Source organism: Salvelinus alpinus, chromosome 18, assembly GCF_045679555.1.
Source record: "Salvelinus alpinus chromosome 18, SLU_Salpinus.1, whole genome shotgun sequence".
Taxonomy (NCBI): domain Eukaryota; kingdom Metazoa; phylum Chordata; class Actinopteri; order Salmoniformes; family Salmonidae; genus Salvelinus; species Salvelinus alpinus.
The window spans coordinates 41,351,624-41,628,240 of NC_092103.1; the positions used below are offsets into that span (position 1 = coordinate 41,351,624).

At 43.1% G+C, this 276,617-nt stretch overlaps 3 protein-coding genes across 10 annotated transcripts; 2 read left to right on the plus strand and 1 right to left on the minus strand.

The window, feature by feature from the left end:
• The first annotated feature begins 13,143 nt into the window (after positions 1-13,143).
• Positions 13,144-175,448, plus strand: nrg1 (neuregulin 1). Of its 8 annotated transcripts, none has more exons than XM_071351327.1 (11): positions 13,144-13,852; positions 108,523-108,700; positions 110,452-110,573; positions 152,685-152,823; positions 159,867-159,925; positions 163,206-163,229; positions 166,021-166,123; positions 166,356-166,476; positions 168,087-168,217; positions 169,246-169,446; positions 172,300-175,448. In XM_071351327.1, exons 1-11 carry the CDS (start codon positions 13,264-13,266, stop codon positions 172,964-172,966), a joined length of 2,334 nt encoding a protein of 777 aa, XP_071207428.1. In that variant the 5' UTR covers positions 13,144-13,263; the 3' UTR covers positions 172,967-175,448. The 8 variants fall into 8 exon arrangements, with proteins under 8 accessions (XP_071207428.1, XP_071207429.1, XP_071207430.1 ...); XM_071351333.1 differs by lacking the exon at positions 13,144-13,852 and adding an exon at positions 99,415-99,686; XM_071351328.1 differs by lacking the exons at positions 159,867-159,925; positions 163,206-163,229 and adding an exon at positions 159,253-159,320.
• A 31,845-nt stretch (positions 175,449-207,293) lies between these two features.
• On the plus strand, positions 207,294-208,369 carry LOC139544341 (CD209 antigen-like protein C). Its single transcript, XM_071351337.1, has one exon. It carries the CDS (start codon positions 207,374-207,376, stop codon positions 208,055-208,057), a length of 684 nt encoding a protein of 227 aa, XP_071207438.1. The 5' UTR covers positions 207,294-207,373; the 3' UTR covers positions 208,058-208,369.
• Positions 208,370-208,591: 222 nt separating this feature from the next.
• fut10 (fucosyltransferase 10) lies at positions 208,592-217,721 on the minus strand. The gene is made up of 4 exons (XM_071351336.1): positions 217,452-217,721; positions 216,492-216,771; positions 209,821-210,656; positions 208,592-209,491 (listed from the first exon to the last, which is right to left on the minus strand). Exons 1-4 carry the CDS (start codon positions 217,539-217,541, stop codon positions 209,267-209,269), a joined length of 1,431 nt encoding a protein of 476 aa, XP_071207437.1. The 5' UTR covers positions 217,542-217,721; the 3' UTR covers positions 208,592-209,266.
• Between the last annotated feature and the right edge of the window lie 58,896 nt (positions 217,722-276,617).

Below are 276,617 nucleotides of genomic sequence, written 5' to 3' on the forward strand. Positions count from 1 at the left end.
ACATGGGACCAACACTTTACATGTTGCATTTATATTTTTGTTCAGTGTATACAAAACACAGGAATATCACGTTTTTTAGTGCACTGGGCCCTTAACCTGATTTGGTAATCGTTTAAAGGAAAGTACTGAGAATTATTATTATTTTGTATTATTCACAATCGAATCCTGAGGGCACACCAACCTAAACAAACAAGTAATGTACAGTATGTACAGCCGTTTTTACTAAACCAACATCCTGTATGTTATCTACTCTAGCTATCTATTCTATTTTGTAGTAAACTTAAAATGACAATTTTAAGCAAAACTGCTACTTATACAGTGCCTTCAGAAAGTATTCACACCCCTTGACTTATACCACATTTTGTTGTGTTACAGCCTGAATTAAACATTGATTTAATTAAGATTTTGTGTCAATGCCCTACACACAATACCCCAAAATGTCAAAGTAAAATTATGTTTTTTGACCATTTTTACTGCAATGTCTTGAGTCAATAAGTATTCAACCCCTAAATAAGTTTAACATGATTTTTGAATGACTACCTCATCTCTGTACCCCATACATACAATTATCTGTACGGTCCCTCAGTCGAGCAGTGAATTTCAAACAGATTCAACCACAAAAACCAGAGAGGTTTTCCAAACCCTCGCAAAGAAGGGCACCTATTGGTAGATGGGTAAAAAAAAAAGAAGAAGCAGACATTGAATATCCCTTTGCACATGGTGAAGTTCTTTATTACAGTTTGGATGATCTATCAACGGCCAGTAACATACCGGCCAGCAGCATACCAGCCTACATGCAACTGCTGGCTCGCCTCTGAAGCTAAGCAGAGTTGGTTCTGGTCGGTCCCTGGGTGGGAGACCAGATGCTGCTGGAAGTGGTGTTGGAGGGCCAGTAGGCGACACTTTCATCTGGTCTAATTAAATATCCCAATTCCCCAGGGCAGTGGTTGGGGACACTGCCCTGTGTAGGGTACTGTCTTTCGGATGGGACATTAAACGGTTGTCCTGACTCTCTGTGGTCACTAAAGATCCCATGGCACTTAATGTAAGAGTAGGGGTGTTAACCCCGGTGTTCTGGCTAAATTCCCAATCTGGCCCTCATACCATCATGGCCACCTAATCAACCCCAGCTTCCAATTGTCTCTTTTGTCCTCTCCCCTGTAAATGTTGCCCAGGTCGTTGCTGTAAATGAGAATGTGTTCTCGGACAACTTACCTGGTAAAATAAATAAATACAAATTAAACACCCGGTCACTAGAAAGATGTAGGCGTCCTTCCTAACTCAGTTGCCGGAGAGGAAGGAAACCGCTCAGGGATTTCACCATGAGGCCAATGGGGACTAAAACAGTGGCTGTGATAGGAGAAAACTGAGGTGGCATCAACAACATTGTAGTTACGCCACAATACTAACCTAAATAACAGAGTGAAAATAATAAAAATGTTCCAAAACATACGGACTTGCTCAAATATGTTGGTACCGTTACAGCTCATTGAAATAATGCTTAATTCCTCGAGAAAAGTGATGAAATTAAAAGCTATTTTATCATGTATACTTGCATGCCTTTGGTATGTCATAGAATAAAGCAAAGAAGCTGTGAAAAAATATGAATTTTTTCTTATTCTACAAAGATATTCTAGAATGGCCTGGACACATTTGTTGGTACCCCTTAGAAAAGATAATAAATACTTGGATTGTAGTGATATTTCAAACTAATTTGTTTCTTTAATTAGTATCACACGTCTCCAATCTTGTAATCAGTCATTCAGCCTATTTAAATGGAGAAAAGTAGTCACTGAGCTGTTTAATATCATTATGTGCACCACACTGAACATGGACCAGAGAAAGCAAAGGAGAGATTTGTCTGAGGAGATCAGAAAGAAAATAATAGACAAGCATGGTAAAGGTAAAGGCTACAAGACCATCTCCAAGCAGCTTGATGTTCCTGTGATAACAGTTGCAAATATTATTAAGAAGTTTAAGGTCCATGGAACTGTAGCCAACCTCCCTGGGCGCGGCCGCAAAAGGAACATCGACCCCAGATTGAACAGAAGGATAGTGCGAATGGTAGAAAAAGAACCAAAGACAACTTCCAAAGAGATACAAGCTGAACTCCAAGGTGAAGGTACGTCCGTTTCTGATCGCACCATCCATCACTTTTTGAGTGAAAGTGGGCTCCATGGAAGAAGACCCAGGAGGACTCCACTTTTGAAAGAAAAACATGAAAAAATTCATATTGACAAGCCACAATCCTTCTGGGAGAATGTCCTTTGGAGAGATTAGTCAAAACTGGATCTTTTTGGCAAGTCACATCAGCTCTATGTTCACAGATGAAAAAATGAAGCTTTCAAAGAAAAGAACAACATACCTACAGTGAAACATGGAGGAGGCTCGGTTATGTTTTGGGGCTGCTTTGCTGCACCTGGCACAGGGTGCCTTGAATCTGTGCAGGACACAATGAAATCTCAAGACAATCAAGGCATTCTGGAGTGAAACGTACTGCCCAGTGTCAGAAAGCTCTGTCTCAGTCTCAGGTCATAGGTCCTCCAACAGAATAATGACCCAAACACACAGCTAAAAGAACCCAAGAATGGATAAGAACAAAACATTTGGACTATTCTGAAGTGGCCTTCTATGAGTCCTGATCTAAATCCTATCGAACACCTGTGGAAAGAGCTGAAACTTGCAGTCTGGAGAAGGGCCCCATCAAACCTGAGACAGCTGTAGCAGTTTGCTCAGGAAGAGTGGGCCAAACTATCTGTTAATTACTGCCTCAGAAACCCGGATCCGGGAGCACCCCCCCCCCCCCCCCCCCCCCCACTGACTAGCATAGCTAGCATAGCGTCACAAGTAAATTGTAGCATCTAAATATCATTAAATCACAAGTCCAAGACACCAGATGAAAGATACACTTCTTGTGAATCTAGCCACCATTTCTGATTTTTAAAATGTTTTACAGGGAAGACACAATATGTAAATCTATTAGCTAACCACGTTAGCAAAAGACACCATTTTTCTTTGTCCACCATTTTTTCTCTCCACCAGTAGCTATCACCAATTCGGCCAAATAAAGATATTGATAGCCACTAACCAAGAAGAAACCTCATCAGATGACAGTCTGATAACATATTTATTGTATAGGATAGGTTTTGTTAGAAAAATTTGCATATTTCAGGTAGAAATCATAGTTTACAATTGCACCCACCATCACAACTCGACTAGAATAAATACAGAGAGCAACGTGTATTACCAATTTACTCATCATAAAACATTTCATAAAAATAGACAAAGCATAGCAATGGAAAGACACAGATCTTGTGAATTCAGACAATATTTCAGATTTTCTAAGCGTTTTACAGCGAAAACACAATAAATCGTTATATTAGCATACCACATGTGCAAACGTTACCCCAGCATGAATTCAAGGCAACGGGAGGGATAACGTTATCATCACCAAAATATATTAATTTTTTCACTAACCTTCTCAGAATTCTTCCGATGACACTCCTGTAACATCATATTACAACATACATATAGAGTTTGTTCGAAAATGTGCATATTTAGCCACAAAAAAACGTGGTTATACAATGAGAATAGTAGCAAAACTGGCCTGAAAATGTCGGGCGCCATCTTTGAGAGTGATCTAGTCTAATCGATAACTAATCATAAACTTGACAAAAAAATACAGGGTTGACAGGAATCGAAAGACAAATTAGTTCTTAATGCAATCGCTGACTTACATTTCTAAAATTATCCTTACTGTGCAATACCGGGTCCGCCAAAGCGAAGCTACACAAAACAAAATGGCGATATATGCGTTTAAAATTTTTCAACAGAACAGCGATTTATCATCATAAATAGTTCTTACTATGAGCTGTTCTTCCATCAGAATCTTGGGCAATGTATCCTTTCTCCGGTCTAATCGTCTTTTGGTCGAAAGATGTCCTCTTGTCCCGTCGAAATGGACACTAACGTTCGGTATGTACAGGAAACGTGCCCAGCTCATGGAAGGGCGTCACAAATAAATGCCTCAAAATCGCACTAAACGGATATACATTTCTATAAAACGGTTTAAATTAACTACCTTATGATGTTTTTAACACCTATAACAAGTAAAAACATGACCGGCGATATATTACTGGCTAAACCAAGGCTTGGAAAGGGGTCGGTCCGACGCCCTTCATGCGTCCAGCGCAGGATCCAAAAGAAAGCTACTTCCGGTCTTTGGTGTTTTATACAGGCCCTGATTGCGCAATCGACTCCATTCAAATTGTCACCACTTACTGACATCTAGAGGAAGGTGTAGGCAGTGTTTGTATCCTCATAGCATTCACAGGGACATTAAAACTGACCTGGGACCAGAGGCCAAGATTTCTGAAATCTCACTCCCTGTCAGGAAAAGTGCTGTAGATAGAGTTCTGTTCCACTCAGAGACATAATTCCAACGGTTATAGAAACTAGAGAGTGTTTTCTATCCAATAATAACAATAATATGCATATTGTACGAGCAAGAATTGAGTACTAGGCAGTTTAATTTGGCAAAGTCAAAAAAATAAAAGTGCTAACAGCTCCCCCTATTGATTAACAGGTGCAGAAGTCTCATTGAGAGCTACAGAAAACGTTTGATTGCAATGATTGCCTCTAAAGGTTGTGCAACAAAATATTAGGTTATGGGTCCCATCATTTTTGTTTATGCCATTTTCATTTGTTTTATTATTTACAATATTATGTTGAATAAAAAATCTAAAGCAAAGTCTGATTTCTATTAAATATGGAATAAAAAATGGTGGATGTCAATTACTTTTGTCAGTTTCAAGTTATTTCAGAGAAAATTGTGTATTCTTAGTTTTTTGTGGAGGGTTACCGACAAATTTGAGCATGTCTGTACATCCTGTTTGCAATAAGGCACTAAACTAAAACTGCAGAATCCAACACATCACTGAGTACCACTCTTCATATTTTTAAGCATGGTTGTGGCTGCATCATGTTAAGGGTATTCTTGTCATCGGCAAGGACTAGGGAATTTTTTTAGGATAAAAAGAAACGGAATAGAGCTAAGCACAGAGCTAAGAATAGAGCTAAGCACAATCCCAGAGGAAAACCTGGTTCAGTCTGCTTTCCAACAGACACTGGGAAACAAAACCTTTCAGCAGGACAATAACTGAAAACACAAGGCCAAATATATAGTGCATTCTGAAAGTATTCAGAACCCTTGACTTTTTCCACATTTTGTTAGGTTACAGCCTTATTCTAAAATTGATTCAATAGTTTTTTTTCCTCATCAATCTACACACAATACCCCATAATGACAAAGCAAACATTTTTTTTAAAATATTTTGCAAATGTACAGTGGGGAGAACAAGTATTTGATACACTGCCGATTTTGCAGGTTTTCCTACTTACAAAGCATGTAGAGGTCTGTAATTTTTATCATAGGTACACTTCAACTGTGAGAGACGGAATCTAAAACAAAAATCCAGAAAATCACATTGTATGATTTTTAAGTAATTAATTTGCATTTTATTGCATGACATAAGTATTTGATCACCTACCAACCAGTAAGAATTCCGGCTCTCACAGACCTGTTAGTTTTTCTTTAAGAAGCCCTCCTGTTCTCCACTCATTACCTGTATTAACTGCACCTGTTTGAACTCGTTACCTGTATAAAAGACACCTGTCCACACACAATCAAACAGATTCCAACCTCTCCACAATGGCCAAGACCAGAGAGCTGTGTAAGGACATCAGGGATAAAATTGTAGACCTGCACAAGGCTGGGATGGGCTACAGGACAATAGGCAAGCAGCTTGGTGAGAAGGAAACAACTGTTGGCGCAATTATTAGAAAATGGAAGAAGTTCAAGATGACGGTCAATCACCCTCGGTCTGGGGCTCCATGCAAGATTTCACCTCGTGGGGCATCAATGATCATGAGGAAGGTGAGGGATCAGCCCAGAACTACACGGCAGGACCTGGTCAATGACCTGAAGAGAGCTGGGACCACAGTCTCAAAGAAAACCATTAGTAACACACTACGCCGTCATGGATTAAAATCCTGCAGCGCACGCAAGGTCCCCCTGCTTAAGCCAGTGCATGTCCAGGCCTGTCTGAAGTTTGCCAATGACCATCTGGATGATCCAGAGGAGGAATGGGAGAAGGTCATGTGGTCTGATGAGACAAAAATAGAGCTTTTTGGTCTAACTCCACTCGCCGTGTTTGGAGGAAGAAGAAGTATGAGTACAACCCCAAGAACACCATCCCAACCGTGAAGCATGGAGGTGGAAACATCATTCTTTGGGGATGCTTTTCTGCAAAGGGGACAGGACGACTGCACCGTATTGAGGGGAGGATGGATGGGGCCATGTATCGCGAGATCTTGGCCAACAACCTCCTTCCCTCAGTAAGAGCATTGAAGATGGGTCGTGGCTGGGTCTTCCAGCATGACAACGACACGAAGCACACAGCCATGGCAACTAAGGAGTGGCTCCGTAAGAAGCATCTCAAGGTCCTGGAGTGGCCTAGCCAGTCTCCAGACCTGAACCCAATAGAAAATCTTTGGAGGGAGCTGAAAGTCCGTATTGCCCAGCGACAGCCCCGAAACCTGAAGGATCTGGAGAAGATCTGTAGGGAGGAGTGGGCCAAAATCCCTGCTGCAGTGTGTGCAAACCTAGTCAAGAACTACAGGAAACGTATGATCTCTGTAATTGCAAACAAAGGTTTCTGTACCAAATATTAAGTTCTGCTTTTCTGATGTATCAAATACTTATGTCATGCAATAAAATGCAAATTAATTACTTAAAAATCATACAATGTGATTTTTGGGATTTTTGTTTTAGATTCCGTCTCTCACAGTTGAAGTGTACCTATGATAAAAATTACAGACCTCTACATGCTTTGTAAGTAGGAAAATCGGCAAAATCGGCAGTGTATCAAATACTTGTTCTCCCCACTGTATATAAAAACCAAAAAATGAAATATCACATTTACATAAGTATTCAGACCCTTTACTCAGTACTTTGTTGAAGCACCTTTGGCAGCGATTACAGCCTTGAGTCTTCTTGGGTATGACGCCGCAAGCTTGGCACACCTGTATTTGGGGAGTTTGTCCCATTCTTCTCTGCAGATCCTCAAGCTCTGTTAGGTTGGATGGGGAGCATCGCTGCACAGCTATTTTCAGGTCTCTCCGGAGAAGTTCGATCAAGTTCAAGTCCGGGCTCTGACTGGACCACAAGGCCATTCAGAGACTTATCCCAAATCTACTCCTGCGTTGTCTTGGCAGTGTGCTTACGGTCATTGTCCTGTTGGAAGGTGAACATTCACCCCAGTCTGAGGTCCTGAGCGCTCTGGAGCAGGTTTTCATCAAGGATCTCTCTGTACTTTGCTCCGTTCATCTTTGCCTCGATCCTGACTAGTCTCCCAGTCCCTGCCACTAAAGAATATCCCCACCATATGATGCTGCCACCACCATGTTTCACCGTAGGGATGGTGCCAGGTTTCCTCCAGACGTGATGCTTTGCATTCAGGCCAAAGAGTTCAATCTTGCTTTCATCAGACTAGAGAATCTTGTTTCTCATCATCTGAGAGTCCTTTAGGTGCCTTTTGGCAAACTCCAAGTGGACTGTCATGTGCCTTTTACTGAGGAGTGGCTTCCGTCTGACCACTCTACCATAAAGGCCTGATTAGTGTTATGCTGGTGAATGAGGACCCAAAAGCGACTTAAGAGAAACAGAGTCTTTAATCCAGTCTTAAACAAACAATGATACTCCTGGATATTATCATAGGAAAATCCAAAACAGGAAACTGAAATCCTCTCGTCAGTAGAGAGGAACGACTGGAGACGCGACCACAGACTGCAGGTCGCTTCAGGAAGGCACAGGCCGTAGCTGACATAGACACCTGCTCACACGCAGCATCTGAAGAAGGCAAAAACACGACAGGGCGGAACAAGGACACAGAACAGCAAACATCAAACAAAAATCCGACAAGGACAGAAGCGGAAAACAGAGGGAGAAATAGGGACTCTAATCAGAGGGCAAAATAGGGGACAGGTGTGAAAGAGTAAATGAGGTAGTTAGGAGAATGAGAAACAGCTGGGAGCAGGAACGGAACGAAAGAGAGAGAGAGCGAGAGAGGGAGAGAGGGAGGGGGAGAGAGAGGGATAGAAAGAGGGAAAGAACCTAATAAGACCAGCAGAGGGAAGCACAGGGACAAGACATGATGATCAAAGACAAAACATGACAATTAGTGGAATGCTGCAGAGATGGTTGTCCTTCTGGAAGGTTCTCCCATCTCCACAGAGAAACTCTGTCAGAGTGACCATCGGGTTCTTGGTCACCTCCCTGACCAAGGCCCGTCTCCCCTGATTGCTCAGTTAGGCTGGGCGGCCAGCTCTAGGAAGAGTCTTGGTGGTTCCAATCTTCTTCTATTTGAGAATGATGGAGGCATTGTGTTCTTGGGGACCTTGAATGCTGCATAAATGTGTTGGTACCCTTCCCCAGATCTGTGCCTTGACACAATCCTGTCTCAGAGCTCGACGGACAATTCCTTTAACCTCATGGTTTGGTTTTTGCTCTGACATGCACTGTCAACTGTGGGACCTTTATATAGACAGGTGTGTGCCTTTCCAAATCATGTCCAATCAATTGGATTTACAACAGGTGGACTCCAATCATGTTGTAGAAACATCTCAAGTATGATCAATGGAAAGAGGATGCACCTTAGCTAAAATTTCGAGTCTCATAGCAAAGGGTCTGAATACTTATGTAAATAAGACATTTCTGTTTTTTATTTTTAATACATTTGCCAAAAAAAGAGTTTTCGCTTTGTCATTAAGGGGTATTTTGTGTAGATTAATTGTACACTCCCCAGCCAGTTTATTAGGTGCACCACCCCTTTCATGAAAATGGTTCACTCCTACAGACAGTGAGTCACGTGGCCGTGGCTTGCTTTATAAAGCAGGCAGACAGGCATCGAGGCATTCAGTTACTGTTCGATTAAACGTTAGAATGGGCAAAACAAGGGACCTAAGCGACTTTGAGTGTGGTATGATCTTCTGTGTCAGGCGCGTCGGATCCAGTATCTCAGAAACAGCTATCCTACTAGGCTTTTTACGCATGACACTGTCTATGGTTTACAGAGAACGGTGTGACAAACAAAAAACATCGAGTCAGCGGCAGTCCTGTGGGCGAAAACTGCTTGTTGATGAGAACCGTGCAAGCCAACAGGCTGGCCAGAAACAGATGAATAAGGGCGCAGTACAACAGTTTTGTGCAGAACGGCATCTTGGAACGCACAACTTGTCGATCCTTGTCACGGATGGGCTATTGCAGCAGATGACCACACTGGGTTCCACTCCCGAGTGGCGCAGCGGTCTAAGGCACTGTATTTCAGTGCTAGAGGCATCACTACAGACCCTGGTTCGATTCCAGGCTGTATCACAACCAGCCGTGATTGGGAGTACCATAGTGGCGCATAATTGGCCTAGCGTCGTACGGGTTAGGGTTTGGCCGGGGTAGGCCGTCATTGTAAAAAAGAATTTGTTCTTTACTGACTTGCCTACCTAAATAAAGGTTAAATAAATTTTAAAAAATGAAACTGTAACAGCAAAATTTAACTAACACAGCAACATGAAACTGTAACAGCAACATTTAACTAACACAGCAACATGAAACTGTAACAGCAACATTTAACTAACACAGCAACATGAAACTGTAACAGCAACATGAAACTGTAACAGCAACATTTAACTGTAACAGCAACATGAAACTGTAACAGCAACATTTAACTGTAACAGCAACATTTAACTGTAACAGCAACATTTAACTAACACAGCAACATGAAACTGTAACAACAACATTTAACTGTAACAGCAACATTTAACTGTAACAGCAACATGAAACTGTAACAGCAACATTTAACTAACACAGCAACATGAAACTGTAACAACAACATTTAACTGTAACAGCAACATTTAACTGTAACAGCAACATGAAACTGTAACAGCAACATTTAACTAACACAGCAACATGAAACTGTAACAGCAACATTTAACTAACACAGCAACATGAAACTGTAACAGCAACATGAAACTGTAACAGCAACATTTAACTAACACAGCAACATGAAACTGTAACAGCAACATTTAACTGTAACAGCAACATGAAACTGTAACAGCAACATTTAACTAACACAGCAACATGAAACTGTAACAGCAACATTGAACTAACACAGCAACATGAAACTGTAACAGCAACATGAAACTGTAACAGCAACATTTAACTAACACAGCAACATGAAACTGTAACAGCAACATTTAACTAACACAGCAACATGAAACTGTAACAGCAACATTTAACTAACACAGCAACATGAAACTGTAACAGCAACATTTAACTGTAACAGCAACATGAAACTGTAACAGCAACATTTAACTAACACAACAACATGAAACTGTAACAGCAACATGAAACTGTAACAGCAACATGAAACTGTAACAGCAACATGAAACTGTAACAGCAACATTTAACTGTAACAGCAACATTTAACTGTAACAGCAACATTTAACTAACACAGCAACATGAAACTGTAACAGCAACATGAAACTGTAACAGCAACATTTAACTAACACAGCAACTTGAAACTGTAACAGCAACATTTAACTAACACAGCAACATGAAACTGTAACAGCAACATTTAACTAACACAACAACATGAAACTGTAACAGCAACATGAAACTGTAACAGCAACATTTAACTAACACAGCAACTTGAAACTGTAACAGCAACATTTAACTGTAACAGCAACATTTAACTGTAACAGCAACATGAAACTGTAACAGCAACATGAAACTGTAACAGCAACATTGAACTAACACAGCAACATGAAACTGTAACAGCAACATTTAACTAACACAACAACATGAAACTGTAACAGCAACATGAAACTGTAACAGCAACATTTAACTAACACAGCAACATGAAACTGTAACAGCAACATTTAACTAACACAGCAACATGAAACTGTAACAGCAACATTGAACTAACACATCAACATGAAACTGTAACAGCAACATGAAACTGTAACAGCAACATTTAACTAACACAGCAACATGAAACTGTAACAGCAACATTTAACTAACACAGCAACATGAAACTGTAACAGCAACATTTAACTAACACAGCAACATGAAACTGTAACAGCAACATTTAACTAACACAACAACATGAAACTGTAACAGCAACATTTAACTAACACAGCAACATGAAACTGTAACAGCAACATTGAACTAACACATCAACATAAACTTTTGTACATATTTTGTACAGTTCTAGAACTTCTATTTAGATTAATGCTGTACCTCAAGCAGGCCCGGCATGACGAATGTGGCAAATAATGTTAGGGGGAAAATTCATTTTTAGATCCTGGTAATTATGACACACCTTTTCATTGACAACCTGTCAGTGAGGAGAGATGAGGCCTGCAACTGTAGTTGGGTTGTGTGACTGTCCGAAGTAACACCCTATTCCCTATATAGTGCATTTCTTTAGACTGGGGCCCTGGTCAAAAGTAGGGCACTAGATAGGGAATAGGGTGCCATTTTGGCAGCGCTGCTGCTTTGGCCATTCGCTCTCAATTCCCGGGCCAAGGGTTCATTCATAGCCTGATGAAACAGGCATCTATCAAATCAAAATTGGATGCCTTGGAAATGATCTACTAACCAGGATAAATGTACAACGTAGACAGAAATCCTCATGAAGGCTATACAAAGATACATATTATTCTCCATCTGTACTTTGAAGGTTCAGGTCCCTGCCGTTCTACTTTAAGTTTTAGAGGATCTGACTTTGTATTTGTGAGAGAGATAGAGAAGGAGTGACTTGTGCGAAGGAGCGAGACAGCTGTGCTGGATGTGTCATATGTGCCCACAGTGGGACGTGCCAGATCAATGCAGCAGGCCAGGGTGGGTTAAGTAGCCGGGCAATGGCTCTCAAGCAGGTGGAAGGCAGGCTCCTGGCAGGCTGGCCTCCAGGCCATAGGCGCCCCTCTCATGTGCAGCTGTCCAGGCAGGGCCTGTTGTGGCTGTGGCAAGGATATGTTATAGGGCTGGGGCTGTCATGCCAAGGAATGAGCCAAGTGGGTGACTAACCACAGGCCGTGTGTCCTGGACACAGTGGACAGACCCCTGCAGGTGTTGCTCATGGATTGTGCCATTACCCATCAGGCCCCTCCACAACGATGGGAACCACAACAGACTAGAGATGCTAGCCAGGATAGGGAACATGATATTCTAGAGGCAACTGATAGGACAACAGTCACCAAATGGAAACCTGGGGCATCACAGAGGTGGAAACAAACAGCTCAAATGACAAGAACTGGTTTTAGGAGGTGGTCATTAACTTTGCCAGTGAGAGTCACAATATTGTGTAGCAAATCTGTTGCCTGCAATTGTTATCACTGAATGAAATAAGCCTCATGGTTGAACACAAATCTGTCTTGCTGTGCGACTGTTATATGAGCAGGGAAACTGTAAGTAAATTGGGGGCTAATGACTTTGAATCCGTTGTTGGCAAATGTTCTCCACAAGATTCTCAGTTTGGATAAGCTACTGACCAGTCCTGGGTTCACACCAAGTAATCCAGGATCAGACTATTGGGTTTCATCCAAATAAATTGTTTTTATGTAGCCATTTTGTTGTTGCTCTAATAGGAATTAATATCTTGCTGTTTCACAGTAAAACAACCCATAAGTCACTCTCAGTTGTGATTATGTTACAAAAAGGCTTGAATGTAATAGGTTTATTCCTCATAGTCTGAAGTGTTTTAAATTGATTGTAGCCTATTTATCTCACATTTTGTGTTCATGATTCATGATAACAATGCAGACTAAGAAAAATAAGCTTGCAAAAATCTGTCTAATTTAAGAATACAATATCAATCAAAATCAAATCAAGCACATCAACTTCCAATAAAGACAAACAATCACAACCTCAGGATTTTTATCTTCTACATTTAATTTGGTGCAAATCTTGCATGCCTAATGCACAAACAGCAGAAATTGGTGTCAAGGGAGGAAATCCTCTCACACACATGGCACAGTGAGAGCCTTTCCCATTACCAACTCCGCCCCTCTCATCTTGTAGTTTACTGTAGCAGCAACTGCGGGCTTCAGACGGATCACACTTGCTTTCACCATCAGAGCTTAGTCAAATGTTCCTTTCTTACCTGCGCGCCTCATTCAGCCTTTTAAGTCCCACTTACCTCCGCAGCAATGAGGACATACCTTGCGACAGGACAGAGTTCATTCACTATTTCGGTTGTTTGTGGGATTTTTGTGTCCTTTTCCATCTCTCCGCATGGAGGGCTCTGTGGGCTGACTTGTAATAACCTCTCTCCCGTGGCTCCGCTGCAGGAGTTGGTGCACCGGTCGAGAGTTGTGTTTGAGGGAAAGCTTCAAGAAGACGGGCGCAAGAGAGATATCAACCGACGAGAGCGGGAAAAGCTACTCAATCAAAGAGCTGGTGGTATACGGAATGAAAGCGCGGTCCAGAGAATGAAAGGAGAAATTGATTTGTCGTCAGAGTCGGTGCCAAACAGGACGTCAGAATCGGAACCATACCAGGTTAGGATAAGGGTCCATCAAGTATGGGAAGTAAAAGCGGGGGGCCTCGAGAAGGATTCTGTCGTTTCTATTGTTTGGAACCGGGGTGATAACTGTTTGACGTTGACTAAAGACACAAGATACATGTTCTTCATGGAACCCACGAATGACACCTCGGTGTTCCACGCCGTTTTCCCACCTGTCGAGACGCGGCGAGCTGTCCGAAAGGATGTCAGCAAAGTGCTCTGCCAAGAATGTGGTAAGTGCAGGGTGATAGCTCACTCTCTGGTAATAACTTGTAACTTTCTGCTGGTCCATAATCTGACAAAATGTCATTTCAAAATGTGTGTTCAGAGAGGGCGTGTGACCCTGTGATGCAAGGCCAAACCCCCATAAATTATAATTTAGGACAATTTTACAACTGTAAAGCATGACATTGATAGAACAATTGTGTCCATACATTTCACTCAAGGCGAATTGGGGCAGCTGAAGTGAGCTCTGGATAAAGTTAAATATTGGAACGTAGCCAAACAATGTCATATTGTCATATCCAAAATGTTTTTGGTCACTAAGGGCATGCATGATTAGGCATGTAGGCTAAATGGGCGTCATGAGATGACAAGCCATAAGGTGAGAGAGCGGTGTTACCGGGCGGGCTCACCCAGATGTGTCAATGTCGCCATACCTCGGGAGCTCTCTACACGCGGTGGTGCTGAATGTTCATTGACTGGGAATTCCAACTTCCGTTGCTAAACCGTGGTGGGGGGCACAGACGTCAGTTCACGTCTAGTTTTCATTTACATTTGGTAAAAACTAACGTGACTTCAAGGTGAAATAAACCAAAAATGTCACCCTGTCATAGAATTTTGGTTAAAAGTTGGGTGAATTATAATTTTTTTCCTTATGTACTTGACTTTTTGCAAATCCAATCAGTGTTCTATGTTGATTCAACTTCATCACATTGCATTTTGTTAATTGTTTTGCCCAGGGGACAGGTCGGCTACATGGGCCATTTAGCAGCAAACATCTGTTTTGTGATAAAAGTTTATTGAGGATGGAAATCTAGCTATGTCATTCGAAAATGTTAGACTGGACAAATTCTGTCTAAGGGGACAATCACATTTTTTATTTGATAGTTATCCCATCCAGTTAACTGGTATTCAGGGGGTAAGAGTTCATGCTCTCACAACATTTTCTCTTACATCAATTCTCTTTTCCGATAAGGTGATACAGCTGTGTTATAAGCATATGTTGAAGATAATCTGTTACTCTTTAATCACATTCAACCACACCTAGTACATCTCATATTGTCTGTACACTGATGCAGTTATTTTACATGCCACAGAGGAAATACAAACATTCAGGAGTCGTCAGACTTTATAATCCATTTTGGTTGACAGCATAATTACCCAGGGGGGGGGGGGGGGGGGTGCACTAATGTTATCAGGTTCACAATGAGTACCATTACCCAAATCCCCAGGGCATAAAGTGCACTCACTGTTCTAGAACAGTGACAGTCGTTTGGGATGCAAATTCATCCAGTGGCCGTAAAATGCCCAAGATCTATAAAGGGGAATGCTTTTGTCATTTTGGAATGAGGGAGGTCCTTGTACACATCCCAGTGGCACTCCTCTGTGACAAAACACTAATGAGAGAGAATATCATGTCTGTATTCTGCAGTGTCTACACACTGCTTGACTGTGTGTGGGTGGGAAATGACAATTATAGTGCACAATTTCAATAGTATTGATTAGAAGGGGAAAAAATGAATTAAATAACATAGACTCGGTTATATCATATAGGCTATGTTAGATAAGGTTGCCATTCTCTTGTTGGATTTGGCATCAGTTTTTGCAGCCACATCAAATCCTTAATTTCCAAGTAGGCTATTGGTTCATGTACTATGGGCACATACATAATTCTTGTAAGGAGCTTTCGGTTGTTCATGAGCTCAATGTTTGGTTTTGTTTTCCTCTCAACTAGACTTAGTACAATTGCTCAAATATGTCTGATACATTCCTTTCCAAGTCCCGATTCCATTTGTTCTCCATGGAGACCCAACAATGTACTGTGAGTACAGTGCACTGTAGCCTAGATCGTCCCTTTCGTGGAACTACTGGTACAGAATGATGAGTACAGATTCTTTGTCTGTTAGTGATTGATAAACATGACAAACATGACAACCCTTCAGAACACCTATGCTATACTAAGAGTAGATTCAGTGAATGAGTGATAGAGTGGTTTCTGTATAGCCCTGTATAGTCCATGGTGCTATGTTCACGCTCAGAGTTCCGTGGAAGAACTAAAGGGACAAATGTCAATTTCCTCCCCAGCCCGAGGACAGGTGCTACTCTGATGATGTGAGGATGGATCCACCCTGGACAGAAGGGACAGCAGTGGCTCACAGTAGTAAAAAGGGTTTCAGGTGGTGAAACACAGTTTGGCATGAAAAGACCATGTGTTCCAAGTCCTGAAGCAAAACAAGGATCAAAGTAGAGAAGGTTTCTATAAAATACCTTGAAGTGCTGTATGTGAAACGTACTACTCCATTTCTCAATAGACGTCCATACTTTGTTCATTGCTTTTGACCACATTTTCAGAGAATGCATGTTATATGCAAATGCTCCCGAGTGGTGCAGCGGTCTAAGGCACTGCATCTCAGTGCTTGAGGTGTCACTACAGACACCCTGGTTTAAATCCAGGCTGTTTCACAACCGGCTGTGATTGGCAGTCCCATAGGGCAGAGCACAATTGGCCCAGCATTGTCTGGGTTTGGCCGGTGTAGGTCGTCATTATAAATAAGAATTTGTTCTTAACTGACTTGCGTAGTTAAATAAAGGTTCAAATAAACATATATGTACCATTCAAATGCATAGTCAGATCACAGTACATTAATACAATGTAGCTACTGAAGTGATTGCTAAGCAGAGGTTGCTGGGATAATGAAGGCAGTTTACACGGAAGCACATATTACTAAATGTCATTCTGGATGTAGATGATGGAACAGGATCAAGTATTGGTTTCCTGATTCAAAACCGGCTATGTGACAGAGACTGAATGTAATGTGTTTAGCTTCAGCTCACAGGCCTAGAGGATAACCTCACTGTGTTCATTGTCTGTTGCTGCCTCTGTTTTAGTGGGGATTGTGTTTAGTTGGGGGGGTAAAAGGGCGTCGGAGTCGAAATAAACAATGCCTGCATTCCTGTTGTGAGAACTCTTTTTACCCATCTCAAGAGACAGTAAATGGCTCAGTGCGAAGAACAATTCTTTCAGACTGTGCAACCACACTGCACTAACGTTATTGTAAAGGCAGTTGTATGAGTCCCCTTTCAGGGAGGGAACAGTTTACGCTTTGCAGGGTCTTGGTAAATTCTCGTGAATTTACTATTTAGACCCAATCATGTGATGTTTCTACTCTTAAAACAATGTTTCCAGGACTGATTGATTGCAGAAAGCCACGCCTCCCTCGGGAATGACAAATTTGGATCTTTCCGACAGCAGACAGTTCCAGCTCATTTGCTTGATAATGGGGACAATGATTTGCAATAGATCTGTGGTGCCTGAACTAAATAAGAGTCTTCTGAAAGGACGCTAGAACACAGGAGGCTGCTGAGGGGAGGACGGTTCATAATAACGGACGGAACGAAGCAAATGGAATGGCATCAAACACACGGAAACCATGTGTTTGATGTATTTGATACCATTTCACCTATTCCGCTCCAGCCATTACTACGAGCTACCAACCTCCTGTGTGATAGAACATGTACTTTGTTGAGTCATGTGACTTACTACTTCACAGATTGAAGAAAATCATTCCCAGAGTGTGGAGGACATTGTTTGAGGTGCACAATCAAGGCTGCATTATATGAAACACTACAGGCACCTAGAGCTAGGCTAGTGTTGTAATACAACAGTTGATTTTGGGGGGATTATTAGATAGTCGAGCAATGCTGAAACAATTACTGTATTGTTCTGTTGGGGTAAATAATATAACTGACCCACAAAGTAATTGTAAACCCAGTGTTTATACAGAAAATACATTGTGGACTATTGAAGTGTATAATTAAAGGCTTCTGCAAGTTTGATTCCCCTAAGAATCTAGGCTAGTTGTCACATAATCAGGAAATAAAATAAAACAACATACTAGACATTCTGTTTAGGGAAACTGTAGCAAGGCTTTACAAGAGAGAGAGAGGGAGAAAGATAACTTAGTTGTTATGTTTTTTAACAGAAAACTGTACTAGTGGCAACAGCACACAGAACTGTGAGGACAACTCAGGGTGTTTTCTCATATAGTCCTCTTTAAAATAACTGATCTCAGTCCTCTGTTTAAAGCAAAATCTCAGTCCTCTTACATTTTAATAGCTAATATATTGCATTTAGTTAAAATATGAGGCATAATAATTGTAATCAGAAGATACTATTAACATTATTATTAGTAACATAATAAATAGCAGAAGAATAATTGCAGATTAAATAATGCTGTAATTGAAAATTGTACATCAAATGTAGGCTACTGGCCCTTTAAGAGCTAGAACATATGCTGTACCCTGTGTTGTGATTATCACCTAATATGCTGTTGTCTTCTCACACTATTCAAACCCTCTCTCGTAGCTCTCTTAGCCGATAGATCACATATTGCAAACAAATAATCGGAACTAAAAACTCCACAAATATATTTTTTCTTTCTGTGCGTTCTTGACAATATCTAATCAGTATAAAGAAAACTGCACACGTTTTGTCCACGAACCTGAGGAGTAATCATTAGCCAAACAGTCAACTAAAACGAGAGTTTCTATTGGACAAAGTCAGGTAGGTTCCTCCCCGTTTTGTTCCGTCTGCTTCCTTTTAAGAAACTTTTTACAAGAGAAATCAAATCAAATCAAAATCAAGAATGGGTGTAATGAATACGCCCCTACATATCATCTTATCTCTTTTATGGCACCAATGTGAGTGAGGGGTTATGGCAGGGGAAACAGTGTTGCAGTAATCTAGATTGAGGGGTTATGGCAGGGGAAACAGTGTTGCAGTAATCTAGAGTGAGGGGTTATGGCAGGGGAAACAGTGTTGCAGTAATCTAGAGTGAGGGGTTATGGCAGGGGAAACAGTGTTGCAGTAATCTAGAGTGAGGGGTTATGGCAGGGGAAACAGTGTTGCAGTAATCTAGAGTGAGGGGTTATGGCAGGGGAAACAGTGTGGAAGTAATCTAGAGTGAGGGGTTATGGCAGGGGAAACAGTATGCAGTAATCTAGAGTGAGGGGTTATTACAAGGGAAACAGTATTGCAGTAATCAGGTGTGAGGGGTTATTACAGGGGAAACAGTGTTGCAGTAATCAGGTGTGAGGGGTTATAGCAGGGGAAACAGTGTTGAAGTAATCTAGAGTGAGGGGTTATGGCAGGGGAAACAGTGTTGCAGTAATCTAGAGTGAGGGGTTATAGCAGGGGAAACAGTGTTGAAGTAATCTAGAGTGAGGGGTTATGGCAGGGGAAACAGTGTTGCAGTAATCTAGAGTGAGGGGTTATTACAGGGGAAACAGTGTTGCAGTAATCTAGTGTGAGGGGTTATAGCAGGGGAAACAGTGTTGAAGTAATCTAGAGTGAGGGGTTATGGCAGGGGAAACAGTGTTGCAGTAATCTAGAGTGAGGGGTTATTACAGGGGAAACAGTGTTGCAGTAATCTAGAGTGAGGGGTTATTACAGGGGAAACAGTGTTGCAGTAATCTAGTGTGAGGGGTTATAGCAGGGGAAACAGTGTTGAAGTAATCTAGAGTGAGGGGTTATGGCAGGGGAAACATTGTTGCAGTAATCTAGAGTGAGGGGTTATAGCAGGGGAAACAGTGTTGAAGTAATCTAGAGTGAGGGGTTATGGCAGGGGAAACAGTGTTGCAGTAATCTAGAGTGAGGGGTTATTACAGGGGAAACAGTGTTGCAGTAATCTAGAGTGAGGGGTTATTACAGGGGAAACAGTATTGCAGTAGTCTAGAGTGAGGGGTTATGGCAGGGGAAACAGTGTTGCAGTAATCTAGAGTGAGGGGTTATAGCAGGGGAAACAGTGTTGAAGTAATCTAGAGTGAGGGGTTATGGCAGGGGAAACAGTGTTGCAGTAATCTAGAGTGAGGGGTTATTACAGGGGAAACAGTGTTACAGTAATCTAGAGTGAGGGGTTATGGCAGGGGAAACAGTATTGAAGTAATCTAGAGTGAGGGGTTATTACAGGGGAAACTGTGTTGCAGTAGTCTAGAGTGAGGGGTTATAGCAGGGGAAACAGTGTTGCAGTAATCTAGAGTGAGGGGTTATGTCAGGGGAAACAGTGTTGCAGTAATCTAGAGTGAGGGGTTATTACAGGGGAAACAGTGTTGCAGTAATCTAGAGTGAGGGGTTATGGCAGGGGAAACAGTGTTGCAGTAATCTAGAGTGAGGGGTTATGGCAGGGGAAACAGTATGGAAGTAATCTAGAGTGAGGGGTTATGGCAGGGGAAACAGTATGCAGTAATCTAGAGTCAGGGGTTATTACAGGGGAAACAATGTTGCAGTAATCTAGAGTGAGGGGTTATGGCAGGGGAAACAGTGTTGCAGTAATCTAGAGTGAGGGGTTATGGCAGGGGAAACAGTGTGGAAGTAATCTAGAGTGAGGGGTTATGGCAGGGGAAACAGTGTGGAAGTAATCTAGAGTGAGGGGTTATGGCAGGGGAAACAGTATGCAGTAATCTAGAGTGAGGTGTTATTACAGGGGAAACAGTATTGCAGTAGTCTAGTGTGAGGGGTTATTACAGGGGAAACAGTGTGGAAGTAATCTAGAGTGAGGGGTTATGGCAGGAGAAACAGTGTTGCAGTAATCTAGAGTCAGGGGTTATGGCAGGGGAAACAGTATTGCAGTAATCTAGAGTCAGGGGTTATGGCAGGGGAAACAGTATTGCAGTAATCTAGAGTGAGGGGTTATGGCAGGGGAAACAGTGTTGCAGTAATCTAGAGTGAGGGGTTATGGCAGGGGAAACAGTGTGGAAGTAATCTAGAGTGAGGGGTTATGGCAGGAGAAACAGTGTGGAAGTAATCTAGAGTGAGGGGTTATGGCAGGGGAAACAGTATGCAGTAATCTAGAGTGAGGGGTTATTACAGGGGAAACAGTATTGCAGTAATCAGGTGTGAGGGGTTATTACAGGGGAAACAGTGTTGCAGTAATCAGGTGTGAGGGGTTATTACAGGGGAAACAGTGTTGCAGTAATCTAGAGTGAGGGGTTATTACAGGGGAAACAGTATTGCAGTAGTCTAGAGTGAGGGGTTATGGCAGGGGAAACAGTGTTGCAGTAATCTAGAGTGAGGGGTTATAGCAGGGGAAACAGTGTTGAAGTAATCTAGAGTGAGGGGCTATGGCAGGGGAAACAGTGTTGCAGTAATCTAGAGTGAGGGGTTATTACAGGGGAAACAGTATTGCAGTAGTCTAGAGTGAGGGGTTATGGCAGGGGAAACAGTGTTGCAGTAATCTAGAGTGAGGGGTTATAGCAGGGGAAACAGTGTTGAAGTAATCTAGAGTGAGGGGTTATGGCAGGGGAAACAGTGTTGCAGTAATCTAGAGTGAGGGGTTATTACAGGGGAAACAGTGTTACAGTAATCTAGAGTGAGGGGTTATGGCAGGGGAAACAGTATTGAAGTAATCTAGAGTGAGGGGTTATTACAGGGGAAACTGTGTTGCAGTAGTCTAGAGTGAGGGGTTATAGCAGGGGAAACAGTGTTGCAGTAATCTAGAGTGAGGGGTTATGGCAGGGGAAACAGTGTTGCAGTAATCTAGAGTGAGGGGTTATTACAGGGGAAACAGTGTTGCAGTAATCTAGAGTGAGGGGTTATGGCAGGGGAAACAGTGTTGCAGTAATCTAGAGTGAGGGGTTATTACAGGGGAAACAGTGTTGCAGTAATCTAGAGTGAGGGGTTATAGCAGGGGAAACAGTGTTGCAGTAATCTAGAGTGAGGGGTTATGGCAGGGGAAACAGTGTTGCAGTAATCTAGAGTGAGGTGTTATTACAGGGGAAACAGTGTTGCAGTAGTCTAGAGTGAGGGGTTATAGCAGGGGAAACAGTGTTGCAGTAATCTAGTGTGAGGGGTTATAGCAGGGGAAACAGTGTTGCAGTAATCTAGAGTGAGGGGTTATTACAGGGGAAACAGTTTTGCAGTAATCTAGAGTGAGGGGTTATGGCAGGGGAAACAGTGTTACAGTAGTCTAGAGTGAGGGGTTATTACAGGGGAAACAGTGTTACAGTAGTCTAGAGTGAGGGGTTATGGCAGGGGAAATAGTATTGCAGTAGTCTAGAGTGAGGGGTTATGGCAGGGGAAACAGTGTTACAGTAGTCTAGAGTGAGGGGTTATTACAGGGGAAACAGTGTTACAGTAGTCTAGAGTGAGGGGTTATGGCAGGGGAAACAGTGTTGCAGTAATCTAGAGTGAGGGGTTATTACAGGGGAAACAGTATTGCAGTAGTCTAGAGTGAGGGGTTATGGCAGGGGAAACAGTATTGCAGTAATCTAGAGTGAGGGGTTATTACAGGGGAAACAGTGTTGCAGTAATCTAGAGTGAGGGGTTATTACAGGGGAAACAGTATTGCAGTAATCTAGAGTGAGGGGTTATTACAGGGGAAACAGTGTTGCAGTAATCTAGAGTGAGGGGTTATTACAGGGGAAACAGTATTGCAGTAATCTAGAGTGAGGGGTTATTACAGGGGAAACAGTATTGCAGTAATCTAGAGTGAGGGGTTATTACAGGGGAAACAGTGTTGCAGTAATCTAGAGTGAGGGGTTATTACAGGGGAAACAGTGTTGCGGTAATCTAGAGTGAGGGGTTATGGCAGGGGAAACAGTGTTGCAGTAATCTAGAGTCAGGGGTTATTACAGGGGAAACAGTATTGCAGTAATCTAGAGTGAGGGGTTATTACAGGGGAAACAGTGTTGCAGTAATCTAGAGTGAGGGGTTATGGCAGGGGAAACAGTGTTGCAGTAGTCTAGAGTGAGGGGTTATTACAGGGGAAACAGTATTGCAGTAATCTAGAGTGAGGGGTTATTACAGGGGAAACAGTGTTGCAGTAATCTAGAGTGAGGGGTTATTACAGGGGAAACAGTATTGCAGTAATCTAGAGTGAGGGGTTATTACAGGGGAAACAGTGTTGCAGTAATCTAGAGTGAGGGGTTATTACAGGGGAAACAGTATTGCAGTAATCTAGAGTGAGGGGTTATTACAGGGGAAACAGTGTTGCAGTAATCTAGAGTGAGGGGTTATTACAGGGGAAACAGTGTTGCAGTAATCTAGAGTGAGGGGTTATTACAGGGGAAACAGTGTTGCAGTAATCTAGAGTGAGGGGTTATTACAGGGGAAACAGTGTTGCAGTAATCTAGAGTGAGGGGTTATTACAGGGGAAACAGTGTTGCAGTAATCTAGAGTGAGGGGTTATTACAGGGGAAACAGTGTTGCAGTAATCTAGAGTGTGTGTGGGAATAATGACTAGTGAACCTGGGGAGCTTTGTTTTCATATTGCCCTAAAAAAGGGAACCGCAGAATTCAAGCAAACCGAACTCAGACAACCTCTCGAGATGGTCTCAGTTCGGATCGCTTCAGGGGCTCTTTTGAGGGGTATGAGTTCCTTTTGGAGTGTTCACACTGCACACAAAAAATAAGCGAACTGAACTGAGTTCCCAAAAATTGTCTGAAAGGGACCAAGTGTGAAAACACTCTTAAAAACCTCTAAAAGTCTAAGCCTTGTTACTAAACTATCATATAGAATTGTTTAAAGATGGTCATACCATGGATCACATAGCTATTTGAGTTAGAATTTTAGGGCCCCTTTAGGTATGAAAAAAATATATAAAAAATGTATTTGATCAAATATCAAATTTGGCCTTTACTCCTATAGCCCATAGAAAGGCATTGAATAACACATTCATAAATTGCAAAACACATAGTCAAAAAATAAATCATAAGGAATAAGGTTTTGAAGTGTCTTTCCTATATCTAGGAGAAATAAGAAAGCTAATGAAATATTTTAGTTTTTTGGACACATATTTAACCTCTTTATTTGGGTAGGCACAAAACTACCTCCATACTTCCATTCATCTTTATAAACCGGCACCGGTTACCTTCAGACGAGTCCCGTGACACTGGTTGGGGTCATAGAGCAAAACAGAACACCATCGTGTTGTGAGAATCTCCCCTTTACAAAGTGGGGTATTAGTTTGTAGCCCAAACGGTTCGTTTTTGTGAGAAGACAGATTTTCTGGGTTGTTTAATGGTCTGACAAACATCACCGTAGCTCGGCCACCTTCCAGCGCAGATGCGGAAGACCGACATCGGAGGATGCTGTGGATTTAAACACAGCCCGTGCAGATATCTCTAGCTTCAACTGACACATTCGTATAGGGATTTTCTTATTATGTTATTTTATTGACACACTGGTAGGTTACAGAATTATTATTAAGACAAAACTTGAGTACAAACTTAAGACAAAAGGAATGTTTTATTCTCAAAGCCTAACATAGAGAGTCATGCCCTGCACATCTATGACTGATTGCTCATGTTTTGTCACATGAACTCCCAAATATGAGCTGACAGAATCAAAAATAAGTCTTCTAAGATCCAACCCAGAGATCATCATAAATCACTCTGGCCTATTTTGAGGTTAGGGAAGTAAGCAGTTGGACTGAGAGGTCCTATATCATTGACAGGTTAGACTGAGATATAGTTATAATCCCCCCATGTTCTGGGACAGATTATCCCATAATTCCACATTTACACAGAATGGCTCACAATTTGTCCCACATTTGACTGTTCAATCCCAATGAAATCTTGCAGTAAAAGTTACATCCTACAAAAGTGTTGTCAATTGATAAATGACTAAGCGCTTATGGACTTTCTAGGAATAGGTTACAGCTACTGTACTGTAGTTAGTTGTCCTTGATGCCAATGGGAATGTGAGAATAGGATTTTAAAAGAAATATGTGCATGAGAGAAAGCACTCTGAATAATGTGGGATTATCGACTCTATTTTGTGAGCCATAAAATACTGTTTTTCTAATCAAATGCTCAATTTCAGACATCGCAGTAGATCGAGAATGAATTAATCAAATCCAATTTGAGGATAATGCCCAGTACACGGTGAACTGTGGATTTCTGCTGATTCTGAGAAAATGTTGGTGCCTATTTAGAGAATGCTTTCATAATGAGATTAGTTGACAATACATCTGACTTTGTTTTCTGTTGGTATGAATCAGTCTCCAGCATAAACCATTTCCACTATGTTTTTTTTGTACATTTTTCATAACATGCAACTAACTGCTTTAGTATTCTTCATGACACATTGCACACGATGCATTGCAAGGTTTTTAAAGAGCCATATATATATATATATATATATAGAGAGAGAGAGACACAATTGAATATGACCCCAGGAAGTAGTTGTCATCACATTGAACATTGACTGCTAACAGGGATCCAGATGTTCCCTGATGTGGAAGCCTCATATTTTGTGTATGACAGGCCACTACTTTGCCTCATGAAGGTTAAGCCAGCAAAACCTGTATTAGTCTCTCAACTCACAGTGAAAGGTCAACGAGGTGGTAATCTACGTCTTCATTAGCTGGCGTGCTCAATTTACAGGGATCTCACGACCCCTCAGAATACACAAATGTTTGTCTCGTTGTTGCTGGTTTTCATTACAACAACAGCATTGATCCAGAACAACGCCGAGAGGATGCTCCTTTGTTAGTACAATCCTGAAGCTTTTACTTGGACTTGGATAAGGTACTGTACTGTCATCTTTCCGCTGCAGACAGCCCAAGATGGCAATATAAGGTTTCAGTTGTGCCAATAAACAAGGCTTATCATTTGCCAATTAAGACCAAATTGAACTGTGTCTATGGTCATTAGTTTCAACAATACCCCATACAGTAAATGGAAACCAAGACAAACTTTTCAAACTAAAATGGGCTCATAACACATTCTGGGTTGATAGTTGGTATTATATAACAGGCACAAAACTATTTTTATCCCTTGATGAGATTCTCTTTGCCCCGTTATGTAATGTTTACATGTCTGGGGCTTACAAAGACAAACATGCAGTCTTTTATCATGCTGAAATCACATTAACAAATGCACTTTGGGATGAAGAATATTTAATCCCATTCTCCATTGTTTCAGATGGGCCCTTTCTGAATGTGCCTTTATCCGTTTTTTCCCCCCAAATTTTTTTCATAATACTTTTCCACAACGTACCAATTCATACCAGGCATAAGTATTATATTTTCACATTTATCGTATATTGTTTAATATTTGTTTTGTAAAATGCTGTGTAAAGATATATATTCTAATCATTTGGTGGGTGCTTATATTTCTCCTATTTCACACATGTACAAGTGTGGTATTATACGATATTTTTTGTTGTTGTTGTTGCATATCCCAACTCCCCCTGAGACAGCCTTGGAGACTGGGGTCACGATCAGGGTCAGCCATTATTAACGGCGACTCTGTAGCAATTAGGGTTAAGTGCCTTTCTCAAGGGCACATCAACAGATCTTTCACCTTGTCGGCTCCGGGATTCAAAGTAGCAACCTTTCAGTTACTGGCAGGGACGTCATGCACCCAAACATCTGAGGGGGAACAAAGTATGTGTTGATGGCTACAGGGTGGAGGGCTAGGCACCCTGTCTGTAAATTGGAGAATTTTGAATTTTTCACATGCATGAAACAGCTTTTTCCTGCAATCTGGAGGCATAATCATTATAATTAATTATATATATTTAAAAAAAAACATGTTTATTTGTCTGTAAATCTAAGCATATCGCTTGAGCTGTAGGTATCCTCCTGACTGGAGTTTCTTACTATGCATCTCTGCTAAAATCTGGGTAAAAGATTGAAAGGAATGTGAGTCTTATTCAGTATATTTAGTTATCGCTTCCTTTTCTAAAGTCTACCAACCATGCCAGCAAGCATACCAGCTAAGATAGTTAGACAAGCTAGCTACTCTAACTTGAGCGATTCTTCTTGGTAGCTAGTTATGAGGTTGGCAGATTGAGAACCTATCTGGGCTAGCTAAAGCCAACTTCATACAATTACTATGTGGCTAGTAGTTAGGGATGTGACAAATGTGAACATTTTCTTAACATTTAAAATGCATTTTTTGTTTATCGTTGAAATTATAAGAAAAATCATAAAATGACGTGAATTCACAATTCATATATGGTCTGAGTATGACCGCTGAATGGTTGTCACCAGTTACCACAGCCACAAAGTCATAAACCCAGCCTATTTCTACAATTTATCTTCTTAAAATTCTATTTTAAACCTAACCACAATGCCTAACCCTAAATTAAATGAAGACCTTAAAAGCACATTTTTGTTTTCATTCATTTTTACGATATAGACAATTTTGTCTTTATGTCTGTGGTAACTAGTGGAAACTCCACCAGACGGTGCTTACCTTACCCACTCAGCAACGATGGTAGTTAATAACGTTTTAGTTCATCTGCTGTGTGCATTTCCTCCATTTTTTCAGTTGTCAGTAGTACATGGGACTTCATGTCCCATTTCTCATCAATGTGATGGGTCGTTGCAGTGACGCATGACAGCGTCTTCATAGACGTCCAACAACCTGTTGCGTCACGTATGGTGTTTGAGAGCTGGCGCTTTGTAGGCCTACTTGCAGAACAATCAATTTCTCCATCCGTTCATGTTTTTTCAACATGGTATCTTGTAGTCTGGTTCTAGTCATGCCATTAGGGCAGCATTGAAGCCTTAAGTCCTCTACCATTGACAATGGCTACACATCAACTGCAATCATTTCTGTAATCAGCGCTGTGATTTTCATAATAAACCATAAACATCAATGCCTTTCTTAAAATCAATACACAAGTATATATTTTTAAACCTGCATATTTAGCTAAAAGAAATCCAGGTTAGCAGGCAATATTAACCAGGTGAAATTGTGTCATTTCTTTTGCGTTCATTGCACGCAGAGTCAGGGTATATGCAACAGTTTGGGCCGCCTGGCTCTTTGCGAACTAATTTGCCAGAATTTTACGTTAAAGGTTGTGCAATGTAACAGGAATATTTAGACTCATGGATGCCACCCGTTAGATAAAATACGGAACGGAATAAACGTTTTGTTTTCGAGGTGATAGTTTCCGGATTAGTCAAAGGTATATGGTTTAGAGAGAAATAGTCGACGCGTTATAATTCCTGTAATAACTTGCGGCTGAACTTGAAAGGGGTTCCTTCGTTATTTTACCGTTCATGTCTTCCATAGAGAATGTCTTGATCTACTTCAAATAAGGTCTGTGTTTCGTGCAGGCTTAAACCGCCTCGACGTTTTGATACCCGTGTAAATCTCACTAGGATAAGGTAACGTTTGTCAACATATTTTCATAAATCCACTCTACAAAAAAAATGATCTTCGCTTATATTTAGCCAATATTGATCAGAGTTACCTTGTCCTATGGATATCTACACAGTTATAGAATTGGCACGGTGATGTCAGCCTACACGAAACACAGACCTTATTTTAAGTGAATCTAAAAATATCCTATGGAATAAATGAAGGAACCGCTTTTCAGATTTTGCTAGAAGGTGTCATGGGAATTATGACTCGCACTTTGGTCGTCAATTCTTACCATGCCCATTATTAAAATAGAATTTCCTGCATATAGAAATGACAGTTTTTGTTTTCAACATTCATCACAGGTAACTTAAACTCTATTTTTATTCAAACAGTTGAGAGTATTTGTCTCCTAAGCAGACTCTTCAGTATCATTGTCACTTCAGAGCTGTGTGTGTGTGTGTGTATTTATGTATTATATTAAGTTAAAATAAAAGTGTTCATTGTTCATTCAGTATTGTTGCAATTGTCATTATTATAAAAATGTGTGTGTGTGTATGATATATATATATATATATATATATATATATATATATATATACACTGCTCAAAAAATTAAAGGGAACACTTAAACAACACAATGTAACTCCAAGTCAATCACACTTCTGTGAAATCAAACTGTCCACTTAGGAAGCAACACTGATTGACAATAAATTTCACATGCTGTTGTGCAAATGGAATAGACAACAGGTGGAAATGATAGGCAATTAGCAAGACACCCCCAATAAAGGAGTGGTTCTGCAGGTGGTGACCACAGACCACTTCTCATTTCCTATGCTTCCTGGCTGATGTTTTGGTCACTTTTGAATGCTGGTGGTGCTTTCACTCTAGTGGTAGCATGAGACGGAGTCTACAACCCACACAAGTGGCTCAGGTAGTGCAGCTCATCCAGGATGGCACATCAATGCGAGCTGTGGCAAGAAGGTTTGCTGTGTCTGTCAGCGTAGTGTCCAGAGCATGGAGGCGCTACCAGGAGACAGGCCAGTACATCAGGAGAGGTGGAGGAGGCCGTAGGAGGGCAACAACCCAGCAGCAGGACCGCTACCTCCGCCTTTGTGCAAAGAGGAGCAGGAGGAGCACTGCCAGAGCCCTGCAAAATGACCTCCAGCAGGCCACAAATGTGCATGTGTCTGCTCAAACGGTCAGAAACAGACTCCATGAGGGTGGTATGAGGGCCCGACGTCCACAGGTGGGGGTTGTGCTTACAGCCCAACACCGTGCAGGACGTTTGGCATTTGCCAGAGAGCACCAAGATTGGCAAATTCGCCACTGGCGCCCTGTGCTCTTCACAGATGAAAGCAGGTTCACACTGAGCACATGTGACAGACGTGACAGTCTGGAGACGCCGTGGAGAACGTTCTGCTGCCTGCAACATCTTCCAGCATGACCGGTTTGGCGGTGGGTCAGTCATGGTGTGGGGTGGCATTTCTTTGGGGGGCCGCACAGCCCTCCATGTGCTCGCCAGAGGTAGCCTGACTACCATTAGGTACCGAGATGAGATCCTCAGACCCCTTGTGAGACCATATGCTGGTGCGGTTGGCCCTGGGTTCCTCCTAATGCAAGACAATGCTAGACCTCATGTGGCTGGAGTGTGTCAGCAGTTCCTGCAAGAGGAAGGCATTGATGCTATGGACTGGCCCGCCCGTTCCCCAGACCTGAATCCAATTGAGCACATCTGGGACATCATGTCTCGCTCCATCCACCAACGCCACGTTGCACCACAGACTGTCCAGGAGTTGGCGGATGCTTTAGTCCAGGTCTGGGAGAAATCCCTCAGGAGACCATCCGCCACCTCATCAGGAGCATGCCCAGGCGTTGTAGGGAGGTCATACAGGCACGTGGAGGCCACACACACTACTGAGCCTCATTTTGACTTGTTTTAAGGACATTACATCAAAGTTGGATCAGCCTGTAGTGTGGTTTTCCACTTTAATTTTGAGTGTGACTCCAAATCCAGACCTCCATGGGTTGATAAATTTGATTTCCATTGATAATTTTTGTGTGATTTTGTTGTCAGCACATTCAACTATGTAAAAAAAAAAGTATTTAATAAGAATAGTTCATTCATTCAGATCTAGGATGTGTTATTTTTAGTGTTCCCTTTATTTTTTTGAGCAGTGTATATAATTTTATTTTTTATTTTTTATAAATCGTCCGATTAATCGGTATCGGCTTTTTTGTCCTCCAATAATCGGTATCGGTATCGGCGTTGAAAAATCATAATCGGTCGACCTCTAACCTGTACTGCCACTATGGATCAATTCCACCTCGCAAAGTTTGCATTTCACAACCTTCTCATTTAACTTCTCAAAGTATTGCCATACAGGTTGCTTCCCTGTCTCACCATGTGCCATTTCTTTCAACTGTTAACGAGGATAGGGTGCGGAGCGCTTTATATCCGTGGAAAATAATTGTAAAGATGTATATCTTGTCCTACTAACATATCTCCTGCTACTAACATATCTCCTCCTACTAACATATCTCCTCCTACTAACATATCTCCTGCTACTAGCATATCTCCTCCTACTAACATATCTCGTCCTGCTAACATATCTCCTGCTACTAGCATATCTCCTCCTGCTAACATATCTCCTGCTACTAGCATATCTCCTCCTACTAACATATCTCCTGCTACTAGCATATCTCCTGCTACTAGCATATCTCCTGCTACTAACATATCTCCTGCTACTAACATATCTCCTGCTACTAACATATCTCCTCCTACTAACATATCTCCTCCTACTAACATATCTCGTCCTGCTAACATATCTCCTGCTACTAACATATCTCCTGCTACTAACATATCTCCTGCTACTAACATATCTCCTGCTACTAACATATCTCCTCCTACTAACATATCTCCTCCTGTGAACATATCTCCCGCTACTAACATATCTCCTGCTACTAACATATCTCCTCCTACTAACATATCTCCTGCTACTAACATATCTCCTGCTACTAACATATCTCCTGCTACTAACATATCTCCTGCTACTAACATATCTCCTGCTACTAACATATCTCCTGCTACTAATATATCTCCTCCTACTAACATATGTCCTCCTACTAACATATCTCCTGCTACTAACATATCTCGTCCTGCTAACATATCTCCTGCTACTAACATATCTCCTGCTACTAACATATCTCGTCCTGCTAACATATCTGCTGGTTGAGGTATTTGTTTCCTTTTATGATGGTGATCAGAACGTTTTACTGGTAGTTTTGTGATAACTGCACTGTGATTTTAAACGTCACAGCCCTGCTAGTAGTATAAAAACAACTTTTTTATTTATTTAAACAGGACGGCATGACGCCTCTGGTTACTGCCCCAACACTCTAACTGCCAGGGAGCCTCCTCCTTTGCTGAGCAATTTATTTTCTTGTTTTTTAAATAACTAATTGACTGACATCGGTTCAAATCCATTTAAAAAAATAAAATTCTGTGAGCTCAATGCGTACATTGCACCATTTCTCTAGAGATGAATCAGATCCAGCCTGAACTGTGCGATGTAGTAGGGAGTTGTAGTTTCCAACAGGCCAATATTCTACATAGTTTAGCGCACAAAACGTGGAAATAAGTACAATGACCATAATCCTTTGGATGAATAATCCATCCATCTCCTTGTCCGGTCTGTGTTTCTTTTATGCCTGCTACAGAAGAGACAATAATGCACAATCGTGAGGGGATATAGAGAGCAGCTGTTGCTTTGTGAGGTATCTCTACCTGAAAATACATCATCTCAGTGATTAATGGTTGGTATTCAGCAGTCATAAAAGTATGTCTTATTTACTTTGAACAACTACTAAAATAGTGATGTTGTCAGACAGCCTAGACAGCGGCTCTATAGAGATGAGATGATGACTTGGAATGAAATAATAAAGTCATCAAATAAAACTAATGTAATATACACAACATCTGAAATATTTAATTAAAGTAATGTGAATAAATGTTGGTTAATAAGTGATAAGCAGTAATGGGCAGTCACTACCATCCAATAAAATCACATTTTATTGGTCAAATACACGTGTTTAGCAGATGTTATTGCAGGTGTAGCGAAATGCTTGTGTTTCTAGCTCCGACAGTGCAGTAATATCTAACAAGTAATATCTGACAATTTCACGACAATACACTCAATACACACAAATCTAAGTAAAGGAACGGAATTAAGAATATAGAAATATTTGGACGAGCAATGTCAGCATGGCATAGACTGCGATACAGTACAATAGAATACAGTATATACATATGAGATGAGTAATGCAAAATATGTCAACATTATTAAAGTGACTAGTGATTTCAAATGTACAGTTGAAGTCGGAAGTTTACATACACCTTAGACAAATACAATTAAACTCAGTTTTTCACAATTCCTGACATTTAATCCTAGTAAAAATTCCCTGTCTTGGGTCAGTTAGGATCACCACTTTATTTTAAGAATGTGAAATGTCAGAATAATAGTAGAGAGAATGATTTATTTCAGCTTTTATTTCTTCCATCACATTCCCAGTGGGTCAGAAGTTTACATACACTCAATTAGTATTTGGTAACATTGCCTTTAAATTGTTTAACTTGGGTCAAACGTTTTGGGTTAGCCTTCCACAAGCCTCCCATAATAAGTTGGGTGAATTTTTGCCCATTCCTCCTGACAGAGCTGGTGTAACTGAGTCAGGTTTGTAGGCCTCCTTGCTCACACACACTTTTTCAGTTCTACACACAAATTTTCTATAGGATTGAGGTCAGGGCCTTGTGATGGGCACTCCAATACCTTGACTTTGTTGTCCTTAAGCCATTTTGCCACAACTTTGTAAGTATGCTTGGGCTCATTGTCCATTTGGAAGACCCATTTGCGACCAAGCTTTAACTTCCTGACCAATGTCTTGAGATGTTGCTTCAATACATCGACATAATTCTCCTACCTCATGATGCCATCAATTTTGTGAAGTGCACAAGTCCCTCCTGCAGCAAAGCACCCCCACAACATGATGCTGCCACCACCGTGCTTCATGGTTGGGATGGTGTTCTTCGGCTTGCAATAATTGAAATAATCTGTCTGTAAACAATTGTTGGAAAAATTACTTGTGTCATGCACAATGTAGATGTTTTAACCGACTTGCCAAAACTATAGTTTGTTAACAAGAAATGTGTGGAGTGGTTAAAAAACAAGTTTTAATGACTCCAACCTAAATGTATGTAAACTTCCGACTTCAACTGTATATAGGGCAGCAGTCTCTAATGTGCTAGTGATTGCTATTTAACAGTCGGATAGCCTTGAGATAGAAGCTGTTTTTTAGTCTCCCGCTCCCAGCTTTGATGCACCTGTACTGACCTCGCCTTCTGGATGATAGCAGGGTAAACAGGCAGTTGCTCGGGTGGTTGTTGTCCTTGATGATCTTTTTGGCCTGCCTGTGACATCTGGTGCTGTATGTGACCTGGAGGGCAGGTAGTTTGCCCGTGGTGATGCGTTGGGCAGACCGCACCAGCCTCTGGAGAGCCTGACAGGATGTTCTCAATTGTGCATCTGTAAAAGTTTGTGAGGGATTTAGGTGCCAAGCCAAATTTCTTCAGCCTCCTGAGGTTGAAGAGGCGCTGTTGCGCCTTCTTCACCACACAGTCTGTGTGGGTTGACCATTTGAGTTTGTCAGTGTTGTGTACACCGAGGAATATCATGGGACTTTTTATTTATTTTTTATTCTGTGTTGTTACAGCATTCAACCCAATTAATCAAAACCGAAATAGAAAACTGTAATCATTTTTTCATAATCGAACCGAAACCGAACCGACCTCAGAAAGCACAAATCGCTCAGCACTACCGCTAGGCTACCTGCTGCCCTTTCTATATAATATGTAGCCTATCATTTCAATTTGGCTGTCCTATTTAAGAACTTAACTTTAGACATTATATTAGTTGGAATACTTTAGTGCTGGATTCATTTGTGGTCTATGTCGCTCCATTTTTGGTCGGCAAAAGCTCTTGATAAGGGATGCTGTAGTGTAGGCAGAGTCAATGTGCCTGCTGCAGAGTCGATAACGATCTGAATAAAGACAGTTCTGCTTGGTCAGCAGCATAAAGTAGCTGATAAAAATCTACCCATATGGGTCAAATCTCCTTACCTTTTGAAGTTGGCCCTAGGAATAGTAAAGTATAATATCAATGACACAAGTCATTCATCTTCATACAGTAACTTGACATTTTGATTGAAACTCAAACAAGGCCTGTGGTTTTTAAATCAGAACATTACCTAGGTTATGTTAGTGACCAGATGAGTGGCAACAAGGTGATTTTGCTAATTGGATTACAGTCTAAGAATGTTTACCAGTTGGAATAATTGTCTCTGGCATCTTGAGCTATCAGCCATATGTTGCATTAAGCAGCAAGCTTAAAGGGGCCTGTTGATAATAGCACATTGTGTTTTTGTTTGGCAGATAGTGAATCCTGAGTGATGATCCTGCATGCCTACCACTCTTAATCATTCTGTCTTGGCACTATCTTGATGATCCTCTGAGCCCAGCGGCACACCACTGTTCTTCCAGGTGTTGCTGAATTACCAGTAGCACGTTGGCACTCTCGAGCTGAGCTAAAAAGACATGCAATGATGTCATAATCTTTGCCACGAGTCACATCTACAAGAGAACGATAAAAGCCACAGCTCATACCCTGTAAAGTAATGAAGGACGTTCATCTTTTGGCCTAACCGTTCCACAGTAAAACCAAGCATGGCGGTTCAACAAATAGAAAGAGCAGATGTGACCGACGTTCTACACTGGGTAGACTAAGCCGGAAAGCTCCTGCAGGTGATGAATGAGAGATCGTTACACAACCAAGGTCACATTTCCGTTCTACACAAGCCTCCTTGTGCGAACCGTAGATTCTCATTCCTCCCACAAAGTGCACCTGTCAGGGTGTTAAATTGGGGCTGAAGTGTTCTAATAAGGATACACGTTTCTCCTGACTCCTGACTCCCTACAGTGGCAGACTTCAGAGTGCTTCAGGTCAGATGCTGGGAAATGTAGTGATAAGTGTATGATGTTCAGACCTTCGGATGACTATTATACTGGTCAGTTTCCCAATGGTTACTCATTTGCAATATTCTGATCCACGCTCTGTTTTCAGCCATTGCTGTGGTACTACATATCTGACACTATACTATCTACACTACACAATCTACACTATCTGACACTACACTATCTACTCTACACTATCTGAAACTACACTATCTGGCACTACACTATCTACACTATCTACACTACACTATCTGACGCTACACTATCTACACTACACTATCTACACTACACTATCTACACTACACTATCTGACGCTACACTATCTACACTACACTATCTGACGCTACACTATCTACACTACACTATCTACACTACACTATCTACACTACACTATCTGACGCTACACTATCTACACTACACTATCTACACTACACTATCTACCCTACACTATCTGACGCTACACTATCTACACTACACTATCTACACTACACTACACTATCTGACGCTACACTATCTACACTACACTATCTACACTACACTATCTGGCACTACACTATCTACACTACACTATCTACACTACACTATCTACACTACACTATCTACACTACACTCCCTACACTACACTATCTACACTACACTATCTACACTACACTCCCTACACTACACTATCTACACTACACTATCTGACACTACACTATCTCCACTATCTACACTATCTATTCTACACAATCTACACTACACTATCTGACACTACACTACTGTATCTACACTACACTATCTACACTATCTACACTACCCACACTACACTATCTACTCTACACTGTCTACACCACACTATCTACACTACACCGTCTACTCTACACTATTTACACAATATACTCTACACTATCTACACTACACTGTCTACTCTACACTATATACACTACAGTATCTACACAGCATTATCTACACTACACTATCTACACTACACAATCTGCACTACACTAGTCTGAGTCTATACTAGTCTGACTTTAGTAGTCTGATTCTACACTAGTCTGAATCTATACTAGTCTGAGTCTATACTAGTCTGACTATATTAGTCTGATTCTACACTAGTCTGAGTCTATACTAGTCTGATTCTACACTAGTCTGAGTCTATACTAGTCTAAGTCTATACTAGTCTGAGTCTATACTAGTCTGACTATATTAGTCTGATTCTACACTAGTCTGAGTCTATACTAGTCTAAGTCTATACTAGTCTGAGTCTATACTAGTCTGACTATATTAGTCTGATTCTACACTAGTCTGAGTCTATACTAGTCTGAGTCTATACTAGTCTGACTATATTAGTCTGATTCTATACTAGTCTGAGTCTATACTAGTCTGACTACATTCGTCTGATTCTATACTAGTCTGAGTCTATACTAGTCTGATTCTACACTAGTCTGAGTCTATACTAGTCTTGACTACATTCGTCTGATTCTACACTAGTCTGAGTCTACACTAGTCTGAGTCTATACTAGTCTGAGTCTATACTAGTCTGACTACATTCATCTGATTCTACACTAGTCTGAGTCTATACTAGTCTGAGTCTATAATAGTCTGAGTCTACACAAGTCTGATTCTACACTAGTCTGAGTCTATACTAGTCTGACTACATTCGTCTGATTCTACACTAGTCTGAGTCTATACTAGTCCGAGTCTATAATCGTCTGAGTCTATACTAGTCTGATTCTACACTAGTCTGAGTCTATACTAGTCTGACTACATTAGTCTGATTCTACACTAGTATGATTCTACACTAGTCTGAGTCTATACTAGTCTGATTCTACACTAGTCTGAGTCTATACTAGTCTGACTACATTAGTCTGATTCTACACTAGTCTGATTCTACACTAATCTGAGTCTATACTAGTCTGATTCTACACTAGTCTGAGTCTATACTAGTCTGATTCTACACTAGTCTGACTACATTAGTCTGATTCTACACTAGTCTGAGTCTATACTATCCTGAGTCTATAATAGTCTGAGTCTACACTAGTCTGATTCTACACAAGTCTGAGTCTACACAAGTCTGATTCTACACTAGTCTGAGTCTACACTACTCTGAGTCTACACTAGTCTGAATCTATACTATCCTGAGTCTATAATAGTCTGAGTCTACACTAGTCTGATTCTACACAAGTCTGAGTCTACACAAGTCTGATTCTACACTAGTCTGAGTCTACACTAGTCTGAGTCTATACTAGTCTGAGTCTATACTAGTCTGACTACGTTAGTCTGATTCTACACTAGTCTGAGTCTATACTAGCCCGAGTCTATAATCGTCGGAGTTTATACTAGTCTGAGTCTATACTAGTCTGACTTTAGTAGTCTGATTCTACACTAGTCTGAGTCTATACTAGTCTGAGTCTATACTAGTCTGACTATATTAGTCTGATTCTATACTAGTCTGAGTCTATACTAGTCTGACTACATTAGTCTGATTCTACACTAGTCTGAGTCTATACTAGCCTGAGTCTATACTAGTCTGAGTCTATACTAGTCTGACTACATTTGGCTGTCACGATCAACACAGGACCTCAGAGCAGAGGACAGAAAGGACCGTTTGTACTTCTAAGAAGCTGAACACAAGAAACAGAGCTAAACACCATGTAGACACCTGTCCCACAACAGACTGCCTGAACACTCCTTCAGCTGTGCCCAGTTTGGTGTTCCTTCAGCTCTCTCTGCCAACACCAATAAGAGATGGGTAGTCTGAGAGAGACGGATGGTCAGGGACATTTTCTCTGCATTTAAGACGGGATGCACGTTCAGATTCACTCATAGAAGCCAATTTGTACAAAAAAAAACTTGTTGAGGAACTCTCTGGCTTCTAACCTTTGACCTGCTCCCTCATGGCACCTTGGCCATTGCGAAGCGGCCAAACTTATCGCGGAGGGAAACCAGGAGAGGTGTTGTGTACAGTGCGCTTCTCCCATCACCAATTCTCAGAGCAGGGGTGCCCACACAGATAATCTGGGAGGTAGACCTTGGGTGGAATTATTATCTCCAGTACACCTCCCAGCAGCTGCACCACATGTAGAGGAAAGAACGGCTCGCCTTTTGTTTTCAAAGCACTCGACATAAAACATGACCCAAGCTGGCAGACACACGCACAGCAGCTGGCTGAGAAAGCAAAACCATGCCAAACATACTGCAGATGTTTCCCTCCTAGTAATATCGTTCGATGGAGTTGGAGAGTAGGCGCTTGACCATTAACCCCTTACACTGGTGGGAATTGGCCTATATGGGATAGGGCTAAATTGAAATGTTCCTTACAGAATAAATATGGAAGCATATGTATAACCATGGTAGCAATTAAAAGGGAACAGTTTGGGGATTATGGGAAAATGGTGAGACACAACTGTTCACCTGACAAGACTGAATCCAAACATTACACTGTTGATTTTATATTGTAATGTACTTTTCACTGCATTTGTTGATAACACAATCTGAAAATACTCTGGATACATTCAGTAACATGATCAGAATATTATTGGAACATTTGGGGTAGGTGCAGGTCTTTGAAGTGTGTACAGTTCCTTAGTAATTTCAATTATTTTTATGACTCAAAGAAGAGTCTTCAACTATAACATATTTTTGGACCTCTCCTAGCTGTGCCACTGAGGAACTAGAGGAAGCACACTTGTAGTTGTTTCGTTTGGAACACAACCCTGCATCCCCGACTTTACACAATTACTGTTGTTGTTTACGCAATCTGGTTCAGGTGGGCATCATTTGAAAGCTAAATTATAAAATACAATCTTACATTGTTAAGCTTTCGCAAGGCCATTCAGGGAAGCAGATTGTAATTTTGGTGTGCATAGAATGGCGTCATGAGAGCATTCAGATGCCTGGTCCGCAGCAAATGTTCTTCACAATACAACAAACATAGGCTCCTTCAGTTCAGGACAACCCAGGGTATAACGCCATGTCATCTGGTCACTGTACATCAAACATAGGCTCCTTCAGTTCAGGACAACCCAGGGTATAACGCCATGTCATCTGGTCACTGTACATCAAACATAGGCTCCTTCAGTTCAGGACAACCCAGGGTATAACGCCATGTCATCTGGTCACTGTACATCAAACATAGGCTCCTTCAGTTCAGGACAACCCAGGGTATAACGCCATGTCATCTGGTCACTGTACATCAAACATAGGCTCCTTCTGTTCAGGACAACCCAGGGTATAACGCCATGTCATCTGGTCACTGTACATCAAACATAGGCTCCTTCTCTCCAGGACAACCCAGGGTATAACGCCATGTCATCTGGTCACTGTACATCAAACATAGGCTCCTTCTCTCCAGGACAACCCAGGGTATAACGCCATGTCATCTGGTCACTGTACATCAAACATAGTGATCATAAACATTGACACTGTATTACATGAGTTTTCTGATATGGAAATGTGAAATGCACATTTGTGCTGAGTGCTGCCAGGAGGCTGCAGCCTGGGGCAGAGGGGAATCGTGCTGCTCCAGGAGGCTCACAGATAGCAGAGGTAAATCCTCCTACTACACACTCAGCGTGCATCAGTAATGAGGGCCCCACTAGTTTTTTGCTCTTCTGCAAAGCGCACTGCACCTACATTACCATCACCCCATTTCATTGGGAGTGTACATTTGTGTGCGTGCCTGCGTGCAGTGTTTTCTCTCTGTATGCCAGTTAAGGTCCATGTAGACAGGTTGCCTCGGAAGCGTTTGGAAATCATCCACATATAGAGATGGTGCAGCCGTCTGTATAACTCAGAGAAGGCTCATGGCTTCCTGCTTAACAAAGGCAGATCACTGAACCTACTACGTGTCATGACACCTCTACAAAACATGACAAGTCATCTTCAATCATGTGTGTTAGAGGAGTGAAAGGAAAGAGGTTCAATAATCGGAGTTTCAACCGACTGATAATAAGTCTATTCTGACTGGGCAGACTTGATTTCAGATTTGATCTCCTCAGGATATCTCCTCGCTTTCTTTGGTGTTTTATTATGAACTCTCTCCTCCCACTCTGTCCCCACATCCCGATGGGCTGTCGTGCTCATCAGAAGATCAGAGATTTGATATGTTCTTTTATTTACATTTTACATTTAAGTCATTTAGCAGACGCTCTTATCCAGAGCGACTTACAAATTGGTGCATTCACCTTATGATATCCAGTGGAACAACCACTTTACAATAGTGCATCTAACTCTTTTAAGGGGGGGGGGGGGTTAGAAGGATTACTTTATCCTATCCTAGGTATTCCTTAAAGAGGTGGGGTTTCAGGTGTCTCCGGAAGGTGGTGATTGACTCCGCTGACCTGGCGTCGTGAGGGAGTTTGTTCCACCATTGGGGTGCCAGAGCAGCGAACAGTTTTGACTGGGCTGAGCGGGAACTGTACTTCCTCAGAGGTAGGGAGGCGAGCAGGCCAGAGGTGGATGAACGCAGTGCCCTTGTTTGGGTGTAGGGCCTGATCAGAGCCTGAAGGTACGGAGGTGCCGTTCCCCTCACAGCTCCGTAGGCAAGCACCATGGTCTTGTAGCGGATGCGAGCTTCAACTGGAAGCCAGTGGAGAGAGCGGAGGAGCGGGGTGACGTGAGAGAACTTGGGAAAGTTGAACACCAGACGGGCTGCGGCGTTCTGGATGAGTTGTAGGGGTTTAATGGCACAGGCAGGGAGCCCAGCCAACAGCGAGTTGCAGTAATCCAGACGGGAGATGACAAGTGCCTGGATTAGGACCTGCGCCGCTTCCTGCGTGAGGCAGGGTCGTACTCTGCGAATGTTGTAGAGCATGAACCTACAGGAACGGGTCACCGCCTTGATGTTAGTTGAGAACGACAGGGTGTTGTCCAGGATCACGCCAAGGTTCTTAGCACTCTGGGAGGAGGACACAATGGAGTTGTCAACCGTGATGGTGAGATCATGGAACGGGCAGTCCTTCCCCGGGAGGAAGAGCAGCTCCGTTTTGCCGAGGTTCAGCTTGAGGTGGTGATCCGTCATCCACACTGATATGTCTGCCAGACATGCAGAGATGCGATTCACCACCTGGTTATCAGAGGGGGGAAAGGAGAAGATTAATTGTGTGTCGTCTGCATAGCAATGATAGGAGAGACCATGTGAGGATATGACAGAGCCAAGTGACTTGGTGTATAGCGAGAATAGGAGAGGGCCTAGAACAGAGCCCTGGGGGACACCAGTGGTGAGAGCACGTGGTGCGGAGACAGATTCTCGCCACGCCACCTGGTAGGAGCGACCTGTCAGGTAGGACGCAATCCAAGCGTGGGCCGCGCCGGAGATGCCCAGCTCGGAGAGGGTGGAGAGGAGGATCTGATGGTTCACAGTATCAAAGGCAGCCGATAGGTCTAGAAGGATGAGAGCAGAGGAGAGATAGTTAGCTTTAGCAGTGCGGAGCGCCTCCGTGACACAGAGAAGAGCAGTCTCAGTTGAATGACTAGTCTTGAAACCTGACTGATTTGGATCAAGAAGGTCATTCTGAGAGAGATAGCAGGAGAGCTGGCCAAGGACGGCACGTTCAAGAGTTTTGGAGAGAAAAGAAAGAAGGGATACTGGTCTGTAGTTGTTGACATCGGAGGGATCGAGTGTAGGTTTTTTCAGAAGGGGTGCAACTCTCGCTCTCTTGAAGACGGAAGGGACGTAGCCAGCGGTCAAGGATGAGTTGATGAGCGAGGTGAGGTAAGGGAGAAGGTCTCCGGAAATGGTCTGGAGAAGAGAGGAGGGGATAGGGTCAAGCGGGCAGGTTGTTGGGCGGCCGGCCGTCACAAGACGCGAGATTTCATCTGGAGAGAGAGGGGAGAAAGAGGTCAAAGCACAGGGTAGGGCAGTGTGAGCAGAACCAGCGGTGTCGTTTGACTTAGCAAACGAGGATCGGATGTCGTCGACCTTCTTTTCAAAATGGTTGACGAAGTCATCAGCAGAGAGGGAGGAGGGGGGAGGAGGGGGAGGAGGATTCAGGAGGGAGGAGAAGGTGGCAAAGAGCTTCCTAGGGTTAGAGGCAGATGCTTGGAATTTAGAGTGGTAGAAATTGGCTTTAGCAGCAGAGACAGAAGAGGAGAATGTAGAGAGGAGGGAGTGAAAGGATGCCAGGTCCGCAGGGAGGCGAGTTTTCCTCCATTTCCGCTCGGCTGCCCGGAGCCCTGTTCTGTGAGCTCGCAATGAGTCGTCGAGCCACGGAGCAGGAGGGGAGGACCGAGCCGGCCTGGAGGATAGGGGACATAGAGAGTCAAAGGATGCAGAAAGGGAGGAGAGGAGGGTTGAGGAGGCAGAATCAGGAGATAGGTTGGAGAAGGTTTGAGCAGAGGGAAGAGATGATAGGATGGAAGAGGAGAGAGTAGCGGGGGAGAGAGAGCGAAGGTTGGGACGGCGCGATACCATCCGAGTAGGGGCAGTGTGGGAAGTGTTGGATGAGAGCGAGAGGGAAAAGGATACAAGGTAGTGGTCGGAGACTTGGAGGGGATTTGCAATGAGATTAGTGGAAGAACAGCATCTAGTGAAGATGAGGTCAAGCGTATTGCCTGCCTTGTGAGTAGGGGGGGAAGGTGAGAGGGTGAGGTCAAAAGAGGAGAGGAGTGGAAAGAAGGAGGCAGAGAGGAATGAGTCAAAGGTAGACGTGGGGAGGTTAAAGTCACCCAGAACTGTGAGAGGTGAGCCATCCTCAGGAAAGGAACTTATCAGGGCGTCAAGCTCATTGATGAACTCTCCAAGGGAACCTGGAGGGCGATAAAAAAATTTTTTTTATCGCTCAGACGTTATAATCCTGACCCTAGCTCATAATATTTTAAAAGAGCGATTAAAATAGTATTTTAATAAAGAGGACCCAAAATAGAATCCAACGTTGCTGAGTTGAAAGGGTAATAACTGTGGTTTTGTTTGACATTTTGACAGTTTTCTGCAAATCAAAGGATTGAACGATAATAGAACATGCAGGTGTTCTATTTAGAATAAATTCATCGTTTTTATGATGATGAATTGGTCAAGTGAAATTAAAGAAAAAAATTGCCAAGTGGTTCCAGGCCTTACCTTGTGGATAATGTTTGGTGATCAACAGGAAGAATCAAACCGTCAAGCAACAGTTACCAACAAGGTTAATGGCATAGAAAATGATGGCCAGTTTTTTTTGTGAGACAAATCTGTGCAAATGTACATCCAAAATTGATTTATTGCCCATTTGCCCATAATTTGAACTAAATGTGGATTCCACAGTTCATTTAGCATTTAAGTCAGGGTCTTTTCCTTCAAAATGGGGGTATGGGAGGCTTTTCAAGCTGTGGTGCACATTTCCAGGGCAATGGGCGTAATCTGGAGGCAACCAAGTGTGCATTCCCTCCCGCTTCAGGAGGCACATGGGACCTGAAATAAATACTAAATCCCATGAGGAACGTCCATATTCACTGTTAGACATTTCCAGACATGGCCTAACTCCCATGAGGAACAGCCATATTCACTGTTAGACATTTCCAGACATGGCTTGAGTTACGTGTATTTGTAGATGTCTGTCAGGTGAAGAACTTACTTGGGTTTGTGTACTTGTGACCCAGTTTAAAGTTGGACCACAAAACATGTCTGAATACTCATCAAATGGTACATGAATGAATACACGTCATGTTATAATACATGAATACACAATAATACCATGAGAAGAATGCGATGACTCCTCTTGCCATGCAGAATGCGGAAACAAATATCCGGCACGTGCACAGTGTATTAGACTTCCAAATGATTTTCTAGTGAAAACTAATGCCATTTGGCTTGAATAGTGCCCCAGTAATGCAGTGCGTTGGACGAGATCCAAGAGTTGTGGACTTTCTTGTCCGAGGGAAGTGCAGTGTCATGATCAATTCCCTGGTCACGATCACTAAGCTGCAAAATCATGGCCTTTTATACATCAGCATCGCCTGCCTCTAGTGTCATCTAGCGTCACCCCCCTGCTATCCTCATTCTCCCGGCCTGCCCTCCGCTCCTCACATCATTAATCTACCCTTTCCATTAGAGGGAAGGATATAGCTAGTACTCCGGCAGCCGAGAGGGATCTGAACTCCCTCTGGCAAAGCTGGCTGATTGCTCTATTGCTCATTGGATCACAAATATGCTTATTCTTATTCATTATGTTGTATGCTGTCTTTATTTGATGTACCTGGTAGTGTTTTTAATAATCCATTTGATTCCTAAATGAGTTTTCACCAACTGACTCACTACAACGCGTTCATCTTACATGCAAACCTAACCGGACACGATGCGTGTGAGAGCATTGCAAAACATTTTCGTTTACACAGATGCTATTAAATCATTTCACCCATACCGCTGGCGTTTGCATAACAAAGCCCTAAAATAGTATTTGGTTCTATTTGACATTACTGGCGTACTGCAAGTCCCACCTCCAATCTAGTCATTGGTTTTCAGGAGCATACAACCCCACGTGGGTTTGAAAGTTGAAGGGTAGGCTACTAAACACAGACTAGTAACATAATAAAACATAATATAGGATATTCTGTTCTTTTGAAATACATTTCGATACATTATTTGTGATGGTGTATAACACTTGAACTGTGGTGTTTTTAATTTGATTTGTGTTTTTTTGTTTTTACATATAGCCTACAGTAACACAAATGAATCAAACTTATTATAATGGTAGGCCTACCTTCATAAACACAACCAAGTGATCATTTTTAGTAATAGCAGATATGAACGGTATTTATTATACCGTTAGAATGCATTGGCTCAGAACGGGATTGATAGATGTCAAGCTTTTCTACTGATAATAGTCGGAGTAGAGAAACACAATTTTGTATCACTCCTGGTCAAAATTCTACAAAGATCCAGCAAAATAAAGGATCATATGCATTTCAGGTAAAATAACAACTCGATGTTCGTCTCCAAGCACAAATTAGCTAGCAATAGCAAGCTAGCTACATGTCCATGAATGTTTCATGTGTGTTTGACATGCCCCCAAATGAATATGGTTGGTTCACAGTTGGTTCTGATATTTCAACCTGCGTGTCCTGATCGCATCTGGTGTGGATGGACAAAATCAACATGCGCACGAGGACGCACGCGTGTGGCCAGTGTACTGCAGTCAGCATGTTAGTGTATGTGGCTTGTTCAATGACTGTCTCTCATTGGAAAGTACTGTAGCTGCAGAGCATCAAGCATTTACCTGACTCCTGGATGTCTTTAATGTTACATTTTATACTAAATGAGCAGTTTTTCATGAATACACAGTACCAGTAAAAAGTTTGGACACACCTACTCATTCAAGGGTTTTTCTTTATTTTTACTATTTTCTACATTGTAGAATAATGGTGAAGACATCAACACTATGAAATAACACATATGGAATCATGTAGTAACCAAAAAAAGTGTTAAACAAATCAAAATATATTTTAGATTTTATATTCTTCAAAGTAGCCACCCTTTGCCTTGATGACAGCTTTACACACTCTTGGCTTTCTCTCAACCAGCTTCATGAGGAATGCTTTTCCAACACTCTTGAAGGAGTTCACACATATGCTGAGCACTTGTTGGCTGCTTTTTCTTCACTCTGCGGTCCAACTCATCCCAAACCATCTCAATTGGGTTGAGGTTGGGTGATTGTGGAGGCCAGGTTATCTGATGCTGCACTCCATCACTCTCCTTGGTCAAATATCCCTTACACAGCCTGGAGATGTGTTTTGGGTCATTGTTCTGTTGAAAATCAAATGATAGTCTCACTAAGCGCAAATGGGATGGTGTATCGCTGCAGAATAATGTGGTAGCCATGCTGGTTAAGTGTGTCTTGAATTCTAAATAAATCACTGACAGTGTCACCAGCAAAGCACCCCCACACCATCACACTTCCTAATCCACGCATCACGGTGGGAACCACACATGCGGAGATCATCCGTTCACCTACTCTGCGTCTCACAAAGACACAGCGGTTGGAACCAAAAATCTCAAATTTTGGCTCATCAAACCAAAGGACAGATTTCCACCGGTCTAATGTCCCTTGCTCGTGTTTCTTGGCCCAAGTAAGTCTCTTCTTATTATTGTTCCCCTGTAACTATTCCCCAGGTCGTTGCTGTAAATGAGAATGTGTTCTCAGTCAACTTACCTGGTAAAATAAGAGTTAAATAAAATAAAATAAAAAGTAGTGGTTTCTTTGCAGCAATTCAACCATGAAGGCCTGATTCACGGAGTCTCCTCTGAACAGTTGATGTGTATGTTACTTGAACTCTGTGATGCATTTATTTGGGCTGCAACCTGAGGTGCAGTTAACTCTAATGAACTTATCCTCTATAGCAGAAGTAACTCTGGGTCTTCCTTTCCTGTGGCGGTCCTCGTGAGAGCCAGTTTCATCATAGCGCTTGATGGTTTTTGCGACTTCACTTGAAGAAACTTGCAAAGTTCTTGAAATTTGCTGAATTGACATACCTTCATGCCTTAATGTAATGATGGATTGTCGTTTCTCTTTGCTTATTTGAGCTGATCTTGGCATAATATGGACTTGGCATTTTACCAAATATGGCTATCTTCTGTATACCACCCCTACCTTGACACAGCACAACTGATTGGCTCAAACGCATAAAGAAGTAAAGAAATTCTACAAATTACTTTTAAAAATGCACACCTGTTAATTGAAATGCATTCCAGGTGACTACCTCATGAAGCTGGTTAAGAGAATACCAAGCATGTGCAAAGCTGTCATCAAGGCAAAGGAATGCACTGTATGTCACAGTCACCCTCTAGTGGAAGCCTAGTGACCGATTCACCGGGTGCAACTTAATAACATTAGTTTTAAGCCCAAATGCAGTTACTCAAGTTTGGTTTGTTTTCTTATCTTTTCTATATGATGATGTAAAACAGATTAATCGCCATTTTCTAGATCACATGAGCCTGGTCTGAAAGAGGCTAATTGTGACTTGTTTCAGGAAACTAGGCGTATGTTTAGGCGGGTCACTACTTCACAGGGGAGCCGTTTTAACTTTTTTTTGAATCAAAATGCTTTTTTTGGGGGCAGAAATGCCTTCTGGAACATGTGACATTTTTTGTGCCTTAATAAGAAACTTGTATGCCATCTGTAAATGCATATAACATTGTTAAATTACGAGCCTACTGTAATTGGTTTAGCCACAGAAAAAGTCAGCAACCTTCACGCTAGTCATGATTGGATGAGATAATGAGTGGGCTGGACATCCCGAGAGATGACTTCAGATTAGTCTGCCATGTAGCTCGTTTCTGTCTGTTTGAGCTGGTCAATATGTGTAGGTAATCCTGTCTAACGCGGCTTTAAAAATATATATATATTGCGTAGTAGAACTGCATAAGTGTTGCTCTACACTTTCTGATTACATCTTCAAACTAAGGACAACCATGGCATCTGTGACAGGGAGAAGCATCCATCCATGTTGTATACAGGTAAGATAGTCTAGCTAGCTACAGTTTCAGATATTACACATTTCTAATTTTGAGAGAAAGTCATTTTCATTTCAAGTTAAAGTGTACTGTTAGCTAGCTAACTAACATTAGCTGACTGGCTCGCTAGCTAACGTTACATGTATGATCTTATTATTCATATCCCAGAGCCATTTGCTTTGCTAGTTATAGCCTAATGTTAGCTAGCTAATATTGAACCAGGTTGGTTAGCTACCTGCAGATTTTGTTTAGCTAGATAGCTACATGTCTTAACAAAAGACTCCACTATGCAAGTATCCATTTCAATAGAATGTCACTGCAACAACTGTTGATAGACGTAGCTGGTAAATTCACTCTGGCTATCTACTCCGATATCAGAGCACGGGTAAGAAAGTCTAGCTAGATAAATTTTCAGATATTACACGTTTCTAATTTTGACAGAAAGTAGTTTTCATTTCAAGTTAAAGTTTACTGTTAGCTAGCTAACTAATGTTAGCTGGCTGGCTCGCTAGCTAACATTAGGTTTATGATCTTATTATTCGTATCTCAGAGCCATTTGCTTTGCTAGTTATAGCCTAATGTTAGCTAGCTAATGTTGAACCTGGTTGGTTAGCTACCTGCAGATTCATGCGGGATAATAACGTCATGAGTTGGGATTATGGTTCATTGTTTACCTAGCTAGCTAGCTACATGTCTTAACAGAAGACTCCACTATCCAAGCATCAATTTCAATAGAATGTCACTGCGACAAATGTTGATAGACGTAGCTGGTAAATTCGCAAAGGCCATTTTCTCAAAAGTGAGGTTACAAGCTGATCTACTTTCAAAGCAGTATTACTTACCCATTGTTCCTCAAATGCAATGTATGATATACCATTTTGTAGCTTTGTGTCTCTGCTTTTATCCAATGTAAAAAACACCATTTAAAATGTTCCTACATAAGACCTAATCAAGGTGGTCGGTCACAATTGACTTTAAATGGCTCAATCTCGCCACTTATTTGTTTAGCAGCAGTGGGATTTGTTGTGGAGCTGAACTTTGCCTTGTCCGATCCCGGGTGGGAATTTTCACCAGGATCCAGCTGTCTAAACATTCTTCAAACTACTTTCACATAATCCTAGAATGCTTGTCATTGATTAGTTTAAAAAGAGAGAGAGAGGATATTTCACTTTAATACCTGCCAATGACCACACTGAACAAAATTGTTATAAATGACAGTCATTATATGTTGATTGAGAAATTGGGCAAGCCGCGGCATGATGTGCTGTGTCGCAATCGTTTTGGCTAATACTTTTGATTCACCGGCAGTTTATTTTGGCACTATTTCCTGGCCTTTTTCTAGGAGTACAGGATTGTTTTCTAAGTCATACTACACACACAGATTTGTGAGCCATTTAGTCATTTCTTTTGTAAATTCCTGGCAGTATACTTAGTATGTTGTAAAATAATCATCAAATTACATTTTTTTGTTAACTGGAGATGTTTGAGGTAGGAATTTGTAATGCATTGCAACTGGTATTAAGCATAAAAATAAAAAAATGCACAAAATGCAAACGTACTGCACTCAAAGCTGCATCTTTGTAATGGATACCGATTGGACTGGTTGGCTATGTAACAATTACGTCAAACGTACCAGACCCTCGTCCGAACTTAAAGTCATATTTTAACTAGACCCTTGCATGCACAGAATCAATCTGTGCACACTGTACAGTATCTGCAGCAAGAACAACTTAAATTTGCATTCCTAAAATGCAGGGTTAGATGAATAACAGTAAATTAAATGATTGTTTGTTCACAGATAAAAACTGCCACCACTTCAGTTGGTCTCTTCCTGTCATTAGGCCCCTACTCAGTTTTCAGAGCTCCACATCCCTCTGGTCACGCTGTCAGTGTCTTACAGTAAAAGTGTTATCCTGTGTAGTGTATTTGATGAGAACTGCCCCATTAGTGTAAACTGCCCCATGAGCCTCGTAAGTTTCTACACATACAGTAAGGTTCTCTAATGATTACATCTATGCTGCTATCATGCTGTGTGGCCAATGCAAACACAATGAACAGCAACCACGACTTAGGGAACGAATGGGGGTGCCAGGAGGGAGTCCTCTTCTGCTTGGCTGAGTGCCAACGGCCGCTCAATGAGGCGGGAAAACCATCTCCAGGACGCCTGAGCGCACTGGCATGTAGAGCGGGGTGTACCCCAGGGGCGACTGTGGGGCCCGCCTCATTTTGCCTGCAAGTCTATAGACTCCTGTAAACAGTATGGCTGTCTATAGACTTGCAGGCATACTGTTTACAGGAGTCTATAGACAGCCATACTGTTTACAGGAGTCTATAGACAGCCATACTGTTTACAGGAGTCTATAGACAGCCATACTGTTTACAGGAGTCTATAGACAGCCATGCTGTTTACAGGAGTCTATAGACAGCCATACTGTTTACAGGAGTCTATAGACAGCCATACTGTTTACAGGAGTCTATAGACAGCCATACTGTTTACAGGAGTCTATAGACAGCCATACTGTTTACAGGAGTCTATAGACAGCCATACTGTTTACAGGAGTCTATAGACAGCCATACTGTTTACAGGAGTCTATAGACAGCCATGCTGTTTACAGCTGTCTATACCCAGCTAGCACATAACGTTCTGAGACCCATATGTTTTCTAGAGCTTGGTGAGAGCGTTGTTGTCTTATAGTTATTTTGCATACAACTTTCCCAAAACGTTTGGGGAATAGTACAGGATAGTTGCTTGGCTTTAGAACATTCTCAGCACATTAAAGGAACGTTCATGACTTTAAAAGAACGTTTCCTAAAAGTTTAAAATGGTTACTAGTGCTGAGGGATTAGTGCTTTTTGAGGACGGTTCGATAACTAAAAAATAATCCAGTATTTTTTAAATTACAGTTTCAGTATTATTATTTTTTACATGAAATGCACTATGCATTATGTGGGTTGAATGCTGTAATAACACAGAATAAAACAATGAATAAAAGTCCCATAATGGTTGTGACTGCCCATTACTGCTTATCACTTATTAACCATAATTTATTCACATGACTTTACTTTAATAAAATATCTCAGATGTTGTGTATATTCAATTTGTATTATTTGATTACTTTATTTTTTCATTCCAAGTCATCATCTCATCTCTTTAGAGCTGCTGCCTATGCTGTCTGACACAATCACTATTTTAGTACAGTAGTTCTTTACAGTAAACAAGGCATACTTTTATGACTGCTGAATACCAACTATCAATCACTTAGATCATGTATTTTCAGGTAGAGATACCTCACAAAGCAACTGATCTCTATCCCTCTCCAACACGCGTTCTTCTCTCCATCTCCCTGCCCACACTGACCGGACAACTAGACGCGCAATGGATTATGGTCATTGTAGTTAATTACCACGTGCATTGAGCTCAGAAATAAACTAAACGAAATGGAATTCAAATAATTGAATTGACCTCTGCCAATTAGTTGCTTAAAAAAAGAAAAATAACGACAATGTTGGTTAATCGCTAAGCACTAATGGTTACATTTAATTAAACATTTGGTAATGTTCTAGAAATGTTCTCCAACTGGTTTGACATTGGAATTGTTCTCAAATAGTTCAGAGAATGTTAAGAAACAACGTTCTTCTGTGGGAATTTCACTACTTAACGCGTAACGTTTCCTACAGGTTTCCCCGTGGTTCTATTTAAAGTCATGTTCTCAAATTGTTCCGAAAACGTGAAGAAAAGGTTCCATAAAAACGACAACAAAACTTTAGTAACATTCTAAGAATATTATTTAAAAACATACATTCCGTTCTCAGCATCAACAAAACTCTCTCTATCCTCTATCTTGTTAAGTGTGTTCAGGTGTGTTGGCCGCGCCCACTAATTGGCCACACCTGATCTTAATGTGTGCTTGTTTCCTTTGAAATGGGGTCTGTTTGAATAGACTAAAATGAACAGCTTTGTAGGCGTAAAAAAACATGGCATGCTGTTATTAAAAGTCTTATTGAAACATTCAGTGAAAGTTTTAAGGAAGTTATTCAAAACCCTCCAAATAACCTATAATTTCCGTTCTCAGACTGTTAAAAAAACATCCCAGGAATACTTTCAAGGAACCAGAGTAAAATGTTCCCGAGAACAGGTGAATTTTTTTGTTCCCAGAACGTTTAAAAAACGTTTTTACCATTTTTTTACATTTTACATTTTAGTCATTTAGCAGACGCTCTTATCCAGAGCGACTTACAGTAGAGTGCATACATTTTATTACATTTTACATACTGAGACAAGGATATCCCTACCGGCCAAACCCTCCCTAACCCGGACGACGCTATGCCAATTGTGCGTCGCCCCACGGACCTCCCGGTTGCGGCCGGCTGCGACAGAGCCTGGGCGTGAACCCAGAGACTCTGGTGGCGCAGCTAGCACTGCGATGCAGTGCCCTAGACCACTGCGCCACCCGGGAGACCAGTCAGGAAACGTATGGCTTCGTTCGCACAACCAATGTGAAACCAAAAACATATGTTCCTACAACTTCCAAGGAACCAAATGTGCTAGCTGGGTAGACAGCCATGCTGTTTACAGGAGTCTATAGACAGTAGTGCTGAGTGGTAAACCAACATTTAATTTTTTGCGGGGGTTATTAAACAACGAATTGACCGACGTCGGTTCAATTACTTGAATTCCATTTAGTTCAGGTTGGGTTTTCTAGAGATAAATTCAATTCATTCACGGGATAAATCAAGTCAAGAACTACGTGGGACACTGTGCTGGAGGGAGTTGTAGTTTTCATTAAGCAAATATTCAACCTAGTTCAGAGCAGAAACGTGGTAATTAACTACATGACCATAATCTATTGCGCCTGTTCTTTCCTGCTGTTCTTTCCGACAGATATGGATACACTTTTACGCCTGCTACTTTATGTTAGATACACACAGACTGCATGAGAAAGGAATGTACACAACACAATGACGATAGAGGGGGATAGAGACCGTTCATGAAAGTATGCCTCATCTACTTTGAAGAACTAGTCAAATGATTTAGTCAGACAGCTCTGCAACATGCTTAGGCAGGCTAGCCTTGCAAAATAGGATGACTACAGACAGTACAGTATGGGGAGCAGAGATAACCTTGTCTGTCTGGCTGGCTGCTACCGTCTGAGCAGAGATGAGATGAGGACTTTAAGGAATGAAAAATAATTAAGTGATAAAATAAAAACGAAGTAAATATACACAACTTATATATTTTATTATTTCATAGTAATTTCCTATTTTTCTATTGATGCCTACCCAATGTGGACCTGACAGAGCTAATGGAGACAATGTTGCAAGAAAATGGAATATAATGTTGCTGATAAACACAATTTTATGTGTACAACATCATCACTATCATCACCTGTATCACTATACTGAGAGCTTTGCCATTTCTAAAAGGATGTATTTGGGTGTTTTTGGCACCTTTGCTCATGTTTTTTCAGGGCCTCCATACTACACAACAAGGATGAGGAAGTGATTTGTACATTTCTCTAAAACTTGTGAAATCACATAAAAGCCTTCTATAACATCTAATTTCCATATTTTCTTTTTGATTTGGTTGAAAAAAAGAAAACCTCTCCTTTAAGGTTACTATAGTTATCATGTTTCACATTGGATTTATTAACTACAAAAAGGTACACATTCTTATTGAAATTCTTGTGCCGCTCTGCACACACAAACTTCTTAGCTAGCTGGTCCAACGTTAAGCCAACTCTCGAAAGTTCAAAGACATTCAAGTTCCTTCCTAGAAGCCGCTCCTCTGTGGGCCTAATTGAGATAATGCATGTCATAACAAGATGCTCAGTGCTTCAAGCCAAGCTTTCTCCACCCTCTCTCGCTCTCTCCTCACCTGTAAAATTTCAGTCGCATCTCGTGCCCTACACTTGTCTGTCCAATGCATGTCAACAACTGCTGCTCTATCCGCATTGATTGGTGAAGTAATTTAATGTTGCGCTAAATGTAAAAAAAAATAAAAAATTCAGAGGTTTAAAAAGGAGCAGAAAGGAACGATATAAACCATAACTTTTTTTGGTTCAAACCCGTTCAGAACTTTTCTGGTTGGAACCGTGGAATGGAACAAAAAGAAAATGGTTCTGTTCAGAACGAAACAGTTCTAACCCCTGTTAATGATAAGCAGTAATGGACAGTCACTACCATCATGGGACTTTTATTCATTGTTTTATTCTGTGTTGTTACAGCATTTGTAGCCCTTGAACGTCCTTGGCTTCAATGAGAGGGGACAGGAATTCTCCCCTGGTACAGACATGCTGTTTACAGGAGAGGGAGTAAAGTCCGGTATCGAGAAGCTCTCTTCATAGAGTGATCCCAGTGTCAGGAGAAACCTGCCCTGCATAGCAGGCCTGTAGAGCTGCTTCCAGCTGTATTAATCCAGTCACAAACACTGCACATCAAATCACATCATTATTTGCTACCCCTATCGATTTTAGCACTCCATTAGAAGCACACATACCTCAAGTGAACCTGTTAAAGTGATGAAATGTCCTTCACTGACAGACAGGCTATTGTTGTGACCTGGTTGATGAAATGTCCTTCACTGACTGACAGGCTATTGGTGTGACCTGGTTGATGAAATGTCCTTCACTGACTGACAGGCTATTGGTGTGACCTGGTTGATGAAATGTCCTTCACTGACAGACAGGCTATTGGTGTGACCTGGTTGATGAAATGTCCTTCACTGACAGACAGGCTATTGGTGTGACCTGGTTGATGAAATGTCCTTCACTGACAGACAGGCTATTGGTGTGACCTGGTTGATGAAATGTCCTTCACTGACAGACAGGCTATTGGTGTGACCTGGTTGATGAAATGTCCTTCACTGACAGACAGGCTATTGGTGTGACCTGGTTGTAGTTGTAAACAGAGAATGTTGACAAATGTTTTGATAATTTATATTTCTGTCTGTGGACAACTTTGTCAGTGTTAAGCATTTGTTCTTTTATAGGGATGAGTCATGCCCCACAGTCAGAAGGCCTATGCTTCTATGTATTATATAGAAGTTAGGTCTCATGTCTGGTATGTTTTCCTCATTAAATGTGTTGTATTGATTCTGCTAGCCTGTCTGTTGAATAAATCAACACCAAGGTGTGTGGGAAGATATCGTTCCCATTATAGTTTAACGACGGTTTGAGGCAAATTACCACTATTTTGTCACAGAGCACTTTGAATAACATGTATCTCATCATTCTGCATGGTCTTTTGGCCGAGGTAGGCTGTGCACTTTTATATGTATTTCCTGTTGTAGCTGACAGAGATGAACTGCAGAAACAATAACAGTGTAGCTGACAGAGATGAACTGCTGAAACAATAACAGTGTAGCTGACAGAGATGAACTGCAGAAACAATAACAGTGTAGCTGACAGAGATGAACTGCTGAAACAATAACAGTGTAGCTGACAGAGATGAACTGCTGAAACAATAACAGTGTAGCTGACAGAGATGAACTGCTGAAACAATAACAGTGTAGCTGACAGAGATGAACTGCAGAAACAATAACAGTGTAGCTGACAGAGATGAACTGCTGAAACAATAACAGTGTAGCTGACAGAGATGAACTGCTGAAACAATAACAGTGTAGCTGACAGAGATGAACTGCTGAAACAATAACAGTGTAGCTGACAGAGATGAACTGCAGAAACAATAACAGTGTAGCTGACAGAGATGAACTGCTGAAACAATAACAGTGTAGCTGACAGAGATGAACTGCAGAAACAATAACAGTGTAGCTGACAGAGATGAACTGCTGAAACAATAACAGTGTAGCTGACAGAGATGAACTGCTGAAACAATAACAGTGTAGCTGACAGAGATGAACTGCTGAAACAATAACAGTGTAGCTGACAGAGATGAACTGCTGAAACAATAACAGTGTAGCTGACAGAGATGAACTGCTGAAACAATAACAGTGTAGCTGACAGAGATGAACTGCAGAAACAATAACAGTGTAGCTGACAGACATGAACTGCAGAAACAATAACAGTGTAGCTGACAGAGATGAACTGCATAAACAATAACAGTGTAGCTGACAGAGATGAACTGCAGAAACAATAACAGTGTAGCTGACAGAGATGAACTGCTGAAACAATAACAGTGTAGCTGACAGAGATGAACTGCTGAAACAATAACAGTGTAGGCAAAATGCAGGGATTACTGGGGGAACATATAAACCCTGTTTCTGTGACACAGATTAGGACTATTCCTGGAGTGTGCTTTTTAGTGGAGGACTTTATCCCTGTCTGGGAGGAAAACCTGGCCCATAGAGCACAATGTTAAATCCAACACTGGGTTTAAGTTAGCATTACTCAAAGTTTGAGTCAAATGGACAGTACACAGTGAAATCCGAACCTCCAGCATGAAGGACCTAACTGGCCCAGTCAATCATACAGTAATGCTACACATCCTCTTTTCTGAATGGAAGGTGTGTCTCATATTCTATCACTGGATCAGTATCAATGTCCCAGGAGACAGAGGGGTGTGTGTGTACAGTGTGTGGTACAGTGTGTGTGTGTGTGTGTGTGTGTTCAGCGCTCTGTGGTTAGAACTGGAGCCATTGTTGGCACTAATCCCTAACTGCATGCACACACATGTGAGCATCAGTGATGCAGCATATGGACAGGCTCAATCTTATGAGGACGGACTGACTAACTTCCCTCTGGGTGGGACAGACTGACTAACTTCCTTCTGGGTGGGACGGACTGACTAACTTCCCTCTGCTCTGGGTGGGACGGACTGACTAACTTCCCTCTGCTCTGGGTGGGACGGACTGACTAACTTCCCTCTGGGTGGGACAGACTGACTAACTTCCCTCTGCTCTGGGTGGGACGGACTGACTAACTTCCCTCTGAGTGGGACAGACTGACTAACTTCCCTCTGGGTGGGACAGACTGACTAACTTCCCTCTGCTCTGGGTGGGACGGACTGACTAACTTCTCTCTGGGTGGGACAGACTGACTAACTTCCCTCTGCTCTGGGTGGGACGGACTGACTAACTTCCCTCTGGGTGGGACGGACTGACTAACTTCCCTCTGCTCTGGGTGGGACGGACTTACTAACTTCCTTCTGGGTGGGACAGACTGACTAACTTCCCTCTGCTCTGGGTGGGACGGACTTACTAACTTCCCTCTGTGTGGGACGGACTGACTAACTTCCCTCTGCTCTGGGTGGGACGGACTGACTAACTTCCTTCTGGGTGGGACGGACTGACTAACTTCCCTCTGCTCTGGGTGGGACGGACTGACTAACTTCCTTCTGGGTGGGACGGACTGACTAACTTCCCTCTGCTCTGGGTGGGACGGACTGACTAACTTCCCTCTGCTCTGGGTGGGACGGACTGACTAACTTCCCTCTGCTCTGGGTGGGACAGACTGACTAACTTCCCTCTGGGTGGGACGGACTGACTAACTTCCCTCTGGGTGGGACAAGCTGACTAACTTCCCTCTGCTCTGGGTGGGACGGGCTGACTAACTTCCATCTGCTCTCGGTGGGACGGGCTGACTAACTTCCATCTGCTCTGGGTGGGACGGGCTGACTAACTTCCATCTGCTCTCGGTGGGACAGACTGACTAACTTCCTTCTGGATGGGACAAGTTGACTAACTTCCATCTGCTCTGAGTGGGACAGACTGACTAACTTCCTTCTGGATGGGACAAGCTGACTAACTTCCCTCTGGGTGGGACAGACTCACTAACTTCCCTATGGGTGGGACGGACTGACTAACTTCCCTCTGCTCTGGGTGGGACAAGCTGACTAACTTCCTTCTGGGTGGGACAAGCTGACTAACTTCCTTCTGGGTGGGACGAGCTGACTAACTTCCCTATGTGTGGGACAGACTGACTAGCTTCCCTCTGCTCTGGGTGGGACGGGCTGACTAACTTCCCTCTGGGTGGGACCGACTGACTAGCTTCCCTCTGCTCTGGGTGGGACAGACTGACTAGCTGCCCTCTACTCTGGGTGGGACAGACTGACTAGCTTCCTTCTGGGTGGGACGGTCTGACTAACTTCCCTCTGCTCTGGGTGGGACAGACTGACTAGCTTCCTTCTGGGTGGGACGGTCTGACTAACTTCCCTCTGCTCTGGGTGGGACGAGCTGACTAACTTCCATCTGGATGGGACAGACTGACTAGCTTCCCTCTGCTCTGGGTGGGAAAGACTGACTAACTTCCTTCTGGGTGGGTCGGGCTGACTAACTTCCCTCTGCTCTGATTGGGACGAGCTGACTATCTTCTATCTGGGTGGGACAGACTGACTATCTTCCATCTGGGTGGGACAGACTGACTATCTTCCATCTGGGTGGGACAGACTGACTAACTTCCCTATGGGTGGGACGGACTGACTATCTTCCATCTGGGTGGGACAGACTGACTAACTTCCCTATGGGTGGGACGGACTGACTAACTTCCCTCTGGGTGGGACAAGCTGACTAACTTCCCTCTGCTCTGGGTGGGACGGACTGACTAACTTCCTTCTGGGTGGGACAGACTGACTAACTTCCCTCTGCTCTGGGTGGGACGGAGTGACTAACTTCCCTCTGGGTGAGACAGACTGACTAACTTCCATCTGGGTGGGAAAGACTGACTAACTTCCCTCTGGGTGGGACGGACTGACTAACTTCCTTCTGGATTAATTTTTGAAATAATCAGGTGTTCATACAGACACTGGAAAAGTTTGAACTGTGAAAATCATTGTAATGGAACAACAGCTGGCCTTGGTCTTCCTTGGACCCATAAATAGTCTCGGGACAACCTGTTGGGTCCTTCTGGGTCTCAGGACTACCTGTTTAGTCCTCTTGGGTCTCAGGACAACCTGTTTAGTCCTCTTGAGTCTCAGGACTACCTGTTTAGTCCTCTTGGGTCTCAGGACTACCTGTTTGGTCCTCTTGGGTCTCAGGACTACCTGTTTGGTCCTCTTGGGTCTCAGGACTACCTGTTTGGTCCTCTTGGGTCTCAGGACTACCTGTTTAGTCCTCTTGGGTCTCAGGACTACCTGTTGGGTCATCTTGGGCTGTGGACTACCTGTTGGGTCATCTTGGGTCGTGGCTAAAGCCTGGATTGTGGTGAAAGATTTTGTGTATTTGGTGGGTCACAAGAACATTTGAAATGCCTTTTCAAAGAAGAAGAATAGTTTATTGTCCATTTTATTTTCAGATAATGAAACTGTATTTTGCTTTTAACTCAACCCCCCAATAAACACACATGCATGCATTCAAGCATACGCACACACACACACACACACACACACACACACACACACACACACACACACACACACACACACACACACACACACACACACACACACACACACACACACACACACACACACACACACACACACACACACACACACACACACACACACACACACACACATACAGGAGCTGGAAGCCAGGGTCAGCCACAGTGCAGCACTGCTGAAGTAGTTTTTGTAAGGTCACAAATGCAAAAAGGTTGTCCAATAGCGTCCAATAGCATGAATGGATGTTAAATGACACTGCTTGCATCTGACCGCTCTAGAGACTGAGACTGTAGTCAGATTCTCTATCTTGGTATTGTACAGTAGAGTAAGCCATAGGGCACATAAAAGGGGGTTTTGGGGCCTTCTACCAAAACTGGAGGGAGATAGAGAGAGAAGGAAGAGGAAAGAGAGACCTGAGCGGAGAGGGGATCGAGGCTGCCTGAGTTAAATTGATAGTGGCAGCTGGTGAAGCCCTCTCCATTTCCTCCGTACAGAGGCGGCTATTGTCCACAGGGGCCTTTCCTTGCCAGGGCATTCCCCACTTTAAGTCCACTCATGGCTGACACACACACACACACACACACACACACACACACACACACACACACACACACACACACACACACACACACACACACACACACACACACACACACACACACACACACACACACACACACACTCACTGACTGCATGGGAGAGGGGCTGGTGGGCTGGTATCATCCCCTTTTCTTTACTGGTCTGTTCTGATAAGTTCCTGTCTGAAAAGGCCCTGTCCTGTCTGATAAGGCCCTGTCCTTTCTGATAAAGCCCTGTCCTTTCTGATAAAGCCCTGTCCTGTTTGATAAAGCCCTGTCCTGTCTGATAAGGCCCTGTCCTGTCTGATAAAGCCCTGTCCTGTCTGATAAGGCCCTGTCCTGTCTGATAAGGCCCTGTCCTGTCTGATAAGGCCCTGTCCTGTCTGATAAGGTCCTGTCCTGTCTGATAAGGCCCTGTCCTGTCTGATAGAGCCCTGTCCTGTCTGATAAGGCCCTGTCCTATCTGATAAGGCCCTGTCCTGTCTGATAAAGCCCTGTCATGTCTGATAAGGCCCTGTCCTGTCTGATAAGGCTCTGTCCTGTCTGATAAAGCTTTGTCCTGTCTGATAAGGCCCTGTCCTGTCTGATAAGGCCCTGTCCTGTCTGATAAAGCCCTGTATGTCGATGGTTATCAGATACTCAGCTTTACTTATACTTTGGTCTATTGGTTTCTGAGAGAAGCTCGGACACACAAACATTGTCACACACACACACACACGTTTGTTTTACTGTCCTTGTGGGAACCAAACAATTGATTCCCATTCAAAATCCTATTTTCCCTAATCCCTAATCCCTAACCTAACCGCTAACCCTAATTCTAACCCTAATTCTAACCCTAATTCTAACCCTGACCATAAACCTAACCCCTAAGCCTAAAATAGCCTTTCCTTTGTGGGGACCGGCAAAATATACCCACTTGTGCGAATGATGTTCCTTGTTTAACTATCTTTGTGAGGACTTCTGATCCACACATGGATAGTTAAACCAAAACCAAACATACACGCACACACACTCCCTCTCTCAAGCGGATGTGCTGCACTGTCTGACCCAGACGACCATTATTACTGCTGCAGTACAGTACAATGATGAGGGGGTTTCAGAGGTCATGATGTATTGTTGGTGTGCTTTTCCACTGCTCTGCACTGTCTGTAAGATCGGGTCATGGCACTTTGATGAGACAGGCTCTCAGCTCTTGTGTAAACTGTAGTTGCACTCTAGATGGCAGTGTTGCCCATCTATGAGCGACAACCAAGGTAAGTGAACAAAACCATGGTTTCCTCTGTGTATATAGAGGCTAGTTTTTTATGGCTATATATAAGCCTTCTGGGTACCACAACAGTTACTATAGATATCAAACACAAACACTGTATACATTGTCTTCCATCTTCTTTTCCAAATAAACCCAGTCAACCCTTATAACCTCCTCTCTGCTGAAGCTGGACAGATGACAGCCCGGCGTCGTGGGTGTAAAATAGGTCCTCTGTGTCCTCGAACAACCAAAATATGACTGATACTCCTATCTATTGCGGAGGAGATGTGGTGGGGGTAATCTACTGGCCATACAGACCTACTGGACGTCCAGGCTGTATATGTGGTAATCAGCAGTGGAGATGGAACAATGTGGACGCGTCCCAAACTGCACCCTATTACCTATACAGTGAACTACTGTTAACCAAGGCCCATGGGGCTCTCGTCAATGGTAATGCACTATTCAGAGAATAGGGTGTCACTTGGGACGCAGGCTATGTGTGAGCTGGAGGTCAGTGTGATAGAGAGGGCTACGGCTGCACTGCAGAGGTGGAAGAGCCAGCTGTTTACTGGCCGTACAGACCTACTGGACGTCCAGGCTGTATATGTGGTGGGGGTAATCTACTGGCTGTACAGACCTACTGGACGTCCAGGCTGTATATGTGGTGGGGGTAATCTACTGGCAGTACAGACCTACTGGACGTCCAGGCTGTATATGTGGTGGGGGTAATCTACTGGCTGTACAGACCTACTGGACGTCCAGGCTGTATATGTGGTGGGGGTAATCTACTGGCAGTACAGACCTACTGGACCTCCAGGCTGTATATGTGGTGGGGGTAATCTACTGAACGTACAGACCTACTGGACGTCCAGGCTGTATATGTGGTGGGGGTAATCTACTGGCTGTACAGACCTACTGGACGTCCAGGCTGTATATGTGGTGGGGGTAATCTACTGGCAGTACAGACCTACTGGACGTCCAGGCTGTATATGTGGTGGGGGTAATCTACTGGCTGTACAGACCTACTGGACGTCCAGACTGTATATGTGGTGGGGGTAATCTACTGGCAGTACAGACCTACTGGACCTCCAGGCTGTATATGTGGTGGGGGTAATCTACTGGCCGTACAGACCTACTGGACGTCCAGGCTGTATATGTGGTGGGGGTAATCTACTGGCCGTACAGACCTACTGGACGTCCAGGCTGTATATGTGGTGGGGGTAATCTACTGGCAGTACAGACCTACTGGACGTCCAGGCTGTATATGTGGTGGGGGTAATCTACTGGCCGTACAGACCTACTGGACGTCCAGGCTGTATATGTGGTGGGGGTAATCTACTGGCAGTACAGACCTACTGGACGTCCAGGCTGTATATGTGGTGGGGGTAATCTACTGGCTGTACAGACCTACTGGACGTCCAGGCTGTATATGTGGTGGGGGTAATCTACTGGCCGTACAGACCTACTGGACGTCCAGGCTGTATATGTGGTGGGGGTAATCTACTGGCAGTACAGACCTACTGGACGTCCAGGCTGTATATGTGGTGGGGGTAATCTACTGGCTGTACAGACCTACTGGACGTCCAGGCTGTATATGTGGTGGGGGTAATCTACTGGCAGTACAGACCTACTGGACCTCCAGGCTGTATATGTGGTGGGGGTAATCTACTGGCCGTACAGACCTACTGGACGTCCAGGCTGTATATGTGGTGGGGGTAATCTACTGGCCGTACAGACCTACTGGACGTCCAGGCTGTATATGTGGTGGGGGTAATCTACTGGCCCTACAGACCTACTGGACGTCCAGGCTGTATATGTGGTGGGGGTAATCTACTGGCTGTACAGACCTACTGGACGTCCAGGCTGTATATGTGGTGGGGGTAATCTACTGGCCGTACAGACCTACTGGACGTCCAGGCTGTATATGTGGTGGGGGTAATCTACTGGCCCTACAGACCTACTGGACGTCCAGGCTGTATATGTGGTGGGGGTAATCTACTGGCTGTACAGACCTACTGGACGTCCAGGCTGTATATGTGGTGGGGGTAATCTACTGGCCCTACAGACCTACTGGATGTCCAGGCTGTATATGTGGTGGGGGTAATCTACTGGCCGTACAGACCTACTGGACGTCCAGGCTGTATATGTGGTGGGGGTAATCTACTGGCCCTACAGACCTACTGGACGTCCAGGCTGTATATGTGGTGGGGGTAATCTACTGGCTGTACAGACCTACTGGACGTCCAGGCTGTATATGTGGTGGGGGTAATCTACTGGCTGTACAGACCTACTGGACGTCCAGGCTGTATATGTGGTGGGGGTAATCTACTGGCCGTACAGACCTACTGGACGTCCAGGCTGTATATGTGGTGGGGGTAATCTACTGGCCCTACAGACCTACTGGACGTCCAGGCTGTATATGTGGTGGGGGTAATCTACTGGCCGTACAGACCTACTGGACGTCCAGGTTGTATATGTGGTGGGGGTAATCTACTGGCCGTACAGACCTACTGGACGTCCAGGCTGTATATGTGGTGGGGGGTAATCTACTGGCCGTACAGACCTACTGGACGTCCAGGCTGTATTTGTGGTGGGGGTAATCTACTGGTCGTACAGACCTACTGGACGTCCAGGCTGTATATGTGGTGGGGGTAATCTACTGGCTGTACAGACCTACTGGACGCCCAGGCTGTATATGTGGTGGGGGTAATCTACTGGCTGTACAGACCTACTGGACGTCCAGGCTGTATATGTGGTGGGGGTAATCTACTGGCTGTACAGACCTACTGGACGTCCAGGCTGTATATGTGGTGGGGGTAATCTACTGGCTGTACAGACCTACTGGACGTCCAGGCTGTATATGTGGTGGGGGTAATCTACTGGCTGTACAGACCTACTGGATGTCCAGGCTGTATATGTGGTGGGGGTAATCTACTGGCTGTACAGACCTACTGGACGTCCAGGCTGTATATGTGGTGGGGGTAATCTACTGGCTGTACAGACCTACTGGACGTCCAGGCTGTATATGTGGTGGGGGTAATCTACTGGCTGTACAGACCTACTGGACCTCCATGCTGTATATGTGGTGGGGGTAATCTACTGGCTGTACAGACCTACTGGACGCCCAGGCTGTATATGTGGTGGGGGTAATCTACTGGCCGTACAGACCTACTGGACGTCCAGGCTGTATATGTGGTGGGGGTAATCTACTGGCTGTACAGACCTACTGGACGTCCAGGCTGTATATGTGGTGGGGGTAATCTACTGGCCGTACAGACCTACAGGACGTCCAGGCTGTATATGTGGTGGGGGTAATCTACTGGCTGTACAGACCTACTGGATGTCCAGGCTGTATATGTGGTGGGGGTAATCTACTGGCTGTACAGACCTACTGGACGTCCAGGCTGTATATGTGGTGGGGGTAATCTACTGGCCGTACAGACCTACTGGACGACCAGGCTGTATATGTGGTGGGGGTAATCTACTGGCTGTACAGACCTACTGGACGTCCAGGCTGTATATGTGGTGGGGGTAATCTACTGGCCCTACAGACCTACTGGACGTCCAGGCTGTATATGTGTTGGGGGTAATCTACTGGCCGTACAGACCTACTGGACGCCCAGGCTGTATATGTGGTGGGGGTAATCTACTGGCCCTACAGACCTACTGGACGTCCAGGCTGTATATGTGGTGGGGGTAATCTACTGGCCGTACAGACCTACTGGACGTCCAGGCTGTATATGTGGTGGGGGTAATCTACTGGCTGTATAGACCTACTGGACGTCCAGGCTGTATATGTGGTGGGGGTAATCTACTTGCTTTACAGACCTACTGGACGTCCAGGCTGTATATGTGGTGGGGGTAATCTACTGGCTGTACAGACCTACTGGACGTCCAGGCTGTATATGTGGTGGGGGTAATCTACTGGCTGTACAGACATACTGGACGTCCAGGCTGTATATGTGGTGGGGGTAATCTACTGGCCGTACAGACCTACTGGACGTCCAGGCTGTATATGTGGTGGGGGTAATCTACTGGCCGTACAGACCTACTGGACGTCCAGGCTGTATATGTGGTGGGGGTAATCTACTGGCTGTACAGACCTACAGGACGTCCAGGCTGTATATGTGGTGGGGGTAATCTACTGGCCCTACAGACCTACTGGACGTCCAGGCTGTATATGTGGTGGGGGTAATCTACTGGCCCTACAGACCTACTGGACGTCCAGGCTGTATATGTGGTGGGGGTAATCTACTGGCTGTACAGACCTACTGGACGTCCAGGCTGTATATGTGGTGGGGGTAATCTACTGGCCGTACAGACCTACTGGACGTCCAGGCTGTATATGTGGTGGGGGTAATCTACTGGCCGTACAGACCTACTGGACGTCCAGGCTGTATATGTGGTGGGGGTAATCTACTGGCCGTACAGACCTACTGGATGTCCAGGCTGTATATGTGGTGGGGGTAATCTACTGGCCGTACAGACCTACTGGACGTCCAGGCTGTATATGTGGTGGGGGGTAATCTACTGGCCCTACAGACCTACTGGACGTCCAGGCTGTATATGTGGTGGGGGTAATCTACTGGCCGTACAGACCTACTGGACGTCCAGGCTGTATATGTGGTGGGGGTAATCTACTGGCCGTACAGACCTACTGGACGTCCAGGCTGTATATGTGGTGGGAGTAATCTACTGGCCGTACAGACCTACTGGACATCCAGGCTGTATATGTGGTGGGGGTAATCTACTGGCCGTACAGACCTACTGGACGTCCAGGCTGTATATGTGGTGGGGGGTAATCTACTGGCCGTACAGACCTACTGGACGTCCAGGCTGTATATGTGGTGGGGGTAATCTACTGGCCGTACAGACCTACTGGACGTCCAGGCTGTATATGTGGTGGGGGTAATCTACTGGCCGTACAGACCTACTGGACGTCCAGGCTGTATATGTGGTGGGGGTAATCTACTGGCCGTACAGACCTACTGGACGTCCAGGCTGTATATGTGGTGGGGGTAATCTACTGGCCGTACAGACCTACTGGACGTCCAGGCTGTATATGTGGTGGGGGTAATCTACTGGCCGTACAGACCTACTGGACGTCCAGGCTGTATATGTGGTGGGGGTAATCTACTGGCCGTACAGACCTACTGGACCTCCAGGCTGTATATGTGGTGGGGGTAATCTACTGGCCCTACAGACCTACTGGACGTCCAGGCTGTATATGTGGTGGGGGTAATCTACTGGCCGTACAGACCTACTGGACGTCCAGGCTGTATATGTGGTGGGGGTAATCTACTGGCCGTACAGACCTACTGGACGTCCAGGCTGTATATGTGGTGGGGGTAATCTACTGGCCGTACAGACCTACTGGACGTCCAGGCTGTATATGTGGTGGGGGTAATCTACTGGCCGTACAGACCTACTGGACGTCCAGGCTGTATATGTGGTGGGGGTAATCTACTGGCCGTACAGACCTACTGGACGTCCAGGCTGTATATGTGGTGGGGGTAATCTACTGGCCGTACAGACCTACTGGACGTCCAGGCTGTATATGTGGTGGGGGTAATCTACTGGCCGTACAGACCTACTGGACGTCCAGGCTGTATATGTGGTGGGGGTAATCTACTGGCCGTACAGACCTACTGGACGTCCAGGCTGTATATGTGGTGGGGGTAATCTACTGGCCGTACAGACCTACTGGACGTCCAGGCTGTATATGTGGTGGGGGTAATCTACTGGCAGTACAGACCTACTGGACCTCCAGGCTGTATATATGGTGGGGGTAATCTACTGGCCGTACAGACCTACTGGACGTCCAGGCTGTATATGTGGTGGGGGTAATCTACTGGCCGTACAGACCTACTGGACGTCCAGGCTGTATATGTGGTGGGGGTAATCTACTGGCAGTACAGACCTACTGGACGTCCAGGCTGTATATGTGGTGGGGGTAATCTACTGGCCGTAAAGACCTACTGGACGTCCAGGCTGTATATGTGGTGGGGGTAATCTACTGGCTGTATAGACCTACTGGACGTCCAGGCTGTATATGTGGTGGGGGTAATCTACTTGCTTTACAGACCTACTGGACGTCCAGGCTGTATATGTGGTGGGGGTAATCTACTGGCTGTACAGACATACTGGACGTCCAGGCTGTATATGTGGTGGGGGTAATCTACTGGCCGTACAGACCTACTGGACGTCCAGGCTGTATATGTGGTGGGGGTAATCTACTGGCCGTACAGACCTACTGGACGTCCAGGCTGTATATGTGGTGGGGGTAATCTACTGGCCGTACAGACCTACTGGACGTCCAGGCTGTATATGTGGTGGGGGTAATCTACTGGCTGTACAGACCTACAGGACGTCCAGGCTGTATATGTGGTGGGGGTAATCTACTGGCTGTACAGACATACTGGACGTCCAGGCTGTATATGTGGTGGGGGTAATCTACTGGCCGTACAGACCTACTGGACGTCCAGGCTGTATATGTGGTGGGGGTAATCTACTGGCTGTATAGACCTACTGGACGTCCAGGCTGTATATGTGGTGGGGGTAATCTACTTGCTTTACAGACCTACTGGACGTCCAGGCTGTATATGTGGTGGGGGTAATCTACTGGCTGTACAGACATACTGGACGTCCAGGCTGTATATGTGGTGGGGGTAATCTACTGGCCGTACAGACCTACTGGACGTCCAGGCTGTATATGTGGTGGGGGTAATCTACTGGCCGTACAGACCTACTGGACGTCCAGGCTGTATATGTGGTGGGGGTAATCTACTGGCTGTACAGACCTACAGGACGTCCAGGCTGTATATGTGGTGGGGGTAATCTACTGGCCCTACAGACCTACTGGACGTCCAGGCTGTATATGTGGTGGGGGTAATCTACTGGCTGTACAGACCTACTGGACGTCCAGGCTGTATATGTGGTGGGGGTAATCTACTGGCCGTACAGACCTACTGGACGTCCAGGCTGTATATGTGGTGGGGGTAATCTACTGGCCGTACAGACCTACTGGACGTCCAGGCTGTATATGTGGTGGGGGTAATCTACTGGCCGTACAGACCTACTGGATGTCCAGGCTGTATATGTGGTGGGGGTAATCTACTGGCCGTACAGACCTACTGGACGTCCAGGCTGTATATGTTGTGGGGGGTAATCTACTGGCCCTACAGACCTACTGGACGTCCAGGCTGTATATGTGGTGGGGGTAATCTACTGGCCGTACAGACCTACTGGACGTCCAGGCTGTATATGTGGTGGGGGTAATCTACTGGCCGTACAGACCTACTGGACGTCCAGGCTGTATATGTGGTGGGAGTAATCTACTGGCCCTACAGACCTACTGGACGTCCAGGCTGTATATGTGGTGGGGGTAATCTACTGGCTGTACAGACCTACTGGACGTCCAGGCTGTATATGTGGTGGGGGGTAATCTACTGGCCGTACAGACCTACTGGACGTCCAGGCTGTATATGTGGTGGGGGTAATCTACTGGCCGTACAGACCTACTGGACGTCCAGGCTGTATATGTGGTGGGGGTAATCTACTGGCCGTACAGACCTACTGGACGTCCAGGCTGTATATGTGGTGGGGGTAATCTACTGGCCGTACAGACCTACTGGACGTCCAGGCTGTATATGTGGTGGGGGTAATCTACTGGCCGTACAGACCTACTGGACGTCCAGGCTGTATATGTGGTGGGGGTAATCTACTGGCCGTACAGACCTACTGGACGTCCAGGCTGTATATGTGGTGGGGGTAATCTACTGGCCGTACAGACCTACTGGACCTGCAGGCTGTATATGTGGTGGGGGTAATCTACTGGCCCTACAGACCTACTGGACGTCCAGGCTGTATATGTGGTGGGGGTAATCTACTGGCCGTACAGACCTACTGGACGTCCAGGCTGTATATGTGGTGGGGGTAATCTACTGGCCGTACAGACCTACTGGACGTCCAGGCTGTATATGTGGTGGGGGTAATCTACTGGCCGTACAGACCTACTGGACGTCCAGGCTGTATATGTGGTGGGGGTAATCTACTGGCCGTATAGACCTACTGGACGTCCAGGCTGTATATGTGGTGGGGGTAATCTACTGGCCGTACAGACCTACTGGACGTCCAGGCTGTATATGTGGTGGGGGTAATCTACTGGCCGTACAGACCTACTGGACGTCCAGGCTGTATATGTGGTGGGGGTAATCTACTGGCCGTACAGACCTACTGGACGTCCAGGCTGTATATGTGGTGGGGGTAATCTACTGGCCGTACAGACCTACTGGACGTCCAGGCTGTATATGTGGTGGGGGTAATCTACTGGCCGTACAGACCTACTGGACGTCCAGGCTGTATATGTGGTGGGGGTAATCTACTGGCCGTACAGACCTACTGGACGTCCAGGCTGTATATGTGGTGGGGGTCATCTACTGGCCGTACAGACCTACTGGACCTCCAGGCTGTATATGTGGTGGGGGTAATCTACTGGCCCTACAGACATACTGGACGTCCATGCTGTATATGTGGTGGGGGTAATCTACTGGCCGTACAGACCTACTGGACGTCCAGGCTGTATATGTGGTGGGGGTAATCTACTGGCTGTACAGACCTACTGGACGTCCAGGCTGTATATGTGGTGGGGGTAATCTACTGGCCGTACAGACCTACTGGACGTCCAGGCTGTATATGTGGTGGGGGTAATCTACTGGCCGTACAGACCTACTGGACGTCCAGGCTGTATATGTGGTGGGGGTAATCTGCTGGCCGTACAGACCTACTGGACGTCCAGGCTGTATATGTGGTGGGGGTAATCTGCTGGCCGTACAGACCTACTGGACGTCCAGGCTGTATATGTGGTGGGGGTAATCTACTGGCCGTACAGACCTACTGGACGTCCAGGCTGTATATGTGGTGGGGGTAATCTACTGGCCGTACAGACCTACTGGACGTCCAGGCTGTATATGTGGTGGGGGTAATCTACTGGCCGTACAGACCTACTGGACGTCCAGGCTGTATATGTGGTGGGGGTAATGTACTGGCCGTACAGACCTACTGGACGTCCAGGCTGTATATGTGGTGGGGGTAATCTACTGGCCGTACAGACCTACTGGACTTCCAGGCTGTATATGTGGTGGGGGTAATGTACTGGCCGTACAGACCTACTGGACGTCCAGGCTGTATATGTGGTGGGGGTAATGTACTGGCCGTACAGACCTACTGGACGTCCAGGCTGTATATGTGGTGGGGGTAATCTACTGGCCGTACAGACCTACTGGACGTCCAGGCTGTATATGTGGTGGGGGTAATCTACTGGCAGTACAGACCTACTGGACGTCCAGGCTGTATATGTGGTGGGGGTAATCTACTGGCCGTACAGACCTACTGGACGTCCAGGCTGTATATGTGGTGGGGGTAATCTACTGGCCGTACAGACCTACTGGACGTCCAGGCTGTATATGTGGTGGGGGTAATCTACTGGCCGTACAGACCTACTGGACGTCCAGGCTGTATATGTGGTGGGGGTAATCTACTGGCCGTACAGACCTACTGGACGTCCAGGCTGTATATGTGGTGGGGGTAATCTACTGGCCGTACAGACCTACTGGACCTCCAGGCTGTATATGTGGTGGGGGTAATCTACTGGCCGTACAGACCTACTGGACGTCCAGGCTGTATATGTGGTGGGGGTAATCTACTGGCCCTACAGACCTACTGGACGTCCAGGCTGTATATGTGGTGGGGGTAATCTACTGGCTGTACAGACCTACTGGACGTCCAGGCTGTATATGTGGTGGGGGTAATGTACTGGCTGTACAGACCTACTGGACGTCCAGGCTGTATATGTGGTGGGGGTAATCTACTGGCCGTACAGACCTACTGGACGTCCAGGCTGTATATGTGGTGGGGGTAATCTACTGGCCGTACAGACCTACTGGACGTCCAGGCTGTATATGTGGTGGGGGTAATCTACTGGCCCTACAGACCTACTGGACGTCCAGGCTGTATATGTGGTGGGGGTAATCTACTGGCCGTACAGACCTACTGGACGTCCAGGCTGTATATGTGGTGGGGGGTAATCTACTGGCCGTACAGACCTACTGGACGTCCAGGCTGTATATGTGGTGGGGGTAATCTACTGGCAGTACAGACCTACTGGACGTCCAGGCTGTATATGTGGTGGGGGTAATCTACTGGCCGTACAGACCTACTGGACGTCCAGGCTGTATATGTGGTGGGGGTAATCTACTGGCCGTACAGACCTACTGGACGTCCAGGCTGTATATGTGGTTGGGGTAATCTACTGGCCGTACAGACCTACTGGACGTCCAGGCTGTATATGTGGTGGGGGTAATCTACTGGCCGTACAGACCTACTGGACGTCCAGGCTGTATATGTGGTGGGGGTAATCTACTGGCCGTACAGACCTACTGGACGTCCAGGCTGTATATGTGGTGGGGGTAATCTACTGGCCGTACAGACCTACTGGACGTCCAGGCTGTATATGTGGTGGGGGTAATCTACTGGCCCTACAGACCTACTGGACGTCCAGGCTGTATATGTGGTGGGGGTAATCTACTGGCTGTACAGACCTACTGGACGTCCAGGCTGTGGACGTCCAGGCTGTATATGTGGTAATCAGCAGTGGAGAAGAGGAGGGGGTGGCCATCTATGTCTCGCTGCGAGCTCCCTGTCACCCGCATGGCAGGCTACAGACTAGAGGAGGCACGGAGGGAGAGAGAGAGGAGAGAGAGAGGAGAGAGGAGAGAGAGAGTGAGAGAGGAGAGAGAGAGAGACCAGGAGAGAGAGTGAGACCATGAGAGAGAAAGATCATTAGAGAGAGAGCGAGAGACCAGTAGAGAGAGAGATAGAGAACAAGAGAAAGAGAGAGAACAAGAGAGAGAGCTAGAGAGAACAAGAGAGAGAGAGAATATCCAGAGGCAGACAAAGAGAGAATCTCCAGAGGCAGACAAAGAGAGAATCTCCAGAGGCAGACAAAGAGAGAATCTCCAGAGGCAGACAAAAAGAGAATCTCCTGAGGCAGACAAAGAGAGAATCTCCAGAGGCAGACAAAGAGAGAATCTCCTGAGGCAGACAAAGAGAGAATCTCCTGAGGCAGACAGAGAGAATCTCCTGAGGCAGACAAAGAGAGAATCTCCCAAGGCAGACAAAGAGAGAATCTCCTGAGACAGACAAAGAGAGAATCTCCTGAGGCAGACAAAGAGAGAATCTCCTGAGGCAGACAAATAGAGAATCTCCTGAGACAGACAAAGAGAGAATCTCCTGAGGCAGACAAAGAGAGAATCTCCAGAGGCTGACAAAAAGAGAATCTCCTGAGGCAGACAAAGAGAGAATCTCCTGAGGCAGACAAATAGAGAATCTCCTGAGACAGACAAAGAGAGAATCTCCTGAGACAGACACAGAGAGAATCTCCTGAGGCAGACAAAGAGAGAATCTCCAGAGGCTGACAAAAAGAGAATCTCCCGAGGCAGACAAAGAGAGAATCTCCTGAGGCAGACAAAGAGAGAATCTCCAGAGGCAGACAAAGAGAGAATCTCCTGAGGCAGACAAAGAGAGAATCTCCTGAGGCAGACAAAGAGAGAATCTCCAGAGGCAGACAAAGAGAGAATCTCCTGAGACAGACAAAGAGAGAATCTCCTGAGGCTGACAAAGAGAGAATCTCCTGAGACAGACAAAGAGAGAATCTCCTGAGGCAGACAAAGAGAGAATCTCCTGAGGCAGACAAATAGAGAATCTCCTGAGACAGACAAAGAGAGAATCTCCTGAGGCAGACAAAGAGAGAATCTCCAGAGGCTGACAAAAAGAGAATCTCCTGAGACAGACAAAGAGAGAATCTCCTGAGGCAGACAAAGAGAGAATCTCCCGAGGCAGACAAATAGAGAATCTCCTGAGACAGACAAAGAGAGAATCTCCTGAGACAGACACAGAGAGAATCTCCTGAGGCAGACAAAGAGAGAATCTCCAGAGGCTGACAAAAAGAGATTCTCCCGAGGCAGACAAAGAGAGAATCTCCTGAGGCAGACAAAGAGAGAATCTCCAGAGGCAGACAAAGAGAGAATCTCCTGAGGCAGACAACGAGAGAATCTCCTGAGGCAGACAAAGAGAGAATCTCCAGAGGCAGACAAAGAGAGAATCTCCTGAGACAGACAAAGAGAGAATCTCCTGAGGCTGACAAAGAGAGAATCTCCAGAGGCAGACAAAAAGAGAATCTCCAGAGGCAGACAAAGAGAGAATCTCCAGAGGCAGACAAAAAGAGATTCTCCAGAGACAGACAAAAAGAGAATCTCCCGAGGCAGACAAAGAGAGAACCTCCAGACAGACAAAGAGAGACTCTCCTGAGGCAGACAAAGAGAGATTCTCCAGAGACAGACAAAGAGAGAATCTCCTGAGGCAGACAAAGAGAGAATCTCCTGAGGCAGACAAAGAGAGAATCTCCAGAGGCAGACAAAAAGAGAATCTCCCGAGGCAGACAAAGAGAGAATCTCCTGAGGCAGACAAAAAGAGAATCTCCCGAGGCAGACAAAGAGAGAATCTCCTGAGGCAGACAAAAAGAGAATCTCCTGAGGCAGACAAAGAGAGAATCTACAATCAGGATTAGCTTGTCAGTGTAGGACACTGAAGCATCCCACTGGGTACACACTGGTTGAATCAGAGTTGTTTCCACGTCATTTCAATGAAATGACTTTGAACCAACATGGAATAGACGTTGAATTGATGTCTGTACCCAGTGGGATGTCCCGGTAGTAGTAGTCAAGAGAACATCATGACACATGACCTGTATGTTAGTTGTGGGCAGAGTGCCTGCTTGGATTATCCTTGAGAGATCCCTATCAGTAACTGATACCGTCAAAAAGGTCACTGTTTTTCTTTCACCTGAGTGGGAAAAGTCTGCACTTCTATCTAGTGCACAAAGTTGATGTCATGCAGAAAGCTTGTGGATTGTGGATTTTCAGCAGAGATACGGATAACAAGAATGCAAGACAAGTCCCATATGATTCAACCAATGTCCTCATCTTTCACCAAACATGCCCATATTTGTCCATTGGCTTTTGTTCTGGAAACTTCCGATGGGCATGAAATAACAACTCTGAACACCCACTGCAAGCGGTCAGAGGACGGCCCAAATTTGTCATGACACGCAGTGTGCACGTGCCAGAATTTAAGTAATCAAAGAAATGCCCAAGAATTTGGGTCATATTATGAACAAATGTATAATTCCACCTTCCAGTTAAAACCCATTTGAGTTAAGTCAGTGAGTTTGTGTGGAGGTGGTCTAGACTATCTGTAAAATGGCTGATATAGCATAATGACTTTACTAGGCTAATTCATATTACAATATTTATAGTGTTGGACTTGCCAGCTGTATACTATGTTTCATCTGTGCAGTATTATGAATAGATGAACATCAGTGAGCGATCGTGTAAGTGCAGTGTACAGGCATTTCCATGTAGAAAGCTCTGTGAGCACTAACATGTCCCGGTCATAGGAGCACATCAAATGTGGTGTCAAATGAAAGCTAAGAGAAATTAAGGCGTATATAAAATGTTCCACCATTTTCCATCCTAAAAATGAGGAATAAGCAAAGGCTTTGATTTCTAGTCAAACAGATGGAAAAGAGATTCAGAAACACATCAAAACACAATAACAAAATAAGACCCCTGCCAACTAATACCAACATTTACATTTAGTTTAGCATAACTGATTTGTTTAAGAAATATAATATTTCTTGTCATTCTGTTACCATATAGGTAACAGAATGACCAATAAATCCGTAACAGAATGACTGCAACTGAATTGGCTACAATGGGAATTCATAATAGTCACAAAGCACACTTGGTCTCCTGCTACTGTCCTCTCTTCCATTATGTAGTGTTCAGCTCACAACGGATTTCTTTCTCTTTCTGTCATCTGGTGGTCAAAGTGAGAGTGTTAAAACTGTCTGGACAACCCCTACCTCTCTCTCTCTCCCTGTGTCTCTTCTCTCTCTCTCCCTGTGTCTCTTCTCTCTCTCTCCCTGTGTCTCTTCTCTCTCTCTCACTGTCTCTCTCTCTCCCTGTCTCTCTTCTCTCTCTCTCTCTCTCTCCCTGTCTCTCTTCTCTCTCTCTCCCTGTCTCTCTTCTCTCTCTCTCTCTCTTCTCTCTCTCTCCCTGTCTCTTCTCTCTCTCTCACTGTCTCTCTTCTCTCTCTCTCTCTTCTCTCTCTCTCCCTGTGTCTCTTCTCTCTCTCTCCCTGTGTCTCTTCTCTCTCTCTCTCCCTGTGTCTCTTCTCTCTCTCTCCCTGTGTCTCTTCTCTCTCTCCCTGTGTCTCTTCTCTCTCTCTCCCTGTGTCTCTTCTCTCTCTCTCCCTGTGTCTCTTCTCTCTCTCTTCCTGTCTCTCTTCTCTCTCTCTCCCTGTGTCTCTTCTCTCTCTCTCCCTGTGTCTCTTCTCTCTCTCTCCCTGTGTCTCTTCTCTCTCTCTCCCTGTGTCTCTTCTCTCTCTCTCTGTCTCTTCTCTCTCTATTCTCTCTCTCTCCCTGTGTCTCTTCTCTCTCTCTCCCTGTGTCTCTTCTCTCTCTCTCTCTCTCACTGTCTCTCTTCTCTCTCTCTCTTCTCTCTCTCTCTTCTCTCTCTCTCCCTGTGTCTCTTCTCTCTCTCTCCCTGTGTCTCTTCTCTCTCTCTCTCCCTGTGTCTCTTCTCTCTCTCTCTCCCTGTGTCTCTTCTCTCTCTCTCCTTGTGTCTCTTCTCTCTCTCTCCCTGTGTCTCTTCTCTCTCTCTCCCTGTGTCTCTTCTCTCTCTCTCCCTGTGTTTCTTCTCTCTCTCTCCCTGTGTCTCTTCTCTCTCTCTCCCTGTGTCTCTTCTCTCTCTCTCCCTGTCTCTTCTCTCTCTCTCCCTGTCTCTCTTCTCTCTCTCTCTCCACTTAATGTCACTTCTCCCAGCTCTTAATGACACCTACCCATGAGCCTCTCTTTCCATTTACTGTAAGCAGCCCTCTTACCCACTGATCACCGACCGATACTGGACGTCAATGGACATTGAAAAGAAGTTGAAATTTGGTCAGTCAAAATCTGAACCAATCATAGATGTGTGTTTCACAAGTTTGGACAGCATAGTACAGTAGGGTATAGCACAGTACAGTACAGTACAATATAACACAGTACAGTACAGTACAGTACAATAGAGTACAGTACAATACAGTACAGTACAGTACAATAGAGTACAGTACAACAGAACACAGTGCAGTACAGTACAGTACAATAGAGTACAGTACAATAGAGTACAGTACAGTACAGTACAGTACAGTACAGTACAATAGAGTACAGTACAATAGAACACGGTACAGTACAGTACAGTACAATAGAGTACAGTAGAGTACAGTACAATAGAGCACAGTACAATAGAGTACCGTACAGTAGAATACAGTACAATAGAGCACAGTACAGTATTGTACAGTAGAGTACAGTACAGTACAATAGAGCAGAGTGTGTGGGTGCGTAATTTTCAAAATAATATATACAAAAAGTGAACTTGGAAATCACTGATTTGCCATTAGTTCACCCTGAAGTCAAGGAAGGACATTTTCTTGCAGCCATGATCTAGGGCCCAGCCCAATGATCTAGTATTTATTCATGTTTATTCTGGTCCATTCTACATTTAGATTCCTAAAGGTTATTTTGACCCACAACCAGGGTGGTTCAATGCCCACCATAGACTCTCCATGGAACAATATAGTCACAATCACCAAACCTACATCCCAAATGGCACCCTATTCACTTTACAGTGTACTACCTATAGGGCTCTGGTCAAAAATAGTGCACTAAATAGGGAATAAGGACATTTGGGACGGTCCCAACGGTTGACAAGAACAGGAAATATCCAACAAGCCAGCTCTGCCCAGAGCAAACAGAGTGATGTCATTATATCCATATTGTGCCTGTTCTGTTTCCAACAGGCATGCACACCTAGATAAGCCACTTCCTGGTGGTAGAGCAAGAGGAGTTGGTGGAACTCAGTGTGGACCCATTTTTAAATGACTCATTACTTATTTTTGGGCCAGTTTTTTATTTTTTATATGGTCTTAAGTGGCTTGAATATGATTTTATTTGAATATGAATATTCAATTTTGTTTGAATATGATTTTGTTTGAATATGAATATGCACTTTAGTTTGTATTAGATTTAGTTTCAATATGCAATTTAGTTTGAATATGAATATTGAATTTTATTTCAATATGATTTAGTTTGCATATGAATATTAAATGTTGTTTCAATATAATTTAGTTTGAATATGAATATTAAATGTTGTTTCGATATGATTTAGTTTGTATAACAATATTAAATGTTGTTTGAATATGATTTTGACGTTTAGATTTTTTTACTTTTATTTTTACTACACAATTTGTCACCTAATGTTTAGAATCTGCCTTGTGTTTACGGGGCTACAGTAGAGTCAATGAATATACCTTGTGTAACCAAAATGGACACCTAACATAAAAGCAAGATGGTAAATATTTTTACGTAATCATGATGTATGCACTCATAACTGCAAGTCGCTCTGGATAAGAGTGTCTTCTAAACCACTAACATGTAAAATGTAGGAAACCTCTTGGTAAAACTTTAAGCTTTCCCTTAGTAATTATTTGAATTTCACTGTCATCCTATGTACACAACTTTCTTTGATTTGTAAAGAAAGGACATTGGTTTTCCACACTGAGTCTCATAGGATAATACCAATGATGTAGCCTAGATAATCATCAGAGGCACCATCTTGCCTCCATCTTGCCCACAGCCAGGTAAGCCAACCTAACTGATAACATTCCTGATTCCCATATACTGGGCCCATCTGCTGAGCACCAAAACTGTGTCATAAAGCTGCTCCACTATTCCCTTCCAAGTTGTTTAACATTGAGTTCTCCCATTGAAACATTACATTACATTATTGTATAATGTTAGCTGGTGTCACCAATGATAGATATATAGTGTCAAGGATTTAGAGTTTGGGCTAAAGTTGCCTTCAAACACAGCACCACTGTAGAAATATTGCAGATACAGAAACAGTGCCTTCAGAATGTTTTCACACCACTTGACGTTTTCCAAATGTTGTTGAGAAAAGCTAGGCCTCCTCTCGACCTTCGGCTCTCCCGAGTCCGTACGGGAGTTGCAGCGATGGGACAAGACTGTAACTACCAATTGGGGAGAAAATGGGTAAAATGATAAGAATTAAAAGCTGAAATGTCTTGAGTCAAAAAGTATTCAACCCCTTTGTTATGGCAATTATATTGCCATATGATTATGATTTTTTTATGACTACCTCATCGCTGTACCCCACATAGACAATTATCTGTAAGGTCCGGTCCCTCAGTCGACATGGGAGGTCACCTATTGGTAGATGGGTAAAAATAAAAAAGCAGACATTGAATATCCCTTTGAGCATGTTGAAGTTATTAATTACACATTGGATGGTTTATCAATACACCCAGTCACTACAAAGATACAGGCATCCTTCCTAACTCAGTGGCTGGAGAGGAAGGAAACCTCTCAGGGATTTCACCATGAGGCCAGTAGTGACTATAACACAGTTATATAGTTTAATGGCTGTGATAGGAGAAAACTGAGGATGGATCAACAACATTGTAGTTACTCCACAATACTAACCTAATTGACAGAGTGAAAAGAAGGAAACCTGTACAGAATACAAATATTCCAAAACATGCATCCTGTTTGCAATAAGGCACTAAAGCAATACTGCAAAAAATGTGGTAAAGCAATTCACTTTTTGTCCTGAATACAAAGTGTTATGTTTGGGGCAAATCCAATACGACACATTACTGAGTACCACTCTCCATATTTTCAAGCATAGTAGTGGCTGCATCATGTTATGGGTATGCTTGTATTCGTTAAGGACTGGGGAGTTTTTCAGGATAAAACAAAACAAAACGGAAGCTAAGCACAGGCAAAATCCTTGAGGAAAACCTGGTTTAGTCTGCTTTCCACCAGACACTGGGAGATGAATTCACCTTTCAGCAGGACAATAACCTAAAACACAAGGCCAAATCTACACTGGAGTTGCTTTTCCAAGAAGATAGTGAGTGGCCGAGTTACAGTTTTAAATTAAATCTACTTAAAAATCTATGCCAAGACCTGAAAATGGTTGTCTAGCAATGATCAACAACCAATTTACAAAGAATAATAGGCAAATGTTGCATAATCCAGGTCTGGAACGTTCTTAGAGATTTACCCAGAAAGACTCACAGCTGTAACCGCTGCCAAAGGTGCTTCTACAAAGTATTGACTCAAGCTTTTGAATACTTATTTAAATTAGATATTTCTGTATTTCATTTTTTATTAATTAGCAAAAATGTCTAAAAACATGTTTTCACGTTGTCATTATGGAGTATTGTGTGTAGATGAGTGAGAGTGTAAAATCTATTTAATCCATTTTGAATTCAGTCTGTAACACAACAAAATGTGTTATAAGTCAAAGGGTATACTTTCTATTGAAAGTGTTGCTAAAAGTGCAAAGAAAAACAGCAACCTCTGTATTTAACGAACCGCTTACTTTATCTGGGGGTCTTTATCCGCACATGTACCCTATTTACAGCAGTTGAGTGACTTGTTTAAACCTATTGCTTCTGGAGACCCTCAGATGTTCCTGTGTTCTCTGGAAATGTTCCATCACTTCAATGGGCTGGCCCCCGGCTGGCCCCGTTAGTCAGTGTGTGTGGTAGATGTAGCTAAGAGTTGGGGGCGGTGGGTGCAGCACTGCTGCCATGATAAGCTAAAGAAAACCCTCTAATGGATGACTTCTCCCCAGCTCCGAATTCAGTCTAAAAGGGGTTAAATTGGCATGTCTACCCCTGAAGTGGAAAAAAGGGCTTTTATTAACAAAAGTTTCCCGTTCTGTGTAGAGCAGCTGTGGAAAGGTTGCGCTGCGTAGGAGAGAGACAACACTCCAGTCCTCGGCGAAGAAGCAGTTGTGGGGGTTTTGTACACACAGTGCTCATTAAATCAAAGCTCCTGCAGCTGTTTGTATACGTTGCTGACTCGCACACCACTGACAAATAGTCTATGGATGAACCACTGGACTGGAGGAGCTTACCTCTCCGGAGTAGCCTTCAGTCTTGAGGAAAACTAAAACTAGGCAACATGACACTGTGACTTAAAGCACATGAAGTATTTCTATGGGAGGGAAAGTACTCCTCACCTCACTAAAACACTTGATTATGTCAATGTGTTTGCGTCGTAATGTTTGATGCAATATTGCATAGCAGTGTAGTGTTTTCCCCCAGTGCGTGTGACCATTCAGCCATTAGCCTTTTCTTGGAAGTAGATTGACTAACCACCATTTGTTTCATGTAAGTGGCAAAAATGTACCTCTACCATATACAATGTTCCTCTACTGGTACAACAGACCCACTCATGGGTGGCCAAAAATAACTATCTGAAAGCCACGCCCCCACTTAGCCGTGCCTCCATTCAGCCATTTTTTCCCACCTTTATTTAACCAGGTAGGCTAGTTGAGAACAAGTTCTCATTTACAACTGTGACCTGGCCAAGATAAAGCAAAGCAGTTCAACACGTACAACAACACAGAGTTACACATGGGATAAACAAACATACAGTCAATAATACAGTAGAAAAGTTTATATGCAGTGTGTGCAGATGAGGTAAGATAAGGGAGGTAAGGCAATAATTAGGCCATGGTGGCGAAGTAATTACAATATAGCAATTAAACACTGGAGTGATAGATGTGCAGAAGATGAATGTGCAAGTAGAGATACTGGGGTGCAAAGAAGCAAGATAAATAAATAAATACAGTATGGGGATGAGGTAGTTGGATGGGCTATTTACAGATGGGCTATGTACAGGTGCAGTGATCTGTGAGCTGCTCTGACAGCTGGTGCTTAAAGTTAGTGAGGGAGATATGAGTCTCCAGCTTCAGTGATTTTTGCAGTTCGTTCCAGTCATTGGCAGCAGAGAACTGGAAGGAAAGGCGGCCAAAGTAGGAATTGGCTTTGGGGGTGACCAGTGAAGTATACATGCTGGAGCGTGTGCTACGGGTGGGTGCTGCTATGGTGACCAGTGAGCTGAGATAAGGCGTGGCTTTACCTAGCAGAGACTTGTAGATGACCTGGAGCCAGTGGGTTTGGCGACGAGTATGAAGCGAGGGCCAGCCAACGAGAGCGGATGGCACTGTGATAGACTGCATCCAGTTTGTTGAGTAGAGTGTTGGAGGCTATTTTGTAAATGACATCGCTGAAATCGAGGATCGGTAGGATGGTCAGTTTTACGAGGGTATGTTTGGCAGCATGAGTGAAGGATACTTTGTTGCAAAATAGGAAGCCGATTCTAGATTTAATTTTGTATTGGAGATGTTTAATGTGAGTCTGGAGGAAGAGTTTACAGTCTAACCAGACACCGAGGTATTTGTAGTTGTCCACATATTCTAAGTCAGAACCGTCCAGAGTAGTGATGCTGGACAGGCAGGCAGGTAGCGATCGGTTGAAGAGCATGCATTTAGTTTTACTTGCATTTAGGGAGAAGGAGAAGAGGACCAAGCTGCAGCGTGGTAAGTGTTCATATTACTTTAATAAAATACGAAACACTTGACAAAACAACAAACAAACAGTTCTGTAAGGTGACGACACACAAAACAGAAAACAACTAACCACAAACACAGGTGGGAACAGGTTACCTAAGTATGATTCTCAATATGAGACAACGATAGACAGCTGCCTCTGATTGGGAACCACACCAGGCCACACACATAGAAATACAAAACAAGGACAACATAGAACACCAGACATAGAATGCCCACCCAAACTCACGCCCTGACCAACCAAAATAGAGACATAAAAAGGATCTCTACGGTCAGGGTGTGACACATTCATTTTAAGCTCTTTATGACAATTCATTACATATCTCATAAGACCTCATTTTGAAGCCTAGTTTTACCCTAATACAGTGGCCTGAAACTCATGGTTTAGAGGCCACATCAGGTCTGCAAGTAGGCTTGCAAATATTCAGTAATTTCCCCAAAATTCCCAGAACTTCCAAAATCCTGGTTGAATGTTTTCCTACTTATTCCCTCCTGGATCCAGGGATATTGCAACTCAGATTTTTGAAAACCTGGGAAATTTGAGAAAGTAACCAGACTTCTGCAAATCACATTATGCTGGTTTACAAAGTGATTTGTAATTCAAATTAGAATCCAACCAGAGTTAGGATATCCAACAGATGGAATTTTTATTAACCTGCAACCTGCATTTATAATGACTGTCATGATTTGGAACATTGTGATGAGACTACTTTAAGCATTTAAGCTGGAACAACCATTTCAGTAATGGGTGCAAAAAAAATTAACTAGCTGATTGGATTAGTTTAGAAAAATCTATTTAATCTACAGATAACTTTGTGTAGCATAAGATTAATCAATCAATGTACATGGAAAAAACTAAAATGTTTTAACAAAAATCAAACTGGAGTAGAGCATGCTGGGAAATATGATGATGATAATAATTATGGTACAAATGTGCCTTTTTAGGGTACCACCTCAGTGGCAAAGCCATTAGTTCCTTTTAGGTGGCATAATTGTACCTTATGGTAGGTATTAAGGCTATTGAGGGTATACTAAATACGTTTGTACCCTGGGAAACAGAAATCTACCTTCACATTGTGTGTTTGTACCCCTTTTTTGAGAGTTAGAGTGTGATGTGTTTTTGGGGTACAAACATTTACCATTATACTCTTTATCTGCACATACTGTATACCCTTAAAGGTACTGAACAGTAACAGGTGAGATCCTTATGTGTAACTCTGAAGGTATACTATGTGTATTTTGATATTTTTGTACCCCAGGGAACCCTTATTTCTGAAGAGTTTAGGGATAGGTAATATTGGTCCCCATTGGGGCGTTAGTGGCTAGGGATAGAATTTTATGTAGACAGCATAAAACATGTTAAACCTCATATTTTGAAAATATATCTCTCAGGGATTGGGTCCACAGGCCCATCATTTGCCCATCATGGAAAGAGCAGGTGTTCTTAATGTTTTGTATACAGTGTATAACACACTATTATTAACGTAAGAGCTAGCTGTTATAATAGGAACAGAATTTAACACATATGGGTAACTTTTTAAAATGGCGTTTGACTGATAACATGGTGTAGTTCTGTTACTCTTACAAACAGATTCATTCCCATAGAAATAGCTTCATCCCCTGGTGGTGTCTGTCTCACAGTAGAGGGTGCTGTGTGCTGAGGACTCCATCTGGAGGCGGTCTGATGAGAAAGAGACTCCAAAATGGCACCCTATTCTCTATATAGTGCACTACTTTTGACCAGAGCCCTGATCAAAAGTAGTGCACTTTATAATGTAGGGGATATGGGTGCCATTTTGGAGGCAGACTAAATTACTTAACGCTCCAGCTGTGTTACAGAGAAGGCGAGGGTCAGTGGTTTAAGTGAACTGATCTGATGGTTGCATTTGATTACTCAATAATTAATGGTGGTGCGGTGAACTATTTTGGCAAATGGATTGGACAGGGAGTGATTTATCCTTCTCTCCTCTTCTCCTCCTCTCCGCTTCTCCTCCTCCTCTACTCTTCTCCTCTCTCTATCCTTCTCTCCTCCTCATCTCTGACCCAGCGTGGTCTCTGAACACCTTGACCCAAAATACACATCCAAAATGTTTTACCATCGTCCGAGAGATTTATAGTTGGAAGATATTAAAATATTGTAATATACTGTCCGTGGATATTGCATATTCTACCAATGGCCTCATTTTTAAGGCCCTGTCTAATATCTAGGCTTATAAATGATTTAAACTTGAAATATTTGGAACGTTCACAAATTCTGCAAGTCCACAGTCCAAGATGGCAGTGATGCCTTTTGTTGCTTTTCAGTTTACTTACAGATCTGGTACAGACTGTGGACAGGGTTAAATATGTTGATCACAGGAGTTGAACCTCATGTTTGGATATCTCAAACTACATTAACCGATGAACAATACCGCTTCCATTTCAAGAAAGTAAATATAAGTTTACTAATTTCCCCTCGTATGATGTCACTAAACTATGAAAACTAGTCATTGAAGTTTGTGACATTTAAGGATGAGAGTGTGACATTTAAGCGAAGATTATATTGTGAAGAACTATTTTAAATCCAAAGAAAACTTTGGAAAGAGATATACTGTAGCCTCTGAATATCTCTAATCTTTTGTCTCACCCACTAACTGGGGCCGCCTATCTAATGGCCTTCTTTAAACCCTGTCACCATGGATAATGGAGTCATGTTTTCAGGCAAATCCACAAATAGTTGTATGATGTACAATACCACACCCCTGTTAAGAATTCCCTAAGGAAGCAGTGATAATATTGTTTGGAGAAAAAAGTATCTGTACACGTGCACTTTGTCGCAATTGCTAGTAGTATCGCTATAGTCTGTAAGAACATGTTCTGAAACCCATTTGTTCATGTTTGTAATAGAATGTCAGATTAAAAAAATATCTGTTCTTTTTTTTTTTACCCCTTTTTCTCCCCAATTTCGTGATATCCAATTGGTAGTTACAGTCTTGTCCCATCGCTGCAACTCCCATATGGACTCAGGAGAGGCGAAGGTCGAGAGCCATATGACCTCCGAAACACGAACCTGCCACAGGAGTTGCTAGAGCGCGATGGGACAAGGACAACCCGGCCGGCCAAACACTAGGCAGCCTAGTGGTTAGAGTGTTGGACTAGTAACCAAAGGTTGCAAGATCGAATCCCCGAGCTGACAAGGTAAAAATCTGTTGTTCTTCTCCCGAACAAGGGAGTTAACCTAGGCTGTCATTGAAAATAATTTGTTCTTAACTGACTTCCCTAGTTAAATAAAGATAAAATAAATGTAAAAAGCTCCCCTAACCCGGATGGTGCTGGGCCAATTGTGCGCTGCCTCATTGGTCTCCCAGTTGTGGCCGGCTGCAACACAGCCTGGGATTGAACCTGGGCCTGTAGTGACGCAGTGCCTTAGACTGCTGCGCCACTCAGAAGGCCCCTTAAAATATCAGAGTTATCTACCGGTATGTTTATTTATTCAAACAAAACCGTTGACTAATCAACGGCAACAAATACAGAAAACTAAAAGCTCTAGATATTGAATGAACATATTTGTCAACCCGGCATGTTTCCCCTTAATCCACTGAGTCAGTAATGTTTAGCAACAAATGGACTACAGGGTGAGTGGGTTTATTTGGAGGACGTATCCTGTTGTAAGTCACTAGTCCGCCTCCACTCGGCTCAGTGACACACAGTTCGCCAGCCCACTGAGAATATGCAGGTGGTGGACTGCAATCTGTTCAATCAGCTCTAATATTTACGTTAGAAGATGTAGTGTTTCAGAAGTCTCTCGTTCCTCAGGGGGCTGTGTGTGATACAGGTGGGAGGGGGTTTGGGATCACCGTTATCAGCTCCATCTGAAATACCGTTATTTGTGGTTGTCCGCTTACACACACACTGAGGAAACATTCCAGGACAGTTACTATGTAATTACATGTTAATACGTTACTGTTGTTCAGTTACATAGGTAAAAGGGAAACTTGTTAAAGCGTTACCAAAACTTACTTGTTAGTCCACTACAGCACAATTTTTTTTAAGTCACTACTGACATTTAATTTACTGTTGTTTACTTACGACGCTCCTATGTGGTTGTTTAATACTCCTCGTTTGAACTCACTTATTGTCTGTCGCTCTGGATAAGAGCATCTGCTAAATTACTACAGTCTAAATGTAAATAGACAGTAGGTTATTGCCAGAGTACCAGACATGCCATTTTATGTGGGGAGGTTTGGGGGGGGGGGGGGGGGGGGGGGTTGCTGCCTGTGTTAATTGTGGCCAGTGTAGTTAATTGAGCGAAGACACAAATCATCAGCGTCAGGATTCATGACATTTTACTAGCTATTTGTTTGCTATAGTCTTTACATTTACAAAACTCTATCTTATTATTTGGAGCAGAATACTCTATAAATGAAATACTATCCTGGAGTATCATTATACCAGTAGGTGATGCTGCAGTTGTCAAGCTCAGTTCAGATGCAGTGAACCATAAACTAGTGGAGCAAGAAAAGTGAATAAATATTTTAGATGGTCCCCTCTATCTCAAAAACAAAAAACAGAGCATTTCATACTGACCTCAGTGACTGTAGTGGACTACTCATTAGATTTTGTATCACATAGCAAACCAATGGTCGTCATGGCTAATATCTTGGTTATTGCAATGTCAAGGATCAACTCACCTACTATAAGTCTAACTTCAGAGACTTATTTCAGTAAGACTAATTTCAGTAAGACTTATTTCAGTAAGACTTATTTCAGTAAGACTTATTTCGGTAACACTCATCTCAGAGATTAATTTCAGTAAAACTAATTTCATACCATTTTCAGTTAGACTCTTGTCAGTAAGACTAATTTCAGTAAGACTTATTTTATTTGTATTTTTTTTTTGGGGGGGGGGGGTATTTCAGTAAGACTTGATTCAGAGGACAGATTGTCACTCATCATGTTGATGCAACAGTAGGTAAGATGGGGAGATGTCTGTCCATAATAAAGTGCTAGTCTGTCTTCTTCAACTCATAAGTGTATATACTGTATTCTATTCTTCTGTATTTTAGTCTATGCCACTCCGACATTGCTCGCCCTAATATTTATATATTTCCTAATTCCATTGTTTTACTTTTAGATCTGTGTGTATTGTTGTGAATTGTTAGATATTATTGCACTGTTGGAGCTAGAAACACAAGCATTTTGCTACACCAGCAATAACATCTGCTAAATATGTGTATGTGACAAATACAATTTGATTTGATAACAACACGATCAATGTACTCAGAGAGCTAACATTAATAATATGCATGTAAATCTCTCATGGCTCAAAGTAGAGGAGAGATTGACTTGATCACTACTTGTTTTTGTAAGAAGTATTGACATGCTGAATGCATTGAGCTGTCTGTTTAAACAACTAGCACACAGCTTGGACACACATTCATACCCAACAAAACATGCCACCAGTGTTCTCTTCACAATCCCCAAGTCCAGAACAGACTATGGGAGGCGCACAGTACTACATAGAGTCATGACTACATGGAACTCTATTCCACATCAAGTAACTGACGCAAGCAGTAGAATTGGATTTAAAAAACAGATAAAAATACGCCTTATGGAACAACGGGGACTGTGAAGAGACACACACACAGGCACAGACACACGCATACACATGATAACATACGCACATGTACTCTACACACATGTACTCATGGATTTTGTATTGTAGATGTGTGATAGTAGAGTAGTGGCCTGAGGGCACACACTTAATGTGTTGTGAAAAGTGTTATGAAATATAATATTTGTAATTGTATATAACTGCTAATGGAGATCCTTATTAAATACAAAAATACAAATACCCCTCCGCGTGTTATGCAACATAACAAAATGAAACACAAGTACCACATAAAAACGAAGGAATGGACAGGCAACTCCAAGTTTATAGTTAAGCTCATCAAATGAACAAAGCAGCAAAGGGCTGCTGTAGTAACATGTCTGCTCACGTGTACCCATTGCATCTTACTGCCTGAGGTCTGAAGGATGATGGCACTGCAGAGATTCAGCTAACAGGCTTTGTCAAAACAGCTGGAATTCTTACAAATGTACCCACACAATGTATTGTAGGGTGGACATTTTTTTTTATCTTGAGGACTTTGTCTTGGGAGTTGCCAAATCTATTTCCTTAATGTTTAGAAAATGGGACCTTGGTAAGCACTTGTGAGAGAGGGTTGCCATTGACTGGCTCTATCATGATGGGATAAAATGCAGATTAGTTTTATAATTCGTAAAGGATTATTCTGAGGGGAATGGAAATTAAACTGGACACTATATCGTTTTTTATTTTTTACTGAAACGTGGGCTTTGTAAAAATCCCTTTATGAGCTGGAATGTCCTGCAAATAGTTTATGTCAGAGACTGTATACAATGTTTACAAGCGCTCATTAGCATTTAGCTAGCATTCGCTATGGGATTTTACATATACTTGTTAGCATTGCTAACTTTCGTCTTAGAAAGTAGCACTCACGTCCATAGCCATGAAGTGCCTTTAAAGGCTGGTAATGGCTCACATTAACACCATTATCCCAGAAACCTTAGACCCACTCCAATTTGCATACCGCCCAAACAGATAGACAGATGGTGCAATCTCTATTGCACTCCACACGGCCCTTTCCCACCTGGACAAAAGGAACACCTATGTGAGAATGCTATTCATTGACTACAGCTCAGCTTTCAACACCATAGTGCCCTCAAAGCTCATCACTAATCAAAGGATCCTGCGACTAAACACCTCCCTCTTCAACTGGATCCTGGACTTCCTGACGGGCCGCCCCCAGGTGGTGAGGGTAGGTAGCAACACATCCGCCATGCTGATCCTCAACACGGGAGCCCCTCAGGGGTTCGTGCTCAGTCCCCTCCTGTACTCCCTGTTCACCCATGACTGCGTGGCCAGGCACGACTCCAACACCATCATTAAGTTTGCAGACGACACAACAGTGGTAGGCCTGATCACCGACAACAACGAGACAGCCTATAGGGAGGTCAGAGACCTGACCACGTGGTGCCAGAATAACAACCTATCCCTCAACGTAATCAAGACAAAGGAGATGATTGTGGACTACAGGAAAAGGAGGACCGAGCACGCCCCCATTCTCATTGACGGGGCTGCAGTGGAGCAAGTTGAGAGCTTCAAATTCCTTGGTGTCCACATCAACAACAAACTAGAATGGTCCAAGCACACCAAGACAGTCGGGAAGATGGCACAACAAAGCCTATTCCCCCTCAGGAAAATAAAAAGATTTGGCATGGGTCCTGAGATCCTCAAAAGGTTCTACAGCTGCAACATCAAGAGCATCCTGACTGGTTGCATTACTGCCTGGTACGGCAACTGCTCAGCCTCCGACCGCAAGGCACTATAGAGGGTAGTGCGTACGGCCCTGTACATCACCGGGGCCAAACTGCCTGCCATGCAGGACCTCTACACCAGGCGGTGTCAGAGGAAGGCCTTAAAAATTGTCAAAGACCCCAGCCACCCCAGTCATAGATTGTTCTCTCTGCTACCGCATGCCAAGCGGTACCGGAGCGCCACGTCTAGGACCAAAAGGCTTCTCAACAGCTTTTACCCCCAAGCCATAAGACTCCTGAACAAGTAATCAAATGGCTACCCGTACTATTGGCATTTGCATTTTCACTGTCTTTTTACTGTTGTTTTTATTTCTTTACTTATCTATTGTTCACCTAATACCTATTTTTTACTTTAAAATTGCACTGTCGGTTAGTAAGCATTTCACTGTATTCGGAGAACGTGACAAATAAACTTTGATTTGATTTGTTTGAGAGAGGCTCAGTGGGGTTTGAAAATAGCTCCCATTGTGTTCAGTGCCGGTATTACCAAATATCCCGGGATGGCACAATGTCGATAGGAAGGTATGACAGTCTGAAAACCACCCAAGCTTAATTAACATATTTCAGATCCGTAGAGAGGGTATCTGGGGCCACCTCTATTGCACTCTCAGATGAAGTGAAGGACTGCAGTACTTGCATATGCAGTTGTCAAATTGCATCAGGATACATCAGGATGCATTCTGACAAGTCTGCACTAAAGCAGAGACTTGTTCTGTTGGTGAAGCCCATCAGGGCTTCTTATTGAAATTCCACATTCATTATTTAAAGTAGAGTTTAAGAGTGATTAATATATTGAACTTTAGTTTAATCCACTTGAACTATTTCTATCTTATAACTTTGTGTTTCAGTTGTCTTGTTTTCCCATTGGTTGTGTAAAAAAAAAATATCACAAAACATTTTTAGAATAGATTTTTTATAATATATGTGAACATTATAAGAGTAATTTTAAAGTGAACTGATGGTGTGTAGATATATATCTCTCCTTCAGGATGGCCCAGTCAGAGTTAGCAGGTTTTAATGAACCGGTTCCACAGCATAATAGATGGTGGTCAGAGGGGATTGTAGCTCTGCAGGTAGATGACACCCTGACAAAACAGAATGCTTGCTAAGTGTCAAATCAGAAAACAGCCAGTACTGTGGAATGATGTACCCTGGACCGAGATCTGTTTGTGCTGTTTTGTTTTTAGCCGTGACAATGACCCTAGGACTTGACAAGACAGCACAAACAGATTTGGGACCAGGCTATGGATGATGAGCCTTATTAGCAGATGAAAAGAAAACATTTCAATTCAAACAATATTATCCCACAAATTTGTTAGAATTTGTTGATCAGGTTGTGCATGTTCTAGATGTTTTTACAACTGCCGGCTATAACCGATTACAGTACTGCCGTCTAGCCTTGCAAAGATTACAGTACTGCTGTCTAGCCTAGCACAGATTACAGTACTGCTGTCTAGGCTATAACCGATTACAGTACTGCCGTCTAGCCTTGCAAAGATTACAGTACTGCTGTCTAGGCTATAACCGATTACAGTACTGCCGTCTAGCCTAGCACAGATTACAGTACTGCTGTCTAGGCTATAACCGATTACAGTACTGCCGTCTAGCCTTGCAAAGATTACAGTACTGCTGTCTAGGCTAGCACCGATTACAGTACTGCCGTCTAGCCTAGCACAGATTACAGTACTGCTGTTTAGGCTATAACCGATTACAGTACTGCCGTCTAGCCTTGCAAAGATTACAGTACTGCTGTCTAGGCTAGCACCGATTACAGTACTGCCGTCTAGCCTAGCACAGATTACAGTACTGCTGTCTAGGCTAGCACCGATTACAGTACTGCCGTCTAGCCTAGCACAGATTACAGTACTGCTGTCTAGGCTAGCACCGATTACAGTACTGCCGTCTAGCCTAGCAAAGATTACAGTACTGCTGTCTAGGCTTGCAAAGATTACAGTACTGCTGTCTAGGCTAGCACCGATTACAGTACTGCCGTCTAGCCTTGCAAAGATTACAGTACTGCTGTCTAGGCTAGCACCGATTACAGTACTGCCGTCTAGCCTAGCACAGATTACAGTACTGCTGTCTAGGCTAGCACAGATTACAGTACTCCTGTCTAGGCTAGCACATATAACAGTACTACTGTCTAGGCTAGCACAGATTACAGTACTGCCATCTAGCCTACTCTTTTAGGAAAAAAGGTGCTATCTAGAAACTGAAACTTATGGCTGTCCCCATAAGAGAACTCTTTGATGAACCCTTTTTTTGTTCCAAGTAGAACCCTTTTGACAGAGGGTTCTACATGGAACCCAAAATAGTTCTGCCTGGAACCAAAAAGGTTTCTCCTATGGGGACAGCCGAAGAACCCTTTTGGAACCCTTTTCTAAGAGTGTAGCACAGATTACAGTACTGCTGTCTAGGCTAGCACAGATTACAGTACTGCTGTCTAGGCTAGCACAGATTACAGTACTGCTGTCTAGGCTAGCACAGATTACAGTACTGCTGTCTAGGCTAGCACAGATTACAGTACTGCTGTCTAGGCTAGCACAGATTACAGTACTGCTGTCTAGGCTAGCACAGATTACAGTACTGAAGGTGATGAAGGGTATGAACTAGCGGTGCGTTTACGTTTTTTAGGGACAAGATCACATACTGTACAGTAGGTGAAGAGCTGCATTTGAATAATCAAGGTATGAGGGCATTCTGTTCCCACAGAGACGATCCTTCTCTTTTAAAGACTCTCACAACCACTCAGAGAAATGATATGCAGAATATATTCCACACACCATATCTTTATTTAGCCAGGATATATCTTTATTTAGCCAGGATAGTCCACTCAGCGATATTGTCACGGTTTTCCAGTGTTTTCCACAGAACTGTGCTCTAGAACTATACTGAGACAATAGCTTTCCCCTGGTATAAAACGGCTGAGAAACACTTATAGTGAACATGGTTTGGATCCTTGCAGAGAGCTTCCAAAACATGCTGGCTAGTTTCAGTATATGGCTTGAGAATTAAACAGCCTGAGAATTTAAATGTGTTTGATATGCTGCAACGATGAAGTAACATTCCTAACATTAGCTGAGAAGACGTAATAAAATACTAATAAACAAGATGATTCACTTCAATAGCTATGGAGGTTGCTGACTCTGGCATGACTGTTGTTTCCCTGTTTACTTCCTTTATCTGTGAAATATGGGAACCCTTGACACAGACGCTCTCTAACTAAGCAAAAACAAACTGACGTCAAGAAATTGACGTCAATTTAGCAAAAATGAAATTGGTCATAACTTAGATGTAATTGTGCTATGAATGAGATATGAATCGTATAGTACAGTGAGTAGGCTCTATGCTGTATGTAAGAGATTTTAGAGAGAAAGAGAATGTGTATAATGCAGTATTGAAACAAGTGTGTCTACTGAGCTGCAAGTGGACCCCAGAAAACCTATATTTGACTGTCTTTGGGTTATCTGTGCAATCGTGAGGCATATTTACGGCCGGGACGCCTAGGGACATGCACGTATGTACATATATGCATTTTGACTGTGCATTAAAAATGCTAGGCTGGATATATGCAGCGAGGGCTTTTATGTGGTGGAATATTTTGTTGTTCGAGATATACCGTGTTTACTAAATAAACCCTAACAAACTTCCCTCTGGTACAGGCATCGGGAAAACACTTCATGACAAGAAGTACACACATCATCGCGAGACATCTGGATCATCCCGGCAAAAAAGAGTAGGAGTCTTTGATGATTCAGCTGTGCGCTCTTTTTCATTTAACTAAACGTTATAACACACTGAAGCATTAGTGCTGTGTTTAATGTTAGCCTCGTCACACTCATAATATTTACAATGAGATACTTTAATAGTAGTCTTTGTGCTGTTCTTTTTGGCCGGCAGAGCCTTTTATGGCGGTAAAAAACTTAGACTACAACACCTGTGAAGTCAGTCTATTGATTTTCAACTCCCACGCGTTGTTCGAAAGAGCACTGACGAATTACCGAATCCAAGTCCAAGTTACACTGAAAACGTTGGTCTTTCTATGGTCGCAACCAAGTTGCAACCTAAAGTGCATCCTCCAAATGTGTTTATCTAATGTATGTCCACTCCACATGGGTTTCTGATTCAACCGTGATAATGCAATCCATTACAATGATCATCCCTCATTATCGTCACTATAAAGAGCATAGACCGTATACAGTCTCATATCAACAAAGCCCAAGCAACCCCAGTCAGGCTATTTATTTATGTCATTATTAACCTCTTCTGAACTCTGAATGTCCACACACCAAAGATGCGTGTGCAGTGTGTGGACATTCAAATGAGACACGTGAACTGAACACGTGGAGATATGTGGAGATATGTGGTGTGGTGGCATAAGACTGTGTATGACTTCCCAGAGGAGCGACGCCGACCGCATCCATAAGAAACCAGGCTAGAAATCAAGAGAAATACTTTGATGGAAACCTGTCTGCTCATGTTCAAACAAGCTACAAGAAGTGAATAGAGAGAAGCCACTCCTAGCAACTAAGAAAAAAGGAGCAGACAAAAATGCAGTATGATTAACCCTTTCAGGTAAGAATAGCTAATCAAGAGATTTACTGTGGTTATGGCAACAGAGCTTTTCATTATACAGCGTACTGTAGGTTGAATTTAGAAGACTTTTCAAGAATAAGTTCAGAATTGCCATACCTGTCTAGGAACATGTTTGCATTAATTCACTGTCCTGAAGTAAGACACAACACATGCTGTGCTCAATGAATGAATCAATCAATCAAATCTGAGGCACACTTATTTGTAGCATTTGTTTTGATTGGCTTTCTGCGTGTAGGCGTCATGTTTACTCTGACGACACACACGGAAAGGCAACATTTCTGAGAAAAGGCACTTTGGAAATTTGAGGTCCACTTAAGTGCCTTGACCTCAGCACTATAAACTGTTTGGACAAAACAGCCGTCGTAGGTGAGGAAGACCCACCATGTACGCAGCTCGTTCAATCAACGTGTTTTGGAGATGACAGAAAAGAACAGCTCACTCAGTCCTTCACGACTCAATGCCTGGACTCCCTCCAGAATTTGATGCCACATAAAAAGAATGATGATTTAACCATTTAGGACAAAAAAGGCTTCTCAACCGTTTTTACCCCCAAGCCATAAGACTCCTGAACAGATAATCAAATGGCTACCCAGACTATTTGCATTGTGTGCCCCCCCCCCAACCCCTCTTTTACGCTGCTGCTGCTCCCTGTTTATCATATATGCATAGTCACTTTATCTCTACATTCATGTACATACTACCTCAATTGGCCCGACCAACCAGTTCTCCCGCACATTGGCTAACCGGGCTATATGCATTGTGTCCCGCCACCCACCACCCGCCAACCCCTCTTTTACGCTACTGCTACTCTCTGTTCATCATATATGCATAGTCACTTTAACCATATCTACATGTACATACTACCTCAATCAGCCTGACTAACCGGTGCCTGTATATACCCTCGCTACTTTTATAGCCTCGCTACTGTATATAGCCTCGCTACTGTTATTTTTCACCGTCTTTTTACTGTTGTTTTTATTTCTTTACCTACTTATTGTTCACTTAATACCTTTTTTTGCACTATTGGTTAGAGCCTGTAGGTAAGAATTTCACTGTAAGGTCTACACCTGTTGTATTTGGGGCACGTAACAAATAAACTTTGATTTGATTTGATGCATAGATAATAAGCTCACTATGAGTTCATAAGCGACTGTTTATTCAAAGGCAATTATTAACATATGTTAACTACACCACACTGTATTTTGTCTGCTCAGTTTGCCAGATTTTGAACAACCTTTTCCCCCTGCTTTAAAAGTCATAAATGTCAACTAGCATTTACATTAGAGTGTTGCAACCGAGGACACAATTTTTACGTTCTACACGCTTCAGCAGTCACAATAACAGTTGACCGGGGCAGCTCTAGCAGGGCAGAAATCTCACCAACTGACTTGTTGGAAAGGTGGCATCCTATGACGGTGGCACTGAGCTCTTCAGTAAGGCTATTCTACTGCCAATGTTTGTCTATGGAGATTACATGGCTGTGTGATCGATTTTATACAACTGCCAGCAACGGGTGTGGCTGAAATAGCCGAATCCACTAATTTGAAGGGGTGTCCACCAGTGGAGGCTGCTGAGGGGAGGACGGCTCATAATAATGGCTGGAGTGGAGTAAATGGAACCATGTGTTTGATGCCATTCCATTCACTCCGTTCCAGCCATTATTATGAGCCGTCCTCCCCTCAGCAGCCTCCACTGGTGTCCACGTACTCTTGTATATATAGTGTACGTCAACTAGCATTTACGTTATTTCATACACGTATACAATTGAATGTCAGCTACAAACAGCTGTCTAATTGTTCAAATGTAGGACAACATCACCACAATATGCCTGACAAATACTTGCTTTTTTCAGATGTCATTTTTTTATGGACATGGTAAAATTCATTAGATGTCAATGTTACAGCTATAGTAAAACCGTGCTAACAATGACAGGGAGTAAGACCACAGGCTTATTAAAACATTTTTAGAACTGCTGATAAAATTAATGGTTTCATTTATCTTCCAAGTCGATGATCTCAACAGTACACTATTACTAATAATACTGATACTTGATTTACCCATACCCAGTGTTTTCCATCTCAAACGTCACGTTCAACGCAATCTCTCCTGGATTTGTGTTTTTGTTATCAATTGAATTACAGCAGGTTGTGTCACATAGAATTTCCCCCACTCTCTGTTCACCTCTCCCTTACACCTCTCCCCTTCACCACCTCACTCCCTCTCTCTCTCTCGCTTCCTCTCTGAGGTGCTTGCAGTTCGTTCTCTCACGGCTCATTGTTGACACATGCAGTGGGGCCCTTGTCGCTGTCCACAAGGCCTCCACTGTGGTCCACTAGTCCCATACAACCAAGTGACTCCTTAGACTCCGGGTAATGTTCAGTAGAGCACACTGTAGCAAAACAATTTGCAACAAAAAAAATTAAATCTGTGTTCTTATTGGACATGTTCAGGTAGCTCATCCTCCCTTCAGTTTTCTCACTGCTGAACACGACCCAGGTACCCCTTCCCCTTCCTGCCTCTGACTCACTGCTGAACACGACCCAGGTACCCCTTCCTGCCTCTGACTCACTGCCTCTGACTCACTGAAGAGGAACGTTTAGATTGAAAAGGGAATCATCCCCTTCAACTTCTCCTGCATAATCTCCCATATTGACACGACCAAGCCATACCTGGGAGTGCTACATTTATTATTGAAACAGACCCATTCATCCAACACCCACACTGAGCCAAACTGAGCAGCGATCAAAGAAGACCTGTGCAGCATATTCAGCAACATGCTCCTGCTTGTCGGCACCAAAAGCATGTAAGGGGAGGCTATAGAATGACCAGTTGCCCGTGATTGTGTTCCATCCAAATAGGATGTAACTGAGATTCTAGATGCTTAAAGTGGTAATTCAGTGTTACAGTTGTTTGGATTTCAGTGCTAGCTTGTTTGGATATTCCTGACCAGTTATGACAGAAGGTTAGTCTGGAGACTTTATGTCAGGTCAAGTAGAAGTAAGGAATTACTGTTCCCAAACGTTATTTTTGTATAAAGGACATTTTCTAAAGTACGAGTCATAAATCTTTATACTATTGTTCCAACAGGCCTTGTCTTGCTGTACTTGCAATGCTTCCTGCCAAAATACAGTAGGATTATGACTCAACAACTTGCACAACACAGTTCATTTTAACATTTTGGAATGTACTTAAATAATCCCATTCCCGAATGACACTCTGCTACAGTGGAAGTATTCACACCCCTTGACTTTGTCCATTTTTTGTTGTGTTACAGCCTACACACAATACCCCATAATGTCAAAGTGGAATTAATTTGTTACCAATTAATAAAAAATAAAAAGCTGAAATATCTTGTGTCAATAAGTATTCAACACCTTTGTTATAGCAATCTTAAATAAGTTCAGGATTAAAAAAAGTCACATAATAAGTTAATTATACTTTGGATGGTTTATCAATACACCCAGTCACTACAAAGATACAGGTGTCCTTCCTAACTCAGTTTCTGGAGAGGAAGGAAACCGCTCAGGGATTTCACAATGAGGCCAATGCTGACTAAAACAATTACAGAGTTTAATAGCTGTGACAGGAGAAAACTGAGGATGGATCAACAACATTGTAGTTACTCCAGAATAATAACCTAAATGACAGAGTGAAAAATATTCCAAAACATGCATCCTGTTTGCAATAAGGCACTAAAGTAAAATGAAAATGAACAATGAACTTTGTGTCATGAATGCAAAGCGTTATATTTTGGGCAAATCCAACACAACACATCACTGAGTACCACTCTACATATTTTGAAGCATGGTGGTGGCTGCATCATGTTATGGGTATGCTTGTCATCGGCAAGGACTAAAGCGATTTTTAAGATAAAAAGAAACAGAATAAAGCTAAGGACAGGCAAAATCCTAGAGGAAAACCGGATTCTGTCTGCTTTCCAACAGATACTGGGAGACAAATTCACCTTTCAGCAGGACAATAACCCAACCCAAAACACAATTCCAAATATACATTGGAGTTGCTTACCAAGACGACATTGAATGTTTCTGAGTGGCCTAATTACAGTTTTGACTTAAATCGGCTTGAAAATCTATGGCAAGACTTGAAAATGGCTGTCTAGCAATGATCAGCAACCAACTTGACAGAGCTTGAATAATTTCTAAAATAATAATGTGCAAATATTGTACAATCCAGGTGTGCAAAGCTCTTAGAGACTTACCCAGAAAGACTCACTGCTGTAATCGCTGCCAAAGGTGACTCTAACATGTATTGACTCAGGGATGTTAATACTTATGTAAATAAGATATTTCTGTATTTAATTTTCAATAAATGTGCAAACATTTCTAAAAACATGTTTTTACTTTGTCATTATGGGGTATTGTGTGTAGATGGGTGAGACATAAAAACATTTTGAATTCAAACTGTAAGATAACAAAATGTGGAATAAGTCAAGGGGTATGAATACTTTCTGAAGGCACTGTATATGGCCAATATTCACCCAGTTCCATCTCAAGATAGCAATTCGTATTGAATATGGACTGACACAAGCTATGGCAGTGTATTAAGGATAGTACTACAATCATAATGTAAGTGTTATCTGTAGGGTTTTTCTCTGTACACACATGTGGTTGAGTATGCTCCAGCAACCCCTAAGGAAACCCTCTGTCACACAAGCAGGAGGACGGTACTGACTAAAACTGGTGGAACATTTCTGAATTGGTAGTATGTGGTATCAAAGCCACCATCATCCTATGACCCTATAGGAAAGCTACCGTCATCCTATGACCCTATAGGAAAGCCACCGTCATCCTATGACTCTATAGGAAAGCCACCATCATCCTATGATCCAATAGGAAAGTCACCGTCATCCTATGACCCTATAGGAAAGCCACCGTCATCCTATGACCCTATAGGAAAGTCACCGTCATCCTATGACCCTATAGGAAAGTCACCGTCATACTATGACCCTATAGGAAAGCCACCGTCATCCTATGACCCTATAGGAAAGTCACCGTCATCCTATGACCCTATAGGAAAGTCACCGTCATACTATGACCCTATAGGAAAGCCACCGTCATCCTATGACCCTATAGGAAAGTCACCGTCATCCTATGACCCTATAAGAAATGTGACGCAAATGAGGGAAAATACATAATGATTTTTACATGGAGCACATGTGCTCCTAAGTTGAAAAAAGTAGGAGAACATAAACAAACTTAGGAGCACAATGACAAACATTTGGAGGATTAATTATAAGAATTGCCAGCAATGACAAAATATAGGGTTAAAAAGCACAAGAAAACAGATTTTAGAAATGTAGATGTACATTGGGCCTATATGAATCCTAGTTACTTTTGAAACTCATATCCAGAAGAATCTCTCCCTTTCCTTTCCTTCTGTTCCACTAAATGTTATCATCGAGGTGATTTTTTTCTAGGGGCACTGGTGCTTCCAAATTAAAATTCCAGGTAGCACAGCAAAATATTTAGGAGCATATGCGACCTAGGTGGTAGCACTGTAGACCACCCAAAACCCACATAATGATATCCAACTATATATATTCCTTAACCTGTGGTTTAAGATCAGGAAACTGAAGTTATGGCAACCGACATGATATTGTCTAACTGTCTGGCCTTTCTACTTACTGATGCTGGGATAAACACTTTTAACAATATATAGAACTACAGTACGCTGGTATAATGAGTAGCCTAACTTTATCTGGGACCTAATGATTTGGTAGCTTCAGCTCAGTGGTTTTAAGTTGTGTAGAGTAGACAATCAGAGTTCAATGTCTGGTCTGTCAACTTGAAGTGGTTACTTCACGTCTATCAGCTGCTAGGGCTGTAGTGGGTCAAAGGGAGGTGAAATGTAGGGCATAATCACTATCTATCATGTGATTTGAAGGTTTAGTGTCTAGTGTGGTCTGTATAATGTACACTGTGTCAGGTGTGAGAAGCCATAATGCGACAGTGTCAGTGGTTGTCATATATCCAATGAAATGGAAAATTGTAGTTTGCTCTTAGGTTAGGCTATTGGTCAAATAATTGAACAATATTACAGAATCATCCATGTTGAATATTATAGCCTTCTGCTAACATGTACAGATGACCAACATGTTTTAATTGTCAGAGGTGGACCTACTTACAAAGCAAATGTTTGAAAAGAAAACAACATGACAAGTTATGCTTTACATCTGGAACATGGCAGGTGTACTTCAGACTATGTAACCATTTGTAGGAGTGGAATATAGATGAATTCCTTCCCGAAATTATTTTTACTAGCGCATTCTAAATCATAAGGCGTTACTTAGCGTGTAGGCTGTATACGCTCCTCCCATCCAAGTTACCAAGATGCAGATGTAAACTTTCTTGCATACGAACTATTCCAGAGTTGACTGGAGTAACACTCACCGGAGAACTGCAGGCAGACGACACTTTGGAAAATACTTCGGCGTTAGTTTTATTCAAGGAATTGATTTACTACACAGAATAAGACATGTCTGACCAGAAACAAGGGAAAGAAAGGGAGAGAGGTGGAAATAAAAAGGGTACAGGTAATAAAAAAGATAAAAAGGAGAAACCAATGGACAACTCTCCACCAGGTAAGTTGTCATTACTTTGATTTCTTAATACGAAATAATTTATTAGCAAAAGTAGACCAACGGGAAGTTATGGCTATTATGTAACGTTATCTATTCCAAGCCGGTATTTCTGAAGTCGCAAGTCGAGGTGAGCGGTACAGGTGTTTGAGTGAGTGACGGTAACTCAAGGCCACGAGCCTACTTTCAGTTCATGACTCACATTTGAACTATTCTATTACGTCTAATTGAAACAAATTTGTACATTATTCGAATATATAAATGATTTGCCTTTACTAAATGTACCTAGAGTAAGTTTGGTTGGATACAATTGTTGTTCCTTTCATAACCAGTTTAAGCCGAAAACATTGTCTTCTTGGCGCACGTGAGACGCAATTTAGTGAAACTTTAGCAAAACTTCTCAGTTAATTATTTAATTGCATTGATTTTAATCAAGTTAAAGATTTTTTGGGGGCATTGCAATGTACGTATTGAAAACTTGAATAGGAAAGTAGGCGCCCAGTAAGACTCGTTTTTATCACAGACCTGTGATTTGACAGGTGCAACCCATTTTAAATTCCTGATATACCTGATAAACTGTAGTTCCAAGTCAAAATGCATATCATTGATGCAAAGAAGTGGCTTCTATCCATGGCTTTCTTTAACTGTCAGCCGTGGGAGTTCAATTTCTCATAATTGCAATATCTAGATCAGATCATTGTTTAATACGGGGAACTTTCATGGCTAACAAAAACGAGTGGAAATATCTTGGCTTTGACACAATCTTACGCAGCGTTGATCCATATTGTTATGTTTCCTGCTTGTGGCAGTGTCCATTTGTTGGCTGATGTGGAGTAATTTGGGGGTCTTGGGGGAACTTCCTATTTGACAGGTGTTGGGTTCAGTTATAGCCAAACCTATGCTGCTTCTATTGATAGTTTTATTTGTACAGATTCATAGATCTTTTGTCAACATGATGCTAAATTGAGTGCATTGGATTTGACACGCCAGACTAAAATCTGTGTCCATATTGATAGATGGCCTAACTGTGTTTTTTTGCGAGTGAATATGAGAGTGAATATTGCACATTGTCAAAGCAGATTCCACTGTGATATACAGTACCAGTCAAATGTTTGGACACACCAACTCATTCAAGGGTTTTTCTTTATTTGTACTATTTTCTACATTGTAGAATAATAGTGAAGACATCAAAACTATGAAATAACACACATGGAATCATGTATTAACCAAAAAAGTGTTAAACAAATCAAAATGTTTTATATTTGAGATTCTTCAAAGTAGTCACCCTTTGCCTTGACAGCTTTGCACAGTCTTGGCATTCTCTCAACCAGCTTCATGAGAAATGTTCTAACTGTATAGTAAAGTATTGTCCTGTGATAAACATGCACAGAAGTCTGAACGTACAGGTATAGAGAGGCATAGTGCAAAGCATTGTTTGCTTGAGGCCTTTGACAATGCATTGTTCAATTTCATTTAAATTCAATACACCTTTTGAATTTTTCCTGGCCAAATACAGCATAGATAGAATTCTGGCCAATGTGTTCATCACTGCAATAAAATACAGGAATGCCTTCAGCAGTCCAATGGCCACCTCATTCCTGTACTGAACAGCGACGCATCATTACTGACAGCGGTTCATCAAACACATCCCTAGCAAAACTCTTCTGTTTGAAAATGGTGTAAATATGCTGCATTGTCTGATTTTTTTATTTTTATAAATTTGCACACAAAAAATACTTTGAAATGATTGACAATGACAGTGGGGTTTGGGACCATCTTACTGTATGGTCTCTCTCCTCTCTACCAGAATTACTTTGAACACCATAACATCTGCCATATCTTTTTATGAGATGATAGAGAATTAGACCAAACGAGGGTGAAAACTCTGACGTAACCAAGCCAGTCACAATAGTCTTGGGTCTGCTGGTCAAGAAGCCTGGCGATGTCTGGACCGCTCAACTCTTGTCTGGAACACAGTATTAGATCATGGAATTCCTCCCTTGCTGGGGTACCATGGCTTGGAATGTTGACTGATCCGTGTAAATTTGCGGTTTGAAAAACGCGGAGGAGTTCCCCCAAAGGGAGCTCCTCCATGACATGGGGAAACAGCTGAAAAGGCTGGCCCGGTCTTAGCGGTGTCCCAACCCTGAGCAAACAAAGAGCTGGGCATAAATAAGTTAAGTTATCCCCCTTGCAGTTGTGCTCCCTCTATGCACTTTTATAGCCACAAGGTTAATTTCCAGACAAAAAATGAATGGAAAATGGCTGTTTAATGAACTCTGTTCATGTTGTTTGGCTTGGTGCTGGTTTTTGATATTTTAGTGCTGTAATGTGTCATTGACAACAATATGAACGTAGATGTTCTCGTGACATTTATTTTACAGGACAGATGATCGCATCTTTCTCCTACAAAAAAATCTTTAATTCTAGCTAGGTTTCCATGAAATTGGCAACAGACTTTCATACGAATATTCAAAAATCTGCATAACATCAATATTCCTCACCAGAGATGTTTCCATCAAATTGATAACTGTGCATGATGACATAGTGCACATCAAAATACATTTTGCATTAAATTCCAATCTACCGAAATATAAAAAATATATTAAAAAAAATACAATATATATTATATTTATATATTATATATAAAGAAAGAAAGTTTAAATGGGTTTCCATCGCATTTTCAACTCTACTGATGGTTTTCTCACAACAAAATAGTGCGTTATGTTGCCAGTGTTCCCACTCTGGTCTTGGGCACATGTGCTCTAGCCAACAGCTGGCAGATAGTGTGGGTATAGCCTACATGATGACATTATTATGGACAAAACGGCAGCCAAGTATCATGTCACCAGAATAAGAAGTCGATATTTATTAGAAAGAGGCATCATGCTGATCAGGTCGCCTGGCGGTTAAGAGCGTTGGGCCAGCAACCGAAAGGTCGCTGTTTTGAATCCGTGAGCCGCCAAGGTAGGAAAATCTGTCATTCTGCCCTTGAGCAAGGTAGTTAACCCCCAACAACAACTGCTCACCGGGCGCCAATGATGTGGACGTCGATTTAAGGCAGCCCCCCGCACCTCTCTGATTCAGAGGGGGTTGGGTTAAATGCGGAAGACACATTTCATTTGTGAAACTGACTAGGTATCCCCTTTCCCTTTCACCACCCTGTGAAGTTCACAACTTATTTAATCTGTAGCCCAATAAACTGCTTGTTTTCCAGACAACGAGTCGTAGTGGGAGGACCACATAACATTTCTCGCATAATACATTTTACAGACACAAAAAAACTCCCACCTTGTGTATTTCGTTTTTACATTTAAAAAACAACAACATTTGGACAGTTTACTTACAAATGTTCTGTTTAAATCAGGCCTCTCATGCCTTTTTGTATCCAACATGTAAAATATCTTATTTGTCCACTGTCTGCATTGTGACCAGTTTAGCTGGTCAAATCAAAGTTTATTTGTCACGTGCCCCGAATACAACAGGTGTAATCCTTACAGTGAAATGCTTACTTACAGGCTCTAACCAATAGTGCAAAAAGGTATTAGGTGAATAATAGGTAAGTAAAGAAATAAAACAACAGTAAAAAGACAGTGAAAAATAACAGTAGCGAGGCTATATACAGTAGTGAGGCTATAAAAGTTGGGAGGCTACATACAGACACCGGTTAGTCAGGCTGATTGAGGTAGTATGTACAATAATGTATAGTTAAAGTGACTATGCATATATGATGAACAGAGTGTAGCAGCAGTGTAAAAGAGTGGTTGGTTGGGGGGAGGGCACACAATGCAAATAGTCCAGGTAGCCATTTGACTACCTGTTCAGGAGTCTTATGGCTTGGGGGTAAAAACTGTTGAGAAGCCTTTTTGTCCTAGACTTGGCACTCCGGTACCGCTTGCCATGCGGTAGTAGAGAGATCAGTCTATGACTGCGGTGGCTGGGGTCTTTGACAGTTTTTAGGGCCTTCCTCTGACACCGCCTGGTGTAGAGGTCCTGGATGGCAGACAGCTTAGCCCCAGTGATTACTGGGCCGTACGCACTACCCTCTATAGTGCCTTGCGGTTGGAGGCCAAACAATTGCCGTACCAGGCAGTGATGCAACCAATCAGGATGCTCTCGGTGCCTCGCCGTATATGCAAATTGTTTGACAGATTCTTTCAAAATATTATTTATTTATTTTTGGGGTAACAATTAATGATACCATAAGTCAATGATGCTAACTGTCAATGATTTGAGGCTGGTATAATGATAATTGAAATGATTTGACCATGCAGGTCTGTTTACACTTGATTCATATCCAGACAAAATGTGTGCCTGGCTTTACTTTACTGACTTTATTGTCCCCATGGGGAAATTTAGTTGCAGTGTCATTAAATACACTAAAAACAAATTGACAATACAAAGTTAATAAATTACAGACAGTATATACCGATGAAAGAAGACCAGCCTGCTGGCCTCACTGGTTGGATAGGAACTGTTTACAAGGGATATCACACCTTACACAAATGATTGTCTAGTTCTGTTTAGTTCTACTACCTCACAATCAGATCACAATGTGTCACTTTCTTTTAAATTGTCTACACCTGTCTAAACATGTTTGCACAGTGTGGACAAGATCAGGACAAAGGGTGCATGTTAGCACCAGGTATAAATTATACCTTTTTATCTAACTAGGCAAGTCAGTTAAGAACAAATTCTTATTTACAATGACGGCCTACCCCGGCCAAACCCTCCTCTAACCCGGACGACGCTGGGCCAATTGTGCACCGCCCGATTACTGCCGGTTGTGATACACCTCTTGCACTGAGATGCAGTGCCTTAGACCGCTGCGCCACTCGGGAGCTCTTATGGCTCATTTTATTAGTTGTATGACTGTTGCTTGTTAATCGACTCTCCTGAAATGAGTGTAACAGTGTGCTAACAGTTATAGAAATGTAGGCTAAAGTGTTAGCCTACTGACCCCTCTCCCTAGTCCAGTCATGACTCATAGCAGTGCCTCTATTGGTCACAGGAAGCACCATTAAGAGGATTTGGCTGAAACGAGAAGCACTCAAATATGCGACTAAGTGTATGGTATTGTTTTGTCTGAGGTGATATTTTCTTTCAGTAATGTGCTGTATTCCAGGTATTTTTGTCAGCCTCTTCCTCGTCAGTATCTCCTTCGATGCCTGTCTATTTTCACAGGCGTAACATCATGAGAATGTTAAAGTCCACTTTCATAAAAATAAAAAAAATCTGTGAGAACAGAGCTTTTATCTAAGCATTTCAACAATTGGGAATGTTGAGAAAGTTAGTGTCAACACCTTGACACGAAAGGGCTCTTGTTTCTTGTTTTGCACGAAGGCTAGAATTACTTTTTCTCCATTACTCAATGAATTCCGTCTATTTTCTTATCAGATTAAATATTTTCTTTTAAAGGAAAAGTTCCGGTTTGGGTTGGGCTCCTGCTCTCAGAAAATGATCATTAGGCAAGTGAAAGTATAGCTGCTCTGACGAAGGGAGTTTCCCTTTGCAAACAGAAGGGCATGAATGAACACACACATGCCCTTTTGTGCCCCACTGATTTAGGTGGGAAACCCTTGTGTGATTCCCTTTAAGCTTTGCCCGGTTCAGGTGCTGTGAGCTCTGTTGAGGTTGAGCAACAGTTGTGTAATAATGACAGACCTGCCCAAAAATGAATGGGGTTTAAGTTTAACCCAGCCCAGAGAGATTGCAGCGTGTCTGGGTCCAGCGTCTCCAGAGAGCTCTCGTAACGTACCTGTGTCAATTATCTGTTCCTTCAAAGAACACCTGGAGTTTGTAACCATGGAGATAAGATCCAGTCAAGCATTTGGATTGAGCCTTTAGCTCTCTAATATGAATTTACATTGATGCACATATTTTTGTAAAATGTCAACTTCTTGCAAGTTAAGTGTCTTGAACAGTAAACTAGCATCCTCAACTATGCAAGAGGAACTTTATTTTACACGTTGACTTGTTCAAAATGGTTCAAATAGATTGGTTGATAAAACCGGATTGTTTTCACCCGGTAAAATCTGTCCTGTTTTTATATTTGACGAGGTTGACTCACTTCTTACACCATGTTATGATCTTAGTCAGATATAACTGTACTGCGCAGCAGAGCACGAACAAATGGCTCAGCTTCAAAATGTTAGTGTTCAATTTAGTGATACCCAAACCCTGACCTACAGTTGAAGTCGGAAGTTTACATACACCTTAGCCAAATACATTTAAACTCAGTTTTTCACAATTCCTGACATTTAATCCTATTAAAAATCCTCTGTCTTAGGTCAGTTAGGATCACCACTTTATTTTAAGAATGTGAAATGTCAGAATAATAGTAGAGAGAATGATTTAGTTCAGCTTTTATTTATTTTATCACATTCCCAGTGGGTCAGAAGTTTACATACACTCACTTATTATTTGGTAGCATTGCCTTTTAAATTGTTTAACTTGGGTCAAATGTTTTGGGTAGCCTTCCCACAATAAGTTGGGTGAATTTTGGCCCATTCCTCCTGACAGGGCTGGTTTAACTGAGTCAGGTTTGTAGGCCTCCTTGCTCGCACACGCTTTTTCAGTTCTGCCTACAGATTTTCTATAGGATTGAGGTCAGGGCTTTGTGATGGCCACTCCAATACCTTGACTTTGTTGTCCTTAAGCCATGTCTTGAGATGTTGCTTCAATATATCCACATAGTTTTCCTACCTCATGATGCCATATATTTTGTGAAGTGCACCAGTCCCTCCTGCAGCAAAGCACCCCCACAACATGATGCTGCCACCCCTGTGCTTCACAGTTGGGATGGTGTTCTTCGGCTTGCAACATCCCCCTTTTTCCTCCAAACATAACGATGATCATTTAAACTCAGTTTTTCTACACCTGCATTACTAGCTGTTTGGGGTTTTAGGCTGGGTGTCTGTACAGCACTTCGAGATATTAGCTGATGTACGAAGGGCTATATAAAATAAAATTGAAAAAATTGAATTGATCATTATGCCCAAATAGTTCTATTTTTGTTTCATCAGACCAGAGGACATTTCTCCAAAAAGTACAATCTTTGTCCCCATGTGCATTTGCAAACCGTAGTCTGCCTTTTTTTATGGCGGTTTTGGAGCAGTGGCTTCTTCCTTGCTGAGCGGCCTTTCAGGTTATGTCGATATAGGACTCGTTTTACTGTGGATATAGATACTTTTGTACCTGTTTCCTCCAGCATCTTCACAAGGTCCTTTGCTGTTGTTCTGGAATTGATTTGCACTTTTTGCACCAAAGCACATTCATCTCCTTCCTAAGTGGTATGACGGCTGCTGGATCCCATGGTGTTTATACTTGCGTACTATTGTTTGTACAGATGAACGTGGTACCTTCAGGCGTTTGGAAATTGCTCCCAAGGATGAACCAGACTTGTGGAGGTCTACAATATTTTTTCTGAGGTCTTGGCTGATTTCTTTAGATTTTCCCATGATGTCAAGCAAAGAGGCACTGAGTTTGAAGGTAGGCTTTGAAATACATCCACAGGTACACCTCCAATTGACTCAAATGATGTCAATTAGCCTATCAGAAGCTTCTAAAGCCATGACATCATTTTCTGGAATTTTCCAAGCTGTGTAAAGGCACAGTCAACATAGTGTATGTAAACTTCTGACCCACTGGAATTGTGATACAGTGTTAAGTTAAATAATCTGTCTGTAAACAAACAATTGTTGGAAAAATTACTTGTGTCACGCACGAAGAGGATGTTCTAACCGACTTGCCAAACTATAGTTTGTTAACAAGAAATTTGTGGAGTGGTTGAAAAAGGAGTTTTAATGACTCCAACTTAAGTGTATGTAAACTTTCGACTTCAACTGTAGTTATTGCTGAAACAACAGGCCCTACCCCGATGTATAATGATAGGCTAGGGTCATGTAGCAGAGCTCTAGCACACGGTGCAAGTTCATTCTCAACAATGCTGCATAAAATAATAATAATAATAGAAAGGAATTATGAATTCCTAGATGAGTAGAAGTTTTGAGTCAGTCGAGGCACTAACTGCCAGTCATTGGGTGGCGAGTCATCTTTCCTTGCATTAGCCTAATTCCTTAGTAATTACTTTCTTCGACAGCTGCACTGACGAACCATTACTCAGATACAAGTTCTGGTGTCCCATTTCACATAGTTTTCTTTGAATAAGCATTGTTGGGATTTTTCTGCTGCTGCTTCATTAATGAATGAATACTGTTGGTGAATGGCGGTAAACAGAACAGTGGGTTGGCAGGTTATTCCAGATGAATACCCTTCCTCATGATGGAGTGGTGGTCTTCTGCTCCTGTTGTTGAATACCTTGGGATTGTGACAATCCACTAATTCCTTCCTTCCTTGACAGGCCCAAACATTGATTTCCAAATATCCTACTAACAAGTGATGTCTCGTACTGCACATGGACTAGGCCTAATTTTCAGTAATCACCATTTGTACAGTAATCACATTTTTGTTTGAGGATTAAAGTGGTTGTACAGAATGTTTGCCTCTGGGGGTGCTCTTGAGCTTAAATGGGTCCTTATAGGCCCCCCCATCTACCCAGGGAGGTTACTACACCCCTCCAATGACAATAACAAGTGAAATCCAGTGGTAGGCTGCCCATCAATGTGTATATTTTTGCTATTTTGAAATTCTTTCTTACATTTTTCCACTGCTACTACGGTGTCGTTAGTGAAGTGAACCTGTTTTTTGTAATGTTTTTTTTTATTTTTTAAGGAGAACGGTGCAACCCATTCTGCCTCACTCAGACAGGAAGTAAACCTGTTTCGACCTGCTGTACTAACTGCTGTTGTATGATTGTTGACCTGGTTCTGTGTTGCAGCTGAGCCCAAGCTGAAGGAGATGAAGAGTGTGGAGGTCGTGGAGGGGATGAAGACATTCTTGAAGTGCGAGCTCGGAGCGGGGAACCCATCCCCCAAATTCAAGTGGTACAAGGAGGGGGTCGATTTCGCCACCATCAAGAACCAGCTCAAAGGCACCAAGTTAAAAAGAAAGAAAGAGTAAGTACCTCTTCGTCAATTCGTTATAAGTTTTGAGTTCTTAATAAGTTTATAATACTTATACCCTGTCCTTCAAAATTGTAAATGTATCTGATTAGAAGCTGTTTATTTGTGACATATGCAGAATCTGGCTAACAGTTGCAGCGAGGAATGATTCGTGACTTGGTAGCTTTTGGTTCTCGCTGAGGTGGCGTGAGTGTTATTTACACCCACCCCCACAGCCACCTCTAGTCTCCTCTGTCTAGCCTCTGGTGGTATCTGACGGGCGCTCGACACCTGCCCCGTCACCTCTCTGCCATATCAAATTGTATTAGTCACACGCGCCGAATACAATACACCTTACAGTGAAATTCTTACTTACGAGCCCCTAACCGACAATGCAGTTAAAAAAAATTCGGATAAGAATAATAAATAAAAGTAACAAGTAATTAAAGAGCAGCAGTAAAATGACAATAGCAAGACTATATACAGAGGGGGTACCGATACAGAGTCAATGTGCGGGGGCACCGGTTAGTTGAGGTAATATCTACATGTAGGTAGAGTTATTAAAGTGATAGATGCATAGATGATAACAGAGATTAGCAGTGGTGTAAATGAAGGGGGGGGGGCAATGCAAATAGTCTGGGTAACTATTTGATTAGGTGTTCAGGAGTCTTATGGCTTGGGGGTAGAAGCTATTTAGAAGTCTCTTGGACCTAGACTTGGCGTTCCGGTGCCGCTTTCCGTGCGGTGGCAGAGAGAACAGTCTATGACTAGGGTGGCTGGAGTCTTTGACAATTTTTAAGGCCTTCCTCTGACACCGCCTGGTATAGAGGTCCTGAATGGCGGGAAGCTTGACCCCAGTAATGTACTGGGCCGTACGCACTACCATCTGTAGTGCCTTGCGGGTGGAGGCCAAGCAGTTGCCATACCAGGCAGTGATGCAACCAATCAGGATGCTCTTGATGGTGCAGCTGTATAACCTTTTGAGGATCTGAGGACCCATGCCAAATCTTTTCAGTCTCCTGAGGAGGAATATGTTTTGTCGTGCCATATTCACGACTGTCTTGGTGTGCTTGGACCTTGTTAGTTTGTTAGTGATGTGTACACCAAGGAACTTGAAGCTCTCCCTCCACTGCAGCCCCGTTGATGAGAATGGGGGCGTGCTCGGTCCTCTTTTTCCTGTAGTCCACAAGCATCTCCTCTGTCTTGATCATGTTGAGGGAGAGGTTGTTGTCCTGGCACCACACGGCCAGGTCTCAGCCTATAGTGGGGAGGTCAGTCTCGTCGTTGTCTGTGATCAGGCCTACCACTGTTGTGTCATATGCTTGTTTAGAAGATGAGAGGCTCATATAATTCCATCACAAAAGGGCCCATATTCATAAAGCCTCTCAGAGTAGGAGTGCTCATCTAGGAGCAGGTCCCATCTGTCCTCATAATCATATTCATTATGATCTAAAATGCTAAACTGATCCTAGATCATCACTTCTACTCTGAGAGGCTTTTAAGAATACAGACCCTGGTCAAGTCCATTGAATCCTAAATAGTGTCATTTTTCATTTGGAATTAACAAGACCCAGCGTTAATACTAAATGGAGAATAACTCCATAGTTCCCAAGTATCAACACATTAAACCCAGGAATGGTTTCAAATCATCTGTTTTTAAGTGTCGTGCTCAGGCCTCTATTTACTGAAATATACAGTAGATGGAGTACTCTGGTCATGCTCATTGAAACAACATGTTTCATCCCAAATGTGTCTGTCTCCTACAGAGGGAAAGTCTCCGAGCTCCACTTCAAGAAAACCACTGATGCACACGCTGGCTCCTACACATGCGAAGCCATCAACAACCTGGGAAAAACCAGCACCGTTGGTAACGTGACGCTCCTCCGCGGTAAGACCATTCATAAACAATGTTTAACCTTAAGTTGACATGATTGCTTCATGACGGCTAATTGCAGAGGTAGTATGCGAAAATGTGCGTGTTGTGTTCATGGGGGATTTGTGACTGAATTAGTAGCATTGAGGTGTCCCTCAGGGCCAGACTGGAGATGATGTGGAGGTTAGGGTCCTCTAGGTGGGGGAGCTAGGGGTCCTTTAGGTGGGGGGGGGGCTAGGGGTACTCTAGGTGGGGGGCTAGGGGTCCTCTAGGTGGGGGGGCTAGGGGTCCTCTAGGTGGGGGGGCTAGGGGTCCTCTAGGTGGGGGGGCTAGGGGTCCTCTAGGTGGGGGGGCTAGGGGTCCTCTAGGTGGGGGGGCTAGGGGCCCTCTGGTGGGGGGGGGGGCTAGGGGTCCTCTAGGTGGGGGGCTAGGGGTCCTCTAGGTGGGGCGGGGCTAGGGGTCCTTTAGGTGGGGGGGGGGGCTAGGGGTCCTTTAGGTGGGGCGGGCTAGGGGTCCTTTAGGTGGGGGGGGGCTAGGGGTCCTTTAGGTGGGGGGGGGGGGGCTAGGGGTCCTTTAGGTGGGGTGGGCTAGGGGCCCTCTCATCATAGAGCCACACATCAGAGGGTTCTGACCTGACACTGGGTTTCTCTGAGGGAGAGCGAGCTCTTCACCTTGTGGTCGTCCATGCTCCTCACTGGCATTTTAGTCAATAGGGGGCAGCTGGCATTTCTAACCTGCCGTTTCAGCTTAGTGGTACAACAGACCATTTTCCATGATACAACCCTTACCAATCCAAGCTAAAAGGGCCTTTATTGTAAGCTGTTCACAATTTTCAACACCACAGGTAAGTCTGAACATTTTAAGAGTTTGATTTTAAAACACGTTTTACAAGTTGTGGTATACATATTGCAGCATGTTATAAATGTTGAAGTCGTCACAAGATGTGGAAATACAGGTATAAACGGTGACGGTGTAACTTGCCCAAAGTGCGTACAGTCTGTTCTGCGCTAGAGCAACTACTCCTTATGTGCTCCGCCTTTTTCTCGCCTGCCGGTTTGCCAGTCTTGCCAAAAAACACGGACATTAATCAACTTCTGACTGATAGAGGAAAAAAATCCCGGGGCCATTAATATCGCAGACAGGTAAATGCTCGATGCCTCCAAGTCTGATCCTCTCCACTCACACACCATTTTGCGACATTGCAAGAGTGATCAGTATGCGGGCAGTTTAAAGCGGCCACTTAATCACTTCTTTCAATTAGCCAGTAGTACTTCTCTGAACGGCTGCCAATGGAGAGAAAAGAGCCATGTCAGCCACCTCGTGACTGAGGAGTTAGCCCAGCAGAGACAAGCGGTGGGAGCCCCTGGAAGCCATCTATGCTAATCACAGCTAGTTAGCCCTGTTCAATGTGGATGGCTCGGAGAATGAATCAGTCATTCATTGTGTCTTTTGTATTCTGTTGCTGGCATTGGCAGATGATATGATATAACCCTGGTCTGCAGTATCTTGTCAAGTCTCATTCTCTAATCACATTGGGCCTACTGACACACACACAGACAGATCTGATTGGGTGGCTAAGGTTAGCAACACATGAGCACATCTGATATGAGAACATACCGGGTTATCAGCGTTGACATGCTTCCTGTCTGTTGGTCTCCTTGTTGTACATAACCAAGTTCTTGTCTGTGCCACAGTTTCTGCTTTAGCTGTACTCTGGTGAATTGGGTTAACTCTGCATGCAGATGAATTCCTGGGGGGATTTTTATTCATGTAATGTCTCCATTTGCTGCTTCCTATTTATTAGAGTTGCACAATGGCGACTTGAAATAACGGTCTGTCCAGTCTTTCTCACATAAAGTCTCTCAGGCTAGGGTACAACAGAGAAATAATTAGTATACTTCAGTTTTTGCTGGGTATTACTCAGTTTTGCAGTGTAATGTGAAGGATTTTAACCTAATCACCTTCAAGTCTGAAGACGTTTGTACCCACCTACCCAGTGGGAAAAAGTGGTTGTGATGACATTTTCAACCACTTTTTGCCCACTAGGTATTCGGCAGGGGTTGGTAGTGGTGGCCTGAGGAACCCTGATCTAATGGAATGCGGATTGAAACTCCTTTACAGACTTCCTATGAAAAATGAATGGATGTACTAAAAATTCTCGCAGTACATGTTTTGTTGCGGCACTAGCAAGGCCCTTTCCTAAACCAGCATGTCCCTGCTCCTCCGTCCGCCCGTTCGGCATCTATTTACAGTGATTAGCTGGTTGCTTTCAGCTAGCTCATTTTGATGCTAATTAGGTTTTGGGGGCTAGCGTTTGCGGTCGAGCAGTTTGATATTACTAACGTGTATTTGCAGTGTTATTCTATTCTCTGGGCAAAATGTGCGATTGACCTACTGTAATAGAAATCCTCTGAAATCCTCTCAATGTTTCCTCTAAGCTCTACAAGGTTGTGTGACTTGGTCTCTGGCTTCTCTACCTAGCTAAATATTAGGCTCTTACCTTAAACCTATCATGAGATACATTTTGATTGTCATAGTTACATGGTTAGCAACTCATTATCATACCAGCGTGCTCTGTGTGGCTACTACAATGTACAGTAGGAACAAGATGCAGGCAGGAACTGTATACAGTATGTAAATAAGCAAGGTAAAGGGAAGGACTTCATGGTGCATCAGGAATGTCTCTTTGTACAGTGTGTTTATTCATTACATTTGTTTTGCATGGACTATTATTAACTCACCTTGACTGTATTGTTACCTCAACACTTCCATTTTGGAGCCAGTTCTCTCTGGTTTCAAGGAGTCCTACTGTTTTGCGAGGGCATTTTTGGCACCATGAGTGATGATCTCCATACTGTGCAGTGTGGTAATGGAATTGCCTACTGAGAGGGTATACAGGGGCCAGATTCCCAAGGGTAACAATCGTGACTGTGGATAACCTTGACATGCACAGACAGATGCACCCCGTGTGTGCCCGTGGTAATCCCAGACTGTTTCCTTTATTACAAGGGTACACAATAACAGCAAGAACAAATGTCAGATGATGTCTTAAACAAGATTAAAAAGCCAGTCGACTAGAATCCCTGGATTGGATCTCAGCCAGAGCTGCCATTTTGTCCTTTGTGTCATCTCCCTTCAATGAATAAACATTGGCATATATTCTCCCCATTAGTTCATAATGATTATACAGGCCTTGGTTCGACACGCCATTGATTTGGGTGCTTATGTCTGCATAGTTTCCCCTCAAGTTTCACCATTTAACTAGCCCTTTTCTTACAACTTGAAAGCTCAGGCCATCACTAGCCCATCCCCGGTCACCCTCCTCTGCGTTAGCAGGGGCTTTTCATTTGTTTACCTTTCTAAAGGAAGTCATTTCTCAGTGTTTCCAGGGACATAATGACCCTCATTAGCCAATTGTAGCGGGAAATTGATGAAGCTTGATCAGAGACGGCGTAGCATTGGAAGGTCACACAGAATGTGAAAAGCATGTTGGTCTCCTCCTCAAATAGTTTGAATATTTTAATAAAATTTGTCCTCTTCACCAAAAATCTTCATAACATTAGGTTTTGACATTTTGTCGAGATATTCTCTCTTTTTCAGACTTTTTCCACACTTCAGGTAGGAGTGATGGTCCCATACTGTGCCATCTGACTCATCAAAAGTTGGAATGGGTTCAAAACAAAATTGCCCTTAAAAAATATACTGCCCTTAAAAAGGCTGTTTTGAACATCCACGAAATGTATGGATATTGATTTAAATGAACACAGCTTTTTAATCTGGACAGATGGTTGGAACGAGGGTAGGGGGAAATGGGCTCAGTGTTATAAAGTGTTGAGTGAGCTGTCATTGCAGTTGGCGGAAAATGGATGGCTTGCGGCTTGGATTCGGCTGGCAGAATTAACTTCTTACGGCTGAAATCCCGTTAACGGGATCGATTTGACAACAGCCAGTGAGTGCAGGGTGCCAAATTCAAACAGAAATCTCATAATTAAAATTCCTCAAACATACAAGTATTATACACCATTTTAAAGATAAACTTGTTGTTAATCCCAACACAGTGTCTGATTTCAAAAAGGCTTTACGACGAAAGCATACCATGCGATTTATGTTAGGTCAGCACCTAGTCACAAAAAAACACAGCCATTTTCCAGCCAAAGAGAGGAGTCACAAAAAGCAGAAATAGAGAGAAAATTAATCACTAACCTTTGATGATCTTCATCAGATGGCACTCCATAGGACTTCATGTTACACAATACATGTATGTTTTGTTCGATAAAGTTAATATTTATATCCAAAAATCTCAGTTTACATTGGCGCATTTTGTTCAGTAATGTTTTGCCTCCAAAACATCCGGTGATTTTGCAGAGAGCCACATCAATTTACAGGAATACTCATCATAAACGTTGATGAAAGATACAAGTGTTATGCATAGAATTAAAGATATACTTCTCCTTAATGCAACCGTTGTGTCAGATTTCAAAAAAGCTTTACGGCAAAAGCACACCATGCGATAATCTGAGTACAGCGCTCAGCCACCAAACAGATACCCGCCATGTTGTGGAGTCAACAAAAGACAGAAATAGCATTATAAATATTCACTTACCTTTGATCTTCATCGGAATGCACTCCCAGGAATCCCAGTTCCACAATAAATGTTTGTTTTGTTCAATAAAGTCCATCATTTATGTCCAAATACCTCCTTTTTGTTTCCGCGTTTTAGTCCAGTAATCCAAATGCACAAGGCGTGAGTACTAAGTCCAGACAAAGTCAAAAAAGTTATATTACAGTTCGTGGAAACATGTCAAACGATGTATAGAATCAATCTTTAGGATGTTTTTATCATAAATCTTCAATAATGTGTCAACCGGACAATTACTTTGTCTTTAGAAATGAAAAGGAACAGCGCTCATGCTCACGCGCACGACTAAACTCGAGGCTTTCAGCCAGACCCCTGATTCAAACAGCTCTTATTCACTCCCCTTTCACAGTAGAAGCCTGAAACAATGTTCTAAAGACTGTTGACATCTAGTGGAAGCCGTAGGAAGTGCAATCGGACCAAATTTACACTATATTGGATAGGCAATCACTTGAAAAACTACAAACCTCAGATTTCCCACTTCCTGGTTGGATTTTTCTTAGGTTTTTGCCTGCCATATGAGTTCTGTTATACTCACAGACATCATTAAAACAGTTTTAGAAACTTCAGAGTGTTTTCCATCCAAATCTACTAATACTATGCATATCTTAGCTTCTGGGCCTGAGTAACAGGCAGTTTACTTTGGGCACACTTTTCATCCGGACATGAAAATAGTGCCCCCAAGCCATAAGAAGTTAAACTGTTACAGACATCATTAGCCTTGGCCATTTGAATATTTAGGGCCCAGGTATAAATCTGACATTTGAACCTTGTCATCAGATGCTATTCTTCTTCTCTGGATGTATATTCTATAAACAGATTCTGCTGACAGCTTCAACCGATCCCCATGAAGTGTTCCCCTGTATCGGCAGATGCATCATTCAAATCAAATTGAATTAGTCACATGCACCGAATACAACAGGTGTAGACCTTACAGTGAAATGCTTACTTACGAGCTCCTAACCAACAATGCAATTTAAAATAAAAAATATGGATAAGAAATAAAGTAACAAGTAATTAAAGAGTAGCAGTAAAATAACAATAGCGAGACCATATACAGGGGGGTAGCGGGACAGAGTCAATGTGTGGAGGCACCGGTTAGTCGAGGTATTTGAGGTAATATATACATGTAGGTAGAGTTATTAAAGTGACTATGCATAGATGACAACAGAGAGTAGCAGCAGTGTAAAATCCAATGGGTAGCCATATGCACTATCCTCTGTGGTGCCTTGCGGTCGGAAGCCGAGCAGTTGCCATACCAGGCAGTGATGCAACCAGTCAGGATACTCTCGATGGTGCAGCTGTAGAACCATTTGAGGATGAGGACCCATGCCAAATCTTTTGTCTGATTGGGGAATATGTTTTGTCGTGCCATCCTCATGACTGTCTTGGTGTGTTTGGACCATGATAGTTTTTTGATGATGTGGACACCAAGGAACTTGAAGCTCTCAACCTGCTCCACTACAGCCCCGTCGATGAGAATGGGGGTGTCCTTGGTCCTCTTTTTCCTGTAGTTATTGCCCGGCCATGTGCATTCATGCCCAATTTGAAAATAAAACAATCTGAAATACTCATGGAGACATTTTCTTATGTTCGAAGAAGGCAATGTGATGCCGATAAACCCATTAAATGACTGGGGAGCTTGTGTATAGAGTGTGACTCTTATTTTATAGCCTACAGTTTACTCTTCATTAGTCAGCACCTCTACTATCTGTTTTTGGATGTATGCCAGCTCATGCCTTTCACTTGACATTTCTAATGTGAAACAATCTGTGTGTGTCATGTCACACAATGTGTTATCCAGGCCTGCTATATTCTCATTGTGCTGGATAGGACATTTCTAAAGCCTTGTCACTCCTCTCCTTCCAAGCAGCAGTTTACTCATACAACGTGTCAATATGGTGAGGGATTGTTGTTTTTAACAACAGGAACATCTGTGGTCAGGTTAGCGGCGTTACATGCTATAAGACCGGTCTGGAGCACATGGCCGGGCAATAAGCAGATGTTGGCTGTGTGGAGGGATAGTATGTCAAATAAACCCACGTCAGTCATCCCAGGATAAGGCCTTTCTGCCAAGAAAACAGACAATGTCATGTCAATGGTATTTGGTCATGACGCCATTAACAAAAATACCAAACACATGTCATGTTGTTTTCATAAGCCCAGTATCTACATGGCTCTCGTTTCAAATACAGTGCATGAATAAAAACGTCTAGACATCTATGACTGTCTGGTGGATGTAACTCTCATCCCGTTGGAGTGACCGGCCGGTTGTGGTCAGGGGAACTTCTCGATGACAGGATTCGTTTCCTGCAATTCTGCCTTGCTAGGATCATTGTAAATTGTTTTCGATGTGTTACGTTTCACAGGAGATATGAGGTTAACCTCTTCAATTTAATTTGTAATCCTTTCGATTACACTTTAACAGGAAAAACAAACTGCTAGTACTATGATTATTTTTCTGAGTAGAAGAGGCTTCCATTTGGTATATGGTTTGAATAGGCCTAAATGAGTAGAGTTTGACTTGGTCAGGGATATGAGGCTCTAGGATCTCTACATAGGCACACTGTTGGTCTTGTACTCTTGGCTCTCTCTCTCTTGGGGAATGGTGTGTGTGTGTGTGTGTGTGTGTGTGTGTGTGTGTGTGTGTCTCAGGGAATGGCTATGGAAGCCTGACCTGTTCACCGGACGTGCTACCTGTCCCAGACCTGCTATTTTCAACTCTCTAGAGACAGCAGGAGCGGTAGAGATACTCATAATGATCGGCTATGAAAGCCAACTGACATTTACTCCTGAGGTGCTGACTTGCTGTACCCTCGACAACTACTGTGATTTATTATTATTTGACCATGCTGGTCATTTATGAACATTTGAACATCTTGGCCCATGTTCTGTTATAATCTTCACCCGGCACAGCCAGAAGAGGACTGGCCACCACTCATAGCCTGGTTCCTCTCTAGGTTTCTTCCTAGGTTTTGGCCTTTCTAGGGAGTTTTTCCTAGCCACCGTGCTTCTACACCTGCATTGCTTGCTGTTTGGGGTTTTAGGCTGGGTTTCTGTACAGCACTTTGAGATATCCGCTGATGTAAGAAGGGCTATATAAATACATTTGAATTGAATGGTGTGTGTGTGTCTCTCAGGGAATGGCGTGTGTGTGTGTCTCTCAGGGAATGGCGTGTGTGTGTGTCTCTCAGGGAATGGCGTGTGTGTGTGTCTCTCAGGGAATGGCGTGTGTGTGTGTCTCTCAGGGAATGGCGTGTGTGTGTGTCTCTCAGGGAATGGCGTGTGTGTGTGTCTCTCAGGGAATGGTGTGTGTGTGTCTCAGGGAATGGTGTGTGTCTCTCGGGGAATGGTGTGTGTCTCTCGGGGAATGGTGTGTGTGTGTGTCTCTCGGGGAATGGTGTGTGTGTGTCTCTCGGGGAATGGTGTGTGTGTGTCTCTCGGGGAATGGTGTGTGTGTGTCTCTCGGGGAATGTGTGTGTGTGTGTGTCTCTCGGGGAATGGTGTGTGTGTCTCTCGGGGAATGGTGTGTGTGTGTGTCGGGGAATGGTGTGTGTGTGTGTCGGGGAATGGTGTGTGTGTGTGTCTCTCGGGGAATGGTGTGTGTGTGTGTCTCTCGGGGATGGTGTGTGTGTGTGTGTGTCTCTCGGGGAATGGTGTGTGTGTGTGTGTCTCTCGGAATGGTGTGTGTGTCTGTTGTGTAGCAGGGAAGGTGAAGAGGGAGACATCTCCTTTTAATAGCACATAGATCTAGATGGAACAAAGGTGCTGACTAGAATGTGTTTAGCTTTCTTGTTTTTATCTATTTTCTCCATCTGTGCCTGTAGGATGGCTTTGAAGCTTTTACAATCCCCTCGGGCATTTCTCCCCACATCTCATCCTCTGTTAATGTGTTACCATGATGACTTATATCCAGCAGTTTATTATGTCTTCTGGCTTATCTTTCTCTTTTCCGTCTGTCCTCTTTTTCCTGTCTTTTTCCTCTGTCCTCTCTCCTCGTTTCTCTTTCTCACTCTTAATGTGACAACGGGCACTTTTTTCCCCATTCACACACAATTGCGTAGTCAAAGCGGGTGGATTTGACTTTCTCTGCATTTCTCACTGAATGAGTAGACACATTTTAAAAAATTAATAAAAAAAAAAACATTTATTCTTATTGAACCTTTATTTAACTAGGCAAGTCAGTTAAGAACAAATTCTTATTTACAATGACGGCCAAACCCTGACGATGCTGGGCCAATTGTGCGCCGCCTATGGGACTTCCTCTCTTTGGCTTTTGATATACCCCCTTAGACAGACCTAAGATGACTGAACACAACTGAATTTTCAGAATATGTGACAAAATGATAAAACCACAGGGATTAACAGTACCAGCACTGCTGTCCCCAACCGTGGTTTAAGAGCAGGCTGCGTAATCACACAGCATGCTGCCTGGACCAGACTGTAATATACTAGTGGAGAACAGCGTGCTGCCTGGACCAGACTGTAATATACTAGTGGAGAACAGCGTGCTGCCTGGCCAGACTGTAATATACTAGTGGAGAACAGCGTGCTGCCTGGACCAGTACTGTAATATACTAGTGGAGAACAGCGTGCTGCCTGGACCAGTACTGTAATATACTAGTGGAGAACAGCGTGCTGCCTGGACCAGACTGTAATATACTAGTGGAGAACAGCGTGCTGCCTGGCCAGACTGTAATATACTAGTGGAGAACAGCGTGCTGCCTGGACCAGACTGTAATATACTAGTGGAGAACAGCGTGCTGCCTGGACCAGACTGTAATATACTAGTGGAGAACAGCGTGCTGCCTGGACCAGTACTGTAATATACTAGTGGAGAACAGCGTGCTGCCTGGACCAGTACTGTAATATACTAGTGGAGAACAGCGTGCTGCCTGGACCAGTACTGTAATATACTAGTGGAGAACAGCGTGCTAACTGGACCAGTACTGTAATATACTAGTGGAGAACAGCGTGCTGCCTGGACCAGTACTGTAATATACTAGTGGAGAACAGCGTGCTGCCTGGACCAGTACTGTAATATACTAGTGGAGAACAGCGTGCTGCCTGGACCAGTACTGTAATATACTAGTGGAGAACAGGATGCTGCCTGGACCAGTACTGTAATATACTAGTGGAGAACAGGATGCTGCCTGGACCAGTACTGTAATATACTAGTGGAGAACAGGATGCTGTCTGGACCAGTACTGTAATATACTAGTGGAGAACAGGATGCTGTCTGGACCAGTACTGTAATATACTAGTGGAGAACAGCATGCTGCCTGGACCAGACTGTAATATACTAGTGGAGAACAGCGTGCTGCCTGGACCAGTACTTTAATATACTAGTGGAGAACAGCATGCTGCCTGGACCAGACTGTAATATACTAGTGGAGAACAGCGTGCTGCCTGGACCAGACTGTAATATACTAGTGGAGAACAGCGTGCTGCCTGGACCAGTACTGTAATATACTAGTGGAGAACAGCGTGCTGCCTGGACCAGTACTGTAATATACTAGTGGAGAACAGCGTGCTGCCTGGACCAGTACTGTAATATACTAGTGGAGAACAGCGTGCTGCCTGGACCAGTACTGTAATATACTAGTGGAGAACAGCGTGCTGCCTGGACCAGTACTGTAATATACTAGTGGAGAACAGCGTGCTGCCTGGACCAGACTGTAATATACTAGTGGAGAACAGCGTGCTGCCTGGACCCGACTGTAATATACTAGTGGAGAACAGCGTGCTGCCTGGACCAGACTGTAATATGCTAGTGGAGAACAGCGTGCTGCCTGGACCCGACTAATATACTAGTGGAGAACAGCGTGCTGCCTGGACCAGTACTGTAATATACTAGTGGAGAACAGCGTGCTGCCTGGACCAGTACTGTAATATACTAGTGGAGAACAGCGTGCTGCCTGGACCAGTACTGTAATATACTAGTGGAGAACAGGATGCTGCCTGGACCAGTACTGTAATATACTAGTGGAGAACAGGATGCTGCCTGGACCAGTACTGTAATATACTAGTGGAGAACAGCGTGCTGCCTGGACCAGTACTGTAATATACTAGTGGAGAACAGCGTGCTGCCTGGACCAGACTGTAATATACTAGTGGAGAACAGCGTGCTGCCTGGACCAGTACTGTAATATACTAGTGGAGAACAGCGTGCTGCCTGGACCAGTACTGTAATATACTAGTGGAGAACAGCGTGCTGCCTGGACCAGTACTGTAATATACTAGTGGAGAACAGCGTGCTGCCTGGACCAGTACTGTAATATACTAGTGGAGAACAGCGTGCTGCCTGGACCAGTACTGTAATATACTAGTGGAGAACAGGATGCTGCCTGGACCAGTACTGTAATATACTAGTGGAGAACAGGATGCTGCCTGGACCAGTACTGTAATATACTAGTGGAGAACAGCGTGCTGCCTGGACCAGTACTGTAATATACTAGTGGAGAACAGCGTGCTGCCTGGACCAGTACTGTAATATACTAGTGGAGAACAGGATGCTGCCTGGACCAGTACTGTAATATACTAATGGAGAACAGGATGCTGTCTGGACCAGACTGTAATATACTAGTGGAGAACAGGATGCTGCCTGGACCAGTACTGTAATATACTAGTGGAGAACAGCGTGCTGCCTGGACCAGTACTGTAATATACTAGTGGAGAACAGCGTGCTGCCTGGACCAGTACTGTAATATACTAGTGGAGAACAGCGTGCTGCCTGGACCAGTACTGTAATATACTAGTGGAGAACAGCGTGCTGCCTGGACCAGTACTGTAATATACTAGTGGAGAACAGCGTGCTGCCTGGACCAGTACTGTAATATACTAGTGGAGAACAGGATGCTGCCTGGACCAGTACTGTAATATACTAGTGGAGAACAGCGTGCTGCCTGGACCAGTACTGTAATATACTAGTGGAGAACAGGATGCTGCCTGGACCAGTACTGTAATATACCATTGGAGAACAGGATGCTGCCTGGACCAGTACTGTAATATATTAGTGGAGAACAGCGTGCTGCCTGGACCAGTACTGTAATATACTAGTGGAGAACAGCGTGCTGCCTGGACCAGTACTGTAATATACTAGTGGAGAACAGGATGCTGCCTGGACCAGTACTGTAATATACCATTGGAGAACAGGATGCTGCCTGGACCAGTACTGTAATATACTAATGGAGAACAGGATGCTGTCTGGACCAGTACTGTAATATACTAGTGGAGAACAGCGTGCTCCCTGGACCAGTACTGTAATATACTAATGGAGAACAGGATGCTGTCTGGACCAGTACTGTAATATACTAGTGGAGAACAGCGTGCTGCCTGGACCAGTACTGTAATATACTAGTGGAGAACAGCGTGCTGTCTGGACCAGTACTGTAATATACTAGTGGAGAACAGCGTGTTGCCTGGACCAGTACTGTAATATACTAGTGGAGAACAGCGTGCTGCCTGGACCAGTACTGTAATATACTAGTGGAGAACAGGATGCTGCAGTCTGTCATGCCAAATGCCTCCCACTCTGTTCAATTTAGGAAAAGGGCTCTGAACTGGAGAAGAAGTACTTTACTGTACCTCCCTACACTGCATAATGAATTAGGATCCTGTTAGAGGCATACTGCTGCTGAAACTCTCCTTGTCCACTTCTTACCTGCACACGTCTCTTCTCTCCTTGTATCACGTCGCAGGGAGAAGAAGAAACGTGTGTGAACGGCAAACGTTTTCAGCTAAATGTGCATTTCCTCTTGGCGTTTGCTCAAAGTTTTCCTTTCATTTTGGATGAGCTGCTGATTTGTGTCTCTCTCCCCCCCTGTTGATATATTATACTGAAAGCAAACGAGTTCATTTCAATCAGTCTGCCAGTCTGAAGGAGGACATTTGGCTCGTCTCGCATTCACTAAAGCCAATTAGTGTCCGTAGAGAATTGGGGCTGCTCTTAAAAGGAATGGTTGGTATTTGATGTATTTCACAAGGCCAGTGTGTGTTACTGTGCTTTTCCCCCTCCACATGAAAGCAGGCCATGGAGACCACCATCTCCTTATCTTTCCACTGACAGTAACAGTCTTTGATCAGACAATGAGACGCTAATGAGAAATTGCACCCCAGCTTAGATAACGGCAAGATACACAAGCCCTTATGCAACTTTCTGACAAACTAGATGAAGTCCATAAATCATTATATATGACATGGAGGCACAAGTATCAATATTGCTTTTAACTTTCCAAGAAACGGCAGCTCACTCCCAAATTCTCTGTAGTCACTTATTCATGCCACACCCGGTATTGTTTCCTCTCTAACTGTAAAATGAAAAGTGTTTCCCAGCTCGTTTTTCTGGTTATTTGCATTTTATTTGATAAAGAATGCCCTTTTTTTTTTTTTTGGACGCGTTGGCTCTCAGTGTTGTCTTTTGGTGTTATGTCTCTTCTATCACCACTGTAGTTAATTTATATTCTGATGTTTGATAATCGAAAAGGGGAAAAACTGAAAATGTAGCTATTATCTTACAGATCAGTCAAGAAAGCGTGTAAGTAACAGAGAAAAAAAAAACACTGTGGCTTTCAAGTTAAAATCTCTTTGTTTGCCTCAGTTGTTGCTCTCAATGTACTTACAGAGGAAGTTGCAGAATCCTGTTACTTATTGTGCCTCCAATTTTACAACAGTGGGCTGCACACACCACATGGGAACACTCGCACAAACCTACTCTGTAGAGCACATATATTTATCCTCTTCACGTACTGTTCAGCTTCTAAAAGAAGCATATTCAATGACTAATGGAACTACTTTCACTCCTTCCCTAGAGAACCCCTGGCCAGAAGTAAAATGTTTAATTATCTAGGTATTGAATTAGCATTCAATAACATTTCTACAACATACAAAGGAAATTTTGCAGCGTCATCTTCACAGCCCAATCAGCCAGCCCAAGAAAAACAGTGCCATTGCCACCCGTCCCTTTCCTCTCCTCTCTCAGGCAGAGCTCAATAGATTATCACTAGTCTGCTGTAGCCTGCCACTTTGTGACAGCGTCACAGAGGAGCTGTCACAAAGAGCAGTGCTGAACCTCTTCCCTCTCCTCCCTCAGGCAGAGATCAATAGATTATCACTAGTCTGCTGTAGCTTGCCACTTTGTGACAGTGTCACAGAGGAGCTGTCCCAAAGAGCAGTGCTGAACCTCTTTCCTCTCCTCCCTCAGGCAGAGATCAATAGATTATCACTAGTCTGCTGTAGCCTGCCACTTTGAGACAGTGTCACAGAGGAGCTGTCCCAAAGAGCAGTGCTGAACCTCTTTCCTCTCCTCCCTCAGGCAGAGATCAATAGATTATCACTAGTCTGCTGTAGCCTGCCACTTTGAGACAGTGTCACAGAGGAGCTGTCCCAAAGAGCAGTGCTGAACCTCTTTCCTCTCCTCCCTCAGGCAGAGATCAATAGATTATCACTAGTCTGCTGTAGCCTGCCACTTTGTGACAGTGTCACAGAGGAGCTGTCCCAAAGAGCAGTGCTGAACCTCTCCTCCGCCTCCTTCTCTCCCCGTCCTTAAAGACCACAGTAAACAATGAGACTGTGCATGCAGCACTAATGATACTGGAGCTCCCTCTCCTCCATTGACTGACTGACTCATAGTTCCATTATAGGCACAATTTGGATGGGGCACAGAGGTATTTCAACCAGGAGACGAATGAGCCTCTACCGCGGGCACCAGGCTGGCGGACAGGGGGAGGCGAGGAGAGCGAGCCAGGGCACTAATGCACAACCAGCTTCTCCTTTATTCTAACCCCTGTAAATGACTCAAGTGCTCCTTTTTTTTAATATCACATAGGAGCCAGGGCTGGTACTATCCAGTGGCCATTTTCTACTTTTTAGCCCTCCATATATTCCACCCTGAATGACTTGACAGACATTGAGGAGAGTTTAGCTACAGCATAATCTCTGTGTTGTCTCGTCCCTGCCAGTGATACAGAGCTCTGACAGGATGAAAATTGCCCTCTATTTAAAAGCCCCTCATTGTTGGAGCGTCAGCAGAGATGGAAGCATTATTGAATTCTAGCCTGCCTCCTCTTAGACCTCTACCTGTATTTGTTAATAAAGTTGTGCTTGGCTGTTTTTGGCAAGAAAAAGCACATTCTCATCTCCTAATGCACTGGTAACCTTCTGCCTGCCAATAGGCAGTTACTCTGGCTGGCTTTGAAGTGTACGCTGGGATTTTACTAGGTCAGGTCCCTCTGTCTCCTCTTCTCTGACATAAATAATGGATTGAACTTCCTGCAAACGACTGCATGTAAAAGGAAAAATTAATTTATTCCCATTTAGCCGGCAGAATAATTACCACAGGCGAGGGTGTCCGTTTTCATTTTAGATTAGAGGCACATTACTGATTTTCTGCACTTATTCGAAGAGTAAACATCTCTTAGCGGTTGTAGCAGACACGATTACTTCTTGGATGAGAATTCTGCTTTCAAGTGTTTGATACACCAATGACCATTACGTAAGGAGTTGGAGGATGAAAGATTCCACAGAATGTTACAAATATACCCTTTGGTCTTTTGATCAAATTCAGAAACCACATTTTAAAGTGGACTACCTTCTAGCCAACAGTGGATTAAACATTCATTGTCTTCAACTATTTTGGATACACTGACCTAAAGAACACATGGACATTGTTGTGGTCTACTTTAGGATGATATCTGGCAATCCAAGAATAGTTGGCAACACCTTTTGGCTTAACCTTTGACCTTGACTAGGTTTACTATAATCTGACTCCAAAATGTGTATGACTGCAGTTCACTGCTACCCTTGAAATTATACTTGCTTTATGTCACATTTGAAATCTTTCCTCTGGTGTCTTTCATCCCGCTCATTTGAAATGCATGTTCAGTAGCCTCCCCCCTTCCCTCTGTCATATGGTCTGTATCATCTTGAACGCAATTTGACACCCTTGACAATTTTTGTGGTATTAGATGGTAAACTATCCCCTCCAAATTGAGTTTATTTCATAACGGCACCTGTGATATGATTCCATAGACATCAGTTGGTTTGCAGAGCTGTCTCCACGCCGACTGTTTCTCTGTTCTGTCTCCACGCCGACTGTTTCTCTGTTCTGTCTCCTCGCCGACTGTTTCTCTGTTCTGTCTCCACGCCGACTGTTTCTCTGTTCTGTCTCTACGCCGACTGTTTCTCTGTTCTGTCTCCTCGCAGACTGTTTCTCTGTTCTGTCTCCACGCCGACTGTTTCTCTGTTCTGTCTCCTCGCCGACTGTTTCTCTGTTCTGTCTCCACGCCGACTGTTTCTCTGTTCTGTCTCCTCGCCGACTGTTTCTCTGTTCTGTCTCCTCGCCGACTGTTTCTCTGTTCTGTCTCCTCGCCTACTGTTTCTCTGTTCTGTCTCCACGCCTACTGTTTCTCTGTTCTGTCTCCACGCCGACTGTTTCTCTGTTCTGTCTCCTCGCCGACTGTTTCTCTGTTCTGTCTCCACGCCTACTGTTTCTCTGTTCTGTCTCCACGCCTACTGTTTCTCTGTTCTGTCTCCTCGCCGACTGTTTCTCTGTTCTGTCTCCACGCCGACTGTTTCTCTGTTCTGTCTCCTCGCCGACTGTTTCTCTGTTCTGTCTCCTCGCCGACTGTTTCTCTGTTCTGTCTCCTCGCCGACTGTTTCTCTGTTCTGTCTCCTCGCCGACTGTTTCTCTGTTCTGTCTCCTCGCCGACTGTTTCTCTGTTCTGTCTCCTCGCCGACTGTTTCTCTGTTCTGTCTCCTCGCCGACTGTTTCTCTGTTCTGTCTCCTCGCCGACTGTTTCTCTGTTCTGTCTCCACGCCGACTGTTTCTCTGTTCTGTCTCCTCGCCGACTGTTTCTCTGTTCTGTCTCCTCGCCGACTGTTTCTCTGTTCTGTCTCCTCGCCGACTGTTTCTCTGTTCTGTCTCCTCGCCGACTGTTTCTCTGTTCTGTCTCCTCGCCGACTGTTTCTCTGTTCTGTCTCCTCGCCGACTGTTTCTCTGTTCTGTCCTGTCAGTGACTCACCATGCGTCATTCAAATCACTATGCCTCTATGGCATGCGTTTGGTCCTAGGTACGAGGTGCTATTGAATAAAAGATACCTCTAATGATGAAATGTGTGGTCCACTGTAGCTCAGTTGATAGAGCATAGTGCTTACAATGCCAGGATAGTGGGTTAGATTCCCGGGACCACCCATACGTAAAATGTATGCTCGCATGACTGTCATTTTGGATAAAAGCAACTGCTGAATGGCATTTATTTATTTATTATCAAGCATCTCTTCTTAAATAGCATAAATGTACTGTATAGAATCACATGATGAGAATATCCATTTGACAGGAAGCCACTGTACTGTCCTATAGATGCCATTACTGGTATTAATTCCTTTTGAAGATTGAAGAGGGTCATTTGTGTGTCAATAGGAAGTGTGTCATTGACCTGACCGTGGTCCTCTTCCTGGTTAAACTTCCCCCTCTTTCATTTGCTCTCTCTCAGACCGTTAGTCTTCGGATTGTCCTCCCAGCCTATTAGCACCGGGGGGGGGGGGCGCTTAACAGCTCACTGGGGGATTTCTCCACATCTATCTGTCGCTGCTCAGGACCGTTGGAAGATTGTGCTTAAAGCCAGACATGCAAAGTGTGGATTTTGTGAACAGTAATCCCAGCTCCTCGTGCATTGTGGCAGACGGGATTCGAGGGCCAAAGCCAATACGCCTGGGCCGTGTGACAAACTAGCCATAGGTGTAGTAAATGTAGAATGTATTGTGCCTTTCTGAGCTGTGCCCCCGAATGGTAAGAAGCTGATCTGTTGAACTGCTTCTCTGTCCCATGGATTAGCATGATATTGTGCTTGCGATTTTACTATTCAGCCTGTCCCAAACTGTTTAACTTAAAGTAAGGTGTGGTGTGTGTGTGTATATAACTCAAAGTAAAGCATATGAAGAGATGGTCTATGTATATCTTGGTGTGGTAATACATGTATGAAGTAAACTAGTCCACTAAAGATTAGTGTTATGGTAATGAGTGGTCTGACTTCGTAGATGGGTATCACAGTTTTATCCATCTGAAGGTACTGTAAGGAGTCCCTGTGGGAAGGGGCTCTTTTAGCGCTAATGACTTTGGGTTTAGGACTCCAGATTTAGTGGGGTTACATCCCAATCCCTTTTTTGTTTTGACTGGATTGTCCAAAGGTCAGAGGTCTAGCCTTTTTTCCCCACACAGACACGCTCCAAAGCTGAAAACATTAAGATGTGTTATATTGAATTTAAATAAAAGATCACAGCATTCCAGGCTGTGAAATTGGCCTCTAGTCTGAACAATGAAGTACGTTCAGCTATGACAAAACTGTATTCATAAAGAGTGTAACTAGATGGCGATGGACCCACGACTCCCTACTGGGTTATTTTAATGGAATGTGTCTTTCTTCTGGTTTTAACTCTGATTTTAATTATTATATATACTTAAGACTTTTAATTAAAGCCCACTGGTAATGCTTTTGGCAGCATGTAATAATAGTCTGTTCATTACACACTCATTTGGATTATGATTGGTGTGACTATGTATGTTTGAATAAAATGTAGATTCTCGCACTCTTGATACACCTCAAGGGAGTCAGTTCCTCGATGGTGCCTCAACGTTGTCTTAACGTTGTCCTTTATCCCCCTGAGTCAGGCTACAAAACGCTTTGTACAGTCAGGCTACAAAACGAGTCAGGCTACAAAGCGTCGTAGCAGTAAATGTGATTTATTGAAAAATAAACAAAGTTTGGTAAATCAGGTGATTGTTATTATTTTCTTTGACAATGTTTGAAATATTACTTCAGTAATTTTTTTCCTTTCATTCACTCCAATGAAGGAAGATTCTGAGAGGAGCCATAAAACAATAGCTCCGTTCCTTTGGGAAGGATCAAATGTCTGTTTCACTGGCTACCACCCCTTGACAAAAAAAACACCCTTTTGTATTAACATAATCAATGGTCCAGGGAGAGAGCGCTGGAGGGAGGGAGGGAGGGAGGGAGGGAGGGAGGGAGAGAGAGGCCAGAGCCGTCTGTTTGCCTGTGATTCGTTGCCATTCCCCCTAATTGGATCAAGTACGAACTTGCTTAGCTGTGTGCTTTGTGTTCAGACTGGTAGCAGCCTGAGAAGAGTGCGTGGACAATACCTCAGAGTAGGAGAGCCCTTGGAGAGAGGTAGAGAGAGAGAGAGAGAGAGAGCGAGGAGTGTAGTGGTGAGGAGGAAAAGGGGAGTGTCCTGAATTGTCTCTCCTTCCGCGATGTACGAGCGTGTTTCTCTCTCCACTAATTATCTGTTTCTCCGGCGCTGCTGAGAGGAAGGGCACCTGCTGCTCCCTGATGATTCAGCCCCTCTAGGCTGCTGCTTGAGCAGACAAACAGACCGACCGGCAGACAGACGGCATGTTGCTCCTGCCACTGCAGTGCCGGTCTGCACTGTCCCATCTGTAGCCGCATCCTGCCAATAGCGTTTACACAGCAGCCGGCTCCACTCTTCAAGTCCTCAGGTGAGTGAGCGCACTACTGGTCCTGCCCAGGAAACTGAACCACGCAAGAGATCTAAGGGAAGAAACCTCTTCGGTCTTCTACTTTTGATGTTTCTATTTCTGGACTTGTTTTCGTGTGTACACGTTTCCTGTGAGAACGCCGTGGGAGCAAACCTGTGAAGAAAAACTCTTTCCCCCCCGGTACGGAAGTCTTGTCGGTTTACTTCCCAGACGTTAACAAGGTTACCCCACACTGCCGTGAAAGCATCCTCCATCTCCCACCCAACCCCCACCACTGTGATCTGATAATGGACAACACACTTTACGATACCAGCCAGCTGCCGTGCTCTTTGAGTTGAGTACAGGCGTCCAGAGATCCTTCGGTGTGAGAGAGAGAGAAGGAGAGAGCGAGAGCACGAGGGAGGATGACTGAAGGAGTGGAGGCGGTGGACTCCTCCGCCGGGCTGGTCGTCCTTCCCAAATCAGCATCCCCCACCCTCTCCTGCACCGATCCAGGGCAAGCCCCAGAGGAGGCGGAGTCTGCAGCAGGTGGTGAGGGTGGGGAGGAGGGTGTCGATGGAGAACCAGCAAGGCCCCTGGGATTCTTGGGCTTGGCAGGGACCTGCTGTGTGTGCGTAGAGATGGAACAGGTGCGTGGTTGCCTGCGCTCAGAGAAGATCTGCATCCTCCCCATCCTGGCCTGCCTGCTCAGTCTGGCCCTCTGCACCGCCGGCCTCAAGTGGGTCTTTGTGGACAAAATCTTTGAGTACGAGCCGCCCACCCACCTGAGCCCAGATCGCAGAGGACAAGACCCCATCTATGCTGACCCCACAAGGGATCTGCCATTGTCATTTCCCCGCCCCTCCCCCGTTCCCACGCCGACAAACACCACCACAGGACAGCCTGAGGTCATAGTAGAGGGAAAACCCACCGGAGTGACTCAATACACCCCTACCTCTGCATTGAGGTACCGCGCGGGCCCGGCCACGCAGCCTGTGTCCCCTACCACCCCAAAACCAGTGAGCAAGGGAAAACCAACCGCCTACTCCCAAACTACTGTGGAATCTAATGACATTATTGTCCCAAAGTTCTGTAAGTACGCCACACTTTGTAATTCCTATTTATTTTTGTTTGCTCACAGTTGACTCTTGTCTTGAGTAAATACATTACGTTTGGTCTGTGTTGTATTGAACTGTGTCACTGACACATGTAAGAGCAGAAGAATTAGACAGTTACATTAGCCTTTGTACGTTTACTCTAGAAAGGATTCTGAACTTTGGTGTTGGATTAAGACAAACGCACACCTATTAACTACAGTAAGCACCTGTCTTTTATTAAGGGAGACACATAATGTAGTCCGATGGTGCACGTCAACTGTCGGTGTTGAATTCCAACAGCATATTGAGTACCGGCAGGCAGAAAGGAAATATCCATGTGAAATAGTACAGTGTACCCTACGGCAATACACAACCCAAAAAGGTCATTACCTCGACATGTTTTTGAAGCATTTAAAACGTGATGCTTTTCCTATTGTGCAACTCTATGCTGAGAATAATAGTGTCTGTTGCTTAGCCCTCTCTGAAAGCAGACATGCTGTGAAGTGTAGCGCTAGTAGCCGTGACTAAGCTTCCGAAGAATTACCAGCCTGTGTGTGTAAGTAACAGGAACTTCCTTTTCAAAACCACTCCAGGCAGTTAGTGCTAATAAGATAAAACATTAGTTGTCCTGCATAAACATGTCCCTTACCATAGCTGTCCCAAACACCACATCCGATGCAGTATACCATCGTGATACCATGCTGGTTCTTATTTCCCTTAGCATCTCACCAAACAGAATGCATATGTTCTCGTCTGCATATTTGAAATCAGCCCATGTTGACCAGGAAGTGAGCAGCCAAAGGGCCCCCAATGCTACCCGCCTCATGATTTCCAGTAATTTCCAGAAAATATGAAAAATCAATAGCTGATGATGCACGACTTCCTACAACTAAATGCTGCGGTGCAGTGGGACTTCCTCCTGCCAGGCCGGAGCTCCATTTCAAGGTCAGAGCCTGCTGGAGACTAATTGATTCCCCCTCTATCTCTGAGCCACAGAGAAAGACAATCCCAGTAATGCTATCTGACTGCTAAGCGGCTCTCTACCATGACTTTGCAAGCCGCCGAGTTATAACTAGTGGATTGCTGCCAGACTCTACCGGTACTTTTGTCCTCATGCAGCTTTATTCCCTGTTCCCCGTGAGATTTTCATTGAGGCTGTCCTCATTTCAGTCAGGTTGATGGTATTTATATTTGAGCTTTGGTGGTGTGGCTGTGGGTCTGAGTCTACGGGGTGGTGTGGGTCTGAGTCTACGGGGGAGGGGGGGGGTCTGAGTCTACGGGTGAGGGGGTGGGTCTGAGTCTACGGGGGAGGGGGGGGGTCTGAGTCTACGTGGGTGTGGGTCTGAGTCTACGGGGTGGTGTGGGTCTGAGTCTACGGGGTGGTGTGGGTCTGAGTCTACGGGGTGGTGTGGGTCTGAGTCTACGGGGTGGTGTGGGTCTGAGTCTACGGGGTGGTGTGGGTCTGAGTCTACGGGGTGGTGTGGGTCTGAGTCTACGGGGGTGGTGTGGGTCTGAGTCTACGGGGTGGTGTGGGTCTGAGTCTACGGGGGAGGGGGGGGTCTGAGTCTACGGGGTGGTGTGGGTCTGAGTCTACGGGCGAGGTGGGGGTCTGAGTCTACGGGGTGGTGTGGGTCTGAGTCTACGGGGTGGTGTGGGTCTGAGTCTACGGGGTGGTGTGGGTCTGAGTCTACGGGGTGGTGTGGGTCTGAGTCTACGGGGTGGTGTGGGTCTGAGTCTACGGGGTGGTGTGGGTCTGAGTCTACGGGGGAGGGGGGGGTCTGAGTCTACGGGGTGAGGGGGGGTCTGAGTCTACGGGGGAGGGGGGGTCTGAGTCTACGGGGTAGGTGTGGGTCTGAGTCTACGGGGGTGGTGTGGGTCTGAGTCTACGGGGTGGTGTGGGTCTGAGTCTACGGGGTGGTGTGGGTCTGAGTCTACGGGGTGGTGTGGGTCTGAGTCTACGGGGGAGGGGGGGGTCTGAGTCTACGGGGGAGGGGGGGGTCTGAGTCTACGGGGGAGGGGGGGGTCTGAGTCTACGGGGGAGGGGGGGGGTCTGAGTCTACGGGGGAGGGGGGGGGGTCTGAGTCTATGGGGGAGGGGGGGGGTCTGAGTCTACGTGGGGGTGGGTCTGAGTCTACGGGGGAGGGGGGGGTCTGAGTCTACGGGGGAGGGGGGGGTCTGAGTCTACGGGGGAGGGGGGGGGTCTGAGTCTACGTGGGGGTGGGTCTGAGTCTACGGGGGAGGGGGGGGTCTGAGTCTACGGGGGAGGGGGGGGGTCTGAGTCTACGTGGGGGTGGGTCTGAGTCTACGGGGGAGGGGGGGGTCTGAGTCTACGGGGTGGTGTGGGTCTGAGTCTACGGGGGAGGGGGGGGGTCTGAGTCTACGGGGGGTGTGTGGGTCTGAGTCTACGTGGGGGTGGGTCTGAGTCTACGGGGGGTGGTGTGGGTTTGAGCCTACGGGGGGGGGGTGTTGGTCTTGGGGAGTTGGGGGAGATGTTTGTGGTTCTTTGTGGCTTCCTTCCCTAGGTGCATTTCCTCATGCAAATTAGTCTCCAGAGTAATTAATTCACACTTGACGATTGTTCACTGATGTGCCTTGAGATCTAGAACTAGTGATGGTTACCATACACAGCTGGCCAAATCCTAACTTGAGAAATATGCACGTAACTCAAACGTATTTTTTTGGGGGGGGGCTTATGCCTTGATGACAATAGATAACTCATTAGCATTGTAAATAAGAATTTGTTCTTAACTGACTTGCCAAGTTAAATAAAGGTTAAATAAAAAATAAAAAAATGCTTGTTCCACCACAGCGATGGCACATTTTAGAAATTGAAAGACCAATGTAGCGTGTCTGCTTCATATGCGCGCATTAGTAAAATCAAGGGCTGCTCTGAGGCAAGACACACTCCCCTTTTTAAGCTGCATGATCAATTGTTCGGGCTTTAAATTGGAAATGTGATCGCCTGCTTTGGTAATCTCAGACCTAATCAATACCAAGAAAGCAGGTCAGCTGTCCTACCAGGAAGCATGAGAAAAGTGATAGTGATTCGTATTTGCCTTCGACACATTGAGCAAATTAGAAAACGTGAAGGAAGCTAACGAATATGCCAATACGGATGCCATGTCAGTCTGTGGAGGTGTATCAAAGTTGTCTGCCAGACATTCCTAAATGACTGCATGTGTGTATGAGACCACCTACAACACACCTGTAATTGTTCTGCAAAACCTTTCACTGAAAAGAAAGTATTAATGACTCAATGTTTGATGTACATGGCATGCTCCGCTGGTTGACTATACCGTTACAATACAATCGATGCTTCCTCTTTTATCTAATGTTCAAATGCACTTCCTTTCCCCAGTGGATGTTTCCTAATAGCAATTTGTTTGGGTTTGGGCTGAAATGTTTGGAACTACTCGTTTTTGTCTTCATCCCATTGTCACAATTCCCTTGCTAATTTGGTTTAGCCTTCTTAAGTTAAAGTAACTTCTTCACTCGAGTTCTGTATAATTGAGTTCTATTAAATATGACTTTTCTCAGCAAAACTCGGCTTTGGAGTGCATTCACAGAACAGAAGGGTCTCGGCCTCGCTTTGACAGATAACACCCATACGCACCCAGTGGTCCTTCCTGTTCTGTTATAGAAAGCCCCTTCAGCTATCTTCTCAACACAGTCTCATCAGGAAACAGTGTATTTACAGTAACACAGCAGAAAATAAATCTCAAGCCAAGCTAATGAGTTATTCCCCATAGAGGCCAGAACTCTGTAGGTATAGGAAGCCATCTTGTATTGAGAGAGCCAAATACAGACTTTTGCAGTATGTATTTTCTGTTCCCATTTCCACATGAATCATTGTGGCTCATAGAGAAGAGCTGATATACCACGATGTCCCCCTCCGTGATCAGAATGCTGAGCTTAACAGGCTCCTGTAGTGTTCATTGTTCGATATATACTGTTCTCCATGTATCCCACTGAGATTTAATGTTAATTAGAAACTAGGTGGTTTGAGACCTGGATGTTGATTGGCTGAAAGCCGTGGTATGTCAGACCGTATACCATGGGTATGACAACATTTATTTTTACTGCTCTAATTACGTTGGTAACCAGTTTATAACAGCAATAAGGCACCTCGGGGGTTTGTGGTATATTGCCAATATACCACGGCTAAGGGCTGTATCCAGGCACTTCGCATTGTGTCGTGCGTAAGAACAGCCCTTAGCCATTTGTATATTGGCCGTATAGCACAAATAGGCATGGTTACATTACGTAATATAATGAATGTTAATGACATGAAGTGGAAGAACTGGAAGAGGGAGTGTGGAGAGGAAGAAGTGGGTCTAATAAAAAGTAGTTGCATTTCATATGACCACTGTGAGATGGGGATTACTTTTCATAATTCAATGGCACCAGGGTATTAGTTAGTTTCCACTGAGCTAGTTTATAAGTTGGCCTAAACTCAGCTCCATATCAACAAGCTTCATTACTTTACTGATCTGCTGAATAGCCACAATTCAGCCTTTTTATATTCAAAGTCTTTTATATTCAAAGTTACAAAATATGGGCACTTTAACCTGGGTGGAGTTTTGCAGTTTTTCTCGATTTCAAACAGAGATAGTGTTGGGTGCTGCCTCCCCGACATTGCTCTTCAGTCTTTGTGTGCTCTACAATGACCTTAAGATATGATGTTTGGCTGAAATTGGTAATATTAGTCTTCCCTAACCTAGGCAGTGATTTGATTTGACTTTCTCCTTGACTTAAAATTGGATGTCAATAGCAAAACGTAGTATAAGTTTTAGTACGATGATAAACCAGTGGTACTGTGATGAAGCTACACCTCACAGGACCATCCATCACATCTTTGTTCTCTAGTATTAGAGATTACCAGTGGTACTGGCAGCTTGCAAAAACAAGTTATCCAGATCTACCTCTTACATTTGTCATTTAGCAGACACTCTTATCCGGAGCAATTGGGGTTAAGCGCTTTGCTCAAGGGCACATTGACAGATGTCTCACCTAGTCGGCTCGGAGATTCAAACCGGCAACCTTTCAGTTACTGGTTTATCGCCCTTAACCGCTAGGCTACCAGCCGCTGTCACACCATTATCATTATATCCCAAACATAGCAATTAGTGAGTTGTCAGCTCATACTGAATAAACAGTAAACGGCTTTCATTCTGTTGGCAATCCAGATGTCTCCATCTGAGATATCAATGGGCTCTTCCCACCATTTTAGAATGGTAACGTCACAGTTCCTATTGTGTGTCTCTGACACGTTATACTGTAATATTCTGGATGAGTGTCCTACTTAAATTATAAAGCGCTGAGGAGGAGTGGGAAAATGAGACAACTTATTGTATTCATAAAAGTTACTGAAAACAGAATAAATAACATCTTATATTTCTGCCGTTTTATCTCTTCTCTGATGTTTTGATGAATAAATGATCTTAGATAAGTTCCATCAATGTTTCCTTCAGCCGGCCCTCTCCACGTTGCTCTCCACTCTCTGCTTTACTGTGCTCTTATCGTTAGGTGGCTCACATGGACGTAATGTCAATGTTTTTGCAAATTAAAGTCCCTCTTTATCAGCTTGGATACTCATCTAAAGACATATCCACAGTTGGGCGGCAGTGGGGCAGCAGGTAGCCTAGTGGTTAGAGCGTTGGGCCAGTAACCGAAAGGTTGCTGGATCGAATCCCTGAGCTGGCAAGGTAAAAATCTGTCATTCTGCCCCTGAACAAGGCAGTTAACCCATGGCCCCCGGTAGGCCGTCATTATAAATAAGAATTTGTTCTTAACTGACTTGCCTAGTTAAATAAATAAAAATAAACAGTGCATTGTGTTTAATTAACGTAATTGGAATAATCAACCAAAGGAAACTTTTATCATAATTTTTATAGTTGACTCTGAGGCTGACTATCTGCAGGGGTTCTCAAATTACGGTAAAGGTATATACCATATGCCAGAAATATACGATTTATTTATTCTGTTTCCATTAAATTTATATAACTTTACATATTGTAGTCTCATTTTTCCACTCCCCAGAGATTTATAATTAAGTAGGACACTCATCAAGAATATTACACTGACTCATTTAGCGGAAATCCTCTTGCAGTCTATTGGTGAATCTCCACGAGAGCCTGTTCATTTATTCCTCAACAATGGGAGATGTTTGTTAACATGCTAATCAGTGGCTCTGCACTGTGGTGACTGATTTTAAATGACATGCAAAAGGCTGATATTATTTCCTAGAGGAAGACCACTGGCTCGTATGGCATGCAGGGTTTGGGTGTAAGGTTTGGGTGTAGATCATCTTTTAAAAGATCTTGCAGTGGCCTGACAATAGCTCATCCCCCTCTCCTCAGGGGCCAGCAGCTCTCTCTCTCGCTGGCCTATAAAGGCCTGCTTTGTATGTGTGGTCTTGCAGCAGCCATTCTCACCGCCACCAAGCCCCATCTGCAGAGCTAATTAGATGTCATGGCCAGGATGTATATCTTGTGGGATGCCATGGGAATGCATTAGAACGAGATGCATGTTGCCACTGACACAATCCCTCTGTCCCTTCAGCCGGAAGCCTCCATGACATCACAAGCTGAAGGTGTGACATATTCTACCATGTCTTAAGTGTGAATAAATTCTCCTGCCGCTGTGCAGACAGCAGCGTGCTTTCGACCAATGCAAATTGGCATGCCGAGAAAATGCAGTGATTCCTTTATGACTATGAAATTTGGTATAATAGCCAACAAGCAGATTGAGTCAATGTAAACCAACAGTGTCTTAATCAGTTTGCTTTTATCCATTTAATAGCCCTCTCTTTTTGTATTTTATTTGATCTTTTATAAACAATCAAAAACGTACACATATGGCCCTCTGTCTTTTTACGAGGGTGTTGAGCATTGTGTTTAATGGTCCAGTATACAACCAGGTATCGAGAGGGAGCATTTGAATGGGGTTAAGGGGTTAATGAATGAATTATTATAATGGCGAAAGGTCATCTGAGGCGACAGCATCTCATTTAATTAGGCTAAGATGAAGTGACAGCTGGGCAGTTCTGCCATCGATTAAGGTACCGCTGCCATTTTCCATTCAAAATGGATGACTGTAATGGCTCTCTCTGTGCGTTCCTTCGCCCCATTAAGTGACTCAGCAAATACTAAAACAGCCTCTCTTCCAGGTCCTCCTCATTGAAATGCCTCTCCTGTGTCTGTCCATTTAGGAACCCTCCGGTTTGGATGACGTTGCTACAAATCAAATAAGCTCCTCCCACTTCTGAATTACGGAAATTCTACTTCCGAAAAAGTGTAAATTCATTTTTTGAGGTTCTAGAACTTACAACGTTGGTTCCTTTCCGTGATTTAATACTTAATTGCTGATGAAAGTGCATCCGTTGTGCTGTTTATCAAACAAGGTCCATTACCTAATGATGTCCCATCTGGTTGGCCTCTACGCTGAACCTGAGGTAATACCAGAAATCCCCATCCTCAATCCTGAGAGCCTTTTTAGCTGACGGATAGAAAAGGCTCTCTGGATATTGCTCAGAGGTGTTGTGAAAATCTCATGCGGTGTCTACCCTAAATAATTAATACATAGGTCAGCTACAAGAGGGTTTAAAACCAACTGTCTACATAGAAACCAACTGTGTCTGGCAGGAAGACGTATTGTATTTAGGACAAATCTGTGAAAAGTTCTCACGACTGGATCTTTTTTTGGGTTCAGCTGTCATGCAACTGTAAATATTAGATTCTGGGCTTTTCCCCAAGGCCTTTCCCCCCACCCTCTGTTCAAGCTAATTAAATGGGAACACATTTCAGGTCTGTACCCAGACCTTATGATTTATCTCACCTATTTAGCACTACATGAACCAATGGTAAGACATGGGCTTGGATGAGCATCTAGAGACAATGGTCTTCAAATGTACTCAATAACATAGCTTCTGAAGGACTTCTGATTGTCACCAAATCCTTGACCATAAGAAATAGAATCTATCAGCTACTGTGATATGTCAGCAAAAAGACCATGGAAAACCTCCATCGCTGTACCTTTGTCATAAACTTGGTTTCAGACTATAGTACTTGTATTTCCACCTTCAGTGTTGCCAGTAAGAGACAAATGGCTCAGGTGTGGAATGCAACCGTAAGCAATCTGGTTTGGATCCCTCCTCGTGCCAGACTGTCCTCTGGGATCTGACCGTAGTGGCTCCACTGGGTGTGGCCCTGTCACTAAGACCGATGGCCACACGTTGTTTAGCCCAGTTTCATTCTCAAGCCATTTTGTCGTATTGGACTCTGGCCAACAGCCCAGTGTATCATGTCAGTTTCATTATTGCCTCTTGTGAACATGTCCTTTCCCACCATAGTCTCCTTGCACATCCCCGTACATTCATACAGTTTTCACATGACTGCAGTGCTGTTAACTCCACACACTACTGAAGTGTTTTGGCAACGATTTAGACTATGCTACTGTAACAATGTGTCTCACTGGGGCCTGTATGAAATGCACTCTGACATAAAGATGACAAAATATCGCAGAGTTTGCATCCGTTGCAGAGCCACCATAAAAAATAAGACATTAAAATGCCAATAAATACCATGAGTAACATTATCGGTGATTATAGTGAGACGGTAAAACCACTAGGGTAGTTTATTATAGAGCTAAACTCCATCAGTCTCTCTCTCATCTATACCCTTGTCAGAGAAGCTGAGTGGATGAATCACTCAGTCTGTTTGTCTGAAAGACTCACACGCAGATTCAAGGCGTAAAATGGAAACTATCATTAGCTATGCTTGGCGGAACCTGTTGAGACGACGTGATGTTACAACGCCGAATTCTGACACACCGGTGAGTGGAGTTTAATGACAAGCCCTTTCTGTGTAATAGCCCACTGCTCACCGTAACGGTTGGCGTGTCCTTATTTGTAGGGGCAGGATAGCTGTGCAGACAGAGGACAAACTGTCCAATGTTAGTACTGTGCTGTGTGTGATCCCTAGTCTTCCCACTCCTACTGTGCTCTGTTGGGCTCCTTCCCACCTTGTTGATGAGCTTTGTGCTAATTCCCCATACGAGTTGCCTCAGTGCCCACAACACCTGTGGAGAAGACACGGATATTAAGTCTCTCCGGTGCCGTTGTTGACCGTCTGACGACTCCTCTGGAGCACTGGCTCGTTATTCTCTTTCCTTTACAGTCGTGCCTTTTCTTTTTATCTGTTAACTCCTTAACCTTTTTATTTTGAAGTGTGGATTCAGTATATAGCACATTAATGAGTCAGAAGTTGCCTGTGAACACAAAGGCCTCAAGGAAATCCTTGAAGACACGATGTGGTGTACGTACCGGAGTTTTAAGCATCAAATTAAGTGTCACTCAGTTGAATGATGCAGGCATACTCGTATAATGCAAGCCGGACTCGTATAATTTCATGCCAATTACTTTTATCATCATTTCTGCCTGACAAATCTGATTTGCCTCCATGTTTAATCAGTTTCTGTCAATTAAAGTGAATAAAGTGAAGACTCTATGGATTCTATGTTTAGAGACGGATGAGAGCGAGTCAGTTTTGAATTTTGATTCATTGCATTGTTGGATGCAGACATGATGCACACGCAATCTATTATTAGGCTAATAAATAAAAATGCTATTCCTTCCTTGTTTGGCAGACAACACTGATTCAAGAGGGCTAAATCGGGGTGCTAATGGAAAATTTATTCTTATTGGTTTAGACATTCACTGAGTGTACAAAACATTAGGAACACCTTCCTAATATTGAGTTGCACCCCCCTCTTTTTCCCTCGGAACAGCCTCAATTCGTTGGGCCATGGACTCTGCAAGGTGTTGAAAGCGTTCCACAGGGATGCTGACCCATGTTGACTCTAATGCTTCCCACAGTTGTCAGGTTGGCTGGATGTCCTTTGGGTGGTGGACCATTGTTGGAAAACACGGGAAACTGTTGAGCGTTTTAAAAATCCAGCAGCGTTGTAGTTCTTTACATAAACCAAGCCTGGCACCTACTACCATACCCCGTTCAAAGGCACTTAACTTTTGTCTTGCCCATTCACTCTCTGAATGGCACACAATCCATGTCTCTGCTGTAACCAAGAAGCTTGATCTTGACATCTAGCCACTTAGCTAGCAAGTTAGCGTAGCTGGAGTGCTGAGCTGGATATAATTAGACTTCTTATATAGTTGTACTTAACGCTATAGCAATAAGCAGTGGCGTAGCACCCCTCCCCCCTAAACAGTATTGAAAATCATACCGTCCAGTATATACGGTATATCGCCCAAGTCTATACAGTATGTGTGAGGTTGTACAATAGGTGAACAGCCCCAGTGAGGCCAACGTGAATAAACAATGCCCAGGTAACCAACCACAAGCAGTGTGAAGTCAGGGATGACACAGACTTGACGGCAGTCGAGGAAAAACCTTTTCATGCGTCATGGACAAAGGCGGTGTCTGTAAAGCTTGATGAGCTTTTGGTGAATGATGCCTTGTTTTAAACCTTGGTATGTTTCAAACCTTTATAGTTATATACGCCGCCACAGTGATCTTCTACAGAATCTCATGGAGGTTATTAAAGTACTTCAGAATTTACATTTGACCATCAGGGATTTTACACTCGCTTGTCTTTGCTTTGTTGTCCTTCCTGAAACGTGACCGCCGTGAAGCTTTGACCTTGACCTTTCACATGTCAGTGGCAAAACTGTTCCGAACACTCTCCTTGTGCGTGGTAGATATGTGGAGTTGGGCTTAATGGTGGCATAGCCCTGGTGTGGTAACGATAACGGTCACTCAGGTTTATTGTCTGGCATAAAGCTCCATCTGATGTTGAGCCACGTTTGGCATTAGCATTTGTCCATGGTCATGGGTCCGTTTTATTGCCTTTCTCTGGATGTCCACAGTAGCCCATTGATTGACATGATGACATTAGACTCAGCCACACAGCTATGAACATCTCCTGGCTTGGCTTTCTTGTGGGGTTGACACAGAACATGGGCAGCACAATTATTTGTGTGTCCCTAGTCATTTTTTACACTACGTGTTTATACATTAAAGCGGGAGAGGGCATTTTGTGCATTTATGCTGCACTTGCATGCCCTTGAAATGGTAATCTTGTTATTTATGGTACACTGCCTAATGTAAAGGATCATGTGTAGTTAGAAACTGAGGCAATCTGAATTCTCCAAGGCCTGTATGGTATTATTCTACATGATTTCCCCCCTCCTCTCCCATGTAACTATTCCCCAGGTTGTTGCTGTAAATGAGAATGTGTTCTCAGTCAACTTATCTGGTTAAATAAAGAGTTAAATTAAAATAATCATAAGGAGGTAACAAGGGCACTTGTTGATAAAAGCACTCCATCATCCTCCATAGTGGACTTCGCTATTTTTCAATAAATTAGTAAGGTTCTGTTTTAACATTTTATCCATATGCTTCATTCTGTTGCTGTTATGAATGTGCAAGGAAGATGTACAAAGCCAACGAGTAACCGTTGACTTGACCACAAGAAATTAAAGTATGGATATGGCTTTGAATTTTTCGAGGAGAATTATGATTTAATGTTTCTTTTCAGTTTTGTGAAGGAAGATGTACCCTCAGGTCTTAGTGTTTTAGATTTTAAAGCTGCAATATTTTACTTTCTGGGCGACCCGACCAAAATTCACATAGAAATGTGTGTTATAGATCTGTCGTTCTCATCGAAAGCAAGTCTTAAGAAGCGGTAGATATATTCTTTATGTGCTATGCTTCCCGTTGTACACTAGCTTCAAACAGCTGAAAAATATTTTGGGTTATGGAAAAATATTTCACAGCGGTTTAGATTGTACAATGATTCTCTACACTTTACTTGCTCGTTTTGTCACACAAACTGAAATTAGGCAAAATATTAGCATTTTAGTAACCTGGAAATGGCGGAGCGATTTCTGTGTAGTGCATCTTTAAGTGGAAGATTCGTGAACAGATGCCGTTCCTAGTTTTATTGCTGCACGCCCAGCAGTCCTCAATCAATAGGTACAGAGATATATATTATTACTCATGTTTTCTTCCCCCGTGTGCATCACTCACTTGATTTTAAATCTGTATGTGTTCAGGGGCCCACGCACAACGAAGTACATTTTGATTGTCTGAATTTCTTTCATCAAACACAGCCTCTTAAATGAAGTCCCCTGTCACTCCATTTCCACAATCCCCTCATGGTTCTTCCTCCATTACCCTGTTGTTTTTCAACTGAAAGTAAGTGCTGGAAAAGTTCATCATTAAAATCAAAGCTCCATGAAACAAACTTTTATTATAAAAAAATTAATAAAAAAATGTACAACTTTATTTGCAATAATTCTTGGCTTCAGATCAGCTCATTCAGCACCGAATGTCCCCAATGCAACTCTTCCCAATTTGCTGTAAATGAGAATGTGCTCTCAATCAACTTAATTGGTTCAATAAGAGTAAAGAATTATCATCATCATCATCATGATAAGCTAGGTCTGTGACCATAGACCATTCATTTCCGTGAAATCCTCTTACTCCGGTTTCAGTGTTGTCACATGACCCTAGTCTAATCCATCTCAGGGCTAGGGATGGAGGATAGGGACGGACAGTGGGTGTCAATCAGAACGTGGACCAGAGGAGGATGGAGGACAGGGACGGACAGTGGGTGTCAGTCAGAACGTGGACCAGAGGAGGATGGAGGACAGGGACGGACAGTGGGTGTCAGTCAGACCGTGGACCAGAGGAGGATGGAGGACAGGGACGGACAGTGGGTGTCAGTCAGACCGTGGACCAGAGGAGGATGGAGGACAGGGACGGACAGTGGGTGTCAATCAGACCGTGGACCAGAGAAGGATGGAGGACAGGGACGGACAGTGGGTGTCAGTCAGACCGTGGACCAGAGGAGGATGGAGGACAGGGACGGACAGTGAGTGTCAGTCAGACCGTGGACCAGAGGAGGATGGAGGACAGGGACGGACAGTGGGTGTCAGTCAGACCGTGGACCAGAGGAGGATGGAGGACAGGGACGGACAGTGGACCAGAGGAGGATGGAGGACAGGGACGGACAGTGGACCAGAGGAGGATGGAGGACAGGGACGGACAGTGGGTGTCAGTCAGACCGTGGACCAGAGGAGGATGGAGGACAGGGACGGACAGTGGGTGTCAATCAGACCGTGGACCAGAGGAGGATGGAGGACAGGGACGGACAGTGGGTGTCAGTCAGAACGTGGACCAGAGGAGGATGGAGGACAGGGACGGACAGTGGGTGTCAGTCAGAACGTGGACCAGAGGAGGATGGAGGACAGGGACGGACAGTGGACCAGAGGAGGATGGAGGACAGGGACGGACAGTGGGTGTCAGTCAGACCGTGGACCAGAGGAGGATGGAGGACAGGGACGGACAGTGGACCAGAGGAGGATGGAGGACAGGGACGGACAGTGGACCAGAGGAGGATGGAGGACAGGGACGGACAGTGGACCAGAGGAGGATGGAGGACAGGGACGGACAGTGGACCAGAGGAGGATGGAGGACAGGGACGGACAGTGGACCAGAGGAGGATGGAAGAGAACTCATCCAGTTTAGTCAGGCCTGTAGATCAAGCGGGATTTAAACCTAATCCAGAGATGGCAAAGAGTGATGGGATTGGTTCTCAAAATGTTCTTAACATTTTTGGTGATGGGCATGTTAATGCACGTTTTGGGAGCGGGAGAGGCTAGAGTCCTGACATCATCATCATGCAACAATGGTGGACCTGGACAACCTCTCTAGCCCATGCATGACTCACGGTGATGCATTCAAACAGTCCCACATCAAACCCAAGATCAAGGTTAGCATGTCCTTTGATCCCAGGATGTTAGACTGAAACTAACTGAATCCTAAGTTTCTGCCTACAAGCAGAGATTACAACACTGTATATATACATAATATGACATTTGAAATGTCTTTATTCTTTTGGAACTTTTGAATGTGTAATATTTAGAATTTAATTTGTTATGTATTTGACTAGCTTTGGCTATGTAAACATATGTTTCCCATGCCAATAAAGCCCTTAAATTGAATTGATTATATATGAAGGATGTAAGTGGCCAGCCATATTTTAAGATTTCCCTTCAGCCTTGAGACAAGTTTGCTCAATGACAATATGGATTAGCATTTAAAGACCATTAAAGATCTTCCTGTAATGGTCAGTTTTTACTTTGGAGCCAGGGTTAATTAATTACTACTGCAAAGGTGGCCACTTAATCATTGACAGAAATATTTTAAGGCAAATCAATACCCTTGCAATACTTTCCCTCTTGGCTCAGCTACTGTAGTCCCTAATTATCATACAAGTATCTTCAAAGTGTCTCTCGGTCTCTCTCAGGGCTTTGGAAGTGACCAAATGCGTAGTTTTACAAAGGGCATAGTCATGGGGGGGATTTAAGATACACGGTAGAGCAAAGCTATCCACTTAGTCTTTGACAGTTTCAGGTTCGGTCACTCCCATCTACGATTGAACAATTCTGGAAATGTTCCCAGTTGGATGATGCCCCTCCTGCTTATTCCTTAATTATTCTGGGAATCATCCAACCGGGATTTCTGAAAAACCTGAAATCTAGTTGTAAAATGGAGATTTTCAGGAATGTCGATTGTCATCCTTCACAGCCTTTCTTCCATTTATATCCATTGCTGAGTCTAGACGATACAGGGCATACAAAACCCCCAAGCTGAGTAACCATCAAACTGCTCCTCTTCCCAATGCCTTCCTCTGGGCTCGTCCCCAGCTGACTCTGTAGACTCCCGTTGGTTTTTCAGAGCCGTCCTTTTGTTCAAATCTGTCAAGTCAGGGAGGCCTCAGTATGTTTAAACAGGAAGCAGCGCTGTGTGGAGGCCCCGGGGCCAGAATAAAGAGAGCAATCAGGTTGGCCGGTCTCCCTAATGACTCAACAGCTTGCCGGTAGAAGAGCAGCCCCGGAGGCCTCCACACACTGAGGACTGCTGCGCTGTTGCCAAGCATCCATCCGCAGCACGTGCAGGGTTCATAGACCTGAGATGAGGTTGTTGTCGGAGGAGCTAGAGCATTGACAAAAATAGGACTCTGTGGAAAGTCTGTTGCATTCCAAGTGATGTCTATGGAGTGGCTGTCGGTGTTTGTTCTCATCAGAACATACATTCGTAGTTGCCTGTACAAAGTCTCTCAGGTGTGGGAGAACACAAACCAATTCCTTGTCAACAGCTGTGATATATGATGAGGCTCCTCATCTTTGTACACAAAACCCTGACAGGAAATAAACAGAAGACCGCATGAGAGTAATTAGCCAATCGGGTGACACTGCTAATTAAAACAGATGATAGCACTGCTAATCTATAGCCAGGAGTAGCCCCAAGCACTGAGACCCTAATAGCCAGGAGTAGCCTCACACAGACACAGGACGTGGTCTGAGACAATGGGCTTCCTCTCTAACAGAGCAGATAAGCAGGTAATTTGGTGCTCAGATACCCAAGGGATGTGGTTTGTGGATAGGATACTCTATCTAGAAGCATGTCACAAGTTTTCTGTATGTTGTAGCTAGCAATGTAAGGTTGGCTCGAGATGAAATGTTTATACCATAATACTCTCCTTGAGCCTGCTAATTTCACTTTAAGGAGCCATTTTAAAATCTATAGGTAACATGGTGTTTGTTTCTAGAATGTTTAGTTGGACATTGCCAAGGATTATGATGAATATTCATCACTTACACAGTGTACATGGACTATATTTATTGTTATGTCTTCACATGCACTTGTGTAATTAATTATATCTGCCACTAAAGAATGGCACGTAGCCTTGAGGTGGGAGTGTTGGTCCAGTAATTTAAAAGGTCAGTGGTTTGAATCCCGGAGCTGACAAGGTCAAAAATCTGTTGCTGTGCCCTTGACCAAGGCACTTAACACCAATTGCTCCAGGGGTGGGGATATGCAAAAAAAAAAACTCATTTAAATTCCACACTTGTACAAGTGTGTAACAAGACAAATACTGTATAAGCTAAACAGACATTGGGGGGTCTGTAGCAGTCTGTTAACAGCCATTGAAATGGCTATCCAATATCTTTTATTTTCACCATCATTAGTTATGGTGTGAAATTGAAAGAATGGGTGTAAATTAACTCAGAAAACAGTATTTTTAGCTTAATCAGAATCCTGCTTCTGGGTGCGTTTTTTTCCTGACTGGAATTTAAAGTGACTGCGATTTACAGCTACAGGCTGCATTAACAATGCAAGCCAGCCCAGCGTTTTAAACTCCACGCTTAGAAGCAATTTATTGAACTGGAAGATATTTGCCTCAAGGCTCCAAACCCCCCCCCCCCCCCCCCCCCACCCATTTTATATGCCATTTAGGACATTCTTTTATCCAAAGGCACAGTAGGGAGTGCATACATTTTTGTATGGGTGGCCCCAGCAGGAATCAAACCTGCGATCCAGACATTTTGAAAATGCCATGCTCTACCAGTTGAACAACACGGGTCCACATCACCATGATGTTTAATTTGTTATAGTACCATCCGTCATCGTTGTGTAGTCCCACGCCAGCCAACGTCGGTTTCCCTCCCCTGTAGACATGGGCCTAGCTGTGGTGATATTAATCATCTGACACACACACACACACACACACACACACAGAGAGAGGCACACCTAGCCTGCTGGTCATCTGTCCTCACCAGGTGCACACACTGCCAAACACACACAGGGGACTGGCCCATCAGAGGAGAGGGTGGTTTTGCTGCACAAACAGTGACAGGGTTGTGTATGTGTGTTCCCTCCCAAAGCATTCCCTTAAAACAAGCCCTAATGGATCAGTGATGATTACCACGCGAACGTTGTCGTAAGCGCCGGCGAGTCAGGCCGTGTCTTTACAGATTATTCTTTTTCTTTTTGACAGGACACTCAACAAAGCGTTGTGAAAACATCCTCATTAAAAGTTTGATGCCGTAGCTCTGTCCATTCCATAATGGCCAGTCACACGTTGTTATATATGTCACATTTTATTATCTGCGTCCCAAATTGCACCCTATTCCCTACACAGATCCCTGGTCAAAAGTATTGAACTATGTAGGGAATAGGGTGCCTTTTGGGACTCAGCCTTTGTCAGCACCCCTTACTTTTTTTGATTAATGATCCCAGTCGTTAGCCAAAAGCTGCTGGAAACCCTCTGCTCACCATTTGTTGAAACGTCTGTCTGGCGTTGGGAGGGAGTCTAGCACTATGTTTTAATAAATCTGTCCTAAAATTTGCAGAGAAGATATGACTCATTCATTCAGGTCATTAAGAGTCTTGATAATCCACCATTCTTTTGATAAGAAATAGCAGCATAGATATCAGTTGATGGTAATGGGGGTGGTTGTTGTATTAAATAGCAGCATAGATATCAGTTGATGGTAATGGGGGTGGTTGGTGTATTAAATAGTAGCATAGATATCAGTTGATGGTAATGGGGGTGGTTGGTGTATTAAATAGTAGCATAGATATCAGTTGATGGTAATGGGGGTGGTTGGTGTATTAAATAGCAGCATAGATATCAGTTGATGGTAATGGGGGTGGTTGGTGTATTAAATAGTAGCATAGATATCAGTTGATGGTAATGGGGGTGGTTGTTGTATTAAATAGCAGCATAGAGATCAGTTGATGGTAATGGGGGTGGTTGGTGTATTAAATAGCAGCATAGATATCAGTTGATGGTAATGGGGGTGGTTGTTGTATTAAATAGCAGCATAGATATCAGTTGATGGTAATGGGGGTGGTTGTTGTATTAAATAGCAGCATAGATATCAGTTGATGGTAATGGGGGTGGTTGTTGTATTAAATAGCAGCATAGATATCAGTTGATGGTAATGGGGGTGGTTGTTGTATTAAATAGCAGCATAGAGATCAGTTGATGGTAATGGGGGTGGTTGTTGTATTAAATAGCAGCATAGAGATTCGTTGATGGTAATAATTTTGCAGCCATACTCGGGGCAGACATAATGATCGATCTATGCAAAAGGAGGCATCCTTGACAGCAGACACATTTATAGAATATTGATTTCAACCAATTTAGTAACGCCATTAATGTGGAAACAAGATTGTTGCTTTAACATTTTGCTCTTTCAGCCAGTTATTTTCATAAAGTATTGGTCTTAATGTTTTTTAAGGTTTCTTAAAGGCCCAGTGCAGTCAAAAACGTGATTCTCTGTGTTTTAAATATATTTCCACACTGAGGTTGTGATAGTCATGTGAAAATTATTATAATGCCTTTTAATGTAAGAGCTGTTTGAAAATACCACCTGAAATGTCAGCCTGTTTTGGTGGGATGGAGTTTTGGCCTGTCTGGTGACATCACCAGGAGGTAAATTAGTTAAAAGATCAATAACAGCCAATAACAGCTAGTTTTCAGTTTCCCCCTCCCCACTCAGTCCACTCCCAGACAGTCCTAGCTAAATTCTTGCTTGAGAAATTGCTCTTTGTTAAGAAGCCAATTTTGTTTATTTTTGACCATTTTAATTGAAAACTTTTTCTAATGTCTAAAACCCAGCCTTGATTTCAACTATATACTACATGCTCCTGCATCATTGTAGTTAAACATCTATTTCCAGTTGTACTCTGCTCTGTACTTCTATTTACTCGAACACTAGAGGTGGGACGATCAACCCTAAATTATTGACACCGACCATACCGACCACTTATCGTGGACATTTGCAGATATCGTTCACTACGATAAATAGCCTTCAGTAGAGTTATGTGACGTTTGAAATAAAGTAAGTTTGCTAATATGGGTGATTTGTTAATGGGACAATTTGGTAGCTACAAGCATCAAACCAGTAGTAGTAGTTTTAAGGGTAATATAAAAAATAACTGGTGCACATTAATGTTGTAAACGTATCGTGATAATTTAGTCAATATATCGGGATATGGACTTTTGTCCATATCGCCCAGCTCTCTTGTCAAACTATGATCCATGAGGCCGTTGGGATGCTCTCATTAACATGACAAAACAGCCTACACGATTAATCTTAGTTTTGGGCCCAGTTTGTGTATGTGTAAAATTATGATCTGTTACATACTGTATGTTACAGCTTATTTTAAGTGTTGCGTAATGTTATAGCTCATGTTCAGTGTTTTCCAATGATCAGAGCACAGTCTTACATACTGTGGTGTCACAGTGTAGTAGGCAAGAGTAGTGTGGCATTATGTTCTCTGTGTCTGAGGTGACCGAGTTCTAACCTCTGGTGTTGTCCCTGAGGTGATGAGTCGTGATGAGACAGAGGTCCACTGGCGCAATGCATTATGGTCTGTCCTTGATCACACTTAGGGGAAACTGCCTTCTCAGACAATGTCCGCCGCAGTGGACTGCTTGGTCGGCAAAAATCCACCACTCGCCTGCCGTTGGCTCTACACCATTATGTCTCTCTGCTTCCCGGTTTTTGGTTTCTTATTCACCAGCAAAAATAAATAAAATGAAATGGAACTGAATCGATCTCCTCCCCACTGCCTGCTTCCATCAGACACGACGGGGAAAAAACATGCAGGTTCAGCTCTCCAGCATTGTAACTAAATACCCCTTGTTAAAAATAGCCTCAACCGCCCTCTTCTCTCATTAAGCCTCTGCTGCAATATGCACAATATTTCATACCCTGTTTCTCCCTGTTTTGACACTGGATTAAGCCTCTGCAAGTAAAGAATGTGGTTACTGGTGACTGATTTGTACTGAATATTACCGTTGCTGGCTCTAATGTATTCAATATGTTCTGATGCATTTTAGATAACAATGTAGACTTTTTTTTGCTGATTAAATTACTGGCAGTAATGGGGTTTGTATCGATAGCTGGGTGACATTTTGAAAGGTCCCAATTAAAAGCTGAAAAGGTCAGTAATGGGGAATCAGATTTTTTCCCCTCTCTGACTGGGAAATTACTCATATCTAACTGAGGAATCTTAGGTAGGCCAAGTTGCCTGTCTTGTAGTTGCAGTGCTGGAAATGTTTCAAACCTTCAAATAGAAACTGCCCCACAGTTTGGTCCCTGAAAGTTGGAGGGTCATATTGTTGGAATGGTTGGCATTAATGAACGGTAATAAGGCAAATTGTATCAACATTTATGCACTTGTCATTGTTTTAGTAGACTTGCCTACTTGAATGTTGTGTCCTATTTTTTATTTATTTAAATGTTTTGTCTTATTTCATCCCTAATGTAATTGCGTCATCTCTGTGAGGAGATTTGTCATATATTAGCTACAGTCTATCTGTATGCAGAGGGGAGCATGCGTTCCTGTCTTTTACAATGAACAGGAGGTTTCAGACTCTTGATTGATGTTCTGCTGCTATTGCTGCATGCAGTAGACTGTAGATCTGGGGAAGATAAGCAATATGTTGCATTGTCAATTATTCAACCAGTGGTATTTGTTTACTGGGAGACAGCAGTATGGCCCCTAGAGATTTAACTGTAATGTCTCTCGGTATAACATGTTACCTGATGGGGTCTGTGACCTATGAAATCATGACGTCATCTCAATAATAATGTACGAGTTAACTCGATTGTCTGTCAGGAAGGAGACACAGGCAACAGCACTACGCCGGAATAGCCAATGGGTACTAAATGGTTCACATTGGCATCCGGGTCACGATCTGCTTACCATTGGATGGGGAACGCGTGAGTAAGAGACATCAGGGCGGGGAGGGTTTTTAAAAGGAGGAAATATGTGCAGCAATGCTCACCTCGTCTGGCTGGAATTAACCAGTATGAAAAAGTGGTCGTTAAGCAGACAATTAGTATGTGAACACACATTCCTTCTGCCCTTGTGGTGCTGGAGAGGCTCTGCGACGGGGCCGTTTAAAAAAAAATATATATATTTTATTATTTTTTTCATACCCTACTCACCGTCAGGCTGACGAGAGCGTGCGTCCATGCCAGGAAGAATGCCTGTTTGTCACAAACACAATATCGCTCTGGCAGGTGTCTGGATTACGCTTTGCATATTTGTTTTGCGAGAGGCGAGAACTCATTCCACCCCTCAGTCATTGAGCTCTGACATCTTTAAAATGCTTATGGGCTTTAAAGCAGTGCAGCCTGGTGAGGAGCGGTAGTGGCGAGAGGCATTAGAGACCTCCAGCAGACAGTATTTAGAACTCCAACCTATTGATCTACTGGGACAGCAGTGGTCAGAGCTGCTCCGATGGGCACAAGAGTGGAAATGAGTCGCCACATTTCGAGACTTTTCAGAAACATCACAGGTGAGCTCAGGGGCTCGAACTCCAATGCTTGTTTATTGAAGATAAGATTACCATTCTGAAATGCTTGTAGAAGTTTTGGAAATTATAGGTGAATGTAATTAGGGTTAAAGTAATTAGATAGAAAGAAGTAATGCAATCTTGAGGTAGGCTTTTTCTCTTGATAACATTTATTCAGAGATTTCTTATTCCTGTTTGTTATATCGCTGCTTTTACTGTCTCTGCTGTTTTTATTGTTGCATTTTTCAACTTTATAGGAAGTTTATGCTCGTGGGTTTTCATGTCTTACATCATTGCTTTGGGACTTGTCTCCCGATATTGGGCTCAGGAATAGAACATTAATATTTGAGTTGTTGAAGTGATCACTCTACCAAAAGAGGTGTTTTTTGTTGTAAAGATTTGTGTTCATATGTATAACTTTGTTATAAAGGTGTTATTTGTGCTAAAGCTTTTTGCAGATATATTCACTGTCAAGGATAGCTGTAGTCAATGAGCACATCCTGTCTGCGTGTGCTTCCAATGCTTCATTTACTATGTCTCTTAACTTCCCAGTCATTTTCTATTCTGCTGTAACGAAGGGCACAGGTATAAATCGTGGTACATAGTAGCTTTGTGCTAAGAGCTAGTGTTCAGCTGATCACCCCGCCCCAGGGGTCCACTAGGATGCCTAAGTCCATTTCTCTCCCGCTAATCACCCCCTGGTATTGTCCTGCAGCTGTCACCAGCACCACCCCTGCGGTGAAGACCTCCAGCCATGTGACGGCCTGCAGCGACAACGAGAAGAACTACTGTGTGAACGGAGGGGAGTGCTTCACCCTGGAGGTCACCCCCGGCAGCACCAAGTTCCTCTGCAGGTAGAGCATGATGAAACACCATACCATTCGCACCCACACCACACACTGGATATTATGTCGTCTGTGTTTGACTTAGTTTTAGCTGATAGAATTCCTGATGGCTTATAGCTGTTTTCCCCTCCTATTTAAACAGACTGACTGTGCTTCCTCATAATGCGTCAAACACAGCATCCACACCACACACTAGATACTATGCTGACAACGTTTCACTTGATGTTTGATACAATTCCTGATGGCTTATTGCTGCTATTTCTTCATATTTAACTGTGCTCCCACATGTTGGATCATTCTAGAAGTTTGCCAAGTGCTGACTTCAGAACGCTACTATACTGTTATATGGCAAACAGTAGCGTACGGTAGATGCATAACATTTAATATCATTTTTGAAGTGAGAATGCTGTGTTGTCAAGACCCATTAATACCTGATATGATAGACACCAGAGGTTTGGTGACATTTAGGCCTTTGCAGGCACCAAGTTTCATTTTCGAGCTCTACCACCAGCTCTGTGGGGAAAACGGAGCCTGGCAACATCAAACACTGCCTCGTCTTCATCAGCAAATGGGAGGAAAGTTGCCAGGTCTTTTTGCAGTAAAGTCGAGGTGTCGGCTGAATTTTGGGGGAGGTGGGGGAGCTTTTAGTGCTTTTTAAGTTATTTTTTTTAATAATCTAACAAAACAAATCACGGTTTTCGGTTTCGATTTTATTTTTTCCACATTAAATGCGTTATGAAATAATGACATTCAAATTAATTTAGAGCTTCCCTTAGCCATTGCCTGTCTTTTTACTGACACTGACAGTGGGTTGAAACCATTAATAAGAGCCCCATGATGGTAGTGAATGTTCATTATGTATTCACATGACTTACTTTACTTAAAAAAAATTATAATAATTGTCTATATTACTAGGTTTTATTTGACGACTTTATTCTTTTTAATTCCTTAAAGTCATGTCATATCTGCTCAGGCAGTAGCAGCCAGCCAGCTAGCCAGACAACCATCTAGCATTCTCTGTGCTCCCCATTGAACGAGTCATCCTATTTAGCTAGGCTAGTAGTAGTTAGCTGGCTGATCTTTAAATCATTTTACTAGTTCTTCAAAGTAGATAAGATACTTTCAAGACTGCTTATTACCAACTACTACAACTATCAATCGTGTAGCTACCTCACCAACTGTGTCTATCCCTCACAATATCAATCGTGTAGCTACCTCACCAACTGTATCTATCCCTCTCAATATCAATCGTGTAGCTACCTCACCAACTGTGTCTATCCCTCTCAATATCAATCGTGTAGCTACCTCACCAACTGTGTCTATCCCTCTCAATATCAATCGTGTAGCTACCTCACCAACTGTATCTATCCCTCACAATATCAATCGTGTAGCTACCTCACCAACTGTATCTATCCCTCTCAATATCAATCGTGTAGCTACCTCACCAACTGTGTCTATCCCTCTCAATATCAATCGTGTAGCTACCTCACCAACTGTGTCTATCCGTCTCAATATCAATCGTGTAGCTACCTCACCAACTGTCTATCCGTCTCAATATCAATCGTGTAGCTACCTCACCAACTGTGTCTATCCGTCTGGTCGTTGTTGCTGATTCCTTTCTCATGCAGTCTTCTACAGTATGGTCTGTGTGTATATGCGCCTCTGTCCGTAGGTGGAAAGAACAGTTGCAATGGATTATGGTCATTGTATTTAATGACCAGGTTTCTGCGCTAAACTAGGTTGAATATTTGCCTAATGAAAACTACAAAATCAGCCCAGTGTGATTTGTGTTTTGTCTCATTTTTTTATTTGTACTGTGTTTTTCAGTTTTTTTTACATTATTCTCGTAAAAACATGTTTTACCCCTTTTTCTCCCCAATTTTGTGATATCCAATTGGTAGTTTGGATATCCCATATGGACTCACGAGAGGCGAAGGTGGAAAACCATGCGTCCTCCAAAACGCGATGCACAGCTTCTTGACACACTGCTCACTTAACCCGGAAGCCAGCTGCACCGATGTGTCGGAGGAAACACCGTCCAGCTGGTGACCGAAGTCAGCTTTCAGGCGCCCGGCCCGCCACAAGGAGTCACTATGGGACAAGGAAATCCCGGCCGGCCAAACCCTCCATTAACCTTGACGACGCTGGGCCGATTTGCGCCGCCTCATGGGTCTCCCGGTCACGGCAGGCTGTGGCACAGCCTGGGATCAAACCCGGGTCTGTAGTTACGCTTCAAGTACTGCGACCGCTTCGCCACTCGGGAGCCCTTGTCCCACATAGTTCTTGACTTAATTTCTCTCGTGAATAATTTGATTTCTCTCTAGAGAAACGGCGCATTGAGTTCCCCAAAATAACGGACAAAATGGAATTATAGTAATTAAACAGACGTCGGTCAATTCGTTTTATTAGTTTTTTTTCATGTTTGGTTAATTGCTCAGCACTAGTTTTGGGGTCAATTATTTAACAAACACCTGAGCAGAGATTAACAGAGTACTGAAGGCCTCTGCACTTTGATGGGGCTTTTTGGGCGGCTATAGGGATACCTGGATGGATGTCATGCTTTGATGGGGCTTTTTGGGCGGCTATAGGGATACCTGGATGGATGTCATGCTTTGATGGGGCTTTTTGGGCGGCTATAGGGATACCTGGATGGATGTCATGCTTTGATGGGGCTTTTTGGGCGGCTATAGGGATACCTGGATGGATGTCATGCTTTGCGTGACACTAGCTGGGCTGAGTGATGGGGAGAGCTGGGAGAGCAGAACAGGTGGAGGTCCCGGGACTTATCCACAGCCTCCTCTGCATGTCTACATTATTAATGTGGGCTCCTGTCATCGCCCAACCGCCACGCTCCAATTCAGAACCCACAATCTATGTTGTATTTATTTATGAGATCTTTCCATCTTCTGCTCCATTTTCTTGTCCTCATTGGAACCAGTGCGCGTAGACCTTGGTCATGTTCATCGGGCATCAAACGGAGCAAAACTCACTGAAACCGCGAGGGACTACTTGTACTTGCCCAATAAGAGACGGTCATTCCAGTTTTCTGTTGCGAGACGTTTTGAAACGTTTTCCGTCGAATGCCTTACTGAACATTACCTGTGCTGACATTGTGCTTCTGTCAGTCAACCGTGTCCTAACATTGATTTATTCTCCAGCATAGCGCTCTTGTTTTCAAGGGTGTATTTCAGCCCTGATCTGCGCAATAGAGCCTACGAGAGACCGAGGGAGCTTTCTCAGTGCTAGACGACTATACCCCCCTGTGCTTTCAGCCTCAGACTGTCAGTCTGAGAGCTTGGTGGCCTCAACAGAGCTAAGCTCAAGGCCCTTGAATCATCCCGAGCAGCATAAACTGGCCTTGTGTCATGCACTGTACACACTCGGTATGAGAGGCAACGGCATACATCCGAGAACCGCCTCTCTGCAGTCCTGTCCACATTCTCTATCATCATCATTCATATGAAATCTGAGGTAAAAAAAAAAATATTATCCGGACAAATTGAACAGGAAGGCATTGAAGTAGTAGTGTAGGCTGCATCACAGGCTGCACCACATCCGGACGTGATTGGTAGTCCCATAGGGCGGCGCACAATTGGCCTAGCGTCGTCCGGGTTTACCCGGGATAGGCCGCCATTGTAAATAAGAATTTGTTCTTAACTGACTTGCCTAGTTAAATAAATAAAAGTACACTGGTCTGACGTCACTTCTAGCAAAGTGGGTGGCTCCGTAACAAGCATTCAGAGGCCCACTCTGCATAATTATCCAGTCACTATGATCATTTTTATCAACAGCATCTCACAATTTGTATTTTACGTCTTTTACATTTGTGGTTAGAACATCCAGTAGTTTTCAAAAGACGTGCTGAGATGGTGATGCTGCATAGTGTCTTTCAACTGTGGCCCTACTCATTACACCTCATGGTTTTACCACTTCCCTTACAGCAGCAAATGCATGAGGAGGGAAATATTACTGCAGCTCCTCTAAGTGCCTGACACAAGGCTTGACATTGCCAAGGATACACTTTGGCACTGGGCCATCCAATACATAAGACTCTTACCATCCACCGCCAGATTGAGTTTCCTCTTAAATACTTCAGTGACTAAGCACAAATATGCTTCTGTCTCCAACGGCTTTTGTATCTTTTAAGTAATGCTGCTCGCTGTCACTGGAGGGAGGGGAGAAAAAAAACCTGTTTGTCTTCCTCCCCATTTCGGACGTTATGGATCCTTAGAAATAACTCTATCTGAGGAAATAACCTGTCTGCCAGGGTCACCGGGGAGCCCGATTTTCGCTGAAGCCTGAACAGTAGGAGCAGGGATTCTCTAGCAGGGACACAGCGTGGGAGGGTCAGAACATCATGGAAGCAGCGCTCTATATCCTGATCCCCTCCTCCATTATTTATAGCAAATTAAATAGATATAGCCAATATGAATGTGTCTTTGATCATGGTCTTTTTTTTAAATGCCGTTTAATTCTAATAACGTCCTCATGATGCTGTTGTCATGGGCTGACCTTGTCAAAATCTCCCTTAAAATTATTGAACTATACTGAACAAAAATATAAAGGGAACATGCAACAATTTCAACATTTTTACTGAGTTACAGTTCATATAAGAAAATCAGTCAATTGAAATAAATTCATTAGGCCCTAATCTATGGAATTCACCTGACTGGGCAGGGGCACAGCTTTGGTGGGCCTGGGAGGGCATAGGCCCACCCACTGGGGAGCCAGACACAGCCAATCAGAATTAGTTTTTCCCCACAAAAGGGCTTTATTACAGACAGAAATACTCAGTTTCATCAGCTGTCCATGTGGCTGCACTCAGACGGTCCCGCAGGTGAAGAAACCGGGTGTTGAGGACCTGGGAAGGTGTGGTTACACGTGGTCTGTGGTTGTGAGGCCGGTTGGACGTACTGCCCAATTCTGTAAAACGACATTTGAGGCAGTTTATGGTAGAGAAATGAACGTTTAATTGTCTGGCAACAGCTTTGATGGACATTCCTGCAGTCAGCATGCCAATGGCACGCTCCCTCAAAACTGGAGACATCTGTGTCATTGTGTTGTGTGACAAACTGCACATTTTAGAGTGGCCTGATATTGTTCCCAGCACAAGGTGCACCTGTGTAATGATCATGTAGTTTAATCAGCTTCTTGATATGCCACACCGGTCAGGTGGATGGGATTATCTTGAGAAATGCTCACCAACGGGGATGTAAACAGATTTGTGCACAACATTTGAGAGAAATAAGCGTTTTGTGCATGTTGGAAAATTTCTGGGATATTTTATTTCAGCTCATGAAACATGGGACCAACACTACATGTTGCATTTATATTTTTGTTCGGTGTAGATTTCCACTGGGGAGACTGATTTATCTTGCCGCTCATTCAGGACTCCCATTCAAGTGCATTTGGGATACATGCCACACAATATTCAGAGATTTTACAGTACTTTACCTAAAAACAGTCACTGACCTCTGTTATGGTTAAACAAGCATACATACCAGCTACAACTATCAGTTCCCTTCTATTTCTCATCCCTCTCTCCTCTCCTCTCTTTCTTTCTGTGTTTCTGAGAGAAAGGGCTTGCCCAGCAGCCAGCTGCTGAGACCATGTAAGAACCGAGGCACAGCTGGACTGGCTTGTTGGAGTCTATCTATCTCACGCCACAATCTCTTCTTTAGCAGGGCTTTACTCAGCCTCCTGCTCTGTCATCAGTCACCAGATGGCCAGCTGAAAAGTATCCGTTCAGAATCGACCAGTGTTCGCCCCCCAAAACAACACTTTAATGCATGCTTCAGTACACAAACTGAACTTACAAATGAAGAAGTTTAGAAAAAGGCAGGGTTTTTTTTCTTCTAAAAACTCAGCATTGGACAGGATGTTGCAATTTTTTTTATGAGCAAAGTCTCTAGTGATTTAGATTGTATTGAAAGGATTCATTTGTTCATGTGCCGCCACTTGGTAGACGTTACATCAGGCACAGGGTGGTGCCACCCATGTCTTATTGACGCCTCTGTCTGAAGTGGTTTACTGGTGTCTTAGTCATCCAACCTAACACTAGTGAGGTAATTACAAAGGGTACATCTGAAGCACTATATCTACTCTGTTTTACACAGATGTACACTATATTGGGGGGGGCGACAGGTAGCCTAGTGGTTAAGAGCGTTGGGCCAGTAACCGACAGTTCGCTGGTTCCAATCCCCAAGCCGAAGTGAAAAATCTGTTTGGCTCTGGATAAGAGTGTCTGCTAAATGAACAACATTTTAAATGTATAGACAAAATATGAACAGGTAAGTCAATGGAAGTGCTGGATTGGAACTGTTGACATCACCTGGATTCCATGCATTTGTGTTTCCGTGCATTTGTTTTTGTGTGTGTTACATCTGTGTACTGTGTCAGTGCTGTGTTGTGCGTCTCACTCCCTCTCTGCCCCCCTAGGTGCTTAACGGGATACACTGGGAATCGATGTCAAGCCACTGTGCCTGTGAGAGTCAGAAACCCAAAACGTATGTGCATTCAAGTGAACCCAGCCACACGTGTCATCTCTGGTGTTTCATCCCTGTTCCAAAGTTCCAATCACTGTCCCTCCAAGAGCCAGACGGCCAATACATCCGTCCCAACGATTCGTTTAGGACAGGTGTGTGTGTGTGGAGAGGCCTACAGATTACTAATAGACATACACACACTTTGATCCTGACTCAAATTCTCATCCGCTTCTGTTCTGAGGCCTTTCTAGATTGATCGAAAGAGGTTGATTATGGGACAAATATGTGGGCATTGTGTCCACAGCTAATTCTAATTCATTCAATCTCCTTGGAATCAGAATGCACGAGCTAAACATTTGCTGAAATTTGAGGCCTGTTGAATAAGACATTGATTGGGACTTTTCTCTCAAGTACGTATGTTTTTCGCAAACATGACTGATGGCGATGTTTGCGAGACATATGGGTCGTCCTGACAACACCAGCGATGCGCGTGGGTCTTCCGTAGATCTGGTGTAAACTCATCTTCTCTTCTCTCTTCTGTCTGTCACTCTTTTGTTTCCCTCTCAGGTGTCCAAATGAATTTACTGGTGATCGCTGCCAAAACTACGTAATGGCCAGTTTCTACAGTACGTCTATTTCCTCTTCCTGTCTGTGCTTTTGATTGGAGCATGCTCAATCAGCGCTACTTCCTGTTGCTTCGTTTTCCTCTCAGGTTCTTTAGACAGATTTTTAGGTTTTTGTGTTTTTTATTATGTTGTATGTATCCCATACCTGCATGATAAGAGGTTTTTGCCTTGTTTTGTTGACTTGGATGTCATTTGAAACCGTTTGAAGCGTTCTAGTTAACTGATGTTGTGTTCGTTATGTCACTCAAAATTATAGAAGAAGGAAAGTGAAACTCAAACTGTATATTCAGCTTTCCAAACTGGGACCTTCAAATATGAGGCAGGGGACAGTAGTGTAGTTTGGAATATTAAAAAAAAGCTCTGTGTTGATACTCATTGCCTATGACTGGGACCAATCTAAATAAGATATCAAGTTTGAGTTGATCTTTAACAAGGCAATATGTTTTCTTCCCTGAAGAGCAATAACACTTATGGTAGGTGTGTGGGGGTCATTGTGGATTATGGAGGCACTGTAAAGAACTGAACAGACCCTGTTAAAGAGACCTTTTTGATGTCATGGAGAGGCCAAGAGGGAGATGAATGGCAGCTGCCCAGGCACTGGGCCCCAGTGCACTTTATCACTCTGACTAACCCACTCACCTTACAGCCCAGTGGCCTCAATTTCCGGAGGTTACCTGGCAAAACAGCAAACAACCATGCTTTCATCTCCGAGGCGGAAGGAAAGAAATCTTCCCATTGAGATGTAAATGTAACTCGGAGCGTGGAGGAACAGAGAGTTATATTTTGGGTCTCCCTGAGATGTCAGCTAGTGTATTGGATGAACTAATTAAAGGAATGCTGCTGTCGCTATCTGTTCGTTTCATCGTCGTAGCCCACTCCTTCTCCTCCCAGTCGGTAGCTTTTATCTAGCCAGGGACAAACGCCCTGTCTGGAGCTACAGTGGTGGCACGCTGCCAAGCATGCAACAGGAGACCCTTACTGCTGCAGAGGAGGAGGAGGGATGCTGGGGGTGTTGTATAACACGAGAAAGGAAGCTCTATCCTTGACGATCAGGAAGTATTCTCCAAATGGGTGGGCGGGGGCTTTAATATAATATTCAACATTAATACTTTAATGTCTCCGTATGGCTGTTGCCAAAAGTCAGTTTAAAAAAAAAAGTTCGCTGTGTGAACGCAGCCGAGGTTGGAGAGGACAGATGTGAAGACGGACTCGTCAGCAGTTCATACGAGCTGAGACCTTTATTTACACTTCGCCTCCTGACAAGGTCTGCTGTGGGACGCTGGCATGCTACTCAAAATGGAGGCATTTGTGGCGCCCACTTAGAGTCTGTTTAGAGTAGTCTTTAGGGAAGAGTCTTTTGCCTCGTATTTGACTTGTCCTTGATTGACCCAGCGAGAGTAGTTGAGGGTGTTGTTGGTATTGATAGTACTCTACTCTCCTGAGGGGTGACGGTTACCTATGACCATGTAGTGAAAGTTACAGACCCTATGCAACTCGGTCAGCGGTCATACTATAGTGAAAGCAGGACTTTGATATTGGGTAACAACGAGATGAGTCATTGAATTGAAAACATAGTGGTTGTTATTGTTGTCGCACACAATGTTTAAGTAAAGAACATGCGTAGGTTACCACGGAACATGCTTGTAAACTACTGCCTGATTTATTATGACAATATTTTGTCTAATATGACAATGTTTTGTCACATGAGCATAATGCAACTAAATCTAATCCCATTTATAACCCAGGATAAGGTAAATTATTGGCAGAATTTCAATACATTTTTCAGAGCAGTGTTACTGGGCCAGTCATATAAAAGGTGCCTTGGAGCTTCTAAGCTGGGGGTTCACAAGTCAAACGCAATCAATGGAGCCAACATGACAATGGGCGCTGCTCACATACAGACCAGTCATCACGTTGTTTATGTTTTGCATCGTTTTTTTTAAAGACAAACAAGACATTTGAATATGTCAGAATTACTCAAGAATAAATATGCATTCTCTTCCTATACTAAGTTTTTTTTTATAATGACATTGTACCTCCTTCGATAACACCGCTATTAACTAAATAACAGCATGATAAGATAATTGTAGCCTATTGTCAAAGAAAGAATCGGAAGTACATCACAGTAAGTTTGTAAACCCTAACAATTAATAATAGATCGTCGTCCTTTACATCAAGGATGTTCAAGTCAATGGATAAAGCTATCTAAAGGCACAAACATTTTAACCATGGCTTTTACTCCTGTTGAGCCATTGTCCAGTTAAACAGTTGAAAGCTCTGCTCTTTTTCTATACCAAAGTGTTGTATTTGATGTTGGTTACTAGGATATGTTATGCAGTATTACGTTTAAAATTCTTTTTTTCTTATTTGTTTATTCCTGGAAACATATTTAACAGGCATGGCTGTTGATCCGAGTAATGACAAATGAGAATTTGGTATGACTAATATTGACTTTGTAGGGAATGGAAACCGTGCATGGTCCTCACATAGCATGAGGTAGTGTTTACCGGTGAACGACAAGTGCCCTAACTAGTGCCCCTTAACCTGCCTAATTGACGTGTAGAGACATTACCATTGATAATGCAAGCAAAGTGATGTTTGCATGCGCATGCCACTGGACTTACCTTAGCAGATGGATACATTTTGAATGCATTTTTGATGAACTCGGTATTCAATGGGTTTAGGTTTTTGATCACTTTTCGTAGTTGTGGTAAAATCTTCTTAACACTTGTAAGTGTCTAATAGAATGGATAATCACGTAAGATACTTTAAATAGAAGTACAGTACACTTAAGCCTTTTCTCCTTAAAGGAAAAGTTCACTTTTGTTTTTACAATCTATTTTTTTTATGTAAATAATATGTTATAGAAATGTCCAGACACTTTTTGGGGGGCGATTTTCACTTGGTTTTGACCAACTTACCCCACCAGCCATTGACTTCCTCAGGCTCGTTCTGGAGTGTCAGGGAAGCGATTAAAAACATTTAACAAAGTTGAAGTGAAAAATTACCAAGTGGAAATTGCCCCCCAAAAAGTGTCTGGACACTTCTACATAACATGCCATTTACATCAATTCTGATCATACTGTAGGTTTCCTCTAAGATGATTCTAGAATGATTCTACGTGATGAAAGAGTTGGGTATTATGCACCACTTTGATCTCCATATTCCATTCTCTGTAGAAACACTGATTAGCCATTTGATGAGCAATATAGTTCTGAATAACACCTCGTCTGAAAAATACCTCTTCTCTTTTCTTTTTGTCACCTTTCTGCATTGGCAGAACATCTTGGGATTGAATTTATGGGTATGGATCGTTCCTTCCTCGTTAGTTTGCAAATGTAGGATTAGAAGCTTGAGCCTGCCCCCCCACCCCAACTCCAGCCAGTTTCCTTGTGCCAATGAAGGGATCATACAGGCATAACATACCATATTTGTTATAGAATGATAAACACACATACACATTGCAATATGTAGCTCAAATATGCTAATGACACCTTCAATTATACTTTTTGGGAAACCTCAATGTGATAGCATATAGTCGAATTAACCCATACAAACTAAGAGTAGGTCCTAAAATGACCAACACACAAATTAAGTCCTACAATGACCACCATAAACTCACATTAGACTCATACAAGCATCTGAACTACAGTACACTATCTCTTGTGACTGTGTAAGACACATTTATATAAGCTAGGTGGCCAGAGAGGCTGCAGTGTGGTTATACTGTATGATCAGATTCCCTTCAACTCTTGCTTTTGCCGTTACCCTGAACCCTCCTCTGTTCCACCCAGTGTTTAGCATGTCATGCCAAATACACTGACGGCATCCTCCCTTGCTACCCCTTTCATTTCATCTCTTTCCTTCCGGTCTTCCTATTTCCTACTGTACCATGTGGATGTATGTATGTGTCCGTCACCCCAACTGTGTCCCTTTGTGTTCTCCTGTCATCTCATGGTTCCTACCCATGTCTCATCAGTGATGGCAGTTTTTGCTGTGTCTTTTTTAAATGATGTTGATGCTAACTCTGAACAATTGACAATTGATTGTTTTTCATTTAAAAGACTGACTGTTTGTAGCATAATTTGTTCACAGGACACCTAATACCTCAGCGAACCAACCATTAAAAAAAAATAAAAAAATAGGACTAAAGTATGAACTAGGTGCGAAAACGGAACAGTTCGTATAATTATACACTGAACAAAAATATAACCGCAACATGCAACAATTTCATCTATTTTGCTGAGTTACAGTTCATATGGCAGAAATCAGTCAATTTAAATAAATGCATTAGGCCCTAATCGATGGCTTTCACATGACTGGGAATACAGATATGCATCTGTTGATCACAGATACCCCCAAAAAATGGGCCTCAGGATCTCGTTACGGTTTTTGTTGCGCATTCAAATTGCCATCGATAAAATGCAATTGTGTTAGTTGTCCGTAGCTTATGCCTGCCCATACCGTAACCCCACCGCCACCATGGGGCACTCTGTTCACAACGTTGACATCAGCAAACTGCTCACCCACACGACACCATACACGTGGTCTGTGATTGTGAGGCCAGTTGGACGTACTGTCAAACTTTCTAAAACGACAGAGAAATTGACATTAAATTCTCTGGCAACAGCTTTGGTGGACATTCCTGCAGTGAGCATGCCAAGTGCATCTGTGGCATTCTGTGGCGTGACAATTTTAGTGTATTTTACCCCCTTTTTCTCCCAATTTCAATTACAAAGCCACTAAAATGTGCAGTTTTGTCACACAATACAATTGCCATGCTGACTGCAGGAATGTCCACCAGAGCAGCTCATCGCTGCAACTCCCCAAAGTGCTCGGGAGAGGGAAAGGTCCAGTCATGCATCCTCCGAAACATGACCCACCAAACTGTGCACCTTAACAACCGCCGCTTAACCGCAGCTTAACCTGGAAGTCAGCCTCACCAATGTGTCGGAGAAAGCACTGTTCAACTGAAGTCAGCTTGCAGGCTCCCGGTCCGCCACAAGGAGTCGCTAGAGCACAATGAGCCAAGTAAAGCGCCCCTGGCCAAACCCTCCCCTAACCCGGGCGATGCTGGGACAATTGTGCACCGCCCTATGGGACTCCCGGTCACTGCCTGGGATCGAACCCGGGTCTGTAGTGACGCCTCAACCACTATGATGCAGTGCATTAGACCGCTGCGCCACTCGAGAGGCCCCATGATTCTGCTGGTAAATCAGCTTCTGGATATTCCACACCTGTCAGGTGGATGGATTATCTTGACAAAGGAGAAATGTTCACTAACAGGGATGTAAACAAATGGAATCTTTTATTTCCGCTCATGAAACATGAGACCAGCACTTTACATGTTGCGTTTATATTTTTGTTTAGTGTAAATTTCACTTGATCACCTAATCTGGTAAACCTGTAACCTCATACCTGTGAAAAGATTGAAATGCAAATATTCCGTAATTCCAAGCATTGGGTCCTGTGAACAAACATGCTGCACCGTTTGCAATATTAGAATATTAACATTTTACATCGGAGTGATTTTAACTGTTTGATGAATGACTATCTTTTATATATATGCATCTGTTGTATTAGTAACACGTGGGCTGGTTAGAATACATTGCAGAGAATGCATATTCTGTGGTTTGCCTGGTCATGATTACTGAGCCCGACCTTGAACTAACACTTCCTGGCATTCCAACCGGACTCCGACTCAGCAGAACTGCCTCCTCCGATCAATGCATTACATTTCCACCGTCTCGGTTTTCAACCAACGCCCACTAATACAATGTTAAATCTGGGGGCATGTTCAGAACCCAAACGTTGGTGGACGTTGCAGATAGAAATGCCATGAGTAGAGCCAACGTGATTCTTTATTCTACATGTCAGAGGCATTGTAGTTGGTTCTACAAAACTGATTTCTATCTGAACGTTCCAAAACGTTGCGTACTGCTGAACGCGCCCCGGGTTTGTTTGTTTCTGTGAATGTATAACCTTTAATATATAACCTAAAACACGTTTGTTTGTCTCCATTGGGTTTGGTTTGTATGTGACACTATAGGTCTGCATGTTGTGGAGTTTTAAGAATGCATTGTCCTCTTTTTCAGAAGCAGAGGAGCTGTATCAGAAACGTGTATTAACAATAACAGGAATCTGCATTGCACTCCTAGTGGTTGGAATCATGTGTGTGGTTGCCTACTGCAAAACAAAGTAATTCACGTAACATTTTTACGCTAAACTCAATCAGTATTTACTATTAGGTATCCTTGTCCTTATTACGTATTTTGAAGCTTCCATGAGATAATAGCCTAGAGATTTAAATCATTTTATTGTCAATCACAACCTCTGTCAACCTTAGACAAAAATCTGTCATCCGTCTGTTTTTGTTATTGGCTCTATGATTGGTCCGTCTCACGATGCAGTTTTGTCTTTCCGTGCACAGAAAGCAGAGGAAAAAGCTTCATGATCGTCTGAGGCAGAGCCTACGAAATGAGAGAAACACCATTATGGCTAATGGCCCTCAGATTTCTAACCCTCCCCTTGAAAATGTCCAGCTTGTCAATGTAAGTCACTCACATAGCTATTACTTCTAACAAGGAGAACTACGCTAGAGTAACTCTCACTCTGTTTCCAATACATACAGTTCATTCTGAAAGTATTCAGACCCCTTAACTTTTTCCACATTTTATTCTAAAATGGATTAAATTGTTTGTTTTTCCTCACCAATCTACACACAATACCCCATAATGACAAAGCATTTTTTTTGTGCAAATGTGTAAAATAAAAAATCAAATGGAAATATTACATTTACATAAGTATTCAGACCCTTTACTCAGTACTTTGTTGAAGCACCTTTGGCAGCTATTACAGCCTTGAGTCTTCTTGGGTATGACGCTACAAGCTTGGCACACCTGTATTTGGGGAGTTTCTCCCATTCTTTTCTGCAGATCCTGTCAAGCTCTGTCAGGTTGGATGGGGAGCGTCACTACCCAGCTATTTTCAGGTCTCTCCAGAGATGCTATATCGGTTCAAGTCTGGGCTCTGGCTGGACGACTCAAGGACATTCAGAACTCCTGCATTGTCTTGGCTGTGTGTTTAGGGTTGTTGTCCTGTTGGAGGGTGAACTTTCGCCCCAGTCTGAGGTCCTGCGTGCTCTGGAGCAGGTTTTCATCAAGAGTCTCTCTGTACTTTGCTTTCCCTCGATCCTGACTAGTCTCCCAGTCCCTGCCGCTGAGAAACATCACCACAGCATGATGATGCTGCCACCACCATGCTTCACCGTAGGGATGGTGCCAGGTTTCCTCCAGACGTGACACTTGGCATTCAGGCCAAATAGTAACATTTTGCTTTCATCAGACCAGATAATCTTGTTTCTCATGATCAGAGTCCTTTAGGTGCCATTTGGCAAACTCCAAGCAGGCTGTCATGTGCCTTTTACTGAGGAGTGGCTTCCATCTGGCCACTCTACCATGAAGGCCTGATTGGTGGTGCTAGATATAGTTGTCCTTCTGGAAGATTCTCCCATCTCCACAGAGGAACTATGGAGCTAGGTCAGAGTGACCATCGCGTTCTTGGTCACCTCCCTGACCAAGGGCCTTCTCCCCCGATTGCTCAGTTTTTGGCCGTGCGGGCCAGCTGTAGGAAGAGTCTTGGTGGTTCCAAACCTCTTCCATTTAAGAATGATGGAGGCCACTGTGTTCTTGAGGACCTTCAATGCTGCAGACTTTCTTTGGTACCCTTCCCCAGATCTGTGCCGCGACACAATCCTGTCTCAGAGCTCTACTGCCAATTCCTTCGACCTCATGGCTTGGGACCTTATATAGACAGGTCTGTGCGTTTCCAAACCACAGGTGGACTCCAATGAAGTTGTAGAAACCGCTCAAGAATGATCAATGGAAGAACAAAAATTATAAATGTTGCAAAGATTTCGAAAAACCTGTTTTTGATTTGTCATTATGGGGTGTTGTGTGTAGATTGATGAGGAAAACAATTTATTCAATACATTTTTAGAATAAGGCTGTAACAGAAAAAAACGTTGAGAAAGTCAAGGGGTCTGAATACTTTCCGAATGCACTGTACATTTGTTGGCATGTTAGCTACAGTATCTGCACGTTTCATATAAGCATGATGTGATTTCATATTAGTGACGCTTGATTTTGTTTTCCCTTTATAGCAATTTGTGTCTAACAATGCATTGCCTGCGCAGCATGTAATCGAGAAGGAAACGGAAACATCCTTCTCAACGAGCCTGTACACATCATCAGCACATCAGTCCACAACGGTCACCCACACCTCCAGTCAAAGGTAACCCTATACGAACCTACACGACAGATTTCTTGCCGCCTCTCCTTCCGTCTGTAAAAGTCATCCACTTTTACAAAGTGACGAGCTATAGCACTGGCTCTAAGAAGATACTGTAATAATGTGTCTTAGATAAAGTCCTATTTATCTCCTTCAATGTGTCATATTACCGCTGGGCCCTCTGAGCGATCTTAGTTCGAGTCCGTCTTGTTTCCCCCCCAGCCACTTCCGCTTTTCCTCTTTCCCTCTGTTTTTTTCAGGGGGGTTTTGAAAAGCAATTCATTCACGTTGGTATCAGTCGGCGGTTGATACGATGATTACCCATCCTGTTGCACGATTGCCTGCAAATCACCTCGCTCACTCAGTGATATTCACTGGATTCAACATAAACCGTGGCCCGTATTCACAAAGCATTTCAGAGTAGGAGTGCTGATCTAGGATCAGGTCCTGCAGTTCTGTGATCTCAGATTGCACAAGCAAAACCGCAGGGGACAATGTATGGTGGTGCATCATTAGCTAGTATGGGACAACCAAGGCTCAGGGAGAATTGATGAGGTTTCCAGAGAACTTGTAGAGCAATGTACAGGTCAAAGTGTCTTGTGGATTCTAGATCCATTATGAAGAAGTGGGTTTTATAGGCCAGTGTCTCTAACTATACGTTAGAATAGAGCAGACCTGGGTTCACATACTATTTTAAATCATTAAAATACTTTGTGCTTTCGCTCTAGCCTGCCTGAAGTGCCAGATGGGTGGGGTAAGCATTGGTCCATTAAGCCAGGCAAGCTCAAACAAGCCCAGCTGAAGTATTTTAAATTATTTCAAATAGTATTTGAACCCAGGTCTGCAATAGACATGATTTACAGTGTTTACAGCTTACGTCATTGTCGGAAGCGGCCATTGTTTTGACCTCATTTAAGAGAAGCAATTCATTCTCTTCTGTCTCCCCTCTCCATTCTCCTCTCACCCGTTCTCTCGCTCTCTCTTCTGTTTCCCCTCTTCATTCTCCTCTGTCTCACTCTCTCTCTCTTCAGCTGGAGTAACGGCCACAACGAGAGTGCCCTCTCCGACAGCCGCTCTGTCTTGGTGAAGTCATCGGGAGAGAACAGCCGGCACGCCACGCCCAGCCACCGGGGTCGTCTGAACGCCACAGGTGGCGCCAGAGACCTGAGTGCCTACCTAAAGAACTCTGGAGACACGCCAGACTCCTACAGGGACTCTCCGTACAGTGAGAGGTAGGAGAAAGACATCTGGAGCTCATGTTGCTATGCTATGCACTACAACCGCCCTTCAGCCCATACACCTAATGGAGGGTTTGTAATTAATGATGGTGTCCCCTACTTCTAGTTATCTGAGTTGTACAGAGATATCCACTGAATAATCAGTTATATTTTAAGGATTATACTTGGTGATCATTTTTAGAGAATAACATGCATTTTATAAATTATGGCATTTATTTATGAATATACAGTAAACCAAGATTGAATCCAAGATTTGTGGTATTGCCATGTTATCTTGGTCTTCTGAATTAAAGTGTTTTTATTAGCAGAGGTCTCCTATGAGCTGTCCTATATTTAGACTTCACAGGCCCTCCTAGATCAAAGTTAATGGACAATGACGACTTCATAAGTCCCCATTAGTAAATCAATGTGTTGCTGATGAGCGCAGGTGTACCTGTGTTGTCAGTCGAGCTGCAGACAGCACAGCAGGTAGCACACCTGTCTCTGAGGTCACAGGTCGACTGAGTCTGAGAGAACCCATCTGTGCACATCACTCTGACATGCCAGGGCAGACGACCCTAATGACATGCCAGGGCAGACGACCCTAATGACCCTGTCCAGGGCAGACGACCCTAATGACATGCCAGGGCAGACGGCCCTAATGACATGCCAGGGCAGACGACCCTAATGACTGTCCAGGGCAGACGACCCTAATGACTGTCCAGGGCAGACGACCCTAATGACTGTCCAGGGCAGACGACCCTAATGACATGCCAGGGCAGACGACCCTAATGACATGCCAGGGCAGACGACCCTAATGACATGCCAGGGCAGACGGCCCTAATGACATGCCAGGGCAGACGGCCCTAATGACATGCCAGGGCAGACGGCCCTAATGACATGCCAGGGCAGACGGCCCTAATGACATGCCAGGGCAGACGGCCCTAATGACTGTCCAGGGCAGACGGCCCTAATGACATGCCAGGGCAGACGGCCCTAATGACATGCCAGGGCAGACGGCCCTAATGACTGTCCAGGTCAGACGGCCCTAATGACTGTCCAGGGCAGACGGCCCTAATGACATGCCAGGGCAGACGGAAGACGACCCTAATGACTGTCCAGGGCAGACGACCCTAATGACATGCCAGGGCAGACGGAGACGACCCTAATGACATGTCCAGGGCAGACGGAGACGACCCTAATGACATGCCAGGGCAGACGGCCCTAATGACATGCCAGGGCAGACGGCCCTAATGACATGCCAGGGCAGACGGCCCTAATGACATGCCAGGGCAGACGGCCCTAATGACATGCCAGGGCAGACGGCCCTAATGACATGCCAGGGCAGACGGCCCTAATGACATGCCAGGGCAGACGGCCCTAATGACATGCCAGGGCAGACGGCCCTAATGACTGTCCAGGGCAGACGGCCCTAATGACTGTCCAGGGCAGACGGCCCTAATGACTGTCCAGGGCAGACGGCCCTAATGACTGTTCAGGGCAGACGGCCCTAATGACTGTCCAGGGCAGACGGCCCTAATGACTGTCCAGGGCAGACGGCCCTAATGACTGTCCAGGGCAGACGGCCCTAATGACTGTCCAGGGCAGACGGCCCTAATGACATGCCAGGGCAGACGGAGACGACCCTAATGACTGTCCAGGGCAGACGACCCTAATGACATGCCAGGGCAGACGGCCCTAATGACATGCCAGGGCAGACGGCCCTAATGACATGCCAGGGCAGACGACCCTAATGACTGTCCAGGGCAGACGACCCTAATGACTGTCCAGGGCAGACGACCCTAATGACTGTCCAGGGCAGACGACCCTAATGACTGTCCAGGGCAGACGACCCTAATGACATGCCAGGGCAGACGGAGACGACCATAATGACTGTCCAGTGCTCTTCAGTTCAGTGTCTCTGTCCTCCACACACATACCAGGAGAAAGGCCTATACAGTCCTACAGCTTATTTCTGAAATGGATTATGAATGAATGTGTATCCTGAACCAGACCATGTAGATATCCGGTGTTTCACTCTAAAGGAGCCTACGCTCATCGGATGTGCCCTTGACAATTTGACTGTACGTACCTATAGGACACAAAATCCATTGTTATGGATTTATTTCACTTAGCTAAAGCCATACATGTGATGAGCTATAGCTCAGACTGTACCATGAATGTAGTGGAGCTAAAGCCATACATGTGATGAGCTATAGCTCAGACTGTACCAGGAATGTAGTGGAGCTAAAGCCATACATGTGATGAGCTATAGCTCAGACTGTACCAGGAATGTAGTGGAGCTAAAGCCATACATGTGATGAGCTATAGCTCAGACTGTACCAGGAATGTAGTGGAGCTAAAGCCATACATGTGATGAGCTATAGCTCAGACTGTACCAGGAATGTAGTGGAGCTAAAGCCATACATGTGATGAGCTATAGCTCAGACTGTACCAGGACTGTAGTGGAGCTAAAGCCATACATGTGATGAGCTATAGCTCAGACTGTACCAGGAATGTAGTGGAGCTAAAGCCATACATGTGATGAGCTATAGCTCAGACTGTACCAGGAATGTAGTGGAGCTAAAGCCATACATGTGATGAGCTATAGCTCAGACTGTACCGTGAATGTAGTGGAGCTAAAGCCATACATGTGATGAGCTATAGCTCAGACTGTACCAGGAATGTAGTGGAGCTAAAGCCATACATGTGATGAGCTATAGCTCAGACTGTACCAGGAATGTAGTGGAGCTAAAGCCACTTTAACAAAATGGGTTCTTATTACTGATTCTGGTGGTGTATTAGTGAATACACTTGTGTTTTCTGTTTCTAATTGATCGAGGATTCTCTCTTGGTTCTGCCTGTCAGGTATGTGTCAGCGATGACCACCCCAACCCGCCTGTCTCCTGTGGAGCTGCTCTCTCCCGTGACCCCGGGCTCCCCTCCCTCTGAGATGTCGGCGCCCTTGTCCAGCCTGGCCACCTCGGTCCCCTCTGTGGCCGTCAGCCCCTCTGGCGAGGAGGAGCGCCCCCTGCTGTTCACCACCCAGCCGCGCCCCGACCACCACATCAGCCAGTCTAAGAGGAAGTCTGCCCACTACAACCACGGCCATGAGGCCCACAGCCCCCCGCCCAGCCCGCTGAGGATTGTTGAGGACGACGACTATGAGACCACGCAGGAGTATGAGGTGGTCGGCTCCGCCGTCACAGTAACGCCCATTCCCCCGCAGAGCCTTCCTAAGAAACTTGCCAAGAACAGCAACAGCCGCCGGGCCAATAGAACAAAGCCCAATGGCCATGCAGCAGGCCACAACATGGAGTCCATCGACCTAGGTAGCAGTACGGAGAGCGAGATGGAGGAGGAGCGCGTGGGAGAGGACACGCCCTTCCTGAGCTTACAGAACCCCATGGCTATAAGTGTGGAACCTCTCGCAGATGGCAGCAGGACTAACCTAGCACTCCGACTCTCCCCACAGGACAACCTGCAAGCCAGGTTATCCAGCGTCATCTCCAACCAAGATCCAATTGCTGTATAAAATGAAAAAGATAGCTTAGAAAATTACTTCAGTCGGATTCAAAGAAATGTCACTATTCAACCTTTATTTTCTATAAATTAAAGTATTTGCGGGGAAAATAATAAAAAAATATATATATAAATAAATAAATAAACGTATTTTAGCGAAGTAGTGAATAAAGTCTTTTATAAATAAAAAAATGTGTACGTGTTCATGTCATGGAAGAAAGTGGAATAAACTAGTATGTAGCAATGGTTCGCAGTATTTCAATAGAGAAAAATATCAATGGTGCCTTTCATTTCCGTTTGGTGTGCTTATGGGAACTGCATGCCTCTGGCCCATATATTCACGACTTTCATCTCCCTGTTGACATTTCTACTCCACTCTGAAAACAAAAATATCCACCAGCACTATAATATGCATTTACTATAATGACCTGTATGAACTAGTCCCTGTAAGCTCCTGAAGCTCCATACAGTGGCATACTACTGCAGCTGTGGCATTGCTTATGTGTTCATGGGCATGTAGTTTTCACCTCATTTACAGTAATGCAGTCCTAACCTACTAACAGAGGTGCATACAACAAAGTATTTAGTGTTTATCTAGCTAACACAACACCCAAATATTATTATACAGGTTTTCAAGATTTTCCCACTCAACTTTTGGTTGATTTTAAATGGTAAAATAACATTTGAATTGATTTTTTTATTTTTTATGTTGTGCTTTTCTTGGACCATTAGCTATCATAATAATATATTGGTTACCAAGGCAATCAGCTAGGAAGAATGTTGAATGTGTAATCTGATTAACTTGTATCAATACGTTGATACTAGAAGCATGAATGAAGTCAAAGTTGATTTGGATATTATTTTCAGATAATTGGGTAACTGTTAGATTTAGTCTCGGGACATGTGATACATCCCATTATTGAATGAATGCTCTCTATATCTATCCTCTCTATATATTGCGTTCTATATAATGGAACACATTTTCTTCTAAAGCCAGATGGTCAGATGAGAAGTAATTTATGTATTTAGTCATCTCTGGTTAAGCAATACTCTAAGATTCTTGCTCTCAATATCATGATTTGCAAGTCCAAATTGTGGAGATATGTACCAAATGAATGATTGTGGAGATATGTACCGAATGAATGATTTGTGGAGATATGTACTGAATGAATGATTGAATATATGGCTCACGTGTTCAGTCTTTCAACAACACACCCGTGGGTTCCTAAGTAATGCATTGTGGGGATCAAAGCTGAAGCACCATTTTGAAATAAGGTAGATTAGCGAGAGCCTTTTCATTTGTTTCAACTGTGTTTTAGTACATTAGTCAACTTCAGCTTTTTTTTGTCCTTCCAAACATTCATGTAAAATGTTACATTATCCAAAGTGTTCCTTTTCTGTTCATATAGTGCATATTTGTTTTCAACTGTCTGACTTTGTGTTAGTACGTAAAGTTATCTGTGTAATATTATCGACATTATCGCCTATTTTATTATATAGTAAGTTATATCCCAAGGATACGTTCAGGAGTCATGCTAGACATGAACCACATGAAATATGGTTCCATGAGAAGTTGTACCCTGTCGAAGACTGTCACCCAATAATTTATCACTAGAATGAATAGGTAACTAGACACGTTTTCTTTACTACATTATCACTTTTCGGGCTTCATAACCAAACCGTTAAGATTCAGTGTTTCCGAAAGGTAATATCATCAAAACAATCTAGTCTAACGCCAATCTGATTGTTGCCAGCATTGGCATGACACTGGTATAAAGGCTTTTTTTGGCCCTAAATTATACCGTTTCTAATGATGTCCCAATCTGAAATGTATCAACTTTTTTTTGTATTTATATTATTTATTTATTTATTGTTTATTTATTTTGTGGGCCTTATGTTATCTTTTAATTACAGATTCTATATTTTAATCATTGTTTTATATATTTGGTTGGTATATATTTGAAAAGATCTGAACTTTTATCTTTTATAAGCATTGTGTTTGCTTTTTATATATTTTGACTTCATTATGGGGTCAAATCTCTCTTTGCCTCTTAGCATTGATAACCGCTCTGTTATTCAACATATAAAAATATTAAAATCTAAAAAGGCACAAGTATTTTGAGTGTACACTGATTAGCTGTGTGGCTAGAAACCAGAACTAAATCTCCCGTCAATCTCGGCTTTACATACCCCATGATGCATTGCTTCCAAACCAAGGTGTGTCTTTTGATTTTATGTAAATACACCATGAAAACCTTGAGTACTTTTTTTTTTTTAAATTAAAATATTAAACCAATGTTTTGTGTTTGTTTGAGGGCCACCACCTCAAAGCATTTGTCTCTGTCCTAAATATTTTCCATAACCATACATATTATGCTAAACTTTTTTTTGTAGTGATTGTCTCCATACCAATTGTTTCATAAACATGACTGCAGTTGTACGCGTATGTAAGAGCAGCACACTAACTTGGTTGTTAAAATAAAGGCCAAAACTGATATTCTGTCATGTCAAGCCATTATCAGCACAAGGAGAGAATGAAAGCAGCTAAGCACAGGTGTGAAAGTTACTGTTGTGGAACATGCATGACAAGATCAAATGCCGGAATGCATTTCAATAGAACAAATAATGATTGGGTTGTCTTGATCAGATCATGAAAAGCACATCTTAATGCAAGGACTATAAATATGCCTTTTTTGAGAAAGTGAATCCACAAGACTAGAACCTGTGACCTTCCAGTACCTAGCCTAGTGCCTTTTATTTATTTATTATTTCACCAGGTAGGCCATTTGAGAACAAGTTCTTGTTTACAACTGTGACCTGGCCAAGATAAAGCAAAGCAGTGTGACACAAACAACAACAAAGAGTTACACATGGAATAAACAAGCGTACAGTCAATAAGACAATAGGGGGAAAAAAGTCTATATACAGTGTGTGCAAATGAGGTAAGATAAGGGAGGTAAGGCAATAAATAGGCCATAGTGGTGAAATAATTACAATTTAGCAATAGATGTGGAGAAGATGAATGTGCAAGTAGAGATACTGGGGTGCAAAGGAGCAAAAAAAGAAATAACCGTATGGGGATGAGGTAGTTGGATGGGCTATGTACAGGTGCAGTGATCTGTAAGCTGCTCTGATAGCTGATGCTTAAAGTTAGTGAGGGAGATATGAGTCTCCAGCTTCAGTGATTTTTGCAATTCGTTACAGTCATTGACAGCAGAGAACTGGAAGGAAAGGTGGCCAAAGGAGGAATTGGCTTTGGGGGTGACCAGTGAAATATACCTGCTGGAGCGTGTGCTACGGGTGGGTGCTTCTAGGGTGACCAGTGAGCTGAGATAAGGCGGGGCTTTACCTAGCAAAGACTTATAGATGGCCTGGAGCCCGTGGGTTTGGCTACGAATATGAAGTGAGGGCCAGCCAACGAGAGCATACAGATAGCAGTGGTGGGTAGTATATGGGGCTTTGGTGACAAAACGGATGGCACTGTGATAGACTGCATCCAATTTGCTGAGTAGTGTGTTGGAGGCTATTTTGTAAATGACATCGCTGAAGTCAAGGATCGGTAGGACAGTCAGTTTTACAAAGGTATGTTTGACAGCATGTGGAGGCTTTGTTGCGAAATAGGAAGCCAATTCTAGATTTAATTTTGGATTGGAGATGCTTAATGTGAGTCTGTAAGGAGAGTTTACAGTCTAACCAGACACCTAGGTATTTGTAGATGTCCACATATTCTATGTCAGAACCGTCCAGAGTAGTGATGCTGGACAGGCGGGCATGTGCTGGTAGTGATCGGTTGAAGAGCATGCATTTAGTTTTACTTGCATTTAAGAGCAGTTGGAGGCCACGGAAGGAGAGTTGCATAGCATTGAAGCTCGTCTGGAGGTTAGTTAACAGTGTCCAAAGAAGGGCCAGAAGTATACAGAATGGTATCGTCTGCGTAGAGGTGGATCAGAGAATCACCAGCAGCAAGAGCGACATCATTGATGTATACAGAGAAAAGAGTCGGCTTGAGAATTGAACCCTGTGGCACCCACATAGTTGGTGAACCAGGCGAGGCAGTCATTTGAGAAACCAAGGCTGTTGAGTCTGCTGATAAGAATGTGGTGATTGACAGAGTGGAAAGCCTTGGCCAGGTCTATGAACACAGCTGCACAGTATTGTCTCTTATCGATGGAGGTTATGATATCGTTTAGGACCTTGAGCGTGGCTGAGGTGCACCCATGACCAGCTCGGAAACCAGATTGCATAGCGGAGAAGGTACAGTGGGATTCAAAATGGTCGGCGATCTGTTTTGTTAACTTGGCTTTCGAAGACCTTAGAAAGGCAGGGTAGGCAGGTTTCCTGGTACTCCATGGGGACCAGTTACATTTTCCCACATGTTTAAAGGTGTTCAGCCCGAAAGTTAGAAACTGTAAAAGTTGGTAGATTAGAAATGTAATTTAGGTAAGAATTTTGAGTAAGGCTGGAAAACAAATGTCGCAAATGGGATTTGAACTGGAAACCTTGCGGGTCACAACCCACACGTAACACCCTCCATCCACCTCCAACCTACCTCCTGCAAGGCCTCTTACAATTTGACTCTCACCTGTGAACTCCACCCACTGACCTGTCACTCTAAGCCTTGCCCACTGAGCTTCCATCCAATCAACTCACCCGACAACCTCCGGAGGTGGTCAGGAAGTTCGAATCACAGTCAGTTCTTAAAAGCCTTGTTTATACCGGGTGTTAACATAACATGGGTACTTTCTCCTGAACTTATCCACATTTTGATGCCCACATTGTAGCTGTTGCATCTACACATGGTATTAAATGGGTCTCTTATTCGTACACTGTGTGTCCTCTAAAATTATTGACAGGTGACGCCCTTGATTTAGGGGATCAATATGTGTCAAAATAAATAGATACATATTATTTTGTAAGAATCTGAAATTATTTCCATACATGGAGGGACCAGGACATCTGGTGACAATATTTCACAGTGGACGGATAAGAGACATTTTACTATCTTGTCGAGAGATTAGAATGTAGACAAGATCAGGACACACGATACATGTTACTGCCAGGTATATCAGGGGCTTCTCATTAAACTGTTCTTTGCCAACTTCAATGGTGTGGCAAATAGTATGTAGTCTGGAGTAAAAACTATGGCCTAGATTAAATCAGAAAAAGCACTAACCAGAGATAGCAGGCACCTGCATAGCGGATGTTTTGGCGGTGTAGGAGGTGGAACTGCTTGGAGCTGTCAAATTGGTGAGCAGCTACTCTTGCGATCATTGTCACAAAGCCACACCCGCCGTACTCAAGTTAGAAGTTCAGAATGAGAAAGTGTAGGCTATATAGAAATAATTACGGTCTAATTGAAAAATCATTAAATAAGGATTTCTATCAGCCTAATCGAGATGTATATTATATCTTACATTCCAGTGTTCGAACTTGTAAACAAGACTGCATGGGATTTATTTTAATACGACTGCAGCCAATGGTAATGTCCGCTTTAGGTATAATGCCAGGAACCACTTGTGGATTTAATAGCTCTAACACAGTTCCAACACCACAGATACATTAGCTATGTGGATGTCGGCTAAAGGGGATCTTATTGAATTGGGCCCTAAATCCCTGCTATCGATCATTTCTGTGCAACACGGCACATATGTTCAATGGAGATACAAAATTAGTACGCAATAAGGATTAATAATACATGTATTGCTTGTCAAATGCTGTCATATAATCCCAAATAAAATACAGAAAATAGACTATTGGGAAATGAAAAGAAAAGTTGGCGTTGGTTGCACCAAACTGGAGATTCTGGGCGGAGAGCAAAAGTAATGTTTTACTTGGCCCTGGTGGTTGATACTGATATCAATAGTGTTTTTGTTCTGGTACACCTACAAACATAAATGATGAAGGATTCTAAACTGGTAGTTTACTAGGGGCTCATTGGGCTGACAGTGGGATTCATGGGATATGTTCCTACTGCTGACTAACAGAGACTCCTCAGAGATACATTTGCCCCCATTGTTTAACTTTCAGTGACAAGCTACAACGAGAATGGACAAGAATCTGCCTTCTGTCTAGTTTGAATTCAAAAATATAACTTTTAAAATTGTTATGAGGCCTGTGTTATTATATTTTATGTTTTTGGGGTCTGAATATTTAATAGGATTAACTGAGGACATGCAGTTGGTTCTAAAACACAGTGTTTCTCTTCCTGCAATTGGCCATAATGCCCTATAGTTCACAACTCCATGATATTGTTCCCGTGTCCTCAGCGTTTTGTCAGTTTCATCGACATGCCCGGGCATGTCCCCAGGATACGTGCACTGTCCACATTCCACATTCCTGTCATACATTCCTCTTGACATAGTCAGCAAATAGATGCGGTAAACGGGTCAATTGCATGCACAGTAATACTTCAATATTAAACTGATTATGGCAGTAGGCAGATTATGCAATAGTCATGTAGACACTTTACTTAAATTGGCCAAAGTAAGCATTCGGCGATGTAAAAAATATGGTTTTCTGAGCATTCTGTCCAATTATTAGGACATGTACACACCTTAAAAGGGCAGTCAGCAGTTGCTACATCCATTTTTGGACTTATAAACATTGGATGCCAACTGCCGATAAAACCCACAGAAGAGGCGAGGCGACAACTAGCTATAGCTAGTACACACCGGTAGTGTCCTTAGCCCCCGCCTGTCAGGTACTGTTCTGTTAACGGCAGGCAGGAGCAAAGGACACTGTGTGTTAGCTTAGCCAGTTTGTCCTAAGGAGGACTCCGGTACACAGCAGGCAGGAGCGACACCATGTGCTAGCTAGCTAACTGGCAGTGTCACCCCCGCCTCCCCCCCTGCTGGGTACCAAAATAGCTAGCGGTCGGCAGGGGGCAACATCGGGAGACAGTGTCCTTTGCCCCCGCCTGTGGGGCACGGTTTTCTCCGGTACACAGCAGGCGGGAGGCGGGCGTGACACCGTGTGCTAGCTAACTAGCAAGCTAGCACACAGTATCGCTAACTAGCAATCTTCCACCTGCTGTACTTGCGACAGGTAGACAGTGTCCTTCGCCCCGCCTGTCAGGCACTGTTTTCCCGCAGTGAGGGCAGGTGTTCCGCAGGCAGGAGCGAAGGACATGGGCTACTCAGATAATACTTTCATTTCCCTTTTGACCCACATTCAAAAGTGTCACATACGCATGAAGATGTCGTGCTCAACAGGAACCAATGGGATGCTTGAGGTGGGGCGTTCCTGCAGATGCAGGAATAACCACATGCAGGAACGCCCCGAATTGCAGGCTGCAGTTGCACACTATTGCTTTAGCACGAGTGAAGTGAGTTCCCGAAACAACTGAATGTATGCATCTTATAAAGTTTGCGAGAACTACTTCTATGTCCGTACTCAGAATCAAATATGCATGGTTGCTGTGGTAGAACGTTAATTTGCATGATTTCAAATGTATCCATGTAAATAGGATTATTAGAGAAATCGTTCTTCTTGCAAAGCATGTAAACGTTTTAATCAAATTATTTTATTAATCTGACCATCCACAATAATCTCATTATTGTGTAAACTGGTTAACGTAGCTATCAGTGGTAGTCAAAGTTGTTTTTAAATGAAATGCAGCTGATTGGTACTGATGACGTTGTGTTGGGGTTGACATCCATACAAACATTATTAGCCGATTTTTACCTCAACGTAGTGTGTAATACACATATAAACAATAGCCTAAATGTAGGATAATTTTGATGGGGGGAGATTCGGGATCTTTCCTCCACGGCCCTTTCCCTGTCGAGTTCAATTGACCTCTTTACCGCATCTATACCTTACTTACACAGTTTATCATTATCTCTGGTGTAGCTGACTCACTGAAGAGGATTGCACTTTAGGGACAAGGGTGAATCCCCACTTGACAGATAATGAGGTTAACGCCAGTGAAGTCAATCAACAGCCTTCTGAATACATGAGGAACTTAGCCCCTCTTGGCTGAGATGCTTGAGCTGACATCCGCAGCATTTACCAGTTTGCTAAAGCAGGAAAATAATTATGCAGTAACAGGAAATTATTTTAAGAAGGTCATACCAAGGATCATTTAGCTATTTGTTTTTGAATTTTAAGAACCCTTGAAGTATAAAAAAAATATACACTACCGTTCAAAAGTTTGGGGTCACTTAGAAATGTCCTTGTTTGGAAAAGAAAAGCTCATTTTTGTCCATTAAGATAACATCAAATTAATCAGAAATACAGCATAGACATTGTTAATGTTGTAAATGACTATTGTAGCTGGAAACGGCTGATTTTTAATGGAATATCTACATAGGTGTACAGAGGCCCATTATCAGCAACCATCACTCCTGTGTTCCAATGGCACGTTGTATTAGCTAATCCAAGTTTATCATTTTGAAAGGCTAATTGATCATTAGAAAACCCTTTTGCAATTATGTTAGCACAACTGAAAACTGTTGTGTTGATAAAATAAGCAATAAAACTGGCCTTCTTAAGACTAGTTGAGTATCTGGGTTCGATTACAGGCTCAAAATGGCCAGAAACAAAGCACTTTCTTCTGAAACTCGTCAGTCTATTCTTGTTCTGAGAAATGAAGGCTATTCCATGCGAGAAATTGCCAAGAAACTGAAGATCTCATACAACGCTGTGTACTACTCCCTTCACAGAACAGCGCAAACCGGCTCTAACCAGAATAGAAAGAGGAGTGGGGGGCCCCGGTGCACAACTGAGCAAGCTGACAAGTACATTAGAGTGTCTAGTTTGACAAACAGACGCCTCACAAGTCCTCAACTGGCAGCTTCATTAAATAGTACCTGCAAAACACCAGTCTCAACGTCAACAGTGAAGAGGCGACTCCGGGATGCTGGCCTTCAACAGATAACAGATAGTCCCTCCCAAAAAATCTAAAGGAAGTTTGTTCTGAAGTGTCTGTCCTATATCTGAGAGATATAAGAAAGATCAGGAAACATTTGTTATTTTTGTATTTATTTTTACATATACAGTACCAGTCAAATGTTTGGACACACCTACTCATTCAAGGGGGTTTCTTTATTTATACTATTTTCTACATTGTAGAATAATAGTGAAGACATCAAAACGATGAAATAACACATATGGAATCATGTAGTAATCAAAAAAGTGTTAAACAAATCAAAATATATTTTATAGTTGAGATTCCTCAAAGTAGCCACTCTTTACCTTGATGACAGCTTTGCATGCTCTCGGCATTCTCTCAACCAGCTTCATGAGGAATGCTTTTCAAACAGTCTTGATGGAGCTCTCACATAAGCTGAGCACTTGTTGGCTGCTTTTCCTTCACTTTGCGGTCCATCTTATCCAAAACCATCTCAATTGGGTTGAGGTCGGGTGATTCCACCACCTTCACTCTCCTTTTTGGTCAAATAGCCCTTACCCAGCCTGGAGGTGTGTTCTGGGTCATTGTCCTGTTGAAAAACAAATGATAGTCCCACTAGAGCAAACCAGATGGGAAGGCTTATCGCTGCAGAATGCTGTGGTAGCCATGCTGGTTAAGTGTGCCTTGAATTCAAAATAAATCACTGACAGTTTCACCAGCAAAACACCATCACACCTCCTCCTCCATGCTTCACGATTGGAACCACACATAAGGAGATCATCCGTTCACCTACTCGGTGTCTCTCAAAGACACAGCAGTTGAAACCGAAAATCTCAAAGTTGGACTCATCAGACCAAAGGACAGATTTCCACCGGTATAATGTCCATTGCTCGTGTTTCTTGGTCCAAGCAAGTCTCTTCTTCTTATCTGTGTCCTTTAGTAGTGGTTTCTTTGCAGCAATTCGACCATGAAGGCCTTGATTCATGCAGTCTCCTCTGAACAGTTGATGTTGAGATGTGTCTGTTTTTTAAGCTGCAATCTGAGGTGCAGTTAACTCCAATGAACTTATCCTCTTCTGCAGAGGTAACTCTGGGTCTTCCTTTCCTCATGAGAGCCAGTTTCATCATAGAGCTTGATGGTTTTTGTGACTGCACTTGAAGAAACTTTCAAAGTTCTTGACATTTTCCGGATTGACTGACATTCATGTCTTAAAGTAATGATGGACTGTCGTTTCTCTTTGCTTATTTGAGCTGTTCTTGCCATAATATGGACTTGGTCTTTTACCAAATAGGGCTATCTTCTGTATAACACCCCTACCAAATAGGGCTCCCGAGTGGCGCAGCGGTCTAAGGCACTGCATCTCAGTACTAGAGGCATCACTACAGACCCTGGTTTGATTCCAGGCTGTATCACAACTGTCCGTGATTGGGAGTCTGCTGCAATAGCCAGTTTGTGACAAGGATCGATGAGTTGTGCATTCTGAGATGCCGTTCTGCTCACCACTGTTGTACTGCACCGTTATTTGTCTGTTTGTGGCCTGCCTGTTAGCCTGTACGATTCTTCCATTCTCATTCAAACTCTCTCATCAACAAGCTGTTTTCGCCCACAGGACTGCCGCTGACTGGATGTGTTTTGTTTGTTGCACCATTCTCGGTAAACCCCAGACACTGTTGTGTGTGTGAAAAGCCCAGGAGATACTGGATTCGGCGTGCCTGGCACCGGCGATCATACCACACTCAAAGTTGCTTAGATCACTTGTTTTGCCCATTCTAACGTTGAATCGAACAGAAACTGAAGGCCTTGATGCCTGCTTTATATAACAAGCCACGGCCACGTGACTCACTGTCTGTAGGAGCGGTCCATTTTTGTGAACAGGGTGGTGTACCTAATAAACTGTGAGTATATACAGTTTACATACACTTAGGTTGGAGTCATTACAACACGTTTTTCAACCACTCCACAAATTTCTTGTTAACAAACTATAGTTTTGGCAAGTCGGTTAGGACATCTACTTTGTGCATAACACAAGTAGTTTTTCCAACAATTGTTTACAGACAGACTATTTCACTTATAATTCACTGTATCACAATTCCAGTGGGTCAGAAGTTTACATACACTAAGTTGACTGTGCCTTTAAACAGCTTGGAAAATTCCAGAAAATTATGTCATGGCTTTAGAAGCTTCTGATAGGCTAATTGACATCATATGAGTCAATTGGAGGTGTACCTGTGGATGTATTTCAAGGCCTGCCTTTCAACTCAGTGCCTCTTTGCTTGACATCATGAGAAAATCCCAAAAAATCAGCCAAGACCTCAGAAAGAAAATTGTAGACCTCCACAAGTCTGGTTCATCCTTGGGAGCAATTTCCAAACACCTGAAGGTACCACGTTCATCTGTACAAACAATAGTACGCAACACCATGGGACCACGCAGCCGTCATACCGCAAATCAATTCCAGAACAACAGCAAAGGACCTTGTGAAGATGCTGGAGGAAACAGGTACAAAAGTATCTATATCCACAGTAAACGAGTCCTATATCGACATAACCTGAAAGGCCGCTCAGCAAGGAAGAAGCCACTGCTCCAAAACTGCCATAAAAAAGGCAGACTACAGTTTGCAACTGCACAAGGGGACAAAGATTGTACTTTTTGGAGAAATGTCCTCTGGTCTGATGAAACAAAAATAGAACTGTTTGGCCATAATGACCATCGTTATGTTTGGAGGAAAAAAGGGGAGGCTTGCAAGCCGAAGAACACCCTCCCAACTGTGAAGCACGGGAGTGGCAGCATCATGCAGCATCATGTTGTGGGGGTGCTTTGCTGCAGGAGGGACTGGTGCACTTCACAAAATAGATGGCATCATGAGGGAGGACAATTATGTGGATATATTGAAGCAACATCTCAAGACATCAGTCACGAAGTTAAAGCTTGGTCGCAAATGGGTCTTTCAAATGGACAATGACCCCAAGCATACTTCTAAAGTTGTGGCAAAATGGCTTAAGGACAACAAAGTCAAGGTATTGGAGTGGCCATCACAAAGCCCTGACCTCAATCCCATAGAAAATATGTGGACAGAACAGAAAAAGCGTGTGCGAGCAAGGCCTACAAACCTGACTCAGTTACACCATCTCTGTCAGGAGGAATGGGCCAAAATTCACCCAACTTATTGTGGGAAGCTTGTGGAAGGCTACCCAAAACGTTTGACCCAAGTTAAACAATTTAAAGGCAATGCTACCAAATAATAATTGAGTGTATGTAAACTTCTGACCCACTGGGAATGTGATGAAAGAAATAAAAGCTGAAATAAATCATTCTCTCTACTACTATTCTGACATTTCACATTCTTAAAATAAAGTGCTGATCCTAACTGACCTAAGACAGGGAATTCTTACTAGGGTTAAATGTCAGGAATTGTGTTTAAATGTATTTGGCTAAGGTGTATGTAAACTTCCGACTTCAACTGTATCTATTATGTGTGAGAATACTTTGGAACAGATTTCCAAAATTAAATCCACTTGGAGCTGATTTGCTTTGTTTTTATCGTTTTTTATGTCCAAAAATAAAAAACTTGGGGGGCCAAATATAATAACCGACAGCTGGGGAACCCTGGTATATATTATACTCTATATACAGTAACTACTATTAACATGTATGACTAATGTCCACAATGTAATTAAACTTCTAGTGATACGTGCCACACATGTTCACAAACGAACAGCTCCATCAATGAGGTGAAGTGACACACAATTCAGAGGATTCAGTGAAAGTAAAGGGATATAGTAAGTGACAGGAGGAAGATGAAGGAAAGGCAGTATCAAACGTGATCTTGGACCCTGGGCATTAGACAAATGGGGCATTTACCTTCTACTCCAACAGTTTCCCAGCTGTCAACTTCGCACAGAGGAGCAGAAGGAGGCATTTAACAGAACTATTACTTTTACATCTTGCATATTTGATCATGTACATCGCATACATTATTTATGATGTGCATATGGGTCTTTCTATAAATAAATGGGGCCAATATGGGACATTGGGATCAACATTTCAAAATTGTTTGAAACAAATATTACAATTATTTTCATGCAGTTCCACATTTGAATAAAAGTGAATATATGCAAATTGCCCCTAACCTATGCAACAACATAGGCCAAGGACATAGATCCTTTAAGCAGGGTTCATACAGATGTTGGAAAGTCAAATTCAAGGACTTTCAGGGACATTTTCAAGCACCTAATTGTACTTTCATGGACCTCAATGTTATACAATTGTATAATTTAATTTATATAATTGTACATATAGGGCCTAATATAGAACCCCCCCTGACTAAATAGACTATTGGATGAATGCGTGCCGATTTTTTTGTAGCCTGTGGCCGATGCAGGCACGCATAATAAAAAAATGAATAATTCATCTCACGTTTTTAATCTCACCATTGCTGTTTATATAATGAGAAAGTGACCAAAAACCAGCTACAGACATCTATATCGGTCCGCTAATACTAGTAAAGGCCCAGTGCACTACTTTTGTGGAAAAAATATCTACAGTGCATTTGGAAAGTATTCAGACCCCTTGACTTTTTCTACATTCTGTTACGTTTCAGCCTTATTCTAAAATGGATTAAATTATTTATTTTTCTCATCAATTTACAAAGAATACCCCATTATGAAAAAGTGGTCAATTCAATTGATTGGACATGATTTGGAAAGGCACACACCTGTCTATATAAGGTCCCACAGTTGACAGTGCATGTCAGACCAAAAACCAAGCCATGAGGTCGAAGGAATTGTCCGTAGAGCTCCGAGACAGGATCGTGTCGAAGGCACAGATCTGGGAACACAGTGGCCTCCATCGTTCTTAAATGGAAGAAGTTTGGAACTACCAAGACTCTTCCTAGAGCTGGCCGCCCGGCCAAAATGAGCAATCAGGGGGAGAAGGGCCTTGGTCAGGGATGTGACCAAGAACCCGATGGTCACTCTGACAGCGCTCTATAGAGTTCCTCAGTGGAGATGGGAGAACCTTCCAGAAGGACAACCATCTCTGCAGCACTCCACCAATTAGGTCTTTATGGTAGACTAGCCAGACGGAAGCCACTCCTCAGTAAAGGCACATGACAGCCCGATTGGAGTTTGTCAAAAAGCACTTAAAGACTCTCAGACCATGAGAGACAAGATTCTCTGGTCTGATGAAAGCAAGGCCTGAATGCCAAGCGTCAGAAACCTGGCACCATCCCTACGGTGAAGCATGGTGGTGGCAGCATCATGCTGTGAGGATGTTTTTCAGCGGCAGGGACTGGGAGACTAGTCAGTATCGAGGCAAATATGAACGGAGCAAAGTACAGAGAGATCTTTGATGAAAACCTGCTCCAGAGCCCTCAGGACCTCAGACTGGGGTGACGGTTCACCTTCCAACAGGGCAGCAACCCTAAGCACACAGCCAAGACAACGCAGGAGTTCTGAATGTCCTTGAGTGGCCCAGCCAGAGCCCGGACTTGAATCATATCTAACATTTCTGGAGAGACCTGAAAATAGCAGTGCAGCGACGCTCCCCATCCAACCTGACAGAGCTTGAGAGGAGAAGAATGGGAGAAACTCCCCAAATACAGGTGTGCCAAGCTTGTAGCGTCATACCCAAGAAGACTCAGTAAAGGGTCTGAATACTTATGTAAATGTTATATTTTCATTTTCTAAAAATCTGTTTTTGCTTGATCATTATGGGGTATTGTGTGTAGATTGATGAGGGGAAAAAGTAATTTCATACATTTTAGAATAAGGCTGTAGCGTAACAAAATGTGGAAAAAGTCAAGGGGTCTGAATGCTTTCTGAAGGCACTGTATTATTCAGATTTTTCAGGGAGTGCTGCAGCACCCTCAGCACCCCTATTTTCCATGGCTATGTAGGCTAGGATATCTTGATATCTTTGAATGGAATTGATGGAGAGCGAGAGACTGCTCGCGCATGCTCTGATTTAACGCAACGATATTTGAGTGATAGGCTCTTTTAAAACGCTGCAGCTGTAATTAAAAAAACTATCTTTACAAATATGGTGACCCCGAAAGCCAGATGGAGATGTGTAAATTAGATGTGCATTCGGTCATTTTATTACTGTAGCATAGGCTATGCTGCAGTAAATGTAAGCCTACCTATCACAATAAAAAAGTTGCCATGATGAGATGATACACTAAATATACAAAAGTATGTGGACACCCCTTCAAATTAGTGGATTCAGCTATTTCAGCCACACCCGTTGCTGAATGGTGTATAAAATCGAGCACACAGCCATGCAATCTCCATACACCAACAGTGGCAGTAGATTGGCCTTACTAAAGAGCTCAGTGACTTTCAGCGTGGTACCATCATAGGATGCCACCTTTCCAACAAGTCAGTTCGTCAAATTTGTCCTTTTAGAGCTGCCCCGGTCAACTGTAAGTGCTATTATTATGAAGTGGAAACATCTAGGAGCAACAACGGCTCAGCTGCGAAGTGGTAGGCCACACGAGCTAACAGAACGGGACCGCTGAGGGCTGAAGCACATAAAAAAATCATCTGTCCTCGGCTGCAACACTCACTACCGAGTTCCAAACTGCCTCTGGAAGCAACGTCAGCACAATAACTATTCGTCGGGAGCTTCATGAAATGGGTTTCAATGACCGAGCAGCCGCACACAAGCCTAAGATTACCAAGCGCAATGCCAAGGATCAATTCGAGTGGTGTAAAGCTGGAGTGGAAACACATTCTCTGGAGTGATGAATCAAGCTTCACCATCTGGTAGTCCAACAGGCGAATCTGAGTTTGGCGGATGCCGGGAGAATGCTACTCCCTCGAATGCATAGTGCCAACTGTAAAGGTTGGTGGAGGAGGAATAACGGTCTGGGGCTGTTTTTCATGATTCAGGCTCTTCAGTTCCAGTGAAGGGAAATCTTAATGTTATAGCATGCAATTACTTTCTAGACGAACTCCCTTTCCTGTTACAGCATGACAATGCTCCCGTGCACAAAGCGAGGTCCATACAGAAATAGCTTGTTCGAGATCGGTGTGGAAGAACTTGACTGGCCTGCACAGGACCCTGACCTCAACCCCATCGAACACCTTTGGGATGTTTTGGAATGCCGACTGCAAGCCATGCCTAATCGCCCAACTTCAGAACCAAACTTCACTAATGCTCTTGTGGCTGAATGGAAGCAAGTCCCTGCAGCAATGTTCCAACATCTAATGGAAAGCCTTCCAAGAAGAGTGGAGGCTGTTATAGCAGCAAAGGGGGGACCAACTCCATATTAATGCCCATGATTTTGGAATGATATGTTCGACAAGCAGGTGTCCACATACTTTTGGTCATGTAGTGGATAGGAACTGCACTCCATACAGGTATGGGCTGTCTATCCCCACCATGAGCATTGATGATTGATCATGCAGAGAGCAGAGAGAAGACCGTAGAGAAGCCAGATTTAGACATTGCATATAACAATTTCCATATAACAATTCCATTTCACGTCATGCTGTTGATGTAATTTATTATAATTTCCCGGTTTCTCCCTGAATTCTATACCTCACCTGAATCTCATAATGAATAATGTGGCTGTTGAGCAAGTTGGGGAGACTAAATTACTTGGAGTTACCTGTGGTTTTGGGAGGTAACCGCCATTCAACCCTACTTCAAATCAACTGACAGAATACCTATCCCAGTGGGAAAAATGTGGTTACAATGACATCATTATTGGCCTTTCTAAGGAGTTTTTCCTCGCCACCGTGCTTCTACACCTGCATTGCTTGCTGTTTGGGGTTTAAGGCTGGGTTTCTGTACAGCACTTTGAGATATCAGCTGATGTAAGAAGATTTGATTTGATTTTGATTTGATTATGATGTTTTTATGACATCATGGTCAGATTGTATACTAGTTGAATAAGGTAATGTAAAACTTTTGTTAACATCTCTTTAGCAACCAGCGACGTTGACAAACAGACCAGAAACGTTCACAGATAACCAGCATATTACTTATTTTCCATGACATCTTGATGTTTTCATGAAAAATATGTCTTTACTCTGGTGGTAACATTGACCAGTTGGTAATCTGGTTATACAAAATATTCTCAACCAAGAAAACAACCAGAACAATGACATCATCAAGATGGCATGTCTTGACCTTGGGACTATAAGGTTCTATCTGCGCAAAGCATCGTTCTGAGATATTGAGCATCAACATTTTTACATCCCAGATCTCAGAATTGTTTTGTAGTGAATTCTTCTTTCATAATCATTTAAGGTCCTCACCTTTAACGGTACCTAAAGTGCAGATTATCTAAATCCTGAGACATTTGTTAAAAAAATAACAATAATTTTAGGGGGGTCGCAGATAGAACCTTATGGCTCTGAAATGTCAACCTGAGTTCAACCATACGATTCTACCTGACACTTCTGAAGTAGACATTCAAATGGATTTATGCAGATAGAACTTTCTAGTTTTCACTTAAAACATTTAACTTCACAGACATATGAATAACCATATAAAGATCAACTATATGTGACTAACTCATTTTTGACAAAAATGTCAGCTAGAACCTTATAGTCCCAAGGTCTCGATGTGAAACATTTTGCCCATTGGGATACATATTTTGAAATGGATTTGATAGATCGCTTAGGTCTTCACATTTCAAACTGGGAAATGGATCAAATATAAAATATGACTGTGAAATTGATAAAAGGTACAGGTAAAGGTATACCCAGTGGGTAGAACAGTCTGAAATCTAAGCATTGACACATGCAGTCAGTTCAAGATTATTATTATTATTTAAGGTAATTTAACATACTGTGTGCAATGACAGTTCTATCATCTGATAGGAAGTCACAAGGAAGAGGTGCATGCCATAAAGAATGCATTTATCTGGGATGTTTTAAAAGCCTGACAAGGAAGGGTGCAGTAGTAGTATTTCCTCAGAGCCCTTGACTGCTCTGCCTAGATTCCAGTTTATCTAAATCACTTGAGTGCACAGAGTTTCTGAGTTCAAGTGTGTGAAGCCCAAACAAAACAAGAAAGGAGGAGAATGCGCACCCCCTGGGGAATTACAGATACATTTTTTATCAGATACACAGCTAAGGTATGACTATAAATGTGTTCACAGAAAACAACTAGTTCTGGCCAACAAAACCTCTCTCTCTTTGCCGTTTAATACTTTTTGGAACACAGTCACAATACTATGCCATTTTAATTCACAATGCTGTTAGTTAAAGCACATTGTTGTTGATATTGGAAGATGAAACAAAACATGGGAGTATACCATTTTTACAGCGCAACTTCTTGGTAACGGCTAAACCAATAACCAAAGATTAACAGCTTTAATTGTGAAATATGACACATATTTTACCCTTTTTATCATCCTAGATTATGATACAAGAGCTCTTTTTCATGATTTTCTGTGGGAGAGGAACAAGCTTATGCACCGTGGAAAGAATGAATCCAATATTCCTAAATCTCTTCTTCAACATAGCCCTGTGAAAAGCCCATCTCTGGCTGAGTGTCAGGGCTGTGCTTAGATGCTCCATTCCTGAACATCTCTAAAACTAAGAGCATTGCATTTGGTACAAATCATTCCCTCAGCTGAATCTGATAATGAATAATGTGGCTGTTGAGAAAGTTGGGCAGACTAAATGACTTGGTGTTACCTTAGATAGTAAACTGTCATGGTCAAAACATATTGATTCAATGGTTGTAAAGACAGGAATAGGTCTTTCCGTTACAAAGAGATGCTCTGCTTTTTTGACACCACACTCCACAAAGCAAGTCCTGCAGGCTCTAGTTTTATCTTATCTTGATTATTGTCCAGTCAGATGGTCAAGTGCTGCAAAGGAAGACCTAGTTAAGCTGCATCTGGCCCAGAACAGAGCGGCACATCTTGCTCTTCATTGTAATCAGAGAGATAATATCAGTACTATGCATGCCAGTCTCGCTTTGCTAAAAGTAAAGAGACTGACTGCATCACTTCTTTTCTCAAGAAACATTAATGTGTTGAAAATTCCAAATTGTTTTCATAGTCAACTTACACAGCTCTGACACACACACTTACCCACCAGACATGCTCCATTAAAGAAAATGTACAGTATTATATAGAGCCATGGTTGCGTGGAACTCCCATCTCAGATTGCTCAATTGAACAGCAAACCTGGTTTAAAAAAAAATCTGATAAAGCAACAGCTCACGGCAAAATGTCTCTCCCCCATTTGGCCTTAAATATTCTGTGTGTGTACTGATATGTAGCCTACAGCGCCTGGACTTTTCCACATTTTGTTGTGTTACAGCCTGAATTTAAAATTGATCAAATTTAGATTTTTTTGTCACTGGCCTACACACAATACGCCATAAATGTCAAAGTGGAATTACGTTTTTAGACATAACAAATTAATAAAAAATAAAAAGCTGAAATGTCTCGAGTCAATATGTATTCAACCCCTCTGCTATGGCAAGCCTAAATAAGTTCAGGAGTAAAAAGTTGCAAAACAAGTCACAGAATTAGTTGTATGCACTCACTCTGTGTGCAATAATAGTGTTTAACATTATTTTTGAATGACTACCTCATCTCTGTACCCTACACATACAGTTCTTCGGCTTGCAAGCCTCCCTCTTTTTCCTCCAAACATAACAATGGTCATTATGGCCAAACAGTTCTATTTTTGTTTCATCAGACCAGAGGACATTTCTCCAAAAAGTACGATCTTTGTCCCCATGTGCAGTTGCAAACCGTAGTCTTTTTTATGGCGGTTTTGGAGCAGTGGCTTCTTCCTTGCTGAGCGGCCTTTCAGGTTATGTCGATATAGGACTCGTTTTACTGTGGATATAGATACTTTTGTACCTGTTTCCTCCAGCATCTTCACAAGGTCCTTTGCTGTTGTTCTGGGATTGATTTGCACTTTTCGCACCAAAGTACATTCATCTCTAGGAGGCAGAACGCGTCTCCTTCCAGAGCGGTATGACTGCTGCGTGGTCCCATGGTGTTTATACTTGCCTACTAAACAAAAACAAAGAAAATAAAAAAGATTGAAAAGAATACAGATGAACGTGGTACCTTCAGGTGTTTGGAAATTGCTCCCAAGGATGAACCAGACTTGTGGAGATCTACAATTTTTTTTCTAAGGTCTTGGCTGATTTCCCCATGATGTCAAGCAAAGAGGCACTGAGTTTGAAGGTAGGCCTTGAAATACATCCACAGGTACACCTCCAATTGACTCAAATTATGTCAATTCTAAAGCCATGACATAATTTTCTGGAATTTGCCAAGCTGTTTAAAGGCAGAGTCAACTTAGTGTATGTAAACTTCTGACCCACTGGAATTGTGGTACAGTGAATTATAAGTGAAATAGTCTGTCTGTAAACAATTGTTGGAAAAATTACTTGTCATGCACAAAGTAGATGTCCTAACAGACTTGCCAAAACTATAGTTTGTTAACAAGAAATTTGTGGAGTGGTTGAAAAACGAGTTTTAATGACTCCAACCTAAGTGTATGTAAACTTCCGACTTCAACTGTATGTCCGATACGTTTATGGGGGGTCAATTAAGAAAGACATCCTCTTCTGCAAACCACTGGAAACCAGGACAACAGGAGAGGATATTTTTAAAGTACTGGACAGCTTTGTGACATCAAATGGACTTTGGTGGTCAAGATGTGTTGGTATCTGTGCTGATGGCACAAAAGCCATGACAGGGAGACATAGTGAAGTGGTAACGAGCGTGCAAGCAGTTGCTCCCGACACTACTTGGGTACACTGCAGCATCCACCGAGAGGCTCTTGCTGCCAAGTGAATGCCTGACAGCATGAAAGACGTTTTGGACACTACAGTGAAAATGGTTAACTTTGTTAAAGCAAGGCCCCTGAACTCTCGTGTATTTCCTGCATTTTGCAATGATATGGGCAGCGACCATGTAATGCTTTTACAACATACAGAAGTGCGCTGGTTATCAAGGGCCAAAGTATTGACAAGTTTTTTTTTAAATTGAGAGACGAGCTTAAAGTTTTCTTTACTGACCATCATTTTCATTTGTCTGACCGCTTGCATGATAATGAGTTTCTCACACAAATGGCCTATCTGGGTGATGTTTTTTCTCACCTGAATGATCTGAATCTAGGGTTACAGGGACCTCAACTATATTCAATGTGCAGGACAAAATTGAGGCTATGATTAAGAAGTTGGAGCTATTATGTGTCTGCATTATTAACAAGGACAACACACAGGTCTTTCCATCATTGTATGATTTTTTGTGTCCAAATTACCTCAAGCTTACGGACAATGTCAAATGTGATATAGTGAAGCACCGGAGTGATGCGCAATTAGGGAAAAGTGGATACCTAGTCAGTTGTACAACTGAATGCCTTCAACTGAAATGTGTCTTCCGCATTTAACCCAACCCCTCTGAATCAGAGAGGTGCAGGGGTGCTGCCTTAATTGACATCCACGTCTTCGGCGCCCGGGGAACATTTGCCTTGCTCAGGGGCAGAAAGACAGATTTTTAGCTTGTCAGCTCTGGGATTCGATCTAGCAACCTTTCGGTTACAATTACGCAGGCACTTTCCTGAAACGGAAGACACAACTGGATTCATTATCCCTTTCATGCCCTGCCTCCAGTCCACTTACCAATATCTGAACAAGAGATCATCAACAAAATTGCAACAAGCGGTTCTGTGAAATTGAATTTAATCAGAAGCTACTGCCAGATTTCTGGATTGGGCTGCGCTCAGAGTATCCTGCCTTGGCAAATTGGGCTGTTAAGGCACTAATGCCCTTTGCAACCACGTACCTATGTGAGAGTGGATTCTCGCATGAAAACTAAATACAGGCACAGACTGTGTTTGGAAAATGATTTAAGACTGAGACTCTCTCCAATTCAACCCAACATTGCAGAGTTATGTGCATCCCTTCAAGCACACCCTTCTCATTAACCTGTGGTGAGTTATTCACAATTTTTGATGAACAAATAAGGTTTTATATATAAGATGGCTAAATAAAGAGAAACATTATTATTATTTGTGTCCTGGTCCTATAAGAGCTTTTTGTCACTTCCCACAAGCCGGGTTGTGACAAAAACTCACACTTATTCTAATGTTTAATAAATGTATCGTATAGCGTGTATGTGTGGCAGGCTTACAATGATGGCACAAAGTAATATTTGAGAGTGCGCTGACCCTGGTGCTAGAGGGGGTACGCAGCTGGAGGTTGAATGTTTAAAGGGGTACGGGACTATAAAATGTTTGGGAACCACTGCTCTACAATACTAACCCATTTGACAGTGTGAAAAGTAGGAAGCATGTACAGAATACAAATATTCCAAAACATGCAACAAGTCACTATAGTAACACTGCAAAACATTTGGCAAAGCAATTCACTTTTGTCCTGAATGTTTGGGGCAAATCTAATACAACACATTACTGAGTACTACTCTCCATATTTTCAAGCATAGTGGTGGCTGCATCATGTTATGGGTATGCTTGTAATCGTTAAGGACTGGTGAGTTTTTCAGGATAAAAAAGAAATGGAAGGGAGCTAAGCACATGCAAAATCCTAGAGGAAAACCTGGTTTACTTTCCACCTTACATTAGGAGCTGAATTCACCTTTCTGCAGGACAAAAACCTAAAACAAAAGGCCAAATCTACACTGGAGTTGCTTACCAAGAAGACAGTGAATGTTCCTGAGTGGCCGAGTTATAGTTTTGACTTAAATCTATTTTAAAATATATGGCAAGACCTGAAAAGGGTTGTCTAGCAATGATCAGCAACAGATTTGACAGAGCTTGAATAATTTTTTTAAGAATAAATTGACAAATGTCATACAATCCAGGTCTGGAAAGGTCTCAGAGATTTACCCAAAAAGACTGACAACTGTAATCGCTGCTAAAGGTTCATCGACAAAGTATTGACTCAGGTGTGTGAATAATTGTGTAAATTAGATATTTCTATATTTCATTTTCAATAAATTTGCAAAAACATTATACAAATTTGTTTTCACTTTGTCATTATTGGGAATTGTGTATAGATGGGTGATAAAAAAAATTGCTTTAATCAATTTTTAATTCAGGCTGTAACGCAACAAAATGTGGAATAAGTCAAGGGGTATGAATACTTTAAGGCACTGTATGTGTGATGTTTCAAATTAATGTAGTTCTGTTCTTGAGTTGTTCTTCTCTATTGATGTTCTGTATTATGTTGTTTCCTGTTTGGACCCCAGGAAGAGTAGCTGCTGCTTTCGCAACAGCTACTGGGGATCCTAATAAAATACCAAATACCATTCTCCTGATGGGTGAGAGGATAACCCCCAGGAGTCCAATGAAAGTGTTTATCACTGTTATTTCTACAGCTGTTGCATAGTTACTAGGGTAACTCCATAGGAAAAGACAGCAGAGATGGTCAGAGATGTTCACAAAGTTCAGTGGAAGATCAGGGAGACAAAGGCTGAGAGGATTTAGACAACTAACAGCAGCGAAAACAAAGCATTGCTAATATATGTAAATATATACAGTACCGGTCAAAAGTTTGGACACACCTACTCATTCAAGGGTTTTTCGTTATTTTTTACTATTTTCTACATTGTAGAATAAAAGTGAAGACATGTAGTGACCAATCAAGTGTTAAACAAATCAAAATATATTTGAGATTCTTCAAAGTAGTCACCCTTTGCCTTTGCACACTCTTGGAATTCTCTCAACCAGCTTCACCAGGAATGCATTTCCAACAGTCTTGAAGGAGTTCCCACATATGCTGAGCACTTGTTGTCTGCTTTTCATTCACTCTGCGGTCGAATTCATCCCAAACCATCTCAATTCGGTTGAGGTCGGGGGTGATTGTGGAGGCCAGGTCATCTGATGCAGCACTCCATCACTCTCCTTCTTGGTAGAATAGCTCTTACACAACCTGGAGGTGTGTTTTGGGTCATTGTCCTGTTGAAAAACATGATAGTCCCACTAAGCGCAAACCAGGTGGGATGGCGTATCGCTGCAGAATGCTGTGGTAGCCATGCTGGTTAAGGGTGCCTTGAATTCTAAATAAATCACAGTGTCACTAGCAAAGCACCCCCACACCATCACACCTCCTCCTCTATGCTTCACGGTGGGAACCACACATGCGGAGAATATCCGTTCACCTACTCTGCGTCTCACAAAGACACGGCGGTTGGACCCAAAAATCTCAAATTTGGACTCATCAGATCAAAGGACATATTTTCACCGACATGTCCTTTGCTTGTGTTTCTTGGCCCAAGCAATTCTCTTCTTATTATTGGTGTCCTTTAGTAGTGGTTTCCTTGCAGCAATTCAACCATGAAGGCCTGATTCACACAATCTCCTCTGAACAGTTGATATTGAGATGTGTTTGTTACTTGAACTCTGTGAAGCATTTATTTGTGCGGCAATCTGAGGTGCAGTTAACTCCAATGAACTTATCCTCTGCAGCAGCGGTAACTCTGGGTCTTCCTTTCCTGTGGCGGTCCTCATGAGAGCCAGTTTCATCATAGCGCTTGATTGTTTTTGTGACTGCACTTGACGAAACTTTCAATGTTCTTGAAATTTTCCGGATTGACTGACCTTCATTTCTTAAAGTAATGATGGACTGTCGTTTATTTGAGCTGTTCTTGTCATAATATGTACTTGGTATTTTACCAAATAGGGCCATCTTCTGTATACCCACCCCTACCTTGTCACAACACAAGTGATTGGCTCAAACGCATCAAGAAAGAAATTCCACAAATTAACTTTTAACGAGGCACACCTGTTAATTGAAATGCATTCCAGGTGACTACCTCATGAAGCTTGTTGAGAGAATGCCAAGAGTGTGCAAAGCTGCAAGCAAGTCAAAGGGTGGCTACTTTGAAGAATCTCAAATATATTTGGATTTGTCTAACACTTTTTTGGTTACTACATGATTCCATATGTGTTATTTCATAGTTTCGATGTTTTCACTATTACTATACAATGTAGAAAATAGTAAAAATAAAGAAAACCCCTTGAATGAGTAGTTGTGTCCAAACTTTTGACTGGTACTGTATGTAAATGTAAACCACTTCAATAACTTGACATGGATAGTATTATCAAGAAGAAGTAAAAAAGTTGTATTACTAATAAGTACTGACTCGCACCGAGATGCCGCTCTACTGGAAATAGGTAAATGAGTCAAACTAGTTGGAGCCTTGCACATCTGAATGGTGTACCTATTGATGTAGATGTCTGTGGGTGGCCAAATGCACAGTTAAAGTGAGTTCAACTTCTTATGCTTAGCATCCAATTAATGGTTACACCGGAGGCCTTTTCCATCAGTTAATATAGTAATATGAAATGTGTGTCTACTTTAAAGAATAAAACAATTTAAAACATCATTCTAGAATTGGGATGCAGTCATTTGAAATCCAGTCCCTTCAAAGATCAAGGTGCAATATATATTTGCAAACTATTATAAAAGGGCTTTAGAATATTCTAAATATTCCCTCAAGCAATCAAATGTCTTCCGAAGAGATTTGTATCAAAGTGCTTGTTCTTTTCAGCTGATCTTGTTGGAATTGAAACATATTAGACTGAAATGCCTGAAAGAACCAGCAGCATGTTATCCCATCAAAGCTATCCCTTGACTCTTTCAGTGACAAACAAAGCGAATACAGCCTTGACCACAGCTGTTGGAATGTTCAGAAAAGTCTAGCGTTCATTACTGGATGTCCTTTTGAAATTTGGCTGACAGAGTGAGAAACCACAGATTGCTTCACTACTGTTTATGACCTCCGGTCTCAAACTATTCTACTCTGTTTTTGATATAAAGAAATAGAGTTTAGTCGTCAGTGTGTGTGTGCTTACGTGGGTGCGCGCATGCATTTATGCTGCAAATACAAATTAAATCAATCTTGCTCCGTTAATGGTCAGAGTTAAAATGACAATTATAAGCAGGGTAAACCAATCTAATGATCAGAGAATTGATGTGAAATGAATCAATATAACTATATACAGTGCATTCAGATAGTATTCAGACCCCTTCCCGTTTTCCACATTTTGTTACGTTACAGCCTTATTCTAAAACTGATTATAGCAAACATTTTCCTCATCAATATACACACACAATACCCCATAATGAAAAAGCGAAAACAGGTTTTTAGAAATGTTTGCAAATGTATTAAAAAAAAACTACTGAAATACCGTATTCAAACCCTTTGCTATGAGACTCGATAATTGAGCTCAGGTGCATCCTGTTTCCATTTATCATCCTTGAGATGTTTCTACAACTTCATTGGAGTCTACCTGTGGTAAATTCAATTGATTGGACATGATTTAGAAAAGGCACACACTTGTCTATATAAGGTCCCACAGTTGACAGTGCATGTCAGAGTAAAACCAAGCCATGAGGTCGAAAGAATTGTCCGTAGACCTCAGAGACAGGATTGTGTCGAGGCACAGATCTGGGGAAGGGTACCAAAACATGTCTGCAGCATTGAAGGTCCCCAAGAACACAGCGGCCTCCATCATTCTTAAAATGGAAGAAGTTTTGAACCACCAAGACTCTTCCTAGAGCTGGCCGCCCAGCCAAACTGAGCAATCGGAGGAGAAGCGCCTTAGTCAGGGAGGTGACCAAGAACCCGATGGTCACTCCATAGTTCCTCTGTGGCGATGGGAGAACCTTCCAGAAGGGCAACCGTCTCTGCAGCACTCTATCAATCAGGCCTTTATGGTAGAGTGGCCAAACGGAAGCCATTCCTCAGTAAAAGGCACATGACAGCCCACTTGGAGTTTGCCAAAAGGACTCTCAGACCACGAGAAACAAGATTCTCTGGTCTGATGAAGATTGAAGTCTTTGGCTTGCATGCCAAGCATCACGTTTGGAGGAAACCTGGCACCATCCCTACGGTGAAGCATGGTGGTGGCAGCATCATCATATATATTTTTCAGCTGCAGGGACTGGGAGACTAGTCAGGATCGAGGAAAAGATGAACGACGCAAAGTACAGAGAGATCTTTGATGAAAACCTGCTCTAGAGTGCTCGGGACCTCAGACTGGGGCGAAGGTTCACCTTCCAACAGGACAACGACCCTAAGCACACAGCCAAGAAAACTCAGGAGTGGCTTCGGGACAAGTCTCTGAATGTCCTTGAGTGGCCCAGCCAGAGCCTGGACTTGAACCCGATCGAACATCTCTGGAAAGACCTGTGCAGCAACGCTCCCCATCCAACCTGACAGAGCTTGAGAGAATCTGCAGAGAAGAATGGGAGAAACTCCACAAATACAGTGGTACCAATTTTATAGTGTCATACCCAAGAGGACTCGAGGCTGTGGTCGCTGTCAAAAGTGCTTCAACAAAGTACTGAGTAAAGGGTCTGAATAGTTATATAAAAGGTGACATTTTCGTTTTTGTATTTGTTTTCTATAAATATGCAAAAAATAATAAAAAAATTAAATAACGTAACAAAATGTACAAAAAGGGGTCTGAATACTTTCCGAATGCACTGTATAAACTGGGTAAACCCATCTAATGGTCAAAGTTAATATGATAATTATAAGCAGGGTAACCCCATTTAAAGTAATTACTCTTGTACAGCTTGTGAAGGCTTTACATTTGAGCTGCTCTACAGAGAGCCTAGCTTATCAGTCAGACGTTTCCTTGAACTGAGAACTGCTCTTTGAACTCTCCCCGATCCCCCAAGACACACAATACGTTATATTTTGCTTCAGACAGTGAAAGGGAAAGTTACTAATTAGTATATAATAATAATAATGAGGGTTTCGTGTGAGGCAAAGAAAGTGTATGCATCCCAAATGGCACCCTATTTCCTACATAGTGCACTTCCTCTATGGGCCCTGGTCAAAAGTAGTGCACTATATTGGGAAAAGAGTGCCATATGGGATGCATCCAGCGACATGTCCTCAAACTGGCAGCCCTCTATGAAGAGGAACCTAGTGCAGCTAATGAGGACATCATCACATTTACTGGCCATGCAGGTTGTACTAGCCGGCTGATGTTGTTACTACATGCAGTAAGAATAAGGCTGCTAACAAGGCTGTATAGGCCTCATCACAAATTATTAGGGGAAAGCTATGTGATCATTCGTACCATTGGTCAATTCGACCATTGATTCACAAAATCTGGTTTGAATTTAAAATCTTGCTATTGAATTTAATCAAAAGTTGTATAACCTGAAAATCAAAACAATAGGTGACGAGAAAACCAAATGATGTTGAACATATTTCGTTCTTTAAAGAACTGCAAATTGGCCCCTTAGGGCTACCTGACTCCTGTGTCTGTATCCAAATCCAGTTAGGAAACACCCGGAGCCATGCTAGTAGGAAGGGTTTCCAGAGGTTAGTTCCAACTTCGATATACCAACAGCACGAATATCTTCCAAGCGTAATAATGACTCACTCTCCGCCAGCAACAGCCATCTACAAAATGGTGAGAGATGCACATCAGGTGCAATGAAGAACGGGAAGTTGGAAAAGAGTTGACTCATCGGTCAGCTGACTCATATGCCCGCCCTCTTGAAACACCATTAACCAGCTGCGCCACCAAAAAGCTAGTGGAGGTGGAGGTATTGCAACCAACTCAACTCTGTTACAGCTAATTAAAATGTAGGAAGGTCAAAGTCACTCCCCCTTGTCTGCACCCGATTCCCAAAACAATGGCCTTCCTACGGTTCCAGCCTGTTAGTTAGACCACAATTGGCAACAGATTCCTGAATAAATATGAATTCTACCAGGTTAAACTAACTGCAGGAGACTATCTTGAAAGAGAATCGTCATGGTTGACAGTTTGTCAATATATCCCAGGTGATGAATTCAAAAAGTGAATTATTTTCAAAGAGGAAATATCCGTTCAAATTACATTTCAATGAACTGAAAGGAAATAGGTCCAACCAAAGCAGTGACACCACCATCCCGACTTCTGCACACCATGAGGCAACGTACATATTTTTGGTAGCTGTATTTATTGAGTATTCCACACCGTCTATATAAGGGCTCAGGGCCAGACCCAGGAGGCAGATGGTTTCAGTGTTTGATATTTATTAGTTCCAAAAGGGGAAGGCAGGAGAATTGTCGTGGACAGGAAAAAGGTCAAAACCAGATCCAGGAGGTAAAGAGTGGCAGGTAGGCTCGAGGTCAAGGCAGGCAGACTGGTCAGGCAGGCGGGTACAGAGTCCAGAAAACAGGCAAAGGTCAAAACTGGGAGGACTAGCAAAAGAGAGAATAGCAAAAGCAGGAGCACGGGATAAACACGCTGGTTGACTTGAAACATACAAGACGAACTGGCACAGAGAGACAGGAAACACAGGGATAAATACACTGGGGAAAATAAGTGACACCTGGAGGGGGTGGAGACAATCACAAGGACAGGTGAAACAGAAAATCGGCGACGAGGGCCGGGTCCAGGATGTCTTTAGCAGGAACCCAGCACCTCTCCTCCGGGCCATAACCCTCCCAGTCAACCAGGTACTGGAAACCCCTGCCCCGTGGTCGAACCCTCAGGAGGCATCTCACCATATATGCTGGCTGGCCATCGATGACCCGGGGGGGAGGGATGGGCCTAGAAACAGAAGACAGAGGACTGTGAGACAAGGGCTTAATCCCGGACACATGAAAAGTGGGGTGAACACGGAGGGTACGGGGCAACAACAGACGGACAGCAGTGGGACTAATGACTCTAGAAATGGGGAAAGGACCAATGAAAAGGGGGGAAAGTTTACGCGATTCTACCCGGAGGGGTAGGTCCCGAGTGGACAACCATACCCTCTGCCCGACCCAATAGCGAGGAGCCAGAGTCCGGTGGCGGTCCGCTTGTTGACGATACCTGGAGGTGGTCTTGAGAAGAACCGCCCGAGCTCTTCTCCAGGTACGCTGACAGAGGCGGACGAACATCTGGGCTGAAGGTATGTTGATCTCCACTTCTTGCTCTGGAAAGAGCGGGGGCTGATACCCCATGGAGTATTCGAAGGGGCATAGTCCAGTAGCCGAGCAGGGGAGAGTGTTCCTGGCATATTCCACCCAGACCAGTTGCTGACTCCAGGTGGTGGGTTTACTGGCAACAAGACACCTGAGTGCCGTCTCCATATCTTGGTTGGCTCGCTCCGACTGGCCGTTAGATTGAGGATGAAACCCAGAGGGCAGGCTGGCTGACGACCCAATAAAAGTGCAGAACGCCTTCCAGAATTAGGACGAGAACTGAGGAGCCCGGTTCGAGACAGTGTCAACCGGGAGTCCATGGATTCGGAAGACGTGCTGCACCATAAATTGGGCCGTCGCCTTGGCTGAAGGTAACTTCGGAAGAGGGATGAAATGGGCGGCCTTGGAGAATCTGTCAACCACCGTCAGGATGGTGGTGTTGCCGTCTGACAGAGGGAGCCCAGTGACGAAATCCAGAGAAATATGGGACAAGGGCGATGAGGGACAGGGAGTGGCTGTAGGAGGCCAGACGGAGCTTGCCGCAGAGTCTTGCTTTGTGCGCACACCATGCATGTGGCGACGAAGGCCCGAGACATCAGGAACCATGGTGGGCCACCAGAAGCATTGACGGAGGAAAAACAGTGTTCAAATACGACGAATACCAGGATGACAGGTAAGCCTGGAGGAGTGAGCCCATTCCAGGACCTGAGACCGGACCGAATCCAGAACAAACAGCCGGTTAGCCGGGCCCCCCCCAGGGTCCAACTGGGAACGCTGTGACTTATGAACCAGAGCCTCAATTCCCCAAACTGAAGCCGCCAAACAAGAGGCAGGGAGGATGGTCTCAGATTCAGAGGCAGTGGCAGTGGAACTGTACAGATGGGATAGAGTGTCCGGCTTCACGTTCTTTGACCCTAGTTGGTAGGAGATGGTGAAAGTGAACCTGGTAAATAACAGAGCCCAACGAGCTTGCCTTGGGTTGAGGCGCTTGGCAGTACAGAGATATTCTAAATTTTTATGATCCGTCCATACCAGGAATGGATGTTCCGCCCCTTCCAGCCAGTGTCTCCACTCCTCCAGAGCCATCTTCACAGCTAGGAGTTCCCAGTTCCCAACATCATAATTCCTTTCCGCAGAGATGAGACGATGGGACATGAAGGCACAGGGATGAAGCTTTTGGTCTTGGACGGATCGCTGGGAAAGAACGACCCCTACTCCCATGTCGGAAGCATCAACCTCCACCACAAACTGACGAGTTGGATCCGGATGGATGAGGATAGAGGATAGGAGCAGTAGTGAATCGCTGCTTAAGATCCCCGAAAGTCTTGTCCGCTGCTGGAGACCATGTGAATGGTACCTTATCCACCACCACTCTCACCTTCTCCGGATCCATCTGTACATTCCACTCAGCAATAATGTATCCTAGAAAGGAGATAGTGGAGAGGTGGAACTCACACCTCTCAGCCTTTGCAAAACAACTGATTCTCCAAGAGGCGCTGAAGAACCTGTCGAACATGAAGAATGTGTTCCTGGGTAGAACGAGAGAAAACCTGGATGTCGTTGAGGTAGACAAAAACAAAACGATTCAAATGTCCCGGAGCACATCGTTGACCAGAGCCTGGAAAACAGCAGGCGTGTTGGTGACGGCATAACCAGGTACTCATAATGTCCACTAGCAGTGTTGAAAGCTGTCTTCCACTCGTCTCCTTCGCGTATCCGCACAAGATGGTAGACATTCCGAAGGTCCGGTTTGGTGAAGATAGTAGCCCCCTGGAGAGGGTTGAAAGCTGAGGAGAGGAGTGGTAGAGGGTACCGATTTTTAATCGTAATATCAGCAGGAGAGGCAGAAGGGCGAATGCTCCCAACAGCCAGTGAGTCCTCGATGTAATGGCCTTGGTCTCAGGTCCGGACAGGGAATATAGCCAACCTCGAGGTGGTGTGGTGCACGGGAGGAAGTCAATAGCACAATCGTAGGGACGGTGTGAGGAAGGGAGGTAACACGAGTCTTGCTGAAAACCCCCAGGAGGTCATGATACTCTGCGGGCAAGGCAGAGAGATCCGTGGCTATACTTATTCCTGGAGACAGACGTTTCGGAGATGGCTGTGCCTTTGTGTGAATGGCAAAATGAGCTCCAACCCAGAATGGAACCCGTAGTCCAGTCAATATCTGGATTGTTTTTTTGGAGCCAAGAAAAACCCAAAACAATTGACTCACTGTGGTTTCCAGATACCTGCATATTTAGGGGAATTGTGCTGTGCATGACTCTACCAATGGAACGACCGTCCAGTGCCCTGGCATCCATGGGAACAGAGAGGAGTTGAGTAGTGATACCCAGTTCTGATACCAGGGTAGTGTCCATAAAACGATCATCTGCCCCAGAGTCAATAAGCACCTGGAGAGACTTAGACTGGTCTCCCTACAGAAAGATCACATAAAAAGGTGTACGGGTAATGGGACTTAGAGGATTCCCAGTCAGACTCACCAGTGCTTGTACCTACTAAGGTGTCCGATCTCTTAACTGGGCAGGTGGCTATATAATGCTCTACAGCTCCACAATACAGACAGCAATTGGAGCTTAGCCTGCAGGAACGTTCCCTAGGCGATAACCTAGCCCTTCCCAGTTGCATAGGTTCTGGTGTGTCAGACTCACCTGTCATCGATCATTCTCGAGGAGGCTCGGGTGGCTTTGGATCCTCTCGGAAGAATAGCCTTCGGGGACTTCCGGATTCCTTCGAAGATGAGCGAGCCACTGCGGATGAGCGAGTGTGACCCAGGCCAGACCTCCTCTCACTCCTGCGTTCCCTTAGCCGCCCATCAATGCTAATGGAGAGGGCGAGGAGGGAATCGAGGTCCACCGGCAATTCCCCAGCAGCTAGATCATCCTTTATCACCTCAGATAGTCCGTGAAGGAAGGTATCGAAAAGGGACTCCGGATTCTAGGCACTCTCACGGGCCAACGTGCGAAAATCAACAGCGTAGTCTGCCACACTACGGGAATCTTGACATAATTCAAGAAGTTAATGGGCCGCTTCACTCCCGGATACCGGAGAATCGAACACCTTCCTCACCTCTGCCATGAAATCCTCCAGATGACGACAAATGACGGATTGTTGCTCCCAAACAGCTGTCGCCCAGGAGAGCGCCCTTCCCGACATTAGCGTAATAATATATGCTATCGTAGGTCGGTCCGAAGGGAACGAAGATGGCTGTAGCTCAAAAATAAGGGAACATTGAGAAAGAAAACCCCGGCAGGTACCAGGATCCCCCAGAGTAACGCTCCAGAGGAGGTAAGCAGGGTTCCCGGGGAGCCGGGGTAGGCTGTACAAACTCACCACTCATGGGGAAAAAGTTTCTTGGTGGTTGGGGGTTCTCAGAGGTGGTAGGTTGCCTATGAGCTAACTCCCTGATTTGCTCCATAATAGCCTTAAACCCCTGGTCGTGGCGTTCCGTCAGGGAATGAAGCCCTTCCAGAAGGTCCTGAAGTAGCTCCTCATGCCTCCCAATGGTGGCTCCCTGCAGGGAGACAGCGTGACTGAGCTGGTCCAAGTCTGCTGGGTCTGTCATGGCCAGTTCGTACTATAAGGGTACAGTGCCAGACACAGACACGGGAGGCAAATGGTTTGAGTGTTTGATATATATTAGTTCCAAAAGGGGTAGGCAAGAGAATGGTCGTGGACAGGCAAAAGGGCAAAACCAGATCCAGGAGGTACAGAGTGGAGAGAAAGACAGAATAGTAAAAGCAGGAGCACGGGAAAAACATGCTGGTTGACTTGAAACAGACAAGACGAACTGGAACAAAGAGACAGGAAACACAGGTATAAATACACTGCGGAAAATAAGCGACACCTGGAAGGGGATGAGACAAGCACAAGGACAGGTGAAACAGATCAGGGCGTGACAGTCTATTGTAAAGTATCATTGAGTTTCTATTAATAAGGTATCTATACTTTTACTCAAGTATCACAATTGGGTACTTTTTCCACCACTGGTTGTAATAACCATACAATGTGTTTAATCAATTTAACCATCAATGTGTTTAATGATTAAGATAATAGGTACATATTGTAGTAAAACAATACAGTGTAGCTATGTTTCATACCTAAGAGTATTTGATGCTGTTAAAAATGGATCCATGCTTAAATTCCAATATGGAATCTGAAGATAAATAATGGTGATCTGTCTCTCATTAAAAGCCCCATAGCTCCCTCTAAAGGACACAGTGGTACATCATATTAAGAAACAAAAGTCCTGCTGTTCAACAATCATTAGACTAACATGGCCCTCTGAGTTTAGTAGAAATGTTTAAACCCTATCATGACTGAAGAGTTAAGTAGAAATGTTTAAACCCTATCATGACTGAAGAGTTTAGTAGAACTGTTTAAACCATATCATGACTGAAGAGGAAGATAAAAAGTAAATAAACAACTTTAAATATACATATTTGAATATTAAATATACATTAAAACAAGCATGCCGACTTCATGGACTCAGTCATTGAATTTGAGTGGTTATAGTTACCCAACAGCATCTCTAAGAAAATTATCTGTTTTCATGCACTATCATGCACTATCTGTTTTCATTTCCTGTTTCCTGTCCACTATTACTGAGGATGACTCTTGACTCAGAACCAGACTTTCAGTAAGAGCTGAAGTAACAGTTGAAGTTAACTGTATTTGAGCAGAAGTGTGTCAAGATGGACAATGATGAAAATACATATGCCAATGCAAGTTCCTTCAGGGCCAGCCCAAGAGAAGGAACAAGATATTTCCAGTGGTGGAAGAGACCCTCCAGAGCTGCTGCAGTGTGTCTGGGGCTGCTGTGTGTTCTCCTACTGGCTGGGATCATAAGCCTGTCTGTCTACCAGAGAAACCAATCGACCAGTTACAACAACTTGACGAAAGCGAGAGACCAGCTACAGAAGGAGAGAGACCAGCTACAGAAGGAGAGAGACCAGCTACAGAAGGAGAAAGAAAACCTGAACAAGAAGATCAAAGGGAGACGCTGTCCAGAAGGCTGGAGGGAGTTTGAATTCAGCTGTTACTACATCACCAATGAGAATAAAACCTGGACTCAGAGCAGTGAAAAATGCCAAGAGTTTGGAGCAGATCTGGTGATCATAAACAGCAAAGAGGAACAGGTATTTATCAATGGATTACACCAAACAAAAAATAATGTCTGGATTGGTCTTACTGACTCAGTTACTGAAGGGACCTGGAAATGGATGGATGGTACACCACTGACCACAGCGAATTGGGGGAAAGGGCAGCCCAACGGCAACAATGGAACAGACCAGGACTGTGGGGAGATTTGGAATCGTTCAGGGTTGTGGAATGATGAGAAGTGTTACACTAAAAATAAAGGGATCTGTGAGAAATAGGATAATAGGTCCTCTCTCTGCACTGCTGTTGAAAAAGAACTATGGTGATGGTCTGAAGATTCATGTTTTTTGGTAAAATAGTACGCTGCATTAGACTAGGGAGAGAAAGGCACAGGCACACACAGTTACCATTTCACACGATGTGTATATCATTCAATAAATTACTTTAAGTTTTAGTTATCCATTCATTTGAAATTACTGTAATATTAATATTGTAAAATGGTATTGTTAATTTTGCTTCCATTATGCTGTACATAAATAAGATGTACTTTCTGCTTATTCAATAAACTGAACAAAAATATAAATACAACATTTAAAGTGTTGGTCCCATGTTTCATGAGCTGAAAAAAAAAGATTCCAGAACTTTCCCGTACTAAGAAACAGCTTATTTCTCTGCACAAATTTGTTTACATCCCTGTTAGTGAGCATTTCTCCTTGCCAAGAAAATCCATCCACCATGTAACTCAGTAAAATCTTTGAAATTGTTGCGTGTTGTGTTACTATTCTTGTTCAGTATAAAACATGGAAATTAAATGTATTCTTATGACCGTTTTATTAGAGTTTAAAAATGCAATACAAAGTTACTGTAAAAACAAAGATAAAAGCAGTATGGTAAATTGACACTGTTGCTTTAAATGTAAACATAACATTGGTAAGGTGATGACATATTCCTATTCCTGAACGTGACAGAGGTGTAGACTCCTGAAGGAATTTGGTTTAAGGAAGATTAAGGAAGGTTTCGTAAGAAAGACCAGACATTCTCTCATTTTCATAACAACTCACATTTCATGGCTTCAGTGAAATAACGACACAACTGACCTGTTTCCTCAAAGTGCTCTGCCTCGGGCTACTCTTGATGCAATTTGGATGTCAAAGCTATGGTTGATGAAGCAATTGCTATCTTTTGCGGAAGCGTAGCCTAGCGGTTAGAGCATTGGACGAGTAACCGAAAGGTTGCAAGATCAAATCCCTGAGCTGACAAGGTCGAGTCCCTCAGACGAGAAGGCAGGTCTGTCATTCTGCCCCTGAACAAGGCAGTTAACCCACTGTTCCTAGGCTGTCATTAAAGGTCAAATTAAAAATAAAAATATGAAAGATATTGATCAAACTTTGACACACCACCACCAAAGCACTGGGTAGAAGAATTATATTGTATTTCAGCAAGGGACATTTCTATGTGAATTATAGTGTTTTCGTATTAGTAGGGTTTTAGTCAGTGAATACCTCCTTCCAGTACTGCTCCACAGTGAAATTCTTGTTCCTCTCAGCCAAGTGACGCAATGCCCTAGCCTCTTTCTTGGACTGCTCGTAACTGGCCGTCCAAATTCCTCGCAAAGATGTCCGGTTTCTAGGGCCTGAAGCAAAGTCAAATACCCTCGGAAGTGGACACTTTAGGTGGTTTCCCTCTGCTTGCCAGGTTTTAGGAACAAGGCCCTGTTTGGGAAGCAGAAATATTACGATATAGGCACACTAGAAAAACACAATACTGGTGCATATCTATTTCTGACTAGTTTGAATATTATTATTATTAACACAATATTGTGTTACAGTCTTGTAATGTTATAATTTAAAGCCGAAGGTATTTTTTATTGTGTGTATGGACCATGGGATCATCATGGAGTCAGCTAATGTGGATCCAAATTAAGAATCTGTATAATCAACTATTTCCTGTCAAACTGTTGACACACCAAGTAAATAGTACTCTAAGGAATGAGCAACCTTATCATTAGATGTCACAAATAAAACAGTTCAGTTCATGTTACCTTTTTCTGTCTGTCGATGTTCTCCCACACCCTGCTGCACACCATGCACTCAAACACATCTATGTAGTTCTCCTGTGTCAGATCCTGGACTCCCCATGGGCGTTCCTTCAGCTCCTTTACCAACTCCAGGTTGGAGACTTCACGCTTCAACTTCCACTCCAGATAAGTGGCATACTCCCCATCGTCCTCATCTAGTCTCTTTAGATACAGAGCCAGTTGTTCAGGATGCTCGTCTGGGACGACTACAACTGCACTACTGTTGCTCGGCAGCCATTGCCGAACATTGGGAGCCCCGTAATACACAGGGACCACCCCAAGCTTGAGAGGCCTCCATAGTTTCTCGGTGATGTAGTCGTCGCAGATGGCGTTCTCAAAGGCCAGAATGAATTTGTACTGGGCCAGGATCTGGTAGAAGGCCTGCTCCTCCATGGCAATCGAGTCCCTCAGATGGGAAGGCAGGTCCTTGTTGTGGAGGCATTGTCCATAGGAATCAACCCTGATGTGCTTCATTAACTCTCTCACATAGGCATCCCGGTCCGACGGAGGGTCGCAGTCTGACTGGACGTACACCACCGGGGCTAGTGTTTTCCTCAGCTCATTCTTCTGGTTGAGGGGCACCAGGTAGGTCTGAGAGGTCAGGACCTCCAGGTTCTCCAGGTACTGGGAGGTGAGGGGCAGCTGGGAGTGCTGGCTGAAGGTGGCCGTGTGGTTAAAGAGGGTGATGACGGGCTCGTGGAAGAGCTTGTAGTTGTTTTTGGGCGACTCTTCGTGAAACAAGGCCCACTGGTGGTGCGCTCTCCTCGGCAGAGGAAGACTCTCGATGTTGAAATCGGTGCCTGGTTTGATTCAAGAGGGTTGGAAAGGGGAGACATTAGTATAGAGTTTATGTGTCTTGAATGTGAAGGGTCAGCACATTGAATGCAATGCTGACCATTTTGCTTATTACATAAGTAATACGTAGAGTAGATTAACAAAAAATATGTTTTTATATTCTTCCTTTTACTCATCTTGTCTGAGATGACAGACATATTACTCTGGGATCTGAAGACTGATGAAGTAACAGTTGTATGTCTTTCTGCCTTGCAGTGTTTATAATAGGATGCCAGGTATTTTGTTATCATCAGAAATGTTCAAATCAATGTGTCTCGGATATATCCTCTTAAATCGGGTGCACTTCTGTCCTTTTCTAGGCTGTCAATATATATAGGAAATCCTCAATGAGAAGGTTATTATCAAATCAAATTCTATTCGTCACAGACCTTACCGTGAAATGCTTACTTACAAGCCCTTAACCAATAATACAGTTCACGAAATAGAGTTAATAAAATATTTACGAAATAAACTAAAGTAAAAAATGTAATAAGGCTATATAGGGGTAAAGTGACTATGAATGTAGGTGGGGGATGTCAATGTAAATAGTCTGGGTGGCCATTTGATGAATTGTTCAGCAGTCTAACTGCTTGGGGTTAGAAGCTGTTAAGGAGCAGCTGTTAATATACTCTAATAAGATATATATAGGAAATCCTCAATGAGAAGGTTAATATTACAGTAATAATAAGATATATATAGGAAATCCTCAATGAGAAGGTTAATATTTTTCTAATAAGATATATATAGGAAATCCTCAATGAGAAGGTTAATATTACAGTAATAATAAGATATATATAGGAAATCCTCAATGAGAAGGTTAATATTTTTCTAATAAGATATATATAGGAAATCCTCAATGAGAAGGTTAATATTACAGTAATACTACGATTTACACTACCGTTCAAACGATTGAGGTCACTTAGAAATATTCTTGTTTTTGAAAGAAAAGCAACTTTTTAGTCCATTAAAATAACATCAAATTGATCAGAAATACAGTGTAGACATTGTTAATGTTGTAAATGACGATTGCAGCTGGAAACGACTGATATTTTTATGGAATATCTACATAGGCCCATTATCAGCAACCATCACTCCTGTGTTCCAATGGCACGCTGTGTTAGCTAATCCAAATTTAGAATTTTGCAGTTATGTTAGCACAGCTGAAAACTGTCGTGCTGATTAAAGAAGCAATAAAACTGTCCTTCTTTAGACTAGTTGAGTATCTAGAGCATCAGCATTTGTGGGTTCGATTACAGGCTCAAAATGGCCAGAAACAAAGAACTTTCTTCTGAAACTCGTCAGTCTATTCTTGTTCAGAGAAATGAAGGCTATTCCATGCGAGAAATTGCCAAGAAACTGAAGATCTGGTACAACGCTGTGTACCACTCCCTTCACAGAACAGCGCAAACTAGCTCTAACCAGAATAGAAAGAGGAGTGGGAGGCCCCGGTGTCAAACTGAGTAAGAGGACAAGTACATTAGAGTGTCTAGTTTGAGAAACAGACGCCTCAAAAGTCCTCAACTGGCAGCTTCATTAAATAGTGCCCGCAAAACACCAGTCTCAACGTCAACAGTGAATAAGCGACTCTGGGATGCTGGCCTTCTAGGCAGAGTTGCAAAGAAAAAGCCATATCTCAGACTGGTCAATAAAAAGAAAAGATTAAGATGGGCAAAAGAACACAGACACTGGACAGAGAAACTCTGCCTAGAAGGCCAGCATCCCGGAGTTGCCTCTTCACTGTTGACGTTGAGACTAGTGTTTTGCGGGTACTATTTAATGAAGCTGCCAGTCTTTGAATGAAGTGTGTGTTTTGTCCTATATATATATATATATGTTTTTTAAAGGCCTTTTGGTAGGCCGTCATTGTAAATAAGAATTTGTTCTTTAACTGACTTGCCTTGTTAAATAAAGGTTAAATATTTTAGTTTTTAAATCAAATTCCCCAGAGACCAAGCCCAAATCTCCATCATTTGCGTGAAGAAAAGATGGAAATACAGAGGGCGGAGGTCTGGGTGCCTTGTGAGAATTTGTTGGCGAGTGAGTAAACACTAAAGAAGGAAGTACCAGTGACTCACTCAATAAGGAAGTGGTCAGATGAAGCAGATGATACACTACAGGACTGTTTGGCTAGCACAGACAGGAATATGTTCAGGGATTCATCCAATGGCATTGAGGAGTATACCACCTCAGTCACCGGCTTTATCAATAAGTGCATCGACGACATTTCCCAACCAGAAGCTATGGGATTACAGGCAACATCCGCACCGAGCTAAAGGCTAGAGCTGCGCTTTCAAGGAATGGGACACTAATCCGGACGCTTATAAGAAATCCCACTATGCCCTCAGACGAACCATCAAACAGGCAAAAGGTCAACACAGGACTAAGATTGAACCCTACTACACCGACTCTGATGCTCGTCGGATGTGGCAGGGCTTGCAAACTATTACGGACTACAAAGGGAAACCCAGTCGCGAGCTGCCCAGTGACGCGAGCCTACCAGACAAGTTAAATGCCTTTTATGTATGATCACGCTCTCCATAGCTGATGTGAGCAAGACCTTTAAACAGGTCAACATTCACAAAGCTGCGGGGCCAGACGGGTTACCAGGACGTGTACTCCGAGCATGCGCGGACCAACTGGCAAGTACCTTCACTGACATTTTCAACCTCTCCCTGTTTCAAACAGACCACCATAGTTCCTGTGTCCAAAAAAGCGAAGGTAACCTGCCTAAATGATTACGTCGGTAGCCATGAAGTGCTTTGAAAGGCTGGTCATGGCTCACATCCATCATGCCAGAAACCCTAGACCCACTCCAATTCGCATACCGCCCCAACAGATCCACAGATGACCCAATCTCAATTGCACTCCAAAATGCCCTTTCCCACCTGGACAAAAGGAACACCTATGTGAGAATGCTGTTCATTGACTACAGCTCAGCTTTCAACACCATTGTGCCCACCAAGCTCATCCCTAAGCTAAGGACTCAACACCTCCCTCTGCAACTGGATCCTGGACTTCCTGATGGGCCGCCCCTAGGTGGTCAGGGTAGGCAACAACACATCTGCCATGCTGATCCTCAACACTGGGGCACCTCAGGGGTGCGTGCTTAGTCCCTTCCTGTACTCCCTGTTCACCCACGACTGCGTGGCCAAGCACGACTCCAACACCAGTTCACTGATGACACAAAAGTGGTAGGCCTGATCACCGACAACGATGAGACCGCCTATAGGGAAGAGGTCCGAGACCTGACAGTGTGGTGCCAGGACAACAACCTCTCAATGTGAGCAAGACAAAGGAGCTGATCGTGGACTATTGGAAAAGGAGGACCGAACATCGACGGGACTGAAGTGGAGCGGGTCGAGAGTTTCAAATTCCTTGGTGTCCACATCACCAAAAAACTATCATGGTCAAAACACACCAAGACAGTTGTGAAGAGGGCACGACAACACCTTTTCCCCCTCAGGAGACTGAAAAGATTTGGGATGGGTCCCCAGATCCTCAAAAAGTTGCACCATTGAGAGCATCCTGACCGGTTGCATCACCGCCAGGTATGGCAACTGCTCGGCATCTGACCATAAGGCGCTACAGAGGGAAGTGCGTACGGCCCAGTACATCACTGGGGCCAAGCTTCCTGACATCCAGGACCTATATACTAGGCGGTGTCAGAAGAAGGCACAAAAAATTGTCCAAAACTCCAGTCACCCAAGTCATAGACTGTTCTCTCTGCTACCGCACGGCAAGCGGTACCAGAGTGCCAAGTCTTGGACCAAAAGGCTCCTAAACAGCTTCTATCCCCAAGCCATAAGACTGCTGAACAACTAAACTAATCAAATGGCCACTCGGACTATTTACATTGACCCCCCTTTGTTTTGACACTGTCGCTACTCGCTGTTTATTATCTATGCAGTCACGTTACAAATTACCTCGACCAACTTGTAACCCTGCATATTGACTCAGTACCGGTACCGCCTGTATAGAGCCTCGTTATTGTTATGTAAATGTAGTGTGTTACTTTTTGATTGATGAGATTTGTTTTACTTTAGTTTATTTTGTAAATATTTGATTAAGTCTATTTCTTGAACTGCATTGTTGGTTAAGGGCTTATAAGTAAGCATTTCACAGTAAGGTCTACACCTGTTGTATTCGAATCATGTGACAAATAACATTTTATTTCATAAGTTCATTGGAGTTAACTGCATCTCAGAAATTGCAACCCAAATAAGTAACAGACACATCTCAACATGAACTGTTTATAGGAGACCGGCCATGGTCGAATTGCTGCAAAGAAACCACTACTAAAGGACAACAATAAGAAGATACTTGCTTGGGCCAAGAAACACAAGCAATGGACATTATACCTGTGGAAATCTGTCCTTTGCTCTGATGAGTCCAAATTGGAGATTTTTGGTTCCAACCGCCATGTCTTTGTGAGACGCAGAGTAGATGAACAGATTATTTCTGCATGTGTGGTTCCCACCATGAAGCATGGAGGAGGTGGTGTGATGGTGTGGGGGTGCCTTGCTGGTGACACTGTCTGTGATTTATTTAGAATTCAAGGCACACTTAACCAGCATGGCTACCACAGAATGATGTAGCGAACGCCATCCAATCTGGTTTGCGCACAATAATTTGTTTTTCAACAGGACAATGACCCAAACCACACCTCCAGGCTGTGTAAAGGTTATTTGACCAAGAAGGAGAGTGACGAGTACAGCATCAGACGACCTGGCCTCCACAATCACCCGACCTCAAACCCAATTGAGATGGTTGGGATGAGTTGGACCGCAGAGTGAAGGAAAAGCAGCCAACAAGTCTCTCAAGACTGTTGGAAAAGCATTCGTCGTGAAGCTGGTTGAGAGAATGCTAAGAGTGTGCAAAGTTGTCATCAAGTCAAAGGGTGGCTACTTTGAAGAATCTCAAATATAAAATATATTTTGATTTGTTTAACACTTTTTTGGTTACTACATGATTCTTAATGTGTTATTTCATAGCTTTGATGTCTTCACTATTATTCACCACTGTAGAAAATAGTACAAAAAAGAAAAACCCTTGAATGAGTAGGTGTGTTCAAACTTTTGACTGGTACTGTCTATAGGAAATCCTCAATGAGAAGGTTAATATTTACTGCAATAATAAGCATATGGATGTACACAATGCAAATGGATACATATAACTGTATAGTTCACTCTAAGAAAATCATGGTTAGAACCAAGGTACGAGGTAAGAACCAAATGTGATTCTGAACATACATTAAACTGTATTGCAATTCCATCAAGAGTTTTTAAAGCTATACACATAAGGCAGGCCGACAGGATATGCAAATATTATCTATCATCAATGACTGTTTCACAATAAGGTGTTCTAGGGTCAACTATGTACTTGGAAACAGTTGAACCAATAGAGTTACTTACAGCTGCAATACCAGGGCCTTCTCTTCAGCTTGAACCTACACAACAATGGCTCCCTCTAGTGTACATTTGATTATGTTTACTCAAATCAAATCAGAGGATACTAATGTTATAACAAACCATCCATGTAGATGATTACACCACAACAAAGATGGCCTAATAAGTTTTCACTTGACTGTAAAAATGTACTACATCTTGTCCTCCTTCAAGCCTCTTGTCAACTAGGCTAAGTATCATGAAAACAAACAATTAATCTATATCAAACACCATACCAAGTTAAAATAATGATTTACACTTAACTTCAGGAACTATACAGACCCATACATTGTACATTTTCTAATTTTCAGATGTTCCTATAGTTTCAACAAATTAATAAAAAATAAAAAGTCTCACCATAGAAAAGGAAGGCCTGTGTAGATGGGTGAGAGTAGAGGGTCCTGTTGATGGTGAAGAAGCACTTGTTTGTCCCACACTCTCCTAGTCGGCCAATCTCTCCTGTTAGTGGGGACCACCATACAATGTAAGGGTACTGGCCCTCTGGACCTCCAGGGGAGGTTCTCTCACTGGCCAACAGTCCGCTGCCATGTAAACGGTGTCTCCAACCTGACTCGTGTAGGTCCCTTGGAGGGAGGATGTGTACTGTCCTTTCAAACTGACCAAGCTCCACCACCACCTATGCAAAGACAGAAAATCTATATAGTATCTTTTGGGAAATGTAGACCATCTTTTTGACACCACACTGTTTGGGAAGTATATGGATTTTGAACGATTCAGGTTATGGTCATTTTCATGAAGATATGCAATAACATGCACCTCAGCATAAACACACGCATGCAGCCTGACAGTAAAACCCCACAAAAGTATGATAATACATGCAATAATGCATGTATAGCCAAATTAATGAGTTTAAAATACCAACAGACATCTAATTCCATGCATTCTGGAATATACCAGTTACTGATATGGGATTGAGATGGTTAACCAGGTGGGAAAAGATAAGGAAATACCAGAGGTGAAAGAGATTCTAGTTTTCATCCCAGTATTAGTCAGATAGACCAAGCAGACCTAGGAACAGAGATTGGGGATGGAATCTATTGCGTTTCGGCATTTTCTACCTGCAAACAAAAGATAGGAATCAACACAATTCTCTATATGCAAATGCGTGCGTGCAAAGCGTTTGTTATTATATATAGTGCCACGTTCTTGAAGACACAATGTAAGCACTCCTAGAGCGGATACATTTCACAACGGTGGAAACCATTGGCGTGAAAAGGTCACTACTGTCGTGTACAACTGACAGTGTTTCTGTTCGACCTCCATACTTTTCGTTCATGTCACTGTAACGATAAATACCTGCAGAGTAATCAGAAGGAAAAGTACAGCTGATAGGCAGAGGAAGAAAACAAAAAGTTTCCTCAAAGAAACTATTGAAAGTCTTGCCATCTTTCGACTATTGAGCAGCACGGAGGGAAAAACTACTTGCTAAAACTCATATTCAAATGTTCCCCTGTTCAGTGGCGTTTCTAAAAATTATTTCTAATTGTTTAATTGTATTAATAGCGAATAGCTTGTTTTGAAGTAGCGGAGATGCGCGCGGCCATTTTCCATATTTGTGTTGGCAATGAGGGGATTCGATTATCTGGCCTGGGTTATCAACGGGTGAAAAGTGATAGCATTCGTTTTGGAACCGGGCTGCCTCCTGGGTGTGAGCCAGGTGCCCAGTTCAAAGTCCACTCGGGAAATCGTCTCAAAACAAAAGTAATGTAGCCTAGGCTAGATTAAGCATGTTGAGTAATGAGTAGGAATCTGTGTTTTCACATTCAAAAATGATTGCTTTTAAAAAAACGCTTTATCTGCCTTCCCAATGAAAACTAGTTTGAACATTCTACCATATATTTCACAGAAAATATATATTGTATATTTCTGGAAGATGTACCATGCTGCCTTGTTGACAACCTAACCGAGTAGTGCAGATTACTGTTCCAGTTGAGAAGGGCGCTCCTCCCTCACCGCTTTTCGCCGTTCACATCACGGGCCATATACCGGTGCACCGCGGCTCAGGTTCATAGAGCTCCCTCGGCAGCGTCAGAAACGTCAGGGGAGGTCCCAAATCTCATTGGTTATTGTACCCTTCCGTCAATCAGAGACATCCTAGGAGTCTGATAGGCTTGTGCGATAGGCTAAATGAACACATCAACAAACATACATGAAGATAAAATTGCATGAAATAGTACAAATACATTAAATGAGGCTTATAATTATAAGTAATTTTACATGATTGATTGATCTATGCTTTTTGCGGGTGGGGACAAATACATAACTGGGATGGATGTATGATAGGGCCTACTATGAAATGTTGGTAAAAATCCTGAAAAATTACATTCAGTTGTATTACAGTAGTTGTATTGCACTCCTTTCCGGGTGCAAGCTGTTGTTTCTCAGCCTAAACATTTGCTCCAGTGCCCATGTTTAAGGATGCCACAATGCTTGCTTAGCGAGTACCGCTTCCCCCTGATTCAGCTCATCCACGACTCGAAATCAGGACCTCCTGAAGCGTCCCAACCCATCTCACTATGGAAATGGCCTTCTTGAATGGAGCAAGGGGCGACACTTCATGCCGATGAGTGATTTTCACAGATCCCATCTGCTACACCAATCTATTCGGAGACCTACCTAGTGTCCACTTTAGATTTAATCAGTCCATGCGTGGGTTGGTTCTTTACAAGACCTTCACCTTCTCTTTCACATTTTTTTTTCACTTCATGTAGGCCTTTTGTACATGTGAAATAGTTTTCTTTGTCTGTTCCAGAGTTCTCCCTCTTAGAGCCAAAGTATCGCGGAAGAGGAGCGTTAACATTTTAACGTTTTAACAGCGTTAACGTAACAAGTAATTTCCGATTGAGCCAACATATGCATCGTTGACCTTGAACACAGTCTCTGCAACCACGGGAACATTGCCTTTAATTGTCAATGGCACGAATAAAGCGGATCTTCAGCTTTGCGGATTGAATAGAGCCCTTTCTCTTCTTTCCTCTATTGAACTCTAAATCCAAAATTATTTTTTTAATAAAACCTTGATAATACGAAACAGGTCCACCTGAAACGTGAGATGAGAAAAATATTGTCCAGAGATCTAGTCTTTCTTTATACCGTATAGGTATTTGTTCATGTGTATTCTGTCAAATGTTTGCCTTTAAGAAGAGACTATAAGAAAATGAGAGGCGTGAGACCACAGATGTAAATAAAGTGAATCAACAAAACAAATGCTGGGTACAGCACAAACCATTTTACACAATCAACAATTTTCAGCAAATAGTTATCTCAAATTAGTCTACAGGGATTTACACTCTAATTTTACTCATGGCATGAAATCTGATTGAACTCTGAAATATGTGTGATGTAATGTCTTCCACTTAACAGTAACAGAATGGGAGGGGTAATTGACATCCTTTTGTTCTTTGTCCTAACTGAACTTTTCACCTCTTTATTTACATCTGCCCAGTGTCCTAAATGACCTCTTCACCTGTTAATTTATATCTGCCCAGTGTCCTAAATGACCTCTTCACCTGTTAATTTATATCTGTCCAGTGTCCTAAATGACCTCTTCACTTCTTTATTTATATCTGTCAGACAATTGTTGCATGCTATGCGCTTCAGCATTCTGCGGTCCCGTTCTGTGAGCTTGTGCGACCTACCACTTCACGGCTGAGCCGTTGTTGCTCCTAGATGTTTCCACTTCAAAATAACTGCACTTACAGCTGACCGGGGCAGCTCTAGCAGGCCAGAAATTTGACAAACTGACTTGTTGGAAAGGTGGCATCCTATGACAGTGCCACGTTGAAAGTCACTGAGCTCTTTAGTAAGGACATTCTACTGCCAATATTTGTTTATGGAGATTGCATGGCTGTGTGCTGTCAACAACTGGTGTGGGTGAAATAGCTGAATTAACTCATTTGAAGGGGTGTCCACATACTTTTGTGCATTTATTCATCTGAAATGCAGAAAATATCTGATCTGAAAAGATGCACAAAATGTACATTAACTCATGTCAGAATTTTGTCCGAATTTTTTAGATTCAGTCTATCACAGTTGAAGTGTACCTATGATAAAAAATTACAGACCTCTACATGCTTTGTAAGTAGGAAAAGCTGCAAAATTGGCAGTGTATTAAATACTTCTTCTCCCCACTGTATATAGATATATATATATGTAAAAATCTGAAATTACATTTACATAAGTATTCAGACCCTTTACTCAGTACTTTGTTGAAGCACCTTTTGCAGCGATTACAGCCTAGTCTTCTTGGGTATGACACTACAAGCTTGGCACACCTGTTTTTGGGGAGTTTCTCCCATTCGTTTCTCCCACTCTCAAGCTCTGTCAGGTTGGATGGGGAGCATCGCTGCACTGCTATTTTCGGGTCTCTCCAGAGATGTTCAATGGGGTTCAAGTCCAGGTTCTGGCTGGGCCACTCAAGGACATTCAGAGACTTGTCCCCTAGCCACTCCTGCATTGTCTTGGCTGTGTGCTTCGGGTCGTTGTCCTGTTGGAAGGTGAACCTTCGCCCCAGTCTGAAGTCCTGAGTGCTCTAGAGTAGGTTTTAATCAAGGATCTCTCTGTACTTTGCTCCGTTCATCTTTCCCTCGATCCTGACTAGTCTCCCAGTCCCTGCCGCTGAATAACATCCCCACAGCATGATGCTGCCGCCACCATACTTCACCGTAGGGATGGTGCCAGGTTTCCTCCAGATGTGATGCTTGGCGTTTCATCAGACCAGAGAATCTTGTTGTTGGTTTGAGAGTCTTTAGGTGCCTTTTGGCAAACTCCAAGCGGGCTCTACCATAAAGGCCTGCCCAGTGTCCTAATTGACCTCTCCACCTCTTTAAAAAAAAATATCTGTCCAGTGTCCTTACTGGCCACTGCACATCTTTTTTTAAATATCTGCCCAGTGTCCTTACTGAGCTCTCCAACTATTTTTTTTAGATCTGCACAGTACCAGACAATGGGGATGAGACCATCCATACAAATAACTTTAGTATATCTGGATCTATATACGTAAGAAAGCCATGACCCTGGATTTACAGTCAGAGCAAACAAGCCATTATTATATAGATTAGTACAGTATATAGTCTACCACGTGTAAATTATATTACATGACAATCATCCAGCAATAAGATAGTTATCTTTCACTTCACTCTTGTATTCTGAATATGACCATTTTGGTATTGCTGCTGTAGTTGAATTGAATAAAATATGCTATCTCATACATTTTTTCTTATTCGACTTGACACAGCCTGGTCTCATAGACTAGACGTAACATAGTAAAAGTAAATCTTGGACAAATGAGTATGATACGTTATGTTTGGTATGGTTACATAAGACAGATGGTTACTTCAGGCAAAAATGAAAGTAGGGTGGTTGATCGGGGTGGAGGGGTAGGCGTATGACGCGAACGTCTAGCAACCCAAAGGTTGCGAGTTCAAATCTCAACACGGACAACTTTATCATTTTAGCTACTTATTAACTTTTCAAGTACTTACTACTTTTTAGCTACTTTACAACTACTTAGCATGTTAGCTAACCATTTCCCCTAACCCTAACCTTAACTGTTTAACCTAACTCCTAAACTTAACCTTAACACTAATCCCTAGCCTAGCTAACGTTAGCCAGCTAGCTAACATTAGTCACCTAGCTAGAATTTGTAACATGTCAGACATTTAGCAAATCTGTAACATATAGTGATTTAGAAAGTGTGCTGCATATTGTACATTTTGGAAATTCGTAACATATAATACGAATTGTAATTTGTAACATATCATACAAAATGGGTGATGGATATGCACAAATTAATACATATCATACAAATGTAACATCTCATACTAAATGGAGTGTTCTCGGATTCACATACAGAATAATACAAAATTCTCTGAGACCAGGTTGAAGGACAGAGTGCCCTCAACTTGTAAAAGACCAAGATGCTTACACCAAATTGGGCGCATTTTTGAAAACCTTCAGTCTTTTCAGAGGGAAATAAACTGCATCACCCTGATAAGTTAGACTGAGGACAAATGGTTACGAGCTCGAGGCAACAGTGTGAGACAGCTCGCCTATCCTGCCAATTTTTAAAAGCATAGTTAAGAGTTATGGAGGCCTGACGCTGCTATGAGAATAAAGTACATTTGAATGGGCCTACATGAACATGTGATGTAAAAGATTAGCCCAGAGTGTCACAATCGTCGTCCTCCTCATCTGAGGAGGAGTAGTAAGAAGGATCGGAGGACCAAAATGCAGCATGATGATTATCCATTTTAATTAGAAAACTTGAAAACAAAGAACAAAACAATAACCGGACAAACGAACGAAAACAGTCCCGTATGGTGACATACAAAAAGACACAGAAACAGGAACAATCACCCACAACCCACAATACAAAACAGGCTACCTAAATATGGTTCCCAATCAGAGACAACGACTAACACCTGCCTCTGATTGAGAACCATATCAGGCCAAACACATAGAAATAGACAAACTATACATAGAATGCCCACTCAGATCACACCCTGACCAAACAAAACATAGAAACATACAAAGCAAACTATGGTCAGGGCGTGACACAGAGCTCACTCCGATAACTTTAGTAAAACTTGTAAAAGGGAACTTTTGGCATATTGCATTTTAAGTTGTGAACATGTCTTGCTGTTGGCAAGGACATTTTTTAGCTACTAAATTCACTAGTAAAGGTCATCAACACAGAAGACAACGAGGCAGGAAATTCACTAGTAAAGGTCATCAACACAGAAGACAACGAGGCAGGAAATTCACTAGTAAAGGTCATCAACACAGAAGACAACGAGGCAGGAAATTCACTAGTAAAGGTCATCAACACAGAAGACAACGAGGCAGGAAATTCACTAGTAAAGGTCATCAACACAGAAGACAACGAGGCAGGAAATTCACTAGTAAAGGTCATCGACACAGAAGACAACGAGGCAGGAAATTCACTAGTAAAGGTCATCGACACAGAAGACAACGAGGCAGGAAATTCACTAGTAAAGGTCATCAACATAGAAGACGAGGCAGGAAATTCACTAGTAAAGGTCATCAACATAGAAGACAACGAGGCAGGAAACTGATAAGAGGAGACAGACTATTACTCTTTGATATTTATTTGATATGATTAATAATATTAATAAATATGATCTTTATTGGCTGGTCCCCTCTTAAGACCTGCTTAGAGTGCTGGATGTGTTTGTGTGTGTTAGAGTTCTCATCGGGCTAGAAAATTCGAGCCCGGTCTTACCCATGCTCGGTGAACTGAAGCCCAAGCCCAGGCCCGGTCCTACATCACTGAAATGTAAGCTCAAACCTGAAAAAAAGCCAGATTTCTAGAAAAATCATTGATTTAAATAGATGTTGAGAACAATGCAGCAGAGGCGGACGTTAGTGAAATGTGAGGAGACGAGGAGACAGCCCTTGTCTCAGAAATGCGAGGAGATAGGAAAACTCACCAAATATTGGAATAAAGTAGGCCAATGCAATTGAAGGTAATGTATAAAATTTTTGCTTATAGAACTACTGAAAGTCATATTTGTATTTGTATGTATTATGGATCTCCATTGCCAAGGCAGCAGCTACTCTTCCTGGGGTCCAGCAAATTAAGGCAGTTTATACAATTTTAAAACATTACGATACATTCACAGATTTCACAACACACTGTGTGCCCTCAGTCCCCTACTCCACCACTACCACATATCTACAGTACTAACTCCATGTGTATGTGTGTGTGTGTGTGTGTGTGTGTGTGTGTGTGTGTGTGTGTGTGTGTGTGTGTGTGTGTGTGTGTGTGTGTGTGTGTGTGTGTGTGTGTGTGTGTGTGTGTGTGTGTGTGTGTGTGTGTGTGTGTGTGTGTGTGTGTGTGTGTGTGTGTGTGTGTGTGTGTGTGTGTGTGTGTGTGTGTGTGTGTGTGTGTGTGTGTGTGTGTGTGTGTGTGTGTGTGTGTGTGTGTGTGTGTGTGTGTGTGTGTGTATGCATGTGTCTGTGCCTATGTTTGTGTTGCTTCACAGTCCCCGCTGTTCCATAAGATGTTTTTTATCAGTTTTTTTAATCTAATTTTACTGCTTGCATCAGTTAGTTGATGTGGAACAGAGTTCCATGTAGTCATGGCTCTATGTTGTACTGTGTGCCTTCCGTCTGAAGAGACTTCTTGTTTAATGTTTTGTGGGGTATACATGGGTGTGCGAGCTGTGCGCCAGTAGTTTAGATAGACAGCTGGGTGCATTCAACATGTCAATACCTCTCACAAACACAAGTAGTGATGAAGTTAATCTCTCCTCCACTTTGAGCCAGGAGAGATTGACATGCATATTATTAACATTAGTTCTCTGTGTACATCCAAGGGCCAGCTGTGCTGCCCTGTTCTGAGCCAATTGCAATTTTCCTAAGTCCTTTTTCGGTGGCACCTGACCACACGACTGAACAGTAGTTAAGGTGCGACAAAACTAGGGCCTGTAGGACCTGCCTTGTGGTTATTATGTGGCTTTATTATGAACAGACTTCTCCCCATTTTTAGCTACTATCAATCAATCAAATGTATTTATAAAGCCCTTTTTACATCAGCTGATGTCACAAAGTGCTATACAGAAACCCAGCCTAAAACCCGAACAGCAAGCAATGCAGATGCAGAGCACCGTGGCTAGGAAAAACTCCCTAGAAAGGCAGGAACCTAGGAAGAAACCTAGAGAGGAACCAGGCTCTGAGGGGTGGCCAGTCCTCTTCTGGCTGTGCCGGGTGGAGATTATAGCAGAACATGGCCAAGATATTCAAACCTTAAAAGATGACCTGCAGGGTCAGATAATAATTATCATAGAGGTTGTAGAGCGTGCAACAGGTCAGCACCTCAGGAGTAAATGTCAGTTGGCTTTTCATAGCCAATCATTCAGAGTTAGAGACAGCAGGTGCGGTAGAGAGAGGGTCCAAAACAGCAGGTAGCACGTCCAGTAAACAGGACAAGGTAGCACGTTCAGTAAACAGGTCAGGGTTCCATAGCCGCAGGGAGAACAGTTGAAACTGTAGCAGCAGCATGACCAGGTGGACTGGGGGCAGCAAGGAGTCATCAGGCCAGGTAGTCCTGAGGCATGGTCCTGGGGCTCAGTCCTCCGAGTGAAGAGAGAGAGAAAGAGAGAGAGAGAAAGAGAGAAAGAGAGAGAGAAAGAGAGAGCGAGAGAGAAAAAGAGAAAGAGAATTAGAGGGAGCATACTTAAATTCACACAGGACACCGGATGAGACAGGAGAAATACTCCAGATATAACTGACTGACCCTAGACCCCTGACACATAAACTTTTGCAGCATAAATACTGGAGGCTGAGACAGGAGGGGTTGGGAGACACTGTGGCCTTGTCTGACGATACCTCCGGACAGGGCCAAACAGACAGGATATAACCCCACCCACTTTGCCAAAGCACAGCCACCACACCACACACTTTCTAGTAGGCTTAGATTGAAGATGTGGCAAATAGGAGTAGCAATATCGTCTGCTATTATCCTCAGTAATTTTTCATCCAGATTGTCAGACCCCGGTGGCTTGTCATTGTTGATAGACAACAATAATTTTTTCACCTCTTCCACACTGACTTTACGGAATTCAAAAGTACAATTATTTTCTTTCATAATTTGGTCCGATATACTTGGATGTGTAGTGTCAGCGTTTGTTTCTGGCATGTCATCCCTAAGTTTGCTTATCTTGAAAAAATTAATTCAAGTAGTTGGCAATATCAGTGGGCTTTGTGATGAATGAGCTTCTGATTCAATGAATGATGGAGGCGAGTTGGCTTTTTTCCCCAAAATGTAATTGAAGGTGCCCCAAAGATTTTTCCAATCATTCTTTATATAATTGGTCTTTGTTTAATAGTATAGTTTATTTTAATTTTAGTTTAGTCGCATGATTTCTAAATTTGCAGTACGTTTGCCAATCAGTTGGGCTGCCAGACTTATTTGCCATACCTTTTGCCTCATCCCTCTCAACCATACAATTTTTAAATTCCTCATCAATCCAAGGGGATTTAACAGTTTTTACAGTCATTTTATTAATGGGTGCGTGCTTATTAGTAACTGGAATAAGCAATTTCATAAAGGTGTCAAGTGCAGCTTCTGGTTGCTGTCACGCCCTGGCCTTAGTATTCTTTGTTTTCTTTATTATTTTAGTTAGGTCAGGGTGTGACATGGGGTATGTTTGTGTTTTGGGTGTTTATTATGGTAAAGGGGGTGTTGGTTTTAGTGTATGGGTTTGTGTTGAGTGTATGTGTCTAGGATTGTCTATGTTGAACGTTTGTAGCCTGTGTGTGTGCACTACGTTTATAGCTTCACGGTCGTTTGTTGTTTTTGTATAGTTTGTAATAGTGTTTCGTTTCATGTTCATCTTCGTAGTAAAATAAAAGAAGATGGCTTATTTTCCACATGCTGCGTTTTGGTCCGTCTCTCCTCCACACGATCGTGACAGAATTACCCACCAACGGACCAAGCAGCGTGACAAGCGGCAACAGGAGCAAGGCATCAAGGATTCTTGGACATGGGAGGAGATATTGGAAGGAAAGGGACCTTGGGCACAACCGGGAGAATATCGCCTCCCTTGTGAAGAGCTGGAGGCAGCGAAAGCCGAGAGGAGGCGATATGAGGAGGCAGCACGGAGGCAAGGCTGGAAGCCCGTGAGTACTACCCAAAAATTTATTGGGGGGGGCTAGGAGGTAGTGGGCCGAGGGCAGGTAGGAGACCTGCGCCCACTTCCCAGGCTTACCGTGGAGAGCGAGAGTACGGGCAGACACCGTGTTACGCAGTAGAGCGCACGGTGTCTCCTGTACGTGTGCATAGCCCGGTGCGGGTTATTCCACCTCCCCGCACTGGTAGGGCTAGATTGGGCATTGAGCCAGGTGCCATGAAGCCGGCTCAACGCGTCTGGTCTCCAGTGCGTCTCCTCGGGCCGGCTTACATGGCACCAGCCTTACGCATGGTGTCCCCGGTTCGCCTACATAGCCCGGTGCGGGTTATTCCACCTCCCCGCACTGGTCGGGCGACGGGGAGCATTCAACCAGGTAAGGTTGGGCAGGCTCGGTGCTCAAGGGAGCCAGTACGCCTGCACGGTCCGGTATTTCCGGCGCCACCTCCCCGCCCCAGTCCAGTTCCACCAGTGCCTACACCACGCACCAGGCTTCCAGTGTGTCTCCAGAGCCCTGTTCCTCCTCCACGCACTCGTCCAATGGTGCGTGTCTCCAGCCCATTACCACCAGTGCCTACGCCACGCACCAAGCCTCCTGTGCGTCTCCAGAGTCCTGTGCATCCTGTTGCTGCTCCCCGCACTAGCCTTGAAGTGCGTGTCCCCAGCCCGGTACCACCAGTGCCGGCACCACGCACTAGGCCTAATGTGCGTATCCAGGGTCCAGTATGCCCTGTTCCTTCTCCCCGCACTAGCCTGAAGGTGCGTGTCCTTAGCCCGGTGCCTCCAGTTCCGGCACCACGCACCAGGTCTACAGTGCGCCTTATCCGGCCAGAGCCATCCGTCTCTCCAGCGCCATCTGAGCCATCCGTCTCCCCAGCGCCATCTGAGCCATCCGTCTCCCCAGCGCCATCTGAGCCATCCGTCTCCCCAGCGCCATCTGAGCCATCCGTCTCCCCAGCGCCATCTGAACCATCCGTCTCCCCAGCGCCATCTGAGCCATCCGTCTCCCCAGCGCCATCTGAGCCATCCGTCTGCCCAGTGCCGTTAGAGCCGCCCGTCTGTCCCGAGCCGTCAGAGCCGATCGTCAGTCAGGAGCCGCTAGAGCCATTCGTCAGTCAGGATCTGCCAGAGCCGCCAACCAGACAGGATCTGCCAGAGCCGCCAACCAGACAGGATCTGCCAGAGCCGCCAACCAGACAGGATCTGCCAGAGCCGCCAACCAGACAGGATCTGCCGGAGCCGCCAACCAGACAGGATCTGCCAGAGCCGCCAACCAGACAGGATCTGCCAGAGCCGCCAACCAGACAGGATCTGCCAGAGCCGCCAGCCAGCCATGAGCGTCCAGAGCCGTCAGCCAGCCATGAGCGTCCAGAGCCGTCAGCCAGCCATGAGCGTCCAGAGCCGTCAGCCAGCCATGAGCGTCCAGAGCCGTCAGCCAGCCATGAGCGTCCAGAGCCGTCAGCCAGCCATGAGCGTCCAGAGCCGTCAGCCAGCCATGAGCCTCCAGAGCCGTCAGCCAGCCATGAGCAGCCAGATCCGTCAGCCAGCCATGAGCAGCCAGATCCGTCAGCCGGCCATGAGCAGCCAGATCCGTCAGCCGGCCATGAGCAGCCAGATCCGTCAGCCGGCCATGAGCAGCCAGATCCGTCAGCCGGCCATGAGCAGCCAGATCCGTCAGCCGGCCATGAGCAGCCAGATCCGTCAGCCAGCCATGAGCCGTACAGCCAGGATCCGCCAGAGCCGTCCAGCCAGGATCCGTTCCTCAGTCCGGAGCTGCCCCTTAGCCTGGTGCTGCCCCTTATCCTGGTGCTGCCCCTTATCCTGGTACTGCCCCTTATCCTGGTGCTGTCCCTTATCCTGGTGCTGTCCCTTATCCTGGTGCTGCCCCTTATCCTGGTGCTGTCCCTTATCCTGGTGCTGCCCCTTAGTCCGGTACTGCCCCTTAGTCCGGTGCTGCCCCTTAGTCCGGTGCTGCCTCTTAGTCCGGTGCTGCCCCTTATTCCAGTGGGTTTAAGAAAGCGGGTAGTGACTATGGTGGGGTGGGGACCACGACCAGTGCCGGAGCCGCCGCCGTGGACGGACGCCCACCCAGACCCTCCCCTAGACTATGTGCTGGTGCGCCCGGAGTTCGCACCTTAAGGGGGGGGTTATGTCACGCCCTGGCCTTAGTATTCTTTGTTTTCTTTATTATTTTAGTTAGGTCAGGGTGTGACATGGGGTATGTTTGTGTTTTGGGTGTTTATTATGGTAAAGGGGGTGTTGGTTTTAGTGTATGGGTTTGTGTTGAGTGTATGTGTCTAGGATTGTCTATGTTGAACGTTTGTAGCCTGTGTGTGTGCACTACGTTTATAGCTTCACGGTCGTTTGTTGTTTTTGTATAGTTTGTAATAGTGTTTCGTTTCATGTTCATCTTCGTAGTAAAATAAAAGAAGATGGCTTATTTTCCACATGCTGCGTTTTGGTCCGTCTCTCCTCCACACAATCGTGACAGTTGCTCCTCATTACACACCACAGACCAGCAAATATTCTTTACATCATCAACATATGAATCAGTACAAAACTTATTGTATGACCTCTTATACACTACATTAGACCCAGACTTTGGAACTTTGGTTTTCCTAGATATGGCTATTATATTGTGATCACTACATCCTATGAATTTGGATACTGCTTTAAAGCAAATTTCTGCAGCATTAGTAAAGATGTGATCAATACATGTTGATGAATTAATTCCTGTGCTGCTTGTAACTACCCTGGTAGGTTGACTGACAACCTGAATCAGGTTGCAGGCACTGGTTACAGTTTGAAGTTTTTTCTTGAGTGGGCAGCTTGATGATAGCCGGACGATATTTAATTCACTCAGAAAATATACTTATCTGTTGATATCACATACATTATCAAGCGTTTCACATCTATTATCCAGATACTGACTGTTAGCACTTGGTGGTCTATAGCAGCCAATAATGGGCTTTAGGTGAGGCAGATGAACCTGTAGCCATATTACTTCAACAGTATTTGACATTAGATCGTCTCTAGGCTTTACAGGAATGTGGTTCTGAATATAGACCGCAACACCACCCCCGTTGGCATTTCTGTCTTTTCGATAGATGTTTTAACCATGTATAGCCTGGTTCCTCTCTAGGTTTCTTCCTAGGTTTTGGCCTTTCTAGGGAGTTTTTCCTAGCCACCATGCTTCTACACCTGCATTGCTTGCTGTTTGGGGTTTTAGGCTGGGTTTCTGTACAGCACTTTGATATCAAATCAAATCAATTTATATAGCCCTTCGTACATCAGCTGATATCTCAAAGTGCTGTACAGAAACCCAGCCTAAAACCCCAAACAGCAAGCAATGCAGGTGTAGAAGCACGGTGGCTAGGAAAAACTCCCTAGAAAGGCCAAAACCTAGGAAAAAACCTAGAGAGGAACCAGGCTATGAGGGTTGGCCAGTCCTCTTCTGGCTGTGCCGGGTGGAGATTATAACAGAACATGGCCAAGATGTTCAAATGTTCATAAATGACCAGCATGGTCAAATAATAATAATCACAGTAGTTGTCGAGGGTGCAGCACCTCAGGAGTAAATGTTAGTTGGCTTTTCATAGCCGATCATTAAGAGTATCTCTACCGCTCCTGCGGTCTCTAGTGAGTTGAAAACAGCAGGTCTGGGACAGGTAGCACGTCCGGTGAACAGGTCAGGGTTCCATAGCCGCAGGCAGAACAGTTAAAACTGGAGCAGCAGCACGGCCAGGTGGACTGGGGACAGCAAGGAGTCATCATGTCAGGTCGTCCTGAGGCATGGTCCTCCGAGAGAGAGAAAGAAAGAGAGAAAGAGAGAATTAGAGAGAGCATACTTAAATTCACACAGGACACCGGATAAGACAGGAGAAGTACTCCAGATATAACAAACTGACCCTAGCCCCCCGACACATAAACTAATGCAGCATAATCAAATCAAATCAAATCAAATTTTATTAGTCACATACACATGGTTAGCAGATGTTAATGCGAGTGTAGCGAAATGCTTGTGCTTCTAGTTCCGACAATGCAGTAATAACCAACAAGTAATCTAACCTAACAATTCCACAACTACTACCTTACACACACACACAAGTGTAAAGGGATAAAGAATATGTACATAAAGATATATGAATGAGTGGTGGTACAGAACGGCATGGCAGATGCAGTAGATGGTATAGAGTACGGTATATACATATGAGATGAGTACTGTAGGGTATGTAAACATAAAGTGGCATAGTTTAAAGTGGCTAGTGGTACATGTATTACATAAAGATGGCAAGATGCAGTAGATGATATAGAGTACAGTATATACATATGAGATGGGTAATGTAGGGTATGTAAACATTATATTAAGTGGCATTGTTTAAAGTGGCTAGTGGTACATTTTTACATAATTTCCATCAATTCCCATTTTTAAAGTGGCTGGAGTTGAGTCAGTATGTTGGCAGCAGCCGCTAAATGTTAGTGGTGGCTGTTTAACAGTCTGATGGCCTTGAGATAGAAGCTGTTTTTCAGTCTCTCGGTCCCTGCTTTGATGCACCTGTACTGACCTCGCCTTCTGGATGATAGCGGGGTGAACAGGCAGTGGCTTGGGTGGTTGTTGTCCTTGATGATCTTTATGGCCTTCCTGTGACATCGGGTGGTGTAGGTGTCCTGGAGGGCAGGTAGTTTGCCCCTGGTGATGCGTTCTGCAGACCTCACTACCCTCTGGAGAGCCTTACGGTTGTGGGCGGAGCAGTTGCCGTACCAGGCGGTGATACAGCCCGACAGGATGCTCTCGATTGTGCATCTGTAGAAGTTTGTGAGTGCTTTTGGTGACAAGCCGAATTTCTTCAGCCTCCTGAGGTTGAAGAGGCGCTGCTGCGCCTTCTTCACAACGCTGTCTGTGTGGGTGGACCAATTCAGTTTGTCCGTGATGTGTACACCGAGGAACTTAAAACTTTCCACCTTCTCCACTACTGACCCGTCGATGTGGATAGGGGGGTGCTCCCTCTGCTGTTTCCTGAAGTCCACAATCATCTCCTTTGTTTTGTTGACGTTGAGTGTGAGGTTATTTTCCTGACACCACACTCCGAGGGCCCTCACCTCCTCCCTGTAGGCCTTCTCGTCGTTGTTGGTAATCAAGCCTACCACTGTAGTGTCATCCGCAAACTTGATGATTGAGTTGGAGGCGTGCATGGCCACGCAGTCGTGGGTGAACAGGGAGTACAGGAGAGGGCTCAGAACGCACCCTTGTGGGGCCCCAGTGTTGAGGATCAGCGGGGTGGAGATGTTGTTACCTACCCTCACCACCTGGGGGCGGCCCGTCAGGAAGTCCAGGACCCAGTTGCACAGGGCGGGGTCGAGACCCAGGGTCTCGAGCTTGATGACGAGTTTGGAGGGTACTATGGTGTTAAATGCTGAGCTGTAATCGATGAACAGCATTCTCACATGGGTATTCCTCTTGTCCAGATGGGTTAGGGCAGTGTGCAGTGTGGTTGCGATTGCGTCGTCTGTGGACCTATTGGGTCGGTAAGCAAATTGGAGTGGGTCTAGGGTGTCCGGTAGGGTGGAGGTGATATGGTCCTTGACTAGTCTCTCAAAGCACTTCATGATGACGGAAGTGAGTGCTACGGGGCGGTAGTCGTTTAGCTCAGTTACCTTAGCTTTCTTGGGAACAGGAACAATGGTGGCCCTCTTGAAGCATGTGGGAACAGCAGACTGGGATAAGGATTGATTGAATATGTCCGTAAACACACCAGCCAGCTGGTCTGCGCATGCTCTGAGGACGCGGCTGGGAATGCCGTCTGGGCCTGCAGCCTTGCGAGGGTTAACACGTTTAAATGTTTTACTCACCTCGGCTGCAGTGAAGGAGAGCCCGCAGGTTTTGGTAGGGGGCCGTGTCAGTGGCACTGTATTGTCCTCAAAGCGGGCAAAAAAGTTGTTTAGCCTGTCTGGGAGCAAGACATCCTGGTCCGCGACGGGGCTGGTTTTCTTTTTGTAATCCGTGATTGACTGTAGACCCTGCCACATACCTCTTGTGTCTGAGCTGTTGAATTGCGACTCGATTTTGTCTCTGTACTGGGACTTAGCCTGTTTGATTGCCTTGCGGAGAGAATAGCTACACTGTTTGTATTCGGTCATGCTTCCGGTCACCTTGCCCTGGTTAAAAGCAGTGGTTCGCGCTTTCAGTTTCACGCGAATGCTGCCGTCAATCCACGGTTTCTGGTTTGGGAATGTTTTTATCGTTGCTGTGGGTACGACATCGTCAATGCACTTCCTAATGAACTCGCTCACCGAATCAGCATATTCGTCAATATTGTTGTTGGACGCGATGCGGAACATATTCCAATCCGCGTGATCGAAGCAGTCTTGAAGCGTGGATTCAGATTGGTCGGACCAGCGTTGAACAGACCTGAGCGCGGGAGCTTGTTGTTTGAGTTTCTGTTTGTAGGCTGGAATCAACAAAATGGAGTCGTGGTCAGCTTTTCCGAAAGGGGGGCGGGGGAGGGCCTTATATGCGTCGCGGAAATTAGTATAACAATGATCTAGGGTTTTTCCAGCCCTGGTAGCACAATCGATATGCTGATAGAATTTAGGGAGTTTTGTTTTTAGATTAGCCTTGTTAAAATCCCCAGCTACGATGAATGCAGCCTCAGGGTGTGTGGTTTCCAGTTTACAAAGAGTCAGATAAAGTTCGTTCAGGGCCATCGATGTGTCTGCTTGGGGGGGAATATATACGGCTGTGATTATGATTGAAGAGAATTCCCTTGGTAGATAATGCGGTCGACATTTGATTGTGAGGAGTTCTAGATCAGGTGAACAGAATGACTTGAGTTCCTGTGTGTTGTTATGATGATCACACCACTTCTCGTTAATCATAAGGCATACCCCCCCGCCCCTCTTCTTACCGGAAAGATGTTTGTTTCTGTCGGCGCGATGCATGAAGAAACCAGCTGGCTGCACCGACTCCGTTAGCGTCCCTTGAGTTAGCCATGTTTCCGTGAAGCAGAGCACGTTGCAATCCCTGATGTCTCTCTGGAATGCTACCCGTGCTCGGATTTCATCAACCTTATTGTCAAGAGACTGGACATTGGCGAGTAGTATGCTAGGGAGTGGAGCGCGATGTGCCCGTCTCCGAAGCCTGACCACGAGACCGCCTCGTTTGCCCCTTTTTCGGCGTCGCACAGGGTCGCCGGCTGGGATCAGATCCATTGTATTGGGTGGAAGGCAAAACACTGGATCCGTTTCGGGAAAGTCATATTCCTGGTAGGAACGATGATGAGTTGACGTTAATCGTATATTCAGTAGTTCCTCCCGACTGTATGTAATGAAACCTAAGATTACCTGGGGTACCGATGTAAGAAATAACACATTAAAAAACAAAAAACTGCATATTTTCCAAGGAACGCGAAGCGAGGCGGCCATCTCTTTTCGGCGCCGGAAGTATGCATAAATACTAGAGGCTGAGACTGGAGGGGTCAGGAGACACTGTGGCCCCATCCGATGATACCCCCGGACAGGGCCAAACAGGAAGGATGTAACCCCACCCACTTTGCCAAGGCACAGTCCCCACACCACTAGAGGGATATCTTCAACCACCAACTTACCATCCTGAGACAAGGCCGAATATAGCCCACTAAGATCTCCACCATGGCACAACCCAAGGGGGGGCGCCAACCCATACAGGAAGATCACGTCAGTGACTCAACCCACTCAAGTGACGCACCCCTCCTAGGGACGGCATGAAAGAGCACCAGTAAGCCAGTGACTCAGCCCCTGTAATAGGGTTAGAGGCAGAGAGTCCCAGTGGAGAGAGGGGAACCGGCCAGGCAGAGACAGCAAGGGCGGTTAGTTGCTCCAGAGCCTTTCCGTTCACCTTCACACTCCTGGGCCAGACTACACTCAATCATAGGACCTACTGAAGAGATGAGTCTTCAATAAAGACTTAAAGGTTGAGACCGAGTCTGCGTCTCTCACATGGGTAGGCAGACCATTCCATAAAAATGGAGATCTATAGGAGAAAGCCCTGCCTCCAGCTGTTTGCTTAGAAATTCTAGGGACAATTAGTAGGCCTGCGTCATGTGACCGTAGCGTACATGTAGGTATGTACGGCAGGACCAACTCGGAAAGATAGGTAGGAGCAAGCCCATGTAACGCTTTGTAGGTTAACAGTAAAACCTTGAAATCAGCCCTTGCCTTAACAGGAAGCCAGTGTAGGGAGGCTAGCACTGGAGTAAAATGATCAAATCTTTTTGGTTCTAGTCAGGATTCTAGCAGCCGTATTTAGCACTAACTGAAGTTTATTTAGTGCTTTATTTGGGTAGCCGGAAAGTAGAGCATTGCAGTAGTCTAACCTAGAAGTAACAAAAGCATGGATTAATTTTTCTGCATCATTTTTGGACAGAAAAATTCTGATTTTTGCAATGTTACGTAGATGGAAAAAAGCTGTCCTTGAAACAGTCTTGATATGTTCGTCAAAAGAGAGATCAGGGTCCAGAGTAACGCCGAGGTCCTTCACAGTTTTATTTGAGACGACTTTACAACCATCAAGATTAATTGTCAGATTCAACAGAAGATCTCTTTGTTTCTTGGGACCTAGAACAAGCATCTCTGTTTTGTCCGAGTTTAAAAGTAGAAAGTTTTCAGCCATCCACTTCCTTATGTCTGAAACACAGGCTTCTAGCGAGGGTAATTTTGGGGCTTCACCATGTTTCATTGAAATGTACAGCTGTGTGTCATCCGCATAGCAGTGAACAACAGGCAAGTGTCTTCACTGACATTTTCAACCTCTCCCTGTCTGAGTTTGTAATACCAACATGTTTCAAGCATACTAACATGTTTCAAGTAGTCCCTGTGCCCAAAAACACTAAGGTAACCTGCCTAAATGACTACCGACCCGTAGCACTTACGTTTGTAGCCATTACATGCTTTGAAAGGCTGGTCATGGCTCACATCAACACCGTTATCCCAGAAACCCTAGACCCACACCAATTTGCATACCGCACCAACAGATTCACAGATTATGCAATCTCTATTGCACTCCATGCTGACCTTTCACACCTGGACAAAAGGAACACCTATGTGAGAATGCTATTCCTTGACTACAGCTCAGCGTTCAACACCATAGTGCCCTAAAAGCTCATCGCTAAGCTAAGGACCCTGGGACTAAACACCTCCCTCTGCAACTGGATCCTGGACTTCCTGACGGGTCGCCCCCAGGTGGTAAGGGTAGGTAGCAACACATCCGCCATGCTGATCCTCAACACAGGGGCCCCTCAGGGGTGCGTGCTCAGCCCCCTCCTGTACTCCCTGTTCACTCGTGACTGCGCGGCCAAGCATGACTCCAACACCATCATTACGTTTGCTGATGACACAACTGATCACCGACAACAATGAGACAGCCTATAGGGAGGAGGTCAGAGACCTGACAGTGTGGTGCAAGGACAACAACCTCTCCCTCAATGTGATCAAGACAAAGGAGATGATTGTGGACTACAAGAAAAGGAGGACCGAGCACACCCCCATTCTCATCGATGGGGCTGTAGTGGAGCAGGTTGAGAGCTTCAAGTTCCTTGGCGTCCACATCACCAACAAACTAACATGGTCCAGGCACACAAAGACAGTCGTGAAGAAGGCACGACAAAACCTATTCCCACTCATGAGACTGAAAAGATTTGGCATGGATCATCAGATCCTCAAAATGTTTTACAGCTGCACCATCGAGAGCATCCTGACTCGTTGCATTACTGCCTGGTATGGCATCTGCTCGGCCTCCGACCACAAGGAACTACAGAGGGTAGTGCATACGGCCCAGTACATCACCGGGGCCTAACTTCCTTCCATCTAGGACCTCTATACCAGGCGGTGTCAGAAGAAGGCCCTACAAAGACTCCAGCCACCCTAGTCATAGACGGTTCTCCTTGCTACCGCACAGGCAAGCAGTACAGGAGCTCCAAGTCTAGGTCCAAGAGGCTTCTAAACAGCTTCTACCCCTAAGCCATAAAACTCCTGAACAGCTAAACAAATGGCTACCCAGACTATTGCATTCCCCTCCCCCCTACACTGCTGCTACTCCCTGTTATTATCTATGCATGGCCACTTTAATAACTCTACCTACATGTACCTAATTACCTCAATTACCTCGACACTGGTGCCCCCGCACATTGACACATTGACTCTGTACCGCTACCCCCTGTATATATATTATTTACTGCTGCTCTTGAATTATTTGTTATTCTTATCTCTTACAATTTTTGTAGGTTTAGTATTAAAACTGCATTGTTGGTTAAGGGCTTGTAAGTATGCATTTCACTGTAAGGTCTATTTTCACTGTTGTAAGATTTGACCATATCATTTCTGTTCTCTATATTTATGTACTTGTATCAATTGACCAATTCGGCACATTTGGGCAAACTTGATAAAAAATGTTGTGCAGTATTGCAATGCTTCACTGGATCTGAAACAAAATCTAAATTGCGCCCTAACTGCAATATTATACTATGGCCTTTCTCTTGCATTTCAAACAAAACACTTTTTTTTGTATTATCTTTTATCAGATCTAATGTGTTATATTCTCTTACATTAATTTCACATTTCCACAAACTTCCAAGCGTTTCCTTTCAAATGGTATCAAAAATATGCATATCCTTGCTTCAGGTCCTGAGCTACAGGCAGTCAGATTTGGGTACAATATTTTTCATTTTAGGAAAAAATTTAAGAAAAGGGTACGATCTTTAATAACCGTGTGTGGTCAACTAGATGCTAATTATAGCACCGTTTTTATCAATCAAGTGTGGGGTTTCTCTTGATGAATCAACAAATGTCAGTTTTTTTATCACTGAATCGCGGCTTGGATGTTTAGTCAGCTAACATTTTCCAAATCAAATCAAATGTATTTATATAGCCCTTCTTACATCAGCTAATAGTGCTGTACAGAAACCCAGCCTAAAACCCCAAACAGCAAGCAATGCAGGTGTAGAAGCACGTAGGCTAATTGTAGGCTAAGTGGAAGTGAGAGCGCATGATCTTTATTCTAGTTTGGTCATATATTAATGATCATAAACATTTTGCTAGCATTCTGTCACTCAGGGCTCTGCCCCACGTGTTTAGCAAAAAACAAAACAAAACAAAAAAATTGCATGTTTTGCATGTTATTTTGGCATTAATACTTGTCACATATCAGTTAGCAAAAATGTCACCCCCCAAAATCTTTGAGTTAATAAATCTGCATTCAAACGTGGTCTCGTTTTTTCTTTCTCGGTATAGCAGCCCAAATTGCAGGTGTTTCAGCCTAGCTCAGTGCTTTCTGTGGTGGTGGGGCAGCCAGTGGAAAATACGGAGCGTAGGGGTTGGTAATGTTTTCTAGTTGCGCAGTGATTGGCTCAGCGTTCTGTCACTCACGGGGACACTACGTCACCCCAAATCCTATAGGGAGAGCTCGAAAATTCAAGCCCCTTGGGTGCTGCCATAGAGTTACATTGGACGTGTCCATCCAAGAAGGCTCAAGATATTTAGTCACAGACAAAATGACGTCAAATCACGCTATATCTACCGTAGCTTTGATTGGACTGATAATGTCAACATCATACATTCAAAATCTTAGCTAGCATGCTAGACAAGCAGTCATCATCATGACTCAGGTCGACAATCTACTGGCAAATCCTTTTCAATCATATGAAGAGAAATGATAGATAAAATGTATCGGTGCACATTGGCCATTGGACATAAACATTACACAACAAGTTGGAAATCGCAAATTCAACAATGAGTAGTTTTGAAGGAATCAGTGGCTAACTGCAAGCGTTGCAAAGCAATCACTAGCCTGCTATTCAGTGGAGTGGATGTGTGGTCCCAGTCTGGGTTTAAGGGTCTCTTTTCCAAGCTTAAAAGGATAAACATTCACATGCCATGGGCCAGAAAAAGTTGAATATGGATTGCCTCTTATCCGCTCATCGTCCGCTTATGCCATAGTGTATACATCTCAATTGTCAGTAAAAAACCCATTTTGTTTAAGCAGGTCAGCCATATCAGCTATGTTTTTTAAAAAGGCAGTAAATGAGGCTGAATGAACTGTTTCGCTGCCAGACAAGGCTCCACTGATAGCCAGGTGTAGCAGTGGTAAGGTGTTGGGACAGCTTTATGTAGGTCCTAACAGTTCGTGTGGCCACCGTTTGTCACCGTTATAGTGCAATGAATGTATTGTTTAGTGTTGTGTTGTGGCTTTGCTGGCACCACCAAGATTTACATGCTAAAATTGCCACTGGTATAGCTTAACAAGTGGCTTTTGCTTTTCACTTGCATAGTAGCCTGTTCTTCTACCGACCTAAAGCTTGTGACTTGTCTGATAATCAATGTGAATTTGTTTCACTGAATGTCCGTCTGTCTTGTAACGACGTGCGCTGAGAGTCGGAAAGCAAGTTCAGGGAGTGAGTGTTTTAATAAATAAATGAAACATGATACAAAACAAGACACACAAACAACGCACAGACAGGAAACAGAAACAATAACACCTGGGGAAGTAACCAACAGGAGTGACATATATAGGGCAGGTCCCCAAGGAAGTGATGGAGTCCAGGTGATTCTGATGACGCGCAGGTGCGGGAGACGATGGTGACAGGTGTGCGCCATAACAAGCAGCCTGGTGACCTAGAGGCCGGAGAGGGAGCACACGTGACATGTCTATTTGGTTAATTGATCTCTGGCTGGGCAAATAAGTGGAGGTGGTATCTTATTTATTAGTTAGCTCATCCTTTGTTGATCAGAAAATGTTTACCCTAAATCAATTGCATTATTTTGCTTTATATAATCTACCCACCATCCAGCGGTGAGAGCATATCCTGTTTTATCAGTCTTAACGTAACTTACTTCAATATATCTCAATCAATCATTCATGTCATTACACAGCATTGGAGTCATTCAACATAATGTATTCATGCCCCTCCCCCCCCACTTTCTTTGCAACTTTGAAGCTTTCATCAGATTTTGCTGATGCTGAATCAACCTGCTGAAGCAAGACAGAAGGAGAGCGGTGAGGTGAGCTGAATATTCCAGTTGAGGTATTTTCATATTACAGCTCAATAGTTTTGGTAACCATGAGTTCTCTCTCATGGGCTTTGTATTTTTGAATGATGTTTAACAGTGCAACATTAAACTCTTACACATACAACATCTACTGATTTTAAATGGGTCTATTGCAACTTTAACCTGAGAACTTAGTTAAAAATGTACTCACACATGTTTAGTACTTTCTATTTAACAAAAAGGTCTTGAAACACCTGAAGTCGCTGACTCAATAACAACTCCTACCCTGACAAATGGTCTCAAACGTTCTTACTGAAAGGAGAAAATGGTCATTCAGCTACTGTGTATTATACTATTGGGGCAAACAATAGAGTATATTACAGTACTATCTAATGTTGACATTGGTAGGTTATTCCATGGAGGAGGATAATTACAAATCTGCTACACAGCATAAAGATGAGATAACTATTTGAATTTAAGATTCCAGAGCATCAGTTAACACCAAGCACAGGGAAGATTAAAGTATTTGTTGCATATACACTTGGAAATATTAATTAATAGAAAGATGCATATATCCTGCCATCATTTTATAGATATTTTAAACCTGATTGCTGACATATAACATGAAGCAGAGTGTACCATCAGCAGTGTGTGTGTGTGTGTGTGTGTGTGTGTGTGTGTGTGTGTGTGTGTGTGTGTGTGTGTGTGTGTGTGTGTGTGTGTGTGTGTGTGTGTGTGTGTGTGTGTGTGTGTGTGTGTGTGTGTGTGTGTGTGTGTGTGTGTGTGTGTGTCCGTGCACACCCGTATGCGTGTGTGTCTCCCTCCCACTCTATGGCGAGCTCTTCACAAGGGAAAACAATGAGTCATACCTGTATACCTCCATAGCAACTGCAAAATACATTGATTGGCCCCTGAGTACATCTATTTTTCTGGGCTTTCAATGAGCAATCATTTATTTACCGAGTTGAATAAAAAGAATATGATTCAATGCATATGTAAGCAGAGGAAATGTCAAGCAAAATGACAAACTGCTGCATTCACACCTCAGGACCAAAGCTGAGATCTAGAGACTTTCTCTCTCTTACTTCTTCTGAATGTCATTAACTGGAATTCATTATGTAACGTGTGTGAAATAGGGGCTTTAAAACTAAACACCAATAATGAAATCAATTGATAAACGTTCTTCTGTGACCATATGACTCCCTAACTTCAGACTCCTGTAGCTTTAAAACAACCACTGCAGGTAGACAAATTAATACCTTTGTCCTTGAGCCTCTTGCATTTCTGGTAGTCATTTCTGGTAGTCATTTCTGGTAGTCATTTCTGGTAGTCATTTCTGGTAGTCATTTCTCATCCATTTAAACAGCATTCAGCACAGCCAAAACCGAAACTCTATTTGCATTGATATTGAATGTGTAGACCGAAAACAACTCTTGGAATGCGGCCACAAAAAAATATTCATAGCAAATGTATCGCCTGACATACCTTTTTCAATGTGGTATAAACCCTTGTCTCTACACGTATATTATCCACAACATATAGTACTGATATATAAATCCTGGTCTCTACACCTATATTATCCCTAACATATAGTACTGATATATAAACCCTGGTCTCTACACCTGTATTATACACAACATATAGTACTGAGATATAAACCCTGGTCTCTACACCTGTATTATACACAACATATAGTACTGAGATATACATTATAAATCCTGGTCTCTACACATGTATTATCCCAACATATAGTACTGATATATAAACCCTGGTCTCTACACCTATATTATCCCTAACATATAGTACTGATATATAAACCCTGGTCTCTACACCTGTATTATACACAACATATAGTACTGAGATATACATTATAAACCCTGGTCTCTACACATGTATTATCCCAACATATAGTACTGATATATAAACCCTGGTCTCTACACCTATATTATCCACAACATATAGTACTGATATATAAACCCTGGTCTCTACACCTATATTATCCACAACATATAGTACTGAGATATATAAACCCTGGTCATTACACCTGTATTATCCCAATATATAGTACTGATATATAAACCCTGGTCTCTACACCTATATTATCCACAACATATAGTACTGATATATAAACCCTGGTCTCTACACCTATATTATCCACAACTTATAGTACTGATATATAAACCCTGGTCTCTACACCTGTATTATCCACAACATATAGTACTGATATATAAACCCTGGTCTCTACACCTATATTATCCACAACATATAGTACTGATATATAAACCCTGGTCTCTACACCTATATTATACACAACATATAGTACTGATATATAAACCCTGGTCTCTACACCTATATTATCCACAACATATAGTACTGATATATAAACCCTGGTCTCTACACCTGTATTATCCACAACATATAGTACTGATATATAAACCCTGGTCTCTACACCTGTATTATCCACAACATATAGTACTGATATATAAACCCTGGTCTCTACACCTATATTATCCACAACATATAGTACTGATATATAAACCCTGGTCTCTACACCTATATTATACACAACATATAGTACTGATATATAAACCCTGGTCTCTACACCTGTATTATACACAACATATAGTACTGAGATATAAACCCTGGTCTCTACACCTATATTATACACAACATATAGTACTGAGATATAAACCCTGGTCTCTACACCTGTATTATACACAACATATAGTACTGAGATATAAACCCTGGTCTCTACACCTGTATTATACACAACATATAGTACTGATATATAAACCCTGGTCTCTACACCTATATTATACACAACATATAGTACTGATATATAAACCCTGGTCTCTACACCTGTATTATCCCATCATATAGTACTGAGATATATAAACCCTGGTCATTACACCTATGGTATCCCAACATATAGTACTGAGATATATAAATCCTGGTCATTACACCTATAGTATCCCATCATATAGTACTGAGATATAAAAACCCTGGTCATTACACCTATAGTATCCCATCATATAGTACTGAGATATAAAAACCCTGGTCATTACACCTGTATTATCCCATCATATAGTACTGAGATATATAAACCCTGGTCATTACACCTATGGTATCCCAACATATAGTACTGAGATATATAAACCCTGGTCATTACACCTATAGTATCCCATCATATAGTACTGAGATATAAAAACCCTGGTCATTACACCTATAGTATCCCATCATATAGTACTGAGATATATAAACCCTGGTCTCTACACCTGTATTATCCACAACATATAGTACTGATATATAAACCCTGGTCTCTAAACCTATATTATCCACAGCATATAGTACTGATATATAAACCCTGGTCTCTACACCTGTATTATCCACAGCATATAGTACTGATATATAAACCCTGGTCTCTACACCTGTATTATACACAACATATAGTACTGATATATAAACCCTGGTCTCTACACCTATATTATCCACAACATATAGTACTGAGATATATAAACCCTGGTCATTACACCTGTATTATCCCAATATATAGTACTGATATATAAACCCTGGTCTCTACACCTATATTATCCACAACATATAGTACTGATATATAAACCCTGGTCTCTACACCTATATTATCCACAACATATAGTACTGATATATAAACCCTGGTCTCTACACCTGTATTATCCACAACATATAGTACTGATATATAAACCCTGGTCTCTACACCTATATTATCCACAACATATAGTACTGATATATAAACCCTGGTCTCTACACCTGTATTATCCACAACATATAGTACTGATATATAAACCCTGGTCTCTACACCTGTATTATCCACAACATATAGTACTGATATATAAACCCTGGTCTCTACACCTATATTATACACAACATATAGTACTGATATATAAACCCTGGTCTCTACACCTATATTATCCACAACATATAGTACTGATATATAAACCCTGGTCTCTACACCTGTATTATCCACAACATATAGTACTGATATATAAACCCTGGTCTCTACACCTGTATTATCCACAACATATAGTACTGATATATAAACCCTGGTCTCTACACCTATATTATCCACAACATATAGTACTGATATATAAACCCTGGTCTCTACACCTATATTATACACAACATATAGTACTGATATATAAACCCTGGTCTCTACACCTGTATTATACACAACATATAGTACTGATATATAAACCCTGGTCTCTACACCTATATTATACACAACATATAGTACTGAGATATAAACCCTGGTCTCTACACCTGTATAATACACAACATATAGTACTGAGATATAAACCCTGGTCTCTACACCTGTATTATACACAACATATAGTACTGATATATAAACCCTGGTCTCTACACCTATATTATACACAACATATAGTACTGATATATAAACCCTGGTCTCTACACCTGTATTATACACAACATATAGTACTGAGATATAAACCCTGGTCTCTACACCTATATTATACACAACATATAGTACTGAGATATAAACCCTGGTCTCTACACCTGTATTATACACAACATATAGTACTGAGATATAAACCCTGGTCTCTACACCTGTATTATACACAACATATAGTACTGATATATAAACCCTGGTCTCTACACCTATATTATACACAACATATAGTACTGATATATAAACCCTGGTCTCTACACCTGTATTATCCCATCATATAGTACTGAGATATAAAAACCCTGGTCTCTACACCTGTATTATCCCATCATATAGTACTGAGATATATAAACCCTGGTCATTACACCTATGGTATCCCAACATATAGTACTGAGATATATAAATCCTGGTCATTACACCTATAGTATCCCATCATATAGTACTGAGATATAAAAACCCTGGTCATTACACCTATAGTATCCCATCATATAGTACTGAGATATAAAAACCCTGGTCATTACACCTGTATTATCCCATCATATAGTACTGAGATATATAAACCCTGGTCATTACACCTATGGTATCCCAACATATAGTACTGAGATATATAAACCCTGGTCATTACACCTATGGTATCCCAACATATAGTACTGAGATATATAAATCCTGGTCATTACACCTATAGTATCCCATCATATAGTACTGAGATATAAAAACCCTGGTCATTACACCTATAGTATCCCATCATATAGTACTGAGATATAAAAACCCTGGTCATTACACCTGTATTATCCCATCATATAGTACTGAGATATATAAACCCTGGTCTCTACACCTGTATTATCCACAACATATAGTACTGATATATAAACCCTGGTCTCTACACCTATATTATCCACAGCATATAGTACTGATATATAAACCCTGGTCTCTACACCTGTATTATCCACAGCATATAGTACTGATATATAAACCCTGGTCTCTACACCTGTATTATACACAACATATATTACTGATATATAAACCCTGGTCTCTAGACCTGTATTATACACAACATATAGTACTGATATATAAACCCTGGTCTCTACACCTATATTATCCCAATATATAGTACTGATATATAAACCCTGGTCTCTACACCTATATTATCCACAACATATAGTACTGATATATAAACCCTGGTCTCTACACCTATATTATCCACAACATATAGTACTGATATATAAACCCTGGTCTCTACACCTGTATTATCCACAACATATAGTACTGATATATAAACCCTGGTCTCTACACCTATATTATCCACAACATATAGTACTGATATATAAACCCTGGTCTCTACACCTGTATTATCCACAGCATATAGTACTGATATATAAACCCTGGTCTCTACACCTGTATTATCCACAGCATATAGTACTGATATATAAACCCTGGTCTCTACACCTGTATTATCCACAGCATATAGTACTGATATATAAACCCTGGTCTCTACACCTGTATTATACACAACATATAGTACTGAGATATAAACCCTGGTCTCTACACCTGTATAATACACAACATATAGTACTGAGATATAAACCCTGGTCTCTACACCTGTATTATACACAACATATAGTACTGATATATCATATATAAACCCTGGTCTCTACACCTATATTATACACAACATATAGTACTGATATATAAACCCTGGTCTCTACACCTGTATTATACACAACATATAGTACTGAGATATAAACCCTGGTCTCTACACCTATATTATACACAACATATAGTACTGAGATATAAACCCTGGTCTCTACACCTGTATTATACACAACATATAGTACTGAGATATAAACCCTGGTCTCTACACCTGTATTATACACAACATATAGTACTGATATATAAACCCTGGTCTCTACACCTATATTATACACAACATATAGTACTGATATATAAACCCTGGTCTCTACACCTGTATTATCCCATCATATAGTACTGAGATATAAAAACCCTGGTCTCTACACCTGTATTATCCCATCATATAGTACTGAGATATATAAACCCTGGTCATTACACCTATGGTATCCCAACATATAGTACTGAGATATATAAATCCTGGTCATTACACCTATAGTATCCCATCATATAGTACTGAGATATAAAAACCCTGGTCATTACACCTATAGTATCCCATCATATAGTACTGAGATATAAAAACCCTGGTCATTACACCTGTATTATCCCATCATATAGTACAGAGATATATAAACCCTGGTCATTACACCTATGGTATCCCAACATATAGTACTGAGATATATAAACCCTGGTCATTACACCTATGGTATCCCAACATATAGTACTGAGATATATAAATCCTGGTCATTACACCTATAGTATCCCATCATATAGTACTGAGATATAAAAACCCTGGTCATTACACCTATAGTATCCCATCATATAGTACTGAGATATAAAAACCCTGGTCATTACACCTGTATTATCCCATCATATAGTACTGAGATATATAAACCCTGGTCTCTACACCTGTATTATACACAACATATAGTACTGATATATAAACCCTGGTCTCTACACCTATATTATCCCAATATATAGTACTGATATATAAACCCTGGTCTCTACACCTATATTATCCACAACATATAGTACTGATATATAAACCCTGGTCTCTACACCTATATTATCCACAACATATAGTACTGATATATAAACCCTGGTCTCTACACCTGTATTATCCACAACATATAGTACTGATATATAAACCCTGGTCTCTACACCTATATTATCCACAACATATAGTACTGATATATAAACCCTGGTCTCTACACCTGTATTATCCACAGCATATAGTACTGATATATAAACCCTGGTCTCTACACCTGTATTATCCACAGCATATAGTACTGATATATAAACCCTGGTCTCTACACCTGTATTATCCACAGCATATAGTACTGATATATAAACCCTGGTCTCTACACCTGTATTATACACAACATATAGTACTGAGATATAAACCCTGGTCTCTACACCTGTATAATACACAACATATAGTACTGAGATATAAACCCTGGTCTCTACACCTGTATTATACACAACATATAGTACTGATATATCATATATAAACCCTGGTCTCTACACCTATATTATACACAACATATAGTACTGATATATAAACCCTGGTCTCTACACCTGTATTATACACAACATATAGTACTGAGATATAAACCCTGGTCTCTACACCTATATTATACACAACATATAGTACTGAGATATAAACCCTGGTCTCTACACCTGTATTATACACAACATATAGTACTGAGATATAAACCCTGGTCTCTACACCTGTATTATACACAACATATAGTACTGATATATAAACCCTGGTCTCTACACCTATATTATACACAACATATAGTACTGATATATAAACCCTGGTCTCTACACCTGTATTATCCCATCATATAGTACTGAGATATAAAAACCCTGGTCTCTACACCTGTATTATCCCATCATATAGTACTGAGATATATAAACCCTGGTCATTACACCTATGGTATCCCAACATATAGTACTGAGATATATAAATCCTGGTCATTACACCTATAGTATCCCATCATATAGTACTGAGATATAAAAACCCTGGTCATTACACCTATAGTATCCCATCATATAGTACTGAGATATAAAAACCCTGGTCATTACACCTGTATTATCCCATCATATAGTACTGAGATATATAAACCCTGGTCATTACACCTATGGTATCCCAACATATAGTACTGAGATATATAAACCCTGGTCATTACACCTATGGTATCCCAACATATAGTACTGAGATATATAAATCCTGGTCATTACACCTATAGTATCCCATCACATAGTACTGAGATATAAAAACCCTGGTCATTACACCTATAGTATCCCATCATATAGTACTGAGATATAAAAACCCTGGTCATTACACCTGTATTATCCCATCATATAGTACTGAGATATATAAACCCTGGTCTCTACACCTGTATTATACACAACATATAGTACTGATATATAAACCCTGGTCTCTACACCTATATTATCCACAACATATAGTACTGAGATATATAAACCCTGGTCATTACACCTATATTATCCCAATATATAGTACTGATATATAAACCCTGGTCTCTACACCTATATTATCCACAACATATAGTACTGATATATAAACCCTGGTCTCTACACCTATATTATCCACAACATATAGTACTGATATATAAACCCTGGTCTCTACACCTGTATTATCCACAGCATATAGTACTGATATATAAACCCTGGTCTCTACACCTGTATTATCCACAGCATATAGTACTGATATATAAACCCTGGTCTCTACACCTGTATTATACACAACATATAGTACTGATATATAAACCCTGGTCTCTACACCTATATTATCCACAACATATAGTACTGAGATATATAAACCCTGGTCATTACACCTGTATTATCCCAATATATAGTACTGATATATAAACCCTGGTCTCTACACCTATATTATCCACAACATATAGTACTGATATATAAACCCTGGTCTCTACACCTATATTATCCACAACATATAGTACTGATATATAAACCCTGGTCTCTACACCTGTATTATCCACAACATATAGTACTGATATATAAACCCTGGTCTCTACACCTATATTATCCACAACATATAGTACTGATATATAAACCCTGGTCTCTACACCTGTATTATCCACAACATATAGTACTGATATATAAACCCTGGTCTCTACACCTGTATTATCCACAACATATAGTACTGATATATAAACCCTGGTCTCTACACCTATATTATACACAACATATAGTACTGATATATAAACCCTGGTCTCTACACCTATATTATCCACAACATATAGTACTGATATATAAACCCTGGTCTCTACACCTGTATTATGCACAACATATAGTACTGATATATAAACCCTGGTCTCTACCCCTGTATTATCCACAACATATAGTACTGATATATAAACCCTGGTCTCTACACCTATATTATCCACAACATATAGTACTGATATATAAACCCTGGTCTCTACACCTATATTATACACAACATATAGTACTGATATATAAACCCTGGTCTCTACACCTGTATTATACACAACATATAGTACTGAGATATAAACCCTGGTCTCTACACCTATATTATACACAACATATAGTACTGAGATATAAACCCTGGTCTCTACACCTGTATAATACACAACATATAGTACTGAGATATAAACCCTGGTCTCTACACCTATATTATCCACAACATATAGTACTGAGATATATAAACCCTGGTCATTACACCTGTATTATCCCAATATATAGTACTGATATATAAACCCTGGTCTCTACACCTATATTATCCACAACATATAGTACTGATATATAAACCCTGGTCTCTACACCTGTATTATCCACAACATATAGTACTGATATATAAACCCTGGTCTCTACACCTATATTATCCACAACATATAGTACTGATATATAAACCCTGGTCTCTACACCTGTATTATCCACAACATATAGTACTGATATATAAACCCTGGTCTCTACACCTGTATTATCCACAACATATAGTACTGATATATAAACCCTGGTCTCTACACCTATATTATACACAACATATAGTACTGATATATAAACCCTGGTCTCTACACCTATATTATCCACAACATATAGTACTGATATATAAACCCTGGTCTCTACACCTGTATTATGCACAACATATAGTACTGATATATAAACCCTGGTCTCTACCCCTGTATTATCCACAACATATAGTACTGATATATAAACCCTGGTCTCTACACCTATATTATCCACAACATATAGTACTGATATATAAACCCTGGTCTCTACACCTATATTATACACAACATATAGTACTGATATATAAACCCTGGTCTCTACACCTGTATTATACACAACATATAGTACTGAGATATAAACCCTGGTCTCTACACCTATATTATACACAACATATAGTACTGAGATATAAACCCTGGTCTCTACACCTGTATAATACACAACATATAGTACTGAGATATAAACCCTGGTCTCTACACCTGTATTATACACAACATATGGTACTGATATATAAACCCTGGTCTCTACACCTATATTATACACAACATATAGTACTGATATATAAACCCTGGTCTCTACACCTGTATTATACACAACATATAGTACTGAGATATAAACCCTGGTCTCTACACCTATATTATACACAACATATAGTACTGAGATATAAACCCTGGTCTCTACACCTGTATTATACACAACATATAGTACTGAGATATAAACCCTGGTCTCTACACCTGTATTATACACAACATATAGTACTGATATATAAACCCTGGTCTCTACACCTGTATTATACACAACATATAGTACTGATATATAAACCCTGGTCTCTACACCTGTATTATCCCATCATATAGTACTGAGATATAAAAACCCTGGTCTCTACACCTGTATTATCCCATCATATAGTACTGAGATATATAAACCCTGGTCATTACACCTATGGTATCCCAACATATAGTACTGAGATATATAAATCCTGGTCATTACACCTATAGTATCCCATCATATAGTACTGAGATATAAAAACCCTGGTCATTACACCTATAGTATCCCATCATATAGTACTGAGATATAAAAACCCTGGTCATTACACCTGTATTATCCCATCATATAGTACTGAGATATATAAACCCTGGTCATTACACCTATGGTATCCCAACATATAGTACTGAGATATATAAACCCTGGTCATTACACCCATAGTATCCCATCATATAGTACTGAGATATAAAAACCCTGGTCATTACACCTATAGTATCCCATCATATAGTACTGAGATATATAAACCCTGGTCTCTACACCTGTATTATCCACAACATATAGTACTGATATATAAACCCTGGTCTCTACACCTATATTATCCACAGCATATAGTACTGATATATAAACCCTGGTCTCTACACCTATATTATCCACAACATATAGTACTGATATATAAACCCTGGTCTCTACACCTGTATTATCCACAACATATAGTACTGATATATAAACCCTGGTCATTACACCTGTATTATCCCATCATATAGTACTGATATATAAACCCTGGTCTCTACACCTGTATTATCCACAACATATAGTACTGATATATAAACCCTGGTCTCTACACCTGTATTATCCACAACATATAGTACTGATATATAAACCCTGGTCTCTACACCTGTATTATCCACAACATATAGTACTGATATATAAACCCTGGTCTCTACACCTATATTATCCACAGCATATAGTACTGATATATAAACCCTGGTCTCTACACCTATATTATCCACAACATATAGTACTGATATATAAACCCTGGTCTCTACACCTATATTATCCACAGCATATAGTACTGATATATAAACCCTGGTCTCTACACCTACATTATCCACAGCATATAGTACTGATATATAAACCCTGGTCTCTACACCTGTATTATCCACAACATATAGTACTGATATATAAACCCTGGTCTCTACACCTATATTATCCACAGCATATAGTACTGATATATAAACCCTGGTCTCTACACCTATATTATCCACAACAGATAGTACTGATATATAAACCCTGGTCTCTACACCTGTATTATCCACAACATATAGTACTGATATATAAACCCTGGTCATTACACCTATAGTATACCATCATATAGTACTGAGATATAAAAACCCTGGTCATTACACCTATAGTATCCCATCATATAGTACTGAGATATATAAACCCTGGTCTCTACACCTGTATTATCCACAACATATAGTACTGATATATAAACCCTGGTCTCTACACCTATATTATCCACAGCATATAGTACTGATATATAAACCCTGGTCTCTACACCTATATTATCCACAGCATATAGTACTGATATATAAACCCTGGTCTCTACACCTATATTATCCACAACATATAGTACTGATATATAAACCCTGGTCTCTACACCTGTATTATCCACAACATATAGTACTGATATATAAACCCTGGTCTCTACACCTATATTATCCACAGCATATAGTACTGATATATAAACCCTGGTCTCTACACCTATATTATCCACAACATATAGTACTGATATATAAACCCTGGTCTCTACACCTGTATTATCCACAGCATATAGTACTGATATGAAAACCCTGGTCTCTACACCTGTATTATACACAACATATAGTACTGATATATAAACCCTGGTCTCTACACCTATATTATACACAACATATAGTACTGATATATAAACCCTGGTCTCTACACCTATATTATACACAACATATAGTACTGATATATAAACCCTGGTCTCTACACCTGTATTATCCCATCATATAGTACTGAGATATAAAAACCCTGGTCTCTACACCTGTATTATCCCATCATATAGTACTGAGATATATAAACCCTGGTCATTACACCTATGGTATCCCAACATATAGTACTGAGATATATAAATCCTGGTCATTACACCTATAGTATCCCATCATATAGTACTGAGATATAAAAACCCTGGTCATTACACCTATAGTATCCCATCATATAGTACTGAGATATAAAAACCCTGGTCATTACACCTGTATTATCCCATCATATAGTACTGAGATATATAAACCCTGGTCATTACACCTATGGTATCCCAACATATAGTACTGAGATATATAAACCCTGGTCATTACACCTATGGTATCCCAACATATAGTACTGAGATATATAAATCCTGGTCATTACACCTATAGTATCCCATCATATAGTACTGAGATATAAAAACCCTGGTCATTACACCTATAGTATCCCATCATATAGTACTGAGATATAAAAACCCTGGTCATTACACCTGTATTATCCCATCATATAGTACTGAGATATATAAACCCTGGTCTCTACACCTGTATTATCCACAACATATAGTACTGATATATAAACCCTGGTCTCTACACCTATATTATCCACAGCATATAGTACTGATATATAAACCCTGGTCTCTACACCTGTATTATCCACAGCATATAGTACTGATATATAAACCCTGGTCTCTACACCTGTATTATACACAACATATAGTACTGATATATAAACCCTGGTCTCTACACATATATTATCCACAACATATAGTACTGAGATATATAAACCCTGGTCATTACACCTATATTATCCCAATATATAGTACTGATATATAAACCCTGGTCTCTACACCTATATTATCCACAACATATAGTACTGAGATATAAACCCTGGTCTCTACACCTGTATAATACACAACATATAGTACTGAGATATATAAACCCTGGTCTCTACACCTGTATTATACACAACATATAGTACTGATATATAAACCCTGGTCTCTACACCTGTATTATCCACAGCATATAGTACTGATATATAAACCCTGGTCTCTACACCTGTATTATACACAACATATAGTACTGAGATATAAACCCTGGTCTCTACACCTATATTATACACAACATATAGTACTGAGATATAAACCCTGGTCTCTACACCTGTATTATACACAACATATAGTACTGAGATATAAACCCTGGTCTCTACACCTGTATTATACACAACATATAGTACTGATATATAAACCCTGGTCTCTACACCTGTATTATACACAACATATAGTACTGATATATAAACCCTGGTCTCTACACCTGTATTATCCCATCATATAGTACTGAGATATAAAAACCCTGGTCTCTACACCTGTATTATCCCATCATATAGTACTGAGATATATAAACCCTGGTCATTACACCTATGGTATCCCAACATATAGTACTGAGATATATAAATCCTGGTCATTACACCTATAGTATCCCATCATATAGTACTGAGATATAAAAACCCTGGTCATTACACCTATAGTATCCCATCATATAGTACTGAGATATAAAAACCCTGGTCATTACACCTGTATTATCCCATCATATAGTACTGAGATATATAAACCCTGGTCATTACACCTATGATATCCCAACATATAGTACTGAGATATATAAACCCTGGTCATTACACCCATAGTATCCCATCATATAGTACTGAGATATAAAAACCCTGGTCATTACACCTATAGTATCCCATCATATAGTACTGAGATATATAAACCCTGGTCTCTACACCTATATTATCCACAGCATATAGTACTGATATATAAACCCTGGTCTCTACACCTATATTATCCACAACATATAGTACTGATATATAAACCCTGGTCTCTACACCTGTATTATCCACAACATATAGTACTGATATATAAACCCTGGTCATTACACCTGTATTATCCCATCATATAGTACTGATATATAAACCCTGGTCTCTACACCTGTATTATCCACAACATATAGTACTGATATATAAACCCTGGTCTCTACACCTGTATTATCCACAACATATAGTACTGATATATAAACACTGGTCTCTACACCTGTATTATCCACAACATATAGTACTGATATATAAACCCTGGTCTCTACACCTATATTATCCACAGCATATAGTACTGATATATAAACCCTGGTCTCTACACCTATATTATCCACAACATATAGTACTGATATATAAACCCTGGTCTCTACACCTATATTATCCACAGCATATAGTACTGATATATAAACCCTGGTCTCTACACCTATATTATCCACAGCATATAGTACTGATATATAAACCCTGGTCTCTACACCTGTATTATCCACAACATATAGTACTGATATATAAACCCTGGTCTCTACACCTATATTATCCACAGCATATAGTACTGATATATAAACCCTGGTCTCTACACCTATATTATCCACAACATATAGTACTGATATATAAACCCTGGTCTCTACACCTGTATTATCCACAACATATAGTACTGATATATAAACCCTGGTCATTACACCTATAGTATCCCATTATATAGTACTGAGATATAAAAACCCTGGTCATTACACCTATAGTATCCCATCATATAGTACTGAGATATATAAACCCTGGTCTCTACACCTGTATTATCCACAACATATAGTACTGATATATAAACCCTGGTCTCTACACCTATATTATCCACAGCATATAGTACTGATATATAAACCCTGGTCTCTACACCTATATTATCCACAGCATATAGTACTGATATATAAACCCTGGTCTCTACACCTATATTATCCACAACATATAGTACTGATATATAAACCCTGGTCTCTACACCTGTATTATCCACAACATATAGTACTGATATATAAACCCTGGTCTCTACACCTATATTATCCACAGCATATAGTACTGATATATAAACCCTGGTCTCTACACCTATATTATCCACAACATATAGTACTGATATATAAACCCTGGTCTCTACACCTGTATTATCAACAGCATATAGTACTGATATAAAAACCCTGGTCTCTACACCTGTATTATACACAACATATAGTACTGATATATAAACCCTGGTCTCTACACCTATATTATCCACAACATATAGTACTGATATATAAACCCTGGTCTCTACACCTGTATTATCCACAGCATATAGTACTGATATAAAAACCCTGGTCTCTACACCTGTATTATACACAACATATAGTACTGATATATAAACCCTGGTCTCTACACCTATATTATCCACAACATATAGTACTGATATATAAACCCTGGTCTCTACACCTTTATTATCCACAACATATAGTACTGATATATAAACCCTGGTCTCTACACCTGTATTATCCACAACATATAGTACTGATATATAAACCCTGGTCTCTACACCTATATTATACACAACATATAGTACTGATATATAAACCCTGGTCTCTACACCTATATTATCCACAACATATAGTACTGATATATAAACCCTGGTCTCTACACCTGTATTATCCACAACATATAGTACTGATATATAAACCCTGGTCTCTACACCTGTATTATCCACAACATATAGTACTGATATATAAACCCTGGTCTCTACACCTATATTATCCACAACATATAGTACTGATATATAAACCCTGGTCTCTACACCTGTATTATACACAACATATAGTACTGAGATATAAACCCTGGTCTCTACACCTATATTATACACAACATATAGTACTGAGATATAAACCCTGGTCTCTACACCTGTATTATACACAACATATAGTACTGAGATATAAACCCTGGTCTCTACACCTGTATTATACACAACATATAGTACTGATATATAAACCCTGGTCTCTACACCTATATTATACACAACATATAGTACTGATATATAAACCCTGGTCTCTACACCTGTATTATCCCATCATATAGTACTGAGATATAAAAACCCTGGTCTCTACACCTGTATTATCCCATCATATAGTACTGAGATATATAAACCCTGGTCATTACACCTATGGTATCCCAACATATAGTACTGAGATATATAAATCCTGGTCATTACACCTATAGTATCCCATCATATAGTACTGAGATATAAAAACCCTGGTCTTTACACCTATAGTATCCCATCATATAGTACTGAGATATATAAACCCTGGTCTCTACACCTGTATTATCCACAACATATAGTACTGATATATAAACCCTGGTCTCTACACCTATATTATCCACAGCATATAGTACTGATATATAAACCCTGGTCTCTACACCTGTATTATCCACAGCATATAGTACTGATATATAAACCCTGGTCTCTACACCTGTATTATACACAACATATAGTACTGATATATAAACCCTGGTCTCTACACCTGTATTATACACAACATATAGTACTGAGATATAAACCCTGGTCTCTACACCTGTATTATACACAACATATAGTACTGAGATATAAAAACCCTGGTCTCTACACCTGTATTATCCCATCATATAGTACTGAGATATATAAACCCTGGTCTCTACACCTGTATTATCCCATCATATAGTACTGAGATATAAAAACCCTGGTCTCTACACCTATATTATCCCATCATATAGTACTGAGATATATAAACCCTGGTCTCTACACCTGTATTATCCACAACATATAGTACTGAGATATATAAACCCTGGTCTCTACACCTGTATTATCCACAACATATAGTACTGATATATAAACCCTGGTCTCTACACCTATATTATCCACAACATATAGTACTGAGATATATAAACCCTGGTCTCTACACCTGTATTATCCACAACATATAGTACTGAGATATATAAACCCTGGTCTCTACACCTGTATTATCCACAACATATAGTACTGATATATAAACCCTGGTCTCTACACCTGTATTATCCACAACATATAGTACTGATATATAAACCCTGGTCTCTACACCTATATTATCCCATCATATAGTACTGAGATATATAAACCCTGGTCTCTACACCTGTATTATCCACAACATATAGTACTGAGATATATAAACCCTGGTCTCTACACCTGTATTATCCACAACATATAGTACTGATATATAAACCCTGGTCTCTACACCTATATTATCCACAGCATATAGTACTGAGATATAAACCCTGGTCATTACACCTATATTATCCCATCATATAGTACTGAGATATATAAACCCTGGTCTCTACACCTGTATTATCCACAACATATAGTACTGATATATAAACCCTGGTCTCTACACCTATATTATCCACAGCATATAGTACTGAGATATAAAAACCCTGGTCTCTACACCTGTATTATCCCATCATATAGTACTGAGATATATAAACCCTGGTCATTACACCTATGGTATCCCAACATATAGTACTGATATATAAACCCTGGTCTCTACACCTGTATTATCCACAACATATAGTACTGATATATAAACCCTGGTCTCTACACCTATATTATCCACAACATATAGTACTGATATATAAACCCTGGTCTCTACACCTATATTATACACAACATATAGTACTGATATATAAACCCTGGTCTCTACACCTGTATTATACACAACATATAGTACTGAGATATAAAAACCCTGGTCTCTACACCTGTATTATCCCATCTTATAGTACTGAGATATATAAACCCTGGTCATTACACCTATGGTATCCCAACATATAGTACTGATATATAAACCCTGGTCATTACACCTATGGTATCCCAACATATAGTACTGATATATAAACCCTGGTCTCTACACCTGTATTATCCACAACATATAGTACTGATATATAAACCCTGGTCTCTACACCTGTATTATCCCATCATATAGTACTGAGATATAAAAACCCTGGTCATTACACCTATAGTATCCCATCATATAGTACTGAGATATAAAAACCCTGGTCATTACACCTGTATTATCCCATCATATAGTACTGAGATATATAAACCCTGGTCATTACACCTATGATATCCCAACATATATTACTGAGATATATAAACCCTGGTTATTACACCTATGGTATCCCAACATATAGTACTGAGATATATAAACCCTGGTCTCTACACCTGTATTATCCCATCATATAGTACTGAGATATATAAACCCTGGTCATTACACCTATAGTATCCCATCATATAGTACTGAGATATATAAACCCTGGTCTCTACACCTGTATTATCCCCAACATATAATACTGAGATATGGAACATATAAGTTACATCACCAGTGATTAATCCTAAAGAGTGAAAGGTGGAACAAGTACAAACCTAGGAGGACATAAGCCTAGCCCTCAGGGAATGGTTGTTCTTGAACATGAATGACATTGTAGTGTAGTAGAACATGAGGCCCTATTACCACCTGCAGACATCATTTTGATGAATCCAGTTGTCAAAAATACAGAACAAAACAACATCACAAAACCTAGAAACCACAATTGGGCCTCCTTTCACAATGCAGTGTGATGCTCATTGTAATACTCTGTAAAGATGTCTCCCTTACGCCTCGATCACACCGGCAGCGCCGTTGCATTTCGGTACACCAGAAATACATTCAATGGAACGCTGCGTTTGCGTCAAACTGTATGCGTAGATGTCTTGACATAATTTTTTTATTTAACTAGGCAAGTCAGTTAGGAACAAATTCTTATGTACAATGACGGCCTACACCGGCCCAGACCCGGACGACGCTGGGCCAATTGTGCGCCGCCCTATGGAACTCCCAATCACGGCTGGTTGTGATACAGCCTGGATTCGAACCAGGGTGTCTGTAGTGACGCCTCTAGCACTGAGATGCAGTGCCTTAGACTGCTGCGCCACTCGGGAGCAAATGGTAGCAGAAGGTGAATGTTGAACTTTTGTTGCACACATACCCAGATGATGATGCTGCTTACCATTTTGCGCAACGACACTGTTGGTGTGATCAAGGCGTTAGGCTTACACTATCTGCTGCGGGAAAAACACTATCTTCCAGGGTGAAATTCACTCCACTCTGGAAAACTGCAGAGAGAAGTCCTCTATTATAAAGACTGTGAGTTGGCACTATGTGGTTGGTGCGCTGCAGAGCTCGTTTCCCCCTCTTCTCCTTGGAGCTGGAGACCGATTGATTGGCATGTCCTAGAGAAGCACCTGTGTGACCTCTGTACCATGTGACAGACACTAAGTCACACAGTAATTTTTAGAGTTTTCATTTTCTATCAAGTTGAAGTGTTCTTCATTCCCAAGATTATAACCTATTCCTGGAAGAAAAGATACGATACCTTTCGCCTCTACAGGGGCCTCTACAGAGAAAGTGGAACTGTATCGTCAACATGTTTCGTGCTTGTATGGACATATAGGTTTAGAGGGACACTGTCCTGCCCCATGTTACTGACACATGGCATGAAAACTAAGAAGAGGAGGTATCAAATAAGCCGGATTCATTAAATAAAGAGACAATATACCATCATAGACCAGGTAAATACATATTTATTGACACATTTTTACTCTATTTTTCAATTTAGAATACTAATGTCAAAGTCCATTCTCCATCTGAATACACGTATTAACTGTACTTTTCAAGAATATGGCTGAGAAATTATGTACATTTAAGTCATACAATTCCGAAGCAAACTCAATGGCTTCTGAATATGAAAGTGGATCTGAATATGAATATGGATCTGAATATGACAGTGGATCTGAATATGAAAAAATTATAAGAAAAAAGTGAATTATTACAGAAAATATGTTTACAACAAAATGGCCATCGCTAATGACAACTTGAGAGACATCTTGTATCTAGTTGCTAGAGGCAACGTGTGTAGGTGGTCACAAGTCTAGATAGGAATGATAGCTAATTTACTGTGTCTGGGGTGTAATATTGCTTTTATAAATCAGTCAAATTTTATGTCAGATAAGAAAAAGTTCTGAATGAGGTCAAGTACAAGTCAATGGTATTTGAATTTCATCAAAAAGACATAATCTATGGCAATGGCAGACAGAAAGAACTAAACCTTCCTAACCTACAAAATGGAGCATTTGAAGTTGATGGCCCATGTCGCCATCGTCCCAGTGAGGAATGTAGAAAACGCCAAGAGAGTAGAAGGTACACTAAAAGGTCTGATTACTTTCTCATCTAAAAATGTAGGGAAACTTGAGCCCTGTTCTTTGAAACATGTTCTTTACTGCAGTGATTAAGCCAGTTGTTCATCATTTTGTTTTTTTACTGCAAGTACAGGGGCCTGCACTGTTCATTGTTATAAAAAATATAAAAAAACATAAATAGTATCGTATAGTATCGTACGTAACGTAGTCAACACTGCTCGCTAGCCAGCTAGCCACCGAATAGCAACACTGTAGAAACTATTACATTCAACGGATCAACGGAACGATTGATTAGTGTAGTGTTAGCTAGCTACATAGTTGTCTTTGCTGTCCTTGTATCTAAGACAATTGTGTAGTTTATACTAATTAACGAGCCAGTTACCGAGGTTACCTAGCCAGCGACACTCTCAAACAAAGTCAACAACGCAGCCACTGCTAGCTAGCCCACTTCCGCAGTACTGTATCATTTTAATAATTTTGGTCAATAAGATTTCTGCAACGCAAGCTTAACTTTCTGAACATTCGAGACGTGTAGTTCACGTGTCATTCCAATCTCCTTTGCATTAGCGTAGCCTCTTCTGTAGCCTGTCAACTATGTGTCTGTCTATCCCTGTTCTCTCCTCTCTGCACAGACCATACAAACGCTTCACACCGCGTGGCCGCGGCCACCCTAACCTGGTGGTCCCAGCGCGCACCACCCACGTGGAGTCCCAGGTCTCCGGCAGCCTCTGGAACTGCCGATCTGCGGCCAACAAGGCAGAGTTCATCTCAGCCTATGCTTCCCTCCAGTCCCTCGACTTCTTGGCACTGACGGAAACATGGATCACCACAGATAACACTGCTACTCCTACTGCTCTCTCCTCGTCTGCCCACGTGTTCTCGCACACCCCGAGAGCTTCTGGTCAGCGGGGTGGCGGCACCGGGATCCTCATCTCTCCCAAGTGGTCTTTCTCCCTTTCTCCCCTTACCCATCTGTCTATCGCCTCCTTTGAATTCCATGCTGTCACAGTTACCAGCCCTTTCAAGCTTAACATCCTTATCATTTATCGCCCTCCAGGTTCCCTTGGAGAGTTCATCAATGAGCTTGATGCCCTGATAAGCTCCTTTCCTGAGGACGGCTCACCTCTCACAGTTCTGGGTGACTTTAACCTCCCCACGTCTACCTTTGACTCATTCCTCTCTGCCTCCTTCTTTCCACTCCTCTCCTCTTTTGACCTCACCCTCTCACCTTCCCCCCCTACTCACAAGGCAGGCAATACGCTCGACCTCATCTTTACTAGATGCTGTTCTTCCACTAACCTCATTGCAACTCCCCTCCAAGTCTCCGACCACTACCTTGTATCCTTTTCCCTCTCGCTCTCATCCATCACTTCCCACACTGCCCCTACTCGGATGGTATCGCGCCGTCCCAACCTTCGCTCTCTCTCCCCCGCTACTCTCTCCTCTTCCATCCTATCATCTCTTCCCTCTGCTCAAACCTTCTCCAACCTATCTCCTGATTCTGCCTCCTCAACCCTCCTCTCCTCCCTTTCTGCATCCTTTGACTCTCTATGTCCCCTATCCTCCAGGCCGGCTCGGTCCTCCCCTCCTGCTCCGTGGCTCGACGACTCATTGCGAGCTCACAGAACAGGGCTCCGGGCAGCCGAGCGGAAATGGAGGAAAACTCGCCTCCCTGCGGACCTGGCATCCTTTCACTCCCTCCTCTCTACATTTTCCTCTTCTGTCTCTGCTGCTAAAGCCACTTTCTACCACTCTAAATTCCAAGCATCTGCCTCTAACCCTAGGAAGCTCTTTGCCACCTTCTCCTCCCTCCTGAATCCTCCTCCCCCTCCTCCCCCCTCCTCCCTCTCTGCAGATGACTTCGTCAACCATTTTGAAAAGAAGGTCGACGACATCCGATCCTCGTTTGCTAAGTCAAACGACACCGCTGGTTCTGCTCACACTGCCCTACCCTGTGCTCTGACCTCTTTCTCCCCTCTCTCTCCAGATGAAATCTCGCGTCTTGTGACGGCCGGCCGCCCAACAACCTGCCCGCTTGACCCTATCCCCTCCTCTCTTCTCCAGACCATTTCCGGAGACCTTCTCCCTTACCTCACCTCGCTCATCAACTCATCCTTGACCGCTGGCTACGTCCCTTCCGTCTTCAAGAGAGCGAGAGTTGCACCCCTGCTGAAAAAACCTACACTCGATCCCTCCGATGTCAACAACTACAGACCAGTATCCCTTCTTTCTTTTCTCTCCAAAACTCTCGAACGTGCCGTCCTTGGCCAGCTCTCCCGCTATCTCTCTCAGAATGACCTTCTTGATCCAAATCAGTCAGGTTTCAAGACTAGTCATTCAACTGAGACTGCTCTTCTCTGTATCACGGAGGCGCTCCGCACTGCTAAAGCTAACTCTCTCTCCTCTGCTCTCATCCTCCTAGACCTATCGGCTGCCTTCGATACTGTGAACCATCAGATCCTCCTCTCCACCCTCTCCGAGTTGGGCATCTCCGGCGCGGCCCACGCTTGGATTGCGTCCTACCTGACAGGTCGCTCCTACCAGGTGGCGTGGCGAGAATCTGTCTCCTCACCACGTGCTCTCACCACTGGTGTCCCCCAGGGCTCTGTTCTAGGCCCTCTCCTATTCTCGCTATACACCAAGTCACTTGGCTCTGTCATAACCTCACATGGTCTCTCCTATCATTGCTATGCAGACGACACACAATTAATCTTCTCCTTTCCCCCTTCTGATGACCAGGTGGCGAATCGCATCTCTGCATGTCTGGCAGACATATCAGTGTGGATGACGGACCACCACCTCAAGCTGAACCTCGGCAAGACGGAGCTGCTCTTCCTCCCGGGGAAGGACTGCCCGTTCCATGATCTCGCCATCACGGTTGACAACTCCATTGTGTCCTCCTCCCAGAGCGCTAAGAACCTTGGCGTGATCCTGGACAACACCCTGTCGTTCTCAACTAACATCAAGGCGGTGGCCCGTTCCTGTAGGTTCATGCTCTACAACATCCGCAGAGTACGACCCTGCCTCACACAGGAAGCGGCGCAGGTCCTAATCCAGGCACTTGTCATCTCCCGTCTGGATTACTGCAACTCGCTGTTGGCTGGGCTCCCTGCCTGTGCCATTAAACCCCTACAACTCATCCAGAACGCCGCAGCCCGTCTGGTGTTCAACCTTCCCAAGTTCTCTCACGTCACCCCGCTCCTCCGCTCTCTCCACTGGCTTCCAGTTGAAGCTCGCATCCGCTACAAGACCATGGTGCTTGCCTACGGAGCTGTGAGGGGAACGGCACCTCAGTACCTTCAGGCTCTGATCAGGCCCTACACCCAAACAAGGGCACTGCGTTCATCCACCTCTGGCCTGCTCGCCTCCCTACCACTGAGGAAGTACAGTTCCCGCTCAGCCCAGTCAAAACTGTTCGCTGCTCTGGCACCCCAATGGTGGAACAAACTCCCTCACGACGCCAGGACAGCGGAGTCAATCACCACCTTCCGGAGACACCTGAAACCCCACCTCTTCAAGGAATACCTAGGATAGGATAAAGTAATCCTTCTGACCCCCCCCCCCCTTAAAAGATTTAGATGCACTATTGTAAAGTGGTTGTTCCACTGGATGTCATAAGGTGAATGCACCAATTTGTAAGTCGCTCTGGATAAGAGCGTCTGCTAAATGACTTAAATGTAAATGTATCCTTATATTAGTATCCAGAGAGTGTGGTCTCGAAACACATTTATGGAATCCACTGTCCCGAATGAAGGTGGAGAGTAGATCCTCGACCCCCAGATCCAAGATCTTCAAGGATGCAGACGTGTTGGTTTTTGGTTCCTGCCTGTCGTGGCAATTTCCTGTATTACCAAATGAGGAGAGTTACAAACTACACACCAGTCAGAGTTATACTTCATCTTCATCTTTAATAATATGAGCTTTACAATAGCCCTTTGACTCTCAGATCAAGTCAGTGTCTATAATGAATTCTGAGAGTCCCTACAGAAGAATACCAAGATCTTTTATAGCCAAGATACACCCCTCTCAACGTACATGACGAACCACAGATCTTAGGAACTCTTCACAAAGGGCCTTTTACTTGAGAAAGGAGTATCCCTTAGCCAGATTGCATTCGCTATAAATTATCGCTCAGTTTGGTCTCTAAAACGAGGTTCTAATCTCGTTCCTGGTACTTCATAGTACCAAAACATTACCTCATCCAAGGCATAACTCAATTGTCAACTCTAGATACTCCCATCTCAAGTAAACCCCCTCTTGGCCCCACTCCTGGACAAGCTCACTGAGGGGAGTGACTTGCGCACAGACATTGTGGAGCCAAGTAATTGGTTCCCCCTTAATCACGCCATCCCTTCACATGGTTTAACAGATACATTCACATATGAAGACAATGTTCCATCCTGTCCTCTTCCCTTTCTGATATTCTGCATAGCACCAGAGACATGTAAAAGACAAGCCTGACCTCTCCCCTCTCTGGGCCCCAAATGACTGAGCCCCAGCTAAGAAAAAAGTGCAACTGCCAACACTATAGTCCAAAAGGATTCATTCTAATGACAAGTATCTCACAAAAGCATATTATGTAAATAAAACATCTTATTTATCTATGTTACCCAACTAATTCTGATTCATCCGCCACATGCCTTACACTTTATTGATCCAAAATGCCACTGATTGAAAAAAATGAGTGAAAACCGTCACTGATTAAAAAGACAATAGTTAAAACCAGCCCAAAAAAAACAGATTCAGCTATGTAAAACGAGTGATAGTACCATCATAGGGTTTTCTTGTTTCGAGCCTACCAAACACAAGCCTGGTCGATAATATTGTACAGCTGTTTGACATATCTTTGAGCTCTTTGATGTCGTGGCTAAAAGGTAGTGAAATACACGTCTCACTGACAAATCAAATCTTATTTGTCACATGCGCCGAATACAACAGTGAAATGCTTACTTACAAGCCCTTAACAAACAATGCAGTTTTAAGAAAAAACACACAAAGTTTGAAATAAAAGCAACAAATAATTAAAGAGCAGCACTAAAATAACAATAGCGATGCTATATACAGGGGGTACCGATACAGAGTCACCGGTTAGTCAAGTGATCCTCATCTTGACTGACTTTCCTAGTTAAATAAAATAAACAAAAAAGACCTTACCTGAAGCTGGAAGCAGACAGACCTCTCCTCTCCTCAGAACAGTGTAGATCAAAGGGCCAACAAGGCTGTCACCCTGAGAATGTCCCGTCAGGTGGAATCACAACAATAGAGACAATCCATCAAACCCAGGGTTAACAGTGGGATCCTGGTGACTGGGACCAGTCAGGGGTGTCCACTCTTCTCACTTCAAATCTCTCCTCTCTATTGTCTGGTTGTGTGTCACCAAGGCAGTGACAGAACAGAGGGGGGAGGAGAGAAGAGGTCAAAATGACTTCAGTGTGTCACCTTTCTGTCCAAGAAAATGTATTATTTACAATTGTTTCAGTACTGGAATGAAAGAGAGCATCTGTATGTTTATTACAAAGATGGTGTTTCAGTAGATGCCACATGTTGGTGGTAATTGTTATGGTTAGGTGTTACCCTATTCCTTAAAGAGCCAAGTTTAGACCCAAACTCAGTTGCTATTACAGTACACGCGTCATGTATTGTACACACAAGATTTAAAATGCTCCTGTACAAAGGCGTCTACAAGATTCATTTACTGTGGCTTATGGTCCATTGCATTTCAAATCAGTTAGCATAATAATTGTTTGCTTCTCCACATGTCACAGACAAATGATTGTGATTAGCACCAACACATTGCACGGTGGAAATTACCTTTCATGAGGTGGTTAACTATTTGGCAACAGTCAGAATGTACTTTTTCATTAACTTGAAGTCAGTACGCCGTTTTTTTCAACCCAATTTACACCACACTGTTTTAAATGTATGGATTCGCTGTTGATTTTCAGTTGCACTCACTTTCTTTCTGACTTGAAAAAGTAAGCCACTTGAAGTTGGACCTTGTGCACAACCCGGCCTGACTATTTCAGTTCCTAATGTATGACTGCACTTCCTACTGCCAGGGTTTTCACCAACACCGCTTGTCTACCTTTCATCAACCTATCCTGAGATGGGGGCTCCAAGGTCTTTTGTCACAGCTTCCCAAGGTTTATACAGCATACGTATACTAGTTGAAATGGTAATGTTGGTGATTTGATGGAGAATCACATCACAGGTGAGAGAAAGAAAACTAGATATATAGTTAGTACATCAAAGCAGTGGGCATCATTTAAATGTTTTTATTTCACCTTTATTTAACCAGGTAGGCCAGTTGAGAACAAGTTCTCATTTACAACTGCGACCTGGCCAAGACAAAGCAAAGCAGTGCGACAAAAATGACAGTTACACATGGGATAAACAAACGTACAGTCAATAACACAATAGAAAAGTCTATATACAGTGTGTGCAAATGTAGTAAGATTAGGGAGGTAAGGCAATAAATAGGCCAATAGTGGCGAAATAATTGCAATTTAGCAATTAAACACTAGTGATAGATGTGTAGAAGATGAAAGTGCAAGTAGAGATACTGGGGTGCAAAGGAGCAAAAAAATAAATAACAGTATGGGGATGAGGTAATTGGGTGGGCTATTTACAGATGGGCTGTGTACAGGTGCAATGATCGGTAAGCTGTTCTGACAGTTGATGCTTAAAGTTAGTGAGGGAGATATGTCTCTAGCTTTAGTGATTTTTGCAATCGTTCCAGTTATTGGCAGCAGAGAACTGGAAGGAAAGGCGGCCAAATGAGGATTTGGCTTTGGGGGTGACCAGTGAAATATACCTGCTGGAGCACGTGCTATGAGTTGGTGCTGCTGTGGTAACCAATGAGCTGAGATAAGGCGGGGCTTTACCTAGCAAAGACTTATAGATGACCTGGAGCCAGGGGTTTGGCTACGAATATGAAGTGGGGGCCAGCCAACGAGAGCATACAGGTAGCAGTGGTGGGTAGTATATGGGGCTTTGGTGACAAAACGGATGGCACTGTGATAGACTACATCCAATTTGCTGAGTAGAGTGTTGGAGGCTATTTTGTAAATGACATCGCCAAAGTCAAGGATTGGTAGGATAGTCAGTTTTACAAGGGTATGTTTGGCAGCATGAGTGAAGGATGCTTTGTTGCGAAATAGGAAGCCAATTCTAGATTTAATTTTGGATTGGAGATGCTTAATGTGAGTCTGTAAGGAGAGTTTACAGTCTAACCAGACACCTAGGTATTTGTAGTTGTCCACATATTCTAAGTCAGAACCGTCCAGAGTAGTGATGCTAGACGGGCGGGCGAGTGCGGGCAGCGATCGGTTGATGAGCATGCATTTAGTTTTGCTTGCATTTAGGAGCAGTTGGAGGCCACGGAAGGAGTGTTGTATGGCATTGAAGCTCGTCTGGAGGTTTGTTAGCACAGTGTCCAAAGAAGGGGCAGAAGTATACAGAAAGGTGTCATCTGCATAGAGGTGGATCAGAGAATCACTAGCAGCAAGAGCGACATCATTGATGTATACAGAGAAAAGAGTCGGCCCGAGAATTGAATCTTGTGGCACCCCCATAGAGACTGCCAGAGGTCCGGACAACAGGCCCTCTGATTTGACACACTGAACTCTATCTGATAAGTAGTTGGTGAACCAGGCGAGGCAGTCATTTGAGAAACCAAGGCTGTTGAGTCTGCTGATAAGAATGCTGTGATTGACAGAGTCGAAAGCCTTGGCCAGGTCGATGAATACGGCTGCACAGTAATGTCTTTTATCGATGGTGGTTATGATATCGTTTAGGACCTTGAGCGTGGCTGAGGTGCACCCATGACCAGCTCTGAAACCAGATTGCATAGCGGAGAAGGTAAGGTGGGATTCAAAATGGTCGGTGATCTGTTTGTTAACTTGGCTTTAGAAAGGCAGGGTAGGATAGATATAGGTCTGTAACAGTATGGGTCTAGAGTGTCACCCCCTTTGAAGAGGGATCTCAGATGATACGAAAGAGAGGTTGAACAGGCTAGTAATAGGGGTTGCAACAATTGCGTTGGATAATTTTAGAAAGAGAGGGTCCAGATTGTCTAGCCCAGCTGATTTGTAGGGGTCCAGATTTTCCAGAACAAATATGAGTGGTGATAATATAATATAAATCATACAGTATATGCCTTATAGCAGACACTTTTATCCAAAGCGACTTAAGTCATCCGTGCATACATTTTACGTATGGGTGAACCAATTGGGAATCAAACCCACAACCCCTGGCATTGCAAGCGCCATGCTCCACCAACTGAGCTACACAGGACCACATCTCATAGATGATCTTAGCATCTCAGATGCATTAGTGGGGTATTGTAGGATTACTTTTGAAGCGGTTTGGTAGATGCAGTTGAAAGCTAAACCTGAGCTGTCATACATTGATTAACAGTAAAATAAGTGGTGTAAAGCACTTAAGAAAAAAACTTTAAAGTACTACTTAAGTAGTTTTTTGGGGCATCTGTACTTCACCATTTATTTTTTTGACAACTCATACTTCACTACATTTCTAAAGAAAATAATCTACTTTTTACTCCATACATTTCCCCTAACACCCAAAAGTACTTGTAACATTTTGAATGGCTAGCAGGACAGGAAAATGGTCCAATTCACACACTTATCAAGAGAACATGTGGTCATCCCTACTGCCTCTGATCTGGCGGACTCACTAAACACAAAAGGATCATTTTAAAGTTATGTTGGAGTGTGCCCCTGGCTATCCGTACATTTTAAAAACATAATGGTTACTTCTGGTTTGCTTAATATAAGGACTTTGAAGTGATTTATACTTAAAATGTTGATACTTAAGTATATTTTAGCAATTACCTTTTCCTTTGATACTATATAGTATATTTAGAACCAACTACTTTTAGGCTTTTACTCAAGTAGTATTTTACTGGGTGACTTTCACTTTTACTTGAGTAACTTTCCATTAAGGTATCTATACTTTTACTCAAGTATCACAATTGGGTACTTTCTCTACCAGAGTAAAAGTATATATTGACGTATATATAACGGGTTCAAAACACAAAACATCTCATATGGCTCTTCAGGGCCTTCGGTCACAGCTTGAGGTAAGATTGGCACTTGGTACATACTTGTTAAAATGGTAATGAAGGCTTCCAGTGGGTGAGAGGCATATGGTATATCTAGGCAATACGTACATTAAAGCAGTAGGCATAAACATATATTCATGCAGAGGTGCTGAAGTTGAGAATGACGTCAGCCAGACCCTTTACTGCCCTTCACCTCCTTGTTCCTTTCTTCATTCTTGGTCTTCATCACATCGAGTATGTCTTGGTTGCCTGGCTTCTATGCTGAAGGATTGTTTGACTGTGATAATGAGAGGAGCAGGCTGCCTCTCCCTCCTACCCAGTCATTTATTTTCAGTGTTCACATTGATTAGGCACCATGGATACCACCAGACCACGAATTAGCCTCCACTCCTTTGTCCTTTCAATTGTATGGCATCTGCTCTGAGAGATGGACTGAGAGATGGACATTGCCTGTAATGATATTCTGATACATAACATGAGTATTTCAATTGAAGTGTTTCCACCTCATTTCTGTGGCAGCGATAGCCAATAAACGTTATTTTAAAAATGCAACTTGCTATTAGTGCCGAACAATTAATGCTTTTTTAAAGGTTGGTTTGGTTTTAGTTAAATTATTTAAAAAATAACCACGATTTTCAATTTTGGTTTTCGATTATTTTTTAAACATTAAATGCACTATGCATTATGTGGGTTGAATACTGTAACAATGAATAAAAGTCCCATGATGGTCGGGCAGTGTTTCCCAAACTTGGTCCTCGGGACCCCAAGGGGTGCATGTTGATTTTTGTCCTAGCACTACACAGCTGATTCAAATAATCAACTGATCATCAAGCTTTAATTATTTGAATCAGCTGTCTAATGCTTGGGCAAAAACCAAAAGGTGCACCCAGGGGGCCCCAGGACCGGGTTTGGGAAACACTGTGGTAGTCACTGACCATTACTGCTTATCACTTATTACCCATCAGTTCATCATATCGCTTTACTTCAATCAAATATTTCAGTTGTGTATATTACATTAGTTTTATTTGATAACTTTATTATTTCATTCCAAGTCATCATCTCATCTCTATAGAGCTGCTGCCTATGTTGTCTGACAAATATCATTATTTTAGCAGTTCTTCAAAGTAAATAAGGCATACTTTTATGACTGCTGAATACCAAATATCAAATCACTTAAGACCATGTCTTTTCAGGAAGAAATACCTTGCAATGCAACAGCTGCTCTATCTAGTGTCTAGACAGACACCATAAAGTAATGTGTCTAGACAAACTGAGGGAGACGTATCAACAAGAGGCGAGACGTATCAATAAGAGGCGAGCCTGAGGGAGACGTATCAATAAGAGGCGAGCCTGAGGGAGACGTATCAATAAGAGGCGAGCCTGAGGGAGACGTATCAATAAGAGGCGAGCCTGAGGGAGACGTATCAATAAGAGGCGAGACTGAGGGAGACGTATCAATAAGAGGCGAGACTGAGGGAGACGTATCAATAAGAGGCGAGACTGAGGGAGACGTATCAATAAGAGGCGAGCCTGAGGGAGACGTATCAATAAGAGGCGAGACTGAGGGAGACGTATCAATAAGAGGCGAGACTGAGGGAGACGTATCAATAAGAGGCGAGACGTATCAATAAGAGGCGAGACTGAGGGAGACGTATCAAGAGGCGGCCGTAGAGTGAGGGAGACGTATCAATAAGAGGCGGCCGTAGAGTGAGGGAGACGTATCAATAAGAGGCGAGACTGAGGGAGACGTATCAATAAGAGGTGATACTGAGGGAGACGTATCAATAAGAGGCGAGACTGAGGGAGACGTATCAATAAGAGGCGAGACTGAGGGAGACGTATCAATAAGAGGCGAGACTGATGGAGACGTATCAATAAGAGGCGAGCCTGAGGGAGACGTATCAATAAGAGGCGAGCCTGAGGGAGACGTATCAATAAGAGGCGAGCCTGAGGGAGATGTATCAATAAGAGGCGAGCCTGAGGGAGACGTATCAATAAGAGGCGAGACTGAGGGAGACGTATCAATAAGAGGCGGCCGTAGAGTGAGGGAGACGTATCAATAAGAGGCGAGCCTGAGGGAGACGTATCAATAAGAGGCGAGACTGAGGGAGACGTATCAATAAGAGGCGAGACTGAGGGAGACGTATCAATAAGAGGCGAGACTGAGGGAGACGTATCAATAAGAGGCGAGACTGAGGGAGACGTATCAATAAGAGGCGAGACTGAGGGAGACGTATCAATAAGAGGCGAGACTGAGGGAGACGTATCAATAAGAGGCGAGACTGAGGGAGACGTATCAATAAGAGGCGAGACTGAGGGAGACGTATCAATAAGAGGCGGCCGTAGAGTGAGGGAGACGTATCAATAAGAGGCGAGCCTGAGGGAGACGTATCAATAAGAGGCGAGACTGAGGGAGACGTATCAATAAGAGGCGAGACTGAGGGAGACGTATCAATAAGAGGCGAGCCTGAGGGAGACGTATCAATAAGAGGCGAGCCTGAGGGAGACGTATCAATAAGAGGCGAGTCTGAGGGAGACGTATCAATAAGAGGCGAGACTGAGGGAGACGTATCAATAAGAGGCGAGACTGAGGGAGACGTATCAATAAGAGGCGAGACAGAGGGAGACGTATCAATAAGAGGCGAGACTGAGGGAGACGTATCAATAAGAGGCGGCCGTAGAGTGAGGGAGACGTATCAATAAGAGGCGGCCGTAGAGTGAGGGAGACGTATCAATAAGAGGCGAAACTGAGGGAGACGTATCAATAAGAGGCGAGACTGAGGGAGACGTATCAATTAGAGGCGATACTGAGGGAGACGTATCAATAAGAGGCGAGACTGAGGGAGACGTATCAATAAGAGGCGAGACTGATGGAGACGTATCAATAAGAGGCGAGCCTGAGGGAGACGCATCAATAAGAGGCGAGCCTGAGGGAGACGTATCAATAAGAGGCGAGCCTGAGGGAGATGTATCAATAAGAGGCGAGCCTGAGGGAGACGTATCAATAAGAGGCGAGACTGAGGGAGACGTATCAATAAGAGGCGGCCGTAGAGTGAGGGAGACGTATCAATAAGAGGCGAGCCTGAGGGAGACGTATCAATAAGAGGCGAGACTGAGGGAGACGTATCAATAAGAGGCGAGACTGACGGAGACGTATCAATAAGAGGCGAGACTGAGGGAGACGTATCAATAAGAGGCGAGACTGAGGGAGACGTATCAATAAGAGGCGAGACTGAGGGAGACGTATCAATAAGAGGCGAGACTGAGGGAGACGTATCAATAAGAGGCAAGACTGAGGGAGACGTATCAATAAGAGGCGAGACTGAGGGAGACGTATCAATAAGAGGCGGCCGTAGAGTGAGGGAGACGTATCAATAAGAGGCGAGCCTGAGGGAGACGTATCAATAAGAGGCGAGACTGAGGGAGACGTATCAATAAGAGGCGAGACTGAGGGAGACGTATCAATAAGAGGCGAGACGTATCAATAAGAGGCGAGACTGAGGGAGACGTATCAAGAGGCGGCCGTAGAGTGAGGGAGACGTATCAATAAGAGGCGGCCGTAGAGTGAGGGAGACGTATCAATAAGAGGCGAGACTGAGGGAGACGTATCAATAAGAGGTGATACTGAGGGAGACGTATCAATAAGAGGCGAGACTGAGGGAGACGTATCAATAAGAGGCGAGACTGAGGGAGACGTATCAATAAGAGGCGAGACTGATGGAGACGTATCAATAAGAGGCGAGCCTGAGGGAGACGTATCAATAAGAGGCGAGCCTGAGGGAGACGTATCAATAAGAGGCGAGCCTGAGGGAGATGTATCAATAAGAGGCGAGCCTGAGGGAGACGTATCAATAAGAGGCGAGACTGAGGGAGACGTATCAATAAGAGGCGGCCGTAGAGTGAGGGAGACGTATCAATAAGAGGCGAGCCTGAGGGAGACGTATCAATAAGAGGCGAGACTGAGGGAGACGTATCAATAAGAGGCGAGACTGAGGGAGACGTATCAATAAGAGGCGAGACTGAGGGAGACGTATCAATAAGAGGCGAGACTGAGGGAGACGTATCAATAAGAGGCGAGACTGAGGGAGACGTATCAATAAGAGGCGAGACTGAGGGAGACGTATCAATAAGAGGCGAGACTGAGGGAGACGTATCAATAAGAGGCGAGACTGAGGGAGACGTATCAATAAGAGGCGGCCGTAGAGTGAGGGAGACGTATCAATAAGAGGCGAGCCTGAGGGAGACGTATCAATAAGAGGCGAGACTGAGGGAGACGTATCAATAAGAGGCGAGACTGAGGGAGACGTATCAATAAGAGGCGAGCCTGAGGGAGACGTATCAATAAGAGGCGAGCCTGAGGGAGACGTATCAATAAGAGGCGAGTCTGAGGGAGACGTATCAATAAGAGGCGAGACTGAGGGAGACGTATCAATAAGAGGCGAGACTGAGGGAGACGTATCAATAAGAGGCGAGACAGAGGGAGACGTATCAATAAGAGGCGAGACTGAGGGAGACGTATCAATAAGAGGCGGCCGTAGAGTGAGGGAGACGTATCAATAAGAGGCGGCCGTAGAGTGAGGGAGACGTATCAATAAGAGGCGAAACTGAGGGAGACGTATCAATAAGAGGCGAGACTGAGGGAGACGTATCAATTAGAGGCGATACTGAGGGAGACGTATCAATAAGAGGCGAGACTGAGGGAGACGTATCAATAAGAGGCGAGACTGAGGGAGACGTATCAATAAGAGGCGAGACTGATGGAGACGTATCAATAAGAGGCGAGCCTGAGGGAGACGCATCAATAAGAGGCGAGCCTGAGGGAGACGTATCAATAAGAGGCGAGCCTGAGGGAGATGTATCAATAAGAGGCGAGCCTGAGGGAGACGTATCAATAAGAGGCGAGACTGAGGGAGACGTATCAATAAGAGGCGGCCGTAGAGTGAGGGAGACGTATCAATAAGAGGCGAGCCTGAGGGAGACGTATCAATAAGAGGCGAGACTGAGGGAGACGTATCAATAAGAGGCGAGACTGACGGAGACGTATCAATAAGAGGCGAGACTGAGGGAGACGTATCAATAAGAGGCGAGACTGAGGGAGACATATCAATAAGAGGCGAGACTGAGGGAGACGTATCAATAAGAGGCGAGACTGAGGGAGACGTATCAATAAGAGGCGAGACTGAGGGAGACGTATCAATAAGAGGCGAGACTGAGGGAGACGTATCAATAAGAGGCGGCCGTAGAGTGAGGGAGACGTATCAATAAGAGGCGAGCCTGAGGGAGACGTATCAATAAGAGGCGAGACTGAGGGAGACGTATCAATAAGAGGCGAGACTGAGGGAGACGTATCAATAAGAGGCGAGACTGAGGGAGACGTATCAATAAGAGGCGAGCCTGAGGGAGACGTATCAATAAGAGGCGAGACTGAGGGAGACGTATCAATAAGAGGCGAGCCTGAGGGAGACGTATCAATAAGAGGCGAGCCTGAGGGAGACGTATCAATAAGAGGCGAGACTGAGGGAGACGTATCAATAAGAGGCGAGACTGAGGGAGACGTATCAATAAGAGGCGAGACTGAGGGAGACGTATCAATAAGAGGCGAGACTGAGGGAGACGTATCAATAAGAGGCGAGACTGAGGGAGACGTATCAATAAGAGGCGAGACTGAGGGAGACGTATCAATAAGAGGCGAGACTGAGGGAGACGTATCAATAAGAGGCGGCCGTAGACGGAGGGAGACGTATCAATCCCTGGATCTCACCCTCTTTGCTCTCTGAGTTTTAACTTTCTGATTGATAAGCTACTTTACAGGTCCTCTCTCTCTCTCATTGGACCTGCCCCATGCTTTGTCCCCATCATGAAGCTCCCCCTGTAATGACAGTTTATATGCCTCTAAAATCTCCCCCACAGGAACACTAGATCGCAACACTTTCTCCACGCCCCCGTATTCACCTTCCTGATGGTAACATTCTACAATCTCTGTTTACCCATTAGTCTATTCTTCTACCGGGCTTTTCTGGCCCATCATATTGTAATTCTCTCTACTGTGATTTCATAGAGAACACAATTTTCTGCTGGAATTAAGTTGAAAGAAGTCACCCAAATAACAGACCAAACTGAGATTAGTATGTACTCAAGGCAACTTCTATACTTGGGTAGTGTGTACATTAAGACACAGCTTTCTACACCGTTCTGTTTTGAAAGCAATTTAAACGTCAGAAGGTAAACTTAAATATTTGATTAGATTAAATTGTCATTAATAAAATCTATATTTTTCTTGAACCTACTCTGGTACAGAGGATGTTATTGCATGCTGCTCGAAGGCAGAAAACTAAGAACCAGACAGGGATATTTTTTCCTTATGAGGTTTACATGAATTTGTGTAATAACAGTTTCCAACTGCCACAGAGAAACATGTGAGTGTCTCAGTTGCCCATTGACTGAGATGCATGTTGTGCCATAGAAAATCAGGACATTTAACAAGTACTACCTTGCTGATTTCTGCATGACTGCCTGATTGGACCAAATCAAATTTTGGGGATTATGGGGGGGGGGGGGGTTCTTTCTTCTGTTAGGAGATGCATTAAGACTATACTATACAAACTGAATAACCTGTCAATTGATAAATGCAATAATGTGTATTAAAGTAAAGCCCATTAATTGACTGCATTGCCTTGATGATTATTGCTCTATTAAAAAGGGGAAG

Excerpts from the sequence above, each read along its gene's own strand:
- LOC139544341 (XM_071351337.1), top strand. The coding sequence starts at position 207,374 with ATGGACAATGATGAAAATACATATGCCAATGCAAGTTCCTTCAGGGCC.
- nrg1 (XM_071351327.1), top strand. The coding sequence starts at position 13,264 with ATGAGGACATACCTTGCGACAGGACAGAGTTCATTCACTATTTCGGTT. Across the intron at positions 159,926-163,205 it reads CGTAATGGCCAGTTTCTACA|AACATCTTGGGATTGAATTT; the intron begins GTACGTCTATTT and ends CTGCATTGGCAG. Across the intron at positions 169,447-172,299 it reads GACTCTCCGTACAGTGAGAG|GTATGTGTCAGCGATGACCA; the intron begins GTAGGAGAAAGA and ends TCTGCCTGTCAG.
- fut10 (XM_071351336.1), bottom strand. The coding sequence starts at position 217,541 with ATGGCAAGACTTTCAATAGTTTCTTTGAGGAAACTTTTTGTTTTCTTC. Across the intron at positions 210,657-216,491 it reads ACAGGCCTTCCTTTTCTATG|GCACCGATTTCAACATCGAG; the intron begins GTGAGACTTTTT and ends GAATCAAACCAG. Across the intron at positions 209,492-209,820 it reads ACATCGACAGACAGAAAAAG|GGCCTTGTTCCTAAAACCTG; the intron begins GTAACATGAACT and ends CTTCCCAAACAG.